Source organism: Pan troglodytes, chromosome 8 (assembly GCF_028858775.2).
Source record: "Pan troglodytes isolate AG18354 chromosome 8, NHGRI_mPanTro3-v2.0_pri, whole genome shotgun sequence".
In the NCBI taxonomy this organism is placed as follows: Eukaryota; Metazoa; Chordata; class Mammalia; order Primates; family Hominidae; genus Pan; species Pan troglodytes.
This window is the reverse complement of record NC_072406.2, coordinates 56,786,213-57,074,570: the sequence shown is the minus strand read 5'-3', so window position 1 is coordinate 57,074,570 and position 288,358 is coordinate 56,786,213. Positions and strand designations below refer to the sequence as shown.

Sequence of the window (288,358 nt, the reverse complement as noted above, 5' to 3'; positions counted from 1 at the left end):
CACCCAGAACGCCTCTGCTCCCCGCAACCCTGAGACTCCAGGCTCCCCTGTTCCTCCCTCCGGGAGACCCTGCCCGTCCTCCCCGCGGGGCTCCTTCGCAGTTCGGGGGAAGGGGCAGGTTGCGTCCTCGGGACCTTTCTCTGCAGCCACAGCAGCGCATCCCAGCACCTCCTCCAAGAGCCCCGCCACCTCCTGCCACCCGGACTTTCCCCACAGCGCAGCGTCCCCTCGTCCTCTCAGGGCTGGAACAGCGGTACCCGCAGACAGTGCAAAAGGGAAGTCCCTGTTGCCTTCCCATGCAAACTGTAGGGCGCTTACAGCTGCTGGGAGAGGAAAGGAAAGAAGAAATACAGTGAGTGTGATATGGGTACAAAGAAAACAACACGGAGCTTCCGTGGGCCTAGAAAGGAGCCCCAGGAGAAGTACACTGGGCCTGCGTCATCGCCTGCCTTCAGCGGGCTCCAACCTTCCCCAGGCCCCCCTCCCCACCCACCTCCCACCCGCGGCCCTCCCGAAGCCCCCCTCCCCACCTCCCCACCTCCATTCTTCGCCTCTCCAACTCCGCTCCCTGTCTCCCCGCCTCCCTATCCCGCCTCCCACCCGCGGCCCTCCCGACGCCCCCTTCACCTCCCGACTCCCGAGGCCCTCCCGAGGCCCCTGGGCTCCCGCTCCTCCGAGTTGCCTGCGGCCGAGTCCTGGCGCGGCCTGGGGCTGCCTGTCGGGGGGAGGGGATGGGGGGGTCGTTCCCAAAGAAGGGGAAGGAGGCCTTTCGTGAGCATCTGAGGAGTACATCCTCATTTTGACTTCTCGCTCTGTCCACCCAGAGCCTGTGACCCGGATCCAGCCCGCGGCGCACAGACCCCGGCTCTGGGCACCCCTGGTGAGCGCCTTCTGCGCCAGAGCTCCGTACAGCACCAGCCCGCGCTCTCCCCCAGCTTCTGTTCATTTGCTGCAGTCCTGACGGGTCAGTTGCCTGAGCATCCATGCTGCCATCCATACAAACCCAGGCACGCAGAGATGTACATCCTTTACCCAGGGTGACACCATGTGGAGCTGAATCCAAGTCCGGGAGTCTGATGACCGTGTCTGGGCTCTCTCTGACCGCGCAGCCGTCTCACAGTGAAACAAATTGCGGACTGGCCTTATCCTGAGTGGCCTTAGGAAGCTGCAGTGGCCTGCAGTCTCCTGGCCAGTCTGTAGAATTTGGCAAAGATGAGGCACCTTATAGCCTTACATGTTCTTATTTTTCTTTCCTTTTCTCTTCTTTATTTTCTTTTTTAAGGATTTCAATTAGTATATGTAAAGTGCTTAATGCAGGAGCTGGCAGAGAAAGTGGATACTCAGTAAATAACAGCAATTGTTAATTGTAAAAAGCATGCCATTTATCTGGTAAAATCCCCCATTCTAAGCACCCTGTTAAGTAGTTGGTAATTCCTCACTTGAAAGAAATTAAAAAGAATTTTTGTCAGTTTTTTAAAATATTGTTTTATTGTGATAAAATATTCATAACATAAATTTCACTCTTTTAATACTTTTTAAGTGTACAATGCAGATTAATAAGAGTAATGCATACAAATTTATTAACGTGTACACGGGAAAAATAAGGTGATTACCCAATATCCCATGAGGTCCAGATACTTATACAGCGTTTTTTTCAGAGAGGAGGGTGGAAGGTGGAATGTAGGTGATTCTGTTGAGGGGCAATAAATTATTATTAAGGAGAATGAATGGGTCAAGAAACAGAGAGTTATTCGTAAATGGTTCTCTTTGAAAATTTAATAAGCTGGAGAAATGGATTATTTCTTTGAAAGCGTCTGTTCAGGTGTGGTCACGTGTTGGTTTTCTTTTCTGCAATAGATAATGAGATAACAGGGAGGAGAAGGAAAAGTAATTGTTCTCTTTGGTGGGTCTGCAGGGTCTTCATGTAGATAAGGGAGAGGACTCTTCCAGCTTCTGTTGATCTTGAGGGACTTTAATTGAAAATACTCATACCAGGGAGCCATATTTTGGGGCCAAGTTCCCTGCGCTCCTTCAATCCTCCTGTTTGGAACTTCCCTAGAATTTCACATTATCAACAGCTGAATCAGTGATTATGGAGAGATTTGGGTTAGAGGAAAAGAAGGCAAAGAAGGGGAAAAAACAAATTGGGATAAGCAGAAAAGAAAAATAAATAAATATATTGTCCCATATCTTCATGAATCAGTCCCTTAGTCCTAAGAGTAGAAGCATTCGGTCAAACAGCTGTGTCCATTCTAGGAGGTGGCACTACAGAGGGGCTGGGCTTCTACAGCTGATGCAGGCAAGCCAGTCTTTAATAAGAGGCATTTCTATGGAAACAAAGGTTTTTCTTAATGTCTGGAATAGACCATAATAAACTAGTTTTTCTAGAGTCTCAGAAGTATCTTCAGATTGTAGTGGCAATCTTACAGATTTTCCTGGATTATAGTTTGAATTACATGTTCATGTGAACTTCCTGAGTAGCCCATACATCAGCAGGCACAAAGGCTGTGTACATGTGAGTTGCTGTGCTGACGCCTCCTGAAGTTTACATCAAGTTGTCTAACTTTAGTTTGCAGGGCTTCAAGAAAAGCAGTTTTAAATTCTAGTGATTCCAAGTGAGAAAAATGAGAGAAAAGTCCAAAAGCATTAGTTTGAAGACTTGCAGCCAAGAAAGAATTCAGGATTTAGTCCAAATTGAAGGAAAATAATAAAAACTCAAAAACAATGGGCAAGACTAGAATCTGATAACAGGCATACTGTACTTGTCTTCTGAAATGCAATTTTTCTCTCCCATTGCCCCATTTTTACCAAGGATAAATCATAATTATGCTTGACAACATATATCATGATATATCAAAATAATAACATATTCAGAAAAATATGACTAAAAATTAAACTCCATTATTTATTTGAGATTTGACAATGCTTCCCATATGATTTTAACATACCAAATAAGCTAAATATATCTTTCTTAGATTTCTAGAGGTTACTTTTGGAAAAGATTTAATTTTAGAAACTGAAATTTGACTTTGGGTAGTATATCAAATATTAAAGGTTTAAAACACTTGATCAAATTAGGATCACAGTTCACTGTTAAATAATAGTCATTCATTTAACCAAAGCAATAATTCAAAAATTTCAAACAACCTTTACTCTTTGAGAGAGAAGACTCAGTTATCTAAATAATCAAAAGACCTAATAAAGATCTTTTTTTGCAGTTTACTCAAAAGTTGAACAAAAGCCTTTTACTATCCTTATTAATACTACATGAAAATCTTGTTCAAAAGAGGAAAGCATATTCTACATTTGTGTCAGTATATTATTAATGCTAAAGCTAAGTTTAATAAAGACTTATAAATAAATCCATCCAGTCTGAATCAGTTTTGACCATGCAAGATAAGCTTTCCATAAACCTCTTATAATCTTTTATAATTTTCTGTTAAAATTATAGGGAAAACCCTATTGTTCAAACATAGGAGCCAGGACTCTGGCCTTGCATTAGTGTGCTTTTCATATTAATGCTCAATCTTTAGAAAAACTTGAAATAATTCTCGTATAATTTTAGCCAACTTGATCACACACAAAATTCTTTTCGCAAGATTCATCTTTCACAAACCTACAACTTACTTAAACCTCCAGTTTTGTCTTATACTTTCTCTTTTTGCATTGGGATTCTATAAAAATGTGATTTTCTCTCTTCCTTATTGTTTTGACCACAAAGTCCTCAGTCATGTAAAAGAAAAAAATCACTTTCTCTTTTCAACTTTCTTTGCATCTTACTTCCTTTATATGCTCTATAATAGAGGTTTTTCCTATAGCAAGTAGTTTTAATTATACATATTAGCTATAACATTGACTCTTAGTGCTGCAGGTAGTTAGGCATGAGTGGGGCAGGAGAGGGCTCCCCACCCACTAGGAACATTGGGTGCTGGTTTGGCAATTATCACATTGTCTCTCTAAAAGTGATAAATAAAATAAATAAAACAAAAGTGATAAAAAGCACCAGAGAGAGGCCATTTCCTGATGGTCAAGTCTGTTTCACTAAAATGTTATTTAACTGAATGCAGGCGCCAGGGAGAAGCAAATTCCTGGACATCTACGTTAAGAGACAAAATGTTGAAGTATGACCTTCTGGGGCCACACCACTGGAAAAGGGAGGAAAGTCTCAGATGGGAATGCATACAACTTCCTGAACACACTGCGCATGCTCACTTCCCAAGGGTAAGGAGGGCACTGCATATGTGGGCAGCTCCCCCTAAGGGAAGGATCATGGCAAAGAGGCCAGCCTATAAAGTCTTAGGGTCAAGGTTAAACACCACTCTTGACCTTTGGTGCCCACTTGGGTCTCTTCCAAGTGAACCTTCTTTTCTCTCCCGTTCTAACGCCTGTCTAAATAATCTTCCACTCCTGCTCTGAAACTTGCCTCAGTCTCTTTCTGCTATATGCCCCTTAGTTGAATTATTTCTTCTGAGGAGGCAAAAACTGAGATTGCTGCAGATCTGTATGGATTCATCACTGGTAACTTGGATACCTTCCACCGGTAACATTAGTAACCCTAATTTCCAGTGAAAAACCTAAAAAGTAAATTTTGAACTCTTATACCAGTACTTGTAGATGAAAACTATTTCATAACTTTTCCTTATTAACAGATCTAAATATATTTAGTTTTTCTATATCATATAAATGACTCAAGTATTTTATAATTACCTATTAATTTAACATAATATGACTTTAAGATTAAGTTTCTGGAAAAGATTTTTGAAATTATGAAAATTTTGTTTATAAACTTTTATTCCATTTATATTTATTTAATGTATTCATTCTTAACAATTATGCTTGACTAGTTCGTTAAACAAATTCAGGCATCATCTCGAGTTATTTCTTTGTTAATCACTTCTGTAACCCATAATGTTAGGCAGTTATCATGTGAAAAAGAGCTCTAAAGTTAAACACATGTTTATTTTGCTGATCAGAAGACACAGCTGTTTTCATTAAACCAATAATGTTAAACGAGTTATTTACTAATGTTTTCCAAGTCATGTGAACTAAAGGCATTTGAGTTAATTTCTATTTTTCTGCTAAAATATTTTATTTAAGCAGTTCCTTTTTCCTTAAGCCAATGAAATAGATATTTTATATATTTTGATAGTGAAATATCACATAAACATGACACATATAAACATACAGACATTCAGACACGTGGATAAAAACAGGCTGTATAGCTTTATACAGTTTTTTATTTGCCAGTTTTTAAATAATTTTCTTCTGCCTTTAAACTATTAATCTCTTGATTACCTGTTCCATTGCTCTAGACAGTTGTTACTTAAGCAACCCTAAATTTACACCTTCAAAGGGATGACTCAGGTGAAAGTTTACATCTCCAAGGCACAGAACTTAGATCTAAACACCATTATTTGCTGAAACAAAAAGGACATGGATAAAGGCCCACTCAAAACAAGATTGTCAGGAAAAGTCTCCTAAACAAAGGTACGATTTGGTGTATAAACGTTAAGCCAATGTCTTTCTTATTGTAAAAGTTTGTAACGGCCCCTGTGCAGGGGGGTGCCCTTATAAATGGAGATTTCCTTAAAGATATACATTTCTTCTATAAAGAGTGTCAAACTAGCCAGCTAAATGCCAGCAATCTAGTTAGATAGGGGGTCTTTCAACTTAGTTTATTTCTTGATTAGGTTACTGACTCAGAGTGGATTCCTTTAATGAATAGGGCAAAGAAAGTATTTGCAGTTTCCCTGGCCTAATATTTGAAATGTAAAAAGCAGCACAACTGGAAGGCAGTGCATCTAGATCTTTAAAAATCAAGGACCCCACTTCTATATGGAGCTGTAGGACCCCCAAAAAAGGGAAGCACCACAGGACCAGGCTGTGCAATGTTTCCGCAGTACTCCTTGGTACAGACATTCCCCTGAGCCTGGTGGGTGACCTAGTGCCAAGCAGGCCTCTCTAGAGCAGCCTGTTCTCCACAGGAATCTTACTGCTTGATGGGGAGTGTTCCCACAGCCTCCAAGTGTTGAAATCTGCCTTTTAATCTGAACACACGAAGAAACAAGTTGCCCCCTGGAGGAGCAAATATTCACTACAACCACTGTCAGCTGCTTGCAAAACTGCAGCTTTGTCCAGTGACTTGTCAGCCATTGCACACACAAAAAGTCAAGTTCTCTCTTACAGTACAAAGTAATTCCTGGCACCCCCCCAAAGCCAAAGAGATCAGGTAACTTATTGCAAAAGACAGAAGAGTTTTAGACCTGATAGGAACCTGCCCACAATTCTTTGTACTCCACGAGAAAAACAGAAAACTCTCAAAAGGGGGACTGCCTTTTTCTGTATTTTTTCAAGTGGCCTCACAGTCATTTGAAGTCTCCCTTAGATTTCTTCATGTGGTATCAAAAATGGCAAAAAGATAGAGAACCAGAAGTGGAAGGAAATAGAACAATAAGTCTTAGAGGAGCCAAATTGAGGAGTCTTTTTTTTTTTTTAAAGACTAAGTTTTTACATTTTTCTCAGCAAGAATTATGCCAGCAAGATAGAAACAGACAGGCCAAACATTCTTAAACAGGAGTTTTAGTTAACTGAAAAAATTCCCACAAACAAGATCCAAAAAAGGAAAAGATAAAAAACCTTTTTGTTATTTTTACTCAAAAACATTATACCTTAAATATCAGCTTTTATTTAAGCCAACTTCTGACCATAGAATTCTACATGAAATGTTATCAAATCTCTTATCATTAGAGTTCAGCCACAGTGAACATAAAGTAGGTCTCCCATGCAGTTTGTCTGGTGTCAAAGCCAGCTTTTTTCTCCAACTGTGCATGCAAATGAATTATTTTAAACATTTCAAAGGATCCCCATATTGGCTACTGCTGCTTAAAAACATCCTGGGTTGGGTGGGTCGACTTTCCTAGGTATTTATAAGATGAAGTGCCATAAATGTTATATACAAATTCAGCTGGTGTTTTAACAGGATTTGATCACAAATGAAAAACCAAGCCCAAATCTTAAACAATAGAAAACCTCTGCAATCTTAAAAAGCATACTGTGTCAACTGAGATCACTGGTCCACATTGCCATTCCCATGACCTGAATTCCCAATCCTGAGACAAAGGTAGAAAAACCCAAACCTTCTGTCCTAAGGTAGAGGTGGAAAAAAGCCAGTTCTCTGCAGAGTTCTTTATTGGAACCTCCTATCCAAAGACAGACTGAAGCCCTCAGTCTTAAAGGAAAAAGAGGTTTTGAAAACTGATCCAAATAACATCTAGACTTTCAACAAAAGAGTAGAAGCTTCAAATTCAAGAGAACTCACAAGTTCAATAGAACTTACCTGAAATACCTGTTGGAACTTCTGAAGGCAGAGAGAATGCGATGGGTTCCTGCTGGTGCCAAGCAGGGCTTTCAGAGAGAAACCCTGGAGGGTTGGGGGGAGTAGCTCTGGATCCTGCCAACTACACCACATATGTCAACCTAGAAGGAAGAAGCTGAGGCCAAATTAATATAAGCAGAGAATTTGGGGGGTTGGGGGGCTGTGGGGGGGCTAAGCTTCAGAATTGCAATTAGGATCATAAATTCAGGTTGCCCTGAATGTACACTCTGATTAACAGTACTTGCAAGTGAATTTCTAAAGGAAAAAAAGAAGTTCCTGAGTTTTTTTTTTTTTTACCAATAATTTACATTAAAATAATGTAAGATTTGATTAGCTATACACTGTTTATTTGTATCACAAAATGACTTTAAACCATTGTCCTCCAGCATAAGTGGGGCTTGACTGAAGTCTCACACTCGGACTCTCTGGGCCTGATGGATTTTGCATCCCTCACGTACCTCAGACTGCCTTGAGCTACTTTTCTTTTCTTAGAGCACACCATCTTTCAGGAACCTCCGCAGGTTTGGATGTTTGGAAGCTCTGCAGATCCAGCCCTTTGGGTTTTTATGGAATCTTCATTATGTAGGCATGCTTGATTAGGTCATTGGCCATTGGTGATCAACTTAACTTCAGCCCTTCTCCCATCCCTGGAGGTTGGGGGATGGAGGGGAAATTCCCAACCCTCAAATCATGCCTGGGTATTTCTGCTGACCAGCATCCCATCCTGAAGCTACCTGGGGGCTGCCAGACATCAGCCTACTCATTAGCATAAAAAGACACTCAACGTTTTGGAAGATTCCGAGGACTTAAGAAGTTGTAAGCCAGGAAAAGGGGAAAACAATAAAATGGTTGCTGAACTATTGGTTACTTTCTGACAAATATGTTCTTTGGTGCAGGTAATTTCATTGTTGTTTGAATATCAGAGTATACTTACACAAACCTAGATGATACAGACTACTACACACCTACACTATGTGTGACGGCCTATTGCTCCTAGGCTACAAACCAGTGCAGCATCCTACTGTACTAAATACTGTCAGCAATTTTAACACAGTAATATTTGTGTATCTAAACATAGAAAAGGTACAGTAAAAACACTGTATAAAAGATTGAAAATGTACACCTGTATAGGGCAATAATCCTATGGGACCACTGTTTTATACGCAGTCCATAATTGACTGAAACATCCCAGGCAGTACATGGCTGTATATTTTTCACAATGTCACAGTCCTACAACCAGATCATGTCAGTTCAGGATAAACTCATCTATTTCCTAATGATAGTGGAATTTCTTCCTGTCAATTGTTGCCAAGATGGCAGATGCAAGACACAAAGGGTGGCCTCAGGGGACAGGACTAGGGAATGATTGTGTGGGGGTGGAGATGCAGTGCAGGAGGGAGGTGTCCAAGGACTTACCTTCTCCCTGGGTGATAGGAGGGCAGAAAGTGACCAGGAGTCCACAGGCATGCCCCAGCTGAGGCTCAGGTGAAAGGATTTCCCTGCAGACACTCAGTCTTCAGTGTTGTTTGGCTTGTTTGTTCTATGCTGTGCTTCCCTCTCAAGAACTTCAAGCCTTCAGGAATCTGGTCTTAGCAGGTTGAGGGGCACTGGAGACAGACCAGCATGTCCATTTTAGGTACACAGTAAAAGGGAAGGAGGCCCCTGGATGCCCTCCAGGATTGGCTCCAGGGGTGCTACATTCTTTCAAGGGGCACAGAAGATGATGCTGGTGGCCTGCACCTCTGTTGCTGGTGCAGCAGGGGAGCTGCAGCGTGGACACACTGCGGCATGCCTGAGATGGACTGGGAGCTGGAGTGTGCAGCCCCACCTCGTGGAGCACCTTCAGAGGGCCGGGCTTAGCCCCTGCTCCTGGAAACAAACAGAGCAGCTCTCCCAGACCTGTCCTGCTGTCTCTGACTTTTCCTCTCCTGATTTCCATCATTTAAAAAAGCAATCCTGAATACAAATACATGAAGATACCATTTTGGGACATATTAATTTTGAACTATTCTAAATTACACATAAAGTAAAAGTTCCCTTGGCTACTACTGTCCCCCGTTCTAATTGTAGCTGTATCTTCAAAGGTTATCAGTTTGATGTCTGACCTTTTATATACATTTTTACACGTAAAAATTAGTAGTTAACATATTTAACATATTAACATAACATATTATGTTAAACATCTTAACATATTTAGCATTGTATCACACATTGTCATCAAATTCCTTTTTTCACCTATGCCATAGAGATATTTCCAGATCAGAACATAGAGAGGTACCTAATCATCTTAAATGGCTGCACTGCAGTGCAAATACACCCCAATTCCATCTGCAGCCATCTCTGTTGGTGAACTGCCAAATGTTGCAAATGTTGGTGAACATTCGGAGCACTTCCTTTTTATTCTACCTTAAATGATATTTCATGCATGTCTCTTTGAGCAGGTATGTAGTGTTTCTCTAAAATGGCCACCTAGAATTTAAAATGTCAGAATTAAGAAATGTGCACCTAAATTTAACTGATAATGCCAAATTTATCTTCAAAAGGTCTTGCCAATTGATACTCTCACCAATTGTATCCTTGCCACTGCCAATTTCTTTTTAATTTCTATAAGTCTCATGGGCAGAACAGCAGTCTGGCCTTGCTGTTATAATTTGCATTTCCTTGGTTTGCAGGGAGATTGTGTCTTTTCATGTTTGTTGTCAATCTGGATTCCCTTTTCTGTGAATGCTCTACTCTTATCTCTTGTCCAGTTTGCAATTATTTGCTTTTTTATTGCTTTTGTCATATAAGACTTTACAATTTTGATGTCATGAGACTGATCAAATATTTCTTTAAAGCTGAGCATTCAGTGGACTCCTTTAATCTAAGTGATCTTATTTTTTTCTTCATTTTTAGAGACACTGCGTTATCACTGTCAAGGCAGCTTTGCAGAGAGCTCTACCATCAAAGCCGCCAGGAAGACAGACCTCCACAGGAACCTGGGAGGGCCAGCAGCATGGGGAGGGTCATGTGTAAAGAAAGAAGGCTTGAAGGTGGCCACACAAGGCCAGGGCTCCCCACAGGACGGCGGGAGGTGTGGCACTGAGAACAGATATGGCCCAGTGGGATGACATGGCAGACTTCCCACCTGCCTATAGTCCTGAGAAGCGACATGGCTGACTTAGGGAGTTTATTTTAGTTTGCTGTTGGGTGTCAGCTCCTGTAAGACACAAGCTGGTGCTGGCAAAGTAAAAGAAAGCTGGGCTTGCTTGAAAAGTGACTTGATTATATCAACATGTCTAATGTCTCTTGTCTGCTTCTCCTTTGTCTGAGAGATGGGGGAAAGCTGGGAGCAAAGCCAGTCTGTGTCACCTGCATTTGAGCAGCATGTGAGGCCTGCAGACATTTCTCCTGCCAGCTGTCCTTTGGGTGGCAGATGCGTTCCCCACATTGCAGTGTGGCATAGATGGGGAGGCAGGGCTTTGAGCTCTCCCCTGTTTTCAACATACACATACTACACCTGCAAGGACTCACACTACAAGTACAGGTGAAGAAGAGGTGGGAAAGATTTAAGATGTGTGATTCACATGTGGAAATTATATGCATTTTAGAATACATCTATATCTGTACATTTCATGTTATATAGAGCATGCATAGCATGTGTATGTGTATATATATCTATATGTCACAATACATACAGTAAATTGTGGAATCCAGGCAAAGATTCATTTCTGTTTGACTCCAAAGACTCCCCTATCTCCATGGTTTTCAATAGAGTGAAATTCTTAAGAATACAGACCCAGCCACTTACTGGCTGGAAGACCTCACTTTTGTTCTTGTTTCTCAGTTTCCTCATCTGTCAAGTTGGCAAAATAGGATAGTTATCTATTGTGAGGTGTAACTTTGTAATGCGTACCAAGAGTTTATGGCCAGGTGCGTAGTCAGACTATTAATTTAGTGACTGTTAGTATTTTCCTCTCTGAGGCCCTCAGAAGATGAACTCAAATGTCCTCAGCTTCCAGCTTGTCTTCCAGGACCCTTGGAGCCTCAGGATGGTTGGGGCCTGCAGGTGCTGGCAGGCCTCGGCTCCACCTCCTTCTGGCTGGGCTGTGTCCTCATGTGTCCTCAGGGCAGGGCTCTGTGTTTGGGCAGCACGCAGGCTGGGTGCTGCTCTCTACCTGAGTTTCTGGACTGAGTTTCAAAATTGACAGGGGAGGGTGGGCTCCTCTCTGGCAGAAAGACCAGAGGGTGGTGGAAGAAGGAAGTGAGAGAGAAGGGAACAGAGCATAGGTGGTCCCCACATCCCAAGGCAGGAGGCTGCCAAATGGCGTGGGCTGTGCGTTGCTGGGCCCTGCCTGAAATTCCAGCCTCACCTCTTCACTGACCATTCCATCCACAGTCCTGCTGTGGGCAGAGGACCCAGAGCACCTCCCCACCCTCTACCCACCCCAGCCGCCTAGAAAGGCAAGCCTGGGTCCCCAGCACCCTTGTCCTCAGGGGCTCCTCGTGTCTGACAAACCAGGCTGTTCTGGAGACAAGTGTCGTTTCTGAGAGGTTTCTGCTGGGCAGAGAGGAAGAAGGGCCATTAGAACCATAGAGGAGTGAGCTGCAGCAGGGACAGCTCTGACTCCTGCTTTGACCACGAGGCTGAGGCCACTACTGGCAAAATCTGAGTAACCTCCTAATTGCTAAGCCCAGTGAGGCGCTTTTCTCTCTTCCTGTCTCCTGTTGGCAGCATGCCGTGCTGTTGACCGCTTCCATCTTTCCTTCCCGTCCCGTTCTCCTCCCACCTCCCTCCCCATTCCACCTGGCTTTCCCTCCTTTCCAGATGTTTAGCCCTGCTACTCCAAAGTTTCCCCTGTCTCACACAGATGCCACGTGGTCACCTTGCCGTCAGCTTGCGTGGCAGACGTGGCCCTGGCACACACTGTGAGAAGAGGTGCCATGTTTTAGATTACTTGACTTAGATCCAGAGAACCAGTCAAGGAACCTCATACCCCAGCCAAGCAGGGATCCCGGCAGTATGCCTGGGCCTCAGCTGAGGTGCTGTGTCTGCCAGCAGTGTGGGAGAGCCCTGGGGTTTCACTGTCCTCCTGACCTCGGCTCCTCGGTTGCATTTAGCTGTACCTATTGATCATGGACAGATGCTCGTGGAAGGAAATAGAGAAACAAATGCTCTCCAAGTCCAGGTAGCAGGTACAAAGCACAAACTGCAAAGCTTTAGGGTTTCTGCCGCTAGGTTCTTGGGAGGGGCAGCAAGCACACAAAAAAGAATTTTCAAGGAGTCTGCTGGCATTTGGGCTTGAGAAAATACACAGTTTTGCTGTTGCTTAACCAGTGCTGTGTTGTCCAATAGAACGATCCCAGGACCTTCTCCAAGGATGTACTTTGCCAGCCCTTGGAAGCCCTGCCATTTTGCTCAACATGCTTTTGGTTATGTTTTTATGAGGCAGGCAGCATTCCACTCCTATTGGTTCCAAAATCCACAGCTCAGTATGTTTTCCAGAAATCATTTTAATAAAAGACATGTGAAAAAAGTCAAACACCTCTTTAGCGTGCGTACAATGAAATTAAAAAACGGTTACAAAAATACAAGCATTTGGTGGGTAAATCCACTATCAAGGGGCCAAAGGAAAATCCACACCCAGTTCCTGGGTGAGATATCAGCTTCCCTGAAGGGACAGCATGAATGCTACCTTCCCGAAAGTTTCCTTATAAAAAGGAAGCAAAGGATGCCAAGAAAACGACACAGCTTGGTTTAATTAAATAAGTTGAATGCATGTTTTCCTTCTGTCATGGTAGCTAACTAGAGGTTTCTGGCCTGACTCACTCAATCCTACCACCCTTTACCCTTCTCAGTCTCTGTTCAGTCCTGAAATCCTGAAATTCTCTAAGGAAAATCCTCCATTATATGAGAGTCCCTGTATCTTGATGGCCTCATCTGGACAAGTTCCTGAGTCTTGACATTGGATTCCTGAACTTCTGAAAAGGCCAGTGTGAAATCCTCTTACATACTGTGAGTGGGGCTATAAACTGGCACAAACTTTATGGTGGAAGATGTCATCAAACCTGTTAAAATAAAATATACTCAATCTTTCACCACAGTTTATGAATAATAATACAGAAATATGTTTGGGGTATGTAAAGATGAACATACACGAAATATGTCACAGTCTTGTTTGCAAAAACCCAACTTTTCATTGACAGGGAACTCATTCAACAAATTATGCCACAACAGAGCACTGGAATCATATGGCATAATCTATGCAATAATACGCTGCCATTGAAAAGACTAAGATGGATCAATTATACAAATTACAATGGAAAGATGCCAGTTGGATCTTAAGTGAAAAACTAAATTTCCATGCAGCATATATAGTGAACATGATCTGCATAAAACATAGTACATGCATAGTTATGCAATTGGAAAAAGTGCATCTTAAATGCAGATGGTGGTTTTGGGAGCTGGGAAAGGGCATGGCAGGATCAGAGAGGACGTTCACCTCCCCAAGTGCTGTAATGGCATGTGTCTCACTTCTGCTGCTGCTCATATGATTCATACAGGCATTGCTGTTCAGCACTGCTCAGCTGTTTCCATCAGGCCTGTGATCAAGCCCAGAAGGACCATTCTGTAGTCTTCACCTGCCTCATCACATCCCTTTCCTGACGAAGTAAATAAATATGCTTCAATGGGGAGAGAGCAAAACTGAGGGGGAGGTAATGGGTTAACGAGAGAAGATAAGCCACTTGGGTGAATGATTCACATTTGTCTTTATAATATTTTGATTATTTTTGTAAGACTTCTTACCACAAAGATTAAGCAATGCAAAAAATTAATAAAAAAAAGACAGGCATAAAAGCTGCCTGCTTTATTAATCATATGAGTGGTTACCAGGGCACAGCTGTCTGAAATCTTGGTCCTTGGAGGCCAAGGGTCTATGAAACCACTCCATTGTAATTTAGCTGCAGATGGCATTGAGTATGCCCTTTTGAGACACCACAGACATGGAGGTGAGTCATGGCCAGCCTCAGGGAGCATGGATGCAGGGACAGGAACCACGAGCAGAGCTTTTTCACAGAGGGGAACAGGAGCTGGCGGAAGCCCTGTCACAGTGGCAGCCCTGAGCATCCCCAGAGCCTGGGAGCAGCAGAGCCCTCCCTCCTCCATGGGGGAGCCTACGACCTCCTGGCAGGCCCAGGTGCAGGCCACTGAGGTGGGTGGGTGGGTTAGGGGTGTGCGGCAGAGCCTGGAGAGCCCAGCCAGTGGAGATATATGGTCTCCAGGCCCCTACTTCCTGTAAAATCTTTACCCTTCTATCTTCCCCAGCAACACACAGGCTCCAGCTCTCAGCCCAGCCTCTGCATTGCAGGCTTCTGCTGCAGATGCCGCCCCACCAAACTTCAGGGAAACCTGAGCTCACATTCAATCCTTGCACTAGGACCCAGACCTCCCACTCCCTTTTGGCTCCACTTGTGGGTACACACACACCTGAGGGGTGAGGGTTATTTCACACTCTCTTCCTAATCATTTCATTTCCCTGTGAATTCCTCCATGGCCCTTTCCTGCCAGTCTTACTTAGGCACATCACTGGATATCCTCCAGGGTTACTGCAGTTTATGTGTAGGCTGAGGCTTTGGATCCTTACATGCCCGTGTTTTCGGTTAAACGTCACATTGATTAAATCAGCATTTCTCCGGGTGAAATGTATTCTCTACAATTTTCATGAGATAGGCCCTCTGCTTAGACAAAAAGCCAATAGTAAGAGATTTTAGGCCAATTTTTGCATTTCAACACTAGCTTGAATTCCAGCCTTAACACAAACTTTAATATTTATTTATTTTTTAGTATACTTTAAGTTCTGTGATACATGTGCAGAACATGCAAGTTTGTTACATAGGTATACACATGCCACAGTGGTTTGCTGCACCCATCAACCCGTCATCTACATTAGGTATTTCTCCTAATGCAAATTGAATAAAAATACCCACCTACCCCCTGACAGGCCCCAGTGTGTGACGTTTCCCTCCCTGTGTCCATGTGTCCTCATTGTTCAACTCCCACTTATGACTGAGAACATGCGGTGTTTGGTTTTCTGTGCTTATGATAGTTTGCTGAGAATGACGGCTTCCAGCTTCATCCATGTCCCTGCAAAGGACATGAACTCGGCCAGGCGCAGTGGTTCACGCCTGTAATCCCAGCACTTTTAGGGGGCTGAGGCGTGTGGATCATGAGGTCAGGAAATCGAGACCATCCTGGCTAACACGGTGAAACCCCGTCTCTACTAAAAATACAAAACATTAGCCAGGCGTGGTGGCAGGTGCCTATAGTCCCAGCTACTGGGGAGGCTGAGGCAGGAGAATGGCGTGAACCTGGGAGGCGGAGCTTGCATTGAGCTGAGATAGCGCCACTGCACTCCAGCCTGGGCAACAGTGCGAGACTGTGTCTCAAAACAACAACAACAACAAAAGGACATGAACTCATCCTTCTTTATGGCTGCATAGTATTCCATGGTGTATATGTGCCATATTTTATTTATCTAATCAATCATTGATGGGCATTTGTGTTGGCTTCAAGTCTTTGCTATTCTAAATAGTGCTGCAATAAACGTACAAGTGCATGTATCTTTATAGTAGAATGATTTATAATGCTTTGGGTATATACCCAGTAATGGGATTGCTGGGTCAAATGGTATTTCTGGTTCTAGATCCTTGAGGAATTGCCACACTGTCTTCCACAATGGTCGAGCTAATTTCCACTCCCACAAACAGTGTAAAAGTGTTACTATTTCTCCACATTCTCCCCAGCACCTGTTGTTTCCTGACTTTTTAATGATCGCCATTCTAACTGGTGTGAGATAGTAACTCATTGTGGTTTTGATCTGCGTTCCTCTAATGACCAGTGATGATGAGCTTTTTTTCATATGTTTGTTGACTGAATAAATATCTTCTTTTGAGAAGTGTCTGTTCATATCCTTTGCCCACTTTTTGTGGGGTTATTTTTTCTTGTAAATATGTTTAAGTTCCTTGTAGATTCTGGATATTAGCCCTTTGTCAGATGGATAAATTGCAAAATTTTTCTCCCATTCTGTAGGTTGCCTGTTCACTCTGATTAGAGTTTCTTTTGCTGTGTAGAAGCTCTTTAGTTTAATTAGATCCCATGTCAATTTTGGCTTTTCTTGCCTTTGCTTTTAGTGTTTTCATCACGAAGTCTTTGCCCATGCCTATGTCCTGAATGATATTGTCTAGGTTTTCTTCTGGAGTTTTTATAGTTTTAGGTCTTACGTTTAAGTCTTTAATCCATCTTGAGTTAATTTTTGTATAAGGTGTATGGAAGGGGTCCTGCTTCAGTTTTCTGCATATGGCTAGCCAGTTTTCCCAACACCATTTATTAAATAGGGAATCATTTCCCCATTGCTTGTTTTTGTCAGGTTTGTCAAAGATCAGATGGTTGTAGATATGTGGAGTTATTTCTGAGGCCTCTGTTCTCTTCCATTTGTCTATATCTCTGTTTTGGTACCAGTACCATGCTGTTTTGGTTACTGTAGCCTTGTAGTATAGTTTGAAGTCAGGTGGCATGATGCCTCCACCTTTGTTCTTTTTGCTTAGGAATGCCTTGGCAATGCAGGCTCCTTTTTGGTTCCATGTGAAATTTAATGTAGTCTCTTCTAATTCTGTGGAGAAAGTCAATGGTAGCTTGATTGGGAGAGCATTGAATCTATAAATTACTTTGGGATGTATGGCCATTTTCAAGATATTGATTCTTCCTATCCATGAGCATGGAAGGTTTTTGCATTTGTTTGTGTCCTCTCTTATTTCCTTTGGCAGTGGTTTGTAGTTCTTGTTGAAGAGGTCCTTCACATCCCTTGTAAGTTGGATTCCTAGGTATTTTATTCTCTTTGTAGCAATTGTGAATGAGAGTTCACTCATGATTTGGCTTTCTGTTTGTCTATTATTGGTGTATAGGAATGCTTCTGATTTTTGCACTTTGATTTTATATCTTGAGACTTTGCTGAAGTTGCTTAGTAGTTTAAGGAGACTTTGGGCAGAGACACTGGGGTTTTCTAAATATACAATCATGCCATCTGCAAATAGAGACAATTTGACTTCCTCTCTTCCTATTTGAATGACTTTATTTCTTTCTCTTGCCTGATTGGCCTGGCCAGAACTTCTAATACTATGTTGAATAGGAGTGGTGAGAGAGGGCATCCTTGTCTTGTACTGGTTTTCAAGGGGAATGTTTCCAGCTTTTGCCCATTCAGTGTGATATTGGCTGTAGGTTTGTCCTCAATAGCTCTTATATTTTGAGATACGTCCCATCAATACCTAATTTATTGGGAGTTTTTAGCATGAAGGGATGTTGAATTTTATCAAAGGCCTTTTCTTCATCTATTGAGATAATCATGTGGTTTTTGTCATTGGTTCTGTTTATGTGATGGATTATGTTTATTGACTTGTGTATGTCTCCCACTATTATTGTGTGGAAGCCTAAATCTGTTTGCAGATCTCTAAGAACTTGCTTTATGAATCTGGGTGCTCTTGTATTGGGTGCATATATATTTAGGATAGTTAGCTCTTCTTGTTGCCTTGATCCCTTTACCATTATATAATGCCCTTCTTTGTCTCTTTTGATCTTTATTGGTTTAAAGTCTCCTTTATCAGAGACCAGGATTGCAACTCCTGCTTTTTTTCGCTTTCCATTTGCTTGTTAAATATTCCTTCATCCCTTTATTTTGAGCCTGTATGTGTCTTTGCACGTGAGATGGGTCTCCTGAATACAGCACGCTGATGGGTCTTGACTCTTTATCCAATTTGCCAGTCTGTATCTTTTAGGTGGGGGCATTTGACCCATTTACATTTAAGGTTAAAATTGTTATGTGTCAATTTGATCATGTCATTATGATGTTAGCTGGTTATTTTGCCCGTTAGTTGATGCAGTTTCTTCATAGTGTCGATGGTCTTTACAATTTGGTATGTTTTTGCTGTGGCTAGTACCTGTTTTTCCTTTCCATATTTAGAGCTTCCTTCAGGAGCTCTTGTAAGGCAGGCCTAGTGGTGACAAAATTTCTCAGCATTTTCTTGTCTGTAACAGGTTTTATTTCTCCTTTACTTCTGAATCTTAGTTTGGCTGGATATGAAATTCTAGGTTGAAAATTCTTTTCTTTGAGAATGCACATGTACACTAAAACTTAAAGTATAATAATAATAAAATTTAAAAGAATGTTGAATATTGGCCCCCACTCTGGCTTGTTGGGTTTCTGCAGAGAGCTTCACTGTTAGCCTCATGGGCTTCCCTTTATGGGTCACCTGACCTTTCTCTCTGGCTGCCCTTAACATTTTTTCTTTTTTTTTTTTTTTTTTTTTTTTTTTAGAAAACATAGGTAAATTACTTTATACCCTGGATGTGGGAAAAACTTTTCTTGTTACAATTCAAAATCCAAAAGCAACAAAGGAAAATATTGATAAATTTGATTAAGAAAAATTTAAAAATATTGCATTTCAAAATATCACCATAAGCAAAATTAAAAGATAAATGACAAACTAGAAAAAAAATGCAATGTAGGATACAAAACGTTAAAATAGCCCTGTTTTATACACAGCATTTAAAATTTGAGGTTAAAAAAAGCCGATAACACTGTTTTATTTTTAAATGTTAGAGATATGAACAGACAGTTGACACAAAAAATAGATGAAAATGGCTCCTAATGTCTCAACTGCACTCTTAATAAGAGAATTTTTTTTATTATTATTATACTTTAAGTTTTAGGGTACATGTGCACAATGTGCAGGTTAGTTACATATGTATACATGTGCCATGCTGGTGTGCTGCACCCATTAACTTGTCATTTAGCATTAAGTATATCTCCTAAAGCTATCCCTCCCCACTCCCCCCACCCCACAACTGTCCCCAGAGTGTGATGTTCCCCTTCCTCTGTCCATGTGTTCTCATTGTTCAATTCCCACCTATGAGTGAGAATATGTGGTGTTTGGTTTTTTGTTCTTGCGATAGTTTACTGAGAATGATGATTTCCAATTTCATCCATGTCCCTACAAAGGACATGAACTCATCATTTTTTATGGCTGCATAGTATTCCATGGTGTATATGTGCCACATTTTCTTAATCCAGTCTATCATTGTTGGACATTTGGGTTGGTTCCAAGTCTTTGCTATTGTGAATAATGCCGCAATAAACATACATGCGCATGTGTCTTTATAGAAGCATGATTTATACTCCTTTGGGTATATACCCAGTAATGGGATGGCTGGGTCAAATGGTATTTCTAGTTCTAGATCCTTGAGGAATCGCCACACTGACTTCCACAAGGGTTGAACTAGTTTACAGTCCCACCAACAGTGTAAAAGTGTTCCTATTTCTCCACATCCTCTCCAGCACCTGTTGTTTCCTGACTTTTTAATGATTGCCATTCTAACTGGTGAGATGGTATCTCATTGTGGTTTTGATTTGCATTTCTCTGATGGCCAGTGATGATGAGAATTTTTTCGTATGTTTTTTGGCTGCATAAATGTCTTCTTTTGAGAAGTGTCTGTTCATGTCCTTCGCCCACTTTCTGATGGGGTTGTTTGTTTTTTTCTTGTAAATTTGTTTGAGTTCATTATAGATTCTGGATATTAGCCCTTTGTCAGATGAGTAAGTTGCGAAAATTTTCTCCCATATTGTAGGTTGCCTGTTCACTCTGATGATAGTTTCTTTTGCTGTGCAGAAGCTCTTTAGTTTAATTAGATCCCATTTGTCAATTTTGGCTTTTGTTGCCATTGCTTTTGGTGTTTTAGACATGAAGTCCTTGCCCATGCCTATGTCCTGAATGGTAATGCCTAGGTTTTCTTCTAGGGTTTTTATGGTTTTAGGTCTAACATTTAAGTCTTTAATCCATCTTGAACTAATTTTTGTATAAGGTGTAAGGAAGGGATCCAGTTTCAGCTTTCTACATATGGCTAGCCAGTTTTCCCAGCACCATTAATTAAATAGGGAATCGTTTCTCCATTTCTTGTTTTTCTCAGGTTTGTCAAAGATCAGATAGCTGTAGATATGCGGCGTTATTTCTGAGGGCTCTGTTCTGTTCCATTGATCTATATCTCTGTTTTGGTACCAGTACCATGCTGCTTTGGTTACTGTAGCCTTGTAGTATAGTTTGAAGTCAGGTAGCGTGATGCCTCCAGCTTTGTTCTTTAGGCTTAGGATTGACTTGGCGATGCAGGCTCTTTTTTTGGTTCCATATGAACTTTAAAGTAGTTTTTTCCAATTCTGTGAAGAAAGTCATTGGTAGCTTGTTGGGGATGGCATTGAATCTATAAATTACCTTGGGCAGTATGGCCATTTTCACAATATTGATTCTTCCTACCCATGAGCATGGAATGTTCTTCCATTTGTTTGTATCCTCTTTTATTTCCTTGAGCAGTGGTTTGTAGTTCTCCTTGAAGAGGTCCTTCACATCCCTTGTAAGTTGGATTCCTAGGTATTTTATTGTCTTTGAAGTGATTGTGAATGGGAGTTCACTCATGATTTGGCTCTCTGTTTGTCTGTTACTGGTGTATAAGAATACTTGTGATTTTTGTACATTGATTTTATATCCTGAGAGTGCTGAAGTTGCTTATCAGCTTAAGGAGATTTTGGGCTGAGACAATGGGGTTTTCTAGATATACAATGATGTCATCTGCAAACAGGGACAATTTGACTTCCTCTTTTCCTAATTGAATACCCTTTATTTCCTTCTCCTGCCTAATTGCCCTGGCCAGAACTTCCAACACTATGTTGAATAGGAGTGGTGAGAGAGGGCATCCCTGTCTTGTGCCAGTTTTCAAAGGGAATGCTTCCAGTTTTTGCCCATTCAGTATGATATTGGCTGTGGGTTTGTCATAGATAGCTCTTATTATTTTGAGATATGTCCCATCAATACCTAATTTATTGAGAGTTTTTAGCATGAAGGTTGTTGAATTTTGTCAAAGGCCTTTTCTGCATCTATTGAGATAATCATGTGGTTTTTGTCTTTGGTTCTGTTTATATGCTGGGTTACATTTATTGATTTGCATATATTGAACCAACCTTGCATCCCAGGGATGAAGCCCATTTGATCATGGTGGATAAGCTTTTTGATGTGCTGCTGGTTTAGGTTTGCCAGTATTTTATTGAGGATTTTTGCATCAATGTTCATCAAGGATATTGGTCTAAAATTCTCTTTTTTAGTTGTGTCTCTGCCAGGCTTTGGTATCAGGATGATGCTGGCCTCATAAAATGAGTTAGGGAGGATTCCCTCTTTTTCTATTGATTGGAATAGTTTCAGAAGGAATGGTACCAGCTCCTCCTTGTACCTCTGGTAGAATTCGGCTGTGAATCCATCTGGTCCTGGACTCTTTTTGGTTGGTAAGCTATTGATTATTGCCACAATTTCAGAGCCTGTTATTGGTCTATTCAGAGATTCAACTTCTTCCTAGTTTAGTCTTGGGAGGGTGTATGTGTCCAGGAATTTATCCATTTCTTCTAGATTTTCTAGTTTATTTGCGTAGAGGTGTTTGTAGTATTCTCTGATGGTAGTTTGTATTTCTGTGGGATCAGTGGTGATATCCCCTTTATCATTTTTTATTTTGTCTATTTGATTCTTCTCTCTTTTCTTCTTTATTAGTCTTGCTAGTGGTCTATCAATTTTGTTGATCCTTTCAAAAAACCAGCTCCTGGATTCATTAATTTTTTGAAGGGTTTTTTGTGTATCTATTTCCTTCAGTTCTGCTCTGATTTTAGCTATTTCTTGCCTTCTGCTAGCTTTTGAATGTGTTTGCTCTTGCTTTTCTAGTGCTTTTAATTGTGATGTTAGGGTGTCAATTTTGGATCTTTCCTGCTTTCTCTTGTGGGCATTTAGTGCTATAAGTTTCCCTCTACACACTGCTTTGAATGTGTCCCAGAGATTCTGGTATGTTTTATCTTTGTTCTCATTGGTTTCAAAGAACATCTTTATTTCTGCCTTCATTTCGTTATGTACCCAGTAGTCATTCAGGAGCAGGTTGTTCAGTTTCCATGTAGTTGAGCAGTTTTGAGTGAGTTTCTTAATCCTGAGTTCTAGTTTGATTGCACTGTGGTCTGAGAGACAGTTTGTTATACGGTCTGTTCTTTTACATTTGCTGAGGAGTGCTTTACTTCCAAGTATGTGGTCAATTTTGGAATAGGTGTGGTGTGGTGCTGAAAAAAATGTATATTCTGTTGATTTGGGGTGGAGAGTTCTGTAGATGTCTATTAAGTCTGCTTGGTGCAGAGCTGAGTTCAATTCCTGGGCATCCTTGTTAACTTTCTGTCTCATTGATCTGTCTAATGTTGACAATGGGGTGTTAAAGTCTCCTATTATTATTGTGTGGGAGTCTAAGTCTCTTTGTAGGTCACTAAGGACTTGCTTTATGAATCTGGGTGCTCCTGTATTGGGTGCATATATATTTAGGATAGTTAGCTCTTCTTGTTGAATTGATCCCTTTACCATTATGTAATGGCCTTCTCTGTCTCTTTTGATCTTTGTTGGTTGAAAGTCCGTTTTATCTGAGACTAGGATTGCAACATCTGCCCTTTTTTGTTTTCCATTTGCTTGGTAGATCTTCCTCCACCTTTTTATTTTGAGTCTATGTGTGTCTCTGCACGTGAGATGGGTTTCCTGAATACAGCACACTGATGGGTCTTGACTCTTTATCCAGTTTTCCAGTCTGTATCTTTTAATTTGAGCATTTAGCCCATTTACATTTAAGATTAATATTGTCATGTGTGAATATGATCCTGTCATTATGATGTTAGCTGGTTATTTTGCTCGTTAGTTGATGCAGTTTCTTCCTAGCCTCGATGGTCTTTACAATTTGGCATGATTTTGCAGTGGCTGGTACCAGTTGTTCCTTTCCACGTTTAATGCTTCCTTCAGGAGCTCTTGTAGGGCAGGCCTGATGGTGACAAAATCTCTCAGCATTTGCTTCTCTATAAAGTATTTTATTTCTCCTTCACTTATGAAGCTTAGTTTGGCTGGATATGAAATTCTGGGTTGAAAATTCTTTTCTTTAAGAATGTTGAATATTGGCCCCCACTCTCTTCTGGCTTGTAGAGTTTTTGCCGAGAGATCTGCTGTTAGTCTGATGGGCTTCCCTTTGTGGGTAACCCGACCTTTCTCTCTGGCTGCCCTTAATATTTTTTCCTTTATTTCAATTTTGGTGAATCTGAGAATTATGTGTCTTGGAGTTGCTCTTCTCGAGCAGTATCTTTGTGGCATTCTCTGTATTTCCTGAATTTGAATGTGGGCCTGTCTTGCTAGATTGGGGAAGTTCTCCTGGATAATATCCTGCAGAGTGTTTTCCAACTTGGTTCCATTCTCCCCGTCACTTTCAGGTACACCAATCAGACGTATATTTGGTCTTTTCACATAGTCCCATATTTCTTGGAGGCTTTGTTCATTTCTTTTATTCTTTTTTCTCTAAACTTCCCTCCTCACTTCATTTCATTCATTTCATCTTCCATCACTGATACTCTTTCTTCCAGTTGATCACATCGGCTCCTGAGGCTTCTGCATTCTTCACGTAGTCCTCAAGCCTTGGCTTTCAGCTCTATCAGCTCCTTTAAGCACTTGTCTGTATTGGTTATTCTAGTTATACATTCGTCTAAAATTTTTTCAAAGTTTTCAACTTCTTTGCCTTTGGTTTGAATTTCCTCCTGTAGCTCGGAGTAGTTTGATTATCTGAAGCCTTCTTCTCTCAACTTGTCAAAGTCATTCCCCATCCAGCTTTGTTCAGTTGCTGGTGAGGAGCTGCGTTCCTTTGGAGGAGGAGTGGCACTCTGCTTTTTAGAGTTTCCAGTTTTTCTGCTCTGTTTTTTCCCCATCTTTGTGGTTTTATCTACTTTTGGTCTTTGATGATGGTGATGTACAGATGGGTTTTTGGTGTGGATGTCCTTTCTGTTTGTTAGTTTTCCTTCTAACAGACAGGACCCTCAGCTGCAGGTCTGTTGGAATTTGCTAGAGGTCCACTTCAGACACTGTTTGCCTGGGTATCAGCAGTGGTGGTTGCAGAACAGTGGATTTTTGTGAACCGTGAATGCTGCTGTCTGATCGTTCCTCTGGAAGTCTTGTCTCAGAGGAGTACCCAGCCATGTGAGCTGTCAGTCTGCTCCTACTGGGGGTTGCCTCCCAGTTAGGCTGCTAAGGGGTCAGGGGTCAGGGACCCACTTGAGGAGGCAGTCTGCCCATTCTCAGATCTCCAGCTGCATGCTGAGAGAACCACTGTTCTCTTCAAAGCTGTCAGACAGGGACATTTAAGTCTGCAGAGGTTACTGCTGTCTTTTTGTTTGTCTGTGCCCTGCCCGCAGAGATGGAGCCTACAGAGGCAGGCAGGCCTCCTTGAGCTGTGGTGGGTTCCACCCAGTTGGAGCTTCCCAGCTGCTTTGTTTACCTAAGCAAGCCTGGGCAATGGCGGGCGCCCCTCCCCCAGCCTCGCTGCAGCCTTGCAGTTTGATCTCAGACTGCTGTGCTAGCAATCAGACAGACTCCGTTGGCCTAGGACCCTCCGAGCCAGGTGCGGGATATAATCTCCTGGTGCACCGTTTTTTAAGCCTGCTGGAAAAGCGCAGTATTAGGGTGGGAGTGACGTGATTTTCCAGGTGCCGTCTGTCACCCCTTTCTTTGACTAGGAAAGGGAACTCCCTGACCCCTTGCGCTTCCCGAGTGAGGCAATGCCTCACCCTGCTTCGGCTCACGCATGGTGCACTGCACCCACTGTCCTGCGCCCACTGTCTGGCCCTCCCTAATGAGATGAACCCGGAACCTCAGATGGAAATGCAGAAATCACCCGTCTTCTGCGTTGCTCATGCTGGGAGCTGTAGACCGGAGCTGTTCCTATTTGGCCATTTTGGCTCCCGACTCACATTTTTTCTTTCATTTCAACCTTGGTGAATCTGACAATTATGTGTCTTGGGGTTGCTCTTCTCGAGGAGTACCTTTGTGGTTTTCTCTGTATTTCCTGAATTTGAATGGTGGCCTGTCTTGCTAGGTTGGGGAAGTTCTCCTGGATAATATCCTGAAGAGTGTTCTCCAGCTTAGTTCCATTATCCCCATCACTTTCAGGTACACCAATCAAACGTAGTGGTCTTTTCACATAGTGCCATATTTCTTGGAGGCTTTGTTTGTTCCTTTTCATTCTTTTTTCTCTAATCTTGTCTTCATGCTTTATTTCATTAAGTTGATCTTCAGTGTCTGATATCCTTTCTTTGAGTTGATTGATTTGGCTATTGATACTTGTCTGTGCTTCACAAAGTTCTCGTGCTGTGTTTTTCAGCTCCATCAAGTCATTTATATTCTTCTCTAAGCTGGTTATTCCAGTTAGCAATTCCTCTAACCTTTTATCAAGTTTCTTAGCTTCCTTGCTTTGGGTTAGAATATGCTCCTTTAGCTTGGAGGAGTTTGTTATTACCCACCTTCTGAAGCCTACTTTTGTCAATTCATCAAACTCATTCTCTGTCAAGTTTTCTTCCCTTGTTGGTGAGTTGTTATCCTTTGGAGCAGAAGAGGCATTCTGGTTTTTGGGATTTTCAGCCTTTTTGTGCTGGTTTTTCCTCATCTTTGTGGATTTATCTACCTTTGTTCTTTGATGCTGGTGACCTTCGGATGGGGTTTTTGTGTGGACGTCCTTTTTGTTGATGTTGATGCTATTCCTTTTTGTTTGTCAGTTTTCCTTCTCACAGTCCGGTCCCTCTGCTGCAGGTCTACTGGAGTTTGCCAGAGGTCCCCTCCAGACCCTGTTTTCCTGGGTATCACCAGCAGAGGCTGCAGAACGGCAAAGATTACTGCCTGTTCCTTTCTCTGGAAGCTTTGTCCCAGAGGGGCACCTGCCAGATGCCAGCTGGAGCTCTCCTGTGTGAGGTATCTGTCGACCCCTGCTGGGAGATGTCTTCCAGTTAGGAGGCACAGGGTTCAGGGACACACTTGAGGAGGCAGTCTGTCCCTTAGCAGAGTTTGAGTGCTGTGCTGGGAGATCTGCTGCTGTCTTCAGAGCTGGCAGGAACATTTAAGTCTGCTGAAGCTGCATGCACAGCTGCCCTTTCCTATTTATTTTTTAGAGACAGGATCCTGTTGTCACCCAGGCTGGAATGCAGTGGCAGGAACAGAACTCACTGCAGCCTCAACCTTCTGGGCTCAAGCAATCCTCCCTTTTCAGCCTTCCGAATAGTTAGGACCAGAAGTGTGCATCACCACACTCAGCTATTTTTAAATTTGTCTGGTAGAGATGGGGTCTCACTGTGTTGTCCAGGCACAACCTTTCTCTTTCCTCTTTCTAAAGGCATCCTGCAATGAGATACTATGTAGCCAGTAAAAGGAATGAAATACTTTTCCCATAGTAGCAGATGGAATGTTAATTTAAAAACAGAGTTGCACAACAGTATGCTTCCAAGGATCCTATGTCCTCCGTCTCCTCCTGGGAGTGCAACTCTGGTGTCTTGGTTTCTAGGCCCTGGGTGTTGGGTCCTGGGGTAGCATCTCCAGGAAGGCCCTGTGGTTGTCTGGGCAGCTTGTGTGATGCTGGGCTGGGGTTGGTCTTCAGAGCTGGCCTGGGTGACTGCTTCTTGATTTTCTCATTCACTGGTTCACACAGGTGCAATCAGACAGTCGTCAGCCCATGCCCTTCCCAGGCCACGTTAAGTGCAGGTGGAACAGGCCATGGTGGGAAGGGGCTTTACTCACTGTATTAGTTCCTGCAGGTGCTGTAATAGATGGCCACAAACCCAGCAGCTTTATCAGGACTTTATTATCTTACAGGCCTGGAATTTAGAAGTCTGAAGTCAAGGTGTTGGCCTGGCTGTGCTCTTGCCTGAGGCTCTAGGGAAAGGACTTCCTGGCCTCTTCCAGCTTCTGGCACCTTCTGTGGTGCTCCTGGGCTGTGGCCATGTCTCTCCAAGGCCTTCTCTGTCTTCACAGGGCCTTGTCCCCTGTGCAGGTCTGAGTCAAAACTCCCTTGGCTTCCCTCTTATAGGATACATGGCATTTAGGGCCCTGGATGACCCAGGATACGTTCCTCCTCTCAAGGTCCTTAATTACATCTTTTGCTATATAAGGTAATATTCTCAGGTCTTGGGGTTTAGATGAGAATATAACTTTGGGGGGTTACTATTCACCCCACTACACCCCTTGATGTAACTGAGGACAGACGTCAGATATTGGATATTAGAGGAGTGTCAGAAACACAACCCACACAAACAATTGCCCTGAAACACACAAGTGCAGCAGTGAGTAGATCCCAGGTAAGTTTTGTTTCTCTTTGCCAGGTGCTAAGTCACCTGGACTGAATTACTCCATGCAGCTCTGACCCATGTGTGTGCCTGTTGGGCCAATTCAAGATCTGTTTGCTGGGTTTGTCCCCAGAGATTCCTCAGGCCAAAGACCCACAGTACTGTTTCAAGGAGTGTGTGGATACGAGGGTGCCAGAGTGCGAGAGTGAAAGGCCTGGGCTTGAGTCCTGGTTCAACCACTTACTAGGTAGGCCTCTGTCCTTGGACAAGACAACTTGCTGCTTGACTTTTTAATCTGTAAAGAAGACAAGAATAATCACTACCTTTTAGGATTGTTGTGAGGATTAAGTGATAAAATGCATGCACATTCTACCTTAACTCAGCACACCTTCAGGTGAGGATTCATGGCATGGCCCAGGAGAGGAGGGCTGCAGACCGGTTGCCTCCTCCTGACACCTGCTGTCCATGGAGCAGTCTGGGTCAAGTCTCAGCTCCCACTCAGTTTCCCAGCTCAGTTCAGGAAGTTCCAGGGATTCAGTGGGCACCTCCTATCTTCTTCTACCCAATCTGAGAAAGTGGCAAAAATTGGGAGTCTCTGTGCCGAAGGTGAGAAACTTGCCTCCAACAGAAGACAGATGGCCCATGATGCAAGATGATGTCTTTCCTGTGTTTCTTGTGTCCCTAGTACACAGACACCATGACCTACAGAAGAAGAGGCCAGAGCAGGGTGTTGCAGAGACATCAGCTCTCCATCTGCACCCAGATCTAAGGGTCAGTGCACTGAGCAGGAGCAGCTCCCTTTGGACTCAGATTGAGGGATCACAGGTGTTCAAGATCCTGGGTGGCACTTTGGGAGGCTGAGGCGGGCAGATCACCTGAGGTCAGAAGTTTAAGACCAGCCTGGCCAACATGGCAAAACCCGTCTCTACTATAATAAAAATACAAATTAGCCAGGTGTGGTGGCACGCACCTATAGTCTCAGCTACTTGGGAGGCTGAAGCATGAGAATCACTTGAACCCGGGAGGCAGAGGTTGCAGTGAGCCAAGATTGTGCCACTGCACTCCAGTCTGGGAGACAGAGCAAGATGCTGTCTCAAAAAGAAAAAAAAAAAAAAAAAGGTACTGTGTTAGCCCCAACCCAAGTGCATTCCCTGTCCCCAAGCACTTTTGTCTTGGGACACTTGGCCATAAAACTTGCTACCCTCACCATCATCATTTTGAAAATGCAACCATGTTAATAGACTCCATGGGAAATGCAGTCTAGGCAGCCTAAGAGGTAGCCCAGCTCCTTCTGACTCGCACCTCTGGCTCAGAGAGGCCTTCTGGGAGGGGACTCTTCCTTTCTACCACAACCTGTGTTTGCTCGTGTCCCCATCCATCCTGCTTCACGCAGGCCTCCAGCCAAAGCTAAGATGAAATGAAACCAACCTGACTGGTGTCAGTACACAAAACCTTTGGGGATTTTTACTAAATCCAGCTGGGATCTGTGACTTATTTATGAACTCATATGGCTCTTTCACTTCTCTGTCTTTTGCCAAATTGCTGACACATTCTTAAATTATCCAGTTTGTTTTTTCTCTTCTTCTCTCCTTCTTGGGAAGATAAAGTCACAGGCATGTGGCCCTCCTCTGTTTATAACAGTGATGGCTCTCTGAGTCACCGTCACCCACCCAGACCACAGCTCTTAGGAACACAAAAGGCAGAGCTTGAATAGGGGGAGTTAAAGGTGTCTTCATTTCATCTGTGTAGCCATGTAGGAGAAAATTTTGTGGGAATTAAAGAAATCCTGAGCCAGCATTTGTGCTTGTATCGGATGATCTCTCATGGACCAAGCAGAGCCAGAAAACTCCCAGTTGCTTCAAACGCTGACATGATGGCAAATATCGAAGACTGGTTAATCCAAGAGCCAAGAACTGTTTTATGGCTCAGAAGTGGAATGTAGCTTTGGTGACAGTGAGCTTTTCCTGTTAAAAGTGTCCCAAAAGATTTGCCTGTGGGTTGTCATCTGAACTCCACCCATGTCCTCCTCCCCCACCCCATCTGGAAGATGCTTACTAATGCATCCCAAATTTAGCACTCCTGCAAGGCTCAGACTGGGGCTGATTAATGCATCATAACTTTCAAATTAAAGGCAGAAATGCACCACCTTCCTCCTGTATCTACACAATTACTCTGTAGATTGCTTGCAAGGGGACATCAAAAGGGGAAAAAAAAGCACCAACCTACGACATTGTAGTTGGGATTGTCACTTCCTAAAATAAAATGCTCATTTGCCTTACCTAAGTCCATTATCACCCTGTGCAAATTCACTCTAGATGTTAGAATGATTAGCCATTGTTCATCTCCACATTGGGTGTATCAACACGGTCCCACTACACGCACTGTCCAGCCTGTGTTGGTTTAAAGGAAGTCCACAAGTTCTTGAACACTCTCTTCAATAGGCAGACCCCTTCCCTGACATGTGGGTGGCCTTAGTGACTAACTTCTGACAAACAGAGAAAAGGCAGAAGTGATGGGGTGCAACTTCAGGGAATGAGTGTATTCATTTTCTGTTGCTGCATGATGAATTACCAGGAACTTATTCTAAACTTCGCAAATGTATTATATCACAGTTCTCTAGATCACAGGTGCCGTATGGGTGGTCTTCTGCTCAGGGTCCTACAAGGCTGAAATCAAAGTGCTGGCCAGGACTGAGATCTCAGCTGAGGTCTGGGGCCCTCTGCCAAGCTTAACAGGGGCTAGGAACACTCTCAGCTCCTAGAGGCTGCTCTCGGGGTCTTGGCACCTGGACCCCTCCATAATATGACCCTTCGCTTCTTCAAGGTCAGCAGGAACTTCCTTGGCTTCAAATCCTTCTGATCCATTTGAAAGGATCCCCTGATTAGATCAGGCCCACCTAGGATAATACTTCTGATTAACCCAATGTCTACTGATCACGGATCTTGATTGTAATATTCCTTCTGCTGTATAATGTAACATAATCATGGGAGTGAGATCGCACCATTTGTGTAAGTCCAGCTCACACTCAAGGGAAGGGGATTGCACAGGGTGTGTATGCCAGGGGATAGAATGTAGGGAACCATCTCAGAAGTCATCAGGATCTCCTGCTCTGGAGAAAGCCAGCTGCCATAAAGTGAGGACACTCAAGCAGCCCTGTGGAGAAGTCTACATGGATGGAAGGAGGTCTCCTGTTAGCAGTCAGCCAGAACCCAAGGCCTCCAGCCAACAGCCATGAGGGAAGCCATCCTGAGAGCAGGTCCTCCAGCCCCAGTTGAGCCTGCAGATGATCCAGCCCCAGCCGACGTCCTCACTGCAACCTCTTGAGAAACCAGAGCCACAACCACCCAAGTGAGCTGCTCCCAGATTCCTGATCCTCAAAGCCTGTGTGAGATAATCAATTTTTTCTGTTTGGAGATGCTATTTTCTAAGGCAACTGGTTGCACAACAATAAATAACTAATACACAGCCTTTATTCACTAAAAGAGTAATTAATAACCATGGGAAAAAGGTTCGAAACATGAGAAGAGAAATCCCAGCAAAGGTGCCTTCTTCCCCTTTCTATCTTCACAGGCAGAGCTCAACTCTGGGCCTTGTCACACCCCCAGTTATGCTGTGGTCACCACTGGATCCCTTCCACCTCTGTAGGGGCGCTGAGCCATCCTCCCAAACCTCCAGTCTCAACCCAGTGCCCTGCTGCTTCATCCCAAGTTTCTCCCCAATGTTTTCCCTGGTTCAGACTCATAACTCATTCTACTCCAAGTGGCAAGCTCTCCAGCCTGAATGCCCTTCTCTGGACTCATTGCTTTTCTTGCAGTGGCCTTGTCCCTGCTTGTGCCTTCAAGCTGGGCTGTGAGCTGGGGCTGGCTTGAAGGCCACTCTCAGCCTCCAAGGGGGTGCAGCTGGGGCTTCTCGGCCCTGGGCTTAAGGCCATGGCTACAGTCAAGCCATTACCCAGTAGGAAGTAAAGCACTTAAATCTGGGCTGTTTTCTTCTCAAGCTGTAAACTCAGCACTAGATGACAAATCGCAGCACCCCCGCATCCTGCCTGCCTGGCCTCCCACGCCTCACTCACGTGGCAATCTCCAGATAGTGATGGGGATTCCCGAGGGCGTGCAGGGGCCAGATGCCCACTTGTGCCCTGTGCCTGGGTGAGTGAGGTGTGCAAGGTGGGCCTCTGTTCTGCTGCCAGCCCAGCCAATGATGGCAAGGACAGAGGGTTCAAAGCTCCGACCCCCATTGTAAACAGGGGGCAGAGGAGCTGCCCACCTGAGCAGCATCAGATCCATGCAAAGTGCCAGGTGGAGGTAAAACACAGCCAGCGACACGACTGTTGGTATTTCGGGTCAACTCACCTTGAGCTGGAGGGAGCAGTCAGCCTCCAAGAAGGCACGACGTGACACAGTCCAGACCCCTTGCCCGCCTCTGCTGGCCGTGAGTAATTGGCACTAAACACGGGATGCGTCTGGATTTAATCTAATCTGAGCTCAATTACTTGACTCCGCTGATGGAAACCTGCCCAGGCTCCAGTGCTTCAGTGAAGAGGGCGCTGAGGTCGCCTGCTCACTGCAGCCTGGGGTCCTGTTCCTTCTGCTGGTGCAGGTGTGCAGCTCTGATACACAGCGCCTGATGGGACTGCAGGGACAACTCCAAGAGCAGGGTTCTCTGGCTCACTAGGCTTCTGCACTCATTGTTCACCTGAACCCAGGGCACACGTGGGTGTGGGAGGGATGCAGGGGAGACCATGTCCCCAAGGTTTGGTGCCAAGATGGGGGCCCCAAGGCACACACACCTTGGTTGGTCCCTCCCTCATCACTGCTATGGAACAGGGCTTAGCCCACGCACCGGGAGAGGGGGAGACAGAACCATAGAAGCCCTGGGAGAGACCCAAGTCCTGGGAGAGACCCAAGTCCTGGCTCTGAGCCACCCTCTGCTCCCCACTTTCCTTCCCATCTGCGTTTGATTTTCTGAGGCCAGCCTGTATCTCACAGTGGGAGCCATTCCTCTCACTGTACACAGACGCCCTGGGCCTGGCTGGGGAGTCCCTAATCCCACCCCATGAGCCTCTTTCTGCCTTGTCAGGCCCACTTCTAGCCCATGCTGTTGAGGCATCTCTGCTCCATCCAGTCCGCCCTGCACTCAGCAGCTCTTGGTGTGGAACCCAGCCAAGCGCGCCCCGGGGCTGTTTGGATGTGCGGGTTCCCGAGTCGGCCTGCCCTCAGCACCCAGCTGCACAGGCTTGGTGGTGGCGGCAGGGTGAGAGCCCTCCCCACTGGGTCTCCTCTGTATCTATGGGAATGGGCTGCGGCTGCCTACAGAGGAGCTCAGCCCATCCCCATCTCAGGGCTCAGGCTGGGTCTGCGGGGCGCAGGCAGGAGAGTATAGGCCAGGGCTTTCCAGCAGGAGGTGAGAAACTCCCACAAGGACACGCTCTGCTGCTTCTGGGCCAGATAGGCACATCTGGGGAGGAATGGGCCTGCTCACTGGGAATTCCCCCTGAATTCCCTCCGGATGTCACACCTCTGCTCCCCCTGACCCGAGGTTGCCCCCAACACCTCCACTCTGATTTGGAGATTTAAAAGGATGTGCAGTGAAAGGGTGATAAAATCCTCTATCTTATTTATTTTTCTCTCAAATTTCTAACTTGATGGCTAGTAAGTTGTCAGTGAGAGAAAGAGAAAATGTATATTAGACATAATTTTGAATAACAAGTTGAAGCAATTGGGAGCCATCACTGTCATTCGGAACAGCCTTAAGCTCTCTCAATTAGCTGTGTAATTTGGGATAATTTACTCAACCTCTCTGTTCCTCAGTTTCCTCATCAGCAAAATGTGGAGATAACAGCGCCTACCTAATTGGGATGCTGTGAGGATTGAGAGAATACACAGAAACAGCTTAGAACACTACCTCAATTGTTCTACACACACCTGAGTTGGCAAGTGTGTGAAGTAACCTCCTCCGAGTCCTGGACTGTGGACAGTGATGCCACTTTTTGGCACACCTCCCCTAGAATTTAAGGAGACCAAGACATTGTGAAAACCAAGTGTCTCCCACCTTGCCAGGACCTATAAAGTCAAGGGCGGTGCTGGCATATTTTGTTCCTGTGACAGGGGCTGATGAGGTCACTGTGGGAATCACAGCAAGTCCAAGTCCATGAGGCTTAGGGAGAAGGCTGTGCATCACCCTCATGGGCCGGGAGCTCCAGGAACAGCTTTCCCAGATTCACGCTGAGGAAGTCCTGAATCCAGGAAGGAGGTTCCATGGCCACCTGGCACCATGTGTCAATCTCCCAGGTCTGTGAGCACTCTGGTCTCAGCCAGCTGAGGAAGCCTTGGGTCAACATGAAAATGCACACCCAGGAAGCCATCTGCCCCAAGGAGTGAGTAGCTGCTGGACTAGTCCTCTCCTACACATGGCTGATACCAGGTGATCTGTGAATCTGGCGTCACGTGCTCCCTCAATCCCAGAGCCATCCTGTGAAAGAAATGGGCCAAGGTTCAAACGCCATCTACAGAGAGGACCTCCCCCTGGGCCCCAGGAGCCCTGTGCTCTCTGGCAGGCACAACCTAGTACTCATTTCAAAGGTGTGGAAACAGTCTGGGAAGTTATGTGACTTTTCATCCCCATGAGCGGGGGATCTGTTGACAAACCTGTTTTTCCTCTCATCTGTGCTCTCTTTGTTGGTTGATGTCGAGGGGCAGGGTGACTGTTTGGTCCCCTTCCCCCATTCCAAAGATCCCCTGCAGGAAGAGGAGAGGAAACAGCATATGCTGTCTCAGTGCAGGCTGCTATTACAAAACTATCATAGACTGGGAGGCTTAAACAACAAACATTTATTTTTCACTGTTCTGGAGGTTGGAAAGTACAAGACAAAGGCACCAGCAGTTTGGTGTCTGGTGAAGACCTGCTCCCTGGTTCACAGATGGCGCCTTCTGGCTGTGTCTCCACATGGTGGAAGAGATGACCAAGTCCCCTGGGGTCCCTTTATTAAGGGCACTAATCCCATTCCTGAGGATTCTTCCCTCACGACCTAATCATTTCCCAATGGCCCCACCTTCAAATACCATGGCATTAATACCTTGGGCATTAGGATTTTAACATATGAATTTGAGGGATACAAACATTGGGTACATACCACATGCTGACACCATTTGCCATGATGCAGTCACACTCAGTACCTCCCAAGTATCATCTGCATACACCTGGCTGAGGAGAAAACAATTAGAAAGGTAACACCAGGGGCCCTCCTGGTGATGGAACTGCTCTGTATCTCGACTGTGGCAGTCACATGATTGGACACATGATAAAATTGCATGGAACCAAACACACACACACAAATGACTGCATGTGAGCCTGATGAAATTTGAATAAAGTCGATGGTTGGATCAATGTGAATTTCTGGTTATGACAGCTATTCTTATGTAAGATGTTACCACTAGGGGAAACTGGAGAATCTCTGTAATATTTCTTACCACCGCATGTGAACCTACAACTCTCTAAAAATATTTTTTAATTGAAAAAAATTAATTCTCACACTCCGAAGTGCATTTAGTTTAAGCTACTTTAATAAATAGGCAGCTGAAGCCCAGGAGGGGCTCCTCCGTCTTTGCTGCTGTCCCCTCTTGGCACCTGTGGCTGCAGGTGAGTGCCAGGAGGAGCATTTCAACAGGGCGAGCCCCGGGGAGAGGGCTGGGCTGGGACTTGCTAATGCTGGTCTTCAAGGAGAACCCAGGAGTGAGTCAGGGCCGGGAGTGAGTCTGCAGGGGGAGCCCTCTGGAGGCCCAGGGGTACCCATGTGGGAGCTGTCTCTCAGCTGGGCAGAGACCTGGCTCCAGTCCCATGGGGGGGGAAGAGGTGGACAGCACAATCTCCTTCAGTCCAGCTGGTGGCCAGTTCTCTAAACCCTCTGATAAAGAGAGGCTCGGATCTCAACATTCACTGCCTCTCAGGATGGAGAAAGGAAGATTCAAAGTGGGAATGAGGGAATGCTATACTTACTATAAACAACCAAAATATATGTTGTGAAAAAGTATTTTTTAATTGATGTGTTTTTTCTATTACAGATTCCAAAATATTAAAATTTTGATTTTTCCTATTTTGAGGCAAGTATGTACTCCATCTTCTTAACCCTTAATTAGTGTTTTATCAGAACATCATAATTTTAATCCCATGGTCAGGTGTGTTTGGGAGGTGCTGACCAGAGCTAACTTAGCAGCTCCTGCAGGAGAGGCCTTCATGGTGCTTCCAGCTCTACTCCAGTCCCTCTCTTGCTCCAAGTTCTCTGCCACTCAAGACTGCCCATTCCTTCCCAGGTCCCAGCTCTCCCTATAGTTTCTCTCATGTGCAGAGCCATGACTTGCAGTGGCAATCGGCTGGGCCCATGGATGTCATGTGATGCCTTAGCTTTTCTTACAGCTCAGTCTTGGGAGCGCAAGAGAGACAATAATTGACTGAAAAATCATGTGGCTCTCTGGTCTGAGGTTCAGAAATCTTTCAATTGTGCTTACGGAAGCATGGCTTCCCCTTGTGGAGGTTGTTATTGTTGTCAGTGGTGGGGGGTGTGTGTGTGTGTGTGTGTGTATGCACCCGTGTGCACACATACATTATGTTTTGTTTGAGATTTTAATACTTGAAGCAGGAATTAGCAAGATCAGACACCATTTCCATTCACTGAGAGTTAGCCAGGCTTGATTCCTTCCCGGAGCTACATTCTTTCTCCCTTGGTCCAGGGAAAACCTCTCAGATTGGGTTCCTGGTTGATGTGAAGTGTAAACACGATGCAAGAAGGAGACTCCTGGCTTCAGTGTATTCATCAAGAATTATTGGCATAACCATTACCAATTAAAATATAAAAGGTTTCCCAGATATTCTTACCTGATCATATTACAAGACAGCCATTTAAAACTGCCCTAAGGCCATCAGTCTAAGCAAAAGCAACCAATCTAAGAAGCAAAAAGTAACACATACTGGAATCCCATGCTATCTGATGACATGGAGAAGTTCGTAACATACACAAACCAAGGGTTCTTAGGGGGGATATGGCCTGTTGAGGGGCATTAGGTTGCAGTCTTGGTTGATCAAATTTAAACACCTGGGTTGACACAGAATTCTGATTTTCTAGGCCTTGATATTTGCTACAAGTGAGTATTTCTGCATAACTTGGGTCACTTTTTCCTCATGGTTACCTGACCAGTCAGTTCACTGTGAACATTGCCTACTGTGTCCACCTATCATGGAGAAGACCTGAAATTCCACTGTGAGGACTCTAGAATCACAGGTCAGGAGACAAGTAATCTTTCCAGCAAAGAAGTTTCTCAACCTTCTGGTAAACATAGTACAGGGAATTTTAAAACTTCTGTTTGGTCCTCTAAGACTTTGGTCCAGACTTTGGCTTTGAATTTAAGACTTAATAGGGGCTACCCTGGAAAATTAAAGAACCCCAGCTAGGAAGTTGTCATAAGGGATGCACTTACTTTGGGGACACTTGTATGAGATCATCAGGTATGGCATCACCAAAGAACTCTCCAGCCCACCTACAACCGTTCTCCCTCAAGGCCAACACTGGTAAGAGCAGGCACAGACAGGGAGGGTTGAGTCACCAGGACCAGCACCAGACAGCATATTCTCTCTAAAATCTACCAATGTGGGAAGAGCCAGAAGGGTGGATTCAATCCAGATGCCCAGGGAAATCAGATCCCAACACCAGGTCAAGGGGAGGAACTGGGAGGCATAAGCAGGACGCAAAAGCCAAGAGAAAACCCAGTGGATCTGGAACAGCAGTGAGGAGGCTCCCAGTGAAAAAAAAAAATTTTTTTTTTTTTTTAAACGGAGTCTTGCTCTGTCGCCCAGGCTGGAGTGCAGTGGCACGATCTCGGCTCACTGCAAACTCTGCCTCCCAGGTTCAAGCGATTCTCCTGTCTCAGCCTCCCGAGTAGCTGGGATTACAGGCGTGTGCCAACATGCCTGGCTAATTTTTGTATTTTTAGTAGAGACAGGGTTTCACCGTGTTAGCCAGGATGGTCTCAATCTCCTGACCTCATTATCCGCCCTCCTTGGTCTCCCAAGGCGCCCAGTGAAAATTTAAAGCAGCATTGCACGTGTTGATCGTAGAATATACAGTATTTGGGCAGGTAAGGTTGACTGAAAGGTATCAGTTAAGAAGAACAGGCTTTGAAAGCTTAGTCTAGGTTTTGTGGGTTTGTTTGTTTGTTGGTCCAGTAGGACTGGGCCATTTTAGATTTGTCTGTTCTTTCATAAACACTTATATTTGCAATGAGAGAGACATTATGCTGGGCTCTGGGAAAATAATGGTAAATAAGGTATAGGACCTGATTGAAGGAAATTATAATTTAGTAGCAAAGATTAAAAATGGAAACACAATTGCAATGTGATGTTTTAAGTTTGGTATTAATGGAAAGTTCTAGGTGCAATTGAAGTATCTAGGAAAGGTAGTCTTGGAATAAAGACAGGAAAGGTTTAGCAGAGGAGACAGCTAAAGCACAAATAAATAATTAGAAGAAGATGGTCAGGTGAACTGGGGAGTGCATTCTAAGAAAATGGTCACCATGTACTCTGAGGCTTTCTCAAGCAGCCCCTCAGCTGATTCTCTGGACTCCTGGACATAGTCCACTCTGCTGTGCACATGCAGAAGGCAGGCAAAGCTCCTGCTTCCTGGGCCACTCTGGCTGTACCTCCCCACCTAATGTGAGCTGGATGCTTGTCAGGGGTCTGTCTTCATTTTCCTCATATCTATTTATAACTCTTATACTTGTTATCAAAGTTATTTAATATAAGTAAATTTATTCAAACCAATGAGATATGGGTACAAATGAGTTGTCATTCCTGTTAAAATTATTTTTTTATTTTGTAGCTAGTTTTATTTTTATTTATTTATTTTATTATTTTTCCATAAGTTATTGGGGTACAGGTGGTATTTGGTTACATGAGTAATTTCTTTAGTGGTGATTTGTGAGATTTTGGTGCACCCACCACCCGAGCAGTATACACTGCCCCCTATTTGCAGTCTTTTGTCCCTCGCTACCCCACTTTTACGCCCAATCTCCTAAAGTCCATTGTATCATTCTTAGGCCTTTGCGTCCTTATAGCTTAGTTCCCACATATCAGTGAGAACATAAAATGTTTGGTTTTCCATTCCTGAGTTACTTCACTTAGAATAATCATCTCCAATCGCGTCCAGGTCGCTGCAAATGCTATTAATTCTTTCCTTTTTATGGCTGAGTAGTATTCAATCATATATATACACCACAGTTCCTTTATCCACTCGTTGATTGATGGCATTTGGGTTGGTTCCATGATTTTGCAACTGTGAATGTGCTGCTATAAACATACACGTGCAAGTATTCTTTGTGTATAATGACTTCTTTTCCTCTGGGTAAATACCCAGAAGAAATCCCTGTGAAAAATTAAATTGCAAGTGTGGAAAGACTTATTGAGCATAGCCACTAAAAAATAATGCTACCAAATTCAGTGTTTCCAAGTAGCTGTAACTTATTGGGGAACTAAAATGGGAAATAGCCACTAAAATTCTACAATCAGAATGCTTGGCAATTGTTTTAAAGTTCTGAGTCCGTTTTAAAAAAGCTAACAATGGAATGTATAGAGGATGCAGCTTAGACATGCATTATGCAAGAGGGACATCATGGGATGCCTACTGGGCCCACACCTCAGAGAGGCTTTGGCTTTATGTCACAAGATTAGTAACCAAATATTCATGTATATGTTTTAAAGTAAAATAAAATATTTATGATATCCAAATATTATTTTTGTGGTTCTTTGCTTAACTGATTTTTTTGATTAACAAACCAAACCAACCACAGATCCCAAATCTACTGGATTGGAGGACTCCTTGCATACCAAAGTCTGGCTTTAAGAGTGTAAGAGAGAAAACCAAGTTATTAAGTGTGAGTAAACACAGGATTGAGTTCATGTGCTGGACAGCTGGAAGGATGCCAGTGCGTGTGCTGATGCTGGGAAGACAGAGTTCCATGGGAAGTTGGTGCAGAGTGACGCTCTGAGTTGTGTTAGCAGCGTCAAGATTTCAGAGCAGGGCAAGAGATGAAACTGTAAAATGAGGTCCCCAGACACTCTAGTACTCATGCACGGAACCCTGTTCACATTGTCCTGGGGACTGAGGGGGCCAGGACAATATCATCTGAGAAAGGCTCCTCATTCAACGTTTTCCACATGCAGCAGCATTTTGGAGACTGCATGTGAACTGCATGCCCAGCTATGCAGCACCATGGGCTGTGTTTCTATTTCTGGGCAGACTCTTGTGCTGACAGGGGATTATGAGCAATGTCTTCTCTCCTACATATGCATAATGTTTCACATTGTCCCAAGCATTGTCATTATATCACCATAAAACACATTTCTTAACATTTGGGACATAGGCATGGGCAAAGACTTCATGACTAAAACACCAAAAGCAATTGCAGCAAAAGCCAAAATTGACAAATGAGATTTAATTTAACTAAAAAGCTTCTGCACAGCAAAAGAAACTATCATCAGAATGAACAGGCAACCTACAGAATGGGAGAAAATTTTTGCAATCTATCCATCTGACAAAGGGGTAATATCCAGAATCTACACGGAACTTAAACAAATTTACAAGAAAAAAACAACCCCATCAAAAAGTGGGCAAAGGATATGAACAGACACTTCTCAAAAGAAGACATTTATGCAGCCAACAAACATATGGAAAAAAGCTCATCATCACTGGTCATTACAGAAATGCAAACCAAAACCACAATGAGATACCACCTCACTCCAGTTAAAATGACAATCATTAAAAAGTCTGGAAACAAGAGATGCTGGCAAGGATATGGAGAAAAAGGAACGCCCTTAAACTATTGGTGGAAATATAAATTAGTTCAACCATTGTGGAAGACAGTGTGGTTATTCCTCAAGGATCTAGAACCAGAAATACCATTTGACCCAGCAATCCCGTTACTGGGTATATACCCAAAAGATTTTAAGTCATTCTACTATAAAGACACATGCACATGTGTGTTTATTGCAGCATTACTTGCAATAGCAAAGACTTGGAACCAACAAAAATGCCCATCAACGATAGACTGGATAAAGAAAATGTGGCACATATATACCACGGAATACTATGCAGCCATAAAAAAGGATGAGCTCATGTCCTTTGCAGGGACATGGATGAAGCTGGAAGCCATCATCCTCAGCAAACTAACAAAGGAACAGAAAACCAAACACCACATGCTCTTACTCATAAGTGGAAGTTGAACAATGGAGAATACATGGACACAGGGAGGGAAACATCACACACCGGGGCCTATCAAGGGGTTGGGGGGAAGGGGAGGGAGAGCATTAGGACAAATACCTAATGCATGTGGGGCTTAAAACCTACATGACGGATTGACAGGTGCAGCAAACCACCATGGCACATGTATACCTATGTAACAAACCTGCACATTCAGCACATGTATCACAGAATTTAAAGTAATGTAAAATAATAAACAAAAAACATATTTCTTCTCCTTTTTACTCATATTCAAGTTTGAGAGGCAAGACCTATAATCACGAGCATGAGTTTAGGGTTAGGTGTGGATTCGAGACCTGCTCCTACCACTTGGCAACTTTCTCTTCTTCAAATTACTTAAGTTTGGTTGCCTCTATTTTCTCACACCTACAGCAGGGACAATAATGTCCACTTAGCAGTGCTACAGAGTGGGCTGGGTTAGCTCTGTGCTGGGGCTTCCCACCAGTTATTGAGCACTCTGTACCTGAACTCTTTTAAGAACTGTGAATTTATTATCCAGGAATCGTAATACCAAAATAATAAGGTACCATCCTCATTCTTCAGATCTGGAAGCCAAGGCTCATGCTAGTAAATAACTCAATTGAGGGCACAAGTCAATAAGTCAAAAGAGCCAGGATTCAAAGTAAGTGCTCTTATGAATGGGATTCTGCCTTACACATGGAAGACTAGCTCCCACACATTCATTTGACCCTGGTTGCACTTTCCTGCAGATGTTCCCCTCTCTGTGGACCCCTGCTTGCCTCCATCTTTCTCATCTCACAAGAGACAATCAGGACCACAGTCCCTTTTCCTCTGAGCAGAGAGTGGTTTCTGTGATGACCCCAAAATGCAGGCATGGTACAGGTTTACTAAGGGAATGTAGGATCCACACAGAATGCATGGTTAAAGAACATAACTAACACACACATATGCAATCAAGCCCATTGACTTAGTAACTCTGTGATGTCCGCAGCTACAGGCTGAGCTTCTCCAGTGCCAGGTTCCTAGTGGCTCCTATCTGTCATGTGGCTTTAGTTTCTTAAGAGCTATTGAACCCTAACAAGTGTGAGCATAACCACACGAAGCAGCTGATTCCCCCCACATTCATCCAGCAAGTGCTACAACCCCCGCCAGTCTGAATCCCTGGCTAGGTGGTTTTCAGAGAAGTAAGTCTTAGAGTAATCAAATGGCTCTTCAGTTCTGAATGTGAGCCACTGTGGGTGCCCTGGCTCTTTTAAAATCTGCTATCACTCTGTGAAATAGACCTTGTGACCACCCCCAAAGTTTTATAAATGAGAAAACAGAACCCCATGGTGAATAGGCAATTCCCTAGCCAGAGCCAGGATTCAAACTCAGGCCCAAAACATGAATCACTACACCCATCAACTCCCTCCCCTTCCCCACCTCCATGTGACTCTTAGGAGACCACTTCACTTCACTCGGTGGAATCATTGTGGCTTCCAGGACAGCTGGCATGTTCCACACCGGCACAGAACTGCCCAGTGCTCTGTGATTGCCAGTTCTTGCCTCCCTCAAAAATCCCTCAGACGAGCCTCATGTCCATCAGGGATCCACTCATTATTCACCATCTTCTCCCCTGCTTGCTCTGGTCCATGCCAGCCTTCCCAATTCTGACATTAGCAGTGCCATTTCGCCTTCCTGGGAGGCTGTCCTTCCAGGTCTCCATCTTCCACATTCCTGTCTTCAAAAGTTCTTTCCTAACATTCTCCAAAAAATCCATCCTCCACACCCCACCTCCAGATACTCTACTACATTAAAATATTTCATTGTCTTAAGAGCATTTATTGTTCTCAGAAGTTATTATTTTTATTTGTTTGATGGTTTATTATCTGTCCCTTTATCCTTGTTTTTAAAAGTAAATTTTTCTAGGGCAAGATTTTTATCTGTCTTGTTTCTTCCACATCCTGGTATCTAGAATAGTTCCTGGTGTGCAATATTTGTTGACTGATTGGATGAATGAATATATAGATAAATGATGGCTTCAAGGATAAATGCATCTTGGGCTCCAAATGATTGCTTTGTAAAGAATTTTCAATTAAATATGAGTTATTAATAAATGCAGTATAAAGTCATATGGAGTTTTAAAAAATTATTTCCTAAAGTTAGGTACAGTTGTAAGTGGATTGTACCTTTACAGACATAGATACATATTCAGTCATAATATCTATCTATCTATCTACCTATCTATCTATCTATCTATCTACCTCTAAATTGTATGTACTGCTCTACAATTTGCTATCTAGAATGATACACTTTTTAAAATTTTTTTCTGGGGGTGGCTGGCAAGATGACTGAATAGGAACAACTCCAGTCTGCAGCTCCCAGTGAGATCAATGCAGAAGGCAGGTGATTTCTGCATTTCCAATTGAGGTACCCAGCTCATCTCACTGGGACTGGTTAGACAATGGGTGCAGCCCATGGAGGGCAAGCCGAAGGAGGGTGGGGCGTCGCCTCACCCAGGAAGCACAAGGGGGTCAGGGAACTCCCTCCCCTAGCCAAGGGAAGCCCTGAGGGACTTCCGTGCCAAGAGGAAAGGTGCCTTCTGGCCCAAAAACTATGCTTTTCCCACTGTCTTTGAAACCTGCAGCCCAGGAGATTCCTACACCACCAGGGCCCTAGGTTTTAAGCACAAAACTGGGCGGCCGTTTGAGCAGACAATAAGCTAGCTGTAGGAGTTTTTTTCCATACCCCAGTGGCACCTGGATCGCAATCGAGACAGAACAATTCACTTCCCTGGAAAGGGGGCTGAAGCCACGGAGTCAAGTGGTCTAGAGGATCCCACCACCACTGGGCCCAGCAAGCTAAGATCCACTGGCTTGAAATTCTCACTGCCAGCACAGCAGTCTTAAGTCGACCTGGTACGCTGGAGCTTGGTGGGGAGAGGGACGTCCACCATTACTGAGGGTTGAGTAGGCGGTTTTCCCCTCACAGTGTAAACAGAGCTTCCAGGAAGTTTGAAATGGGTGGAGCCCACCATAGCTCTGAAAAGCCGCTGTAGCCAGACTCCCTCTCTAGATTCCTCCTCTCTGGGCAGGCATCTCTGAAAGAAAGGCAGCAGCCCCAGTCTGGAGCTTATAGTTAAACTCCCATCTCCCTGGGACCGAGCACCTGGGGGAAGGGGCGGCTGTGGGTGCAGCTTCAGCAGACTTAAACATTCCTGCCTGCTGGCTCTAAAGAGAGCACTGGATCTTCCAGCACAGTGCTATATGAAAACTGAACAACCTGCTCCTGAATGACTGCTGGGTAAATAACAAAATTAAGGCAGAAATAAATAAGTTCTTTGAAACCAATGAGAACAAAAACACAACGTACCAGAATCCCTGGGACACAGCTAAAGCAGTGTTTAGAGAGAAATTTATAGCACTAAATGCCCACAGGAGAAAGCAGGAAAGATCTAAGATGGACACCCTAACATCACAATTAAAAGAGCTAGAGAAGCAAGAGCAAACAAATTCAAAAGCTATCAGAAGACAAGAAATAACTAAGATCAGAGCAGAACTGAAGGAGATAGAGACAAGAAAAACCCTTCAAAAAATCAATGAATCCAGGAGCTGGTTTTCTGAAAAAATTAACAACATAGATAGACTGCTAGCCAGACTAATAAAGAAGAAAAGAGAGAAGAATCAAATAGACACAATAAAAAGTGATAAAGGGGAGATCACCAGTGATCCCACAGATATACAAACTACCATTAGAGAATAATATAAACACCTCTACACAAATAAACTAGAAAATCTAGAAGAAATGGATAAATTCCTGGAAACATACACCCTCCCAAGACTAAACCAGGAAGAAGTCGAATCCCTGAATAAACCAATAACAGGTTCTGAAATTGAGGCAGTAATTAATAGTCTAACAACAACAAAAATCCTCAGGACCAGACGGATTCACAGCCGAATTCTACCAGAGGTACAAAGAGGAGCTGGTACCATTCCTTCTGAACTATTCCAAACAATAGAAAAAGAGGGACTCCTCTCTAACTCATTTTATGAGGTCAGCATCATCCTGATACCAAAACCTTGCATAGACACAACATAAAAAGAAAATTTCAGGCTAATATCCCTGATGAACATCGATGTGAAAATCCTCAATAAAATACTGGCCAAGCGAATCCAGCAGCTCATCAAAAAGCTTATCCTCCACGATCAAGTTGGCTTCGTCGCTGGGATTCAAGGCTGGTTCAACATATGCAAATCAATAAACGTAATCCATCACATAAACAGAACCAATGACAAAAACCACATGATTATCTCAATAGATGCGGAAAAGGCCTTCGATAAAATTCAACACCCTTTCATGCTAAAAACTCTCAATAAACTAGGTATTGATGGAACATATCTCAAAATAATAAGAGCTATTGATGAAAAACCCACAGCCAATATCATACTGAATTGGCAAAAGCTGGAAGCATTCCCTTTGAAAACTGGCACAAGACAAGCATGCCCTCTCTCACCACTCCTATTCAACCTAGTATTGGAAGTCCTGGCCAGGGCAATCAGGCAAGAGAAAGAAATAAAGGGCATTCAAATAGGGAGAGAGGAAGTCAAATTGTCTCTGTTTGCAGATGACATGATTGTACATATAGAAAACCCCATCATCTCAGCCCAAAATCTCCTTAAGCTGATAAGCAACATCAGCAAAGTCTAAGGATACAAAATCAATGTGCAAAAATCACAAGAATTCCTATACATCAATAATAGACAAACAGAAAGCCAAATCATGAGTGAACTTTCATTCACAATAGCTACAAAGAGAATGAAATACCTAGAAATCCAACTTACAAGGGATGTGAAGGACCTCTTCAAGGGGAACTACAAACCACTGCTCAAGGAAATAAGAGAGGACACAAACAAATGGAAGAACATTCCATGCTCATGGATAAAAAGAATCAATATCATGAAAATTGCCATATTGCCAAAGTAATTTATAGATTCAGTGCTATCTCTATCAAGCTACCATTGACTTTCTTCAAGAATTAGAAAAAACTACTTTAAATTTATATGGAACCAAAAAAGAGCTCGTATAGCCAAGACAATTCTAAGCAAAAAGAACAAAGCTGGAACATTCATGCTACCTGACTTCAAACTATACTACATGGCTACAGTAACCAAAACAGCATCGTACTGGTACCAAAACAGACATATAGACTAATGGAACAGAACAGAGGCCTCAGAAGTAATGCCACACTTCTACAACCATCTGACCTCCAACAAACCTGACAAAAACAAGCAATGGGAAAAAGATCTCCTAGTCAGTAAATAGTGCTGGGAAAACTGGCTAGCCATTTGCAGAAAACTGAAACTGGACCCCTTCCTTACATCTTATACACAAATTAACTCGAGATGGATTAAAAACTTAAATGTAAGACCTAAACCCATAAAAACTCTAGAAGAAAACCTAGGCAATACCATTCAGGACATTGGCATGGGCAAAGACTTCATGATTAAAACACTAAAAGCAATGGCAACAAAAGCCAAAATTGACAAATGGGATTTAATTAAACTAAAGAGCATCTGCACAGCAAAAGAAACTATCATCAGGGTGAACAGGCAACCTACAGAGTGGGAGAAAATTTTTGCAATCTATCCATCTGACAAAGAGCCAATATCTAAAATCTACAAGGAACTTAAATTTACAAGAAAAAAACAACCCCATCAAAAAGTGGGCAAAGGATATGAACAGGCAATTCCCAAAAGAAGACATTTATGTGGCCAATAAACATGAAAAAAGCTCATCATCACTGGCCATTAGAGAAATGCAAATCAAAACCACAATGAGATACTATCTCACACCAGTTAGATTCGTGATCATTAAAAAATCAGGAAACAACAGATGCTGGAGAAGTTGTGGAGAAATAGGAATGCTTTTAAACTGTTGGTGTAAGTGTAAATTATTTCAACCATTGTGGAAGACAGTATGGTGATTCCTCAAGGATCTAGAACCAGAAATACCATTTGGCCCATTACTGGGTATATACCCATAAGATTATAAATCATTCTGCTATAAAGACACATGCACATGTATGTTTATTGCAGTACTATTCACAATAGCAAAGACTTGGCACCAACCCAAATGCTCATCAATGATAGACTGGATGAAGAAAATGTGGCACATACACACCATGGAATACTATGCAGCCATAAAAAAGGATGAGTTCATGTCCTTTGCAGGAACATGGATGAAGCTGGAAACCATCATTCTCAGCAAACTAACACAGGAACAGAAAACCAACACCGCATGTTCTCACTCCTAAGTGGGAGTTGAATAGAGAACACATGGACACAGGGAGGGAGCATCCCACACTGGGGCATGTTGGGAGGTGGGTGGCAAGGGGAGTGATAGCATTAGGAGAAATACCTAATAAAGATGACGAGTTGATGGGGGCAGCAAACCACTGTGACATGTGTATACCTATGTAACAGACCTGCACGTTCTACACATGTATCCCAGAACTTAAACTATAATAAATTTTTTTAAATTTTTATTGGCACATAGTAGGTGTTTATATTTATAGGGTACATGAGATATTTTGTTACAGGCATGCCATATGTAATAATCACAGGAATGATACACTTTTAAATAAAACATAGGTATACAATTCATAAGAAAATTGAGGATTACATAGACTTATAAAATAGCCATGAACCCCAAATTTAGAAGCCTATAAACAAACAAAATTCCCCACAGACTAAGTACCACTGAAACAATAATGTGTCAGTGGGCCCAGCCTGCCAGTCCCAGGAAGCCCTGGTCTGGTTATTCTTCAATTAGCAACAAGACTATGAGCTATTGAAGGCCTTGTGAACAACTTGTGTTTTTCCACAATGGAACCTGCACTTTAATAGTCTAAGAATTCCTGTAATGTAGCTGATGCAATGCAAACAAAAGAAAGAAAAGCTCAAACTAAATCTGGTCAGCTGAGAATAGCAATGTTGCAATGACTGCATAGCTTTTAGTTCTCAATGATGTCATTGCAAGTGTGAATTTGATGCTGTGATAACACTTATCAAGGAATGAGTAGAAGAACCTTGAGGACCTCATGCTGAGTGAAATTAACCAGCCACACAAAAAAGACAAATACTGTATAAGTCCACTTATATGAGGCATCTAAGTAGTCTAATCTATAGAGACAGAAAGCAGGGTTGCCAGGGTCTAGAGGGAGGGGGAATGGGGTGCTATCACTGAATGGGCATGGAGTTTTAGTTTCGCAAGGTGAAGAGAGTTTTGAAGACTGCACAACAATGTGAATGTACTTAATGCTACTGAAGTGTACCCTTATAAGTAACATGGCAAATTTTATCGTATATATGTTTTGCCACAGTTAAAAGTTTAAAAAAAATTAAACATTTAAGAAATGAGTGGAGAAAAAGTAAACATTCTTCCCATGTTATACTTCCCTGTCTTTCCAGTTTCCTACCTTCCCATAGTTAGGATGACCGTACAATCTGTTTGCTTACGACAGTTCTGGTTACTCCTGTTGTCCTTGTGCATTTTTCCATGGGTCACCTTCACTCTTAAAACTGTTGTGGGTGATAATCTTTATGCTCACCTTGTCTAATACACCTTTGGCAAGCGAGGACAGCCAGAGAACTTAGGCACGGTGTGCATACTGCTAGCATCATTAGTCATTCATTAACTGTTCATTAACTCATTCACAAAGAGCCTCTGTACACCTCCTGCCTGTGATCATACTGTGCCCTACATGGGTGTTAAGATAAGTGTCCTCCCAGCTAGACTGTGGTTCCTCAAGGGCAGGGCTTACAACTAATTCATCTAGTATCCACAGATTCCAGACCAATGCTAGGCACACATCAGGTTCCCAGCAGATTTCTGCTGAATTGCAAAAGGTCCTGGTTCCAGATGTAAGACAGGCGTTAGTGTTGAACCCATAGAAAGGTCTTTCTTCTGTGCCCTCTGGGAGTAGCCCAGCAGAGTCTCTCTGTCTGGATAGACAATTCCCAATGGGAGGACATGGGCCCCATCTAGAGTTTCTCCCTCACATGTTACCCACTTCCAGAGTCTTACCCACTGGCTAGAGTCTTTCCTGATGCTTTTATTTATTTATTTATTTATTTATTTACTTACTTACTTACTTAGCCAACTGAGAAACATCTCCATTAGTCTTGAAATAGATGCTTGTGGTATGTTAATAAATGCATAGTAAAGCTTGCACGTTTTCCTCTCATGTAAATTATCCATTCCTAAAGCAGAGCTTGAAAGTCTGCTGCAATGGCCGAGAAAATTGAGCTAATTATTTCAGTTTGGTGGCAGACTCATAAATCTGGTCTTGGTTTCCTTTTTCAAAGGCAATGCCATCCTCTAGGTGAGTTTCAGGCACTTCCTCAAATGCCGTGCTTGTGTCTCCAAGTGTGGGATTGAGTTACACTCTGCTTGAGTGCTGTTTGTCTGTTCTCTGATCTCTAATGACCTATGTTCATTTAGGGACTCGGGGATGGCATCTCTGTCTTCCAAGTTACTTAAGATCTCTGAATCCAGGAAAGGATAGAGCTTACCATGCTCCTGACCTCTGCCTATTCCTCTTTCTCCTCCTCCTCAGGGCACTGGATTTGGGAGCCTGAGATCCCAGAGCAGTGGGAGGAGAGGCCTGAGGAGGCGTGCTAAGTAAATGTTAATGAACCCGTAGGTTCAGACTGGAATGCCTTTTAGGGATTTCAGACTTGTTTTGATAAATTAAGCCCAACATCTGGATGGCATTTGGGTTAAGAACCATCGAGAGCTGCCCACTTACCCTGTGATCCATCTCGCCAGTGCACATCACTTTTATTAGTCTTTTCAAAACAATTTTGGCTCTGTTTACCTTTTCTAGGGTACTTTTTTCTATTTCTCTGATTTCTGTTCTTATCTTCATTATTTTATTCTTTCTACAAATGTTCCTAATTTTTAATATGGATCTTAGTTGATTAATTTAAAACTTTCTGTGGCATAATTTTTCTCTTTCCCAGTGATTGTCAGGTTCATTAGGGTCTTGCTCTTGACACAGGGCCCTGGGTATGTGGTGAGGACAATCAGATGAAGACTTAAAGGGAAGACTATTAGCTCCGGTCTCAAGGGGATCTATTTTAGGAAGGAGACAAGACAGTATGTGTGAAATGTTAAATTAATTACCCATAGACAGACTCTAAGATTTCAGAGGTGTGTTGATTGGGGAAAGCTCTGAGAAGAAGGTAGGAGCAAAGTCAGCCCTCACAGGACAGCTAGATCTCGATGGACTCAGAGGAGCAGAAGGGAAAGCCAGCAAGGGGCATGTTTGGGAGCCCACCATGACCTGGGGAGAGACCCTCCCAAGGCAAGGGGACTGTGAGGTAAAGGTCCAGAGTCAGGCTCCCAGTGTAAGGATCCAGGGGGGGCCGAGACCCAAAAGCTTGTCTGCATGGAGTGAAGCATCCTGGAAGCATCTAAGCAGAAATGTGAGCACAATGAGGCCAGAGAAGGGTGGTTTAGAGAACGATGGTTTGGAGAACAGTGGTTTAGAGAAGGGTGGTTTAGAGAATGATGGTTTAGGGAACAGTGGTTTAGAGAATGGTGGTTTAGAGATCAGTGGTTTAGAGAAGGGTGGCTTAGAAAACAATGGTTTAGGGAACGGTGGTTTAGAGAACAGTGGTTTAGAGATAAGTGATTTAGAGAAGGGTGGTTTAGAGAATGGTGGTTTAGAGAAGGGTGGTTTAGAGAACAGTGGTTTAGAAAAGGGTGTTTTGGAGGATGATGGTTTAGGGAATGGTGGTTTAGAGAATGATGATTTGGCAGGGAACACTGGAAGCAGGGAGAGAGTGAGATGCAGGGGCATGTGGACAAAACCTTGAGTCAAGTGACACAGGGAGAACACGTCCATTCAGGTGACTTTCCACCTGAGCTTCTGGGTTTGGGAGGCTCAGGATACGGGCACAGTCCATTTGTGGAGCGCCTCCTATGTCAGGCCCAGACAGGTTCCTTTAGCAAGGAATATCTCCATGACTTCAGATGGGGAGGCAGACGCAAGGCCTCGCTGGAGCCATAGCAAGTGGGGCCAAGCCAAGTCCACTTCCTGGGCTTCCCAGGAGCCAAAGTCTTGTGATTGTTGTACCATATCCCATCTCCTTTCAAGGCTGTCAACTGGCGGAATGGCAAGGGCAAGGGAGAGTAGTTGGGGCTGATATGTGTGGTCCCAAACATCCAGATGAAGTGGCTGGATGCCCTCCTCCCATGCACTCTCTGTCATGGCAAGACCCTCAAGCAGATGGGAAAGCAGATGGAGGAGCAGGGTCCAAGGGCAACCACCACTGCTCCCAGCTGTCCTTCTTCCAGGAAAAATGCCAGTCCAGAAGCGAAGCATGGGCAGTGACTTTGCCATGTGCTCCCACAGTGCTGAGTGCCTGGTAACTCCCACAGGCCTCCTCTAAAGGAAATGGACTTAACCCTTCAAGTCCTGGGTAGGAGGTTCCTAGTCAGCACCTCCCCACCTGTACCAGGGCAGGTGCACGCTATCCAAGGAGAGAACAGAGCTCTCCTGCACTGAAGGGGTGGCTTCCCCAAGCTCCAATCCCTGAGGAGGATGAGGAAGACTTGCTTTGGGTGAGTCTTCAATTCCACCTGGCCAGTGTCCCTCATGTCCGCATTGCTGACCCCAAGCCCTTGGGCAGGCTGGACTAGAGGTTCCCACTTCCCAGTCTGAACCCTTCTGGGGAGACTCCACTCCTAAGGAAATGACAGATCTTTCCAGGGGCTAGAATGCCCAGGAGACTCATCTACAGGGGAGGCACCCACCTGGCTCCACCCCAGCTCTGGCCCAGGCATGTGGACCTTTGTCACAGGGATTCTCTCCTAGGGTACCAGCTCTGCTTAGGAGGCACTACCTTGTCACTGGGTCCCTTTAGCCTCCAAGACTATTTTTTAGGTGAAACCGTCATGCTTTCTCCTAGGTAGTGCCTTTGCTTTAAGATGTTGTTGAAGGTTTTCTTGATGTGGGGAGCTGAGGTGTCTTTAAGTCAACACATTCCACCGTGCACATTCTATGTTCACCAAATCTTTATCACAGGCCAGTTTTGACTGTTGCAGGATTTACCTTGCCTTAGAAATGAAAACTGCTTAGTCCGTTTGGCAAACATTACTGATGATAGAACCCCAGGTCCTTGGCCAGCAAGTAACATACCTGCTGGCCCACAGGATCAGAACGTGGTCTTCGAGGCAAACTGCACAGCCTGGAAGAAGCTCCAACCTGGCAGGAGTTCCCTGGAACTTGGGCTCCTGGAGACCTTGACAGCCCAACTTTAATTGCCCCTTCATATGATCACTTTCATTCACCTCCTCTTATTCCCTTCAGAGCCCTGAGCATGTTCTAAAATGACTTTATTTGTCCATTAGCTTATTGTGTCTCTCTGTCTCAGCTGGAAGTTCACTTGCTCAAGATTTTCCCTCTGTCTCCCCAGTGCCGATCATGGTGTATGCCTGGCATAGAAGGGGCTTGGTAAATGCTTGTGGAAGTAAATCAACACGATTCACCCCAGTGTTTCCATCTGTCACTCAGGAGCCAGGGTTTGATTTTCAACAGAGCATATACATTCTTGAGACTCGGCATGGTGCGGTGGAACGGTGGGCCCAGTCTACAGTCAGCCTCATGTGGCTCAGACACCACTCACTAGCACTGTGACCTCGACTCCGACATCTGAAAAGTGGGAATCTCTCACTCACAAGGCCATTGTGAGAATAGGATAAAGCATGTGAAGTGCCCCACCCAAAACAGATGGTGGATGAATAATCGTTACTATTATTGTACCTGATGATCTCACAGGGTTTTTTGTCTGTTGTTTGTATTGTCTTGTTCTATTTATCTAATTTTTCTAAAAGGAAAATGACCCTGGCCACTCAGGAAGTCAGGGCTGATGAGCTCAGGGATACCAGAGGGGAAGGGAGAACAAGGGCCTGAGTCTCCAAAGCCTCTAAGAGGAATAACTGCCTGCCTTCAGAGACCCTGTCTGAAGCTGTTGGAAAACCATGGTTGTATCCAGCTCCCAGGGGTTGAGTCTTAAGATCATATATAAAGCAATAAGTTTGAATCTCACAGAGCTTCTTACAATGCTTTCAGACCTACTCCAATTACAAGATTCGAAGTTTCTCACTGAGAAGCTGCTAGTCTTGACTCAGGAGAAAGGATGCAGGAACAGGGAACTGGGACCTGATAGCAGCTTAACAAGATTCACAGCCACAGTAAAGGCCGCTCCTGTCCTCAGCCTTTGGGAAGCACTCCGTCCCCTTGACTCTGCAGTTCCATATTCTCCTGGGCGTCCCCCCACTTTTCTGGGGTCCCTCTCAGTCTCTTTGTGGGTGCACTTTTCTTTACTCAGCTGATCATTACAGTCATGCATCACTTAATGGTGGGGATACGTTCTGAGAAATGCATCATAGGTGATTTTGTTGTATAAATATCATAGAGTGACTTACACAATCCTAGATGGTACAGCTACTACACACCCAGGCTATATGGCATAGCCTATAGCTCCCAGGCTGCAAACCCATACAGCCCGCGAAGACACTAAACACTGCAGGCAATTGTAACACAATGGTATCTGTGTATCTAAACAGCTAAATGTAGAAAAGATACAGTAAAAACACGGTACTGTAATCTTACGTGACCGCGATTGTATATTTGGTCCATCACTGACTGAAACATCTTTATGAGACTCATGACTGTTGAGTTCTGACTGCTTTCTTATTAATTTCTTTCTCCCAGAGCAATTGTCTCATGATCACAGCTCTGTCTGTTTGCCCAGCATTATGGATGTGCCCATTGCTTGACTGGTGTCTCAGTCCATCCACCTGTGCAGCCCCTCCACCTGGCAGTACCAAGCATCTCAAACTCAACAAGCCCCAGGCCCCAAGTCACTCCCATCCTCCTCCTCTGGGTTTCCTTCTCCAGGTTCCTTGGCTCAATGCACAGCTTCTCTGCCCCGATTCCCAGGCACCAAGACAGCAGCCCAGGAACCAGCGTTAGTTCTTCTATCCCCCGTACCCACACACAGCCACCAGGTCTGGTTGATTTAACCACCGTCTGCCACTATTTTCCATCCTTTCCCCATTCAGGCCCCTGTGTCCTAGGTCCTGAGGACTGAACAGCCTCCATCTCATCTTCCAGCTGCAAGTGGGGCCCCTCCTATTCATTCTCCATGCTGCAGACAGCAGGGTACCATCTTTCCAAATACAAATCAAATGGATCACATCAACCCCTCCCTGGCACTAGAGTCCTGCAATGCACACAGCGCATGACTCCATTTAGAAGTTTGGTAGAGTCCAGAAAGTGTCTCCCCTGGGGTGGGGAGGGCAGGACTTAGGGGAAGAAGGGAGCCTTCTGCAGATGTGGAAATGCCCCAAGTCTTGATCCGGTGACAGTTACCTGGGTGTATAAACAGGTAGACACACATCAAGGTGTGAACTTCACATCTGTGCACTTTACTATATGTGAATGATATGTCAGAAGATACAAATAAGACATACAACCTGTGAAAAAAGAAATAAATAAAAGAAGGCTGTCAGGTAACCCTAATCTCTTTGAGGATGAAAACCAAGAATATTAGTGCAGCCTGTGTTTAGAATGACATTCACCTGGCTTGCCTGGCAGTGTCCTGGCTTATGCCTGAGGCCCTGGTGTAATTCTCAACAAGCCCTGTCCAATGATCAATTACATGGCAGCTTCTCTCCTGCCTCCAGGCCTCACCCCTGCTGTTCCCTCTGGCTAGAATGCTTTCTGTTCACCTTTCACCCATTCCTTGGGTTCCAGGTAAAACATCATTGACTCTGCACGTCTGCCCTTTACTTATCCCCACACCAGGAGGGTCCCTCCTTCAACTGGCCCAGGAGCACCTTGTCTGTCTCTTTCCTTCACCTTCCCAAGCCAGCTGGAGACTCAGGGTGGTGATGTGACCATCCCTTCAGTTTCAGTATGTATTGAAATGTGCTTATCTTATCTTTCAGGACACAAGGAGCCTAAACCACCCACCATATAGATGAGGGGACTGAATATTTAAGAGGCCCCTCCAAGGCTGCCTGCCCAGTGACTGCCAGAACCAGGACCAGAATCCACGAGAACACCGATTCAGGATTCAGACTCCCCAGGTTATTCTGATGACTACACTATTTGATGGGGCTTTGGGGAAATGATTCCAAACATAATTTCCCATTCCTTGGGTCTGGGTCTGATAATTCAGAACGTGCAAAAGATTTAATTTAATGTCATAGGCCTTGTGGACTCTCCTGGAAGTTTACTTTCTCAAAAAAATTCTGAATGAATAAAAATCTTATTAGCAGAGAGTTCTGGGTACTAAGCCTTCCTTTTTTCAGTATAGGCTAGAAGTTAAAGGTATTCTCTCTGTTAATAACTGGGCATTTGTCCAATATTGATGCATCACCACTGGCCAATGAAACCTCCCCTTCCCCAACAGTGGTGTTCTGTGTAGATACAGGCCTCTAGAGCAAGCCCAGATGGGGGTGGAGCTGTGGGGTCACACCATCCTAAGTGGCGCAGTTCCAGCCCTGTAACTCCTGGATGTGTGACTTGGGAGAAGTTATCAACCCTCTCTAGGAGTGAGGTTCTCATCTGAAAAATGGGGAACTACTAGTGCCTAAATTAAAGGACTGTTTTCATGATTGAATAAGATAATTCATGCAAAATTGTTGGCATGCAGTGGGCACTCAGTAGATATCAGTTCTCTTCTCTTCCTTCTTTTCTCTGCCACCTTCTTCTTCTTCTCTTCCTCCTCTTTCTCCCTGCTTTCCCCTCCCCATGCCTCCTTCTCCTTCTACTTCATCTCCTTCCTGTTTTCCATCTCCTTCTCTCTTCATCCTTCTTCCTTTTCTTCCCACTTCCTCCTCTGTCTTCTTAATGATAGCCTTAATAATAGACCCACATCTTCTGATAATCAAGATTACTTTCTATCAGCCATAGAAAAGCAACAGTGCATGAACCAAGAAGTAGTGGGCTAGGAGATGTATTGCTTTCAAGGTAAACTCATCCATTTCATTCCATCTGAGCCACCTTATGGTTCAAGATGTTCTTAACTACTTCTTCAGTTTTTTACACTCTTCCTAAGACATGAGTACCATAACTAAAATATCTAGGTGTGTTCCATCCAGAAAAGAAGAGATTACCCACCTGCCCTGGAGCCATGTTGGGCTTCCTGTAGAGGAGCCCCAAATAGAATGCTCTGGGGTCATGAGATCACTTATTGACTCAAGCAGAGCCTGTGGAAAACCTACACACTAAAATGAATTATCTCAAAACAACAAGTAGAGGGCAAGGTTGCCGAGGTCAGGTTGTGCTAGCAAACCTGGACCTACACCACGGGGGAGAGTTCAAACGCAGTTCCTATGGCAAATATTTGCCTGATGTTTGCTGTTACCTCAGCTCTTGCTTTGTTTATCTGAAGGTCACGTCACCTTTCAAGTTCCCATCTGACTGGCAGCTGGAGGCCCTGGCGACCACACAGCTGGACAGACGTTAGGAATCTGGGCCGCAATGCATGAGCTACACTTTTGAAACAGATTCCCTAGGGCCATGGTCTGGGAGAGAAGCAGGCAAACCTCTTTTGGGACTCCATCCTTCTCTCCCCAGTCCTTGGTGAGTAGCCCTGCAACCAGGCTGCATTTACCTTCTCTCCATAAAGATTATGGTATTGACTACCATTGGACAGCAGGTCCCTAGAGTGAGTTTACTGAGAAGTGGGTGGAGTTTTCTGAGCCAGCATGAGCATCAAAACAAGATTTTGTAATATTGCTGGCTAGGATGAAGACATAGCCCTGACCCCATTCACTGTGTGCTTTAAATCCGGGTACCTATTAACAACATCAGGTCTGAGGAGAGGCCACCCACAACCTCCAGCACTATAACAAATCCTCTGAGCAGCACCACAGGTCTTGTCAAGTGAAGATGAGATCTTCACAATAGTTAACTCTTCACAGAGTAGTCTTTTTTTTTTGAGACAGTCTCGCTCTGTTGCCCAGGCTGGAGTGCAGTGCATGATCTCTGCTCAGTGCAACCTCCACCTCCCAGGTTCAAGAGATTCTCCTGCCTCAGCCTCCTGAGTAGCAGGGATTACAGGTGCCCGTCACCACGCCCAGCTTATTTTTTATTTTTAGTGGAGACAGGGTTTCACCATGTTAGCCAGGCTGGTTTTGAACTCCTGGCCTCAAGTGATCCACCTGCCTCGGCCTCCCAAAAGTGCTGGGATTACAGGTGTGAGCCACCACACCCGACCTCACAGAGCAGTCTTTCTAAGGAATACAGGAAACATGATGAGAAGGAGGGAGAGGAAGCCAGGATGAGGTCTAGACTCCTAGCCAATATTCCTCTCGGTGCCACTGCAAGGCTGTGCCCTGGAACAAGCACTGGCTTGAGATTTACCCAGGTCTAGGCTGGAATTCCAGTCCTGCTCCTCACTAGCTAACCTACTTGCCCACTGTAAAGCTCAGTTTTCTTTTCTGTAATTTGGTGATAATGCTATACAGAGAATGCTAAGGGTTGAAATAGCCGATTTCTACGTAAATCACCCAGCACATGGCGCACAGATGATCACCCCAGCCCTATCCCCTCACAGAGCCCACTATTCTGAGCTTGCCAGATAAACAGAACCCTTGTCTAGCAGCTAGGATGTGGACAGTGAGTTACAGTTAAGGAACCAAAACAAGAACCGGGGGAAAGGCATTGGATAAAGTTTCCATTAGCAATGGATCTAAGAGCAGCCTGGGTCATACCTGGAGCTGCGATGACATAGCCAGGCTCTTCTTTGAGAGCAGGTGTCAGACATGACAAATCAGGGCCCCAAACCAAGCAAAACCAGGCCAGACCTAGGTCAGTGCTGTACCCTGACCCTGGAAGTCAGTCCGTCCAGGGGCAGGTAGGGGCTGTTGGGTGTGATGAGCTGCTCATCTCCTGGCTCCGCAACACTTGCACATGTTCTCCAAGGCTTCTTCTCAATGTAGAAACCTGTAGGCTCTGCTAACAATTTCGATATTTGCCCGAAGATTAAGAAGTTCCCAGTAAAATAGCTAAAAGGGCATAATTGGATGGTTTATAACACAAAGGATAAATGCTTGAGGGGATGGCTACCCCATTCTCCTTGATGTCATTATTACACATTGCATGCCTGTATCAATACGTCTCATGTACCCCATAAATATGTACACCTACTGTGCACCAACAGAAATTAAAAATTAAATAAAAATATATTTAAAATAACAATAGAAAAGAATTTCTCCAGGGTTTTGCCACCTCTGAGGAGGATGAACAGTGCTTCAACAGGGAGTAACTCTGAGCTAAGCCTCCTGCAGCCTCAGTTACGGTTTTGAATGAATTCTGTTCTTCGTTATTTATACCTTTGTTACCAGACTCCAGGATAAGAATCTGTTCAAGGAAACTAATTACACACAACTGTAAGAAACACTTTTAGGCATTAAATCCTTTGAATTCTCTTCACAATGAGATAGATACTTGTGTTTTCCCAGTTTTACATGTTGAGAAAACAGACAAGGAAGTTAGGGAATGCACTCAGACTACCAAGCAGTAAGCTGCCGAATCAGGCTTCAATAGCAGAAGAGTGAGATTCCAGCTCCCAAATACGTAAGCATACAGAAATCATGAGAAACAGCTGAACACAGGAGGCCCATTGGTCATCTCACCATGTTTTCAAGACGGAAGAGAGGTAGCTTTGCTCCAAGCTGCCAAACCCTCACCACTTGGCTCTCAAACTACACCAGGAGCTCCCTGCTGGTACTCTGACAGCCCAGGCTTGCATAAGTTCTGGCATGTTGTTCAGCCTAATGATGTCTCAAAGGCTCTGGCCATGAAAAGGGATAGTAGAACGATTATTTTTAACCGAGATGTTCATCAAATTGACTTGAGAAAAGCAGTTTCAGTTGCACACACAACACGGTGTTGGCAGTGGGTTGACGGTGGTACAGCAAAGACGTTTTTGTTTTCTTTTGTTTTTCCATACAGAACAAGCAGCCACTGCAGGGGAAAAGCCTGCCCTCCTTCCATGCAGGTTAACAGGAAGAAGAGAGGGGCGGGGCCAAGATGGCAGAGTGGAAGCAGCAGCGTTTAGAGGCTCCCGTCCAGTGACAAGAGCGAAACTCCATCTCAATAATAATAATAATAATAATAATAATAATAATAATAAATAATGAAAAAAAAAACCATAATAAGCCTGTGAGTCCTTCACCGGCAACCAGCGTATCCAGGTTCTCTCATCAAAATTGACTAGAAGTCTGGCGTTACCCACGTAATGTGGTGTGCCGCCCACCTGAGAGCCACAGAAGGGGAACCCCCTCCCCCCACCAAGGGAGGTGGTGAGTGAGCGCACTACCCAGCAGGGGAAACTGTGCTTTTTCCATGGAACTGTGCAACCCACAGATGGGAAGTTTCCACTTTTGAACCCATGCCACTGGGGCCTAGTGTTCCAACCCCGCAATGTGCAGATTCTTATAGCCTCTCAGCTGGAATCTGCTTAAGCCTACCGAACTCCCAGGGGGAGGGGCGACCAGCACCCGCTGCCGCTGCCTGCTGTCTTAAGCCGTTTCAGCCCCTTGAGGGAGGGGCAGCAGCCAGCACTGGGACTTGCAACTGCCTAACACACTAAGCTCCCTGGGCGGGGGAAGGGCAGCACTCATTTCTATAGCTCCAGGCTGCTCTTTTCTCCTGCTGGAGCCAGGAAGGCTGAGTGGCTTGGTCCCAAGACTTGTCCCCACAGCCCAACACACTGGCTGTGGCAGTCTGCAGCCAGCGTGCCTCTTCAGGCCTACCCCTGACCCATTCTTCCTGAGTGGGCCGGGCTTCCCTGCAGGACCTCCAATAACTCCAGCCAGAAGCTCAGGGACAGAATTCAGATGTCCCTGGGCCTGAGCCCCAAGGCGGCAGGGTGGCCACAGTCTCTGCAGACCAGCAGACTTAGCCTCTCCTCCGGGTAGCTCTGAGGAATCCGGGCAGCCCAGACGAGTGGGTTTCCCACCAGTGAAGCACACCACCGTCACCACCAAGGGACAAAATCCTTCATTTAATGGGTTCTGCTCCCTGTGCCACCCAACTGGGTGAGACCCTCCAACAGGGGTTATCAGACACCCTATACAGGAGCGATCCTACTGGCATCAGGTTGGTGCCTCTCAAGGTCAGAGGTCCCTGAAAAAGGAGCAAACACCCATCTTTGCTGTTCTCCAGCCTCCTTGAATGACATCTCCAGGCACAGGAGCGAATCAGATGAATAGGGCCTGAAGTGAACCCCCAGCAAACTTCAACAGCCCTACGGAAGAGGGACCTGACTATTGAAAGAAAAACAAACAAGCAGAAAGTGACAACAATGGCATCAACAATAACAACAACAAAGGCCCCCACAAAAACCCCATCCAAGGGTAAGCAGCCTCAAAGATCAAAACTAGACAAACTCATGAAGATAAGAAAGAATCAATGAAAATATTTCTGAAAACCCAAAAGGCCAGAGTGCCTCTTCTCCTCCAAATGATTGCAACATCTCTCCATCAAGAGTGCAGAACTGTGGGGAGGATCAGATGGACGAATTGACAGAAGTAGGCTTCAGAAGATGGGTAATAAAAAACTACGATGAGCTAAAGGAGCATGTTCTAACCCAAGGCAAAGAAGCTAAGAACTGGCTGAGTGCAGTGGCTCACGTCTGTAATCCCAGCACTGTGGGAGGCCGAGGCAGGCAGATCACCTGAGGTCAGCAGTTTGAGACCAGCCTGACCAATATGATGAAACCCCATCTCTACTGAAAATACAAAAATTAGCCAAGTGTGGTGGCATGCACCTATAACCTCAGCTGCTTGGGAAGCTGAAACAGGAGAATTGCTTGAACCCGTGAGGTGGAGGTTGTAGCGAGCTGAGATTGCACTCCAACCTAGGCAACAAGAGCAAAACTCTGACAAAAAAAAAAAAAAAAGAAGAAGAAGAAACAAAGAACCTTGATAAAAGGTTAAAGGGATTGCAAACTAGAATAACCAGTTTAAAGAGGAACATAAATGACCTAATGGAGCTGAAAAACACAACACGAGACCTTTGTGAAGCATACATAAGTATCAACAGCCGAATCAACCAAGCAGAAGAAAGGATATCAGAGTTTGAAGACCAGCTTACTGAAATAAGACATGCAGACAAGAAGAGAGAAAAAAGAATGAAAAGGAACAAACAAAACCTCCAAGAAATATGGGTCTATGTGAAAAGACCGAACCTACGATTGATTGGAGTATGAGAAGGAGACGGGAAGAATGGAAACAAGATGGAAAACACACTTCGGGATATTATCCATGAGAACTTCCCCAACCTACTAAGACAGGCCAACATGCAAATTCAGGAAATACAGAGAACACCGTTAAGATACTCCACAACAAGATCAACCCCAAGACACATAATCATCAGATTCTCCAAGGTTGAAATGAAGGAAAACTGTTAAGGGCAGTCAGAGAGAAAGGCCAGGTCACCTACAAAGGGAAGCCCATCAGACAAATAGTAGACCTCTCAGCAGAAACTCTAGAAGCCAGAAAAGAGTGGGGGCCAATATTCAACATTCTTAAAGAAAATAATTTTCAACCCAGAATTTCATATCCAGCCAAACTAAGCTTCATAAGAGAAGGAGAAATAAAATCGTTTTCAGACAAGCAAATGCTGAGGGATTTCTTTTCCACCAGGTCTGTCCTGCAAGAGCTCCTAAAAGAAGCGCTAAATATGGAAAGGAAAAACTGGTACCAGCCACTGCAAAAACACATCAAAATATAAAGACCAATGACACTATGAAGAAACTGAATCACCTGGTGTGCAAAATAACCAAATAGCATCATGATGACAGGATCAAATTCACACATAATAATACTAACCTTAAATGTAAAAACAATGCCTAAATTAAAAGACACAGACTGGCAAATTGGATAAGAAATCAAGACCTATCAGTGTGCTGTATTTAGGAGACCCACTTACATGCAAAGACACACATAGGCTCAAAATAAAGGGATGGAGGAAAATTTACCAAGCAAATGGAGAGAAAAGAAAAAGCAGGGGTTGTAATCTTAGTCTCTGAAAAAACAGACTTTAAACCAACAATGATCAAAAAAGACAAAGAATGGCATTACATAATGGTAAAGGGAACAAGTCAACAAGAAGAGCTAACTATTCTAAATATATATGCACCCAACATAGGAGCACCCAGATTCATAAAACAAGTTCTTAGAGACCTACAGAGAGACTTAGACTCCCACACAATAATAGTTGGAGACTTTGACACCCCACTGTCAGTATTAGACAGATCAATGAGACAGAAAATTGACAAGGATATTCAGGACTTGAACTCAGCTCTGGATCAAGTGGACCTAGTAGAAATCTAAAGAACTCCGTACTGTAAATCAATAGACTATACATTCCTCTCAGTGCCACATGGCATTTATTCTAAAATCAACCAATAATTGAAAGTAAAACATTCCTCAGCAAATGCAAAAGAACTGAAACCATAACAGTCTCTCAGACCACCGTGCAATCAAAGTAGAACTCAGGATTAAGAAACCCACTCAAAACCACACAATTTCATGGAAATCAAACAACCTGTTCATTAATGACTCCTGGGTAAATAATGAAATTAAGGCAGAAATCAAGAAGTTCTTTGAAACCAGTGAGAACAAAGAGACAATGTACCAGAATCTCTGGGACACAGCTAAAGCAGTGTTAAGAGGGAAATTTATAGCACTAAATGCCCACATCAGAAAGCTGGAAAGATCTCAAATCAACACTCTAACATCACAATTAAAAGAACTAGAGAGGTAAGAGCAAACTAATCCAAAAGCTAGCAGAAGACAAGAAATAATTAAGATCAGAGAAGAAGTGGAGATAGAGACATGACAAACTCTTTTTAAAAATCAACAAATCCAGGAGTTGTTTTTTGAAAAACTTAACAAATAGATAGTTGAAGAAGAGAGAGAAGAATCAAATAGACATAATAAAAATGATAAAGGGGATATCACCATTGACCCCACAGAAATAAAAACTATCATCAGAGAATACTATAAACACCTCTATGTAAATAAACCAGAAAATCTAGAAGAAATGGATAAATTCCTGGATGCATACACCTTACCAAGACTAAACCAGGAAGAAGTTGAATCCCTGAATTGACCAATAACAAACTCTGAAATTGAGGCAGTAATTAATAGCCTAGCAACCAAAAAAAGCCCAGGACCAGATGGGCTCAGAGCTGAATTCTACCAAAAATATAAACAGGAGCTGGTACCATTCCTCCTGAAACTATTCCAAACAATTGAAAAGGAGGGACTCCTCCCTAACTCATTGTATGAAGCCAGCATTATCCTGATATCACAACCAGGAAGAGAGACACAAAAAAAGACTTCAGGCCAATATCCCTGGAGAACATCGATGCAAAAAAGTCCTCGATAAAATACTGGCAAACCGAATCCAGCAGCACATCAAAAATCTTATCCATCACAATCAAATCAGCTTCATCCCTGGGATGCAAAGCTGGTTCAACATACACAAGTCAATAAATGTAATCCATCACATAAAAAGAACCAAAGACAAAAACCATATGATTACCTCAATAGATGCAGAAAAGGCCTTTGATAAAATTCAACACCCCTTCATGTTAAAAACTCCCAGTAAACTAGGTATTGATGGAACACATCTCAAAGTAATAAAAACTATTTATGACAAGCCCACAGCCAATATCATATTGAATGAGCAAAAGCTGGATGCATTTCCTTTGAAAACCGGCACAAGACAAGGATGCCCTCTCTCACCATTTCTATTCAACCTAGTATTACAAGTTCTGGCCAGGGCCATCAGGCAAGAGAAAGAAATAAGGGGTATTCAAATAGGAAGAGAGGAAGTCAAGTTGCCTCTATTTGCAGACAACATGATGTTATATTTAGAAAACTCCACCATTGCAGCCCAAAAACTTCTTGAACTGATAAGCAACTTCAGCAAAGTCTCAGGATACAAAATTAATGTGCAAAAATCACAAGCATTCCTTTATACCAACAATAGGAAAGCAGAGAGCCAAATCACAAAAGAACTCCTACTCACAATCACTACAAAGAGAATAAAATATTTAGGAATACAGCTAACAAAGAACGTGAAGGACCTCTTCAAGGAGAACTACAAACCACTGCTCAAGGAAATAAGAAAGGAAACAAACAAATGGAAGAACATTTCATGCCCTTGGATAGGAAGAAGCAATGTCGTGAAAATAGCCATACTGCCCAAAGTAATTTATTTATTTATTTATTTATTTTATTATACTCTAAGTTCTGGGTTACATGTGCAGAACATGCAGTTTTGTTACATAGGTATACACATGCCATGGTGGTTTGATGCACCCATCAACCAGTCACCTACATGAGGTATTTCTCCTAATGTTATTCCTTCCCTAGCCCCCTCATCCCCCGCAGGCCCCAGTGTGTGATGTTCCCCTCCTTGAGTCCAGGTGTTCTCATTGTTCAACTCCCACTTATGAGTGAGAACATGTGGTGTTTTATTTTCTGATCTTGTGATAGTTTGCTGAGAATGATGGATTCCAGCTTCATCCATGTCCCTGCAAAGGACATGAACTCATCCTTTTTTATAGCTGCATAGTATTCCGTGGTGTGTATGTGCCACATTTTCTTTATCCAGTCTATCATTGATGGACATTTGGGTTGGTTTCAAGTCTTTGCTATTGTGAATAGTGCTGCAATAAACATATGTGTGCATGTCTCTTTATTGCAGAATGATTTATAATCCTTTGGGTACATACCCAGTAATGGGATTGCTGGGTCAAATGGTATTTCTAGTTCTAGATCCTTGAGGAATCACCACACTGTCTTCCACAATGGTTGAACTAATTTACACTCCCAACCACAGTGTAAAAGAATTCCTACTTTTCCAAAACCTCTCCAGCATCTGTTGTTTCCTGACTTGTTAATGATTGCCATTCTAACTGGCGTGAGATGGTATCTCATTGTGGTTTTGATATGCATTTCTCTAATGACCAGGATGACGAGCATTTTTTCATATGTCCATTGGCTGCATAAATGTCTTCTTTTGAGAAATGTCTGTTCATATCCTTTGCCCATTTTTTGATGGGGTTGTTTGTTTTTTTCTTGTAAATTTGTTTAAAGTTCTTTGTAGATTCTGGATATTAGTCCTTTGTCAGATGGATAGATTGCAAAATTTTCTCCCATTCTGTAGGTTACCTGTTCACTCTGATGATAGTTTCTTTTGCTGTGTAGAAGCTCTTAAGTTTAATTAGATCCCAATTGTCAATTTTGGCTTTTGTTGCCATTGCTTTTGGTATTTTAGTCATGAAGTCTTTGCCCATGCCTATGTCCTGAATGGTATTGCCCAGGTTTTCTTCTAGGATTTTTATGGTCCTCGGTCTTACGTTTAAGTCTTTGATCCATCTTGAGTTGATTTTTGTATAAGGTGTAAGGAAGGGATCCAGTTTCAGTGTTCTGTATATGGCTAGCCAGTTTTCCCAACACTATTTACTAAGTAGGGAATCTTTTCCCCATTGCTTGTGCGTCAGGTTTGTCAAACATCAGATGGTAGTAGGTGTGTGGTGTTATTTCTGAGGCCTCCATTCTGTTCCATTGGTCTATATATCTGTTTTGGTACCAGTACCATGCTGTTTTGGTTACTGTAGGCTTGTAGTAAAGTTTGAATTCAGGTAGTGTGATGTCTCCAGCTTTATTGTTCTTGCCCAGGATTGTCTTGGCTGTGTGGGCTCTTTTTTAGTTGCATATGAAGTTTAAGCATTTTTTTCCAATTCTGTGAAGAAAGTCAGTGGTAGCTTTTGGGCAAAGTAATTTATAGATTCAATGCTATGCCCATCAAACTACCATTGATATTCTTCACAGAATTAGAAAAAAATATTTTAAATTTCATATGGAATCAAAGAAGACCCCAAATAGCCAAGACCATCCTAAGCAAAAAGAACAAAGCTGGAGGTATCATGCTACTGATTTCTACAGTAATCAAAACAGTAATCAAAACAGCATGGTACTGGTACCTAAACAAACATATAGACCCATGGAGCACAAGAGAGACCTCAGAAATAACACCACACACCTACAACCATCTGATCTTTGACAAACTTGACAAAACAAGCAATGGGGAATGGATCTCCTAATCAGTAAATAGTGCCGGCTAGCCATTTGCAGAAAACTGAAATTGGACCATTTCCTTACACCTTATACAAAAATTATCTCAATATGGATTAAAGACTTAAATGTAAAACTCGAAACCATAAAAATCCTAGATGAAAGCCTAGGCAATACCATTCAGGACATAGGCATGGGCAAATACTTCTTGACAAAAACGTCAAAAGCAATTGCAATGAAAGCAAAAATAGACAAATGGGATCTAAATAAACTAAAGAGCTTCTGCACAGCAAAATAAACTATCATCAGAGTGAACAGGCAACCTACAGAATGGGAGAAAATTTTTGCAATCTACCCATCTGGTGAAGGTCTAATATCCAGAATTTACAACGAACTTAAACAAATTTAAAAGAAAAAACAAACAACCCCATCAAAAAGTGGGCAAAGGATATGAACAGACAAACGCTTCTCAAAAGAAAACGTTTATGCGACCAACAAACATGAAAAAAAGCTCAACATCACTGATCATCAGAGAAATGCAAATCAAAACCGCAATGAGCTACCATCTCATGCCAGTCAGAATGGCAATTATTAAACAGTCAAGAAACAATAGATGCTGGTGAGGCTGTGGAGAAATAGGGACGCTTTTACACTGTTGGTGGAAACGTAAATTAGTTCAACCATTGTGGAAGACAGTATGGTGATTCCTCAAGGATCTAGAACCAGAAATACCATTTGACCCAGCAATCCCATTTCTGGGTATATACTCAAAGGAATATAAATAATTGTATTCTAAAGATACAGGCACACGTATGTTTATTGCAGCACTATTCACAATAGCAAAGACATAGAACCAACCCAAATGCCCATTTGATTGACTGGATAAAGAAAATGATAGATTGGATAAAGAAAATATTGTACAAATACACCATGGTATACTGTGCAACCATAAAAAGGAATGAGATTATGTCCTTTGCAGGGACATGGATGAAGCTGGAAGCCAAACTAACGCAGGAACAGAAAACCAAACACCGCATGTTCTCACTCATAAGTGGGAGTTGAACATTGAGAACACATGGACACAGAGAAGGGAATGACACACACCAGGGTCTATTAGGGTGTGGGGGGTGAGGGGAGGGAACTTAGAGGACAAGTCAATAGGTGCAGCAAACCACTATGGCAAATGTATACCTATGTAACAAACCTGCACGTTGTGCACTTGTATCCCCCCCACCCGCTTTTTTTTTAGAATTAATAAAGAAAAACAAACTAAGTAAGAAAATTATTTTTTAAAAAAGAGAGGGGAAAATGAGGAAGAAGAAAAACAACTAACTAGGTGGCAACTCCCCTTTGTGATGTTGATAAGGTAAGAATAGGTTTCTATTTACTTGATGAAGTCCAAGTTATTTTTTTCTCTCAGGAAAATGGAACAGACAGTTGCAAGGCTCAGATATGTACAGCTGCTTATAAACCCATTGTAAAGTTGAAAAAAATTATAATTTGGGGACCATCTGTATTTGAGCTGGAACTTAGAAGACCCCGTTCTCAAGATTCAACTCCTGTTTTCGAAGGCATGCACTTACCCATTGCCATCTGTAACCTGAGAGATTCATATGTTGTCTGCGTGCAAGTGCCTGTGTGAAATTAATTTGCCCTTTGCCCACAAAGATTTCAGCTTTTGGATGAAATGCTGTTAACTCCATATTTTCTCTAATTCTTGCTATACTTTTAAAAGTAAAAGAATTTTTTAAGATATCATATTTACAAATGCACAGATCACAAGTGTCCAGCTCACTGAATTTTCACAATGTGAGCACACCCATAAAACAACCAATATAAAGAAGTAAAGCATCAGTAGCACCCCAGAAGCCTTCACACTCCCACCTAACTACTCACTCCTCCTCCAAGTAGAGGGGAAGCCTACTGTATGCATTATTTTGGTGTCTGGTTTCCTTAGCTCAGCAATATGTTTGTGAGATGCAAGCACCTTGTTGCATGTAGCAATATGGCATTCTTTCTTATTCCTATCTAGTATTTCATTGTATAATTTCATCATAACTTATTTATCCACTCTGCTATTGATGTATATTTTATTTGTTTCCACTTTTTTATTATTACAAATTGTGTTGCAATAAATATCTCTTGAGGTATCTTCTAATTTGCATGTATGTGCATTTTTGTTACACCTAGAAGTGATATCATTATTCTTTTAATTTAAGCCATCTGGTAGAAGCACTGATGGCCTTTGTGGCCTTAATTTACATTTCCCTGATGATTAATAAAACCAAGCTCTTTTTTGTATATCTATTGACAGTGTAATTACCTTTCTGTGAAGTACCTCTTTAAGACTTTTGTCCATTTTTTAAAATTTTTATTCTCTTACTTATATGTAAGGATTTTTTATATATTCTGGAGTCCAGAACTTTGTGTTTTTTAATATATAATATCTTCTTACCACTGGGGCTTTGCTATCTTAATGTTATGTTTTGATAAACAGAATTTTAAATCATATTTTACAGTCCAATTTAGCTTTTTTATTTTATTGATAACAATTTTTACATTCTGTTTAGGAGATTAGATGTTTTCCAATATAATTTCATGATAAAGTCAATTTAATTGACTTTTAGAAATCATAGTGTTTCACAATGAGGTCTTTAGTTCATCTAGAATTGATGGAATACCTGTGATGTAAGGTAAAGATCATGATTCAGTTATACTCCATGTGGATATTGAATGGATTCCACTTACTTTTTGGAAAGATTATCTTTTTCCCAGAGCACTGTAATGTCAACTTTGTCATATAAGTCTAGTTCTTTTATATGTTTGTACTGTCTTGGGATTCTTTGTTCTGCTATTTAGACTATTAATCTGTCTTGCACTAATATCGCATGACCTTAATATCCATAGTCTGCAAGTCTTGATGTCTAGCAATGCTCTTCTTGTTTTTCTTCATGACGGCCTTTACTACTCTTGACTTTCTCTGGGACTCTTTTCATATACATTTTAGAATCAGCTTGTCAGCTTATAACTAGATTTAATTTACTAATGTTTTGTCCACAGAAGAAATTGGCCTTACGCTAGATTTTTTCTTGTTTGTAATCTTGTCATATTTTTGTTAGAAGGTTTTACTAGCTTCATAAAATGAATCAGAAAGTGTCTCTTTTATTACTTTATAAAAGACTTTGGATACAATTAGTTTATTCTCATGTGTTTGGGAGAATTCACTGGGAAATTCATGTGGTCTTGAAGTTTCCTTTATGTATAATGTAAAATATAACATTCATAAAATTTCAGATTAGATTTTAAAAATATAGACATAGGTACTATTTAGATTTTCTATTCCTTTTGTGTTAGTTTTTGAATAGCTATATTTTTCTTAGAATGCATTCATTTTATTTGATTTTCAAATGTATCAGTTTAACGTTGTTTATAAAAACACTTTATAAACATTTAGATAACTGCAGGGTCTCTAGTGATAATTCTTATCATTAAAGATATTGGAAGAGTATTCTCTGAGTGTGTGTGTCTCTATTTTCCCCCTTTATTTAGTTGTTTTATTTTGAAATAATTAAAGACTTATAGGAATTTACAAAGATAATACAGATAATATAGATGTCGTATATCTTTTTCCCACCAGTTTCCCCTACTGGTTACACCTTATATAATTATCGTACAATCTCAAAATAAGAAAATTGATAATTCTGCAATTTATGTGTGTAATTTTATGCTATCCCATCATGTTATCTTAAATGTGACAACCACTGCTATCAAGATGCAATTCAGCTCCAGTGAAGTTTAGAAACTTTACATCTCTTAATAACCCTTTACTCTCTCCTGCTTATAATTGTATAAAATATTTTCTCTACATACATTGAGTACCACATCAGATATTATTATAATTTTTGCTTCAGCTATCAAACATAGTTAAGAAAATGCAAGAAGAGAAAGAAAATCCTTTGTATTTGCCTACATTTTTGCTCTTTCTGTTGTTCTTTCTTCTTTCCTAGTGTTCTAAGTTTCTGAGGAGGAATCTATTGTCATTTGAATTTTTTTAACTCTGTGAGTAATATGCCCTTTCTCTCTCACTACTTTCAAGATTTTTTTTTTTTTTTTTTGTATTTAGTTTTCTGAAGTTTGCTTGTGATGTGTCCTGGCATGAATTTCTCTGGGTCAGTCCTATTTAGGATTCATTCATCTTCTTGAATCTATAGATTTTTGTATTTTGAAATATTAGGAAAACTTTCAGCTATTATTTCTTTGAATACTTTCTCAGCCCTTCTCTCTTCCTCTTATCCTTCTGTGACATGTTAGATTATATATGTTGTAACAAAATATGGTTTATTATAGTTCCACAGTTCATAAGGGTTTGTTCTAAAAAGCAAACAAACACAACACCTCTGTTTTCGCTCTGTTTTTCACAATAGGTAATATATCTTGTTCTCTCTTTAAGTTCACTGCTTCTTTTCTCTGTTCTATTTTGCTGTTGAGCTCATCCATTTTTTTAAAAAAAAGTTTAGTTATTGTATTTTTGAGTTCTGACATTTCTTTTTATTCTTTATGTCTTCTATTTTTTGCTAAGACTTTATATTTTCTACTTGTTTAAAGTATGTTTATAATTGTTCATTGAAGCATTTTTATGATGGCTGCTTTAAAATCCTCCTCAGATAATTGCAACATCTGTGCTGTTTTGGTGCTGGCATCTTCTGTTGGTTGTTTTTTCTCACTCAAGTTGCTGTTTTCCTGGTTTGGGGTATATTGAATGATTTTTCATTTAACTTAGATATTTGAGTATTATGTTGTGAGACTTCGGATCTTATTTAAACTTTGTTTTTCCACGCCTCCTCTGACACTGCACCAGCAGGGGTGGGAAGGTGCTGCTTCATTACTGTTAGGTGAAATAGGAAAGTCCCAGTTCTCTCTTTGACCTTCTTTGACACGTGAGAGGGAACAGATGCTTATTACTGCTAGGTAGAGTGAGATTCCAGTTCCCCTACTAGGGCTCTGCTGATATTACTCTAGCTGGGAGAAAGAGAAGTTCTCCTTTCTCTACAACCTTGCCAGCACTTGTTATTATTATTATTATTGGTCTTTTTGATAATAGCCATTCTAATTAGGGTGGAGTGATATCTCATTGTGGCTTTGATTTGCATTTTCTTGATAATTAGTGACATTGAGCACTTTTTCATACACTTGTTGGCCATGTGTCCATCTTCCTTTGAGAAATGTCTATTCAGGTCTTTCGCCCACTTTTAAATCAGATTGTCTTTTTGCTATTGAGTTGTTTGAATTCCTTATATATTCAAGTTATTAATCTCTTATTGGATGGATAGTTTGCAAATATGTTCCCCCATTCTGTAGGTTAACTCTTCACTTTGTTGATTGTTTTCTTTGCTGTGCAGAAAGTTTTAAGCTTGATATAATCCCGTTTGCCTACTTTTGATTTTGTTGCCTGTGCATTTGAGGTCTTACACAAAAAGTCCTTGCCCAGACTGATGTCTTGAAGCTTTTCCCCTGTATTTTCTTCCAGTACCTTCATAGTTTCAGGACTTAGATGTAAGTCTTTAATTTATGTTGATTTGATTTTTGTATATGGTGAAAGATAGGGATATTGTTTTATTCTTCTGCATATGGATATCCAGTTTTCCCATCATAATTTATTAATGAGATTGTCCTATACCCAATGTATGTTCTTGCTGGCTTTGTCAAAAATAAGTTGACTGCAAGTGTGTAGGTTTATCTCTGGGTTCTCTATGCTGTCCCATCTGTCTATGTATCTGTTTTTAGTCATTACCATGCTGTTTCAATGACTATATTTTTGCAGTATAAATTGACATCAGGTATTGTGATGCCTCCAGCTTTGTTTTTGTTTTTTGTGTTTTGTGTGTGTGTGTGTGTGTGTGTGTGTGTGTGTGTTTTTCTCAGAATTGCTTTAGCTATTTGGAGTCTTCTGTGGTTCCATATGAATTTTAGAATTGTGTTTTTCTATTTCTGTGAAGAGCATTTCTGGTATTTTGATAGGAATTGCATTAAATCTATAGATCACCTTGAGTAACCTATATAGATTATAGACATATTAACAATATTAATTCTTCCAATCTATGAGCATGGGATATCTTTCCATTTTTTGTGTCTGCTTCAATTTCTTTCATTGATATTTTATTGGTTTCCTTATAGAGATCTTTCACTCCTTTGGTTAAATTTATTCCTAGGTATTTTATTTTTTGTGACTATATTAAATGGCATTGTTTTATGATTTCCTGTACAGATCACTGTCAGCAATGAAAAATGCTACTGAGTTTTGTATGTTGATTTTGTATCTTGCAGCTCTACTGAATCTTCTTTGATCAGTTATAAGAGAGTTTTTTGGTGGAGTCTTTAAGTTTTTCTGAATATAAGATTATGTCTTCTGCAGACAAGGCTAATTTGACTTCTTTCTTTCCTGTTTGGATTCCCTTATTTCTTTCCTCTGCCTGATGATTGCTCTGGCGAGGACTTCCAGAACAATGTAAAATAGCAGTAGTGAAAGTGAGCATTCTTGTCAGGTTCCAGGTCTTAGAGAAATTGCTTTCAATTTTTCCTTGTTCATCACAATATTAGCTATGAGTTTATTATATAAGGCCTTTGTCATATTGAGGTATGATCCTTCTATACTCAATTTGTTGAGAATTTTTTTTTGTCATGAAGTCATACTGAATTTTATTAAATGCTTTTTCAGCATTCATTGAGATAAGTCATTTTTTTGGTCCTTCATTCTGTTGATTTGATGTATCATGCTTATTGATTTGCATATGTTGAACCATCCTTGCATCCCTGGGATGAATCCCACTTGATTGTGGTGGATGATCTTTTTAATGTGTTGTTGAATTCAGTTTGCTAATATTTTGTTGAGGATTTTTGCAGCAATGTTCACCAGGGATGTTGGTGTGTAGTTTTATCTTTTTAGTTGTGACTTTATATGTTTTTGGTATCAGGATAGTGCTGGCCTCATAGAATGACTCTGGAAGCATCCCCCCCTCTTCAATTACCTCCTCTTCAATTATTTGAAATAGTTTCAGTAGAGTTGATGTTATTTTTTAGATATTTGGTACAATTCAACAGTGAATCCATCAGGTCCTGGGCTTTTCTTCGATGAGAGACTTTGAGTGCTTTGATCTTGTTACTCATTATGGGTCTGTTCAGGTTTTCTATTTCTTTATGGTTTAGTCTTTGTAGGTTGTATGTGTCAATGAATTTACCAATTTCTTCTAGCTTTCCCAGCTTATTAGTGAATAGTTGTTCATAGCAGTCTCAAAAATCCTTAGTAGTCTCCAATAATTTATGTGATATCAGTTGTAATGTGTTCCTTTTTGTCTCTGATTTTATTTGAATCTTCCCTTTTTTTAGTCCAGCTAAAGATTTGTCATTTTTTTATCTTTTCAAAAAACAACCTTTTCATTTTATTGATCTTCTGTATTTAGCCTCAATTTTATTCATTTCTGCTCTGATCTTTATTGTTTCTTTCCTTCTACTATTTTTAGGTTTGGTTTGTTCTTGCTTTTCTAGTTTCTTCAGGTTCATTGTTAGGCTATTTGAAGTCTTCCTATTTTTTTATTTAGGCTATATGTAAACTTCCCTCTTTGTACTGCTTTTGCTATATCCCATAGGTTCTCATATATTGTATTTCCATTTCATTTGTTTTAATACTTTTTAGAATTTCCTTCTTTACTTTCTTCACTGGTCATTCAGGAGTATTTTAATTTCCATGTATTTGTATAGTTTCTAAATTTCCACTTTCTGTTGACTTCTAGTTCATTCTATTGTGGTCAGAGAAGATACATGATATAATTTTGACTCTTGAATTTGGCGACACTTGTTTTGTGGCCTATGATATGGTCTATCTTGGAGAATGTTCCATGTGCTGATGAGAAAAATGTATATTCTGCAGCAGTTGGGTAAAATATTCTCTAGATGTCTGTTAGACCCTCTAGGGATCTGCTGTGGGATACAGGCTAAAGAGCCTGGTCTCATTGACTTAAAGGGATGTGCATCTTCCAGCAAGTCCCTGGATAGTTGAGATCATTCTTTCATTGCAGCAGGAAAAATCAGAGCTGGGACTGGGTCCCCTTGGGATCTGCTGTGAGATGGAGGCTAGAGAGCCAGCATCATTGTCCCAGACAGGTATGGCTCTCCCACCAGGTCTCAGTAGAGAGGAGATAGTTCTCTGACAGCATCGAGAGGGACCAGAGCTAAGGCTGGGCACCCTTGGGATTTGCTCTGGGACAGAGTTGGGCAAGCCCATCAGGGAGGCTCAGACTCCTGAGCTGTGAGATATGGGTGAGTCTTCCCCTGGGTTCTTGTGTAACCACTTCTGAGATGGGAGCTCAACTGATCAGGGGTGAATCCAAGCCACAGGGCAGCTTTTAGGTTCACTGCTGAGACTGATGTAGGCAGGCAGAGAAGCCTTTCTGCCAAGGCACTAGTGTGTGTGTGATTCCTTCTAGATCTCTTGGCAGATGGTTTAGGTTGTAGGCTCAAGACCAAACAAAGCAGTAACCAAGGCTCCCGGACGACTGGGTTATTACACAGGAGCAAGCTCAACAGATCAGCCATTTGGGTGTTGGTGTGCACTCTCAAATAACTCTCCAATGTCTTGGGTTTTACCAGGTGTTTCACAAGCCCCTACCTGAATCCTGAGGCTCCCAAAAAGAGACTTTTGACTGTCGATACGTAGAGAGTTCATGTTGTTGTCAGGAGTATGAACAGATTATCTTTTATGCTGCCATCTTGACGATGTCACTCCCACATGAAATTTCTTTTTCCACCCTTTGTTTTGAATATTTGGGTGTCCTTATATATAAGGTGCATTTCATCTTTTCAGCACAAAGACTTTGTTAAAAAACCAACATGGCAGTCTTTATCTTTTAAAAGGACTAATTAAAGCATCAGTATTTATTGCCATTATGGATATATTTGAGTTTATATTGATCACATGATTTATATCTGTTCTACCTAGTTTATGCTTATGCTTTTCTCTTTTCATATCTCCTTACAGATTAAAATTATTATTAATCTAATTTATTAGATTACAATTATTATTTTTAAAATTTCCTTCTATTAAATTCTTAGATATACACACATTCACTATCCTTTTAGTGAATATTCTAGAGATTGAAACATACACATCTCTGATATATTAGAGTCTCAGATAAATTATTAATTTTATTCACTTTCAGAAATGCTAGAATTCAGATCACTTTTATTCCATTTATACTCCTCTTGCCTTTTTTGCATGATTTTCATCATTCATTTTGTTGTTTTATAGTCATCTTTCATTTATATTTGTCCATATTTCTATCCTTTACATTGTTTTTATACTTTCCTCTATACGTTCTCATGTGGAATAATTTTACTTCTGACTTTGCTATTACTTTACAAGGTGTCTGCTATTGATGAATTCTTTAAGTATTTGTTTGAGTAGAAACATTTTTATTTAGCTCTTGATTTTTGGAGTATACTTCTGATAGCTATAGAATTCTATTTTTTTCAGCACTTTATTGTATCAGTTCATTTTCACACTGTTGATAAAGTCATACCTGAGAGTGGGCAATAAACAAAAGAAAGAGGTTTAATGGACTTACACGTGGCTGGGGAAGCCTCACAATCACAGAAGAAGGCAGGGAGGAGCAAGTCACATCTTACACGGATGGCAGCAGGCAAAGAGAGGAGCTTTCTCAGGGAAACTCCTGTTTCTAAAACCATCATCTCTCATGAGACTTATTCACTATCATGAGAACAGCATGGGAAAGACCTGCCCCCATTATTCAATTACCTCCCACCAGGCTCCTCCCATGACACATGGGAATTGTGAGAGTTAAAATTCAAGATGAGATATGGGTGGGGGCACAGCCAAACCATGTCATTCTGTCCCTGGCCCCTCCTAAATCCCACATCTTCACATTTCAAAACCAATCATGTCCTCCCAACAGTCCCCCAAAGTCTCAACTCATTTCAGCATTAACTCAATAGTCCACAGTCCAAAGTCTTATCTGAGACAAGGCAAGTCCCTTCTGCCCATGAGCCTCTGAAATCAAAAGCAAATTATTTACTTCCTAGATACAATGGGGTACAGGCATCGGGTAAATACAGACATTCCAAATGGGAGACACTGGCCAAAACAAAGGGGATACAGGTCCCATGCAAGTCCAAAATCTGGCGGGGCAGTCAAATCTTGAAGCTCCAAAATGATCTCCTTTGACTCCATGTCTCACATCCAGGTCACACTGATGCAAGAGGAGGGTTCCCATTGTCTTGGGCAGCGCCACCTCATGGCTTTGCAGGGTACAGCCTCCCTCTCAACTGCTTTCACAGACTGGTGTTGAGTGTCTGTGGCTTTTCCAGGTGCACTGTGCAAGCCATTGGTGAATCTTTCATTCTGGGGTCTGGAGAATGGTGCCTCTTTTCTCACAGCTCCCCTAGGTGGTGCCCCTGTAGGGACTCTGTGTGGGGGCTCTGACACCACATTTCCCTTCTGCACTGCCCTAGCAGAAGTTCTCCATGGGAGCCCCACCCCTTCAACAAACTTCTGCCTGGACATCCCAACATTTCCATACATCCTCTGAAATCTAGTAGGAGGTTCCCACCCCAATTCTTAACTTCTGTGCACCCAGAGGCTCAACACCATGTGGAAGCTGCCAAGACTTGGGGCTTGCACCCTCTGAAGCAACAGCCCAAGCTGTACCTTGGCCCCTTTCAGCCATGACTAGAGCAGTTGGGATGTGGGGCATCAAGTCCCTAGGCTGCACACAGCATGGGAATTCCGGGTCTGGCCCACAAAATCACTTTTTCCTCCTAGGCCTCCAGGCTTGTGATGGGAGGGGCTGCCATGAAGACCTGTGACATGCCCTGGAGACATTTTCCCCATTGTCTATGTTGGTGATCAACATTCAGCTCCTCGTTACTTATGCAAATTTCTGCATCCAGCTTGAATTTCTCCTCAGAACATGGGATTTTCTTTTCTATCACATTGTCAGGCTGCAAATTTCCCAAACTTTTATGCTGTCTTTCTCTTTTAAAACTGAATGCCTTTTAACAGCACCCAGCCACACCTTGAATGCTTTGAAATTTCTTCTTTGTTGCTTAGCAATTTCTTCTGCCAGATACCCTAAATCATCTCTCTCAAGTTCAAAGTTTCACAAATCTCTAGGGCAAAATGCTGCCAGTCTCTTTGCTAAAACATAGCAAGAGTCACCCTTCTCCAGTTCCCAAGAAGTTTCTCATCTCCATCTGAGACCACCTCAGCCTGGACTTTATTGTCCATATCGCTATCAGCATTTTGGCCAAAGCCATTCAACAAGTCTCTAGGAAGTTTCAAACTTTCCCACATTTTCCTGTCTTCTTCTGAGCCCTCCAAACTGTTTCAACCTCTGCCTGTTACCCCAGTTCCAAAGTCACTTCCACACTTTCCAGTAACTTTTCAGCAGCACCTCACTCTACTGGTATCAACTTCTGTATTTGTCCGTTTTCATGCTGATGATAAAGACATACCCAAGACTGGGCAATTTACAAAAGAAAGAGGTTTAATGGACTTACATTTCCACGTGGCTGGGGAAACCTCACAATCATGGTGCAAGGCAAGGAGGAGCAAGTCACATTTAAATGGATGGCAGCAGGCAAAGAGAGAGACCCTGTGCAGAAAAACTCCCATTTTCAAAACCATAAGATCTCATAGGACTTATTCACTATTACAAGAACAGCATGGGAATGACCCGCCCCCATGATTCAATTACCTCCCACCAGTTTCCTCCCATGACATGTGGGAATGGTGGGAGTTACAATTCAAGATGAAATTTGGGTGGGACACAGCTAAACCATATCAGCTATCATTTCAAGTTTTTGGCCTTCTTTTGTTTCTATGGAGAAGTCATTTGTCATAATTTTGCTTCTTTTCAGATAGATCTTTTTTTCCATGCTGGGTGATTTTTAGATCTTTGTCTTTGGTTTCCTTCATATTTGCTATGATATGGCTAGGTGTGTTTTATTGTTGTTTACTGCACTACACGCACTTAAATCTATGGCTAGAAGTTTTTTATCTGATTTAAAAAATTTTGGCCATTATCTTTTCAAATTTTACTTCTGTTTCATTCCCTCTTTCCTCTATTTCTGTGACTCCACTTACCCACATTTTAGACCTAGTGATAAGCTAATTTTCTGAAGGAAATAAAATGGTTCTGTTAACTGGCATTTGCTACCTATATTCTCTTCATGCTGAGTTCAAGTTACCAACTATTTAACAAGGAGCTCAAAAAATACATGAAAATTACCAGTTAGTTCTTATTAGCTGGCATAAGCCAGCCAATGAATCACTGGTTTAACTTTTGTATTGAGTCTCACATGTCAATTATGTACCTTTTTGTATTTTTCATCTAGTTTTCTCTGTGTTATTAGAATTTTTCTATTAATCTATCTTCTAGTTCACTAATATTCTCTTCAGCCTCACCAAATCTGCTTTTATCCCATTAAGTTCTTAAAATTATTTTTTTATTTTGATATTCTAGATTTTCCACTTAAGCTTTTTTAAAATAAGAATTGCAGTTCTCTGATTACATTTTACGTCTTTTAATCTGTCTTGTTTGAATATATTAATCACAATTATGTGAAAAGCTATGTGTTGTTGTTTAGCTCTAATATTTTCAACTTCTTTGGGGGTATACCAATTATATTTTTTCTATTGGTCATAACTTTTGATATCCCTAACAATTTTGGTTAAATAGAAAACATTTAATATAAAACATTAGGGATGTTCTGAGTAGTGTTATCTTCTACAAAAGATGATGAATCACCCTTTCCTCAGGTGGGCAACTACTGTAGGATGAGATATTTCTAAGGTGAAATACTTCAATGTGACTGGGGAAGACCTTTTATGAGACTGGGTTGCAGTCTTTGCTAGGGTCTACCTCTGTTTTGTCACCATTCCTTGGTAGCCTTACATGTGTTCCAATCAAGGACCTGGGTGTTTTCAGAAGTTCTCGTCTTTGGTGGGACCTGAACTCTAATTTTTTTTTTTTTTTTTGGTTTCTCAGTCTGATAGCAATGCTAAAACTCTGCTCCATTATTCAATGATTCTTCTTTGCTTCTTACACTCTTGACTTGTACAGTTTAAGCATTGGGCAAATACCTTGAGGGGAAAACCACCAAGTATTGAGCTTATTTTATGTGGTTTCCTTCTCTCAGGGATTTTTACCACTTAACTCCTAGCTATGTTGGCATCCCTTTAATGTCTTCAATATCTGTCTATTTTGTATTATATTTGGATTTTTAAATTTTTCCTGGCAGAAGCGCTGGTCTGCTTCAAGTTACTCTGTTATGGTCAGACACAGAAATCCCCTCTAATAGTTGTTTTATGAGAGGCAGAGTGACATACAGTAGCAACAACTCTGGAATTAGAAAGTTAGATGACCCATTTCTGGCTCTGTAATTTACTAATTTTCAGAATGTGAACCTGTTTATTTCACCTTTTAGTGACCAAATTTACAAAGTCATATGACTATTGGAACTGACATTTTAAGGATAAAAAAGAAGAAAAATAAATAAATAATTGCAAAACATGATTATTGATACGAAGGAATTGCAATTCTGCATCATTGACACCCAGGTATTATTATGGATATGGGAACTGACAGCATCTTTTGTGGAAACAGAAGAAAGAAGAAGAGATTCTAAATAAGAAGTAAGTGAAAAACTGTGTGAGTGCAGCATCCCAGAAGCTGGGAAAGGAGAATATTGCTAGAACTCAGAGGTAGCCAGCCCTGTCAAATCCTGCTATGACATGAAATAAGATGAGGGCAAAAAATGGACCATTGGACTTAACAATATGAGAATTGTTGGAAACCTTGACAAGAGCAGTTTCAGTGGATTTTTTTTGTGAACAAAACCAGATAGCAGTGAATTGACCAGTGAAGTAGAGATAAAGAAAGGGAGACTGCCTGTTGAGACATCTTTTTCAAGACGTTTATCCTTGAAGAGAGAGCAGGGAGTAGTGCTATGCTTACAAAATCTCAGCAGAGTACCTTGGAGGCCTGCCCCATTTCATCTCATAAGCTGCAGAGTTCCCTCAATCTCAATCATGATTTTGTTTTTGTCTTTCCCTTATCTTTTCCGGTGAGCCCTTCCTTTTTTTGCCCATTCATGCAGCTTCTCTTTCTCTTTTCCTTGTGGCTGATGGTACAACTCATATTATCTTGGCTGAGCCTTCTCAGTTTTTAAGAGAAGTTGAGCTCTATTTTATTTCTTAAAATAATATTTCAAATTGTGGTTACTTTAGACAAACTAGGTGACATTTAAAATCTTCTGTTTATTTAAACTTTTCAAAATATTATAATAATCTGTCCTAAAAGAGTATATCCAGTCTAAAAAAATTTGCAATTTCAAAGTCGGATTCAAAAAAGACAAGAGCAGGAGAAGCAGCATGAGGGGGGAGAAAATCCACCAGACTGAGACCCAGAGACTCCTAAGTTCAAGTCCATGCTCTGTGTGTCATCTGAGGCAATGTGTTAATCTTAATTTTATGTATGTTATATAGTGACTTATATAGAAAGTTATATGTATTTATCTATGTAGACATGTTATAAATAAATTATATATTTATATTTCAAATTTATAATTTTAAATATAGTAATTCCTCAGTACCTATGGAGGATTAGTTCCAGGACTTCTATGGATATCAAAAGCCCAAAAGCTGCAGATACTTAAGTCCCTGATAGAAAATGACATAGTATTTGCACATAACCTATGCATGTCCTCCTGTGCACTTTAAATCATCTCTAGATTACTTATAATACCTCATATAATGTAAACGCTATGTAAAGAGTTGTTACACTATATGATTTAAAGAATAATAACAAGAACAAATGTCTGTACATGCTCGATCCAGGAAAAAATTGTTTTCTTGAGTATTTTTAATCCACGGTTGGTTGAATCTACAGATGCAGAACTGATAGATACAGAGAGCTGACAGTATGTCTTTGATTTATTTATTTTTAATTATATATTTATATGTGTGTGCAGACATGTATGTATAACTATATTTATATTTGTATCTTTATCTGTATCTATCTGTATCTATTCTTAGAAATCTTTTAAGATGCTTTGATGAAATAAATATTCAAATATTTGGCAAACATGCAAAAAATATTTTTTTTCTTTCCTCAGCTCTCCATTTCTTTAGTCAGCAACACGTCTTTGAAAAAAGAAACACCATTCTTTTTTATTTTTCAAATTTCTCTTGTTATTGAAAGTATCTCTTGCTATTGACAACCCATTTTTTCTATCTTCTAGGCATCATTCAGTTAAATCAAATCAAGTCAGAAAAATCTATTTTGCCACACCTTGGGTCACACAGTAGGTTCTCTTTAAAACTCATTTTTCCTTTCACTTCATAGGCTGTTTGCTGACCCCGCAGTTCTAAAATTGATTTCCTTGTCTATCACTACTGCTAAAATTGTATCAATAACTATTGAATAGAACCGGCTTTTCCTTGCCACACTCACCTAAATTGTACTTCTCTTCCTTAATTCCATCTAACCTCTGTCAAATCGCTCTGCATTTCATATTATCTTCTGAATTCCCAGCTGCTCAGTCCTATGTGTTTTAATTTAAAATACTTCACTGTCTTTCATGTCCCATCTACAGGGAAGACCACATAATTTGTGGGGCCCAGAGCAATGTGAAAATAGGGCTCCTTGTTCAAAAAGCAGGAAAATAAATGCAGTTACAAATAAAAGCTATAAAGATTATCCTTTGAAGGCATTTTATTACTCATGAAATGTAATGAGGAAAAGGTGATGCTATCTAATTACAACACAACAGAACATTGAAAAGGTCAGGGAAGCCTCCTGGTGCTGCCTGCACGCAGAGCCCCTCTTGTCTCCTAAGGCCCAGACACTGCAGCGTCACCATTGTGAGCTGGGCAGCCCAGCCTGCTGCCCGCTGTGCAGGCCCAGCCTACCTCCTCTGCTCCAGCAAAGGCCCCATCAGACTTCACTTACAAATCACAAGCTCAAAATAAAATTAGAAAGAATTTCAAGTTGGTCACAGCAGAACGTTAAACCTAGTGTGGGGCCCTTCTCAGAAGGGCCCCGTATGACTGTCCTGTTGCCTGCCCTGAAGCCAGCCTGTGCCACTGCTGCAGCCTCCCAGAGGGTTGGGAGAATCTAGCCATGTTATGTTCAGCACGGGCAGGCCCTGGACTAAGGCACCTTCCTTTTTTTGTAATTTGAAAGAACTAGAGTGAAGAAGAGGTCCAGGACCCACAGCAACAGAGACTCTTTTTAGTAACATGACCTTGAGTTTGTGACATTTGTTTCCTGCACTTCAGTTTCCTTATATGCAAAATAAATGTTCCTTCATCTGTTAAAAAAGTAACAGGGGAGGAATGAGACACAAAGATGAATAAGACATGGCCTCTACCCGCAAGGATGTCCCAATCTCTCAATGAAATTCATACCCCTACCAGTGTTCATTTCTTTCCAGATATAAGATGGGAGGCTTCACAGAGAAAATCATCTTACATCTGAATCCAGATGAATGAAAACCAGTTTGTGTAGTGCACAACGAGGAGAAGGATCATTTTCAGGCAGCTCTTGAACAAGCATAGAGGTGAAGGAGCAGCTGTAGTCAGGAAATGTGGAGCAGGCGGCAGAGGGACAAGAAAGAGGCAACAATGGATACAGTGGCCGGATACAGAGGCCTGCGGCCTCATGAGGAGTTTGGGACTGGATCTAGGGAGCTCTTGGGAAGGCCTCTAGGCAGAGAAATGCTATAGGACTTAGTCTTGTTAGAAAGACCACTTTGCCAACAATGGAAAGGATACAAAGGCTAGCACTGGGGAGACTGGGGTCCTGGGGAAATGCAGTGTGGGGATTGTGATGGTCAGTTTTACGTGTCAGCTTGATGGTTTAGGAGACACACACACATGGCTGGTAAAGCATTACTTCTGGAAATGTCTGTGAGAGTGTTTCCAGAAGATATCGATGTTTGGATTAGTGGACGAGGTAAAGAAGACCCACCCTCACCCAGTGTGGATGGACACCATCCAATCAGCTAAGTGCCCAAATAGAACAAAAAGGCAGAGTAAAGAATTCTCTCTCTCTTTTCCAGGGCAAGGACGCCATTCTTCTCCAGCCCTTGAACCTCAGAACTCCAGGTTCTCTGGCCTTGGTCTCCAGGACTTGCACCAGTGCCCCCTGGGTTCTCAGGCCTTCAGCCTCTGACTGAGAGTGACACCATCAGCGTCCCTGGTTCTGAGGCCTTTGGACTTGGACTGAGCCACGCTACTGCTACTGGCATTCCAGAGTCTCCAGCTTGCAGACAGCCTGTCCTCCTAATCACATGAGTCAATTCCCCTAATAAATCCCCTCTCATCTATCCATAGATCTATCTATCTCCCATTGGTTCTTTCTGTGGAGAGCCTTGACTAATACAGGGGTGAAAAAGAGGGTCTGAATTTAGACGCGTACCAATAGGATGTTGGAGTAGCAGTGATCACTGGAAATATGGGTCAGGAGCTCAGGAGGATGATCAGGGCTGAGCACATAGAATTTGGAGCTGTCAGAAGATGGATGTGTGGCTTACAAAGGGACAGTATGAAGGGTAGGACCAGAGAAGATGACCAAGGGTGGAACGCAGAGAAACCCCAGTGTTTAGGGAATGGACAGAATTGGAGAAACCTGCAAAGGTTACTGAGAAAGAGATAGGGGAAGGGGGAATGAGTAAAGGAAGAAGAGAGAAAGAGAGGGGAGGGAACTCTGAAGCTATTTTCTGGGCAAAAGAAGTGAGCAACAATGATCCATGAAGAACCAGTGCACTGTGGTGGATGGGGAGGCAAGATGCCGGGATGAGGAAGTGAACAGTTGGATGGGAACTCATGGAGCACTTGCCACCCGCCAGGCACTCCTCCAGCCTTGGAGTTTCACACTTCGTCACCTTGGCAACGGCCTTCCAGGGTGGGCACCATCATGCCTATTTAACATGTGAGGAGACTGGGAGGTCAGATATTCAGACGTTTGCTCAAGTTCCATGCTGGGGAAGAGCAGATTGAGAATTCTAGCTGCACACCTACACCAAGGGATGCAGCCCCCACTCCCCATCTCATGCTGCCCATCTCCTCGAACGTGGCTACTGTGGCCAAGGGCCAGGTGCAGCGCAACCCTCTGGGACACCTTCCTCTGCCCCATCTCTGGCTCCTAGTGGCATGGAGAGGCTGGGTTAAAGCAGAGCTGAGAGAGGCCAAAGGTCCTGACTCTGGAGCCTGACCCCCAGGGTTCAAATCCCAGCCCCACCACTATTCGCCCACTGCAGGGTCTAGAAGGTGGGATTACCAGTCTCTATAAATACACTTCATATGTGCCCATGCACAATGCTAGCATATTATTTTATCCGTATATATGAATTTATTTAAATCTCCTGACACACATATGATGAAAGCAAAAGCATAGAAGCATAGGGATGTCAAGGAGCCAGCTGCAGTGTAGGCGTTGGCACCTTAGCAGTCGGAGCCCTGCAGAGCCGGCGCTAGTGGTTCTGACCAGGCCTGAAGCCCCGCCCTCATCGCCATGATCCGGACTCAGAACCTGCCTGTGCCCTGCGCTGGGCTGAACAGGGCCCTGGTCACTGTTCACGTTGACCCCCAGCACCAGGTGCAGGGCCTGCCCCCCCACCGAGGATCCACTACACATATTTTATGAATTAACCAAATGAGGGAAAAACAATGTGAAGGTCAAAAGCTGAACCTATTTATCCTTTCCAGACCCAATTGGCTGTTTTTCCCAAGGGAGACAGCAGGTGCAGGAGAATCTCCCCCAGCTGTGATCCGCCTTGCAGTTTGTTTTCGTCCTTAAGGAATTGCTGTCCTCTGGCCCAGGCCTGGGCCGACTGCGGGACTTTGGGCAAATGGTGGAAGCCTCTGAGTCTCAGCTTCAAACCTGTTACGTAGCCTTCTTAGTGGAGCTTGAAGCTGGGGCAGGGACGAATTCTAACTTCAGGGCGCCATCTGCACACACACGAGTTTTTCCAATATCGGCATCAGATTCCTTCTGGCCTTGGGCACTTTGTGCCCGTACACGTTTCTCCCTGCCCTCTCTTAAAGTTCCTAGTACTTCAGACTTAGGAACTGAGCTGCGGACTGGACAGGAACTCACCAAATTTCCAAGGCCCATTGGGGTTTCTCTGAAACACCAGCCTCCAGCAAGAGCAAAGCCCACCTCCTGTCTCCTCAGCTCCGTGGGCAGCCCCGCCGGGCTTGGGGAGCCTTGCCGGCAAAGTGGCGGAGTCCGGGCTCTGAGTGGGGGATTCGGGGCTCTGAGTGGGGGCTTCGGGGCCCTCTTCTCGCTGTTATCTCCCATGGGTTGGTTTGGGGTTGCGGCCTCACGCTTACTGCCGACCCTACGCCCAGGGCACCTCCACTGCAAGCAATCAGCAGGGACACGTGGTTCTGCTCCAGCTGCAGATTCCTTGGGCTCATCTTCCTGCGCGGCGGCGTCTAGACTCCAGCAGGGTCGGCCATCGTCTCTCACTGTGCCATCTGGAAAGCAGGACAGCTCATTCTGCAAGCACTTACTGAAGGGTGTGAGGACAAAAAGACAGGCTTTGTGACCACAGTAACCCAGGATCCTCCACTTACTAATTGTGGCTTTTGACGAATTTTTCTACTCCTTTAAGTCATGGTTCTCTTCATTTCCAAGATGTTAAGCACAACGCGTGTAGGACTTCCTGGGAGAGCCAGGCACATCCATAAGAGCTGATAAGTAGCTGCTGCTATTTTGCCTGCAGAGAAATAAATAAATGGACAACAGCCTGGATTAACAAAGTGTCGGGAACCCCTTTGCCTAATCTTCACGCTTTATTTTGTTCCTCACACAAAGACACTGAGTCTTATAAGCTTTACACATTCCGACCAAAATATAATTTTATTTAAAAAAATCAAATTATGTGCTTCTTTTATCTCAGCATTATAGAGCAAATTTAAGCTTTCCTATTAAATACCTTTTAATATTTAAAAATCTTTGAAGTGTAAGCATTGTTTAGTCTCTTTAAGGACGGGGAAACTGAGGCACAGAGAAGTAAATATGTACATACTGGACAAGCAGAGAAGCAGCCAGGGGTGGTGAACTCCTTGTGTGGAGAGAAATAATTTGGATTTAAGTTACAAAAAACACAATGTATTGACTCATGTTTTGGACAAGCCTGGGGTTAAGGCTGCAGTCATTTTGTCTGTTTTCTTCTTATTGTGGATATTGATTTTTTTTTTTTTAATAGAGAGCTCCAACTCATTAACCTAAATCTCTTTGTTGCTCAGTTGATTCAGGAACAACTGGGCAAGCCTACAGAAGCCATTTCGTACACTTCCATTTCAAGGGAATGAAGAGGGAAATGTAATAACTTGGAATAAGGATGATGGCTCAGGGTAGTAGGGAGGGCAGGTTTTGAGCTCTGTATGGTGGACCCTCACTAGCTTGGCCTGAGCTATGTGAACTATTCAGTTATAGAGAGAGGGATTCAAAGAACAACCAGGAGAGCTGCTTCACTAAAAACCGTATGAGAACTGGAGACTGAGGGAAAGCCTTCCTTGGGATCCAGCATAATAGCATTGCAGGAGTGTGGTCAGAAGTTCTTTTGCCAGATGGGACGCTTGTTGGGCATATTGGAGTGTCAGGGGGAGTGTCAGAGATTTGGCAATGGGACACAGAAAGGATTACTTACCACCCCCTGCCTTTGAGCTGTTTTACAACTCTGTAAATTGTGGGAAACTGATAATAATGCAAATGCTTCTTGCCTATAGAAACCCACAACAATTGTGTTCAGTGGAATGCAATTAATTGTTTCCCTGTGGATACGTCCTTTGCATCTAAGTTAATTGCAACATCTCTTCTCTGCCTATGCCTGTGTGATACTTTGATTCTCCTTTGAATCAATTGAAAGAAACATCTTAGTCATTATTAATAAGTAAGATACAATTATTAACAAGTGTTCTTTTTATATCTCTACAACAGACATGATTACATCCTCTTTAAAAAAAATAATATTTTAACAGTTTCAGATGTCATAGAGTGCAATGCCCAATGGACTCATCAAACAGAGAAGGGTAAAATCTGTTGCCAGAAAAACAAGTGTGCCTCGCAGGTGGCTGCAGCCCAGACATCTCTTTTCTGGCTCACAGAGGTAAATCCCAAATGGCGATAGAACTGTAATTTTGCTCAATATCTTCTCTAGTTTTTTTTTTTTTTTTCTCCCTCTCTACTAATTTGGAGTTTTTGTTTTTTGTGTTTTTGTTGTTGTTCATTTACTCCAAACAAGTGATTCCACATTGGTGGCAGCAACGACTGGTACTTTGCCTGACTATTTTGGTGATTTCTCTAAAGTGGATTATAGAAATCTATTCTGTGTTGATAATTTGGATTAGAAATCCTTCATCTGTGTGTCATTATGTCTTTTTTGAGTTTAATTCCATTAAGAAATGCATGGTAACCAGGCAGAGTACAATTCATTGAGATATAGTGGAAATCAAATATATTTCTAGTAAATAGAGTTAATTAATTTGAAACCATCTGTATTCTTTTTTTTTTTTTTTTTTTGAGATGGAGTTTTGCTCTTGTTGCCCAGACTGGAGTGCAATGGCATAATCTCGGCTCACTGCAACCTCTACCTCCTGGGTTCAAGCAATTCTCCTGCCTCAGACTGCCAAGTAGCTGGGATTACAGGCATGCGCCACCATACCCAGCTGATTTTGTATTTTTAGTAGAAACAGAATTTCTCCATGTTGGTCAAGCTGGTCTCAAACTCCTGACCTCAGGTGATCCACCAGCCTCAGCCTCCCAAAGTGTTGGGATCACAGTCGTGAGCCACCGTACACAGCCACCATCTCTATTCTTTATTCTCAGCTCCTACCCACTACCCCACCCATGTCATCACTTGTCAGGGGATGAGTATATGACTTAGGCCTGGCAAGAAATACTGCATCCCCCAGTGACTGACTCGGGATGGACATAGACCCATCTAGAGCCCATAAGGAACCATGAATCTATGCAGGACCTAAGAAAGAGGCACAGATCTGCTGCTGAATTGTATCCAAGTATCCTCACTCTGAACTTGCTGACTGGCATGGTCCCATCACACGAAACTTGAGAATGAAGGACACAGAAGAATAAGGCTAAGAGACTGGGGGAAACCTTGAGTTTTGATGACATCATCCAAGCCTCTGCCTAACCCAGCTGCCTGACTGCAACCCTAACCCCAGGCTTGTCCAAAACATGAATCAATATGTTGTGTTTTCTGTAACTTAAATACAAATTATTTCTCCTCACACAAGGAGTTTGCCACCCCTGGCTCCTGCTTCTCTGCTTGCCCAGTATGTACATATTTACTTCTCTGTGCCTCAGTTTCCCCATCTGTAAAAGAGATTAAACAATGCTTACAGTTCAAAGATTTTTAAACATTGAAAGGTAATTAATAGGAAAGCTTAAATTTGCTCTATAATGCTGAGATAAAAGAAACATCACATAATTTGATTTTTTAAAATAAAATTATATTTTATTTAAGTATATTGGGCTATGAGTCCAATTCACCGGGGTGGGAAGACCTACCCAATACCAGCCATCTATGAAATGGACTCTCACCACACTTAAATCTGTGGGTGACTCTATCTTGGACTTCCCAGCCTTCAGAACTGTGAAATGAACTTCTGTTATTTAGAAGCTACCCAGTTTACAATATTTTGTTATAGCAACACAACAGAAAAACACAGTGGCACTGTGGCCCTTCCAGGCAGGACACTGGCACGTGGTGCAGATCCTCATCCTTCTATTCCAAAGTCCAGGGAGCCTGTGCCACCCTTGGGCAACCCCCCTCGTTCGACCCAGCACCCTCTCAGCAACACCCAGATAACTTTTTCTCCCACGAGGGAGCCTGCCTCAAGGGGTGTAAAACCACTTTTTCAACTTCTATTTGGGGCCAGAAAACTGAAAAACTAATAACAACCACCCCCTCCCCGCCCCAGACCAAAAGCCTTAAACTTTCTAGACAAGAGGAAGGCAAAATTCCCTTTGCATCCTCTGCAGTCTCCTAGAGAGAAGACAGCAATGAGCAGCTTGGTAAATGGTCCTACCCCAGCTGTGAATTACCTAAGGCAAGGTAAGTGGGTAGATCAGGAATCCTTACAAGGGAAACCACACCCTCCGTCAGTGTCCACTCACATCCCTCCCACCTGAGAAGGAGTAATAATCAACCCCTCTCCAGACCTCATTCTTCCCAGAAAAGGCCAGACCCTGACTCTCAGGGGAGAGGTAATGAGAAAGCTGCTAATGTCCCTGAACTAGCCCCCCATCTCTCAATGGACATCCAAACCTGTCCCTGTGACCCCACTGTGGCGTGCAGGGTTAATAGAACTTCCTGATGAAAAGGCTCTGCCTTTGTTTTCTGCTTCTGTAACAGAATACCACAGACTGAGTAACTTATAAGCAAGAGAAATTGATGTCACTCATGGTTGTGGAGGCTGGTAAGTCCAAGAGCATGGCACTGGCATCTGATGAGTGTCACCCTGCGGTAGAAGGAAAGTGGGCATGGGAGACAGAGAGAAAATCTGGCCGAACTGCCCTTTTTTTTTTTTTTTTTTTTTTTTACAGGAACCCACTCCTGCACTAAGAAGATTAACCCATAAAGGAGAGCAGAGCCATCATGACCTTGTCACCTCTTACAGGTCCCATCTCTCAGCACTGTTGCACGGAGGATTAAGTTTCCAACACATGAATATTAGTGGCCACATTCAAACCATAGCAGGCTCCAAAGCCAGAGCCTCCTTCCCTACTGATTCTAGTACAGTTCTTGCTATTAAAAGCCTCCCTGGGGTATACTCCAAAGAGCAATAGCCTGCTACATGGAACCTGGATACACAGAGAAATGTGTGGTCCCAGCAGGCCCACCCCAGGTGCTGGTCCAGCCATGCCTTTGGGCTGCTCTGCATTTGATATGGGGTGTAAGACTGTTATTGGGTGTCTCAAGAGGCACCCCTCTTTGTGTGCAGGATCAGCAGCTGCCCTTGAGGCCCAGTTCTGCAGGGGGTAAATGACCATATGGTAAGCTTTGGCTGAGAGCACAGGCCTGCAGAGAGATTTTTAGTCAAGCATGTTCATTTCCCCAGCAGTACTCAACTAAAAAATTCCTTACTCTTGGGCTCTCCTGATTTTCCTTGCAAGCAAGAGTTAGGAAATGATGGGGCAAACCATGCTGGGAGCAGAGCGAGCCTGGGGTGGGGTGGCCACTCATGGACTTTCTGCCTTCTCATTGACACAGGTCTCCTATTAGCCTTTAGCCCTGTATTCATTTCTTTTTTCTCTTTTTTTTTTTTTTTTTTTAAAGACAGAGTCTCGCTCTGTCACCCAGTCTGGAGTGCAGTGGTGCGATCTTGGCTCACTGCAACCTCCACCTCCCAGGTTCAAGTGATTCTCCTGCTGCAGCCTCCCAAGTAGCTGGGATTACAAGCATGTGCCACCACCCCTGGCTAATTTTTTTGTACTTTTTGTAGAGACGGGGTTTCTCCATGTTGGTCAGGCTGGTCTCAAACTCCTGACCCCAGACAATCCGCCCACCTTGGCCTCCCAAAGTGCTGAGATTACAAGCATGAGCTACTGCACCCGGCCAGCCCTGTATTCATTTCTAGGGCTGCCACAACAAAGCACCACAAACCAGGAGGCCTGAAGAACAGAGATGTATTGCTTCACAGCCCTGGTGGCTGGATGTCCAAGGTCACTGTGTCAGCAGGGTTGTTTCCTCAGAGGCCTCTGCTGGCTTGTGGGTGGCTGTCTTCTCCCTGTGTCTCTTCACATAGCCTTGCCCCTATGTGTGTCTCTGTGTCCAGATTTCCCCTTCTTATGAAGATGAAAGTCATGTGGGATTAGGAACCTCATTTTAACTTGATTACATCTGTCTTTACTTTATCTCCAAATCAGGTCACATTCTGAGCTACTAGGGGGTTAGGATTTCAATATATAAATGTGGAGGGACACAACTTGACCCTTCATAGGCCCCCTGTGTGTAAGTCCTGTCTCATTGCCTCAGAATGTAGGTCTCTGGAGATAAGCAAAATCTGGTGCCCAGGAACAACTTTCTCTGTGACCCAAAACCAACTAGTGCACCCTTTGAAGCCACCACTTCTCAATGGTGTGAAGTCCCTGAGCCTCAGATACAGGAACATGGCATGTGGCTAGGAGTCACACCTGCTGAGGTCTCACCTGGGTCCTTCACCTACTGATGGACTGGGTCCCTCTGAACTTCCACCAGGGAGAATTAAATGTGTGTTATGAGCAGATCTGTCGCAGAATCCGATGAGGAGGGGCAGAGCACAATCTCCCCAGGCGGCAGGACTTCCTTGCTGCATGAACCCACCCCACACTGGCCCCACTAATGGCTGCTTTTCTAGACCCAGGAACTAGGATAGGGTGAGGAGATTGGGGTGAGGCCAGGACGGGCCGCGCTGCCTGAATATTTCCAGGTCATGGGGACCCACACGCACCTTTGCGTCTTCCTTTGGTGGCTCTGACTCCTTTAATACCTTCTCTGTGGTATTAAAGAGAGGCGCCATCTCAGCCCTTCAGAGGAAGAGAGTGGGAGGCCGTTGGATGCCCCAGATTATGTCAAATTCCATGAGCTAAGTAAAAGGCCAGGGAGAGCCTGGAACCACTCGGCTGGAGGCCAGAACCTCACTGTGGTTCATTTGCTGTGGTGTCCCTAGAGGGGGACCATCATGGCTCCAAAAAGTGCATGAAGATCATGAGGTGAGACCCAACCCTGATGGACAAACTGTGCCAAGGACAAGACCTGGCATGTTGTCATCAAGTATGGCTGGAGGGAGGCTCCAGGATCATCTTCCCTAAAGACAGCAATGTCATTAATGGCAACATCCATGCACATGTTGTCCTTGTTCTCAAGGTTAAATCCATGCACAACTCCACAGGAGGGTTTCCCCTGTGCTCCACATGGACCTGGCCAGGCGTGGAGAGGAGCCTGCCTGGAGGAAGTTGTGTGTGATGAAACAGCCGTCTCATTTCTTCCCACTTGCAGTGACCTCCTTCCTTTTTCTCTATCATTCCACTTTCCCTCACTCTCCAGGTCCCATGTGGCTGCACCATGAACATTTCCACCATTAATGGGTGAGAGGTCTTTCTTTTCTGCCATGAAGAGACCCAGCCAGGTACCATGGAGAAACCCAGAGTGAAAAACTCATGGTCAAGTTCAAAGTTGTTCCCAGACAAATTAACACCCCAGCACAACAGGGCCTCTTCCTAGGCCTTGCCCCACCTGCAGAGCAATGGCCCATCCCAAATACCATCTCCTCCCTCAGTAGCACCCAGCTCTGTGTCCACCCGACACTGGCTATGTTTCCTAAGTACAAAAAAAACACACTGTTTTCAGGAAAAGGGTCCTGTCCCTGAGCTCATTTGGCACTGGGCTGTCATGGTTGGAGGATTGTGCAATCAGACCCCGGGTTCGGGGGACATTTTCATGTCACTGGTTTGAATCCCATTTCCATCCAGTGGCTGGAGTGTATTCTCAGTGCTACTATATGGAGAGACATAAGGATTTCTCACCCAAGACTGAATGTAGGAGATTTCTCTTCTGAATATGAGAAGTCACTCAGCTCTGCTAAGATTTTCCTCTGCCCTTCCTGTCCTCTGGCATTGTACCTTTGGGAGAAACAAGAAGGCAGAAAGGAGACTGCTTTGCCCCCTCAACTCTCCTGGGTCTACAGTGCCACTAGAAGCTAGCCAAGTCACCACCCAACTCTCCTCATGCCTGTATCACTCACTGAGGACTGTGTGTATGCTCACTGGGGTGAAATAGAAGCGAATGGAGGTCACTGATGGACACTTTCTTTGGAGCAGGGGTGGACAAGTCCCAGGACAGCTGCCCTGAGAGCCACCCACCTACATACCCACGGAGCAAGAAGACCCACAGGCTGCTCTAGAGGTCATGCTTGAAGAGGCAGGGCACGGGCAGATGTTGTTCATTGTCATTACTAGTAAGCACAGAGGCAGGGAACAGGCCCATGACCTCAGCCTCCCCAGCGGCAGCTGTTCCTCACCAAGAGATCCAGGGCCAGAGACTGCTCACTCACTTCCAAATTCAGAACGCAGCTACCCTCAAACTTCCAGATTCTACATTTTGTGATACGGAGGCTACCCGTCTCTTTCATTTCTGGCAGGATGAGTTGGAGAATTTCTGGTCCTGTTAGGCCTGTGTGACCCAGCCCTCCCCACTCTGCCCACACACAGCTGTGCAAGGTTTCAGACAGTGAGGAGCAGAGAAGAACAGACTGAACCCAGCCCTAGGGTTGAGTCTTCATCTCTTACTTTGATAAGCTTCTGAGTATTTTTGTTGTACTTTTCCTATCATTTTTTTTGCCCAATGCAAGAGTTAGAACAAACTTAGATATTACAAAAACAGGTCGTCTTAGTAGGTGGAAAGCAGGAACCCTGGCTGGTTGTGGCTGTGTGAAGATAACCTCAGCCACCTTCCATGAACCCAGGCACCCTCTTGAAGCCTCAGCAGGCACTCAGTGCAATCTGAGGCCAGGCCCTTCCTCCAGAGCCCAAGCTCCTGGCCTGCCCTGAGAATGAACCACATATGGAATGGACAGACAGGATGCCTTTCTCTTAGGTTTTCTTACCAAACTAAACAAATGCATTTGGGATGATTAAATCCCCTTAATCAAGAGAGTGAGAGACCATTCTCTGCAGAGAAACTCCCTAGTCCGAGGGCTAAGGGAGTTTCTGTGACAGGATGAAAACATTTATTTGAGTGAAATTTTCTTCATAGGTGAGAATGGAGGAGGACTTTGGTTGAGACACACATCCCAGAAGACAGCACGTGGGCCAGCAGTGACACCCTGCCTCCCCTAGCCCCATTGCTGCATCCTGGAGGGTCCTGAAAGGTCCCAGCCTCCCAGGGGCAGGAAGGGAAGGCACCTTGGCCACAGTTGTTGGAGCTGAGACCACATGATTTTCCTGGTGTGTCTGTCTCCAACTCTTACCTACCACTTCCTGCCTAGAAAGTTCCAGACTTGGAACCTGCGTGAATGTGGCCCTTGTCTTTTGCTTTGCCCAGGGGTGGGTTGACATGATTTTACATGTGGGAGACCCAGAAGTCACATGATAGATGTCAAGAGTCAGGAGGAAGAAGACCCTGGGAAGGGAGAGAGGGAGGCAACAGCTATGTGCACATCACAAGGCTTGGCAAGATGAGGGGCCTCCTCCAGTCGGATGGCCGTAGTTCTCTGCTTTCCTTGCATTTGGAAAAAAGAGTCCAGTAAGATTGCACCTTAAGAAAAGGCAATAGTGTCGATGCACTTGGACAGAAGATTGGCATCCTATTGCGGAGGCTGTGAATGCCCAGGAGACTAAGCCCGTCACCAAGGTCTCCTCAAAAGCACTTCTGAGCAAGCTGCATTGGTGCCTCCCTCTCCCTCCGCCTTCCGACTTCCAAATTCTATCACCTCATGTTTAATTTCACGTTGTCAAGGTTAACATTCTTCTTTTCGTTTGTATAGTTTATTAAACACTTGTATTCTGCCATCTTTGTGCCTGGTGCTATTCTAAGCACTTTAGAAAAACTAGCCCATGGCCAGGTGTGGTGGCTCATGCCTGTAATGCCACCACTTTGGGAGGCTGAGGTGGGAGGATTACTTGAGCCTCAAGAACAGCCTGGGCAATGTAGTAAAATGCTGTCTCTACACAAATAATAAAGAAAAATTAGCCAGGCATGGTGGCATGTGCCTGTTGTACCAGCCACTTGGGAGGCTAAGGTGGGAGGATTGCTGGGCGGTCAAGGCTGCAGTGAGCTGATATCACACCATTGCACTTCAGCCTGGGCAACAGAGCAAGACCCTGTCTGAAAAGAAAGGAAAAGAAAAGAAAAGAAAAGAAAACAAAACAAAACAAAACAAAAGACGTATTAGCTCATATATAGAATCTAACAAAGTTGATCTCATGGAGGCAGAGAGTAGATGATGGTTATCAGGGGGTTGGGGAGTGGTACTGGGGGATTGAGGAGATGTTGATCAAAGGATAGAAAATGTCAGTTAGATAAAGGAATAAGTGGATGTATAGTGTTCCTACCACAAATATCATATCTAGGTGGGGTGATGCACATGTTAATTAGCTAGATTTAGTCATTCCACAATGTATGTACACTTCAAAACATCATGTTGTACTCAATAAATATATATATAATTTTAGCTATCAATTTAAATAAACATTTTAATAACTTAAAAAACAAAATATCAATTCAATTACTTCTCTGACAAGAGTCCTTGCTGGAGTTGCTGTTCCTGCCCTCATGCTCTGATGAGGAAACCTGAGGGCGCAGAGGCTGAGGCCTTGCTGGAGGTTGCATGCCTGCTGGCTCCGGCGACAGCTCACGCTCTTGTGATCTGCAGGCCAGCTCTCCTCTCTGCCTTCAGTCCCGCTCATCTGCTCTCCCTGCACTCCCTCCAGGGACTCTTCTCATCCCCAGATCTCCACTAGTTCCTTTCTTTCATCACATTGATGTCTATCTTGTGCCAGGCCTTGTGTACAAGCTGGGACCCACCACAAGCTTTTCAGACTTGGCTGGCGCCCGGTGGGCTCCCAGTGCAGAGGGAAGCATGTGAGTAACCAGGTGTCACTGCCCCTGAGGTCTACGCAGCACCTCACAGCCCATGGATACCTTGCAGAATTAGTACAAGCTGTTCCTTTCTCCAAGCACATAGCAAGTCCCATCACAACGTGTACCTGTGACAACCCCAAATGTGAACTGCATTCTGTGTGAAGCCTCCACAGCTGCAGGTGGAGACCTACGGAAGGGGCATATGGGTTGGGGGCCTGTCCAAGCCTGGGGAAGGGTCAGCCACGCTTCTCACTGGAGAGCACCTCTGCAAAGTGCCAGCTTAGCCATTCCTTTGTGATAACAATAGTGGAGCGTTCTATGCCCTTGTCCACACCTGGGTGTTTACAGAGGAAAATCACTAAGGAGCATTTGTGACTATGACCACATAAATACTGTTTGTGACAGAATCCACACTCAGTCCTTGGGCCACTGTAAGGAGCATGACTCTAGAGCTGGACTTGAACTTGGACACCAGAGTTCTATCTGCTCCAAAACCATCAAGTTATTCTGCCTTCCAGTTTGCCAGGATGGTCTGGCAAGTTGTTTCAAAAGTAAACACAGCAGAGTCTTTTATTTTTTTAAGCAATGTTAGATGTTTCCTGTTCCAAAGTGCACACCGCAGCCCCTGGGCTCCATGCCTGACTTTCTCCAGGGCAGACATCTGGAGGATGACTCAGAGACCCACAAAAAGAGATGTCTGCAGGCTGGGCCCTGCAACCCTGGGCACCCCAGTGGGATACCCCAGAAGTGAGCAGTTATTATCTCTTGTGTTGACAGTGGCGTGTGCTGGAGCCATCCCTAAAGACTAGAGGGAAGGAAGGAGAGGCCCCCGGCCCCTCCTGAGAGGCCACTTAACTTCCCCAGCCACTGTGGGTCAAATGGCTTTTCTTGTTATCTGGAGGCCTGGACACTCACACTAGTGCCCTTATCCTCTTCCCTCCACTCGCTCTCTTTGTTCTAGGCCTTTTAATGCTGGGTCCCCTGCTTTGTGGGCCATATAGGGATCTGGGCATTTTCACCTCCCACCTCCTCTGGTTTGCTCCTCTATCTCTCCCTGCGAGAGAGGGAAAAGAAAGCAGAGTGAGGACTCAGGCACCACACAGATAAGCCTGTCTGACACGCCTGGCTCATTTTCTGACAGAACAGCAAAAGGATGGAATGGCCTCAGCTCTGGGTTCACCTTGCCTGACTCTTCTTCCAGAAAATTGAAAGCAGCAGAGGACCCACAAGATTACTGTCATGAGCCCCCAACAGTCCTATTACAGAGGGAAAGAGCAACTGAGGCCAGGTTGGAGAAAGGACCACTTCCCAGTGTGGGCTGAACTTGTCCCACAAAATCCATGTGTTGAAATCTTGATCCCCATTTCACAGAATGAGACTGCATTTGGAGGGAAGACCTTTAAAGAGGTGATTAAGGTAAGATGGAGTTGTTGCGGGGGCCTAATCCCATATGACTGGAGTCCTTATAAGAAGAGGATATTAGGACACAGGCACACACAGACCACGTGAAGATACAGGGAGAAGGCAGCATCTGCAAGGCAAGGAGAGAGGCCTCAGGAGAAACCAACCTTGATCTTGGGCTTCCAGCCTCCAGCATGGTGAAAAAATACATTTCTGTTGCTTAAGCCACACAGCTGGTGGCTTCTTGTTATGGCAGCCCTAGCAGACTAATACACCCCTAAATTACATAAGAGGAGGTGGCAGTGGAGAAGTCCCTGGGGCTGACCCCAGCTTTCTGCTCTGTCCCACTGCCACTGTTTCATTGTCACTGGAAGCATTTCTCTTCTCTTTTAGGGAAGCATGCAGCACATGTATACACACATGCACACACACACGTGCATCCTGAAGGATAAGTATGTAGTTATTCAGGTGGAGAAAAATAATAAGAAATTATGTAAAGGAAAGGAAACAGCTCCAGCAACATGTGGGGGAGCTGCAGCCCTGTGGGTGGGCTCAGGAGAAGCCCCCCAGCTCTAGGCAACCTTAGGAAAAGCTGGAGAGGGTCAGGAGACCAGGTGAGAGGCAGGCAGGGTGGGACCCAGGCACATCCAGGTTCCAAGGGAGGATCTGAGACTTCATCCTGCAAACAATAGGTTCCATAAGGGATTTTAGATGGAATGACGTGGTCAGCTTCAGTCTCAGGCTGAAGAGGAGACCTGGACGTTGGTTGGAGCCTGGAAGCAGACTGCCCAGTAGTCCCTTCAATGACGGCCTGGGTAGCAGAGCAGCAATAGTGAGCTGAGGGCCTGTGAGGCATCCTGCCCTCCCTGCCTCCTTGTGGCCCCCCAGAGCAAGTGGGACAGTCCCAGGGAGGGCAGGTGGCTCTGCAGCCGCACAGCAGGGGACCGTGCAGCCCCTAGGGGAAGGAGGTGGCACCCAGCCCTGTGGATTATTTTCTATCAGAGCTCAAAGAGGAAAGCAGTCTGCAAAGTTGAAGAGTAGTTGAGATCTCATGCGTTTGAAAGCAATCCCTGTACAAAACACTAAGAGACTTTATAGAAACATTAGGAGGCAGCAGCTTCCCTGTTGGTAAGAGTTCACTCTCAAATAAAATCCACATGTTATTTATGTTCTTTGACCCAGCTGTTAGCTCCCTATAGATATTGAGATATAAGAATAATCTGGTAGTAATATTATTCCATTTGGAGTGGATTCTTTGTTCTTAAGCTAAAAGGTGACTAAGGGAAAGATCCACCAGGAGGTATTAAGGGGCTTGAGTAGCTTGGATGAAGATGGGTGAGGTAGCACATAGAAGCCATCCACACAAGATTGCAAAAACAGTAGAGCTGCGTGTCTAGCAAGTCTTTATTGCTTTTCAATAACATGATAACATTCCTATAAAAGTAATTTATAGATGGACTCAAGGCAAAGCTGGGAAGCTGAGCCTGTGGGTTTTAGAGAAGAACCCACAAGCTCCAACCGGGAATTGTATTGGGTTTGTTTTTCACGGTTGAGGCTGCTGCTCTTTGCTCTCAGATTTCAAACTGAGATGCACTGGCTGCATGCTAATGCAGGAGCAGCAGCCCAGCTATCAGCTCCATGAGTCAGGAAGGAACCTAGAGAATTTTCACATTCCCAGGTTCAAAACTGTGCAGAGGCAGGTGATTGCCAGGAACTTTGTGTTTGGTGAAGTGATGCTCTTAAGGGAGGAGGCTGGGACCCGATGCACATGGGCCTCAGGGACCCAGGAACTGGGAGCAGGCAGGCCCCGCAGGTTGGCATTTGCCTTTACTCGTGGGCATGCGTAGACGTGGGAGTGGTTTCACAAATGGCATGAAGTGAAACAGGCAAATCTCACCTATTTTCTGACAGCAGCACTGTGATTCTTAATATTGGATAGGAAACTAGAGTTTGTGGCTGATGTAAAGGAGTAAATCTAGTCTGAGAATAGGAAACAAAAAGTCTGGTTATTTGGTAACATGTACCTTAGACCTCCAGACCTTGGCAGGCTCAGGCGTGTTGAGGGGAGTACCCAGGCCTGAGAACTGTGTGTGCAAAGGTCCTGGACAGAAAAGAGTTTGGTTGGCTTTAGGTGAAGAGAGAAGACCGCTGTGGCTGAAGCCCGTTGAGTGAGAGTGTCCAGACAGAAGATGGAGCCTCAGCCTTCAAGGCATCGTGGGCCATGCTAACAGCTGACGGAAAGTTCTCTGCCGTGGTGTGGGCAAAGTACAGAGAGCAGGACCAATGAAATCATTCTCCAGAGGCCCCGGAAGTGCTGAGAAAGCCTCAGGCTTGGGGACAGAGCCACTGGAAAAGAAGACCCTCCCTTCTCTGGACCCAAGCTCCTTCCCACGGGTGACACATGGCCATGCTGAGACGGACTCAGTGCACCTCATTGTGGTGACTGAGTGGAAGAGTTTCTGGAACATTCCCAGGCACCTGCTCACCACCATCCAACCTCTCAGCCACCCGAACCCAAAGAGAATCCTTTCTTCACATTTTCCCCTCTTTCTGCCTTTCCTTCCTCTGTTTTTCTCTTTCTGCTGTCCTCTTTCCTCATCTCTCCATCTTTTCTTCCATCCTTCTCCTCTTCATTTTTTTTATTTTTAAATATACTTTACTTTTGAGAGCAGTTTTAGTTCACAGCAAAATTGGGTGAAAGTACAGAGAGTCACCATCCTGACACGTCCACAGTGTACATTAGGACGCAGTGTACATTAGGAGTACGCAGTGTACATTAGGGCTCATCTTGGTGTTGCACAACCCTATGGGTTTGTACAAATTTATCATGACATTTATCCACTGTTAGGATATTGTACAAAGTAGTTTCACTGCCCTAACATTTCTCTGTTCTCTGCCTATTCATTCCTCCCTCCCCACTAACCCCTGGCAACCACTGATCTTTTTACTACCTCCATAATTTTGCCTTTCCAAGAGTGTCATATAGTTGGAATCATACAGTATGTAGCCTTTTCAGATTGGCTTCCTTCACTTAGCAGTATGCCTTTAAGTTTCTCTCATGTCCTTTCATGGTTTGATAGCTCCTTTCTTCTTAAGCACTGAATATTAATCCATTGTCTGGATGTACCACAGTTTATCCATTCAGCTATTGACATCTTGATTGTTTCCAAGTCTTGGCAATTATGAACAAAGCTGCTATAAATATCCATGTTCACGTTCCTGTGGACACTGATTTTCAATTCCTTTGGGCAAATACCAAGGAGTGTGATCGATTGCTGAATCATATGCTAAGAGTATATTTAGTTTGTAAGAAACTGCCAAAGTCTTCCAAAGTGGCTGTACCATTCAGCAATGAATGAGAGTTCCTGCCACTCCCCATCCTTGCCAGCATTTGGTGTTTCCAGTGTTTTGGATTTCAGCCATTCTAACAGGTATGTAGTGGTATCTCTTTGCTGTTTTAATTCTTTTTATTTTCTAACATCTTTATTGAGGTGTGATTTACATAGCATACACTGACACATTTAAAGTGTACAATTCGATGTTCGACCTACTCATACACTCATGAAGCCATCACCACAGTCAAGACAGAAGACATGTCTCCCCACCAAATGTTTTCTTATACCTATTTGTAACCCATCCCTCTACTCTGCCCCATGCCCCCATGCCCAGTCAATTCAACCGATCTTCTTTCTGTCACTAACGATTAGTTTTCATTTCCTGGAGTTTATATGAATGATGTGCCTACACGATGTGCCCTTTTAAGTCTGGCTTCTTTCGCTCAGTGTAATTATTTTGAGATTCAGCTGCATTGTTTTATGTATCAATATTTCATTACTTTTCATTGTAGAGTAGTGTTATTACATGGACATACCACAATTTGTTTATCCTCTGATATGTTGATGAACAGTTAGGTTGTTTTCAGATTTTGGCTATTACAAATAAAAAGCTGTATCAACTTTCATGCATAAGTCTTTGTATAGACATGTATTTTCATTTCTTTTAGGCAAATGCCTAGGAATGAAATAGCTGGATCACTTGGTAAGCATATGTTTAACTTTTTAAGAAACTGAGAACTGTCTTCCAAAGTGATTGTACCATTTCACATCCCTCCTCCCAGACAATGTATGAAAGTTCAGCTTCCCCACATCCTCACCAGCACTTGGTATGGTCACTCTTTTTATATGAACCCTTCTAATAAGTGTGTATGGTATCTCATTATGGTTTTAATTTGCATTTTCCAAATTACTAATGATGTTGACCATCTTTTCTTCTGTTATTTGCTCTTTGCTGAAGTGTCTGTTTTCCCTATTCTTTTTTTTTAACATAGGGCCTCCATTCTTTTTTTTTTGGTTTGCTTTTTAATTTTTTTATTATTTATTTATTTATTATACTTTAAGTTCTATGGTACATGTGCTCAGGTGTGCAGGTTTGTTACATATGTATACATGTGCCATGTTGGTGTTCTGCACCCATTAACTCATCATTGACATTAGGTATATCTCCCAATGCTATCCCTCCACCCTCCCCCAACCCCGCGACAGGCCCCAGTGTGCGATGTTCCCCACCCTGTGTGCAAGTGTTCTCGTTGTTCAATTCCCACCTATGAGTGAGAATATCCAGTGTTTGGTTTTTTGTCTCTGTGATAGTTTGCTGAGAATGGTGGTTTCCAGTTTCATCCATGTCCCTACAAAGAACATGAACTCATCCTTTTTTATGGCTGCATAGTATTCCATGGTGTATATGTGCCACATTTTCTTAATCCAGTCTATCACTGATGGACATTTGGGTTGGTTCCAAGTCTTTGCTATTGTGAATAGTGCCACAATAAACATATGTGTGCATGTGTCTTTATCATAGCATGATTTATAATCCTTTAGGTATATACCCAGTAATGGGATGGCTAGGTCAAATGGTATTTCTAGTTCTAGATCCTTGAGGAATCGCCACACTGTCTTCCACAATGGTTGAACCAGTTTACAGTCTCACCAACAGTGTAAAAGTGTTCCTATTTCTCCACGTCCTCTCCAGCATCTGTTGTTTCCTGACTTTTTAATGACTGCCATTCTAACTGGTGTGAGATGGTATCTCTTTGTGGTTTTGATTTGCATTTCTTTGATAAGGGCCTCAATTCTTTTACTGGGTTGTTTGTCTTCTTCTTATTAACTTCTGAGGTTCCTTTATATACCGAATACAAGTTATGTATTAGATAGTTGATCAACAAGTATTTTCACCTGGTAATGACTTGTCTTTTCATTCTTTTCTCAGTGTTTTTCAAAAATCAGAGTTTTTAATATTGTCAAATTTAATAAAGTCAAATTTATCTAATTTATCTCTTTTTTTGAGACAAGTTCTCACTCTGTCACCCAGGCTGGAGTTCAGTGGTGCGATCACAGCTCACTGCAGCCTCAACCTCCCATGCTCAAGTGATCCTCCCATCTCAGCCCTCTGAGTAGCTGGGAACACAGGCACACGCCACCATGCCTTGTTAATTGATTTATTATTTGTAGATATGGGGGTCTCTCTATGTTACCCAGGCTGGTCTCCAACTCCTGGGCTCAAGCAGCCCTCCTGCCTTAGCCTCTCAAAGTGCTAGGATTACAGGTGTGAGCCACCATGCCCAGTCAAATTCATCTTTTTTTTTTTAATGGACTTTACTTTTGATGTCATAGCAAAGAAATATTTGTTTAACACAACATTAAAAAGATTTACTTCTGTTTACTTCTGGAATTTTTAAATTTGGGGGTTTTGCATGTAGACCTGTGAGCTATTTTGAAGTCATTTTTGTATACGTATCAAAGTTCATTATTTTTGTATATAGTGATCCACTTGTTCCAACACCATTTGTTTAAAAGACTATGCTTTCTCCAACGAATTGACTTTGCACTTTTTTCAAAAGTTGGTTGTACCATTTATGTGTCAGTCTATTTCTGGACTCTCTTCTGTTACTCCGATGTATTTTTTTCATCTTATGCCAATACCACACTGTTTTGATTACTCTAGCTTTCTGATAAATCTTAAAACTAGTTTGTATCAACCTTGTAACTTTGCTCTTGTTTTTCAGTGGTCCTTTGGTGATTCTAGATCCTCTGTATTACCACATGAATTTTTAGAACCAGCTTGTACATTTCTACCCAAAAACTCCTTCTGGAATTTGGATTGGGATTTCACTGAAACTATAGAAAAAGTGATATCATGATAATATAGACCCTTCTAATCTATAAATAAGTTTTACCTTTCCAATTATTTAGTTCTTTTTACATTTTACTCAGTAATATTTTCTAATTTTCAGTGTATAGGTTTTTCGTATCTTTTCTGATATTTATCACCAAGTATTTAATATCTTTGATGCCATTTTAAACAGTACTGTTTTAAATTTTTTGAATATTTTATTGTTCATTGTTAATATATAGAAATACAATTGGCTTTTGTGTGTTAGCTTGTATCATACAAACGTGCTTATTTACTAGTTCTAGTAGCTTTTCGTAGATTCCATCAAATTTTAGTCATCTGTAAAGAAAAAACTGTTTTGCCTCTTCTTTTCCAAGATGGATGCATAGGCTAGAAACTTCAATGAATGTTGAATAGCAGTTATGAGACTAGGTATCTTATCTTGTCCTGATAGCAGGAAGAAAGCATTCCATTTTTCACTAATCAGTACTATACTAGCTATATAGTATTTCACTATCAGTACTATACTAAGCTACTATACTAGTTTGTTGCAGATATTCTTTATGAGGTTGAGAAATTCCTTTCTGTTAGAGTCTGCTGAGAGTTTATCAGGAATGGCAGGAATGGATGTTAGCTTTTGTTCAAAAAAAATACACATATTTAAATGATCATATGGTTTTTCTTTTCTAGTTTATTCATACAGTAATTTCGACTGATAGATTTTCAAATGTTAAATCAACTCTGTATTTCTGGGATAGATCTAATTTGGCCATAATGTATATCATTTTTGTTTATCATTGAATTTGATTTGCTAAAATTTTGTTTAGAATCTCTGCATCTTGTTTCATGGAAGATATTCACCTTTAGTTTTCTTTTCTGGTCATGTCTTTAACTAGGTTTGTATCAGGGTAATGCTGGCTTCAAAGAATGAGTTAGGAGAAATTCCATTCTCTTCAATTTTCTAGAAGTATTTGTACAGAATGAGTATCATTTCTTCTTCGGTGGAACTCACCAGGGAAGCTCTATGGAACTGGAGTTGTTTTTTGTTTGTTTGTTTGTTTTTGTGGGAAGGTTTTTTGTAACCATAAATTCAATGTCTTCATTAGATCCCAGGTTCTTTGGATCACCCACCTGTTTCTGAGGGAGCTGTACAGTTGTGCACTATGATGCTCTATGACAAAAATGGATGAAGGAACAGAGGAATGGACAATGGCTCACTGTTTGGAGACTGATGTTTATGTCTGTGCCAAGGTGATAAAGAGTCCTAGGATGGGAAAAGAAACCTCCTGGCTGCAGGTGTTCTCAGAACTAGAGAAGCTGGTGCCCCAGATTGCCACCCCTTTCCTTATGAACCCTGCACCCACCAGCCAACAAGGCCACGGTGGCCTTAATCAAAGGGGACACTCATTTGTTGCCCAGGCCATGGAGACGAAAGGTCTCATGGGGTTGGTGATCCTATCAGGTTGTAGAGCCTCTTTGAGAGCATCAGCCTCTCCACCTTTACACATGTCCCCTCTCTCTCTGGAGAAATAATTGGTGTCCCTTCATCCCCTGCCACTTCCCTGCTGTTCCTTCCAAGATGAAGCATGAAGCCTTGGTGATGGGTAGTACTGGTAGAGAGATGCCCCCAATAAGACAACTAGTGCTGTGTTTGCCTCTGGACCTAAGGTACGCTGCTTTCCTGACACCCAGATGCAATGAGGTGCACAGTATAAGTGAGGGGTGCACAGTATAAATGTGGTGAGAGTGGACTGTTCTGCAGTCGAGGAGCTGACAAAAAGCAAATAGCTTCAGCCTGTTTGTGTCTGGGGTTTCCTTGGTCCCAGGTTCTGGTAAAAGAGGAAGGCTTCTTGGTCAAGAGCCCACCTGGACACTGGCCTGAGGTGCACAATGATCACAATTGTCATTGCCGGAAAAAAACAACTTCATAATGGGTTTCTGGAATGGTTACCGCCAGATTTTTATTAAAGAAATCAAAGCCAAAAGTTTCCCTTTAAAACACGCATGGTGAAGGGAAAATTTTAAAAACAGCTGCCTACTGAGCTATCACTTCAATATAAAGCAAATGGTGTGCTTCAGGCACAAAACGCCAGGTCTATTTTGCACCCCCTCCCCAGGAGAGCTGGAAGAGTCTCAACAAGGTGCTGTCCACTACCGGGCAGCTCTGCTCTGCATGTGTGCCCCAGCCACTGCCCACCCAACTGCATTGGACCAAAGGGCCTCTGGGCTCTGACATTCTCATTAAAAAACAAAAGCCACAGACCTGGAGCCAGTGTTTGATATAGGAAACCAAAATAATCATTGGTCGAGGTTGTAGGATCTCCAGCTGGACTTGCAGATGCTTTCCTGTCTTGCAACACACACCCCTAGTTTGGCCAGAATCATCACCCCCTACATTCTCTGAAAGTGCCTCTTCCCATGGATAGAGAAAGAAGGCAATGCTTGTGTTGCAGTTTTTCTGCACTTTTTCTGTTGCCACTGGATTCTGAATGTCCCACCAGGGAGCTTCATGGGCCATTTGTTTAACATGAGCATCAGATGAACACTAACAAATATACATAGGTGAAAGTTTTGAAGCCACAGAGGTTCTTATGTCAATATTCCCAAATATTCAATCTCTCTGTGCCCCCTTTCCACCCACAAATAAATACCACCACAAATGAAGGGGTGAGACCAGTAGGGATTGACAAGGGGTGGGCTTTGAGGGGGCTCCCTCTCCTGCCACGCAATGCTCTTCCCTCACTTCCATAGGAGTCAAGGACAGTGTCTTATGCATCCTTGCATTTCCTGTCATGCCCAGCACAGCGCCTGGCGCACAGCTGAGGCTGAGCACAGGTCAAATACATTAGCTGGTTTTTTTACTGTTTTATATTTTGAGACAAAGAAAACACAGCGAATTATCTCAGGTGAGTTGAATTCACTGCATTCATGATAGGGCCTATAAGCTAAAAAAATCTTACTCATTTTTTTCCAAATTATTTGCTGGGTATCCAAACTTATCCATCCAGCACCAATCTTAACACTTTTATTTTTGTCTTTGTCCTGTAAGGTCATTTCTTCTTTTGTAAAATGGAAACGTCCCCTTTCCCCTGAGAAGCATAGAGAGGAACGTGGGAGACAGAGGGACTGATGCATTGCTGTGCAAGTCCCCCTCAGGGGGGTCGGGGAAGCCTCTGGTCCCTCTCGTTCTATCTCCACTGCCATGCCAAGGTGCGTGTCCCTTGACACTGTGCACCTGTCTCCTTTCACTTCTTTTTCTTTTCTTTATTTCTTAATTCCTACTTTTTTCCTTCCTTTCTCCCTCCTTCATTTTCTTCTTTCCTCCCTCTCTCCCTCCCTTCCTCCTTTCCTTACTTCTTCCTTCTTTTCTCAATTCATTTGGCCCCCATCAGGTTTACTACCATCCTAATGCCTAGCTGTTCCATGCCACTCTCCTGCACACAGCCCTTTATAGATACATACACACACACACACAACACACATGAGTGCACACACACTCATGCCCGCACCCACACATGCACACACATGCACACAGGCACACACTCAAAACATGCACACACGCACACATGCACACACGCATGCATGCACACACACCCATGCACACACACACATGCATGCAGACACACACACGCATGCACACACACTCACGCATGCACTATTCCATGGTCTTGAAGCCCGCAGGTTGAACCCAGTATGTGCTCTCCACTCATCACCCTTTAGAAGGGAGTTGGGCAGTTGAGGGTCTCTCCATGACAGAACCTGGAAGGAAGCTCATAGAAGGTGGGCTATGGGCCTGGAGAAGACAGGACGCAGAGGACACTCAGGCTGCAAACCACCACTCCCAGGCCTCCCTGTTCTCCTGCTCCTTCCCTGCCCTTCCTGGGCTCCCTTGACCACTCATGTCTGTGCCCAGCTTGGCCTGTCTGCATTTGTTCTCATGAGATATTTCCTCTTTCCTAAAATAGATATCTCCTCACGCACTCCTACCACATAGAAATCCCACCAGCATTCCAGACCCAGACTGCTGTCTCCTCCATGTGTTCCTCCCACCTTCCTGGGTAGGTTTCCATTTCTTTCCCTGAATGACAGGGACACTGCCCAGTGTTGTCTGATCAGATTCAAACATGGTGAAGACTCTGCTCTGGGATGTGGGAGTGGGTTCCCATGTTGGGTGGGGGGAGGGAGACACATAAGGTACATGGTGGGAAAGTGCAGTGACAGGGGTGCAGGCCAGCAAGGTGACACAGCTCTGACCACTGCGCCATCCTCCTGCCCACCTACTGTGACATTGGAAGAGGATAGTTGGGACTGACCAATGAATTCACGTGATCGTGGAATGAATACAGTATATTTTGTAGTAGCCAAAATGGTTTTTATTTTATGTATAAGAATTGTGTGGATTGCTTTTCTCTACAGATGCCAAGGGCATTGGATCTGACAGCCCTGCAGCACAGAGAGGCAGGCCCAGGGCAGCTGCAAGCCAGGCAGCCTGGGCTCAGCTCCCAGTTCTCCTGTGATTAACTGCTGGTCCTGGACAGGCTCTTCACCCCTTCCATGCCTCAGTCTTATCATCTGTAAAATCACAAGAATGTGTAGGTTTGCCATGAGGAGTAAGGCAATATGTAAATGATTGGAGTAACTGCATGGAGGAAATGCTGAGTATTGATTACAGCTCTGTCAGATCAGATCCAAAGCCACTGGCATCCAGCAGAGCCATGTTGACCTCCCATCCTAATGGCAGCACTTTCTCCATGTTCTGTGAAACACGATCAAACACACATGAAGTCACATTGAGCAACAGGGCCTCCCGTAAATAATTTTGTGTTGACTCTGCAAAACGCATGCTGTAGTGCCAACCAAGTTCACAAAGCCGTTGCTCAAGGAGTCTGTTTTTTTAACTTTTAAATAATAGCTCTGCATTGCCTGGAAGAATGTTATTTACATTCCCAAATTTAAGGTTTGTGAAAAAATTTGCCATAACAGAATTTGAAAACTCAGCAAGTTTTTAGTTTTGTGCCCAGTTTTTTAAGTTTTATAGTTTCCTTCAACTTCAAACAAAGCCAATTCTCATGTCCACATATTGCATCTAGCTCTGTGCAGAAAATAATTAATAGTTAGACCTCTGTTTAAAATCTGCCTCCACACTTATGCAAATCACATACATTCTCAGCATCTTGGTGCTTTCAACTCTTACATGGGGGAAAGGAAACGAACTCATGCATAATTTTTATGAAGACTAAAAGAGACTTAAACCATGCATGCTATACTTGTTATTGGATTAAAGGCTGCAAAAATAAGAGTAGATACCACTTTTGTTGGGCAGATATTTACTAGGTACTATGCACTTTACATATATCCAGTTTCCTCCCCAGTACATCTTGGACTTTTCAGGAGGATAAACTTTGAAGAAACTGCCAGAAATTTAGACAGAGAGCCAGATGGAGAACCAGAGGGTTTTTAAACAGGGCCACGGGAGAGGATACAATATGAGATCAGGGATGGATATTGAGTTCTAGAGAAAGAATACTGAGATAAAAATGAAATAAGTCTCTTAGACTTGTCACACACAATTTTGGCCGCATTACATTGGCCAAAGGTAGACTGGCCTACATTCAGGTTGAAAAACAAGACAATTTGGCCAAACGATGTCTAGGTCAAAAACGAAACATTTAATAACTAGGTCATTTTGGATGAATCCTGGGGAGTAGTTTTGCAAACCTTGATCTACCTCTAAGAAGTTTTGCCAGTTTCTCAGAAACTTTTTTAATGCTCATAAATGTGTTTAAATTTTTACTTGCTATTCTGTTCTGTTGCTCTGTTGAACTTTAAGTAGTGAAAAGGTAGAATAAATAATGCTCATCAGTAGATTTTCTGAGACAATTTCTCAGACAAATAGTATAGTTTAATTTGTATAAGAGAGGCATCTAAGGACATAATATTCCAAGGTGAGGCTGAGGGTTGTCCTAAGGTGGGTGGGAGTGTGGGAGATTTGGTTGTTCTTTTGCTTTCCTGTATTGTTCTCATTTTAAATTTTATTTATTTATTTTATTTTATTTTTTTGAGATGGAGTTTTACTCTCATTGCCCAGGCTGGAGTGCAATGGCACGATCTTGGCTCACCACAACTCTGCTTCCTGGGTTCAAGTGATTCTCCTGTCTCAGCCTCCCAAGTAGCTGGGATTACAGGCATGTGCCACCACACCCAGCTAATTCTGTATTTTTAGGAGAGATGGGGCTTCTCCCTGTTGGTCAGGCTGGTCTCAAACTCCCAACCTCAGGTGATCTGCCCACCTTGGCCTCCCAAAGTTCTGGGATTACAGGCGTGAGCCACTGTGCCCTGCATTTTCTCATTTTTAAAATGAACTTGGTTTCCCTTTGGAATAGAAAAAAAAAGAGTAAATATAAAAAGAAAAACATCTGGAATATTCAGAGATGTTTAAAGATTTTTTAATTTTTATTTATTTATTTATTTATTTATTTATTTATTTTTGAGACAGAGTCTCGCTCTGTCACCCAGGCTGGGGTGCAGTGGTGCAAGTCTGGCTCACTGCAATCTCCACCTGCCAGGTTCACACCATTCTCCTGCCTCAGCCTCCCCTCCCGAGTAGCTGAGACTACAGGCGCCCCCCACCATGCCCAGCTAATTTTTTGTATTTTTAATAGAGACAGGGTTTCACCATATTACCCAGGATGGTCTCGATCTCCTGACCTCGTGATTCGCCCGCCTTGGCCTCAGAAAGTGGTGGGATTACAGGCGTGAGTCACTGTGCCCGGCCAAGAATATTTTTTTAAAGAATATGTTAAATTCATTTTAAGCCAATGTTAGATGGCTGCTAGGGGAAATTTTCAGAATTCAGCATCAGGGAATTGAGTGAAAGAGAGGCAGATACTGGGTAGAGTTTGGAAAAGGCAAACCTAGGTCGCTGATACACCCCTTCCTCCACTGTCTTTCAGTGAACACCGTTGTTATTGCTGAATATCCAAAGATTTGGCTTTACACTATAGGAAGTTATGTGCATTCCTTTTCACCATTTTGATCTACAGGGACTGCCTCCATGTTCCTGCACAGAGAAGACAGGAGACAAAGAAGCTGCATAGCTTTTGTTGTTTCTTGTTGTCGTCATCAGAATTTTTCCAGGAACAGCACACAGCTAATAGTTTCTCCCATAAGAACATTTCACAGGGAAGGACACTCATAAGGATTTGAGGCTATACAAATCTAATCAAATGAAAAGAGATGTGAGGCCTGGTGGAGTGGCTCATACCTATAATCCCAGCACTTTGAGAGGCCAAGGCAGGTGGATCAGGAGGTCAGGTGTTCGAGATCAGCCTGGCCAACACGGTGAAACCCTGTCTCTACTAAAAATACAAAAATATTATCTGGGTGTGGTGGCACATGCCTGTAGTACCAGCTACTTGGGAGGCTGAGGCAGGAGAATCGCTTGAACCTGGGAGGCAGAGGTTGCCGTGAGCCAAGATCGCACCACTGCATTCCAGCCTGGGCAACAGATCCAGACTCTGTCTCAAAAAAAAGAAAAGAGATGTGAAAGAACTCATCATTGTGTATATTTGGTGCATGGCTCAGAGCCCTCATGATGAACTAATTATATGTGACACTGTATGAACAAGAACATCACTCTCAATCTGCTTCTTGCTACAGCACATTTTCTCCTACCCAGCTAAAATGTGGCAATTCGTCATTGGGTTTGTTTTGCGTTACTGCGGTGTAAGAGTGACACTTAAGCTCTCCAGGCAAATGAGGGCATTCCTTCTGTTGAATGTGTTCAAGAGTGGGATCCTCTTGTGAATTCACTTATGTTTTAGTTCTATGCAATTCTTAGTTCTTCAGTGGGGCAATGCTATTATTATTGAATTACCAAAATGCAGACCAATGCTGAATAAAACATGTTTTCTAACTTGTAGCTCAGAAGGATTTGGCAATATTGGTATTTTCCTCTTTCTCAACTTTCCCAGATTTTTGGCTAAGGCATCTGCATCCTCCATGTGCTCCTTGTTAGAACAATATTGCCTCTCGTTTTAGGAGGAGTTCTCAGTGCCACAGTCAGACCTGTGATGTGCTTTCTTCTGGCACCACTGGTGCACCGTCCCAGAGCTCTTCAAGAAATGCAAGAAGGGCCGGGCTGCTTGAGATGCGAACAAAACCCCCTTTATGGGATCAGGGGAGTTGCAGCACCTGGCATTTGACAAGACACTGTTTCAAGTGATGAAGTCACATGGACTTTTGGAAAAGAACCCACTGCACTGCAGGCGTCCGATGCCTGCCACAGCGTATGAGTCAGCGGGGATGAACGCTCTGAGAGAGACTTCTGAAGCACAGATGTTGGTGTGAGTTTAGAAAGAAAAAGCCTGATTCTTCCACCTCATTGGAATCCCTGTTGTTGTCTCGGCCAGATAGCATCCACACCATTTAATAGGTTTATAACAGCAGTTCTACATCAGACACGGCAAACTGGTCCATGGTCACTGAGATTTGTGAGGTCTCACTAGCTCAGTGCCGCTGGATATCCATGCACCAAACTGGGTCATAAAGCATCGGCACTGACACCAGAAGCTATGCAGATAGCTCCAAGACCACTGGACACCAATTAGAACATAAGAACACCGTGAGAAAATAGGGTACACCACTCAGCCGGGGCTGCCATGACAAAGTACCAGACTGGGCGGCTTAAACAACAAAAACATATGTCTCCTGCAGTTCTGGAGGCTGGGAGTCTGAGACCAAGGCACTGGCAGGTTTTGTTTCTTCTGAAGCTGCCCTCCTTGGCTTTTTCTTATATCTTCTCCCTATATCTTCCCATGGTCTTCCCCCTATACCTTCCCTATATCTTTACATTGTCTTCCCTTTGTATCCTAATCTCTTCTTCTTATAAGGACACCAGTCATATTAGATTGGGGCCCACCCTAACAATCACATTTTAACTTAGTCACCTCTGTAAAGGCCCTATTTCCAAATACAGTGACATTCTGAGGTTCTGAGCATTGAGATCTCAAAATATGAATTAAGGAGAAACACAATTCATGCCACGACTATGGGTAAAGAGGAATTTGACACCATTTGCTTTTCCTTGACCACTTTCCCAGTGATGAGGAAGGGCTAGGATTAGCTTCCTATCCCAGCATGAGGCACCATATTTGAATATAATACCAAATATGGCTCAAGGGATCAAGCCATTGAAAACAATAAGGCAACTCATACAAGAAAAATCAGGCTTTTTCTTTCTCAGGCAATTCACTTTCTCTTACTTAGCAATTGCTGTATTCTTTATTTCTATCTCCATATCTTAGAGTAATTACTAGAACTTCCAGAAGGATGGTAAATCATAATAGGCACCCTTCCTTGCATCTGATTTTAAAAGCAATGCTTCAATAATTTCACCATCACAGGTGCCCACAGATGAATTTTATTAGATATTTCTTGTCATCCTCATTGATCATTTAATACGGTTTTTATGAGAACATATGTTGAAGTTTAATGAATGCTCCTTTGATAGTTTTAGAAATTAATTTGTATTATTTGCCCTTTGGCTAGTTTATTTTAGATAGTCTACTAATGGACTTATTTTTAATATATCAGCAATTCATTCCTGAGAACTTAGACACAGACTGTTATTCCTCAAATATGTGAACGAATGCCATTGGTTAGTCGTCAACTTAGAGTTTTGGCCTTGCTATTCATAACTGAAGTAAACCTGAAGGTTTCTTCTTTTAGTATTTTCATATTCAGATACCACAGTTATACTAACACAAAAAGAGGTTTGAGAAACTTTTTACATTTCTATACTCGTTGGAGTTTACAAAATGTGAAGATTATCTGAACCTCACAAGCTTTAAAAAAAATTATCATTTTTGCCACCAGAGACGTTCTCACAATGTTCTTTCACCCTCATCTCTATAACTATGATTCTATTCAAGTTTTATGATTCTTTGGTTAATCACCGTTATTTCTCTTTTTTTTCTAGGAAATAGTTGATTTTAAACTGATTAACGTGGATATATTCTTCATATTTTCCTGTAAAATTTGAAATTTATGTCTGTGGTTAGGTACCCTTTCTCATTCTTAGTTTTTCATATTTATGCCTTCTCTCTTTTTTTCTTCTTTTATACTAGTCAAGTATATTCATATAATTGGGGTTGATGTTTCCCTAACATGCCAGCTCCTGCACGTGTCTAGTTATTAGGAAGCTCTTCGATGGCAGGGATGGTGAAAGAAACAATGGGGCCATTGCTTTCTGGCTGAGGGCTCAATGAGTTCAACTTCATGAAGCTCCATGGGGTACAGACTTTGACAAGCTCCACAAATTACTCTGATGCCATTGTTTATGAATCACACAATCCTAGATTTCAAAGTAGTATGTCACTCTAAATATGGGACACATTAGTACAAAGCTATAAATTGGTGTTAATACCCTGACTGATCTGGACAATTAAAGGCAAATTTTTTATTGTCCTCATCTGATGAAAATAAGCAGAGGAAATAGAAAACAATCCCATTCACATTGAATTTTGGAGCCATTTTTGGAAACTGTAAAAACAGTGAAAGAGAAAAGAATCACTGAGGTTGACTTTTAGGGACTTTGCTTGCGACTCAGCGAGGAGCAAAAGCAAGTATTTAAAAGATGAGTACACGCTAATGGTAATAATAGTTTCGATACTGATTAGTTATCATCTGGTGCATCAATCAGAATACCATAAAAAGGAGCGACCTAAAAATAAATGTGTTGCTTCTGTTGGGGGAGCATTCTGATCTAGGTGTCCCGTCACGCAGTTGCCCTAGCGCACATCAGCAGAGCATTACCTCCTGGCATTTGTGGTCAGGCGCCTTCTGAGCCAGGCCCCCTCTTGGAAGCTGAGGGCGTGAAGATGCATAAAACACAAGCTCACAATATTTGCTTCCCTTCAACGCCCTTCATCAGCTTGCAGGGCACAGTGTTTCCCTGGCATGTGTCCCTTTTGTGACACATGTTTGCTGGGCTCGGCATCTTTAGTCCACATCCGCTGTGGTCAGCACTTGTCTTGCTCCTGTTCCCAGAAGACATCCTAGTGTCTCATGTCAGCAGTTCCCTACCATGCTCTCAGTCAAGTCAGCCTATCGTCAAGCTGAGAGAGGACCCTTCACCCATCAACTTGGCTCCCCTCCATGTTTGTCATATTTATAATAGTAACCTGAACTGGGTTCGGGTATGTAAACTTTCTAAGCTTTAGTTTTCTCATCTCTCTTTGGAAGTTTGGTGTATATTTCATGTGGCTTTATGGCACAGTAATTTTTTAGAATGCCATGCTGCTAGGGACAGATTTGGGGCTCCTTTCAGTTGCTGGAGCCCTGCCAGACAAGACTCAGGGTGCAGATGTGATGGGGCCTGGATGAGGCATTGCTCTGCTGCATGTAGATGGCAGGGTTGAGGGATTCAAGAGCATAGAGGTGAACACTCAAGGTGATGGGGCTTCTGATCATGAACGTGTTTGTAAACAATGTCTAATGATGTAGCTTTGTGAATTAGTATTATCAAATGGGATTGGTGATTTAATTAATAATCATAAAAATGCAAACATGTTGGCTCTTCCCTGACATGTCCATTATAAGCAACACTGCTTGGACTCAAGGTTTGCATTCCTGTGTGTGGGCCCAGGACAGTGGGTTTGGCACAGAGAGAGGGCACTTTGAGTAGACTGACATCTAGGAATGGAAGAAGCTGCTTATCTCAATCTGTGACAGCTGTGAAGCATTGAGTCTCTAATCAAGTTCTGGGAAAATGAGGGCTCTCCGGATCTATAAAATAAGACTGATCACACTTAACTTACAATAGTATTGAGAAAAATGATTATGAAAGTATGTTCTAAACTGTTGGTATATTGCTGAGAAAATGGAGGGACATTTGTTACCTCCTTTGCAGGGAAACATCCTAAATAGAACAGGACTTCTAACCCAAAATTGATAAGAACACCAAGACAACTCTCTCTTCTATATCTGGGCTGTAAATCTTTGAACTTAAGTCTCAAATGAAATTCCATCTCTCACATTTTTTAATGAAGTCAAAATAAACGCAATTACTGAACAGAAGCCAAAGATCACAGGAGGTTATAAGTGGAGTGAGGGTATGGTCAACCTTGTTTGTTTGCATTCTGGCTCTGTTTTCTTGCTGAATATTTCACTAATGGGAGGCTGTAAGGGGGCAGGGATGGTCCTTCCTTCCTTCTGATGGAAGTCTGCTGCTGATTAAATCTGAGCAGGGCTAGCTGCATGGTGACTGGTAAACGTGACACCCTAATGAGGACACAGGCAAGTAGAATGTGAGAGATTGAAACCACAAGATATTCTAACCCCCGAGTAAGGGATTTTTCCAAAGACCAGGCATTTGCTCTTGAAGGCATGTTCAGGAATACCCTAATAAGCACATATCTTTGCATACTCTCTCACTGCGCCCATCCTCCAAAGACCTTGAAACCCACAGTTTTTTTCTTTTACCCAAGTAAAGACCAACATACGAATGAGTAGCTTACCCTATCGGAGGTCTATTCCTTTAGCAAAGCCTGGGCTTACAATTAATACTCTGGTTTGTGATTAAATCTGCTACTGTTTCCTTGTAATAGAGTTAAAGGTAAATGCAATATCCGTATCATTGGATTTTCACAAAATCATGATGGCTGCTAAAACCAAAGGGGCAACACAGAGAATAAGTAATTAGCCAGGACCTATTTCAGCAAATCTCAGTTTCTTGGAGAAACTGTCTTGTTAGACTACGAGCAATTTCTGCCGGTGTAAGTCCCGTTCACTTTCATTAAACCATATCATGTATTCAGGGTAAACGGTCTTGGTGTCTCCCCCCAGGGGTCACTGTCAATATTCAATTGCAGCTGGGTATAACGAGTGCCCTGGATCACAGAGAAATTCAAAATAAGGCTAAAATATGAGGTTTGTGGTTTGTACCATGAGTGGACTTGCGTTTCGCTTCCACACAGATAACTCTCCTGGTTTTGATATATTTCTGAACTCTCTCTGACACCCATAATTTCTCTTCAAGGCAGAGGATGATGTTACTCAAGAAGAAAAGCAGCCAGGCACAGTGGCTCATGCCTGTAATCCCAGCACATTGGGAGGCAGAGGTGGGAGGATCACTTGAAGCTAGGAGTTCGAGACCAGCCTTAGCAACCTAGTAAGACTCTGTCTCTACCAAATAATTTTTTTTTAAATTAGCCATGTGTGGTAGTGCATGCCTGTAGTCCCAGCTACCTGGAAGGCTGAGGCGGGAGGATCCCTTGAGCCCGGAGGTGGAGGCTGCAGAGAGTCATGATGGAGCCACTGCACTCAACAAAATGAGAACTTGTCTCAAATCAGAAAAAGAAAAGATGAAAAACAGAATGAGTTCAGCTCATGCTTGTCCCCAGTGGAACTGCACACACCAGGCTGTTGCCATCTTGCAGACTGTGCTTCCTTACCCCAAATGCAGATGCCAAGCAGCGACTGAGTGAGAGACCCACACCTACTGTGTTTCCAGTGAGACCTAGGTGGCCTTTCAATCCCAAAGGAGGGATAGCCGATGGCTTCGTTTTTTCCCGTGCCTCACTTACACTGACCTTGGGGAATGTGTGTGGGGAGTCCTTCAGATGCATCTGCTGTTTATGTTAGCTTGTGAGCTGTGGGGAAGAGAGCTGTGACCTTCCCATCCATCCTACCCAGCACGCCCAAATATATGCAATAGAGGGAATAAGATATTTTTTCCTGATCACGTCGATAAATCTTTTGCTTCTCTGCTTCACCCAGAGAAGTCTCCAAGACAACTGGTAACTTAAATGGGTACTGGGCAGTCGAGTCCTATGTCTGTAGGCATGTTTGTCCCCTTCAGCCATACTGCCACTGGCAAAGCCACAGAGCAGTGGAGAGCCAAGGCCACCAGAAGCCCAGGATCGCCACAGTGGGCGGAACTGTCACTTATGGGATGTGGATCTAATTCAGGACTAATGACCTTACTGATGGGATACACTAAGTGTTTCCATCCTTCTTTTTGGGCTTTATTCACAGAAAGAAATGATAGCGCAGAAATACATAGGAAACAAGCTTCTAAAAGTAGCTCTCAACTCCCCCCCCCCCCCTTGTTTTTTTGAAGTAAAAGTCTTAGTGGCAATACACTGAGAGTTCGAGTAATGCATACTAGGCTTCTGTGTAAGGAACAATGAAGAAGTAAAAGACAATGTGAAGGAGAATGCTTGATTGGCTAATGTATGTGCCTGGTAGTGCATACATTTTGATATCAGCCCCCTTAAGCAATATGCTTAGGTTAGAACTCCTGCTCTTAAATAATAACTGAACTGCTCTCTATAAGAAATGAGGTAGCTACGTCACCAAATAAGAACCACAAGTGAGCTGCTGCATTTTGGAACATTCTCACCCAGGACACACAGGCAAGACATCTGGCTGCTGGGGATTAAAGTAGAGAGTTTTGGGCAGAAAGAAAACTTAGAGGGAGGTTGCTAACTAGCTGTAGTTGGCTGAACATAGCACCTAGTATTGAAAGAAACATGGTTTTGCAGTTAATCGCTAATATTTGAAACTCAGGAAGCTTTACCTAAGAGTCCCAACTTTCACCACCTCTTGGAAGGACATCTGCTTTCCCTCTGGCCCAGCACTGGGGCAGGGAAGGATGATCTTTGCTAGACGTGATCCCTGCCCAGCCCCCACTTGCTGTCTCCCACCTGTGCGCATGTGAGTCTTAAATAAGCCTCACGTCTGTTGATCTTCACAGCCCACCCCTGTTACATAGCCCGGCACATAGTCACACCCACCTCACATCTGTCCCATGAATGAAAGAGTCTGCAGCATCTAGGAGACTGTCAGAAACTGGCAAAAATGTTCTCAGACTGAAACCTTAGCGGAGCATGAGTCCCTCCTGAATTCCAACTACGTGTGCTTGTCTTAAAGCATCTGACCCTGGAGGCCTGGCAATCCTCGGTGTCACCATGACTCTGTCCACCATGTGGCAAGATGATCTGCAAACATTTTCACATCTCCCTGTAGTCCTGAACCCCAGCAGACACCGTTTACAGCACTCCCCACAGAACAGCAACTGAGTATCCAGTCTAGTGACTCATATATAAGTATTTGCTGATGATATTTTTAAAGACGGATACCCCTGCTCTGTCCTTAACTCTTAGCTTTGATAGAAAAACATAAAAATTTTATTCAGTTCTAAATGTTAGAAGTCATAATGAGCTGAAAGCTGGTTTGGAATTATTTAAACTCTTCCCCAGAATCTCCCTGGAGAAAGGCCAAAACCTCAAAGCCCTTAAGGTGTTTGGAAACTGTGGTCATTTGAAATGTCACTTTGTGCCTAATCCATTTTACTTAGGGAATAAAAAGCTAAGTCTGCTTAAACTCTTGAGAATTATGCCAGCTCCAAAACCAAATCAGTTCTCTCAGATAGTGATCGGAATTACTAATGAAAATGAAGGATTTTAGCTGAAGTTAGTTTGTAATTATTAAATGTTATGCAGTAAAATTGTGGAAAATTTCCCCTTAGCTTATTTTACCTTTTGCTTGTTTATTTTAATCTTTGGCAGGGTGTGGAAGGAAGAAGAAACATGGACTGTGCTCCATGATAAATGAGTCTGCCCCAGGGCACAACACACCCCCTCCATGGTCTCATTAATCACCCACTCCACTGGGCAGACAGACTGGCAGCGCTGGAATTTGATCCCCATTTCACAGATGGGGGGCCAAGGCAGCAGGAGGTTAAGTGAATTCTGGAGACCACACAGCAAGAGCATGGGGGAGCCCAGTCTGGCCACTGCCCCAAGCCCCCGCAGTCCCCACAAGACCCCTCATGAAGAAGCAGGGGCTGGCGGGAGGCCCCTGCTGGAGAGCCCTGGACTCGGGTGGGGCTGCAGCAGGGTTCCCCACAGGCTTGGCTTCACACACCTCTCTCAGCTCTGGGCTTCCACCAAGACACTTCTCCAAGTGCCCCTTTCCCTGCCTTTAAAAGAGCTGTAATAACACAGTCACACTTGACGTGAGATTCGTTTATTAATAGAATTTCTGTATGGAGAGTCTCTGGCACACTCTGGACATTCAGTAATGCCGATTCTTTGACCCTGTGCCTTGCCTATAGGTAGACGCCTATTATCTCCTCTTATTCATGGAATAAGAAACCGTGTGTCCCCCATGCACCCAGGAGACCTGGGGAGGATGGGCAAGGCCAGTCTAGGCTGTCTAAGGCCCTGAAGGAGCCTATGGCGTTTCAGCTATATCCATTTATGATACTGAGAAATTGCTGTGATTATAAACATCATCTTCCCCCAAAGCCCTCACAAATCCCTATTACTAACGTGTTCTGTGTCTGTCCACATTTATGAGAAGTGTTTTCTTCCTTTCTAAAAAGACCTCCCTATACAGCAGATGAATAGTTTAGGCATTCTTCTGCTTCCCATTATGTCACATTACCTAGCAAAGAATGTCCTATTTCACCACTGATCCCAAATTAAACATGAATTGCTTTTCAAGGTTATTCATAATAGTTAATAACTGTGAATCAATAATGTTTGGTTTTGGCTACTAAAAGACAGACAGTGAAGCAGTGAATAGTGAATAGAGAGTGACATGTAAAACCCACTTTGTTAAGATTGGGAAGCTTGCATGGCCTGTGTCTGGGGAGCCATGGAGGTCACCTCAGCCCCTCATCCCTCCTGCTGCAGGCCCTACACCCCGCATGCCTTTCAGCTCCTCCCAGGGCTGCCCCCTCCTCCTTGCGCTGCCTGCATTGCGGCCCCCAGCCTCTGTCTCATGCCTGGGTAGTGCTAACAATCTTCCAGCCCTGCCTCCCTGCTTACCCATTTCCTGTCCACCCACCACACCTCAGGCAGAGCATCTTCCACAATGCAGATCCTACCCTGTCCCCACTCTGCTTAAAGTCTTTTGTGACTGTCCTTGGCCTACAAGAGGGGCACACATCAGTCTCCCAGAGCAGGTCCCGCTTCCCTACCACAGCCGCTTCTCTCGCGCTCATCTCACTCTAGCACCCTGTCCAGCTGTCTCCCCATCTCACCATTGTGCATCTGGAGTGGCCACCTCACTGCTTCTGACGTCCCCTGGTGGCTGCCCTGTCCCTCCTTGGAGCCTCTCGGGCGCCCCCTCGTCAGCGATTAATCCTCTAAGGACTCATCTTTGTCACACGCCTGCTGGTCTGTAGAGCTCTGTGGCTTAACTACTATGACCATAGGTGTGGATTTGTTTTTCTTTACCCTTCTTGGGACGTGATATACAATGTCAACTGAGGCTTTATCATGTCTGGAAAGTTCTCAAGTGTGATGACTTTGAGATGGCATCTCCTGCATCCTCTCACTTTTCTACTTTCAGGATTCCTGTTAGTCTGTTAAGATCTTATTATTATTATTATTATTGTTTTTTGAGACAGGGTCTCACTCTTGCAGGCTGCAGTGCAGTGGCACGATCACAGCTCATTGCAGCCCCAACCTCCCCAGGCTCAGGTGATCCTCCTCCCTCTGCCTACCAAGTAACCACAGGCATACGTCATCACACAGTCTAATTTCTGTATTTTTTTGTAGGGATGGGGTCTGGCTATGTTACCCAGGGTTGTCTCGAGCTCCTAGGCTCAAGCAGTCCTCCCACCTCAGCTTCCCAAAGTGCTGTGAATACAGGCAAGATCCACTACACCCTGCCCTGTTAGGAGCTTCTTATTCTCTTCTCAATATTTCCAAAACTTTGGTTTGCATTTTCTATCTCCAGTTTCTTCAGTTTGATCACTCAAGCAATCAATTGTCTTCAGTTAAGTCCCATCTGTTGGTACATTATCTTTTTGTTTATGTCAGTTACTCAATTTTTTTCTCCTGGAAATGCAAGTTGCTTGATTTTCTCTTATTTGTTTTGTTTTTCCACACAGGCTCTATTATTCCATTTGCATTTCTAGTCGTTTTATCTCTTCCCTTTAAAGTATTAGAACACACTTACTTTTAGTCTCTTTCAGATAGATAATCTTGAGTTCCTATGTGCTATTTTCATGTGTGTCGTGTCTGCTGAGTCTTTCTCACAGTTGATAGCTTCTTGTGTAGTTTGTTATTCTTATTTTAAAGTTCATGTTCCAGTGGAGTTATTTATCTCTGGGTGCTCTGTGCACCCTGGACTGTGGAAAGTTCCACAAAGAGTGGCTTAGCCTTTGCTTTTGCAGGGCACCTGCCTAAGTCCCGTTTCATGCTCTTTTCTGGGGATTTCCATACCTTATGGGAATATACGCTTGTGCTCCCTACCATCTCTGTACCTGACCCACACCTGACGCTTTGATAGTGCACACACGCCACACTCCAGGCTGACAGTGGCTTCATCATTGCTTCTGTTCTGAGCTTCGCTTTGTGGAAGGATGTCCCTTTCAGAGTTCCAGCTCTGAATAGAATATCTCAGTACGGCTCCAGCCTTCTGCAGGTCCTCGACCCCACCTTCCGTCCCAGCAAGGGCATTTGGTCCCCAGCCCCAAGCCATGAGCCTCTCTGTCCAGATGATTCTGCCCCTCTGCTGGCCAAAGCATCTGACCACAATCTTCCTTTTATAGCTTTACGTTTCCTTTTCATTTCTAGAATATGGGGATTTTTCTTTCTTTCTACTAAGTTCAGTTGTGTCTGAAAAGACTTTATTTTGGTTTCACTTATCCAGGATTTTTCTGCTTTTATAACTGGAAAGTACCGTACAATGGATCTATCCTCTGTTGCATGAACTAGAACCTTCCCAATGGACTCTGCGGGCCTTCAATTAGGACATGTGGTTTATTCAGCATTCAGCAAGTGCCTGCAATGTAGAAGATATTTAGACTTTTAACTACTGAATAAATAAAAACCCAAGATGAACCTCATCTCCTCCATTTGGCAGCCAGATCTTAGGAAAGCCATAAAATCCCTCTAGGCCTCCATTTCTTCATTGTCAATTCAAATGAAAGTAACTCTTCCCCTTGCTGCCTCACACAAAGAATGAATTGTGAAAATCAATGAAATAATGTTACAGAAGAACTTTAAAAACTCCTAAAGCCCTAGTTAAGCGAAATTACTAACATCGTTATTATAATCAGGCAAAATAATATCATTCACTTCTTTTTCACCAGGATACAGAGAACGAGAGAGGACTGCGTTTCTGTGGCCTCTGCCTAGGGACGTCAAATGCCTAAAGTGACATCACGAAGCAGTCCAGAGAGCTCTAGGATGCTCTCTGTACCCTTCGGCCAGGCACAGTGGCTCACGCCTGTAATCTCAGCACTTTGGGAGGCCGAGGTGGGTGGATCACCTGAGGTCAGGAATTCGAGACCAGCCTGGCCAACATGGTGAAACCCCGTCTCTACTAAAAATCCAGGTGGTGAGCGCCTGTAATCCCAGCTACTCGGGAGGCTAAGGCAGAAGTATCGCTTGAACCTGGGAGGCAGAGGTTGCAGTGAGTCGAGATCATGCCATTGCAACCCAGCCTGAGCGAAAAAAGCTAGACTCCATCTCTCCATCTTAAAAAAAAAAAAAAAAAAAAAAAAAGATAGATATATCCTTCCTCTGCACTTCTGTATTCAAATATTTCATATAGCAAAGCTCAAACTTCTCCCTTTAAACTTGGCTCTGCCACTCATCCTGTCTCTGTCCGGCGTTGGGGGAAGGTGAATTCAATGCCGGCAGCCTCGCCGAGTGTCGCCATCTTACCCTAAGCAGCAGTTCTCTCTCTGGCCCTCAGTTTCTGCTTCAGTTTATCCAATGGCTTACTTTTTTCACAAATACTTATTGAATGCCAACAGCATAACAATGATCCAAGAGGTGTATCTTCTCACTTTTGGGGCTTAAAGGTACCAGTGGTGTGGGAAAAAAATGCAGCAAATGTGTTATCAATGGAAGCATTTGCTGTAAGAGTTTTTTTTTTTTCCCTTAGTTTCACTTGTTCTAGATCTAATCAAACACTTTTCAATAAGTCAACAGAACTCTCCTCCTAAAACCCTGTCTGCTTTTTTCACTTTATCTTTAGCTCCTCTCCCACGCATGCTCCATGGCTTCCTGACTTTATGCCTCTGCAGTGCTGCTGCTGCCTCCACCACGCCCAGTTCTTCAAAGCCTCCTCTGGGCACAAAGCTGAGCTCCCATCCTCTGCTCGTCTTCTGCCCTCCCCATTCAGTGGATCTGGCGCCCTTCACTTCATTTCAGCAGGTGAGGCTGCCTGTGCCTCTCTCGGCTCTTACAGCTGTCAGACACTGCATTTATTTAGGCAGTCACCTTCTCTCCCGTTCGAAGATTTTTGTGAACTGAGCCTCTATCTTCCTTATTTACCTTGGCATCCCCATAGAACCAAGCACAGCATCTCATCTAAAATTAGTACCTAGTAATGTGTCCAGAGGTTAGTTTAATTTGGATGAATATGTGGTAAGTTTTCAGTGCAAAGGGAACCATTGCGAAAGAATAAAACAATAAAATAAATAAAACAACAAAACCCCAGGCAACAAATGAAGCAAAATCAAATTAAAATTATGCATTAATCAGTACTACAAAGTGATCAATGGCAATTTGTTTCTTTAATCATGAGAAACAATCATGAGAATACCTTAGAAAGTTCTTAGCCCATTACTTTGAACCCAGGGTTCTAAGAAAATTTCTCACTGGGCTCCGTACTTTCTTCCTGCAATATCATTTTCCCTATTGAGCAGATGCACAAATCAAAGCACAGAAAAAGAAATGTCATGGAGGACACACATTCCCCGGTCACAGTCAGAGCCAGAAATAAGACAGAGGCATTTGTATCTCGCCCTTTGGCCAATGGCTCACACTGCCTTGCTCAGTAGTGATTGTCATTAGCTATGAAGCACAGAAAGTGTAGTTCCTGGTTGTCTGTGAACAATGAAGCATTTCAGATCAACGTGGGAGGAGGAATAACATGGGATTGATAGCAAATCGGCATTCATTCATTCATTGGCTCTCGAATATTTGGTATGCATTACAATATGGGGGATGGGGGGAGGGGGAGGGAATCCATGTTTCTAACATGGACCCCAGAGGGTCCTGATGCAGGCAGTCCTTGGACCACCCTTAGTGAAATTGAACTAGATTTGCGTAGTTCAAAAAGGAGTGAGACAGATCTGTTCACTGTTTTGCAACTGGCTTTTTTTAACTTTCAAAAATATCTTGCAGATAGTTCCGTATCAGAACATATTGGTGTCTATTATTATTCTTTATACAGCTGCAGAATATCTCATATAGCCAGTCCCATGGTGATGAATATTTAGGTTGTTTCCAAATGTCTACTAGATTTGAAAGAGAGAGAGAGACACAGAGAGAGGGATCACGTTGACATTTTTGTACATACATTATCCCACATATGTGCAAGTATATCTTCAGGAAGAATTCTTAGAAATGGAATTTCTAAATCAAATAACATGTGCTATTTAAATTTTTTATAGATATTTCCAAGGTTTCCTCCATAAAGGCTGAACCTGACTATGTAGTTTTAAAATAATATATATTTACTTCCTACTATGAATAATAATGCATTGTTTTAGTTTCCTTCCTTTTCCATTCTTTTTGCTAAGTATTTTTTTAATTACCTCATTACACTGGATAGAACCTTTTGAGCAATGTTGAATAGAACTGGTGAGAGCAGACATATTTCACCATTATCATGTTAGCCACATTTCATATCAGTGAAATTTCCTTGTATTTCTAGTTTGCCGAGAGTCCATTTTCTGAATCAGAAGTAAATGTTAAATTTTGGCAAGTGCTTTTACTGCATCTATTAGGATAATTATATGTTTTTCTTTTATTCTGTTAATGCGATAAATTATACTGAATGATTTTTAAATGTTAAACCAACACACAATCCTGGGAAAAACCCTGCTTGATCATGATGTTCATATTTTTATGTACTGTTGGATTCATTTTCTTCAATTTTGCTAAGAATTTAGTGTCTATGCTCTTAAGGAACATTGTAGCTTCCTTTTCTTGTAATGCCTTTGTTTGGTTTTGGTTTCAGAGTTACACTGGCCTCAGCAATTGGGAAGAGTTCTTTCATTGCTTTTCTGAACATGTTGGTGTAACATTGGTATTTTTTCTTAAACATCTGGTAGAACTTATCAGTGACTCTGTCTAGGCTCAGACATCTTGTGGGGGTGATAGCAAAGTAAAATGCATTTGTTACTAAGGGTTGAAATAGAAAAAAAATTGAGAGGCTGCTCTAGAGAAACACACATGTGCACAAAGCATGTACAAGAATGTCCATAGAGTGGTCTGCAGCTGGGGGACAGTGGAAACCCACATGCCTGTCATTGTCTGCTTGGGCTCCTTTAACAAAGCGCCATGGACTGGGTAGTTTATAAGCCATGGAAATGTAATTCTCACAGTTCTGGAGGCTGGAAGTCCATGACCATGTGCCAGCCTGATTGGGTTCTGATGAGGTGTGTCTTCTGGGTTGTAGATGACCAACTTCTTGCTGTGTCCTCACTCAGTGGAAGAAGATTTAGAGATTTCTTTGTAGGAAATTTTTTGATGATGAATTCAGTTCCTTTTATATATGTAAGTATTCAGATTTCTTTGTCTCTTGTCAGTGTTGGCAACTTTTTTTTTTTTTTACAGAATTTCTCCATTTTATCAAGTTGTCAAATTTAATTGTTTCATATTATTCAGTAAGTCCTCTTATTGTCTTTTCGATGTTTTCAGATTTATACTGATAGGCTCTTTATTATTTCTGATAATGGTATTTTGTGTTTTCTTTTCTTTTTTTCAAATCTTACCAGGAATTTATCAGTTTTATTAATTTCGTCAAAGGGCAAATGTTGGCTTTGTTAAGTTTCTCTATTGTCTGCCTATTTTCTACTTCGTTGATTTCTGCTTTTTGTTATTTTATTCCTTCTACCACATGGGCTTTACTTTGCTCTTCTCTTTTTTCTAGCTGGTTAAAGTAGACATTTAGATCATTGATTTTATATTTCTTTCTTTCCAGCATAGTCAGTGAAAGCTATAAATTTCTCTCTAGGCATTGCTTTTGTTACATCCCACAAGTCTTAATTCATTTTATTTCCCTTGTAATAAAAGGTAAAGCATTTTCTAATTCCCCTTATTTCTTTTTAAATTCATGAGCTATTTAGAAGTGTGCTGTTTATCAAGTATTTGAAGGTTTTCCAAAATTTTTAAAAATCTGGTTGAATCCTGTTATGGTCACATAATTTTATTATTTCAATTCTTATAAATTCCTTATCATTATGGCATAACAAATGGTCTCTTTTGATGAGTGTTCCATCTGCGCTTTAAGAGTATGTGTGGTGCAATTGTTCGATGTATTATCCTATGAAAGTACACTAAATGAAGTGTATTCATTGTGTTTTTCAAGTTGTTCAAAATATCCTTAATGATATTTTGTCTTTTAGTTTCTATCAATTACTAAGAGTACAGCGTTGAAAACCTTAACTATGATCGTGAATTTGCCTAAAAACCTTTTAATTCGATTTTACTTCATGTATTTTTGAAACTCATAGTAAGTACATAAACATTAATGATTGTGATATTTTCGTGATGGATTGAGAATTGTATTAATATCTCTCATAGGAAGTGTGTCCAGAATGGTGGAACAAGACTCTCCCAAAATATGATCATCCTAAAAGCAACTAGAATATTGACAAACTATATCACAATTAACTTTTTCAGAACTTTGGAAATTAACCAAAAGCCTAAAACTATCCAAGGAGTATTTACTCAAGGAAAAGAATGTCTGAATCTCAGAAAAAGAACAAGCTCTGTGGTGTTTTAATTTGTCCTATTCCCATCCTTCTAAATTCAGGTCCATGGTTTCTTTGAAAACCATAAGACTCGGGATCATGGTGGGTGTGAAAAACAGGAGCTTAGCAGACACGGAGGGGAAAGAATGGCTTTGGAGCTTCCCCAAAAGCCCCACTCTCAGCTACCTGAGAGTCCCAATAGCAGAGCTTGTCTTCATTTGACCTGACTCAGGCCTGTGACCTATTCACAGGCAAGCCCTGTGAATAGAATCCTATCTCCAGGGCATTATTGAAAAAATAAATTAATTGCAATTAACACTCAAGCTGCCTGAAGTAAAAATGATAAGGTAAACACGTTTTTAAAATAATAAGGGAAACACGTTTTAAAAAAAAAATTTTAAAGAAAATCTGGCAAATGAGATTTCCATAAGTAGTTTTGAAGAGCTCTGACATATTTCTGGAAGTCTAGAAGGTCATGCACACGGACATGGCTATCAGCATGCTCAGGAAAGACCAGAAAGGGACCTAAGCTCTTACCTCTGGCTGACCTTGTGGTGCTGTGTGATCACAAAATGAAGGCTAAGGGAGAGTCAGTAACTGCTGGAACTTTGAAGGCATTCCTCAACATACTTTGGCAAAAGGTGGGAGATTTAATTGATTCAAGGCATTTAAGGAAATCTACATCCAATATTTAGTTTCAGTTTACCACTATTAAACTGAGTAGAGATTTCAGTCTCCACACATGGAATACATACTTTACAGAAAAATCGCTAAACAGGAAAACAACATCAACAATAGCAAAAGGCAACAACAAACTCAAAGGGAGGGGGTGCGATCTGATTTGCAGAGTTGCCTTATCACATTAGTTAAAATTAGTTAAGTTCTGTGGCATTAAGTATATTTGCATTATTGTGCAACTATTACCACCGTCCACCTCTAGAACTATTTCATCTTCCCAAACTCGAACTGCATTGTTTTAAGTTAGCATATTAATTTTAATCTGACCTATTTTGAGAAAATAACTCAATGAAATATAGTAAAATAAAATACAAGAGACTTAAAATGACATCAGAGAGAAATGTTTACTTAACATAAAAGAAGGTAATAATAGAGGAACAGAGAAACAAAAAAAACCAAAAAAGACATAAAACACAAGTAGTAAAATCCTAAGTTATCAGTAATTATGTAAACATAAATGGTTTGAACATATCAATTAAAAACAGAGATTGATAAAATAGATTTAAAAAAAACACATAAGCCAACTGTATGCCATTTAGAAGAGGCGTACTTTAGGTTCAAAATCAAGAAGATTGAAAATCAAAGTATGGGAAATGTAATGCTATGCAAACAATAAGCAAAAGAGTGCTAAAGTGGCTACACTGGTAAAAGATAAAATAAGCTTTAAGACAAAAAGTGTTGCTAAAGACAAAGAAGGACATTTTATAATCATAAAAGTGTCAATCCATCAAAAAGATATAAAAATTATAAACATACATTCACCTAACAATAGAATCCCCAGATACATGAAGCAAAAATTAAAAGGACTGAAAGGAGAAATAGATAAATCAACAATAATAGTTAGAAAAATTGACACCCCACTTTCAATAATGGATACAAAAAACGGATCAACAAAGAAATAGAAGACCTCAATGACACTGTAAACCAACTAGATATAACAGACATCTACGTAGTACTCCACCCAAGAACAGCAGAATATACATTCTTCTCAAAAGCACAAGAACATTCTTCAAGATAGACCATATGTTAGGCCATAAAAAGCCTGAGTAATTGCTAAAGGATGACATTATATAATCACAGTGAAATAAAATTAGAAATCAATAACAGAAGGAAATTTTGCAAATTCACAATAATGTAGTAATTAAATGCCACCTTTCTAAATAACCAATGAATCAAAGAAGGAATCAATGGAAATTAGAAAATATGTTGAGATAAATGAAAGTAAAAACACAATACACCAAAACTGATGCAATGTAGCTGGAGCAAATCTTAGAAATCTCAAATCAGTAACCTGATCTTCCACCTTAAAAAAACTAGAAGAATAAACTGAATCCAAAAAGCAGAAGAAGAAAGAAAATAATAAATGTTAGAATGAAAATAAATAAGAGAATAGAAAATCATTAGAGAAAAATCAATGAAATCAAGTTGATTCTCTGAAAAAATCTATTCAATTGAGAAAACCTCAGTTATATTGACCAAAAGATAAAAGACTTAAATTACTGATATCAGAAATGAAAGAGAGAATATCACTGTCAGCATTACAGAAATAAAATATATATATTATAAATATTAAACTGTGACAATTCTATGCCAACAAATTAGATAATCTTGATAAAATAATAAATCCTAGCAAGATACACACTACTGAAAATAACTCAAGAAGAAATAGAGTATCCGAATAGTTCTTTAACATGTAAAGAGAAGGAATTAGTAATTAATCAGCTTTCCCCCAAGAAAAGTCTTCACTGGGGAGTTTTTATGAAATATCTAAAGAAGAATTAATAACAATCCTTCATAAACTCTTCCAAAATATCTAAGACGAGCATAGGCTTTCCAGCTCACTCTGTGAGGCCAATATTACCTTGATACCAGAATCAGACAGAGATATCAAAAGAAAAGAAAACTATAGACCAATATATCCTATGAATATAGGCACAACAATCCTTAACAAAATACCGGCTAGCCAAATCCAGCAACATATAAAAGGAATTGTACACCATAATCAAGTGGGACTTATCCATAAAATGCAAGGTCTATTTCATATGTTTAACATAAGAAATAAATATCATATCAATGTAATGCATATTACTAGAATAAAGGACAAAACCAAATAATTTATGTCAATAGACAAAGAAAAAGCATTTGACAAAATTAAAGCCACTTTCATGATAAAACAAAACAACAAATTAGGAAAAGAAGGGTAGTTCCTCTTTCTGATAAAGGGTGTCGAGGCAAAACCCACAGCTAAAATCATACTAATGGTGAAAGACTAGACAATTTTATCTAAGATCAGAAGTAAGACTAAGATATTTTTTCTCACTTCTATAACATTGTACTGGAGGTTCCAGCCATGGCAATTAGGAAAAATGAAAGAAAATACATCCAGATTGAAAAGGAAGAAGTGAAAATATCTACATTTGCAGATGGCATGATCTTGTAAACATAACATATGAAGAATTCCACACAAAAACTATTAGAATTGATAGACAAATTCAGCAGTTACAGGATTTGAGATGGGAATACAAAAATCAGTTGATTTTGATAGCAACAGAAAGTCTCACAATGAAATGAAGAAGGCGATTCAGTTGCCCTGGTGGAAAGTGTATATGAAGAAAAGGGTAATGAAGAAGGCCTGTAAGAAGAGAAGCTCACAGAAACAGAAGTGACCAGAAAACTGGAAAAGAAACAGGTTAGTTCCTGTGATTATTTAGACATATATATTCTTCCACAATTTCTGGTTCATAACTCACATAGCCCTTGTTTTTTCCCAAGTGACTAGAACAATAAGTGTATCTCTCTATCTCTTGTTAAAGCATTTGGCCTTTTGTCCTTGTTTCCTGAAGCAGCTTTGGAACAGCTTCAGAGTGATAAAGGCCAAAGACAGTCTTTTGTTATATTGTTGGGGCACTTCAGGCCTCAGAAGCAGCCTCAGAAAACAGAATCTCTCTCTCTGACCTTCTCCTGCCCTCCTTTCCCCTGCTCCCTTTTCTTGCCACAGCAGGACTCCAATCTTTCCCCACATTTCTGTCTTGGAACTGGCCATAAAGAAATTCTATGACCTACCTTGTCTGATTGCAGGCCATAGGATCCCCATTTCATAAGAGATCGTACCCCATACCCAGGAAGAAGAAATGCTGCACAGAAAGGCCAAGGAGGATCTGGGCAGGCCTTGCTGGGTTTCTGTGCCCAGTCTACTAGTAGTAGAGCATGGCCTTTTTGTCCAATCACAGTTCTACAAGGTTGTCCGTGCTTCAGTCATGCCTATCCAATCAATTCTCCATAAGAGGCCCAAGAGAATGGGGTCTGAGGAGTTTCTGGAGAGCTGAACTTGAGGGGCTTGCAGGAGGGTGAATAAGAATTTCATCCACGTGCCAGGAGGCTGGTGCACCCCAACTTCAGGGAAATGAAATCTCCTGTGCTCAGGACCCTTCCAGGCCTTGTCCTGTGTATGCCTTCATCTGGGTGCTTATTTGAATCCTTTAAAATATCTTTTATAATAAATTGTTAAATGAGTTTTGCTGTGTTTTGTGAGTTGGTCTAGCAAATTAATTGAACCTAAAGAGGGAGTCCTAGGAAACCTAACTTGAACTGGTTCCATCAAAAGTTCCAGAGGCCCAGACTTCTGACTGGCAGCTGCAGTGGGGACAGTCTTGTGGGACTAAGCCTTCAATCTGTGGGATCTGACACTATCTCCAGGTAGATATTAGTAGATATCTCAAGTGTCAGAACTGAATTGAATAGGTCCCAGTGGGTATCCACAGCAGAACTGATTGCTTGCTTGTTGGTGGAGAGAAATCCCTTGACATTGACCACAGAAGTCTTCTGTTTTGCTTGTTGTTGTGTGAAAGCAGAGAAAAACAGTTTGCTTTTTCTACACAGTTCTGCATTACCAAATCCAAGTGTCACCTGCAGTTCTTCAGGCCAGTTCAGCCTGGTGTAAAATTGGGTCTGCATTTATAAAAACAAATCATTTCTCTTTGTGTCTGGTTCCTATCTCCAGCTGCAAATCCCCTGAACCCATTCCTAAACATCTCTGTGGGTGTCTGGGTGTCTGAAATATGGCTTTAGCACATCCCTTGGGTGCCAACATAGTGCTTGGTATTTTTACTCTTTTGAACTGTTGCAGCTTTCTCTGGTGAGGTCTTTCTCCAAGGCCCCAAAACCTTCCTTACAACTATCAATACAAATTTTGTTCCTAAGAAGATGGATGGTGTTAAATGACTCTGCCAAGATTACTGTTTTTATTGCTTCTGAATCTTCATGAACTTCCTCTGCTATGGTGAAGCTCTCATTTTTTTTCATGCTGGATACTATCACTGTGCATCTTACTGATATGCTGCAGATGGGCCAGAGGGGCAAACTGGACTGTATGCCCTCTGGATGCCCCAAGAAACTGGTGAGAGTTGGGAGTTTCATGGTGGCTTTACTTTTCCCCTCTCAGAGATTTCTGCGTGAACACATCTCTTTGACGTATCTTCTTACTCAAGCCTCCCTCTCACTGGAGAACACAATCAGGTCCATATCAGAGTTGTACTAGAGGGTAAATAAAATTACCTAACATATATTTATTAAGCCCTCACTATGTGCTAGGCACATTCATAATCTTATTTGATTTTCAAAATTATCTAATGAGTCACATACTATTATTATCTCCATCATTTGATGTGGTCATATAAGTTTTCTTCTTTAACTTATTGATATGATGAATTACATTGGTTGATTTTTTTAATGTTAAACATTCTTGGGCATATCCAACTTGGTCAAGGTGTAGAATTATAAAAAGGATCCTAAAAACTTTTTACATGTTTTGGTAGTTAGTGGTTTTTGAAAAATTTGTTTATTTCTTGAAAGTTATCATATTTATAAGTGTAAAATTGTTTGTAGTATTACTTTACTGTCTTTCCAGCGATTGAAGGATATAGAAATATTCCCAGTTTTTTCCTGATATTGGTGATTTGTGTCTTCTCTCTTTTTATTTTTGTCAATACTGCTGGGGGTCTATTTACTTTATTAATTTCTTTAAAGAACTACCTTTTTATTTCATTGATATTCTCTATTTTTTAAATTTAAATTTCATTGAGTTCTGCTTTGATTTTTATTATTTCTTTATTTTTACTTGCTTTGGACTGATTTTTTTCTTCTTTATCTATTTTCTTGAGATGGGAACTTAGGTATGAGATTTTCTTCATTTCTAATATGAACATTTTAGTGCTATAAACTTCACTCTCAGCAATGCTTTGGCTGTATCCCACATAGTTTACTATGTTGTGTTTTCATTTTTATTTGGTTGTGTGTATTTTTATTCTCTTTGAGACTTCTTTAACCTATGTGATTATTTAGGAATGTGTTATTTAATTTTTATGTTTAGAGATTTTCCTATTGTCTTTCTGATATTTATTTCTAGTTTGATTTCATTATCATCAGACAACACACTCTCTGATTTTCTTTCTTTTAAATTTGTTGAGGTTTGTTTTGTGGGTCAGGATATGATATACCTTGGTAACTATTTCATAGGCCCTTGAAAACTTGTGTATGCTGCTACTGTTGGGTGGAGTGTTCTGTGTGTGTCAGTTGGGTCCTGTCGATTGAGTTGTTCAGCTCTTCCCTACACTGACTGATTTTCTGTCTTGCTGAGAGGGAGATATTAAAGTACTTGACTATACATGTGAATGTGCTTATTTCCCCTTTAAGCTCTGTCAGTTTTTGTTTCATATATTTTGGGACTTTGTTGTTCAACACATGCATACTTAGGATTGTCAGGTCTTCCTGATAGATTAATCATTTCTCATTATGTGATGTCTCTGCCTTTAGTAATTTTTTTTCTCTGAAGGCTATAAGTGGTTATGTTAATATCAGATATTAATATAGCTACTTCTGCTTTTTTAAAAATTAATATTTCCATGATATATTTTTTATCCCATTATTTTCAACCTACTCATGTCATGGAATTTTAAGTGAGTTTCTATTAAGTAGTGTAGTTGAATGACATTTTTGCTCCACTCTGGCAAATTCTGACTTTTGATTATGAATTAGACCATTTATATTTAAGATGTTATTAATATTTAATATTTAAGTGTGCCATTTTATTTTTGTTTTCTATTTGTTTCCTCAGCTACTTGTTTCCTTTTTCTTGCCTTCTGTGGGTTAGTTGAACATTTTTTAGGGTTCCATCTTGAGTTATTTACAGTGATTTCCAGTGTGTCTTTGCTATAATTTTTGCAGTGATTTCTCTGGGAATTACAAGATAAGTATGTGACTTATAACTGTTATATATACTGATATTATCATCTTACCACTTTGAATAACATGTGGAATCCTCACTTCCATTTAGTTTCCTTCATTCTCCCACTGTATTTTGGGTAGCAGATGGTGACTTATACTTTTTGCTTTAATTATCAAATATAATTTATAATTCTCACATGAAAAAGATAGTCTATTGTATGTGTGCACATTTCTGCCATTTCTGCTATTTTTTCTTCCTTCCTGAGGGTCCAAGATTCCTTCTTTTATCAATTTCTTTCTGTTTGAGGAAATTTTAGCTAGTCTTTATAGATAGATCTACTAATAAGTTTCTTTTAGTTTTTCTTCATCTAAGAGTGTTTTTATTTCCTTTTTATTCCTGAAGGATAGTTTTGCTAATATACAACTTATTATGGTTGACGTTTCTTTTCTTTAAGAACTTGGAAAATATTGGGCACTTCCTTCTGAATTCTGTCATTTGAATTGGTGTTTCCCTATGTGTAATGTGCTGCTTTTCTTTGGCTACTTTCAAGAGATTTTTCTTTATGTTTAGTTTTTCAAAGTTTAATTATGATGCTTATCCTGTTTCAGGTTTGCACAGCTTCTTGGACCTGTAACATTATATCTTTCACCAAAGTTGGCAAGTTTTTTGGCCATTATTTCTCCAAGTAGCCTTTCAGGCACACTCTCTTTCCTTCTTGCACTCCAATTATACAAATGCTGGAACTTTTATTATTGTCCCACAGGTCCCTGAGGCTCTGTTCATTTTCTATAAGCCTAGTATTTCTCTGTTATTCAGATTGGGTAAATTCTATTGTCCTGTCCTCAAATTCATTGATTCTGTACTCTGTCATCTCCACTCTACTATCGAGCCTATTCAGCACCAAGTTCTACATGTTTTATTATACTTTTTAATTATATAATTTCCATTTGGTTCTTAATAATATCTATTTTTGTTGAAATTTCATACTGTTTCATTTGTTTCAAGAGAATTTGTCATTGATTATTGAAGCATTCTTGTGTTCACTGCTTTAAAATTTTTGTCAGAGAATTCCAACATCTGGTTCATCTTGGTATCAGATATCTTTTCTTTTCTCATTCAAGTTGTCGTTTTCTTGGCTCTTGGTATTATGGGTGATATTTTTATTGTATTCTGGAATTGGGTCTGTCAGGAGACTCTGGGTCCTATTTAAATTTTTTTTTTTTTTTTTAGCAGGCAGTCACCTTGTTTAGATTAACACCTAGGTTCTAGCCTATTTTCATTAGCTGCAGTTCCAGTGGAAGTTTAGTTTTCAGAGCCTATGAGTGCTGTTTTGGTCTGCTTGGTTATCTGGAGCCCCCACAAGGATCTTGCTGTTCCCTATAGATACTGCCTGAGAAGGTGGGAGGGGTTTCCCCACGCCAGCCCCTGGGGGTCTTTTGGGAGGCAGAGTGTGGTAGGATCCCTCTGTTGTTGCTTCCACAGCTATTTCTGGCAGGGAGAAGATAGTCTCAGGCCTGCAGAACAGAGGGGCTTCCTGGGCCAGGCAGCTTACTATGCCAGGGTCCCTTGCTGTCTCTGGGTGCAGGAGGCTGACACTCTCAGGTTCTCAGAGATAAGAAGGTTTTCTGAACCAGAGATCTGCTGTGCCTGGGTACCTTTCTCCAGTGTAATCTGTCAAGTCCATGTCTCTGGGTGGGGAAGGGGTCTCCTCCTACAGGGATAAAGGGGCTTGTTGAGCAAGCTGCCTGGTGTAGCCAGGACTCTCTCAACAGTTTTGCCCTCCAGCAGCCTCAGGGCCTCTGGTGAAGGGAGCCTCGGGCCTGACAGGAAAGGAGAGGGCCTCCCTGGCTGCTAATTTATTCAGGGATCCAGGTCAATCTTCCTCATCAGCAGCATCATATTTGCCTGATATTGCTAGAGCAGGGGTCCCCAATTCCCAGGCCACACAGCAGGAGGTGAGTGACCACCTCTCCTATACCCCATAAATATATAAACCTACTATGTACCCACACAAATTAAACATTTTTTTTAAATTGCTTACTTCACAGAGCTTCATGCTACTTAAATGAGATCATCCACATAATGTCCTTGACACATAGAAGGGCTCAAAAAATATCTTTAGTCATTATTATTTCTGCATATAATCAACCATTAAAAGCCTTGATTTCCTTATGCATAAGTTAGGGATAATAGTAGTACCTGCCTCATAGCACTGTGAAGGATTTTGATTACCTATTACTATATAACAAACCCATCAGAGCTTAGTGGCATAAAATATACAGCATTTTAAGTGTTCCCAGGAGATGCAGATCAGGAATTCAGAATAGGCACAGCAGATAGGGCCTCAGCTAGGGAGACTTGAATGGCTGGGGCTAAAAAATTCTGAAGGTATCTTTGCTTATAGGACTGGCACCTACACTTTGGTTACTCAAAGGGTGGGCACAGATTCAGCTGTCCAGTAGAGCAGGGGTCCCCAGTCCCCAGGCCATGGACCAGTACTGGTCCTCCGTGGCCTATTAGGAACCAGGTTGCACAGCAGGAGGTGAGCGGTGGGCAAGTGAGCATTACCACCTGACCTCTGCCTCCTGTCAGATCAGTGACAGCATCAGATTCTCAGGAGAGCAAACCCTATTGTGAACCGTGCATGTGAGGGATCTAAGTTGTATGCTTCTTATGAAAATCTGATGCCTGATGATCTGAAGTAGAACAGTTTCATCCCAAAACCATTTCCCACCTCCACAGTCCATGGAAAAATTGTCTTCCATGAAACTGGTCCCTGGTGCAAAGAAGGTTGGGGACCACTGTGCTGGAGGGACTTCCATTGGATCTAAGAAAGATCCTTCTGTGCGTCTGGGAACATGGCATCTGGGTGGCCTTCTAGTGTTCAGTGAGGGTTGCAGGGTGCCCTGTGCAGTGCTGCCTCCAGGCCTAGGCCAACACCAGCTCGGGGCCTTCTATCCACTATCTTTCAGAGTCCTCATCAGCTTGTCTCTTCGGCCATGTCCAGGGTTTATAGTGGTGCTTAGCAAGAAGGAACAGGAAGAAAAAAATCTTTATCATCTCTCAAAGACCAAAACTCCGCCCTCAGTTACCTTGAAGAGTGAATTTTCGTTTCTACTTCGAATTTTCCTGATAGTTTCATTATTGTTTTTTTCTACCACCAATGCCCATTTCCCCACCCCACCCACCCCTCCTCTGGCTTTGTTTGGTCAGTTGAGAGATTCGCTGGGATTTCTTGGCTTTTAAAAGATATGCTATTATTTAGGGGTTTTTTTAGACATAGAGAAGTCTGCAGGGCTTGGGTATTCTAAATATAGAAATGCATTAGGCTACTTTTTATGTTATCACTAGTCATAACTGTCACACAAATATCTTGTGTGAATGTTTATAAATTATGGCATGAATGTCAAACCACAACATAAAATCACTGCAACCCAAGCTTGAAGGCTTTATAGACTTTTCCCCATGACCTCTGGTAACAGTGGAACTCAAAATACCCAAACTCTTATGGTAGATTCTTCCTTACCTTCATGCTTTACTGTCTTATATCTCTCAAGCCTTCATCAGTACCTTGACCTACAGGCCATGTACTCTTCAAATCAAGTACAGTTTTAGGGCCGGCTAGTGATGGGTCCTCTAAAAATATTTACTCTGCAGATTTTTAAATAAAAGCTAATGTAAAAGGTTCCTTGGGCCCCTGTTCTAGTGAAGTCATCTCCAAGGGAGAGTACACAAGATTCTGCACCAAGGAAAATAAAACTATGCCTTTTCTTTTTTTAAGAAAGAAATAAAAGTTCACTAATGTTTAATAAATTGACATGGCATCCCTCTCAGCCTGTTAGGCCATCAGCTGGAGAATCCCTTCTGGCTTGGAAATGCTTTTTGTTCTTCTCAGGTCTTCAGCCGATTGGATGAGGCCCACCCACATTATGGTAGGCATGTGTCAGGTGCCATGTGTGCCATGTACAGGGCCTGCTGGGGAAAGACTGGGAGGAGCTCCACAATGCAGAGAGCATAACCACAGTGCTCTCATCTGCTCACATCCTCCAAGCAATTGTCTTGCATTGACCTTGCGTGCACTTCATTCAGGGTGTTTTGGGTGTTTTTTAAAGGATAAACTCATTACTTTCATAAAAATAAACAACAACCACATGTCAAAGCTTTTATTTAACTTATAATTTAATGAGGACCATAAGTGAGATGATAGAACTAATTCAAAGGAGAATACAAAAAACACACACATATAAACCATCAGCATAATTTGATGAAACAAATGAACAATAGATGAAGCCCTTGTCCACAGGGCAATAATCAATTACATTTTACTGTACATAATCATTTGCATTTCTATGAAATGGAGACTTTCATCCTTACCAACTTTTTATGACTCACAGAGTTGTAAAATAGTGCGATGGTAATAAAATGTTGCATAGGCAAGACACTCAATAATCTTTTCTTGCCTATTTCAAAGTCTTTCACAATATTTCCTGGCAAGTAGAATTACAAATTAAATTATCTGGTTTTTAACGAACTAATGCTTACGTGAAGAAAAACCCTGTGCTCTGGAGATACCAAGCAAACAAGAAGAAAATGTCAGAGCTGAAATTTCTTTTTTTTTTTTTTTGACATTGTCACCAATGGGAAGTATTGGTATACTGAAATCACATTACCTTGTTGTACATATCTCAGAATAATGTTTATGCTCATTACTACTTGAAAATTACAGAACTTATTAGACCTACTATTAGGTCTTGTTATTCAAGGCATCAATTAAGCACATTTATCACTATGGCACAAATTCACTTAGAAAAATATTCTGATAACTATATAAACTATAATGATTTTCACTGTAGTCCTCTGTGTTTTAACCTGTACATTTTTTTTAACTTTAAGTTCTGGGATACAAGTGCAGAATATGTAGATTTCTCACACAGGTATACATATGTCATGTTGGTTTGCTGCACCTCTCAACCCGTCATCTAAGTTTTAAGTTTCATGTGCATTAGGTATTCATCCTAATGCTCTCCCTCCTCTCGCCCCCCACTCCCAGACTGGCCCCAGTGTGTGTTGTTCCCCTCCCTGTGTTCATGTGTTCTTATTGTTCAACTCCCACTTGAGTGACAGCATACAGTGTTTGGTTTTCTGTTCCTGTGTTAGTTTGCTGAGGATGGTGGCTTTCAGTTTCATCCACGTCCCTGCAAAGGACATAATCTCATTCTTTTTATGGCTACATAGTATTCCATGGTGTATTTGTACCACAGTTTCTTTTTCCAGTCTATCATTGATGGACGTTTGGATTGGTTCCATGTCTTTCCTGTTGTAAATAGTGCTGCAGTAAACATACATGTGCATGTGTCTTTATAGTAGAATGATTTATAATCCTTTGGGTATATACCCAGTAATGGGATTGCGGGGTCAAATGGTATTTCTGGTTCTAGATCCTTGAGAAATCACCACACTGTCTTCCACAAGGGTTGAACTAACTTACATTTTCACCAACCATGTAAAAGTGTTCCTGTTTCTCCACAGCCTAGCCAGCATCTATTGCTTTTTGACTTTTTACTAATCACCTTTCTGACTGGTGTGAGATGGTATCTCATTGTGGTTTTGATTTGAATTTCTTTAATGATCAGTGATGTTGAGGTTTTTTACATACGTTTGTTGGCTGCATAAAAATCTTTTGAGAAGTGTCTGTTCATATCCTTTGCCCACTTTTTGATGGGGTTGTTTGATTTTTTTCTGGTAAATTTATTTAAGTTCCTTGTAGATTTTGGATATTAGGCCTTTGCCAGACAGGGAGATTGCAAAAATTTTCTCCCATTCTGCGGGTTGCCTCTTCACTCTGATGACAGTTTCCTTTGCTGTGCAGAAGCTCTTTAGTTTAATTAGATCCCATTTGTCAATTTTGGCTTTTGTTGCCATTGCTTTTGGTGTTTTCATCATGAAGCCTTTACCCATGCCTATGTCCTGAATAGTATTGCCTAGGTTTTCTTCCAGGGTTTTTATGATTTTTGGATTTTACATTTAAGTCTTTAATCCATCTTGAGTTAATTTTGGTATAAGGTGTAAGGAAGGGGTCCAGTTTCAGTTTTCTGAATATAGCTAGCAAGTTTTCTCAGCACCACTTGCTGAATAGGAGATCTTTTCTCCATTTCTTGCTTTTGTCAGGTTTGTCAAAGATCAGATAGTGGTTGGGGTGGTTCCAAGATGGCTGAATAGGAACAGCTGCAGTCTACAGCTCCCAGCATGAGCGATGCAGAAGACGAGTGATTTCTGCATTTCCAACTGAGCAAACAGCACACCAGGAGATTATATCCTGTGCCTGGCTCGGAGGATCCCACACCCATGGAGCCTCGCTCATTGCTTGCACAGCAGTCTGAGATCAAACTGCAAGGTGGCAGTGAGGCTGGGGGTGGGGCGCCTGCAATTGCTGAGGCTTGAGTAGGTAAACAAAGCAGCCAGGAAGCTCAAACTCGGTGGAGCCCACCACAGCTCAAGGAGGCCTGCCTGCCTCTGTAGGCTCCACCTCTGGGGGCAGGGAATAGCCAAATAAAAGGCAGCAGAAACCTCTGCAGACTTAAATGTTGCTGTCTGACACCTTTGAAAAGAGTAGTGGTTCTCCCAGCATGGAGTTTGAGATCTGAGAACAGACAGACTGCCTCCTCAAGTGGGTCCCTGACCACCAAGTAGCCTTACTGGGAGGCACCCCCCAGTAGGGGCAGACTGACACCTCACACAGCTGGGTACCCCTCTGAGATGAAGCTTCCAGAGGAACAATCAGGCAGCAACATTTGCTGTTCAGCAATATTCGCTGTTCTGCAGCCTCCGCTGCTGATACCCAGACAAACAGGGTCAGAGTGGACCTCCAGCAAACTCCAACAGACCTGCAGGTGAGGGTCCTGACTGTTAGAAGGAAAACTAACAAACACAAAGGACATCCACACCAAAGCCCCATCTGTACGTCACCATCATCAAAGACCAAAGTTAGATAAAACCACAAAGATGGGGGAAAAACAGAGCAGAATAGCTGAAAATTCTAAAACTCAGAGCGCCTCTCCTCCTCCAAAGGAACGCAGCTCCTCACCAGCAATGGAATGAAGCTGGATGGAGAATGACTTTGATGAGTTGAGAGAAGGCTTCAGACTATCAAACTTCTCTGAGCTAAAGGAGGAAGTTTGAACTCATCGCAAAGAAGCTAAAAACCTTGAAGAAAGAATAGACAAACGGCTAACTAGAATAACCAGTGTAGAGAAGTCCTTAAATGACCTGATGCAGCTGAAAACTGTGACATGAGAACCACATGATGAATGCATAACCTTCAGTAGCCAATTCGATCAACTGGAAGAAAGGGTATCAGTGATTGAAGATCAAATGAATGAAATGAAGTGAGAAGAGAAGTTTAGAGAAAAAAAGAGTAAAAAGAAACGAACAAAGCCTCCAACAAATATGGGACTATGGGAAAAGACCAAATCTACATTTGATTGGTGTACATGAAAGTGATGGGGAGACTAGAACCAAGTTGGAAAACACTCTGCAGGGTATTATCCAGGAGAACTTCCCCAATCTAGCAAGGCAGGCCAACGTTCAAATTCAGGAAATACAGAGAATGCCACAAAGATACTCCTTGAGAAGAGCAACTCCAAGACACCTAATTGTCAGATTCACCAAAGTTGAAATGGAGGCAAAAATGTTAAGAGCAGCCAGAGAGAAAGGTTGGGTTACCCACAAAGGGAAGCCCATCAGACTAACGGGGGATCTCTCGGCAGAAACTCTACAAGCCAGAAGAGAGTGGGGGCCAATATTCAACATTCTTAAAGAAAAGAATTTTCAACCCAGAATTTCATATCCAGCCAAACTAAGCTTCCTAAGTGAAGGAGAAATAAAATCCTTTACAGTCAAGCAAATGCTGAGAGATTTTGTCACCATCAGGCCTGCCCTAAAAGAGCTCCTGAAGGCATGGAAAGGAAAAATCAGTACCAGCCACTGCAAAAACATGCCAAGTTGTAAAGACCATCGATGCTAGGAAGAAACTGCATCAACTAACGAGCAAAATAACCAGCTAACATCATAATGACAGGATCAAATTCACACATAACAATATTAACCTTAAATGTAAGTGGGCTAAACGCTCCAATTAAAAGACACAGACTGGCAAATTGGATAAAGAGTCAAGACCCAGCAGTGTGCTGTATTCAGGAGACCCATCTCACACGCAGAGACACATACAGGCTCAAAATAAAGGGATGGAGGAAGATCTACCAAGCAAATAGAAAACAAAAAAAAAGCAGGGGTTGCAATCCTAGTCTCTGATAAAACAGACTTTAAACCAACAAAGATCAAAAGAGACAAAGAAGGCCATTACATAATGGTAAAGGGATCAATGAAAGAAGAAGAACTAACTATCCTAAATATATATGCACCCAATACAGGAGCAACCGGATTAATAAAGCAAGTCCTTAGAGACCTACAAAGAGACTTAGACTCCCACACAATAATACTGGGAGACTTTAACACCCGACTGTCAACATTAGATAGATCAATGAGACAGAAAGTTAACAAGGATATCCAGGAATTGAACTCAGCTCTGCACCAAGTGGACCTATTAGATATCTACAGAACTCTCCACCCCAAGTCAACAGAATATACATTCTTCTCAGCACCACATCACATGAATTCAAAAATTGACCACATAGTTGGAAGTAAAGCACTCCTCAGCAAATGTAAAAGAACAGAAATGATAAGAAACTGTCTCTCAGAACACAGTGCAATCAAACTAGGACTCAGGATTAAGAAACTCACACAAAACCACTCAACTACATGGAAACTGAACAACCTGCTCCTGCGTGACTACTGGGTAAATAACAAAATGAAGGCAGAAATAAAGATGTTCTTTGAAGCGAATGAGAACAAAGACACAACATACCAGAATCTCTGGGACACATAAAGCAGTTTGTAGAGGGAAATTTATAGCACTAAATGCCCACAAGAGAAAACAGGAAAGATCTAAAATTGACACCCTAACATCATAATTAAAAGAACTAGAGAAGCAAGAGCAAACACATTCAAAAGCTAGTAGAAGGCAAGACATAACTAAGATCAGAGCAGAACTGAAGGAGACAGAGACACAAAAAACCCTTCAAAAAATCAATGAATCCAGGAGCTGGTTTTTTGAAAAGATCAACAAAATTGATAGACCCGCTAGCAAGACTAATAAAGAAGAAAAGAGAGAAGAATCAAACAGATGCAAACAAAAAATGATAAAGGGGATATCACCGCCAATCCCACAGCAATACAAACCACCATCAGAGAATACTGTAAACACCCCTATGCAAATAAACTAGAAAATCTAGAAGAAATAGATAAATTCCTGGACATATACACCCTCCCAAGACTAAACCAGGAAGAAGTTGAATCTCTGAATAGACCAATAACAGGATCTGAAATTTAGGCAATAATTAATACCCTACCAACCAAAAAAAGTCGAGGACCAGACGGATTTACAGCAGAATTCTACCAGAGGTACAAGGAGGAGCTGGTACCATTCCTTCTGAAACTATTCCAAAAAACAGAAAAAGAGGGAATCCTCTCTAACTCATTTTATGAGGCCAGCATCATCCTGATACTAAAGCCTGGCAGAGACACAACAAAAAAAGAGAATTTTAGACCAATACCCCTGATGAACATCAATGCAAAAATCCTCAATAAAATACTGGCAAACCGAATCCAGCAGCACATCAAAAAGCTTATCCACCATGATCAAGTGGGCTTCATCTCTGGGATGCAAGGCTGGTTCAACATACACAAATTAATAAATGTAATCCAGCATATAAACAGAACCAAAGACAAAAACCACATGATTATCTCAATAGAGGCAGAAAAAGCCCTTGACAAAATTCAACAGCCCTTCATGCTAAAAACTCTCAGTAAATTAGGTATTGATGGGATGTATCTCAAAATAATAAGAGCTATCTATGACAAACCCACAGCCAATATCATACTGAATGGGCAAAAACTGGAAGCATTCCCTTTGAAAACTGGCACAAGACAGGGATGCCCTCTCTCACCACTGCTATTCAACATAGTGTTGGAAGTTCTGGCCAGGGCAATCAGGCAGGAGAAGGAAATAAAGGGTATTCAATTAGGAAAAGAGGAAGTTAAATTGTCCCTGTTTGCAGATGACATGATTGCATATCTAGAAAACCCCATTGTCTCAGCCCAAAATCTCCTCAAGCTGATAAGCAACTTCAGCACTCTCAGGATACAAAATCAACGTATAAAAATCACAAGCATTCTTATACACAAAAAACAGACAAACAGAGAGCCAAATCATGAGTGAACTCCCATTCACAATTGCTTCAAAGAGAATAAAATACCTAGGAATCCAACTTACAAGGGATGTGAAGGACTTCTTCAAGGAGAACTACAAACCACTGCTCAATGAAATAAAAGAGGATACAAACAAATGGAAGAACATTCCATACTCATGGGTAGGAAGAATCAATATCGTGAAAATGGCCATACTGCCCAAGGTAATTTATACATTCAATGCCATCCCCATCAAGCTACCAATGACTTTCTTCACAGAATTGGAAAAACTACTTTAAAGTTCATATGGAAGCAAAAAAGAGCCCACATCGCCAAGTCAATCCTAAGCCAAAAGAACAAAGCTGGAGACATCACACTACTTGACTTCAAACTATACTACAAGGCTACAGTAACCAAAACAGCATGATACTGGTACCAAAACAGAGATATGGACCAATGGAACAGAACAGAGCCCTCAGAAATAATGCCGCATATCTACAACTATCTGATATTTGACAAACCTGACAAAAACAAGCAATGGGGAAAGGATTCCCTATTTAATAAATGGTGCTGGGAAAACTGGCTAGCCATATGTAGAAAGCTGAAACTGGATCCCTTCCTTACACCTTATACAAAAATTAATTCAAGATGGATTAAAGACTTAAATGTTATACCTAAAACCATAAAAACCCTAGAAGAAAACCTAGGCAATACCATTCAGGACATAGGCATGGGTAAGGACTTCATGTCTAAAACAATAGCAACAAAAGCCAAAATTGACAAATGGGATCTAATTAAACTAAAGAGCTTCTGCACAGCAAAAGAAACTACCATCAGAGTGAACAGGCAACTTACAGAATGGGAGAAAAATTTTAAAATCTACTCTCTGACAAAGGGCTAATATCCAGAATCTACAAAGTACTCAAACAAATTTACAAGAAAAAACAGGTTGGGCACGATGGTTGATGCCTGTAATCCCAGCACTTTGAGAGGCCAAGGCAGGCAGATCAGAAGGTCAGGAGATCGAGACCATCCTGGCTAACATGGTGAAACCCTGTCTCTACTAAAAATACAAAAAAATTAGCTGGGTGTGGTGGCGGGTGACTGTAGTCCCAGCTACTCGGGAGGCTGAGGCAGGAGAATGGCATGAACCTGGGAGGCGGAGTTTGCAGTGAGCAGAGATCACGCCACTGCACTCCAACCTGGGTGACAGAGCTAGACTCCATCTCAAAAAAACAACAAAAAAGAAAAGAAAAGAAAAAAACAAACCACCCCATCAAAAAGTGGGTGAAGGATATGAACAAACACTTCTCAAAAGAAGACATTTATGCAGCCAAAAAACACATGAAAAAATGCTCATCATCACTGGCCATCAGAGAAATGCAAATCAAAACCACAATGAGATACAATCTCACACCAGTTAGAATGGCGATCATTAAAAAGTCAGGAAACAACAGGTGCTGGAGAGGAGAAATAGGAACACTTTTATGCTGTTGGTGGGACTGTAAACTAGTTCAACCATTGTGGCGATTCCTCAGGGATCTAGAACTAGAAATACCATTTGACCCAGCCATCCCATTACTGGGTATATACCCAAAGGATTATAAATCATGCTGCTATAAAGACACATGCACATGTATGTTTATTGCAGCACTATTCACAGTAGCAAAGATTTGGAACCAACCCAAATGTCCAACAATGATAGACTGGATTAAGAAAATGTGGCACATATACACCATGGAATACTGTGCAGCCATAAAAAAGGATGAGTTCATGTCCTTTGTAGGGACGTGGATGAAGCTGGGAACCATCATTCTCAGCAAACTATTGCAAGGACAAAAAACCAAACACCTCATGTGCTCACTCATAGGTGGGAATTGAACAGTGAGAACACCTGGACACAGGAAGGGGAACATCACACACTGGGGCCTGCCGTGGGGTTGGGGGAGGGTGGAGGGATAGCATTAGGAGATATGCCTAATGCTAAATGACGAGTTAATGGGTACAGCACACCAACATGGCACATGTATACATATGTAACAAACCTGCACATTGTGCACATGTACCCTAGAACTTAAAGTATAATAAAAACTTAAAAAATTTAAAAAAATAAAAAAAAAGAATGAGCTATGAGGAATCAAGTTTTCTCTGAAAGCCAACAGTCTTTTTTTTTTTTTTTTGAGATGGGGTTTCCCTCTGGACCCCAGGCTGAAGGGCAGTGGTACGATCTCTGCTCACTGCAAGCTCCACCTCCAGGGTTCATGCCATTCTTCTGCCTCAGCCTCCAGAGTAACTGGGACTACAGGCACCTGCCAGGATGCCCGACTAATTTTTTGTATTTTTTAGTAGAGACAGGGTTTCACTGTGTTAGCCAGGATGGTCTCGATCTCCTGATCTTGTGATCCGCCTGCTTTGGCCTCCCAAAGTGCTGGTATTACAGGGGTGAGCCACCACCCCTGGCCTGAATGCAAACAGTCTTTACAGAGGAGACAGACACCTGTGCAACTAAGCAGGATGTCTGATGGAGTTAAATGCCAATGTTTCATTAATCATAGAGTTCAATTTAGCTGACTTACAGATGCTCAGGTATGGCAGGAAGCTGAAAGAGAGAACTGCAATTTTCTCCGGGGTCAACAATTAAAAAGAAGTTCTCTGATGTGAAAAGGGTAAAAGTTTTAGAGGAAGAAACATTCAGAGTTAAATCTCAATTCTGCCTTTTTTCTGGTGTGTGGTTTCTAGTAAGTTACCCAACTTCTTTTAAGTACAGTTTAGTCTGCAGTAAAATGGACAATAACACTTAAAAGCTTTTGTGAGGAGGGGAGATAATATTAGTAAAGTAACAGGAATATAGTAGACAATCAGTAAGTGAAATCATTCTCTGTTAGTTATTACATTAAATAATACTATCAGTCAACATCAGAATATGTTTTTGAATGTCTGCTCCTGCCAAGTGTGTGTGTGTGTGTGTGTGTGTGTGTGTGGAAAAAAAAAAAGATCAGATGGTTGTAGATGTGTGGTGTTATTTCTGAGGTCTCCTTTCTGTTCCATTGGTCTATATGTTTGTTTTGGTACCAGTCCCATGCTGTTTTGGTTACTGTAGCCTTGCAGTATAGTTTGAAGGCAGGTAGCATGATGCCTCCAGCTTTGTTCTTTTTGCTTAGGATTATCTTGGCAATATGGGCTCTTTTTTGGTTCCATATGAAATTTAAAGTAGTTTTTTCTAATTCTGTGAAGAATGTCAATGGTGGTTTGATGGGGATGGCATTGAATCTATATATTACTTTGGGCAGTATGGCCATTTTCATGATATTAAGGCTTCCTATCCATGGAGATGGAATATTTCACCATAGTTTGTGTCCTCTCTTATTTCCTTGAGCAGTGGTTTGTAGTTCTCCTTGAAGAGGTCCTTCACATCCCTTGTAAGCTATATTCCCAGGTATTTCATTTTCTTTGTAGCAATTGTGAATGGAAATCCATTCATGATTTGGCTCTCTTCTTGTCTATTGTCAGTGTATAGAAATGCTTGTGATGTTTGCACATTGATTTTGTATCCTGAGACTTTGCTGAAGTTGCTCATCAGAGCTGACATTTCTCATACTCGTCAGAAGAGCTCATTATCAGCCATGTTAGGAAGACTATAAAGATATAATCATAGGTGACATAAAGTTAGCCAAAAAGTCATTTAAGATCATCAAGAGGTGGATTTGAAATATCATTAAGATACTATAGCAATAACCCTCTAGCCAAGTGTGTGCTGACCTTAAGATAAAGCCATCAAAATGTGACATTTAGGAAGACTGTCTCTTTCCTTGTTTTTCTATTTTATGTATGTCTTATGATGTTTCATTGTGGGGTCTAATTTATAAATTTCCAAATATTATGAGAGCACACTCCGAAACTTGTTATTGCTATTGATGAGGAATCAGAAAGTTTGGAGACCATGGATCTAAGTGACCTTAGCAGTCTAGCACAGAAAGTCACATATTTTAGAAGAAAAAAAGACATTCAGAGGAGAGAGTCAGACTAGTGGGTGTGGGAGTAAGGAAAGAAGTAATAACACCTGCTTTGTGGACCAACCCATGGTTGTCAAATTTTGTCCCAGGGAGGTGCTTCTGGATTGTTGCATACCATGAAATGCTTTCTACTGAACAGCATTTGAACCATCTCTGGGACCCCTTTATTACCACGACCTGGTGTGGTGGTTAATTCTATGTGTCAACTTGGAGAGTGTTTTTGGAAGATATTAACATTTAAATCAGTAAATTTTTAGTAAAGCAATTGCCCCTCCATAATGTACATAATGAGGGTTGGCCTCCTGCAATTGCAAACTGAATAGAACAAACAGAATGGCCTCCTCAGGCAAGAGGGAATTCTCCACAGATAGCCTTGGGACTTTATCCACAGGCTCTGAGCCAGACTGTATATGTTAGCATCCTGGCTCATTACAGGCTGGCTGGCTCTGTGTGTCCTAGGGCAAGCCAGATCACTTCTCTTTGCTTCAGTTTCCTCAACTCTCACTTGCAAATGACAACAGTATTCTATTTCATTGAATTGTTGCAAAGATAAAATCAGTTCATTAGTGAAAAGAGTTATTACAGTACCCCTGGCATATAGTGTGCAGAATATATTATCTCTTATGATTATAATGGGATTTCCCCTAAAATTTTGTTTTATAAAGATTAGTCACTACGAAAAATGTGTGGAAACCAGTGGAATAATCCATTCACTCAGGCTGCCGTTTTTAATTTATGCTTTCCACTAACGAATGTCACAAGTATTTAGTGGCCAAAAAAACAAGAGGATGTTGTTCTAAACATACAGAGTAATAACTACTTCATGTTTGTGAATCAATTCAGTCAGTGAACCAAAAAGATTCATTAGCCACCTTACTCAGAATTAGAATTCAAAATGGTGATTCTCGAGATTGTGGGTGTCCCTTTGCAAGTCATTTTAAGACCAATGGTTCTCCACTCATCAAAATATCCCCTTCAGGTCTACATGATGAGCAGGATCCAAGCCCTGCCTTCTGGCTGCTTGCAATCTAACACAGGGCTGAGAAGACACATACCTAGTTGCTATGACAGATAGCAAATGAGTGTATACAGAGTACATAGCCCTGTATGTTCCAAAATGATGAACTGAATTAATGAAACTATCAAGTGACTTACTGAACAAAGTGGCAAGGGTTCGCTCTCTTATACACAACCAAAAGTTTCACTTGTACTTGCAATCGGTTCAGTTTACCTCCAAACAAATATTAGTCCATTCTCTCTTAGAGGGTCACTAGATTTCTGCTTCACACCTGCCTCCTTTATCACATGGCCTATCCTGAAATAATCCAACCTGTATATATATATATATATATATATATATATATATATTTTTTTTTTTTTTTTTTTTTTTTTTTTTTACTTTCAATTTTTTTTATTATTCTACTTTAAGTTTTAGGGTACATGTGCACAACGTGCAGGTTTGTTACATATGTATACATGTGCCATGTTGGTGTGCTGCACCCATTAACTCGTCATTTAGCATTAGGTATATCTCCTAATGCTATCCCTCCTCCCTCACCCCACCCCACAACAGTCCCTGGTATGTGATGTTCCCCTTCCTGTGTCCATGTGTTCTCATTGTTCAGTTCCCACCTATGAGTGAGAACATGCAGTGTTTGGTTTTTTGTCCTTGCCATAGTTTGCAGAGAATGATGGTTTCCAGATTCATCCATGTCCCTACAAAGGACATGAACTCATCCTTTTTTATGGCTGCATAGTATTCCATGGTGTATATGTGCCACATTTTCTTTAACCAGTCTATCGTTGTTGGACATTTAGGTTGGTTCCAAGTCTTTGCTATTGTGAATAGTGCCACAATAAACATATGTGTGCATGTGTCTTTATAGCAGCATGATTTATAATCCTTCGGATATATACCCAGTAATGGGATCACTGGGTCAAATGGTATTTCTCTAGATCCCTGAGGAATCGCCACACTGAATTCCACAATGGTTGAACTAGTTTACAGTCCCACCAACAGTGTAAAAGTGTTCCTATTTCTCCATATCTTCTCCAGCACCTGTTGTTTCCTGACTTTTTAATGATCACCATTCTAACTGGTGTGAGATGGTATCTCATTGTGGTTTTGATTTGCATTTCTCTGATGGCCAGTGATGATGAGCATTTTTTCATGTGTTTTTTTGCTGCATAAATGTCTTCTTTTGAGATGTGTCTGTTCATGTCTTTTGCCCACTTTTTGATGGGGTTCTTTGGTTTTTTCTTGTAAATTTGTTTGAGTTCATTGTAGATTCTGGATATTAGCCCTTTGTCTGATGAGTAGGTTGCAAAAATTTTCTCCCATTCTGTAGGTTGCCTGTTCACTCTGATGGTAGTTTCTTTTGCTGTGCAGAAGCTCTTTAATTAGATCCCATTTGTCAATTTTGGCTTTTGTTGCTATTGTTTTTGGTGTTTTAGACATGAAGTCCTTGCCCATGCCTATGTCCTGAATGGTATTGCCTAGGTTTTCTTCTAGGGTTTTCATGATTTTAGGTCTAACATTTAAGTCTTTAATCCATCTTGAATTAATTTTTGTATAAGGTGTAAGGAAGGGATCCAGTTTCAGCTTTCTACATATGGCTAGCCAGTTTTCCCAGCACCATTTATTAAATAGGGAATCCTTTCCCCATTGCTTGTTTTTGTCAGGTTTGTCAAATATCAGATAGTTGTAGATATGCGGCATTATTTCTGAGGGCTCTGTTCTGTTCCATTGGTCCATATCTCTGTTTTGGTACCAGTATCATGCTGTTTTGGTTACTGTAGGCTTGTAATATAGTTTGAAGTCAGGTAGTGTGATGCCTCCAGCTTTGTTCTTTTGGCTTAGGATTGACTTGGCGATGTGGGCTCTTTTTTGCTTCCATATGAACTTTAAAGTAGTTTTTCCAATTCTGTGAAGAAAGTCATTGGTAGCTTGATGGGGATGGCATTGAATGTATAAATTACCTTGGGCAGTATGGCCATTTTCACGATATTGATTCTTCCTACCCATGAGTATGGAATGTTCTTCCATTTGTTTGTATCCTCTTTTATTTCATTGAGCAGTGGTTTGTAGTTCTCCTTGAAGAAGTCCTTCACATCCCTTGTAAGTTGGATTCCTAGGTATTTTATTCTCTTTGAAGCAATTGTGAATGGGAGTTCACTCATGATTTGGCTCTCTGTTTGTCTGTTTTTTGTGTGTAAGAATGCTTGTGATTTTTGTACATTGATTTTGTATCCTGAGAGTGCTGAAGTTGCTTATCAGCTTGAGGAGATTTTGGGCTGAGGCGATGGGGTTTTCTAGATATGCAATCATGTCATCTGCAAACAGGGACAATTTAACTTCCTCTTTTCCTAATTGAATACCCTTTATTTCCTTCTCCTGCCTGATTGCCCTGGCCAGAACTTCCAACACTATGTTGAATAGCAGTGGTGAGAGAGGGCATCCCTGTCTTGTGCCAGTTTTCAAAGGGAATGCTTCCAGTTTTTGCCCATTCAGCATGATATTGGCTGTGGGTTTATCATAGATAGCTCTTATTATTTTGAGATATGTCCCATCAATACCTAATTTATTGAGAGTTTTTAGCATGAAGGTTTGTTGAATGTTGTCAAAGGCCTTTTCTGCCTCTATTGAGATAATCATGTGGTTTTTGTCTTTGGTTCTGCTTATATGCTGGATTACATTTATTGATTTGTGTATGTTGAACCAGCCTTGCATCCCAGAGATGAAGCCCACTTGATCATGGTGGATAAGCTTTTTGATGTGCTGCTGGATTCGGTTTGCCAGTATTTTATTGAGGGTTTTTTGCATCAATGTTCATCAGGGATATTGGTCTAAAATTCTCTTTTTTTGTGTGTCTCTGCCAGCCTTTGGTAGCAGGATGATGCTGGCCTCATAAAATGAGTTAGAGAGGATTCCCTCTTTTTCTATTGATTGGAATAGTTTCAGAAGGAATGGTACCAGCTCTTCCTTGTACCTCTGGTAGAATTCGGCTGTGAATCCATCTGGTCCTGGACTTTTTTTGGTTGGTAAGCTATTGATAATTGCCTCAATTTCAGATCCTGTTATTGGTCTATTCAGAGATTCAACTTCTTCCTGGTTTAGTCTTGCAAGGATGTATGTGTCGAGGAATTTATCCATTTCTTCTAGATTTTCTAGTTTATTTGCATAGATGTGTTTATAGTATTCTCTGATGGTACTTTGTATTTCTGTGGGATCAGTGGTGATATCCTCTTTATCCTTTTTTATTGCATCTATTTGATTCTTCTCTTTTCTTCTTTATTAGTCTTGCTAGCAGTCTATCAATTTTGTTGATCTTTTCAAAAAACCAGCTCCTGCATTCATTGATTTTTTGAAGGGTTTTTTGTGTCTCTATCTCCTTCAGTTCTGCGCTGATCTTAGTTATTTGTTGCCATCTGCTAGCTTTTGAATGTGTTTCCTCTTGCTTTTCTAGTTCCTTTAATTGTGATGTTATGGTGTCAATTTTAGATCTTTCCTGCTTTCTCTTGTGGGCATTTAGTGCTGTAAATTTCCCTCTACACACTGCTTTGAATGTGTCCCAGAGATTCTGGTATGTTGTGTCTTTGTTCTCGTTGGTTTCAAAGAACAGCTTTATTTCTGCCTTCATTTCGTTATGTACCCAGTAGTCATTCAGGAGCAGGTTGTTCAGTTTCCATGTAGTTGAGCAGTTTTGAGTGAGGTTCTTAATCCTGAGTTCTAGTTTGATTGCACTGTAGTCTGAGAGTTTGTTATAATTTCTGTTCTTTTACTTTTGCTGAGCAGTGCTTTACTTCCAACTATGTGGTCAATTTTGGAGTAGATGTGGTGTGGTGATGAAAAGAATGTATATTCTGTTGATTTGGGGTGGAGAGTTCTGTAGATGTCTATTAGGTCCGCTTGGTGCAGAGCTGAGTTCAATTCCTGGATATCCTTGTTAACTTTCCATCTCGTTGATCTGTCTAATGTTGACTGTGGGGTGTTAAATTCTCCCATTATTACTGTGTGGGAGTCTAAGTCTCTTTGTTGGTCTCTAAGGACTTGCTTTATTAATCTGGTTGCTCCTGTATTGGGTGCATATATATTTAGGATAGTTAACTCTTCTTGTTGAATTGATCCCTTCACCGTTATGTAATGGCCTTCTCTGTCTCTTTTGATATTTGTGGGTTTAAAGTCTGTTTTATCAGAGACTAGGATTGCAACCCCTGCCTTTTTTTGTTTTCCATTTGCTTGGTAGATCTTCCTCCATCCCTTTATTTTGAGCCTATGTGTGTCTCTGCACATGAGATGGGTTTCCTGAATACAGCACACTGCTGGGTCTTGACTCTTTATCCAATATGCCAGTCTGTGTCTTTTAATTGGAGCATTTAGCCCACTTACACTTAAAGTTAATATTGTTATGTGTGAATTTTATCCTGTCATTATGGTGTTAGCTGGTTATTTTGCTCATTAGTTGATGCAGTTTCTTCCTAGCCTTGATGGTCTTTACAATTTGACATGTTTTTGCAGTCGCTGGTTCCGGTTGTTCCTTTCCATGTTTAGTGCTTCCTTCAGGAGCTCTTGTAGGGCAGGCCTGGTGGTGACAAAATCTCTCAGCATTTGCTTCTCTATAAAGGATTTTATTTCTCCTTCACTTGGGAAGCTTAGCTTGGCTGGATATGAAATTCTGGGTTGAAAATTCTTTTCTTTAAGAATGTTGAATATTGGTCCCCACTCTCTTCTGGCTTGTAGAGTTTCTGCTGAGAGATCTGCTGTTAGTCTGATGGGCTTCCCTTTGTGAGTAACCTGACCTTTCTCTCTGGCTGCCCTTAACATTCTTTCCTTCATTTCAACTTTGGTGAATCTGAGAATTATGTGTCTTGGAGTTGCTCTTCTCGAGGAGTATCTTTGTGGCATTTTCTGTATTTCCTGAATCTGAATGTTGGCCTGCCTTGCTAGGTTGGGGAAGTTCTCCTGGATAATATCCTGCAGAGTGTTTTCCAACTTGATTTCATTCTCCCCGTCACTTTCAGGTACACCAATCAGACATAGATTTGGTCTTTTCACATAGTCCCATATTTCTTGGAGGCTTTGTTCGTTTCTTTTTATTCTTTTTTCTCTAAACTTCTCTTCTCACTTCATTTCATTCGTTTTGTCTTCCATCACTGATACCCTTTCTTCCAGTTGATTACATTGGCTACTGAGGCTTCTGCATTCGTCACATAGCTCTCGTGCCTTGGTTTTCAGCTCCATCATGGTCTTTAAGGACTTCTCTGCATTGGTTATTCTAGTTATCCATTCGTCTAATTTTTTTTCAAAGCTTTTAACTTCTTTGCCATTGGTTCGAATTTCCTCCTGTAGCTCGGAGAAGTTTGATCATCTGAAGCTTTCTTCTCTCAATTCATCAAAGTCATTATCCGTCCAGCTTTGTTCCATTGCTTGTAAGGAGCTGCGTTCCTCTGGAGGAGGAGAGGCGCTCTGATTTTTAGAGTTTCCAATTTTTCTGCTCTGTTATTTTCCCATCTTTGTGGTTTTGTCTACCTTTGGTCTTTGATGATAGTGACGTACAGATGGGTTTTTGGTGTGGCTGTCCTTTCTGTTTATTAGTTTTCCTTCTAACAGACAGGACCCTCAGCTGCAGGTCTGTTGGAGTTTGCTAGAGGTTCACTCCAGACCCTTTTTGCCTGGGTATCAGCAGTGGTGGCTACAGAACAGCGGATATTGGTGAACTGCAAATGCTGCTGTCTGATCGTTCCTCTGGAAGTTTTGTCTCAGAGGAGTACCCGGCCGTGTGAGGTGTCAGTCTGCCCCTACTGTGGGGTGCCTCCCAGTTAGGCTACTCAGGGGTGAGGGACCCACTTGAGGAGGCAGTCTGCCCATTCTTAGATCTCAAGCTGTGTGCTGGGAGAACCACTACTCTCTTCAAAGCTGTCAGAGAGGGACATTTAAGTCTGCAGAGGTTACTGCTGTCTTTTTGTTTGTCTGTGCCCTGCCCCCAGAGGTGGAGCCTACAGAGTCAGGCAGGCCTCCTTGAGCTGTGGTGGGCTCCACCCAGTTGGAGTTTCCCAGCTGCTTTGTTAACTAATCAAACAACTAACTGGGCAATGGTGGGTGCCCCTCCCCCAGCCTTGCTGCCGCCTTGCAGTTTGATCTCAGACTGCTGTGCTAGCAATGAGCGAGACTCTGCGGGCATAGGACCCTCCAACCCAGGTGTGGGATACAATCTCCTGGTGTGCCATTTTTTAAGCCCATTGGAAAAGCGCAGTATTAGGGTGGGAGTGACCAGATTTTCCAGGTGCCATCTGTCACCCTTTTCTTTGACTAGGAAAGGGAATTCCCTGACCCCTTGCACTTTCCAGGTGAGATGATGCCTCACCCTGCTTCTGCTCATGCACGGTGCACTGCACCCACTGTCCTGCACCTACTGTCTGGCACTCCCCAGTGAGATGAACCCAGTACCTCAGTTGGAAATGCAGAAATCACCTGTCTTCTACGTCACTCACACTGGGAGATGTAGACCAGAGCTGTTCCTATTTGGCCATCTTGGCTCCTCCCTCCCAACCTGAATTAATAATGCCTGGTGGGTTTCCTCATCCATGAACTGTTTGTTTGCATGTCAGTTTCATGCGTCCCCTGGATTTTTTCCTTGAACGTGCCTCAGCTTTTCCACCACATTATGATCTTCATGAGGGTAGGGATGAGAACCTTTCTAGACGTAATTCACACACAGTGGATGCTGAATCTTTGCTATTCATCCAGCTAGTTAATGGAGCTCTGTACTGGAATTTTGAATGTCTTTCAGCAAAGTATGTTTCTTACCCTGAGAACTGGGGTTTTGGGGTGCAAATGCTATAAGAGAATGGGCATCTTGAAAAAATATTTTATTCACAATCCTTGGTAATCAACTCCAGTCACTGTCTCAGTGACATGTGTCATTCACATATTGGTGAAAAACCAAAAACAAGTTCTATTGAGAAGGATTTACCAAGACCACAGCAGCATTTGTGCCATTTTTAATCAATTAGCCATCAATGCAGGGTAGAACATGGTTCCTGTTGTAAGAAACTCATAGGTGACAAACACAGCTTTCATTTTCCCAGAGTCCTTCCCAAGATAGTTGAAATAACTGGAGACATTCAGAATAAAATGATGCAGGAGACAGTGGGTAAAGCAGGCAGTTCTCTCAGGAAGAAGATCCCACTTGTCTCCAACAACAGGCTGGGAAGGAATCCTCTTGGGCAAGTCCTGGAAACTGGAAATCATGGTCCAAGCAGCCTTGCCACTCACAATCCTGAGTAAAGGAACTTGTTCACATGCTTTCCTAAGTGCCTTCTGAGGAAGGGGGAGCTCACGAGGAAGTAGTGTCAGTTCATCTAAATCCCATTGTTGTACTAATTTGCCCAAGGACCAGAATACATGTTTTTTCCTTAAGGGAAAAGATAGTTAAGAACCTAACAAAATAAATATTCTTATTCACTCATGCACTTCCACCAAAAGTTGTTTTTAAACTAGTTCAGATGACTGAATAAATACTAAGAAGTGCATTTTGGCTATTGCGGCCACCCATGGTATGCTTACCTGGCTGAAATCACATACTAAGTTACAGGAGAATGGAGGCAAGCAAGCACCATCAGATAACAAAGCTTTTAGAAAAATTCATGGGCAAGCTATGTCAAATTAAGAAAATTCTATTCATTAACAGAGCTTTGTTTCTTTTCCAAGTTGACAAAATACCAGTGGTGTTTGGTTTTAGCCCATAGAGTTTCTGTGCTCTAGAGGATTTACATAGATCAGGTAGGATGAGACACCATCCTTTTTTTTAATGGGCAATTCACTTTCAAAAGAGAAGGTCCCAGAAGGAGGAACCAAGTCAAGGTGTTTTATTCCCTTAATGTTTGCTGTAGCTTCCTGTTCCAGAGGTTTCTCATTCCTCTAGTGTCCTTCCTTATTTTTGTCCTTCCTGTTGATTTGGGCTTCCCAAAGAACACCTTTGATAGAGTGTGAACCTTGCAGTTTCTTTAGCTGTTGTTACACTAGAGCCTTGTTGGTGTGGTTGTAAGGTGTGTATGTTAGGGGATGGGGTACTTTCTGTAATTGCAGGATTAAATCTCAGTCTGTTGTGTGCCTGTGTCCCTGGCCTGTGGCCTTCACGAGTGTTTTTTTTAGCTTCTACCCTACTCTTAAGAGATACAGGAAAGCTGGGAGCAGCAGTGGAGTTGGAGAAATGTCCTTTCCCCCAGTGGGAGAAGGCTCTGGTAAGTCTTTTACCCTGGAGAAAGCTTTGTTTTGGAGAACTCAGCGGGCATACTTCTAAACAAGTACTCTTTTCTTGCCTCTACCACAGCCAGGAGGAGATAATTCTTGGCTCTTTACCATGAGAATCTGGTTGGATTATGAAAGATAAAGCCAGTAAAAATACGAAGACCACCCCTTCCCCAAGACTGTGCCCCCAGGAATTTCCCACTCATGCTAGTCCACATCGTTTCCAGCAATCCATCAAAATTACCACTGCAGTGCTCCCACCAGTGTATGGCCCCAGTAGCCTCAGGTCTGGGTGAGCAGACCTTGGCTATGACCCTCTGGATTTGCTGGTCCCTCCAGCACATTTCAGAATGGCAGTTTGCCCTATGACCTCCATTCCCTGATAGATGTAAGAAAAGCTGTTGATTTTCAATTTGTACAGCTTTTTCTTGCTATAAGAATAGAGGGGATGATTTCCAAACTTTTCACTTGCTGGATGTCCCACATTCTCTTTGTACATTAACTATTTACACACACATGCACAGATGCACCTATATTAATATAGGTAAATAAAGTCTTATTAAAAGGAAAACAGGGTATTAATAAACACCAGGTACAGGAAGATGGTTAAACTAGGTGGGTTCAGGGTCAACTTATCCATTAAACACAATAAGCACAACAATGCATAGGGTCCATGATAATGTTAAGGTCCCACACAAATGTTTTAATTTTAGTTACATTTAGAATCATAAAGAAAAAATAATATAATGATAATTATGCATATATATATAATTTTTAATAAAGGAAGGGACTCACAAAGACAAAGTGCTTAGAGCCCAGCAAAGTCAGAATGAGATGAGTGGAAAGGATGGGGTGGAATACAGTTGTGGGCTATTGGTAAGGTCCCAGTTTTTGTGGTGGACAGTATCTCGTAGGTGTTACATTATCAAAAATGTATAGCTAATTACATACATGAGCACATGAATAAAAGAGGGTTATGCATTGACCAAAGATGATAGTGCAATGAGCCAAAAATTATGTTGTGCACTGGAGGTGAAGGAGTGAGGGGAAGAGAGAAAGAAAGGCTCAGACCCTGAGGCGCATCAACTGAGTGTGGGGAAAAGCTACAGATCATAATGGAAGAGAAGAAGACATTGTTTTAATTTTGTTCCTGTTTGCTGTGGCCAGTTGCAGCCCACCATAATATGTTAAGAAGGCTGTCCCACAGGGCAGCCCACTCTGAGCTCAATCTGGAGCCAATTGAACATTGGAAACCATGCATCTCATCTGTGGCTCCCTCATTACCCCCATCTTGATTTCTGAGTTTACTCATCTATCGTCGGTCTGTTCCTCCTCCTCGTTACTTCAGCACTGTGCATCTGTGTTTCTGTTGTCTTGGTGTTTGACACTCTCCTGATCACACCTTTGCCCTGTATCTCAGCTCAGGGGCTCTTATCTTTTGGAACCTACACCTCATACAGGATTGGAGCTTTTCTTAAGAACACTCAGGTTTCAGGGTTCTGAGTTCTACTCCCAACTCAGTCCGCTGAAGGAAGGACACAAATAGGCAAGACTTAAAAATGTGCTTCAGTCTAAGTCTCAAGGATGAGATAAAGGTGTTAAATGCCATTTGATGTTAAAGTTTTATATATATGCCTGGACATTATCAGAAACACATAATTTTTAAAATTGTGCTTCAAAGACCACAACACTGTTTCAGTTGAGACATGTGATAATTCCACACAACAAAGAAACCATGGCATTAGCTGAGAGGGACCTTGGCACATCCAGATAGGCACTGCTTCATGGAAGGAAAGAGGAAGTTTAGACCAGGTTGCATGCTGGGACCAGTCTGTCCAGATTTGAATCATGGCTCTGCCACTTATTGGTGGTAAGTTGAGCCCCTGTTCACCTAGGTCTCCTTATCTACCAGATGGTGACACTAACAACCCAGGATTGTTGTAAGAGTGACCAAGGTCATAGTCAGGGTGCATACAGCCATCAGAACAGTGCATTGCTTAAAGTGAGTGTGGCATACACATTGCTGTTATAATTGTTTGCGGAGCTGTCTCAGTCCTTTCAATTACAGGTCATCTGACCTGTCTCATTTCAGCTCTTTTATTCCTAGTTTCCCCTAAATGAGGGCCTTTGGAGTAGAGACTACTCCAATGTCTGTGCTTCAGGAGGAAGAAAGTGGTTGATTCTGCAGGTCTTTGCTGCTCTACCAGAGCCTGTCTACTGTTTTCTCAAATCTGATCGCACTTGTATGCGCTGCAGGGCCTGGGCAGGGCCCTTTGGAGACAAGCTTTGTCCTGCCTGTGCTGCTCTCTGTGCTGTGCCTTCTGGGTGCTCAGGGGCTCACAGCAGACCCCTCAAGAGAGGTTCTACCCAGTAACCTCACAGCTTCTCCACTGGGCTGCCTGTGGTGAGTAGCAGATGTTCTGTTCCCATAGAGCAATGCCTGAGCAAGGCTTGAGGTGCCTCGGATTATGCCCAAACACTGACCAAACATGGGAGAAATCAGGCCTCAGATGTGAAATCAGCCAGACCACCCCCAATCTTTGCTACTGTCACTGCACATTTCAGTGTGTCAAAAACAGCCACCTGTACCAAGGTTTCTGAAAGGGCTGGTAAGCCTCTGCATTGGGCTATGGATAAGGCTGAGATCCATGCAGTGACATCTGGCATGAACAAGTGGCTCAGAGTGTTTTCAAAAACATCTTGTTCTTCACAAGGACCGCTTCTGCCAACCAGATCTCCTTCCTGAGATGAGAATGGACCTTCGGTCCATTCTATATGGTTCTGACTCCTTTATCCTGGGCTCCATCCAGGTTGAGCAATGGCCATGGGATTATCTCATGTCTGAGAACTTTTAACTCCATGCTGCCCCCAAACTTTCATAATCCTCCCAAGTGGGTTGCATAGCATGGTGCAGCCCCTCTCACCTACCCGAAATGGACACTTTCCCAAGGTCAGTCACACCGCTGGCCAGTGCAGTTTCCCAATTCATGGTGTCATGACCTCCCATGTGTGTCCCAACTGCCCTCTCTATGAGTCCCCTGATACACTCTTGGTGCTTGGCAAGCATGAAACCACGAACGGAACTGGAATTCATGCAGTCAGCTCAAAGGGGATTTCCTCGATGTGAATTCTTTTCTAAGACCTCATTGATTGTTCTCCTGAGGCTGATTGTGGAAAAAAACTCTGAACTCACATGAATTTGGTGGACCAAGGACCTCCTTTAGGGGAAATTAGCAAACAAAAAAAAAAAAAAAAAAAAAGAGAGAGAGAGAGCTGAGAAGAGACAAGTCAAATGACCTGCAGTGGAAAGTACTCTGAGACAGCTCTGCAGTTGTTGGGAGATAAAGAGATTTTAAGGTGAGAAAAGAGAAAATGACAGCCAGGTTACCGGGCTTCCAGGGTAGAGTCCATGGGGCAAGAGAGCTGACATTTATGCTGGATGTTTCTTAGGCCTGCAACCAGGATACTTATATTTAATCACATTATAATCAAAGTAATGCATGTACATAATTAAAAATCAAATTACTCTGCCCTCCAAAAAAGGCTTAAGATTTTTTATATATATATATATATATATATATATATATATATATATATATATATATGTATGTATGTATGGAGAGACAGAGAGAGAGATTGCTTGTCCTTGTCTCATTCCCCAGGGAATAACCTTTGGGTCGTTTTATAGATGGTTGTCACCATTTATAAAATGAATTTGGACGTGTTCTCCCCTCTTCTATTTTCTGAAAAAGATTGAGTAAAATTGGTCTTATTTATTTCTTCTTAAAATATTTATTCAAATTTTCGAGTGAAATTATCTGGGCCTAGACAATTCTTTTTCAGAAGAGTTTCAACTACAAAGTCAACTTGTTTTATACAGATTGTCTATTTAATTTTGAGTGAGTTTTGATAATTTTTGGTATTCAAGGAATTGGTCCATTTTTTTTTATTTATGTATTTTTTGAGACAGCATCTTGCTGTGTTGCCCAGGCTGGAGTGCAATAGTGTGATCCTTGGCTCACTGGAACCTCTACCTCCCACTCTCAAGCCCCTGAGTGGCTTGGACTACAGTTGCACGCCACCACCCCCCAGGAAAATTTTTTATATTTTTTGTAGAAATGGGATTTAACCATATTGCTCAGACTGGTCTCAAACTCCTGAGCTCAAGCCGTCCGCCCACCTCAGCCTCCCAAAGCACTGGAATTACAGGCATGAGCCACCATGCCCAGCTGGAATTGGTCCATTTCTTTTAAGTTGTCAAATTTATGAACATAAAATTGTTCATAATATTCTCTCATTATTATTTGAATGTCTGCAGTGTTTGTAGCAATATGCCTTCTTTCCTTCGTATGCTAATAAGTTGTGCCTCTTCTCCTTTCATCTTCATCGATCTTTTAGAAGTTTATCTTTTTAAAGAACTAGCTTTTGGTTTTATCAATTTTTCTCTATTAGTTTTATATTTTAAATTTTATTTATTTCTGGTCTTATCTTCATTATTTTCTTGCTTCTGCTTGCTTTGGGATTATTTTATACCTCTTTTCCTGGAGTCTGGAGATAGAATCTTAGATTATTTATTTGAAATTTTTCTTCTTTTCCAACATTAGCCTTTAATTCCATAAATTTCCTCTCAGCACTCTACCCACATTCTGTAGATATAACATGCTGTATTTTCATTTTTCCTCAGTTCAAAATATTTCCTGCCTTCCCCTGAAATGTACATCCCGCTTTGTTTAGGTGGAGAATTTTATAAATGTCCATTAAATTCATTTGGTTAAAGGTTCGGTTCAGATCTTCTCTATCCTTGCCGATTCCCTTTCCATTAGTTCTATCCATTACTGAGAGAGTTGAAGTCTCAAAACTATGCTTGCAAGTTTGTTTATTAATACTTCATTTCTGACAGTTTTTGCTTTATTTTTTTAAGCTCTGTTTTTAGTTTTTATACACCTTGAATGTTATGTCTTCTTGGTAAATTGACTCTTATGGTTATGGAATATCCCTCTTTGTCCCTGGTAATTTTCTTTGCTCTGAAGCCTATTTTGATATTAATATAATCATTCCAGCATTAGATTAAAGCTTGCATGGTCTATATTTTTCCATTCTTTTACTTTTAATCTGCTTGTATCATTATCATTATAGACAGCATATAATTGGGTCATATGTTTGTTTATTCATTCTGAAAATCTATGTGTCTTAATTGGATGCTTAGACACTTTACATTTGATGTAATTATTGATATGTTTGGATTTAGGTTTACCATTTTATATTTTATTTCTGTGTATTACCTCTGCTTTCCATTTCTTTGTTCCTCTTTCCAGCTTTCTTTTGGGATAGTTGAACATTTTTAAAATATTCCATTTTTATTTATCTGTTGTATTTTGACTATACCTCTTTGTTTTGTTTCAGTTTTGTTTCTCTGTTTGTTTGTTTTTGTGGTTGCTCTAAGGATTACAGTAGACATATTTAATGTTTAAAAATCTATTTTTAATCAATGTTGTACAACTTCAAGTGGGATGTATAGACCTTACAGGAATATACAGGAATCAAATAAACAAAAGAAGTGCAAACTTATACTCTGAAAACAACAAGCATTATTGAAAAAAATTTCCAAATCTCTAAATAAATGGGAAGACATCCTATGTTTATGGATTGCAAGATTTAATATTGTTAAGTTTTGTTAAGATACTACCAAAAACAATCCACAGATTCAATGCAATCCCCATTAAAATTCCAGTTGCCTATTTTGCAGAACTTGACAAGCTTCTAATAAAATCCATATCAAAATACCTGGAATGCAGGATAGCCAAAATAGTTTTTACAAAGGAGAAAAATGTTGGAGGACTCGCACTTCCCAACTTCACAACTTATTACAAAGCTATAATAATAAAGACAGTGTGGTACTAACATACAGATAGACATAAAGATCACTAGAACAGAACTGAGAGACCAGAAATAAACTCTCATCTTTATGTACAACTGATTTTCATCAAAGATGCTAAGACAATTTATTGTGAAAAGAATCGTCTCTTCAAATGGTGTTGGGACAACTAGATATCCACATGAAGAAGAATAAAGTTGGATCCCTATCTCACACCATATTCAAAATTTAACTCAAAATGAATGAAAGACCTAAACGTAAGGCTTAATTCTATAAAATGTTAGAAGAAAGCATAGACATCAATTTTTGTCACCTTGGATTAGGAAATGATTTCTTATGTAAGATACCAAAGCACAAGCAACAAACTAAAAATAAGTAAATTGAACTCTAACAAACTTAGAAACTTTCGTGCTTCAAAGGGTAATATTAAAAAGTAAAAATGCAATCCACAGAATGACAGAAAATATTTGCAAATTATGTATATAATAGGTTACTTGTACCTGGAATAAACAAAGAACTCTTACAACTCAGTAATAAAAAAAGCCCAATTAAACATGGTCAAAGAATCTTAATATAAATTTCTTTAAAGAAGACATATAAATAGGCAATAAACTTATAACAGTATGCTCAACATCATTAGTGATCAAGGAAATGCAAATCAAAACCACAATGAGATACTACTCCACATATTAGGATGGTTGTAATTTTAGAAAGTCGGAAAACAATGTGTTGATGAAGATGCAGAAAATTTTGAGCCTTCATACATTGCTGGTGGAAATGTAATACAGTGCAGCCACTTTTCAAAACAGTCTGGCAGCTCCTCAAATTGTTAAACATGAAGAGAAATAAAAACATATGATTACACAAAAACTTGTATTATACAGACATTTTTAATGGCAACTTTATTCACAATAGCCAAAAAGTAGAAACAATCCAAATGTCCATCAATTAATGAATAGATACATAAAATGTTAGATATCCATACAGTGAAATATTACTTGACAAAAAAAAAGAAATGACATACTGATACATGCAACAACATGGATGAACTTTAAAGCATTATGCTAAGTGGAAAAGTCAATTACAAAATATCATGTATTATATAATTCTATTTATTTATATGACATGTTCAGAATCCTCAAATCTAAAAAGATGGAAAGTAGATAAGTGGCTGCTTAAAGTAGGGGAGGGGGATGATGGAGCATGGCAATAGACATGAAGTTTCCTTTTGTGGTGAGGACAATGTTCAAGTTTGATTGTGGTCCTGTGTTAGCATTCTACAGAGAAACAGAACCAATAGGAGATATAGATGATAGAGACAGATGGATAGATGATAGATAGATAGATAGATAGATAGAGATTATTGATAGCTAGATGATTGATGATTGGTGTATTGATGATTGATTGGTTGATTGATTGATTGATTGATGCCCCAGTGTTGTCAATTTTACTGTGCTTTCTGGGCTATGTTCACAACAGAAGAAAATGCTAACTTTCAGTAAAATGTTAGTAAAATTAATGGTATATGTTTTTTCCTATATATATCTGAATATAATAAATATTTATATATATATAAAGAGAGACAGAGATATAGAGATATTTATTGTGGGAATTGGCTCATAAGAATATGGAGGCTGAGAAGTCTCAGAATCTGCAGTATAACCTGGAGACTCAGAAAAGCTGACGTTTAATTCCATACTAATTTGAAGGCTTGAGAAGCAGGGTGGGGAGCTGGGGGATGGAAGGCCACTGTTGTAAGTCCAGGAGTCTGAAGGCCCCAGAGCCAGAGCTTAGATACTTGAGGGCAGAAGAAGATGGATGTCTCAGCTCACGAAGAAAATTTGATCTTTCTCTTTCTCTCTGTTTTTGTTCTATTTAAGCCCCAACAGATTCAAATGATGACTACCTATTATGGTGACAGTGAGTCTTCTTCACTTTGTCCACCAATTCAAAGTCTAATTTCTTCTGGAAACACCCCCACACACACCCAGAAATAAGGTTTTTACCAGCTACCTGGGCATTCCTTGGCTTAGTCAAGTTGACACACAAAATTAACCATTACAGGTGCTTAGTGCATAATTTTGTAATTTTATTAAAAACTATTGAATTCTACATTTTAAATGGACGAATTGTATTATATGCAAATTATATCTGAATAAAGCTGCTATAAAAAGGTTTCTGTTGGCGAAAAAGCCCCAGTGCTGTCAATCCTACTGTGCTTTTCGGACTGTGTTCACAACAGAAGGAAATGCTAACTTTCAGTTAAATGGTGGTAAAAATAACGGTATATATTTTTTTCCCATTGGTTTCACAAACCCCTGAATTCAATTTAAGATCCTCTGCTTTAGAGCAATTGTTCTCAAACTTTAGCTTGCACTGGAAGAACTTGTTCTATAACAGATCTCTGGACCCCATACCCAGGCTTTCTGACTCAGTGGGTCTGGAATGGAGCCCAATAATTTGCAATGCCAGCAGGTTCCAGGTGATGCTGCTGCTGCAGCTGTTAAAAATCCACACCTCAAAAATCACTGCTGTAAAGGAAAGGTGAGGAAAAATTTTTAACCCTCATTTACCATACAAAGCTCTTCAAACAGAACCATTCATTCTGAAATATTGGCTTTCTCTGGCTCTCTTCTCTCCAAGGGCTTTTCTGGATGGGTCTATTTTATTTACAGGACCATGAATACAGACTTCCAGAATGGACAAATTAGTCAATTGTGCTTTTTCTTGAAGCCAGAGAAAGTTTAGCCAGCTCTTCTAAACACAGGGGCATGCTGGTACTGTGAGGTTTTCACGCTTTCGTTAACTCAGATACGTTGATGATTGTCACAGCTCCTTTTCACAGTCAAGACTTAGGGGACTTCTAGGCTTCACTCATCCGCCTTGAGAGAGGAACAAAAGAAAAACCCACCTGCTCTACCTAGTGACTCCTGCAGAGAGCTCATCTCAACCACACAGACACAGCCTGCTGCTGCCTGGAGTTCCCTTTTGGCTTCATAATTCCCCAGCCGCAATCCACATGTCCAAAAGCAGGAACAATTTTGTCAAGGCAATGGCAGAGAAGTGTTACGTCATCCAACCCCATCGTGATAAAAAAAGGAAAATCAGACATTGCTCTTTGGCCTTTTTCTATTTGCTTTCACTCCAGAGCCCTGTTGTTCTTAATCATGCCTTCCCACGCGGTTTGATTCTTCTCTCTCTCTCCACTTCCCTCCTGGACTTGTCTCTGTAGGAACATCACATTCCTCCCCTCCCATGTGCTAGGCAGAGAAGCTTTTTTCTTCCTCATGAAAACTAGGCATGGGCCCAAAACCCAGGTCCTGGAAGCTCATTTCTATCCCCTCAATAGGCTTATTAAACCATTTCCCCAAAAAAGCCAAGTCCCTTCTGAATAAAGAATTCTTGTAACAATTGCTAAAAATGAGAAAACATTTCTTCCATTTATTTCTTCTGAGTCTCAGAAGAAACATGTGTTTTCAGGTTCCAGGGACATTTCACTCCGGCCTTCAGTGTTGAGTAAGAGGTAATAGCCCCAGATGGCTAAACCCACATGAGTGTGGAATTTGTGGTAAGTGTTGTTATCGCTCATAGATCTTTGGAGTTCCCTGTGGCCCCTCCTCCATCTACTAAGAAAGCATTATGCTGGTGGATGGTACGGGGTGGCAGGCCAGGCCCTCCTTCCCCATCTCCTCCAGGAGAACATCCTTGGGGCCAGTCATCCCCACCCCTTTAACTGAGTTAAACAGGGAATCTACACACCTTCAGCAACTGCCATATATGAGAGCTTGGAGGGCTGTACCCCAAATCACTCAATGGGAGTCAGTGGAGGGTTCCAGCACTCATTTCTGAGATGAATTCGGCAAATGGTCCCCAGAAAAAACATGTGCATACAGGGAAGAGCTCCAGCAGGGAACAGGCCCTGCACCTTGTTCTCTCAGAGCGTATCAGAGGCTGTGAGGATGATAGTAGAGGCAGCTTTCTGTGGAGAACAAGGGTGTTCCAGGCACAGTCAAGGAGATCCTGGCCTTGATGTGAGATGACAACTGTCACTCATTTATTTCACTGTTTGTATGCCACAGTCATCCAATAATTGTTACTATTTTCACTTTAAACAGATATCTTTTAGGCCAATTAAAATAAGAAAAATAAAAGATTTTCTTTTACCTTCATTTATTTCTTCTCCAACTCTCTTCCTTTCTTTATATAGATTTGAGTTTCTCACCTATATAATTTTCCTTCCACCTGAGGAATTTGTTGGAGGACAGGTTTGCCAGTAATGAGTTGCTTTACTTTTTCTTTGAGAAAGTTTTTATTTCTCCTTAATTTCGAAGGATGATTTTACTGGATACAGATAAGAGGAGCTGTGCATCTCACTGTTGAAGTGGACCTTACAGATAAGCAAAGGAAGAGTGCAAATGACCCATGCGTGGTAGTATATTATGGTTGGAAAAATCAATATGAACTAATGTTTAACTTAATAAAGATGCAGATACAAAAATACAGACATATGAGGTCAAGCATGGTGGCTCACACCTATAATCCCAACACTTTGGGAGGCCAAGGCAGAAGGATCGCTTGAGGCCAGAAGTTTAAGACCAATCTGGACAACATAGCACAAACTTGTCTCTACTAAAAATAAAAAATTAGCCAAGCTTGGTGGAGTGCTTGTAGTCTCGGCTACTCAGGAGGCTGAGGTGGGAGGATTGCTTGATCCCAGGAGGTTGAGGCTGCAGTGAGCTATGATTGCACCATTGCACTTCAGCCTGAGTAACAGAGTGAGACCCTGTCTCAAAAACAAGACATGAAAATATTTATAAATATATATGTGTGTATAAACATGTTATTATATACATATTTATATTTCCTTGCTCTGCCAGCTAAGAGCACTAGAAGCAAGGACATCTCAATTTCAATGAGCGCAGCTCATACCCATATCTTGGTTTCTAAAACCATTCTCCAGTAAAAGGATTCATGATTTCTTAGGAAAATGGTTGATTCTAAGGCAGAAGAGCAATTACCTAAGAGGAGCCCAGAGCATCTTGTAGTGCCAGAAAGTAAGAAGGTGCTCAAACAAAACTACTGCAAGGGAGTGCAGCAAAGGGCACAAGAGCCAAACAAAAGAGCTCTGCATGGCCACAGCTGGAGCAATGAAATAGAGTCGCATTGAATTACAACTCAAAGTGCACAATAATTATACATGAGTGCATATTGATATAAATACATGACTGAATAAGTAAATAAGTGGGGGAAAAGAAGCAAATCTACTGTACGGAAGGATTTCAAATAATTTAGGTAGATAGCTCTCAAAGAGTTGGAACATAACTCCCACTCCTTAAGTGTGGGCTGTGGTAGTGTGGAAGTGTGGCAGTGACTTTCTTCCAAAAAACTACAGTACAAAAGAGAAAAATGAGTAAATTTACGTCACAGAAACCTGCAAAGTATCACCTCAACCAGGTGCTCAAGGTCAACGTCAACAGTGACAAGTCATGTTGATAGCATGGATCCCTGACACAATGTCATTAAAATAGTCCTTACCCCTGTTGGGCTTCTCCCCAAAGCCCATCACCTCATCAGTGTAATCATGGGAGAAACTTCAGACAGACTCCCATAGAGGATTAGCCTACAATGTACCTGACTAGTACTCCTCAATATTGTCAAGATCATCAAAAACAAGGAAAGCCTGAGAAGCCATCACAGTCAAGGAGAGCCTAAGGAGATCCTGTGACTAAATGTAACACAGTATTCATCCGCAGTGGGATCCTGAACACATAAAGGACATTAGATAAAAACAAAGGAAATACGAACAAAGCATGGACTTTAGTTTACAATAATGAATCAATTTTGTTCACAATTTATTAATTGTTCAAACATGTCATATTAATATAGGATGTTAACAGTAGGAAAAACTGGGTAGGAAGTATATGGGAACTCTCAGTACCATCATCACAATATTTTTGTAAACACAAAATTGTGCTCATTTAAAATCTAAAATTTGAGGAAGAAATTACTGAGCAGATGTGCAGTTAGCCCTGGCCTCCCTGCAGAGATTTGGCTCCTGGGGTCTGTTTTCCTCCTGGCCACTGACTGGCCTGATGTCCCCATGCACACCCACACTTAGCAGTTTCCCAGCAGGGCTCCGTCAGTTTCTCCTCTCCAGCCTGCTCCTCCTCGGGGCTATCGAACAACGTTAGTCACATCCCCAGTCTCCAGGTCCCATAGTTAGAAGGGCAGAGTCTTCCTAGCTCCTTCTTTCCTTATCTTCTTCATCCTTGTTCTCATAGATCTACCCCAGCCGAGGCCTCCCTGTTCCAGACTGCCCATCCCTTCTCTGTGCTAGTTCACGTCATTCTACCTCCCCTGCATTTGAAGTCCTCAAGGTGTGGGCCTGCCTCCCTCTCCAGGCTTTTTCTCCAGTGTTCCTCCTGCTCATCTGGACCGCTGGCTCCTCTGCTGCATGGCCCATGGGGCCGTTTCCATTTCTTTGAATGCATACATTCTTCTGTCTGAAATTCCACATGACCACTTCCACTGATCTTCACTGAAAGCTCCCTTTTCCACTTAATCTCCCCTAACTCCACACACTCAAAGTAGATGACTCCCTTCTGAAGCCCCAAAGGTCTGCATCTCTCTCTCTCCTCTAATAGCACATTTCAATTTCTTCCAGAGTATGCATTGTATTGTGCATCTTATCTAAGTTGCCTTTGGGGCAGGTTCATCTCTGCACCCATATGTTCCCGAGGCCACTCATTTTACATGGTGACACTCAGGAAGGAATGCACAGGTGAATGAATGAACAAATGAATCAATTGCATCCTAGAGCTAGAAGCAATCTCAGAGGTCATCAAGCCCAGCCCCAAGAACCCACATTTCATCCCAAAGGTGAGGGAGACTCTCAGAGAAAGGAAACGGGCCACTCAAGGTCACTTCCCTTATTTATAGCAGTGTCAGCACTAGATGACAGCTGAGTTATTTACAAAAGAATGACAGGCTTGAAGTTGTAGAATCAGTTTGGAATCCCAAACTATGGGTCTCTGTGATTAATACATAAACAACAAATAACAGTTAATGTTGATTAAATTATTGTCAGGTGCAGGTGCTCTGCCAGGAGCTCTAGGTAAGCTATCTCATTTGATCCTCAAAACAGATTCTATAAGTTAGGGTTACTTTTGACCCCACTTTATAGATGACTCTGAGTCTTAGACTAAGCAGCTTTTCCAAGTCACACACTTGTTAAATGTATGAGAAAGGTTTGAGCCTAGGTAGTCACACATGAGATGCCACACTCTGGACCAGCACATTAAGTCACTCTATCCACCTCAATTTCACCCTCTGGAAAACAAGTGTAATAGTAGTATATGACCATCATGGGATACAACATATATGAAATAGAATGTGCTGAATTCTCTGTCATTCAATTAAGACTCTGGACACCTGAGTATCTGTCTCAGCTCTTGCACCTCAAGCAGTTTGGGAGGAAGTACAACCCTTTGCTTCTCTGTGCGTCGGTTTCCGCATCCATAAAGTGACGAGTTTGACCAGACTGTATTCAAAGTTCCTCTCTGCTGTGTCCCAGGCATCTTCATGCTGGGTCCTCTGGTTTGGACATGCTAATATTAAGTTGTTTGCTTTGTACTGGGTCATATGCTCACTGACATGTCAAGCTATTTGCATGACATACAATGTTCACTGACATGCCAGGCTTGCTTCAAGTTTTATACATGAGACCAAAGCTTCTCATAAAATGTCTCTTCAGTGTTATCATTTAAGGTAGGAGTCAATCTTGGAAATATTTTTTTCTGTTTTTTAATAAAAAATGTTATTTTGGGCTGGGTGCAGTGGCTTACGCCTATAATCCCAGCACTTTGGGAGGCTAAGGCGGGCAGATCACCTGAGGTCAGGAGTTCGAGATCAGCCTTGCCAACATGTTGAAAGCCCATCTCTACTAAAAATACAAAATTAGATGGGCATGGTGGCAGGCGCCTATAACCCCAGCTACTCAGGAGGCTGAGGCAGGAGAATCACCTGAACCTGGGAGGCAGAGGTTGCAATGAGCAGAAATTGTGCCATTGCACTCCAACCTGGGCAAAAAGAGAGAAACTTTATCTCAAAAATTTTTTAAAATGTTATTTTGCACAAAATTGTCCTTAGTTACTAACATTAGAACTAAAAAATATCTCTTTGGGATTGCTCCATGAAGTACAAATAAATATGCTTTATTAGTTTTAGTAACTAAATAGTACATATAATATTAATTTGCCTAAATTTTACTTTGTTTCTGCTACTTTTAGTTAAATATTGTTTGAAACATTTTTCTTGATTCAACATAGTTGTATAATTTAGTAGTTGCATAAAATTATATTGTACTGAAGTATCATAATTCATGAAACGTCAGTGTTGGGTATTTAGGTTATTTCCAATTCTCCGTGGAATTAAATACAAATTTGTAAAACATTGGCTTTCTGGGCTAGATTTGAGCATCTAAAATTGGCAACAATATGAAGTCTAATTTTTCAGATTCTGAAAAAAAGGACCCTATTATCATCCAGTCTTGAAGTTCCCATATATGGGTCTGTGTTAGACCCAAAAACTCAAACTTCATGGGCAATGAGTTGGTATGTAATAATTTTTAATTTACTTCTTTATCATCCATCTATTCCATTTATCTAAATATTTATTTTAGGCATGCTGTCTTTTAAGCATTCTGCTGGGTTCCAATGATATGGGCAGAATATCTTCCCCTACATTATGGAACTTCTAATCTATTTGGGGAAACAGTACTGCAGTAAAACACATATGCATGAGAGAGAGTGCATACAGAAAGAGAGTCTAGCTATGTATGAATCAGTTAGTATGTACTTACCTTGGATAAGTTATGTAACCTCTCCTGTACTTCAGTCTCCTCATCTGTAAATAAAAAATAATAATAGTTAATATGTATGAAATGTTTAGAAGAGTTCTTGGCACATATTAGCACTCAATGCATGTTAGCTATTGTTGTTTGTATTAATTTTTCATTGCTGCACAACAAATCATCACAAAATGGCTTAAAACAACAAGCATTTGCTATCTTCCATAGATCTGAGAGTAAGGAATCCAGAAACAGCTTAATGGGTGGTGCCACTATCAGGGTTTCTTATGAAGCTGCAGTCAAGGTGTTGGCCTTGGGCTGCAGTCATCTGAAGGCTTGACTGGGACTAGATGGTGCACTCTATGGCTGTTGGCCGGAGGCCTCGGTTTCTTATCCTGGGGGCGTCTATTTAGGGCTGCTTGAGTGTCCTCACAACATGGCACCCACCTCCCCCTGGATCAGTGATGAGAGAGTAAGAGAGTAAAGAAGATGCAGTGGCTTGTATGACCTAGTTTTAAAAGTCACACACCATCACCTCTGCCCACATTTATTTGTTAAAAATGAGTCACTGAGTCCTGCTTTCATTTAACAAGAAGATAATTAGGATTTACTTTTTGAAGACTGTCAAAGAGTTTGTGGACATTTGTGTTTGTAAAAGACCCAAAGATGCAGAAGGACCACTCACATTGCCTGACTGTGAGAATGTGTTTCCTCTCTCTACTTCTTTGTGCCCCTCCTGGTACAATGGTGCACGCCAAGAAGGCACTACAGAAAATTCATTTACTGTGATATCTTTGGTAAACCTCATGCTAGTTCTACTAATCCAGATCATCTGTGTGCATCATCACCAGAAGCACATAGTAATTTTGGTTCCAGTTGTGTGTTAAATCAAAGCAAATAATAGATTGATGGCTTTAACTCTTTAAAACTCTTTTAAACCCAAGCCAGTTCAATTCCTTTTAGTACATCTCACTCAAATTTTTTTTATTTTACTCAAGAAGTATTTACATTTGAACCTAGAACAACATGGAACTGAGGGGCACCAACTCATCATGCAGTTGAAAATCCATGTTATAACTTTTGACTCCCCCAAAACTTAACTACTAAAAATCTGGTGTTGACTTGAAGCCTTGCTGATGATATAGTCAATTAACACATATTTTATATGTATTATAGACTGTATTCTTCAATAAAAAAGGTAGAGAAAAGAAAAGTTCATTAAGAAAATAATAAGGAAGAAAAAATACATTTACAGTAGTGTACTGTATTTATCAATACCATAAGTTTATGTCATCTGTTTACAAGATGAATTATCTGCCTGAAGCTATGAGCAACCACAGCTTCAGACCTCAGTCTATGGTATATATCAAGCAATTCGCCTTTTTCTTGTACTGTCAAGATTTTTTTCTGCTTCTTGGGAGCACTTCTAGCATCACTAGTGGCACTTCACATGGGTCCCATGGTGTTATTGGTTTCCAGTATTGCACTAAACATGATGAAAAATACATGAGAACATCTAGAAATCACTTTTTTCTGCAATATGCTGTTTACTGGAGAGATGTCCTGCCCATGCTGAGATGATTAGTGTCACAGGGCATTATAAGCAGATACTGGCAACCCTTGAACTCACTGCAATAGCAACGGAAGATGGCTATGAAGTTATTATGGTGGTATAGTGTGTCCTACAGTTACTTTTATGCAGTTATGATTTAGTAATGCATCTTTACATTTGTTTACATTTCTCTGGACTAAGAATGTTACCATGTACGATCTGTAAGCATTTGTGTGCATGAGTTTTGACAAATTTTAACTTTTTATAAGATTTCCATAATTAATGGTAGTAAGTGATAAAATTGACTAGTATCTACATATATTTTGTGCATTCGTGACATACCTACCTTTTTCTTGTTTCGTCAATATTTTTAAGCTATGCAATTCAGCTGCATTTTTTTAAAAATTATAGCAATTCTCCAAGTTTTCCAATGTATTTATTGAAAAAAAATCCTCATGTAAGTGAACTTGCACAGTTCAAACCTGTGTCATGCAAGGTTAAGTTGCACAATGTCCTGAGAGACACAGGTCAGCCTGACAGTGAGAATCCACAGCAACAGGCTAGAGGCAACTTCCAAGTCCACTGGGCCAGGTCAGGAAGCACCTAGAACACCCTCTCCAACTCTCCCCACAGCTGCATGGCTGACTTCACCTGGCCTTTAGTTTCCTCATAAACCTACTTCTTCAATCGTGTTCGTCTTTTTGCGCTGGAGAATTCTGACCATTTTTATTATAATTTCTTCAATTTATATATTTACAAGGTTCCATATCCTTTGCATACTTTATCTTTAATCTTTATTTAAACTCTCATAAACAAATATTACTAGCTCTCATTGGAAAGAAGACTGAGTCTCAGAGAAATCAAAGTAGTTGCACAAGATCACACAGCGACAGAACTAAGGTTCACGGTTAGGCTGGCTGGCCCCCTATCCCACGCTTCCATGAAGCTGCCATTTTTTGGAGCTTTATTTCAGAGCCACAAAACTACAGAATCCCACAGTCTTCTTGCAGGGATTACCCTCAGCTGTACCAGTTCCTTTTCCAAATCTTTCCCAGAAGCCCCCATGCACTACAGTAAGATGTCACCCATCACCCACACACAGAGTTGCCAGATAAAATAAAAATGTCCAGTTAAATTTGCATTTCATAAAAATAACAAATCATTTTGCTAGTATAACTGTCTAGGGCAATATTTCCATATCCTAGGACAGACTTAAGCTACAGAGTGGTTTCTTGTTTATCTGAAATGTAAATTGAACTGAGCACCCAGCAACAAATCCAGGCTTAACCCAGGCTAAGATGCATACGAGGCTCTTTCTCCTCACCAGCTGTGCAGATCCGAGCAGATTGTAACGTTTCTGATTTATTCACAAAATCACAGCGGATGTGGAGCCCAAAGTATGGAAGCCTCCAGTATTATGCCTCAGCAATGAAGAACTAAGTTGGATGTGCAGGAAGCTGGAGTTTTTGGTAACACTAAGAGAAATGTCCTTGGCTTCGCCATCTTGGGTAAAGGCAAGAGTCGAATGCTTCCCCTGTTCAGTTGGAGGTGTTTCGAATGTGGAGACCAGGGTCTCTGTGGATTACTTGTAGCAAAGTCTTTGCCCCAAACTCACGTTCCTTTGTTACCTATACGGCCTGAAACAGCCCCACTGCCATTGGGTGTGCAATAACCTTGGATGGGAGCCATGAGGTGTGCAACCCCATAGGACTCCTGATAAAGTGGACTCTGCCATAGGACCCCAGATAAAGCGGGCTCTTCCATAAGACCTCCACATAAAGTGGGCTCTTCCATAGGACCCCAGATAAAGTGAGCTCTCCCATAGGACCCCAGATAAAGAGAGCTCTTCCATATGACCCCAGATAAAGTGGGCTCTTCCATAGGACCCCAGAGAAAGTGGGCTCTTCCATAAGACTCCAGATAAAGTGGGCTCTTCCATAGGACCCCAGAGAAAGTGGGCTCTTCCATAAGACTCCAGATAAAGCGGGTTCTGTGGCATTAGTTTGCTTTTGGTGTCAAACAAAGTTGGCCAGGACAGACGGAATGGCACCACCGCTATCCTACAATGTGCTTTGCCTGAATCCTGGCTGACCTTTCCATTGTCCCTTTTTTTTGTGAGGTGATAGCTGAAGAAATGGATGTGGCTCCACAGGACTTCAGGCTGCTCCAGCCCTGTGTGACCCCTCTGCCTGCAGGTTATATGCTAGCCCCTGCCTCTCTCCCCAGGGGTCTCTCAGATCTCCAAGGCTTCCTATACGGGATTTCCCTTCTGAGTCTGCTCTTCTTTCTTCTAGGGAACACCTACTGACATTTTGGGTATTCGCTGAAATGCTTTCTTATGGGAGGCCTGCACTAGGTTCTGCCCATTATGATTGGGTCAGCTTTGCCAACCATATGCTTTCATAGCCTCTGAGAGTATGCTTAATTAATTTTACATGACGGTGTATTTAACTTCTGGCTTTCCTGGTAGACTTTTAGTTCCTTGAGGGCAGATATCAGGTGTCTTTTGTTGTTGCTGCCTCCCTAGCACCAAGAACTAAATAAAGGCCAATATGCTTACTAAGCATCAATGGAGTGAAACAAATGGAAGCCTCTGGTGTTGGAGGCAGGCCACTCCAAACGCCCCCTGCCTCCTCCCTTGCCTTCCCATCACCCTCGTGAGTCTCCCGTGTCTATGGCCCGGGGCACTGATGACCTCGTCTCTTCTCTCTTTGTCCTTTTGCACTGGAGAATAGCCTGGAGCTGCCCCTTTCTCAGCAGATGTTCAATACTCAGAGGGTTGTCACTCCCTAGTTTTGCTGTGTCCCTGGTCCCCGACCTCCTTAACGATTAGTAAAGGACATTGGATATGAAGAAAAGGGAACACATCTCACTTCAAAATCCCTGACTGTTCTTTTTTCTGTTAGTGCCACAAAGTTTCTTTGTCCCCTGAACTTTTCTCCTGATAGCTGTACTCTGCCCTGTCTCTTCCAACCCATGGGCACACTTTGGCTCTCCCATAGCATTTTAAAACTTCAGCTAGAGCCCGTGACCCTAGGGTGAAGCAGCTTCTAGTGGTAATGAGATAACACCAATAGCACTTGACTTGTCAATAAGTCTGATTTGTTTGTTGTGCTTTCATTTTGTTTGTTTTTTTTGCCTACGAATGAGATTATAGGGTTGTATATCAACAAATACACACTTTAAAAAAAATTTTACTCTCTTCTATTATAAGCTTCAAATCATTTTAATATTCATGAAGTCCTTTAGATCTGCCCTGGTCAATTTGGTGGCTATGGGCTACCTGTAGCCGTCTGAACTTAAATGCAAAGTAATTTAAATAAAAGTAAATTAAGAATCCAATTTTCCCAGGCTTACTAGCCACATTTCATATGGTCCCAGAACTGCTTCCACACTGGTGTGGATCTGATGCATTCATTCATTGCCCTACAGATAGCCCTGAGTACTGGTTTTGGTGATCTGTTCAGTCCTCTCAGGGATAATTTCCATCAGGCAGCCCGAGCTCTTGCTTCTAATTGATTTACTCTTTCAAATTCAAAGCATGAGAGAAATGAGTCCACACAACGGTAGCTCTTTAACAATTTCCTGCAGACAAAGTTTGCTTATCCCAGAACAATCACCTTATTCTGGAAAAGAAAGGAGCTAGAAGCCGAGGACAGTGAGATCTCTTCTTCTTACAGGATGTGTGGTGATGCTAACACGGAGTCTCCTGGAGATGTGGGCACCTCCTGTCCCTGCTGTGGCTTTGTATGCTGCCTCCACTTGACACCTCTCACCTGCACAGCAGACAGGGCTTTCCTCCTGGAAAGTGCCTCCTCGAAAAACTTTTCCTCCACTATTTGGCTCTCAATCACGCTCCCTTGCCATAAATCAACTTCTGTCTCTCTAACAAAGAAAATTAAAAGCTATTTAATCTATGTGCTTATTAAGAGATAACTGATCTAGAATAAAGAAATTGACAGATGAAGGAACAAATGAAATGAATGAATCTCCAGATTCCCTTCCCTGGCAGGTATTTCATCAGCAGTCAGTCTGTTCTCATATACAGGGTGACCACACACTGGGCTCCTCCCAAACCTTGATCATATATTGCACCAGAGAGAGAATCAAGCAGCATCCTGGCCAATCTTCTGACCTACGAAGGAAATACAAGAGGGCAGGAGTGCCATGCAGGTTGCAGCTTGCGTGCATCTCTGATAACAGATTTCTAGGGCTCTGGTCTATACTTGGACTTTCAGGCCAAACGGGAAACATATCCTCCAATTTTCCTATTCCCTAATGTTATTCAAAAGCAATCTGTTTAAAAGGAAGCAGGCTTGGGGACAGTCTCAGAGCTCCACTTGCATAGCATGTGAACTGTCTCCACTTGCAGGAGACAAGGCTGGCTGTTGGCCCTTCCCTACTTGCTGTCCCTACCTGTCTTTCCCAGTCTAGTGCTCAGACATATGGGGGGCAGCAGTCTCAGAGCAGCTCCTGACCCCTGTAAACATTGCATAGGTCTGGATGTGGAAAAAGACTCTTTGAAAGGAGACTGGGCAGAAACTGTTATCCCCATATAAGTCATGATTTTGAAGGCTGAGAATACTAGAGGGGATGTTATTGTAGGACAGGGAGGGTGATGATCATGGGTTAAAGGGCAGAGACCATGAGTTCAAGGGCAGTGACTGTAGTTCTAGACTAATGACCGTGGGCTCAAGAATAGTGATTATGAGTTCAAGGGTGGTACCATGAGTTCAAGTATGGTGATCATGGCTTCAAAGCCAGTGACCATGGATTCAAGAGTAGTGACCATGAGTTCAAGGGCAGTGACCGTGGGTTCAAAGACAGTGAACATGGGTCCATGGCAATGACCATGGGTTCAAAGGTAGTGACCATAGGTTCAGGAATGGGTGGCCATGGATTCAAGGACAGTGTTCGTGGGTTCACTGGAAGAAGAGGGACACCTAATATAGCTGGAGAGAAGAAAAAAAAGATAAGCCAGACAGATTTTGAGTCTTCTCTAGAGATTGGAAACCATAAATTTGTAGGAGGACCAGCCTGGGTAAATGGGTGCTCAGGAGCCTGTGGGCAATAGAGGGAAAGGAAGGCATTTGTATGGGTTGAGTTATAGCAGGCTCCCACATTCAGACCCACGCTGTAAGTCCTTGATTTTGTTGTTAGCTGAACTGGACTCCATGACCCTCAACTGCTGACCAGTGGGGAAAATGATAGTCTATGTTTTCAAGCATTCAAACTAATTGAAAATTTATTCTAATCTTGTCATTTTAACAGTCCTTATGGGGGAAAGTGGAGGGCAAACCTTTTAGATAGCTTCCCCCTCCTTCATTCCCTGAGATGACTCCTGAGGATAGGAGGTGAGGTATGTGCAGAGAGGCCCCTAAGTGAAGATGGCCTTGATTTGCGATCCCAACACCCATATGCTAATGGTTCAGGCTTCTTGTTAATATTTTCTTCAAAAAAAACCCCATGATTTGGCTTTTGGTTTTGTCGACTAGTGGAAAAATGCTAGAGAGCTGTTCACTCTGTGATTGGAACAAAAGGATAAATTAAAATTCTGTTTGCTGGGTGGGGTAGGAGGCAGGTTACTGATCTGGTCTCTGTAAATGGTCAGGGTGCTGACAGCCTGGGGCTCCCAGGGAGACGTTAGGACGAGGGGTGCCCTCCTCTGCTGCAGCTGCTCTTGTGTTCAGATTCCAGTTTGTGGCTCCCCTCTTTCTCATATCCTTGGATGTTCCTTGCTCTTTTCCATAACTGTGAAATTTGCTGAAACCTCATCAGCTTATGGCCTGACCTACCCAAGTCCATTCCATCCTCTTCTCTGGCAGATTTCTTCTCTTTGGGATTTCACTGATGAAATGCGAGGTAAAATAAAACAAAAAAATGTATTCAGGCTTTCAGTTTTCATTATGTCTTACTAAAACTTTGAAAGTTGTAAAATATCTCCACAGATGCTCTGGCTCCGGCCCTCAAGTTTAGCCGTTTAGTGCTATAATTGCTGATTCTCAATTTCAATTTTTACTTTTGATTTAAACCATGAATGTGATATAAAGTTGTTTTAATTTTAAATGTCTATGTGGGGTTTTTTGTTTGCTTTGGAAGAGAATGAGAGATGGGAGTAGATTTTTTTTTAAATGCTTTTCTAAATATATATAATTGTGTTGAAATGAAGGGATATGGATCAAAGTTCTCTGCCTTGGGGATTTATGGAGATGTCCTATGTGTCCTAATCACAGTCTGTTTTATGACTATTCTTCAGGTATCTGAGAAGAATGTGTACTAATCTGTATATTTTACTGTGAAAAGCTTTCAAAATCCGCCCTTCAAGGGTTCTGCTTCTGGGGCCATGTTTGGAAATGCCACTCCCTCATGATTAGATAAAGATTCATTTATGTTGTTTTAGCACATACTGTTTTCAGGCTTTGTATTTAGAATTTTAATTAACTCTGCATTAGAGGTGGAGCCAAGATGGCCGAATAGGAACAGCTCCAGTCTACAGCTCCCAGCGTGAGCGACGCAGAAGACAGGTGATTTCTGCATTTCCAACTGAGGTACTGGGTTCATCTCACTAGGGAGTGCCAGACACTGGGTGCAGGACAGTGGGTGCAGCGCACCGTGTGTGAGCTGAAGCAGGGCGAGGCATTGTCTCACTCGGGAAGCGCAAGGGGTCAGGGAGTTCCCTTTCCTAGTCAAAGAAAGGGGTGACAGATGGCACCTGGAAAATCGGGTCACCCCCACCCTAATACTGTACTTTTCCAATGGGCTTAAAAAATGGCACACCAGGAGATTACATCCCACACTGGGCTAGGAGGGTCCTACACCCACAGAGTCTCGCTGATTGCTAGCACAGCAGTCTGAGATCAAACTGCTAGGCAGCAGCGAGGCTGGGGGAGGGCCTCCTGCCATTGTCCAGGCTTGATTAGGTAAACAAAGCAGCCGGGAAGTTCCAACTGGGTGGAGCCCACCACAGCTCAAGGAGGCCTGCCTGCCTCTGTAGGCTCCACCTCTGGGGGCAGGGCACAGACAAACAAAAAGGCAGCAGTAACCTCTGCAGACTTAAATGTCCCTGTCTGACAGCTTTGAAGAGAGTAGTGGTTCTCCCAGCATGCAGCTGGAGATCTGAGAATGGGCAGACTGCCTTCTCAAGTGGGTCCTTGACCCCCGAGCAGCCTAACTGGGAGGCACCCCCCAGTAGGGGCAGACTGATACCTCACATGGCTGGGTACTCCTTTGAGACAAAAGTTCCAGAGGAACAATCAGGCAGCAGCATTTGCAGTTCACCAAGATCCACTGTTCTGCAGCCACTGCTGTTCTGCAGCCACGGCTGCTGATACCCAGGCAAACAGTGTCTGAAGTGGACCTCTAGCAAACTCCAACAGACGTGCAGCTGAGGCTCCTGTCTGTCAGAAGGAAAACTGACAAACAGAAAGGACATCCACACCAAAAACCCTTCTGTACGTCACCATCATCAAAGACCAAAAGTAGATAAAACCACACAGATGGGGAAAAAACAGAGCAGAAAAACTGGAAACTATAAAAAGCAGAGTGCCTCTCCTCCTCCAAAGGAATGCAGCTCCTCACCAGCAAGGGAACAAAGCTGGACAGAGAATGACTTTCACGAGCTGAGAGAAGAAGGCTTCAGACGCTCAAACTACTCCAAGCTACAGGAGGAAATTCAAACCAATGGCAAAGAAGTTAACAACTGTGAAAAAAAATTAGACGAATGGATAACTAAAATAACCAATACAGAGAAGTCTTTAAAGGAGCTGATGGAGCTGAAAGCCAAGGCTCGAGAACTACATGAAGAATGCAGAAGCCTCAGGAGCTGATGCAATCAACTGGAGGAAAGGATATCAGTGATGGAAGATGAAATGAATGAAATGAAGTGAGAAGGGAAGTTTAGACAAAAAAGAATAAAAAGAAACGAACAAAGCCTCCAAGAAATATGAGACTATGTAAAAAGACCAAATCTACATGTGATTGGTGTACCTGAAAGTAATGGGGAGAATGGAACCAAGTTGGAAAACACTCTGCAGGATATTATCCAGGAGAACTTCCCCAACCTAGCAAGGCAGGCCAACATTCAGATTCAGGAAATACAGAGAATGCCACAAAGATACTCCTCGAGAAGAGCAACTCCAAGACACATAATTCTCAGATTCACCAAAGTTGAAATGAAGGCAAAAATGTTAAGGGCAGCCAGAGAGAAAGGTCGGGTTACCCACAAAGGGAAGCCCATCAGACTAACAGCGGATCTGTCATCAGAAACTCTACAAGCCAGAAGAGAGTGGGGGCCAATATTCAACATTCTTAAAGAAAAGAATTTTCAACCCAGAATTTCATATCCAGCCAAACTAAGCTTCATAAGTGAAGGAGAAATAAAATCCTTTACAGACAAGCAAATGCTGAGAGATTTTGTCACCACCAGGCCTGCCCTAAAAGAGCTCCTGAAGGAAGCACTGAACATGGAAAGGAAAAACTGGAACCAGCCACTGCAAAAACATGCCAAAATGTAAAGACTGTCAAGGCTAGGAAAAAACTACATCAACTAACGAGCAAAGTAACCAAATAACATCATAATGCCAGGACCAAACACACACATAACAATAATAATCTTAAATGTAAATGGGCTAAATGCTCCAATTAAAAGACACAGACTGGCAAATTGGATAAAGAGTCAAGACCCATCAGTGTGCTGTATTCAGGAAACCCATCTCATGTGCAGAGACACACATAGGCTCAAAATAAAGGGATGGAGGAAGATCTACCAAGAAAATGGACAGCAAAAAAATGCAGGGGTTGCAATCCTAGTCTCTGATAAAACAGACTTTAAACCAACAAAGATCAAAAGAGACAAAGAAGGCTATTACATAACGGTAAAGGGATCAATTCAACAAGAAGAGGTGACTATCCTAAATATATATGCACCCAATACAGGAGCAACCAGATTCGTAAAGCAAGTCCTGAGTGACCTACAAAGAGACTTACACTCCCACACAATAATAATGGGAGACATTAACACCCCACTGTCAACATTAGACAGATGAACGAGACAGAAAGTTAACAAGGATACCCAGGAATTGAACTCAGCTCTGCACCAAGCAGACCTAATAGACATCTACAGAACTCTCCACCCCAAATCAACAGAATAAACATTTTTTTCAGCACCACACCACACCTATTCCATAATTGACCACATAGTTGGAAGTAAAGCACTCCTCAGCAAATGTAAAAGAACAGAAATGATAACAAACTGTCTCTCAGACCACAGTGCAATCAAACTAGAACTCAGGACTAAGAAACTCACTCAAAACCGCTCAACTACATGGAAAATGAACAACCTGCTCCTGAATGACTACTGGGTACATAACGAAATGAAGGCAGAAATAAAGATGTTCTATGAAACCAACGAGAACAAAGTCACAACATACCAGAATCTGTGGGACACATTCAAAGCAGTGTGTAGAGGGAAATTTATAGCACTAAATGCCCACAAGAGAAAGCAACAAAGATCCAAAATTGACACCCTAATGTCACAATTAAAAGAACTAGAAAAGCAAGAGCAAACACATTCAAAAGCTAGCAGAAGGCAAGAAATAACTAATATCAGAGCAGAACTGAAGGAAATAGAGACACAGAAAACCCTTCAAAAAATTAATGAATCCAGGAGCTGGTTTTTTTGAAAAGATCAACAAAATCGATAGACTGCTAGGAAGACTAATAAAGAGAAAAAGAGAGAAGAATCAAATAGACACAATAAAAAAGGATAAAGTGGATATCACCACCAATCCCACAGAAATACAAACCACCATCAGAGAATACTACAAACACCTCTATGCAAATAAACTAGAAAATCTAGAAGAAATGGATAAATTCCTCAACACATACACCCTCCCAAGACTAAACCAGGAAGAAGTTGAATCTCTGAATAGACCAATAACAGGCTCTGAAATTGTGGCAATAATCAATAGCTTACCAACCAAAAAAAGTCCAGGACCAGACGGATTCACAGCCGAATTCTACCAGAGGTACAAGGAGAAGCTGGTACCATTCCTTCTGAAACTATTCCAATCAATAGAAAAAGAGGGAATCCTCCCTAACTCATTTTATGAGGCCAGCATCATCTTGATACCAAAGCCTGGCAGAGACACAACCAAAAAAGAGAATTTTAGACCAATATCCTTGATGAACATTGATGCAAAAATCCTCAATAAAATACTGGCAAACCAAATCCAGCAGCACATCAAAAAGCTTATCCACCATGATCAAGTGGGCTTCATCCCTGGGATGCAAGTCTGGTTCAACATACGCAAATCAATAAATGTAATCCAGCATATAAACAGAACCAAAGACAAAAACCACATGAATATCTCAATAGATGCAGAAAAGGCCTTTGACAAAATTCAACAACCCTTCATGCTAAAAACTCTCAATAAATTCGGTATTGATGGGACATATCTCAAAATAATAAGAGCTATCTATGACAAACCCACAGCCAATATCATACTGAATGGGCAAAAACTGGTAGCATTCCCTTTGAAAACTGGCACAAGACAGGGATGCCCTCTCTCACCACTCCTATTTGACATAGTGTTGGAAGTTCTGGTCAGGGCAATCAGACAAGAGAAAGAAATAAAGGGTATTCAATTAGGAAAAGAGGAAGTCAAATTGTCCCTGTTTGCAGGTGACATGATTGCATATCTAGAAAACCCCATCATCTCAGTCCAAAATCTCCTTAAGCTGATAGGCAACTTCAGCAAAGTCTCAGGATACAAAATCAATGTGCAAAAATCACAAGCATTCTTATACACCAATAACAGACAAACAGAGAGCCAAATCGTGAGTGAACTCCCATTCACAATTGCTTCAAAGAGAGTAAAATACCTAGGGATCCAACTTACAAGGGATGTGAAGGACCTCTTCAAGGAGAACTACAAACCACCGCTCAATGAAATAAAAGAGGATACAAACAAATGGAAGAAGATTCCATGCTTATGGGTAGGAAGAATCAATGTCATGAAAATGGCCATACTGCCCAAGGTAATTTATAGATTCAATGCCATCCCCATCAAGCTACCAATGACTTTCTTCACAGAATTGGAAAAAACTACTTTAAAGTTCATATGGAAGCAAAAAAAGAGCCTGCATCGCCAAGTCAATCCTAAGCCAAAAGAACAAAGCCAGAGGCATCACACTACCTGACTTCAAACTATACTACAAGGCTACAGTAACCAAAACAGCATGATACTGGTACCAAAACAGAGATACAGACCAATGGAACAGAACAGAGCCCTCAGAAATAATGCCGCATATCTTCAACCATCTGACCTTTGACAAACCTGACAAAAACAAGCAATGGGGAAAGGATTCCCTATTTAATAGATGGTGCTGGGAAAACTGGCTAGCCATATGTAGAAAGTTGAAACTGGATCCCTTCCTTACACCTTATACAAAAATTAATTCAAGATGGATTAACGACTTACATGTTAGACCTAAAACCATAAAAACCCTAGAAGAAAACCTAGGCAATACCATTCAGGACATAGGCATGGGCAAGGACTTCATGTCTAAAACACCAAAAGCAATGGCAACAAAAGCCAAAATTAACAAATGGGATCTAATTAAACTAAAGAGCTTCTGCACAGCAAAAGAAACTACCTTCAGAGTGAACAGGCAACCTACAGAATGGGAGAAAATTTTTGCAACCTACTCATCAGACAAAGGGCTAATATCCAGAATCTACAATGAACTCAAACAAATTTACAAGAAAAAAACAAACAACCCCATCAAAAAGTGGGAGAAGGATATGAACAAACACTTCTCGAAAGAAGACATTTATGCAGCCAAAAAACACATGAAGAAATGCTCATCATCACTGGCCATCAGAGAAATGCAAATCAAAACCACAATGAGATACTATCTCACACCAGTTAGAATGGCAATTATTAAAAAGTCAGGAAACAACAGATGCTGGAGAGGATGTGGAGAAATAGGAACACTTTTACACTCTTGGTGGGACTGTAAACTCGTTCAACCCTTGTGGAAGTCAGTGTGGCGATTCCTCAGGGATCTAGAACTAGAAATACCATTTGATCCAGTCATCCCATTACTGGGTATATACCCAAAGGACTATAAATCACGCTGCTATAAAGACACATGCACACGTATGTTTATTGCGGCACTATTCACAATAGCAAAGACTTGGAACCAACCTAAATGTCCAACAACGATAGACTGGATTAAGAAAATGTGGCACATATACACCATGGAATACTATGCAGCCATAAAAAATGAAGAGTTCATGTCCTTTGTAGGGGCATGGATGAAACTGGAAACCATCATTCTCAGCAAACTATTGCAAGGACAAAAAACCAAACACCGCATGTTCTCACTCGTAGGTGGGAATTGAACAATGAGAACACATGGACACAGGAACGGGAACATCACACTCCAGGGACTGTTGTGGGGTAGGGGAAGGGGGGAGGGATAGTATTAGGAGATACACCTAATGCTAAATGATGAGTTAATGGGTGCAGCACACCAACACGGCACAGGTATACATATGTAACAAACCTGCACATTGTGCACATGTACCCTAAAACTTAAAGTATAATAATAATAAAATAAAATAAAATAAAATAAAATAAAATAAAAATTAACTCTGAATTAAATCTGGCATGAGATAGGGGTCCGCATTCATTTTTTTTTTCCAAATGGTTATCCAGTCAATTGTGACTTCTAAATGATCAAGCCATCTTCACCTTTCACCCAATTTCTTGCAAGAATAAATTCTGTCAAACACGTGTGTCTATTTCTGAATGATACAATGTATTTTATCTCTGTTAATAAAATACTTCCTCATTACTCTTATATAACAATTTCTTAACTGGTAGCATTTGTGTTTTTATTTTTTGTTAGGTTTTAAAAAAGTAGTCATGAGACACATTTGGTTGGAATTGTTTTAAATATATGGAAAAATAAGGAGAATCAACACCCTCAATAATATCTTTCCTTTGAGACATTTAATCGCAAGTCCCTAATCACTGATGCTTATACATAACACTGACCAGTGTCCCTGAAAAAATGTGTTCTACAGAAATATTAATTATAGATAGTGATAAAAGAGGAATGTGTCCTATATATACTGCTTTCACCTTACATTTTACCTAAGCCCATTTTAGATAAACTGGAACTATTTTCTCATTAATAGTCATAAATTAGGAGTAAGCCCAAAAGACCAGTGGACCTGGTATCCAGTTTCAAACCAAAATAATGAATTAAGATCAACTTCTCTAAACTCCAGATTAGCCACCTGCCAACATTTAATTGACTTAGATCTAACACTTGAGTTCTGCAGGTCAACTTATTTAGTTACCAGAATGTACATTTTTGCAACCAATTTATCTTGGAAGTTTCATTAGGAAATGGCATTGCTTAAAATTAATCATTTTCTGGATGAGTTATCGGAAGGTTTTATGGCCACGGTGAGTGACCGTAAATACTTACTCAGAATGTTTCCAACATCACTGCAGCCACACTTCATGGTTCAGAACTCTGAAGCCCCAGCCCCTATTTGTCCTGTGTTTCAAGCATATCCAAGCTGTTTTCTTAGTCCTGCTCAAATGTGGTTCTTTGTTCCACTGCTGAGTAAGGACTGAATGGTCTTTTTCTCAGGAACAAATCTTTTCAGGCACTATAATTTTCTTAAGACAGCCCAACCCACCATTTGTGTTTTTGAACATTTGGATCTACTATCCTTTGGGACACATCAATTTCGCTCCAAGTTTTTCCATATTATCGCTTTAAACTGCTTCTCAAAACGTGCCCCAAATGCTATGGTGAGACATGTTTCCTGGGCCTCTGTTGTCTTTTATGATACCTTTGTGCAAATTAGACAAAAGAGACCCTCTGGATGGTCTCCACAAAAGCATGGCTTGGAGAGCTGACTATACATTTTTTAAAACTGTGGTAAAATACTGATAACATTTATCATCTTAACCATTTTTTAGTGTACAGTTCTTAGTGTTAAGTATAACCACATTGTTGTGCAACCAATCTCCACATCGTTTTCATCTTGCAAAACCAAAACCCTGTATCCATTAAAGAACTCCCCACTTTGCCTCTACCCAGACCCTGGCAACCACCATTCTACTTTTTATGAATGTGACCACTCTAGGTACCTTATTATAAGTGGACTCATACAGCATTTGTCTTTTTGTGATTGTCTTATTTAATTTAGCTAGATGTCCTCAAGGTTCATCCATAACATAGCGTATGTCAGAATTCCCTTCCTTTTTAAGAATAAATAATATTCTATTCTGTGTATATACCACATTTTGTTTTTCTGTTCATCCGACAATTGCTTCCACCCCTTCGCCATTGTGGATAATGCTTTATGGACATTAATGTACAAATATCTCTTTAAGGCCATGCTTTCAAATCTTTTGAGATCCTGCTTTGAATCTTTTAGCTGTATATTCAGAAGCAGTATTGCTGGATCCCATGATATTTCTGTTTTTAATTTTTTGATAAACCACCATACTGTTTCCACAGCAGCTGCACCATTTTACATTCCCACCAAGAGTGCACAAACGAAGGTTCCAATTTCTCTGCATCCTCACCAACACTTCTTATTTTCTGTATTTGTTGTTGCTGTTTGTTATTTTATAGTAGCCAGGGTGTGAGGTGACATCTCATTGTGGTTTTGTTTTGCATTTCCCTAATGATCAGTGACATTGAGCATCTTTTCATAGGCTTGTTGGCCATTTTGTATCTGCTTTTAATAATGTCTATTCAAGTTCTTTGAACATTTCTTAATCAGATTGGTTGTCTTCTTTATCATTGAGTTGTAGGAATTCTTTATATGTTCTGGATATTAACTTCTTATTAGGTGTACGGTTTACAAACATTTTCTCTCATCCCATTGATTACTTTTTTACTCTATTGATTGTGTCCTTTGGTGAACAGAGGTTTTTAATTTTGATGTAGTCCAATTTATCTATTTTTGCTCTCTATTTGCCTGTCTTTTCGGTGTCATACCCAAGAAATCATTGCCAAATTCAACAACATGATGCATTTGCTATTTCTTCTAAGAGTTTTGTAGTTTTAGCATTATGTTTAAGTCTTTAATCCCTTTTGATTTAATTTTTGTATATGGCATGAGGTAAGAGTTCAACTTCATTCTTTTGCATATGAATATGCATTTTTCCAATAAACATCATTTGTTGGGAAAACTGTCCTTTCTTTCATCGAATAATCTTGGCTCCCTTTTCAAAAATTATTTAACCATATATGCAAGGGTTTATTTCTGGACTTTCTACTCTAGCCTATTGATCTACACCAGTTTGATGTACCACACCACTTTGATTACTGTAGTTTTGTGATAAGTTTTGAAATCAGGAAGTATGAGACCTCCAACTTTGTTCGTTTTCAAGATTGTTTTGGCTAGAAGGGGGAGACTGCATTTCTAGCAAGCGAGAAAAAGGCAGGCCTTCCCTCTGGGATGCAGCCCTGCACTGGAGCATCCAGCACACTTAGCAGAGCTGGCCCCTCACCTGAGAAATCGGGGAAGAGGGCCGCCTGCACTTCCAGATATGGAGGCCCTGCCACTCAGCAAATGCTGCATGAAGATGAAGGACTCATTCATTCGTCTAAATCTGGTCAACTCTTCCCTTTACTGATGCCAGATTATCAGAGCTCTTACCGTTCTGATTAGACATTGAAATATACAGAATTGCTTTGACGTTGTATAGATGGGCTTTAATTTCTCTTGCTTTTGTCTGGCTCCTGTAGTTTATGTCGAGGTGGGCTGTAGAGAGCAACTGGCAGCATTTGTTAATTATTCTTGCTGTAGGAGGTTAGCAAGGAGGTGGTCTCCTCACCACGACCCAAGGAGAAACTTCTCTCTGACATAAGTGCCCTGGAACAAATACCATCCCCAAGTACTGTTTGTATTCATGAACACAACAACTGATCCTTTTTTGCTGATCTTGTAACAAATGCTCTTTATCTGTTTTGATCAGCTCTTGAAAGACTTCTAGGTAAATGTGCAACCCAGCTTTAGCAAACGTGCAGGACTTTCTGGATTATCTCTTTGAATGCCAACTTTAGTTAGCCCTATTATATTTATAAGTGGCATCCATACTCTTTAGAGTGATGAGAGGCTTACACATATACTTCATTTCTTAAAATAGTTTATTTGACAATTAAAAGAAAAAATGTATTATTAAGGGTCATTTGGTCACATTTAACAAAACCAGATTCAAACCACTTTAAGTAAGAAATGGGGTTTTATTGGCTCATAAAACTAGGAGAAATGGATGGAGGCAGGGCCTCAAAAGATGTTATCAGGGCTGTCTCTCTCATTTCCTGTCTCTGACTCTAGCTTTTGTTTCCTCTGTGCTGGCTGAATTCTCAGTAGGCTTTTCCATCAGGTGGCAAATTGGGCCCAGCAGGATTAATTTGTAGGCCACCTTCTTAGCAATCCCAGTAAGCTTGAAGCGTCTCCTCCCCAATGGCTCCAGCCTAAGCCCTAGTGAGGGCTCTTGCTGTCCTGTCTTGGTCCATGTGTCACCCCGGGCCAGTCCTGTAGCAAGAGGAGGCAGTGTTCTGGGTAGCCGAGTCTGAGGCACATGGCTCCCACAGGTAGGGGCAGGGTCATGACACTAAAGTTCATAGGTTGGACATGAGGGCTGGGAAATTGGGATGCTATTGACAAAAAGTGTAGAAAGAGATCTGAGCAGGAAAAGATTAATTACTGATTTTCTCTACAACATACTTAAAAAGATTCCTCAAGAAGAGCAACCTCATTCCCCTTAATACAGGGAACGCTTCTACAGTGTTCTTAGCAGATGTTTTATCCAGTTTCTCTTTGAACACGTTCCAGAATGGAGACCTCAGCACCTCCAGTTGTCTTCTATTCCAATGTTAGAGCTGCTTGTCAGAAAATATTCCTTATCTCAACAAATCTGAGTTTTCCTGTAATTTCTAAGGAATTGTCCTAACTCATTAGCCCATCAGAACCTTATAAAATAAAATTATAATCTCATCTTCCCAAAAGGGTAATCAAACATTTGAGTTCAATTTCAACATGTCTTTTACATTTCATATTCTACTTTCCCAGTGCCTTCTGAAGATTCCTGATACAATCTCCATCCCCACCAAGGCTATTCTTTCACCTCCAATGGACTGTAATGGTCTTTTGCATTTCACCTGCCACCAAGGCTTCCTCCCTGTATTTATTATAACATTAAATTATTTCATGGCTCAAATGTTGGAAATAGTTTTAAGATACTGATTATAATCTGCTTCTCACTCCCATAGTAAATCCAAAAAGAGGGTTGTTTTTACCAGTCACATTACAATTTTGGTTAATATTAAGCTTAAAACAGTAGTAGCTACCATTTATCGATTGCCCGATTCTTTATAAAATGTATCTATAGTCCCCACAATAATTCCAACATTTATTATTATCATTATTATTATTATTATTGCTATCCCATTTTATAGACAAGGAAGCTGAAACTCAGTTTAAGTAACTTAGAAAGTCAAATTAAGACAGTGGTCAAATTGATATTTGAGCTCAAATATCTATGACTGCAAAACTAAGTTCTTTCCATCATACTCCCTGCTCCATGGTTGATGTCAATGGAGACCATCAGATCTGTTTCCTGTGAAGTGATGCCAATAACTTCGTTCATACCCTTTGCTTGTGCAATGAAGCTGGTGCTCAGCATAATATGGGCTGTGCAGAAAAGGGTTAACAGAGTAGGCCTGAGACTGCATTCCTTAGGAAGCCTTGTTTGCAAGGCTGGCCCTTGACAGGCACCTGGGGTCTTGGATTTCAGGAGAATTTCCATTATTCCCTGATTAGAATGGCTCACTGTGCTTAAACTGTTTGTTCAAACAATATGGTTAATGCTGAATATGCGCTTTCCTTCCTGGTGTGTGGAATTTTGGTATGTGTTAGACAGAGGGGTACCTATATGACAAGCCCACAGTCAAAACCCCAGGCACTGAGCCTCTAATGAGCTTCTCTGGTAGATGTCTGGTAGATATTGAACACGTGTTGTCATATATCAGGGCTTGAGGAATTAAGCACATACTGTGTGACTCCTCTGGGATAACACTCCTGAAAGCGTGTGCCTAGCTTCCTCCAGATTTCACCCCATATGCCTTTTGTCTTTACTGATTTTACTTGGTACCCTTTTGCTGTAATAAATTACAGCCATGAATATGACTACATGCAGAGGCCTCTGCATCCTCCTAGGAAATCACTGAAACTGGAGGTAGTCTTGGAAACTCCCAACACAGGGACTTTATATTTGTTGCTGTTAAGTTTAATCCTGATACAGTCATTTCAAAATATCTCAATCTATTTTTTAAATATTTAGCTCTATGTGTATTCCTTCAAAGTTTTAATTTTATTCCTTGATAAGAATATTGAGTAAGAGAGTGGAAACACAGAATTGTAGTTGTTTCCTGAAGCCTCCCTCTGTGTCAAGACTAAGCTATTAATCAGAGTGTTAGGACAGGGTTACACAAGCCAGTTACATACTTTTCCACAAGTACTATTAAAAAGAACATACTTCATTGTATTGTTTTCTAGTATTCCTAAGACATTATGTCACTTAAAAAATTAAGACATATAGGCCAAAACATTCTTACTTCTTTTTCCTTACGTAGTTATGTTACATATATTATTGGAAAAAATAACTAGCCACTATTCCAATGTTACTTACTCTTAATGAGCTCATCATTTCCCTCTTGTAATAATACCATTCTTACTGTAGATGATAATTAATTATTTCGTTAGTTATGTGCTAAATTTTTTTGGATTGTATCACGACAGAATTTCCATCTTGCAGTTTTTAGACTATGTTGATTTTCCCCATTTTAATTCTCAAGTCATTTTCTCACTGCATCTTCTGCATTTTTTAAAGAAGTGCATTTTATCTAAGTTATCAAATTTGTGGTCATAGAGTTGTTCATAATATTCCTGTATCACTCTTTTTATATCCTTGGGATCAGTGGTCATTTCCCCTATTTCATTTCTCACCCTACAAATGTGTGTCTCTCACTTTGATTCTTGTTTAGCCTGGCTAGAAGTTTATCCATTTTATTGATCTTTTCAAAGAATCCACTTTTGGTTTTGTTGGGTTCCTTATTGTTTTTCTGTTTTTAATTTCATTGAAGTTCTAATTTTTATTATTTCTTTTCTTTTGGTCACTTTAGAGTTATATTGCTCTTCTTGCTTTATTTTCCTGTTTCCTCTATTGATTTCAGGTCCTCCTTCTATTCTAATATATGCATATATGCATTCAATGCTATAAATTTCTCTCTAACCATTCCTTTTGATGTATTCCCCAAATTTTGATAAGTTGTATCTTTATTTTCATTTAATTCAAAATATTTGTAATTTCTCTTGAGATTTCTCTTTTGACTCACGTGTTATTTGCAAGTATGTTGCATAATCTCCAAATATTTGGTTGTTTTCCAGCTATCTTTCCATTATTGATTTCTAGCTAATTTCATTATGGTCCAAGAGCATACTTTTTATGAATTTTATTTTTAAAAATTTGTTCAATCTGTTTCAGTACCCAGAATGGAATCTATCTTGGTAAGTATCCTATATGAGCTTAGGAAAAATGTGTATTCTGCTTTTATTAGATGAAGTACAGATGGTCCCTGACTTACGATGATTCAACTTACAATTTTTCGACTTTAAGATGGTGTAAAAGCAAAACCCATTCAGTAGAAACCATACTTCAAACACCATACAGTCATTCTATTTCTCACTTCCAGCACAGTATTTAATAAATTATGTGAGATATTCAACCCTTTATTAAATAGGCTTAGTTAGATAGTTTTGCCCAACTGTAAGATAACATAAGTGTTCTGAGCACATTTAAGTTAAGCTAAGTTATCATATTTGATAAGTTAGGTGTAGTAAATGCATTTTTGACTTTGTGTATTTTCAACTTACAATGGGTTTATTAGGATGTAACTTCATAGTAAGTCAAGGAGCATGTGTAATCTATCAAGGTGACTAGAGCCAGTTAACTGATGGTGTTGTTACATTAAAGGATGTTTTTACTGATTTTCTGCCTGCTGGATCTGTCCTTTTCTTATAGAGGGATGTTGAAGTCTTCAACTATAATAGTGGATTAATCTATTTCTCCTTGCAGTTATACCAAATTTTGCCCTATGTATTTTGATGCAGTGTTGTTAGACACATATACATTAAAAATTATTAGATCTTCTTAGAGAGCTGACCCTTTATCACTATGTAATATCCTTCTTTTTTTTTTGGAGACGGAGTCTCGCTCTGTCGCCCAGGCTGGAGTGCAGTGGCACAATCTCGGTTCACTGCAAGCTCTGCCTCCCGAGTTCGAGCCATTCTCCTGCTTAGCCTCCCGATTAGCTGGGACTACAGGAGCCCGCCACCATGCCCGGCTAATTTTCTGTGTTTTTAGTAGAAACGGGGTTTCACCATGTTGGCCAGGATGGTCTCGATATCCTGACCTCATGATCCGCCCGCCTCAGCCTCCCAAAGTGCTGGGATTACAGGCATAAGCCACTGCATCCAGCCTTGTAATGTCCTTCTTTATCCCTGATGATAGCATGGTATATCTTCTCCATCCCTTTACTTTTAATGTATCTGTGTCTGTATTTAAAATGGGTATCTTATAGACAACATACAGTTTAGTCTTTTTTGTTTTCATTCTATCAGTTTTTGTCTTCTGGTTGGTATATTTATATTATTAACATTTAAAGTGATTACTAATATAATTGGACTAATATTTATCATATTTGTTATTGTTTTCTATTTGTTGCCCTTTTTTGTTTTTCTTTTATCTCTCACTTCTGCCTTCTCTCAGTGTTAACTGAACATTTTATATGGTTTCAGTCTATCTCCTCTCGTAACATATTAATTATACTTCTTTCCCACCTTCTTTTTCAATGGTTACTCTTGAATTTGCAGTAATCTAAGTCCACTTTCAAATAACGCTATACTTCTTCACAGGTAGCATGTACCTTATAACAGAGTAGTCCCAATTTCTTTCTCGCATGCCTTCAAACATTTATATCACTTACCGCTAAGCTAGTCACCCAATGCACTGTTGCTATTACTATGTGAATAATTATTTATTAGAACTATTAAGAATAAAAAACAAAATCCTTAAAATTTTACCCTTATTTATTCCTTTTCTAATGTTTTATTTCTTTCAGTAGAACAAAATTTCTGACTTTTTTTTTTTTCTCTGAAGAACTTGTTTTAACATTTCAGGCAATGCAAGTCTACTGGAGACAAATTCTCTCAATTTTTGTTTGTCTGAAAATGTCTTTATTTCTCCTTTACTTTTGAAGAATAATTTTGCAGTACACAGGATTTTAGGTTGATGGGGTTTTTTTTCTTTCAATACTTTAAATATTCCACTTCACCTCTTCTTGCTTGCATGGGAGGAAGAAATTGGGGCTACTCTGTTATAAGTTACCCACTACCTGTGAAGATGTATATATATCGGACTTCTGTAGAGAAGTCCGGTATAATTCTCTTCAGAAGTCCGATATAATTCTTATCTTTGGTCCTCTATAAGTAATGTGTTTTATTCTTTTGGCTTCTTTCAAGATTTTCTCTTTATCTTTAGTTTCCTACAGTTTGAATAGGGTATCCCTAAGTGTCTATTTTTTTTTTTGTATTTATCCTGCTTGGTGTTCCCTCAGTTTCCTGGACCTGTGGCTTGGCACATGTCATTAGTTTTTGAAAATTCTCAACCATTATTACTTCAAATATTTCTTCTGGTCCTTTCTTTCACAAATTCTGGAATTCTCATTGTGCATATATTACACCTTCTGTAATTGTACTACAGTTCTTGGATATCTTGTTCCTTTTTTCATTTTATTCTTATTTCCTTTCTCTTGCATTTCAGTTTGGGAAGATTCTATTGACACATTTTCATGCTCAGTGATTCTTTCCTCCCAGGGTCCCGTCTACTGGCAAGCCCATCAAAGGCATTTTTCTTTGCAACAATGTTTTTGATTTCCAAAATTTCCAGTGGATTCTTTCTTAGAACTTCCATTTTTCTGCTTTCACTACCCATTCGTTCTTACATATCAGTCACATTTTCCATTAGAGCCCTTACATATTAATCAGTCTTAATTTAAATATCTGTTCTGATAATTCAAAAATCTGCATCATACTTGAGACTGGCTCCGTTCCTTGCTTTGGCTCTTGACACTATGTTCTTTCTTGCCTTTTAGCATGCTTTGTAATTTTTCTTTTCTTATTTATTTATTTATTTATTTATTTTTATTATACTTTAAGTTCTAGGGTACATGTGCACAACGTGCAGGTTTGTTACATATGTATATATGTGCCATGTTGGTTTGCTGCACCCATTAACTCATCATTTACATTAGTTATTTCTCCTAATGCTATCTCTCCTTCATCCCCCCACTGCACGACAGGCCACAGTGTGTGATGTTCCCCACCTTGTGTCTCATTGTTCAGTTCTCATCTATGAGTGTGAACATGCAGTGTTTGGTTTTCTGTCCTTGTGATAGTTTGCTCAGAATGATGGTTTCCAGCTTCATCCATGTCGCTACAAAGGACATGAACTTATCCTTTTTTATGGCTGCATAGTATTCCATGGTGTATATGTGCCACATTTTCTTAATCCAGTCTATCATTGATGGACATTTGGGTTGGTTCCAAGTCCTTGCTATTGTGAATAGTGCTGCAATAAACATACTTGTGCATGTGTCTTTATTGTAGCATGATTTATAATCCTTTGAGTATATACCCAGTAATGGGATCGCTGGGTCAAATGGTATTTCTAGTTCTAGATCCTTGAAGTATCGCCACACTGTCTTCCACATGGTTGAACTAGTTTACAGTCCCACCAAGAGTGTAAAAGTGTTCCTATTTCTCCACATCCTCTCCAGCACCTGTTGTTTCCTGACTTTTTAATGATCACCATTCTAACTGGTGTGAGACGGTATCTCATTGTGGTTTTGATTTGCATTTCTCTGATGGCCAGTGATGATGAGCATTTTTTCATGTGTCTGTTGGATGGATAAATGTCTTCTTTTAAAAAGTGTGTGTTCATATCCTTTGCCCACTTTTTGATGGGGTTGTTTGCTTTTTTCTTGTAAATTTGTTTAATTTATTTGTAGATTCTGAATATTAGCCCTTTGTCAGATGGGTAGATTGCGAAAATTTTCTCCCATTCTGTAGGCTGCCTGTTCACTCTGATAGCAGTTTCTTTTGCTGTGCAGAAGCTCTTTAGTTTAATTAGATCCCATTTGTCAATTTTGGCTTTTGTTGCCATTGTTTTTGGTGTTTTAGACATGAAGTCCTTGTTCATGCCTATGTCCTGAATGGTATTGCCTAGGTTTTCTTCTAGGGTTTTTATGGTTTTAGATCTAACATTTAAGTCTTTAATCTGTCTTGAATTAATTTTTATATAAGGTATAAGGAAGGGATCCAGTTTCAGCTTTCTACATATGGCTAGCCAGTTTTCCCAGCACCATTTATGAAATAGGGAATCCTTTCCCCATTGCTTGTTTTTGTCAGCTTTGTCAAAGATCAGATGGCTGCAGATGTGTGGTGTTATTTCTGAGGCCTCTGTTTTATTCCACTGGTCTGTACCTCTGTTTTGGTACCAGTACCATGCTGTTTTGGTTACTGTAGCCTTGTAGTATAGTTTGAAGTCAAGTAGTATGATGCCTCCAGCTTTGTTCTTTTTGCTTAGGATTGTCTTGGCAATGCAGGCTCTTTTTTAGTTCCATATGAACTTTAAAGTAGTTTCTCCAATTCTGTGAAGAAAGTCATTGGTAGCTTGATGGGGATGGCATTGAATCCATAAATTGCCTTGGGCAGTATGGCCATTTTCACAACATTGATTCTTCCTATCCATGAGCATGGGATGTTCTTCCATTTCTTTGTGTCTTCTTTTATTTCATTGAGCAGTGGTTTGTAGTTCTCCTTGAAGAGGTCCTTCATGTCCCTTGTAAATTTGATTCCTAAGTATATTCTCTTTGTAGCAATTGTGAATGGGAGTTCACTCATGATTTGGCTCTCGGTTTGTCTGTTATTAGTGTATAGGAATGCTTGTGATTTTTGCACGTTGATTTTGTATCCTGAGACTGCTGAAGTTGCTTATCAGCTTAAGGAGATTTTGGGCTGAGACAGTGGGGTTTTCTAGATATACAATCATGTCATCTGCAAACAGGGACAATTTGACTTCCTCTTTTCCTAATTGAATACCCTTTATTTCTTTCTCTTGTCTGATTGCCCTGGCCAGAACTTCCAACATTATGTTGAATAGGAGTGGTGAGAGAGGGCATCCCTGTCTTGTGCCAGTTTTCAAAGGGAATGCTTCCAGTTTTTACCCATTCAGTATGATACTGGCTGTGGGTTTGTCATAAATAGCTCTTATTATTTTGAGATACAGTCCATCAATACCTAGTTTCTTGAGAGTTTTTAGCATGAAGGGCTGTTGAATTTTGTCAAAGGCCTTTTCTGCATCTATTGAGATAATCGTGTGGTTTGTGTGGTTGGTTCTGTTTATGTGATGGTTTACATTTATTGATTTGTGTATGTCGAACCAGCCTTGCATCCCAGGGATGAAGCCACCTTGATCTTGGATGAGCATGTGCTGCTGGATTCGATTTGCCAGTATTTTACATTTACAGATTTTTGCATCAATGTTCATCAGGGATATTGGTCTAAAATTCTCTTTTTTTGTTGTGTCTCCACCAGGCTTTGCTATCAGGATGATCCTGGCCTCATAAAATGAGTTAGGGAGGATTCCCTCTTTTTCTGTTGGTTGGAATAGTTTCAGAAGGAATGGTGCTAGCTACTCTTTGTACCTCTGGTAGAATTCAGCTGTGAGTCCGCCTGGTCCTGGACCTTTTTTGGTTGGTAGGCTATTAATTATTCCCTCAATTTCAGAACCTGTTATTGATCTATTCAGGGATTCAACTTCTTCCTCGTTTAGTCTTGGGAGGGTGTATGTGTCCAGGAATTTATCCATGTCTTCTGGATTTTCTAGTTTATTTGTGTAGAAGTGTTTATAGTATTCTCTGATGGTAGTTTGTATTTCTGTGGGATCGGTGGTGAGATCCCCTTTTTCATTCTTTATTGCATCTATTTGATTCTTCTCTCTTTTCTTCGTATTAGTCTTGCTAGCAGTCTATCAATTTTATTGATCTTTTCAAAACACCAGCTCCTGAATTCATTGATTTTTTTGAAGGGTTGTGTCTCTATCTCCTTCATTTCTGCTCTGATCTTAGTTATTTCTTGCCTTCTGCTAGCTTTTGAATTAGTTTGCTCTTGCTTCTCTAGTTCTTTTAATTTTGATGTTAGGGTGTCGATTTCACAACTTTCCTGCTTTCTCTTACGGACATTTAGTGCTATAAATTTCCCTCTACACACTGCTGTAAATGTGTCTCAGAGATTCTGGTACATTGTGTCTCTGCTCTCATTGATTTCAAAAAACATCTTTATTTCTGCCTTCATTTCGTTATTTACCCAGTAGTCATTCAGGAGCAGATTGTTCAGTTTCCACGTAGTTGTGCAGTTTTGAGTGAGTTTCTTAATCCTGAGTTCTAATTTGATTGCACTGTGGTCTCAGAGACAGTTTGTTGTGATTTCTGTTCTTTTACATTTACTGAGGAGTGCTTTACTTCCAGCTATGTGGTCAATTTTGGAATTTGTGTGATGTGATGCTGGGAAGAATGTATATTCTGATAATTTGGGGTGGGGAGTTCTGCAGATATCTATTAGGTCTGCTTGGTGCAAAGCTGAGTTCAAGTCCTGGATATCCTTGTTAACCTTCTGTCTCGTTGATCTGTCTAATATTGACAGTGGGGCATGAAATTCTCCCATTATTATTGTGTGGGAGTCTAAGTCTCTTTCTAGGTCTCTAAGGACTTGCTTTATGAAACTGGCTGCTCCTGTATTGGGTGCATATATATTTAGGATTGTTAGCTCTTCTTGTTGAATTGATCCCTTTACCATTATGTAATGGCCTTCTTTGTCTCTTTTGATCTTTGTTGGTTTAAAGTCTGTTTGGTCAGAGACTAGGATTGCAACCCCTGCCTTTTTTTTGCTTTCCATTTGCTTGGTGGCTCTTCCTCCATCCCTTTATTTTGAGCCTATGTTTGTCTCTGCACATGAAATGGGTTTCCTGAATACAGCACACTGCTGGATCTTGACTCTTTATCCAATTTGCCAGTCTGTGTCTTTTAATTGGGGCATTTAGTCCATTTACATTTAAGGTTAATATTGTTATGTGTGAATTTGATCCCGTCATTATGATGTTAGCTGGTTATTTTGCCCATTAGTTGATGCAGTTTCTTCCTAGCATTGATGGTCTTTACAATTTGGCATGTTTTGCAGTGGCTGGTACTGGTTGTTCCTTTCCATGTTTAATGCTTCCTTCAGGAGCTCTTTTAGGGCAGGCCTGGTGGTGACAAAATCTCTCAGCATTTGCTTGTCTGTAAAGGATTTTATTTCTCCTTCACTTGTGAAGCTTAGTTTGGCTGGATATGAAATTCTGCATTGAAAATGCTTTTCTTCAAGAATGTTGAATACTGGCCCCCACTCTCTTCTGGCTTCTTGGGTTTCTGCCGAGAGATCCGCTGTTAGTCTGATGGGCTTCCCTTTGTGGGTAACCCGACCTTTCTTTCTGGCTGCCCTTAGCATTTTTCCCTTCATTTCAACATTGGTGAATCTGACAATTATGTGTTTTGGGGTTGCTCTTCTTAAGGAGTATCTTTGTGGTGTGCTCTGTATTTCCTGAATTTGAATATTGGCCTGCCTTGCTAGGTTTGGGAAGGTCTCCTGGATAATATCCTGAAGAGTGTTTTCCAACTTGGTTCCATTATCCTCATCACTTTCAGGTACACCAATCAAACGTAGATTTGGTATTTTCACATAGTTCTGTATTTCTTGGAGGCTTTGTTCGTTTCTTTTTACTCTTTTTTCTCTAAACATCTCTTCTCACTTCATTAATTTGATCTTCAATCACTGATACCCTTTCTTCCACTTGATCAAATCGGCTACTGAAGCTTGTGCATGCATCACATAGTTCTCGTGCCATGGTTTTCAGCTCCATCAGGTTATTTAAGGTCTTCTCTACACTGTTTATTCTAATTAGCCATTTGTCTAATCTTTTTTCAAGGTTTTGAGCTTCCTTGCAATGGGTTCAAACATCCTCCTTTAGTTCGGAGAAATTTGTTATTACCAACTTTCTGAAGCCTACTTCTGTCAACTCGTCAGAGTCATTCTCTATCCTGCTTTGTTCCATTGCTGGCGAGGAGCTGCGATCCTTTGGAGAAGGGGCACTCTGGTTCTTAGAATTTTCAGTTTTCCTTCTCTGGTTTCTCCCCATCTTTGTAGTTTTATCTACCTTTGGTCTTTGATGATGGTGACCTACAGATGGGGTTTTTGTGTTGGTGTCCTTTTTGTTGATGTTGATGCTATTCCTTTCTGTCTGTTAGTTTTCCTTTTACCAGTCAAGTCCCTTGGCTGCAGGTCTGTTGGGAGTTTGCTGGAGGTCCACTCCAGACCCTGTATGCCTCAGTATCACCAGCGGAGGCTGCAGAACAGCAAATATTGCAGAACAGCAAATATTTCTGCCTGATCCTTCCTCTAGAAGCTTCATCTCAGAGGGGCACCCAGCTGTATGAGGTGTCAGCCGACCCCTACAGGAAGGTGCCTCCAAGTTAGGCTACACGGGGGTCAGGGACCCACTTGAGGAGGCAGTCTGTCCATTCTCAGAGCTCAAACATCATGCTGGGAGAATCACTGCTCTCTTCAGAGCTGTCAGACAGGGACATTTAAGTCTGCAGAAGTTTCTGCTGCCTTTTGTTCAGGTATGCTCTGGTCCTAGAGGTGGAGTCTACAGAGGCAGGTGGGCCTCATTGAGCTGCAGTGGACTCCACCTAGTTTGAGCTTTCTGGCTGCTTTGTTTACCTACTCAAGCCTCAGCAATGGCAGACACCCCTCCCCCAGCCAGGTTTGCTGCCTTGCAGTTTGATCTCAGACTAGCAGTGAGCAAGGCTCCGTGGGTGTGGGACCCGCTGAGCCAGGTGCAGGATATAATCTCCTGGTGTGCCATTTGCTAAGACCATTGGAAAAGCGCAGTGTTAAGGTGGCAGTGTCCTGATTTTCCCGGTACAGTCTGTCATGGCTTCCGTTGGCTAGGAAAGGGAATTCCCCCGACCCCTTGTGCTTCCTGGGTGAGGGGATGCTCTGTTCTGCTTTGGCTCACCCTCTGTGAGCTGCACCCACTTTCAGACCAGTCACATTGAGATGAAACGGGTACCTCAGTTGGAAATGCAGAAACCACCCATCTTCTGTTTAGATCACACAGGGAGCTGCAGACCGGAGCTGTTCCTATTGGGCCATCTAGGAACCGCCTTTCATGCTTTGTAATTTTTCATTGAGAAACATTTGTTGCATATTGAAGAATAGAAGTTCAGGTTAGTAGGCTTTTAGTGTGTGGCTTTATCTTCATCTGGTTAGGAATTATTGTGTCTGTGTTTACTCCTTGTTTTAGCTGTAGGTGTCTGAGGCTTTAATTTCTTCTGGAGTCCTTCTTTTCATTTCCTGTTATATCTGAGCTTCTTTCTTAAATGAGCATTAGCGTTGTGGTTCTTTTAATTGTAACCCCCATGTTATTATATGGAATCCTTGTTTCCTGCTTCAGCAGCTTATGGTCCCGGCAAGCTGTGATTCTTTGCATTCGCCTGCTTCTTCAATTTGGGGAACATCATTTTGCTCTGTGAGCTCAATTACCTGATGAATCTAAAAAGATATGTTGATTTCATTTGGCCATCCTTTTTCATTATGAATCTTCAGGTGACAATAGGCAAACCTTTGCTCTAAGGTCATGCCTGTAGTATTTTACTACACTTTCAAAAACATTTACTTTGTCTTAAGATATATGCAAGGTAATTATATATATCCTCTCTATGTTATTGCCATAGACTAAAAGGTACCCTTTATGCCCCTTGCTCTACCATTTCCAGGTTGTCAGATAGCCTATGACTGTCATTGAATGGGTGGGGACTTAGGAAACAAATGACAGAAGAACAGGTTATAGGAGAAGTAATTTGGCAGAAATGATGGATCCTGGGGGGGCTTTTTATTTAGTGCCTGTCATCCCTACTGACCTATAGAGTTACTCATCAAATCTGAGGCCCACTCCTAGCTTTAGTAACTATACTTTAAGCAATGTTTTTTAAGCAATGTTTTTAGAATCAGAAACCCAGCTAGAAACCCTTGACAAACTTGGGTGGGTTCTGGTATCTAAGAGTATGCTATTGGCTGTAATTCCTACTTTTCATTAGTAAGAATCCATTTCTTGTAAAAATGATTAGATTGCTGAGATGTCCAGCCACGGCCTGGAGCAAAGCCTTGAAGACAATGCTGGCCAAACAATTTGGCACAATGAGATAGAAAGCCCAGGCTGCCCGGACATGTCTTCCTGATCCTGACTCCTTTCCCAGCCTATGGGAGGCAACCAGAGTGGGATGTAAGTTTCAGCAGATATGGAAGCTGGGCCTGTGCTCATCTCAATGAAAGAAGCTGATGACCATGAGATAATTAGCTTATAAGGCAATCAATTAACACATTTGGTTGTTGGCTGAAAGTCTGGAATCCACCCAGGGGTGAGAATTTGGCCTTTCCTTCTCTGACATTTGGCATGTCTCTTCTTCTGCCTCTTGGCCCGGGCTGTTCTCTCTGCTTGGGATGCCTGGTCTTCACTCTCTCTTACATACTTTCTCCTTCGAGACTGTGCCCAACATCCATGGGCCTGTGACATGCTTTCTGGCCACTCAAGCCTGATGTTAACCTTCCCCAGGTAAGGACAGCAACCCTCTCGACCAGGACTGTTTCTCCTGTGTCTAAAACAATGCTCAACCTTTTTCTAATCAGCCGTGTTCTTTGGATGAACTAATGAAGTATATATCTTTGAGCTTACACTTCTGAGATAAATATTTGCCCATCTGTCCCACTAGATGACAAACTCTTTCAGAACAAGGACTGTGTCTCTTATCTCAGTTTTTCCACAGCCTAGCCCAGAACCTGGCATGTAACAAAGGCTCAATACAAATTCGTGGAATAAATACAAAACGAATGAATGAGACAGTGCTGGGGTACTTTGCAGAAAACCTCATTTCATAGGCCAGCCTTGGAGACATCTCACTGCTACTTCTACCTCTTCATCAGGACCAGGAAGCAGTGATCCTCACTGCCTTGTTTGTCAACAAAGGGCCAGTGGCCAAGACCATATTTCCAAGAGCTTAGAAAGAACAAGAAGTCATCGCTGATGGTGTGGCCTCCCTCACCAAGGAGGGAATCACCAAAACAGGCAGTTTCTCTATTTAAGCTAAGCACACAGGAAGAAAGAGAGGACAAGCTTAGAGTAGTCTGTGAACCACAGGCAGCATCTTCTTTGCTCAGGTGCCATCTTGGCTGTGGTTGCGCCCCTCATAGCTGATGGGGCCCAGTGCTGTGCTGTGGGAGTGCTGTCTCCTTGTATTAGTCAGTTCTCACTCTGCTAATAAAGACATATCAAAGGCTGAGTAGTTTATACAGAAAAAGAGATTTAATGGACTTATAGTTCCACATGGCTGGGAAGGCCTCACAAGCATGGCAGAAGACAAAGGAGAAGAAAGTCATGTCTTAAATGGCAGTAGGCAAGAGAGCTTGTTAGGGGAACTCGCATTTATAAAATTATCAGATCTCGTGAGACTTATTCACTATCACAAGAACAGTATGGGGGAAACCACCCCCATGATTCAATTATCTCCACCTGGTCCCTCGCTTGACGTGCGGGGATTGTTACCATTCACGATGAGATTTGGGTGGGGATGCAAAGCCAAACCGTATCACTCCTGGGTGCCCCATGAGAAATGTGAATGTGTCTAGACCACAGCAGCTCATCCATGGCTCCAAGCAGACATGCACACAGGGCGAGAGCCTGGGGATGCCTGTTCATGCTTGTAATGTGGAACCACATTATTCTCCAGTGTTCCAGTTTGGATGATAAATTACATGGCCACCCTAAGTACCTCCCATACATTCTTTTTACCACCCCTATTATGCACTGGAACATTTTAAAACAAATCCCAGATACCATATTTTATCAGAAACTGCTTCCTCTTTTAATGTCTAACAGATAAGCACACAATAAGTAAGAGTAATGTCTTCATCCTGTTTAACAAAATAATCAATAATTCCATCATATCATCAAATATCTACTCAGTGTTCAAATTTCTCCAATTGTCTTTAAATGATTTTTATCAGTTGGGATTCAAACAAGGCCACACATTGCATTTGATGAGTATGTCTATTAAATCCCACCTGCCCCTTTTCTATTTTTTACTTTACCTCTTTCTTTTGCCATTTATTTATTGAAGAAAGCAGGTCAATTGTCCTGTAAATTTTCCCACACTCTAGATTTGACATCCTTTGATGACATTTAACACACTATTCTACCCTCTGATCTCCTATAAATGGTAGCTAGCTCTAGACACTTAATCAGGTACAGGTTCATGTTTTTTGAAACAATATTTCATGTGCACTTTTCCTTATTGTATCACATCAGGAAACATTGACTGTCTGATTGCCTTTCTTTTTATGATGTTAGAGCTGCTGAGTGGGTTCAGGTGTTGGTATCCTTATCCATCTATCAGATGACTCCCCACTAAAATGTCACTTAGAGATTTCCACAGCCATTAGATCGTTGCCTAAACCCATTATCATATGAAGGGTTACAAATATGTGATTTTCTGTGGATCTCATTTCTTCTACTTGCATTAGCCAGTGTCTTCTATAAAGAAGCAATTATTTGGCCATAGTTTGTATAGGAAATGCAGGATAAATCTTTAATTTTTTCTTTTAATTATACATTTTCAAAATAATGAATTGATTACATAGCAGTATTGAAACATGACCAATAAAGGTTTTGCTTTTTTTTACTATAATTAGAACTCATAAAAATGTTAAATCTATGTATTGTATTTCAATTAATTGCATCATTATTACTTTGGGTGTCAAATCATTCCATCTCAGGCCAGGAGTCCTTCAACTTAAAGGCACATAAAAGCTTATCTTTAACATTTTCTGTTTCAAACCTGGAATCAATCATTTCTGCAAGAAGCCCTGAATTTTGTTTTAGTGGGAAATATAATTTAAAATTCACAAATTGGGTCCCCAAAGTGATAATTATGATGGAGTTATCATTGCCTCTTGGTGTTTTCAGTGAATAGAGTTAGAAAACATACCTTCTTTTTAGAAAAAAACACACACATTGTAAGTTCCTGCTGGTCTTTTTTACAAATTTAAAATCAGAGGGTTTTGATTTAAGTTCTTTTGTTTACATATACATTTTAAAAGTAAAAGTGCAGGACCATAAAATGGATTCAATAGTAAGATTCTAATATATCAATTTCTTCTTAACACCTAGAAAAAAGAATGGTTATCCCGAAGACCCAGCCTACACACCTGGACAATAGGTATGATGAACTAGTTTCCTCTACTTTAAACTCAATTACTATCTTTTGGTTCAGGTAATGTGGTTTGCTTCATTATGGTCCTAAAACATTATAGGATCATATTTTCTGAAATCCCAATGATAGCCTTGTGAAATAATGAATTGATTTAAAATTGGGTGGGTGAAAGAACTTTTAGATTGTACAAAGTTGTACAATAAACAATACAAAGTCTGACATCTAGTTTCACAAACAGAGTGGGTAATGTCTTCATGTCACACACACACAAAAAAACCCTTAGGATTTTTTTAGACTCTGCTAATACCAATGAAGGAGACAGATTAAGGCCTAATCAAAGGCAAATCTACAGGAATGAAATGGACACCTGGGGCAATGGGAGCTGAGGCCATGCCATGATCAAGAAACAAAAGGCAATAATTAAAAATACGTATGCAGCTAATGTCCGTTCATGATAAACTCTTTTGGCAAACTAGAAATAAAAAGGAACTCTTTTAATCACATAAAGGACGTCTACAAAAAACCTACACCTAACACGAGATTTTGTGATGAAAAATAGAACACTTTTTCCCTAAGATCTGAAACAAAATAAGGCTTTCCACTCTCCCCTCTTCTGTTCAATGTTATTCTACTGGAAGTTCCAGCAAGGGCAATAAGGCAAGAAAAAGAAAGGAAAGAGCAAGGATTTTTTAAAAAGTAAGTAAAACTATCATTTTTTTAATAGAAGACAATTATGTACATGGAAAACTCTATGGAATCTTTTTTTAAGAAAAAAGAAAACTGCTGGGATTCATATGCACAGAAAAATTCAGACCTCTCCATTTTGTTGATTGTAAATCATACATTATCAACAACCACCAAAAACATAACAGGCCAAAAAAGAGCCACCTATTTTGTATTTTGACAAGTGGATATGCAAGGATATGGATTTGAAAGTTTGCTTATAGAAATAATCTGTAATAAACAATAGTAACATTATTTAAGGAATAAAATTATGAAAAAATTATTTAATGACTGTAGTGCAATTCTTAGTCACTGAGAGATATAACGTTGATACATCATTTTCACATGAATTCACTCTTAACTATGTAAATGAAACAGATGTTATTATTAAATCAAATTCCCTAAAGCTTAGCACCTGTAGACAGCAATAAATTTAACCTCTAAAACAATTGATAATTTAACTTCTGATATCAATTTTCCAATTTTCCACAGATGTGTATGTAACAGAGAGAGAGAGAATGAGTGTGCGTGTGTGTGTGTGTGTGTAGTGAGAGCAACAGCTACAGAAAGGAGGAGGGGAAGGAGAAGCAGCCAGGGAGAGAGGGAGGGAGGGAGGGGAAGAGAGAAAAACGGAAACAGAGAGAGTGTCTCGGTAAATGCAAAGAATTTGAATACCTATTTCCATCATTGTCACTCATAAAAACATACATGCATGCCGCTTTTGTGTTCTCAAACCTGTGCATGTACATGTATGAACATGAACCCCTTTTGAATACAGTGCTTTTCACTTTTTAAGTGTTTTAACTTAAATAGCTTCATTCTGTTTGAGAGGTGAAAAATATTGATACACTTGAAATGCTTGCCCAGAATCAAATACAGACTGAGTATGGAATCTAAATTTCACTCACAGGTCCTCACCCCCTTAACCTGGGCTCCGCCATCCTCAGGGAGACAGGACTCAGGGTACAGGAAAGCCATAGGCTCCCTGCTGCTGCTTCAAGCAATGCAGGATTGAAAGGCACAGATATTAACTAAAATCCTCAGGAGAAGAAAAGGCAGATTGTACTTGTGGCTCGTGTTATTTGTGAGCAAGATACAGTGTTTGTTGATGGGAACATAGGAGATAGAGATGACAAAATCTAATTACAAAAAAAAAATGACAAAACATGTTCCCAAAGCCTTCATTCAAGACAGGAAAAAAGAAGAAAACACCTGTGAAATTCTAATCATCAAATGAAAATTCCAGATCTAAATTCCAGGAGGTTTCTCCTTCACATTTGGGATCAGTTAAATTCACAAACATACCAAAAGGCATTTGCAGTTTGCAGTATGTTCTGCCAGTGACAGCAGAGGAGGAGAAGAACACCAAGGGATTAATCAGGGATAGAGGTAATTAAAGCCAGAAAGGATCAAATGGCCCACAGGTCAAAGGAATTAAAATCTGAGCACAACTTTTGCATAAAGGGGGAAAAATACAATGCACTTTGCTGGGACATTTAACTGCAAATATATCGCAGTTACCAGACAGGTTTAAGCAAAACTCCTTGGTTGGCAAACCTTCGGAGAAAGGTTTGTAAATGAAGGCAGCACAGGGAGCATGCCCTGCACTTCAGGGTTCATTGTTCATGTGTCTACTAAGTTTTTTCTTAGTCCACAAAAATGACAAACTTCCTGAAGAAAAGACTTGCATTTCTGCTTTTATTTCGGTATTGTTCTACATGGCCCTTTATAAACCTGACTGCATGCCTTGTGATTATCTCAATTCAGTATTCTTTGCCACATTCCAATGAGATAAGCAGCCCCTGTGCCCATTTTGTGAATGATAAGGATAAGATTGCAGAAGTCATTTTTCTCGACTGTGCAGCCTGAGAAATGCGTGGCCTGGCCTGGAACTCCAAGCCTGGGAACTGGGAATGCTGTCCCAGTCTCCAGGCCACCCTGCCTCACTTCTTGACTTGCAGACCTCTCTGAGAAGCCTGCCCTTCTCTCCATCCAGGTTCCTTGTGTGCTGTCAAGGACCTCTGCAGACTCCACCCTCTGTATAGACCAGAAAGCTTGTTGAGAAACCAATAAAGCATGTGTCCTCAGCCTGTCCCACCCAGGTCCCAGGGTCATGGCCCAAGACTGGCAGGTCAGCCAAGGAGAAAGAGCCCTGCCGACCTCTCAAGTGGCAGCACCTGGGACTGGCCCCTTGGCTTAACAGTTCTGTTTGTTGTGACTTTCAGTTTTCTCTGCCATAGTATTGGAGTAATGCTTCCCCATCTGATTGCTCTGAAGATTGTGGGAAATACAAAGGTGAAGTAGGAGGAGACTGTAATTGTGAGGTGTTGGTGTTTCCCCTCACTCCTTACCCACCTCCCCAGCACATGTGCACACACTTGCACACACACACACACACACAGACGGCTACCACAGGTTACCAGAAATTCAAAGCAGTGAACACTTGTAAGCCATTTTCCAATTCAAAAAGCACTTCACGAATTTGACTTCAGTGGCTGGGAAAGACAAGTGGCTACTTCCACCTCCACCCTCTCCCATCCGCCTGCATCCTCCTGGACCCTGCAGCTGGTCTCCCACCAGGAACCTGCCCCTCCTGCAGGAAGAGCCCATTCTAGAACTCTGCTCCCAGCCCCTGTCCTGCTGTGTAATTGGAGGATGATGTCCAAGGGGGAACTTTGAGTGGGGCATCAGTGGGGAGAAATACAACAAAGCAAAGGCTCCTTCTTCTTGCCCTTGAAGGAGTGCTGACCCTGCCCCACGCATTGGGAGGCATTTTCTTGGATGCCCATGAATTGACTTACTCATTTGAGCTTTTCACAGAGGAGTGAGAGAAGATATAGAATGGTAGAAGGGTCAAGGTGGGCAGGCCAGGAAACACTGCCCAAGGGCAGCTACAGTCTGTGCTGGTTCAACTGGGGCATAACGAATGGCCACATCCACTGGCACAAGCCAGGCATCATGGCCTCCCTCCTCAGCAGGAGGGTCCCTCAGAACACCTGCTCTGCTCCCTCCCCTGCACCTAAGGCTCACAGGCTGAAGATTTATAGAAAGTCCATCACTAAGTGAGTGCCAGGCATGGGGCCAGCATAGATGGTGGGTGCAAATTTTATTTGAGTCACAACTTGTGAAATGTTAAGCTCATACCTTCTGGAAGACATCACCAGGTCTAAGTCAGATGGCAGGAAAGCTGGCTCACTTGATTCCGCTGCTTATGCTGGGGTCCTGGAGGCCTTGAAAACAAAACTTATGGTATGTTGCATTACTTTTTTCCATGTGGGGCTTTCTGTGGTCTGGGTGCGTGCTAAATCTCTTTAACAGGAAGGTTCATTTCTCAAAACATGAAAATTCCCAAACAGAATCAGACTAAGTTGTCTACTGTTAAACAAAATTATTGATCCTCTTATTTGGACTTGGGAAAGCCAGCAAGGGGGTGAACACATGTGTAAGAAAATAGGCAAATGGAATTTTCTCTGGGTGTGTAAGCAATCCTTGAGGAGTTTACAAACTGCCCTGCACCTTCGATCAGGCTTCCTGGGCTGCAGCGCTGTACTGTGGGAGCCACCCTGGTCCCAGCCAGGCACCCTGACCACACAAACTTGCTGGCACGGGGGTAGGCAGGGGGTGTGGGCAGAGGAAACACTTTGGAGGGTATGAAGGGACAGGTACAAAGGCAAAGGATTCTGCCAGGAAAAGCTGAGCCCTAAGAGAGGCACTGTCAGGCTGCCTCCCATGATAACAGGGAGTTTAAAGAGCCCATATCCATCAGGGAAGGTTCCAGAATCTCATGAACTGGGACTTTCGCCAGTGTAGGGTCCTCCCAAATGCCCCTATGTGAAGCCACATTCCATCTACACTTGCCTCAAGGGTCAGCACACAGGTCATGCTTTTTTAAAGTCACCGATGGTGATTCTCACACTAGTCCCCAACTTGAACCTGTGTCCACAGTGGGCTGGACCTCCCTGTGGGAAGGTTAACAGCATCATGACGTGGCATGTCCACACTCATGGCAGGTCCACACTCCTAATGCACCACCCGTCAGCCCCACGCTCAGGCCACACCCGTTGGTGTTACCTGTGGCTCCCAGCTTCCTCTCTCACCCCACATCCAGCCTCAGCAAATCCTATTGGCTCCATCTCCAAAATATATCCAGACTCTGACCACTCATGGCCCCTGTTGTCCCCAAGCAGTCAAGCCACCCTTTCTAGTGTGTTATTGAACAAGCCTCCAAATTGCTCTTCTCATTTCTGCCCTTGCCTCTCCTCAGTCTGCTCTCAACACAGCAGCCAGAATGACCACTTATGAAAGTTATATTAAGACTCACCCTTGCTGTCAGGTTGCTGATGGCTTTCTGGCTCATCTACCAAACTCCCCTTCTCATCTCCTGCCTGACCCTTCCTTGAACTTGCCAGACATACATCTGCCTCGGGCCTTTGCACTCAGTGTTCTTCATGCCTGAAATGCTGGTTGCTTTACTACCTTCAAGTCTCTATTCAAAAGTTCCCTTCTGAATGAGGCCTGTCCTGGCCACTTTGCTGGGAATTCCCGCCCCCCATTTAACACTTTATATCCTCTTTCCGTGATTCATATCTTGTTATCAGCATTTAATAACATATCTAATAAAATATATTTTTTGCTTATGTATCTTGGATGTTTTTCTGTTTGCTCTGTAGAATGTGAGTCTCCAAGACAGGAGCTTTAACTGCTTTGTTTATTTCTATATTTGCAGTTTCTAAGCAGCTCCTGGAACAGAGCAGGTGCTCACACATTTGTGGATGAATGAATGAATGACTCTATCTACTCAATGCTCAGCAAGTCCCAATCATGGGATTTGGCCTGATTTATTCCCAGGGATCCAGCTCTTATTTCAATTTCCCTGAACCCCAAAAGTCTATGAGAATAAGACTTCCATTTTCCAGGAAGATGGAGTAGACATACTTTTCCCTATTCCTACTAAGTATAACTAAAAGGCCTAGGCATTATATATAAAACAAATATAAGAAGACTCTGAAAGGTACAGAGAAGAAGGCAGAACAGCCACAGACCATGGGACTTAAGGAATAACATGACAATGAGTTTCTTATTGCCTCATATATCCCAAGATAAGGTATTTGGAAAGTCAGCAACCTGGAACTGCTAATTAGTGAAGACAAAAAAAAAAAAATGCCAGGTCTTTCTAGCCAAAGAACCAGGAAAGGAAAAACCTAGCAAGACAGAAAACTTTTAGGAATAAAATGCCTACTCCAGCCAAACACAGAAAAACTGTGGCTCCACCTCCATTTGCACAAGTCAAGGCTGAGCAGGGAGACTAGACTTCTGCCCTTACTGTGTTGTTATGTGGCATCCCCACCTCCTTTGCCAGCTGGTATAAATAAAGGCTGAGTTGGGAACCAGGGTTTCCCTCCCTGGTGGGTAGTAACAAGTCCCCTGTCCCTTCATGTCTGTGGAGACAATGTGGGGAACCAGAACTCCATTTCTGCCCAGCAGTAACAAGAGCCCTTCCCCCAGCCTAGGTGTCAAAAAAGGTCAAGTGGAGAACCTGGTTTTCCATCCCTAATTGGTAATTACATGGCAGTGACCCCACCTCCTCACCCACTGGAGAGATGACAGAGGAAGCCCACTAAAACACATTATTTAAATAAGATTCATAGACTTATAATACCCATATGTCTATATTTCAATCAAAAGTCATTTATTACACCAAGAACCAAAAACAGTTCAAGGTGAATTAGAAGACAATCAACAAAACACCAACAATGAGATGATACAATTGTTAGAATTATCTTTCAAGAAGTTTAATACAATCATTATGAAAAGTGCTGCAATTACCAAATAAAAACAAACTTGAAACACAGGAAAATATAGAAGTTTCAGCAAAGAAATCCAAAAATCTCAATGAAGAGAGAGGTAAAAAGAAGAATTAAAAGGAACACAGCTGCTTGCCAGCAATGGAACAAAGCTGGATGGAGAATGACTTTAACGAGTTGAGAGAAGAAGGCTTCAGACGATCAAACTTCTCCGAGCTGAAGAAAGAATTTCGAACCCATCGCAAAGAAGCTAAAAACCTTGAAGAAAGATTAGACGAATGGCTAACTAGAACAACCAGTGTAGAGAAGTACTTAAATGACCTGATGGAGCTGAAAACCATGGCACGAGAACTACATGATGAATGCACAAGCTTCAATAGCCGACTCGATCAACTGGAAGAAAGGGTATCGGTGATTGAAGATCAAATTAATGAAATGAAGCGAGAAGAGATGTTGAGAGGAAAAAGAGTAAAAGAAATGAACAAAGCCTCCAAGAAATATGGGACTATGTGGAAAGACCAAATCTACATCTGATTGTTGTACCTGAAAGTGATGGGGAGAATGGAACCAAGTTGGAAAACACTCTTCAGGATATTATCCAGGAGAACTTCCCCAACCTAGCAAGGCAGGCCAACATTCAAATCCAGGAAATACAGAGAATGCCACAAAGATACTCCTCGAGAAGAGCAAATCCAAGACACATAATTGTCAGATTCACCAAAGTTAAAATGAAGGAAAAAATGTTAAGGGCAGCCAGAGACAAAAGATCGGGTTACCAACAGAGGGAAGCCCATCAGACTAACAGTTGATCTCTCAGCAGAAACTCTACAAGCCAGAAGAGAGTGGGGGCCGATATTCAACATTCTTAAAGAAAAGAATTTTCAATGCAGAATTTCATATCCAGCCAAACTAAGCTTCACAAGTGAAGGAGAAATAAAACACTTTACAGACAAGCAAATGCTGAGAGATTTTGTCACCACCAGGCCTGCCCTACAAAAGCTCCTGAAGGAAGCACTAAATATGGAAAGGAACAACCGGTACCAGCCACTGCAAAAACATGCCAAATTGTAAAGACCATCGATGCTAGGAAGAAACTGCATCAACTAATGAACAAAATAACCAGCTGATATCATATTGACAGGATCAAATTCACACGTAACAATATTAACCTTAAATGTAAATGGACTAAATGCCCCAATTAAAAGACACAGACTGGCAAATTGGATAAAGAGTCAAGACCCAGCAGTGTGCTGTACTCAGGAGACCCATCTCATGTGCAGAGACACACATAGGCTCAAAATAAAGGGATGGAGGAAGATCTACCAAGCAAATAGAAAACAAAAAAAAGCAGAGGTTACAATCCTAGTCTCGGATAAAACAGACTTTAAACCAACAAAGATCAAAAGAGACAAAGAAGGCCATTACATAATGGTAAAGGGATCAATTCAACAAGAAGAGCTAACTATCCTAAATATATATGCACCCAATTCAGGAGCACCCAGATTCATAAAGCAAGTCCTTAGTGACCTACAAAAAGACTTAGACTCCCACACAATAATAATGGGAGATTTTAACACCCCACAGTCAACATTAGACAGATCAACGAGACAGAAAGTTAACAAGGACATCCAGGAATTGAACTCAGCTCTGCACCAAGCGGACCTATTAGACATCTGCAGAACTCTCCACTCCAAATCAACAGAATATACTTTCTCCTCAGCACCACATTGCACTCATTCCAAAATTGAACACATAGTTGGAAGTAAAGCACTCCTCAGCAAATGTAAAAGAACAGAAATTATAACAAACTGTCTCTCAGACCACAGTGCAATCACACTAGAACTCAGGATTAAGAAACTCACTCAAAACTGCTCAACTACATGGAAACTGAACAACCTGCTCCTGAATGACTACCGGCTATATAACAAAATGAAGGCAAAAATAAAGATGTTCTTTGAAACCAATGAGAACAAAGACACAACATACCAGAATCTCTGGGACACATTTAAAGCAGTGTGTAGAGGGAAAATTATAGCACTACATGCCCACAAGAGAAAGCAGGAAAGAGCTAAAACTGACATCCTAACATTACAATTAAAAGAACTAGAAAAGCAAGAGAAAACATATTCAAAAGCTAGTAGAAGGCAAGAAATAACTAAGATCAGAGCACAACTGAAGGAGACAGAGACACAAAAAACCCTTCAAAAAATCAATGAATCCAGGAGCTGTTTTTTTGAAGAGACCGACAAAATTGATAGACCACTAGCAAGACTAATAAAGAAGAAAAGAGAGAAGAATCAAATAGATGCAATAAAAATGATAAAGGGGATATCACCACCAATCCCACAGAAATACAAACTACCATCAGAGAATACTATAAAAACCTCTACGCAAATAAACTAGAAAATCTAGAAGAAATGGATAAATTCCTTGACACATACACCCTCCCAAGACAAACCAGGAAGAAGTTGAATCTCTGAATAGACCAATAACAGGCTCTCAAATTGAGGCAATAATTAATAGCCTACCAACCAAAAAAAGTCCAGGACCAGATGGATTCACAGCCAAATTCTACCAGAGGTACAAGGAGGAGCTGATACCATTCCTTCTGAAACTATTCCAATCAATAGAAAAAGAGGGAATCCTCCCTAACTCATTTTATGAGGCCAGCATCATCGTGATACCAAAGCCTGGCAGAGATACAACAAAAAAAGAGAATTTTAGACCAATATCCCTGATGAACATCTATGCAAAAATCCTCAATAAAATACTGGCAAACCGAATCCAGCAGCACATCAGAAAGCTTATCCACCATGATCAAGTGGGCTTCACCCCTGGGAAATTTTAGAACTAAACAATGCAACAACTGAAATAAAAATTCAGTGAATGGGCACAATGGCAGAATGTAGATGACAAAAGAAAATAAATCAATAAACTTAAAGATAGAGCAATAGCAATTACTCAATCTGAACAACAACGAGGAAACAGACTGAAAAAATTAGCAGAGCCTCATTTACATGTATGAATATAACAAAAGATTTAGCATGTCACCAAAGTCCTAGAAGAAGAGAGGGATCATGGAACTAAAAATGTTTTCAAAAAACAATGCTAAATTAACAAATGTGGCCAAAATAATCTATATATTTAGAGATGCAAGAAGCTAAATGAATTCCAAACGTGATAGATTCAAAGAAATTCACTCGAAGATACACCACAGTCAAACTTCTAAAAACTAAAGACAGGTACTAAGAATCCTGAAAGCAATAAGAGAAAGACAGCACATTGCCTACATGGGAAAAATAATTTAAATTACAGTAGATTTTTTTTTTTTTTTGAGATGGAGTCTTGCTCTATCGCCCAGCCTGGAGTGCAGTGGCACAGTCTCGGCTCACTTCAAGCTCCACCTCCCAGGCTCACGCCATTCTCCTGCCTCACCCTCCCGAGTAGCTGGCACTACAGTCACCCGCCACCACACCTGGCTAATTTTTTGTATTTTTAGTAGAGATGGGATTTCACTGTGTTAGCCAGGATATCTCAATCTCCTGACTTCATGATCCACCACCTCGGCCTCCCAAAGTGCTGGGATTACAGGCGTGAGCCACCGCGCCTGGCCTACAGTAGATTTTTTAATCAGAAACCATGGAGGCCCAAGGGAGGGGCAAAACACTGTTCAAGTGATGTAAGAAATAAAACTGTTCACCCCAAATTATATATTCACCCAAAATATTCCTAAGTAATAAAGGATGAATAAAGCTTCTCTCAAAGGAAAACTAAAAGAAGGGAAATAAAAATTACATTGAAAATGAAAATTAAAACACAACATATCAAAATTTATGGTATGCAATTATGCAGTTCCAAGACTAAAATTTATAGCATTACATGCTTACATTAGAAAAAAGAAAAAGTCTCAAATCAGTGTTAAATTCTCATCTTAATAAAATCAAAATAAACCCAAAACAAGTAGAAGGAAGGAAACAAAAACAAAAGCAAGAATCAGTGGGATTGAAAACAGAAAAACAGTACAGAACTTCAATGAAAGTAAAAGTTTGTTCTTTGCAAAAGAAAATAGAATTCATTAATTTCTAGCAAAACTTAAAAAGAAAGAAGACATTCCAATATACCAGTACTGGTTTAGTATCCCTTATTCAAAATCCTTAGGACCAGAAGTGTTTTGGATTTGGGACTTTTTCAGAGTTTGAACTATTTGCATTACACTTATAGTTCAACATCCTTAATCTGAAAATGCAAAATCCAAAATGCTCCAATAAGTATTTCCTTTGAGTGTCAAGTCAGTACTCAAAAATTTTCAGATTTTGATGCATTTTGGATTTTGAATTTTTGGATTAGAGATATTCAACCATATCAAAAATGAAAAGATAGCTCTAGACTCTGCAGACATCAAACGAAAAATAAACACTTTGAACATACATATGTAAATTTGACAACATAGATAAAATGGACAAATTATTCAAAAAGTACAAAGTACCACAACTCCTCCAATGTAAAATAAATGACTTGAATAATCCTGTAAACAAGTAGGAATGTTGAATTCATAACTATAAACCTCCCATAAGAGAAATATCCAGGCTTAGATGGTTTCACTGGAGAATTCTCCCAAAAAGTCTGATATGGTTTGAGTCTGTGTCCCCACCCAAATCTCATGTCAAATTGTAATCTCTAATGTTGGAGGTGGGGTTTGGTGGGAGGTGATTGGATCATGTGGGCAGATTTCCCATTTGGTGCTGTTCTCATGATAGTGAGTGAGTTATTACGTTATCTGTTTATTTAAAAATGTATAGCACCTCCCTCCTCTCTCTCTTCCTCCTGCTCTGGTCATGAAAGATGTGCCTGTTTCCCCTTCACTTTCCGCCATGATTTTAAGTTCCCTGAGGCCTCCATAGCCATGCTTCCTGTACAGCCTGCAGAACCCTGAGCAAATTAAACTTCTTTTCTTTATAAATTACCCAGTTTCAGGCATTTCTTTATAGCAGTGCAAGAAGGGACTAATATGTGATCTAAGAAAAACCACACCAAATCTATACAATCTCTTCCAGAAAAAAAGAGAACATTTTCTAATATATTCCCTGAAGCCAATATTACCCTGATACCACAAAGAAAAAAAAACTGCAAATAGAATTTAGCAATATGTGCAAAGAATATACACCATGACCAAGTATGCCTTGTTCCAGGAATGCAAGGCTGGTTAAATATTGAAAAATCGATCAGTGTAATCCACTATATTAATGGATGCTGAAAAAGCATTTGACAGAATTCAACACCCATTTATGACAAAAACTGTCACAAAATAGGGGTAGAGATAAACTTTTTCAACTTAATAAAGAATATCTACAAAACAGCTAACATTGTACTTAATGGTAAAAGACTGAATGTTTTCCCCCTAAGATTGTGAATGAGGCATGGATTCTACTTTCATGTGACACTGCTACTCAACAGAATACTTGAAAGGTTTAGCCAGCACATTAAGGCAAAGAAATGAAATAAAAGTCATACAGATTAAAAAAGAAATAAAACTGTTCCTATTTGTGGATGACATGATAGCCAGTGCAGATTAAAAAAAAAAACTACCGAAATAAATTCTAGAATAAGTGAGTTCAACAAGATACAGGTTCACAGATACAAGATAAATATTTAAAAATCAATTGTATTTGTATACACTACCAATGAACATATGAAAACCAAAATTTTAAGTGCGATATCATTGAAACATAAAAAAATACTGAAGTGTAAATCTAAGAAAATATATACAAGACTTTATGCTGAAAACTACCACATGCTGATGAAATAAATAAAAGAAGACCTAAATAAATGGAGATGCATACTGTATTCATGGATTAGAAGGCTCAATATGGTGAAGACAAACTCTCTGCTGAATTGATATACAGGTTTATCAAAATTTCATCAAGGTTTTTTTGTAGATATAGACAATTTAGATAGATATATTATAAATAAGTTTGTTCTCAAATTTATATAGAAATCTGTATGGAATAGCTAAAACAATTCTGAAAAAAAATAAAATATGAGGAATTATCCAGATCATACAGCTAAAGTAATCATGACTGTGGCATATTACTCAAGGGATATACACATAGATCAATGGAACAGAGTAAAGAACCCAAAAGTAGACCCACACAAATGTGTTCCCCTGTTTTTTGACAGAAGTGCAAAAGCAACTTCTTGGAGGAAGCATAGTCTTTTCAACAAGTGGTGCGAGAGCAATGAAATAGGCAAAAACAATAAACTTTGGCCTAAGCCTCACACCTTTTACAAAAATTATCTGAAGACACATCATATATTTAAATGTAAAACATAAGAACTTTTAGAAGATAACGTAAGAGAAAATCTTTGAGATTTGGGGCTTGGAGAAAAGTTCTTAGACATGACACCAAAAGCACAGTACATAAATGACCAATTGGAACTCATCCAAACCTGAAGTGATTTCTCTGCTAACGATCCTGTTAAAGGAGTAAAGGCAAGTTACAGACTAGAGAAAATTATGTACAAATTACACATCTAACAAAGTGCTCATATCTAGAATATAGTTCTCAAATTTTAACATTAAAAAACACTCAAATATTCCAATTAGAAAATAGGCCAAAGATGTAAAGAGACATTTTATCAAAGTGGATCTATGAATAATAAATGGCACATGAAAAGATGTTCAACATCACTGGCCATTAAGAAAATGCAAGTTAAAGCCACCATGACATATAACTCCATACATATTAGACCAGAAAAAATAAAATAAACACATGCATATATGGCCCTATGAAGATCTTTGACAAGGTGCCAAGGCTACACAATGGGGAGATAAAGACAGTGTCTTTAACAAATGGTGTTGGAAAAAACAGATATCCACATACCAAAGCATAAAATTGGACCGTTTTGTTACAATATACGTAAAAATCATCTCCAAATGGATTAAATACTTAAACTTCAAAGTTGAAACTCCTAGAAGAAAACATAGAGGAAATGTTTCATGACATTGGTCCTGGAAATGATTTCTTGGATATGGCATATAAAGCTCAGGCAACAAGACCATGTATAGACAAGTAGGATTACATCAAATTAAAAAGCTTCTTCCTAGCAAAAGAAAAACCAAAGTGAACAGGCAACCTGTGGCATGGGAGAAAATATTTGCAATATATAAGATGGGCAGAGTCAAAATCCAAAATATATAGGGAATGCATACAACTCAATAGTAGAACAACAAATAGCCTGATTTTAAAATAGACAAATGAATTAAATAGAAATGTCTCAAAAGAAAACATACAAATGGCTAATAGGTATATGAAAAGGTGCTCAACATTACTAATCATCAGGGAAATTAAAGATTGAAACCACAATGAGATATCACTGTTAGAATGGCTATTATCAAAAATATAAATGATAACAAGTGTTGGCAAAGATGTAGGGAAATTAGAACGCTTGTACACTACTGGTGGAAAAACAAAATGGCATGGCTGCTATGGAAAACAGCACAGAGGTTCCTCAAAAAATTACAAATAGAACTATTATATGATTCAACAATTCCACTTCTGAGTGTTCATCCAAAAGAATTGACATCAGGATCCAGAAGAAATATTTTTACTACTATGTTTATTACAGCATTATGAAGCTGAGATGTGAAAACAACCCCAAATGTCCATCAACAGATAAATGGATACAGAAAATGTGGTATACACAGATAATGGCTATTACTCAGCCCTAAAAAGAAAATCCTGCCACATTTGACAACATGGATGAAACTTGAGGACATTACGCTAAGCGAAATAAGCCAGTTGCAGAAGGACAAATGCTGCATGATTCCACTTCTATGAATTATCGGAAATATTCACATTCACAGAAGCAGAGAGTAGAATGGTGGTTGCCAGGCTAGGGGTAGGGGGAAATGGGAAGTGATTGTTTTGAGTGGGTACAGAGCTTCAGTTATACAAGATGAGTAAATTCTAGAGATCTGCTTATGACATTATGCCTTTAGTTCACAATATTATATAGTATACTTAAAATGTGTTAAGAGGGTAGAGCTCATGTTAAATATTCTTACTACAATACAATATAGTAACACAAAATGCAAGTGAGAATGTGGAAAAATTGGATCACTCATACATTACTAATGGGAATGTGAATTCTTAGTCACTCTGGAAAATAGTTTGACGTTTTCTTTATAAACTAAATATCCACTTGGTGTTTGAGCCAGGACTGCACTCCTGGGCATTTCTCCCAGAAAAGTGAAAATGTTTGCATGCAAAAACCTGTACACAAACATTTGAGGCAGCTCGATTTATAAGAGCAAAAACTAATCCCAGATGCCCTCCAATGGATAAGTGTGGTTAAACAAACTGGTTCCACTGAAAATTATTCAGCAATAAAAAGAAATTGTTGATACATGCAACCTAGATGGATCATAAGGGCATTGTGAGTAGAAAAAAAAAAGCCCATCTCAAAAGGTCACATACTATATAATTCCATTTATTTAACATTCTCATATTGACAAAATTATAGAAATAGAAATTAGATTGGTGGTTTCTAGGACTTAGGGATGGTGGGGAGGGGTGGGTGGCAGGAGGGAGATCTGGAGATCTTGGTAGTGAGGAAATAGTTCTGTATCTTGATGGGAGTAGTGGATACACAAACTACATATGTGATAAAATAAGCCATAACTACACACACACTTTGCACCAATATCCAAGTCCTGATTTTGATGCTATATTGTATCTCATAAGAAGTAATCATGGGGAAACCTACTGGAAGGGTACACAGGATCTCTCTGTACAATCTTTGCAATCTCCTATTAATCTACAATATTTTTTTAAAGTTTGTGGAAAAGCTTCTGATTTGATCTGATACATGCTGTGAAGAGTAAAAGGATTGGGCTATTTAATTATGAGCTCGAGGGGCACATTATTTGAAAATGTTTGAACATAACAAAAGTAAAAGGTAAAAATCAATAGAAGCTAGTTATATAAAAGAAAGAGACACTCTTCTCCTCCCGAGTTCTTTCCTGGAGCCACTGTGCAAGAACAGCCAGGCAGCATACAGCCCTCAGGACCATGATGTGCGTGCTGCCCAGGGTCAGGAGACCCCAGATCTGACCAAACCTCCCTGTGTCTGTGCAGCATCTAGGACAGCTGGCCTTGGCCCCCTCCTCTGTACACAGAGGTGATGGAGTGACAAGGCTCCACAGTGCTTTCATCCATCTCCTGGCTTCCTAGACTCACTACAGCAGCACCAAGGAGGCCCTGAGACATTGGCTATACAGAGAGGATGCCCTGTCCCCAGGACACCAGCCTTGCTGCAATAACTGCACGTGGTCAGCATTGCATGGCTGGGCTGGAAAGCACAATGCGTGGTGTCTCAGAACTGGGCTTGCATAATGCATTCCCTCTCCCTGGCATCTCCATGCTGCACAGGAGTGAGAGCAACTCCCAATGCCTGCCAACGCAGGGCTTGGCATGTCTCCTCAGAGCCAGGGAGCCAGCAGACTCTGGGCAGAGCCAGGCCCTGCTTAGTGTGTCTGTGAAGACTTCTCCAGAGGCACGAGCAGCCCATCAGCAGTACATGCAGTTGATAGTGCAGATTCAGGCCAGATGGTGGGGGCTTCCAGGAAAGCGGGGATTACGGAGGAGGACAGGGTGAAGAGTGAAATGCCCTTACCAAACAAATGAAGCAGTATCCTATGGAGTGAACATCCAGAACATCCCTCTTCTTCAAAATTTTTGTAAAATATACACAACATAGAATTTACTATTTTAACCATTTTTAAGTGAGCAATTCAGTGGCATTAAGAACACTCACATTTTTGGGTAACCATCACCACCATCCATCCCCAGAACTTTTCATCATGCCAAACTGAAACTGTACCCCTTAAATGGTAACTCTCCATCCCACTTCCCCCGGTCCTAACAACCACCATGCTGCTTTCTGTCTCTATGAATTTGGCTACTCTAAGTACTTAACATAAGTGGAATCATGCATTTGTCCTTTTGTGTCTGGCTTATTTCGCTTAGCATAATGTCTTCAAGCTTTTTCCATATTGTAGCATGTGCCAGAATTTTCTTTCTTGGCATTCCTTTTTGAGGCTGAATAATAGTTCATTGTATGCATGCACCACACTTGCTTTTCCATTCGTTCATTGATAGGCATTTGGGTTGCTTCCATCTCTTGGCTACTGTGAATAATGCTGCTATGGTCATGGGTGTACGAATATCTCTTCTCTTTCCTGTTTTCAATGTCCAGGACATTCTTATCATTTCCCTTATAAATAAAGGCCAAGTTCTGCCATGGCTGGACTGGGTTTCCCAACTTAAGCCTACTTCCAAGAGGCTACAGGGGCACTACAGAATACAAGGAATTGCTTCCTTAATCTTTCTGAGCCTCAGGATCTAACCTCTGAAAGGGAAATCATACTACAGGAGGTATAAATAGCAGGGAGAAGAGGAAGGCAACACACGAAAGCCCCTCAGCTTTCAAACCAGTGGAGGCTCATTCAATCCCCCACTGCATCCCCAACAGGGAGGAGTGCTTCTCGAGAGGCAGAGAGCATGTGCATGCAGGGGCCTCATGGGTCTGCCCGGTGGGAGTGGAGAGAACAGAGTGACTCACTTGGTGTGAAATCCAGAAGATTGTAGGAAAAGCATGGGACAAAATTCAAAGGGCAAGCACCAGCAGGCATAGTCCAGCCCGAGAACGGACGGCTGTATGACACACCAAGATTTCACAGCAGGGTTCAAGGGTCAGACAATAGATTGTTAGAGATCCCAGAGCAAGACAGCAGAGGGGGTTCTGGAAGAGAGGAGAAGGGGCTCAGCTGCTGGGGCAGGGAACAGGCAGACCTTTCATAGCCACCGTGGTGGGGAGTGGGGTCTGGCAAGGACAACCCAGAGCCCCACTTCTGGAGAACCTCAAATATTAGAAGATGGACCGTATGGGTCCATTTGCCCCAAGCAATCCTAGGTTAGGCCTGCTGTTCTGGCAAAATCACTTTCAAAATTGCCACATCCTTGGTTTGGAAGATGAATTATAGGTCACAACAGGGTGGTTACCAATGCAGGAGCCAGCACAAGGAATTAGGCCAAAGGTACACAGAAAAGCCGCTGTCACCCAGGAAGGCAGGAACATGCTTGGACAAAGTGGAGAGTGGGGTCTGCCTGAATGGTGCCCCCTGCCTGGGACCCTGTGACCTTCTTCCCTAAAGTTAGTCAGCCACAGAGCCTGGGGCACACTGACCTTCACCATGACTGTTATGGTGGGGTTGAGGGGGATGAAGGCAAGTATTGATAGCTGAGGGGATTGCATTCCTGCAGAGTGCTTTGTTTCTGTTCAATGAAAATTGCTGAAAATTTTTAATCTTGATACAAAAGTATAGAAGAGTGACTTGTTTGGTTTTTCTGTGGTTCTTGCTTGGCATCTAGCACTGAACTCAGTCTCAATGCTTTGGTTGAGACCTTCCCCTAAGAATCGCACAAAGCTGTGACCTTTTATAATTGTTTGCTTGTTTTTACAAGAATGGGATGGTCCAGATGAGAACATTCAGGTTTGTCCTTTTTTTCTGTGTTTTCTTTTACCATGTGGTCCCATCCTGTCGGCACTGTGGCACAGCAGTCTTCCTCAGTGGGGCCTGGCCAGGATAGGCCCCAGAGAGCCAGAAAGTTTAGGCAATCCTGGGTTTGCCCACTGTTCAGGTGAAGGCTCAAATTTTGCATACTCCTTTCCTTCTCTTGTTGCAAAAATCCTTAACAAAGTATCAGCAAATCAAATTTAGCAATATATAGAAAGAATATACTCCATGACCAAGTGGAGTGTACTCCAGGAGTTCAAGGCTAGTTCAGTACTAAAAAATCTATCTATGTAATCCACCGTATTAATGGAGAAAGAAATTACATGATCATATCAATGGATACAGAAAAAAACACCATTTATAATTTTTTTTAAACTCTCAGAAAATGAAGAGTAGGGGGAACTTCCGCAACTTGATAGAGTATCAACAAAAAGACCTACAGCTAACATCACACTTAATGGCAAAATGCGAAATACTTTTCTCCAGATGCTGGGAATGAAGCAAGATCTCAACATCATCTGCAACTTCTAGCCAGTGTAGTAAGGCAAGAAAGGGAATAAAAGGCATACATCTTTCCACCTCGGGAATCAGCCCCAGTGTATTTTCCTGGCACCGATGACTGCAGGGCCTAGCACCCAGGGCCTTGTTGAAGCCTTTACCTGGGGAATATCCAAACAAGGAGGCAAGGTAGCAAAGAGCCCATCAGTCCCTGCTTTGCCATGTACATACAGCAACTACCTGACTGTGTGCAAGTTACTCACCTCAGTGTGCCTCAGGAGTTTCATCTGTGAAATGGTGTAACAATAGTACCTGCATCACAGGGTCCTTGTGAGGCTTTAAGGAATTACATCCTCAAAGCACCTAGAACACTGCCTGACCACATGGCAAAAACATGCAAGTATCAGCTATTATTATAGACTGTAATCATTACTCTGGGCTTCTTTTATAGTAAGGAAGAAAATAAAACATCATCAATCTCAAGTGAGGCTGTGGAACGCTGAGGGTGGCTACTTCTACCCCAGGCTATGGCTTTTGACAGGGATCTTGTACTTTGACTCTGCATAATAACCATGACGGGCAGTTAGTTTCCAGAGGGGCAAAACTGGAAGATTCATTCCCCCATCTTTGTAGCCTGTACCATAATCTAGGGGAATATGCTGAGTCTTCCAACCCACTTTCTCATTATCCACTGAAGGCTTTTTTCCCACTGCTTCTCAAACACCTTTATTTTCCTCCCTAGCTCCTTCTTCTCACTCAAGCCTCTCCTCTCCCTCCTCCTCACATGCCTATCATCTTGACTTTTCCACATTAAAACCCTCTTGTAACTGACACGGACCCCTGTGAAACTCCAGGCAATTAATCGAACTCAGCAGAGCTTTTGTAAACCTCTGTAAAAAAGACCACAGGCTCATGTTGCTCTCATATTCTGTTTAAGTGGAACCTACAGAGATCCATGTTGGGCAAAGTTGTTAAGAAAACTACCTTTTATTATTTTATTTAAGGAAGAAATTAAAGATTCAGCTCATATAGACTGGAAAAAAAGAAAACCTCTTTCTACCCTTAAACCTTTCTCAATGCTTATTGCCAACTATAATTTTTTTTTTAAAGGCAACCAATGCAGTAAAACTACCACAACAAAGCTGGAGCAAATATGCTAGCTGAGCAGAGGCCAGATTTATGGTCAGAAATATGGAGTGTGTCTCAGCAGGGGCAGGTCGTGAAATCGTATGAGCTAATATCAGAGGTGTGAAAACAGGCATTGTTGTTTAGTTAACTAAAGTCACACAATTAAGCGATTCTCAAAAATCAATTAGCCATATGTTATAACCAAGATGACATGTTTTTATAACTTCTCTCTGGATGTTTTATTGCCAGAGGATGCTCATGTGGGCACTAGAACAAGAAAATAAACCACCAGCCCCAGAGTAAAAGTGCAAAAATTCAGTCATGATTAATTAAGAGTCCAATCTGCACATGATGGAGTAATGAAGCCGGCTGCACGGTGTTGGAAGGATTCCTTCCCTGCACCCCCATTCTGTTGCAAAAAGCCAGAGGTCATTTTATTTCTTTCTCTTTGTTTTTCTGTTCTTTTTAATTTAGCACAGACACAGCTGTGAAAACTGGATATCCATTTGAACTCCATATTTATGCATATAGCTGATGGTTCCAAGGAAACGTCATTTAAGAGCTTTCCATGGAAAATGAAAAACGTATTTCTCAGGAGGAAACCCTGGTGGCATGCTGTTGTTCATGATAGATTTTGTCTTCCTGCCATCCACAAAGGAAGCAACAAATGAGAGGCAGAGCTGGCCTCCTTGTCCCCTGTTGCTGTTGAGCCAGGTGTGGGGTAGGGACACAGGAGGACATGCAGTGGCCGTAATACAGAACAAACAGTAGGGTCCATTTTTCACATAGCCACAAATTCCACCCCTTCCTGTAACCACCCCTTGGATCTTGGCCATTCTAGTGTTTTGGTCAACAGAACAGGGCACGAGCCATGTGTACTAGATCCAAACCAGGCCCTCTGCACACCACTAACGCTCTGCCCTCGTTTCTGGAATCTGGCAGCCACTGTGTGAACGAGGCTAGGTCGCCTGCTGGATTATGAGAAGCTCGTGGCCCTGACTCCCCACCTCTCAGCCAGAATGAAGCCAACCTCCACGCAAGCACGGAGGGCTCCAGACCAGCAGACCCCACCTGACCTGTCAGCTGACCCCACCTGACCTGTCAGCTGACCCCAGACCTGAGCAAACCCAGCTTCCATCAGTTAGCCTGACCTCAACAGCAGAACTGCCCAGCAGGCCTGAAGACTGCCCAGCACTGATAAATAGTTGTTTAAGCCACTCCCTGATGGAGCAGTTTCTTATCCAGTGAAAGCTAACAGATGTAGACAGTCACTCAGAGGCAGTGGTAGCTGTGAAACTTCCAACCATGCAGTGCAAGACTGTCAGCCTCTACACACCACGCTGGGCAGCATGGGTCCTGCTGCCTTGCAGTGCCCTTGGAGTGGCATTTAAAAACACCGAGGGAACTCTGTGCTGTGTAGGGTGGCAGAGTGTTGCCAGGCCCACATCCTGTTCTGTCACTAGCTGTATGACTTTACGTCTCAAATGTGAGCCTCAAATTTTTCATCATAAATTGAGCCTATTTCTTTAAAACTGTGCTTCTCAAAGTGGGGTCCCTGGGCCAGACGCTACAGCCTCACCTGGAAACTCATCAGCAATCCACCTTCTCACACCTCAACCCACACCTGCTGAATCAGAAACCTAGGACTGGGGTCTAGGAAGTTGTGTTTTAAGAAGCCCCCAGGTCATTTGGATGGGCCAGCTCAGATATGAGAGCCCTGCTTTAATGTGACTGTGAGAATAAAGTGCTATCATCTGTATAAAACATCCAGGACAAGGGAGACACTCAATTCTCTCACTCCTTTCCCTTTACTGAATAGACTTAATAGAAGGCATGAATGCATTTAGGTGTACAGATAATTAAGACAAATTAACATATGAAATATATATGTATAAATATAGGTAAAACAGATATAAGATTGGACACACACATTGCCACTTATCTAGGTGGAGGTCATTCAGCTTAACTTCTATAAAATGGACAGCAGATAAGACCTCATCATTTACTTTCTGCCTTCTTACATCTGCATCATCAACATGTCAGTGAAGTCTTCGGAGGACCTTCTGATGGGTGAAGCCACAGAGACATGTGGATGTGGTGCCCGGCTAGTGCCTGAGGTGGGGTGTGGGGAGTGTGCCGCCTAGACACACTAACTCCACGCAGCCTCAGCGGGGAGCTGCCCCCACAGAGCCTGGCGTCTGGCTGTGCTCCCTGCTTTGTATCTGCCAGGAGCAGGGGAGGGGAGGGGAGGGGAGGCTGGAGGGAGGCTGGATGTGGAGGAGAAGGCAAGTCAGAGTCCTCCTGACTCACCGGGAGAGGTGAGCAGGATGTTCTCCATGAGCTGGACCCCTAATTATCCTAACAATGCCCTGAATTCTGGGATGTCTCGTGAGGTGCCATGTTGGTGCCTGTGAACGCTGCAGGTGTGAGTGATCTGTGTTCATGAGCCGACACACAAGTGCTGCTGCATCCACAGCACATGGGTGTCGCCTGCTGCATTTGGGTTCTTCTGTAGGAGCCTGTGAATACACAGAAGAGAGAGTGGAACGAGAGATCTCATCACTGAAGAAACCAGCACAATGTGTGCCCGAAACCACAGAGGCACATGGAGAGGGGAGGGCTGCCTGTGCAGAGAGGAGGAGCATGAGAAACAGAGAGGGGGTCCCAGAGACTGCCCCTAACCAGGTCTCTGCCTCTGTGCATGTCCATGAATTATGGGATCCTGGGAACAAGCCAATTGCCCCGCCCAGTACAGCCCTTTGAAAGCACTGGTGTCTGCCAGGAAAAGATCCAAATGCTGAGGCCCCAGGACCAAGGAGGAGCCAAGGGCCTTTGGTCTTTGCAAGGAGTTGTTGCCTGTAACCACAGGGTCTCAAGTCTAGGTTCAATGGGGCCAGTGGGATGTCTAACTACAAAAAGGCAGCTAAACTAGACTCCAGCTGAGCTGTCAGAGGCCAATGACAGTGCTACAAGGCAAGCAAGTGGCTGCTGGGACCCACTGGGCTCAGGTTCCCTTACCGGAGTGATCCTGGGCTTTCAGAGTCCTTCCCTGGACATGGCCTATTGGCTGACAGGAGACTCACCTTAGCTTCTGGTGGCGGCAGTCCTGGGGGCTGGTCAGGGAGGGTGGGCTAATTAAGGGACCTGAGCTCCCCTAGCTGCAAAGCAGTCTGGAGCTGCAGGGATAGATGCTCCTGGGACTTCTCTGGCTACGGAACTGCAGGAGGCTCCATCTACCAATCTGGCCCACATTCAGGCTCTGGACTCCATATTCTACCCCCTCTCCTTTTGACTAAGGACTAGAGGATATGAAGAAACAAATACTTGCCCTGCACCCTGTCTGTGGTACTTCTCACCCTGCACAGGGCTGAGCCCTGATGTCCATCACTTTACTCAGTCCATAAGAACTCCAAAGTCATGTTTTATTATCCCATTTACAACGAAAGAAATGGTCACCAGGAGCCACCTCCCAGATCTCGATCTAGAATCTCTGCATCACCCAGGGGCTCCCCTGTTCCCCTCCCATCAGGCTACCCATGGCAACCACTCTTCCATCTCTCCAGCAAGGTTTGCTTGTTTCTCAACATCACTTGAGTGGAACCAAGCAGTAACTATTCTGGGGTGTCCCCCATGCTGTGTGTATGTGTGGTCACCCAGGGTGAGGCATACAGCCATCATTTATTGTGTTGTATTGCTGTGGTGTACTTTACTGTATGAACACACCATAATTTGTTTATCCATTTTACTGCTGTTGAATATTTGGGTTCTCCCCAGGTTTTGACTATTTTGAGTAAGGTTGCCATGAACATGTCTGACATGCCTTTTGAGGACAGATATTTCTTTCTGCTGGGGATACTCCCAGGGGTGAAGCTTCTGGGCTGGGCCGTGTGTACGTGTTTAACTTTAGAGATAGCTTCAGCCCTCTAAAGCTGTTGTCTAGGCTACCCTCCCACTAGGAAGGGATGAGAGTTGGGGTCGCCCCGCACCCTCACCAGCACTCACTATCATCAGTCTTTTCCATTTTAATTGCTCTGGCAGGGGCGCAGTGGTATATCCTTGTGTTTTTAATTTCCATTTTTTTGAGATGTCATCTCACTATGTTGCCCAGGTTGATCTTAAAGTCCTGGCCTCAAGTGATTCTCCCTCTCCCTCCTCAGCCTCCCAAGTCTCAGGGATTACAGGCATGAGCCTTAATTTGCATTTCTCTGATGAGTGATGAAGAGCCAGTTTTTGAACTCAGTTCTATTTAATTCCAGACCCAACTCTTCTCACTGCTCCACTCTGTAAGATTCCAGCAATGCTTTGGCCCTTTGGCCACCTCCCTTCAGCCTCCTTAGCACAGCTTACCCCAGGTGTCCTCACAGGCCTTTCCCTACAGTACTGCAGGGGGCGGTGAGCTCCCCCAGGCCTGGACACTGGGCATGGCAAGAAGGGGCAGGATGCTTTAGCAGCAGGCCAGACAGGCACGCGTTTTGACAACCCTGATGCAGGGGACCAACACCCTGAGTGTGGGAGAGATGTGAAGGGAACGTCATTTCAGGACACAGCTTGGGAGCCTCGTGTGTCACAACACCATGGGGGCCAGGGGAGCACGAACCAGGGGAGGCTCTGCTGGCTTTGGTGTCCTCCAGCTTCTGAAAGTTTCACCGTCTCAGTTGTGAGGATGTCCCTGCTTTCTTCAGGGGAATGACCTTGTTTCCTCCTCACTAATACAGGAACAGTGAGGTTTACCCTCAGGCCATTGTAAAAGTGAGTTAGAGACCTTTTAAAACAGGGATACAGGTGAACAGGAAGCCAGGCTGTGGGATTGTGGGAGGCACAGTCACAGGTGGGAGGGCCGGTGTCTGTGCCTCCGCAGGTGAGGGCAGCACCAGAAGCCTCTGTCAGGGTCGGGGCAGCACCAAACCCCCTTCTAGGAACATTCTGAGGGTCAGCATGGATGGTTTTCTTTGTTTGTTTTTTTTTTTTTTGGGTATCCTTTGAAAAATGGGTGGTAAGCTTGTGGTGAGCCTGATCATTTTCTTGTGTTTTCATTTGACCAAGCTTCTTCCCACAAATATCATCAGATCCCACATCAGTGTGCCCAACAGAGTACATGTAGGACACACTGAAAAGTGAGATTCAAGGGGAAACATGGTACCTGGCACATACTCGTGGGAAACAAAATGAGAAAGAACTTCTTTCAAAAGAGAGAGAGAGAATGAATTAATAAAGATAAAAGAACGCAATAGTAAGTCCAGATTTAACCAATTTAGGCTCCTTTGAGGAGATCCAAGACCTCACATAGGTCCTGCCAGCCATCAGCCACCTGCCCCCAGTCCTATCCCAACTCTGCCATCAGCCACGTGCCCCCAGTCCTATCCCAACTCTCCCACCAGCTGCATGCCCCCCATCCTATCCCAACTCTGCCATCAGCCGTGTGTCCATGGTCCTATCCCAATTCTGCCATCAGCTGCATGCCCCAAGGCCTATCCCAACTCTGCACTGGCCTCAGCTCTCACATCCTTATGATGAGCTGTGTGCAGCTCTCAATTGTCAGCCCCACTTTAATTTCACTGCTTTACAGCATCTCCTAGCTCCCCATTGCCTGCAGAAGCAAATCCAGTCTTCACTGGGGCTTACAAGCCCTCTATGTTCTAGGTCCCACCCCCCTGCCCATCCCTGCCTGAGGCTCCATCCTCTCAGGCAGGGGAGCATTCTTGCTTTTCATGCCTCAGTGCAACTGCATCTTTTCCAAGTTCAGCTGAGAACACCTTTCTCTCCTTTTCAGCCTGGTGAACTCCTCTGGCGAGTCCCGCCCTCATCAGCAGCCCAACACAACAGCCCTGGAGTGGCTCTTCCCACCTTCTGCTGCAATTGTTTGTTTTTGAGCCTCTCTCTAACTGTGGACTTCCTAGGAGGAATATAGAATATGACTTCTCTTTAAAATCTCTCCTCCTACTTCCACTCAGTGTCTGACACATAAGAAGTGCTTAGTAAAAGTTGATTGAAGATGTTAAGCGTTTTCCTTTTGAAATAACAAGAAGAAAAACAAAGACGAGGAATAAACTCTACACCCCCTGTCCCCTACCCTGACTTTGCTTTTTTGGGACAGAAAGAGGCATGTTGGCCCGGCACATCTGAGGATGTGACCTTGAGCACAGTCCAACAATTAATCTATTCATCCCTATTTGCATCTGGGTGGGACCCGGCAGGGCTTTAATTGGATGCATGCACTTTCTGGGTGGAGAATGTGGCCCTGAGATTTCCTTTTCTGCAGCAGTGAGACTACCCGCCCCTCAGCTTCCCATTCTCAGGACATGTGAGCCCCCACGTGCACACAGGCACAGAGGGTCATTAATCACTCCCACCACCTGATTAAAGGAATTCTCCAGACCAGGAAAAAAAGCTGTGCTATAAAAAGACTTTGAATTATAGAGTCCCTCTGCACCAATACTTCCAAATCAGGCAATTTATTGCAAACAACCAATATCTCATTCTCAGGCCATTAACTAAAATAGGAAAATATCATCTTAAATTCTAAAAATAACAAAGGATACACTGTAATAGGTTTCCAGTTCTGGACAAGTGGATGGGTGCTTAGCATGATGAAAACCTCAAGAACTTGGAATATGACTTTTCCTTTCCCAAACCCTCCACATTGGAGGCCACAATCTCAAGTAGGACCTAGCACTCTTAACCACTGGTGTTTTGTCCTTAATCTTTCCCATTTCACAGCCACAATACCACCCTGGAACCAGAGATTCCAGAGTAAAGCCCAAAATAAAATCATTTTTATTCAAATTAAATAACTGAATGGATTTGGCGTTTAAGAGGGGCCGCCGAAGGCTCCCTTGCTGTGTGTTGCTGCTGTTGCGTTGTTTTGATTTTGTGCAACTCTGGAGAGTCACAAAGGAGCAGAAGAGACTGGACCCTGTTAGGATCCCTGAAGCCCCCATTCCCAAAACTCGGTCTTCAAGACCACTGGTAGATCTTTAACACCAAAGCCAGCAGCCTTCTTGGCTCTCCATCAGCATCAGAGTCTGTGCATGGCTTGGCCCTTGAGCTCTTGATGAGGTCAGGGCAGCAGGGACACTTGGGTCTGAAGATCAGTGTCCCAGAGCCACCAGGTCAGGAAAGCAGGGTGCAGCCTGGCCTTGAATTGATGGAAACCAACACCCTGCATCCCTGACCCTGGATACACCTGAGGATGCACTGTCTAGGGAGACTTGGACAACCCATCCTCAGATGCAGGTTGCCCTGGGGGTCTGAGGGCCTGGTCCCACCCATCCTGAACTCCCTGGGGATGTGTCTGACCCCAGCCTATTGGGAACACCCGAGCAAGTCGTTTGGTAACTGTAACCTGATTGCTTTGACATCGCCATCTCTCTAGGACTCCCAGGGACACAGCCTGTCCTTGGGGTGCCTCCAGCCCCTGCTCAGTTACCTTCCCAGAGTGCCCACCCTACTACATCCCCAAACTCAAAAGTGACCTTCCACTTCCTTCACATCTATTAACCCAACCAAGACCCTTCATCCCATGGTGGAACAGAGTTAAATCTTTAGGAATTAATTGATCAAATGTCTTTGACCTGAGGAAGAAATGGATGCTGTTGAATACTGAACCCTCTAGGATGGGTACTTCTCCATAGTTCAGGCATGTCTTCCTTGGGGATGGATTGATTTCAGTATGTGTACATTTGCCCTCAACAGTCCCAATATAGAATTGTGTTTCTTACTCTCTAAAAGGCCGTCACATGCATTATTCTATTTAGTGTATTGCAATCATATTCTGAGAAATAGGTGTCAGAGAGCTAACAGAGAGGAGGACTTGCCCAAAGTACACCCAGCAAAAGTGGCCAGTCGTGCCTTGGCAAGCCTGTTGTCTACCAAGCCCTTCCCCATCTGAGATCTGAAGCCTTGGATGTCAGACATTTCCGACCTCAGAGATGCCCAGCCAGGCACCACAGAGAAACCAGAATAGAAAGAAAGGCCTTCAGGGCCTGGGGCCCTCTGAGGCATCCAGTCACACTCAACAGCATTGTGGTTTATTGGTACTTATAGGAGGCATTGTAGGGCCTTTGCATGCCCAGACACTCTGAATTGACCATGGACAGGCACCTGTACAAATGCTCATTTGCCACCATGCAAAGCTGGTCACAGGTTTCATCATCATAATCATCATGCCCAAGCTCTTCTGCCCATGCATGTGTACGTACACACATGCATATTCATGTGCACACACTCATGCACACATGCACACGTGCACACACACAAACACATGTGCATATACATGCACATCTCTGAGATCCTCCAAGACCATTTCCAGCCACAGCCCTCACCTGAGATTTGAGCTTGACACGCTTCACCCCCAGGCTCTCAGGATTGCCTTAGCCTCTCCTTTTGGATGGTCCTTGAGTCAATCTGAGCACCTTCTCTCAGGCACCGGATTGGGAATCATTTTATGGTCCCAGATACTGTGGTGGAGGACCAGACAGCAAAAACAGAACAGATCAAACATTCTCAGGCAAATGGCCTCTTTGCTAATGCCTTCTGAAGGAAACAGCAAGCGTGAGCGGTGATTCGGCACCTCTGACAGAAAAGACAGAGTGATAAATAGTCGCAGAGCAATGATAGGATTTGCATTCCTCATAATGAAATGGAGAAGGTTAGATCAAGAAGACCATTTCAACCAGCAGGGGATCTTTTCATCAATAGATTATCCACTGGCTGACCGACTGTCCACTTGTTTGTGTGTCTATTTGTCTGTCTGTCCATTCAGGGAGACTGCCTGAGTCATAACAGTCTGTCAGTTTCACACTAAGGCAAGACAGAGAAGCCACACATTTTTGGACATTTAATAGAGGACGTTTTCTGTTCTGTGTTTTCTCCTTTAAGGGAAGATGCTCTTGATAAGGCAGGGAGGGGCTGAATCAGGAACTGCCAAAGAGAAGGGGCCTCCTGATGGGTAGCAAACAAGCAGGAGGAGCTGCTGACACTTATTTGGGTTTTATAACCTTGGGCACACCTGGCCACGCTGTTTTCCTTCCCATTAAACTTCCCTTGGCTGAGCTGGCAGACAGGGTCGTCGGTGGTCCTGGGATGATAGGCTAATTTGGAGGAGGCAGCGGGTTCATTCCCACGCCGTGGGGGAGGGGACCGTGCGCCGCCTCGGATGATGAAAGCTCAAAGCAGTGTGCTCCCTGGCCCCTTTCTCGGGAGGGGTCATGCAAGCAGGCTGAGCTTTGAAAATGCAGGGGGCTGTCTGCCCTTGGAAGGTGGGTCCAGTCACCGTGGAGACAAGCCATCTGAAAGGATCCCCCAGATCCCACACCAGTGAATTTTCCCTAGGGTCCTCTGAAAACTCAGACTACAAAAGATGGTGGTGGTCTGACTTCTGTTGCACATTCAGGACAAACATTCATCACACCGAAGGCCCAGCGAGGCTGGGTTTTGATCTCTTGTTTACATAGTCCTTCTCTCTGCAGCGTTCCAAGAGATCTGTGTCCCAGCCAGCCTCGGGGACCTCCTGGGGCCGGCATCACCTCCTTGTGCCTGTTCCCGCCACATGTGTTTGTGCAGCTTTTGCCGCCTCCGCTCACGTGACTCGGCGAACCTCGCTCTCGCTGCATAGCAAGTGCACTTGTGGTTGGAGGATTCGGGTCCCTCACAGCTGCACCCAGCGGGGAGGGAGGCTGCTCACCCAAGGAAGGCTTCCCTATTCTAAACAGTACTCTGGGGTGGGTATTTTTCCTTCTTTCTTTTCAAAAAGGAAGCATCCATCCAGAGTCATTTTGTCTCCTCAGATGGAGCAAGCCAGAGTTAAGTTGTCAAATACCAGTAGGCAGAGGTGACTGAATGGTAGGTGCTGGGTACAGCACTAAACGCTTTTCTGCAATATCTTGGTAACCGCCTACTCTGCAAACAAAGAATGGGAACCTCCTGAGGTCCCATTTGGCCAGTGAGTGGTGTCTCCAAGATTACTGCCCAGGTCTGATTCGGACTCTTCTCCTTCCCCTTCATTACCATGGACCCTCCCTTTCACAGCCACCCCCTGCTCCTGTTAGGTCCATTTTCCCAGACCTCCCATCCTGCCTGCTTCATTTTATTTGTTCTGACAGAGGCCTGCGTGGGCTGCAAAGACCTCCACGTGTGGGGCCTATGAGAACAAGCGGAGCCCCAGACAGAGCTCTAGTGTCTCTCCAGTGGCCACAGGGCTTAGCTGGTGTCCCATTGTGGGAACGTCCAGACCTGCAGACAGGCTTAGTATTTCCTCCTTCAGATGGCGTCGGGCCCTAAGCCCTGGGCTCAGAACCCGCTGCAATCAAAAGCAGATGTGCTATCATGGAATCCGAGGCGCGGGGGCCAGAGATGACCTTCACAATCACATCCACCTCATCCCACAGGACCTGACTCCAGGCTATTCCATGAAACCTCCCCCACCTCTTCACCCAGCCGAGTTTTAAATATCTGGATTACAGACATTTCTGCTGTAGTCCGAAAATGAGGAAATGCTCTCATTCCCCTAGGAGTCTGATCACTTACCATCTTCAACCTGATTCTATGTCTCTTTGAACTTTAATATCCCCTGTGCACCATGGGGGTCTGTGTGTTCAGGAACATCATTAAAAGCTGAATGCGAGGGGAGTTTGAAAACATTCAGAATTTCTTTGAACCACATGAGTCTTTCTGGTAGGTTCACACTTGTTCCTGAAAAATATAATGAGACTTCTGTGCTATTTATCATCTTCATCACCAGCCAACATTCATTCAACATCTACTACCTACTCATTTCAGTAGTAATGAGTCCACTCGCTAGGTGGACAGGGTGGTACAAAAATACAAATATATTTTTTAGATGCCTTGCATGGCCTCAAGGAGCACTGATGCAAAACCCCAGTCTGATGAGATTACAAAAGCAGCTATTTCCATCCTGGAAGTGTAAAATATTTCATGGAAAAAGTAGCCTTTCACATCCTAACTGAAGATGATTTTATTTATTTTTTAAGCAGCTTCATTGAGGTATAATTGATATACAAGGAACTATACATATTTAATGTGTACAATTTGATGGCTTTGGTCATATGCAAACATCTGTGCTACCATCACCACCTCAAAGTAGTAAACATATCAACACCTCCCATAGTTTCCTTATGCCTCTTTCTTCATCTGTTTTGTTTTGTTTTCTTTTGTGTTGGAGTCTTCCTCTGTCACCCAGGCTGGAGTGCAGTGGTGCAATCTCGGCTTACTGCAGTCTCCGCCTCCTGGGTTCCAGCAATTCTGCTGTCTCAGCCTCCCGAGTAGCTGGGACTACAGGCGCATGCCACCACGCTTGGCTAATTTTTGTATTTTTAGTAGAAACAGGGTTTCATCATATTGGTCAGGCTGGTCTTGAACTCCTGACCTTAGGTGATCCACTCGCCTCAGCCTCCCAAAGTGATGGGATTACAGGCATTAGCCACTACTCTTGGCTGCCTCTTTCTTTTTTAAAGTTATTCAACTGTTATTTTAGATTCGGGAGTGCATATGCAGGTTCATTACATGGGAATGCTTCATGACGCTGAGGTTTGGGGTACAAAGGATCCCATCACCCAAGCAGTAAGCATGGTAGCTGAGAGGTAGTTTTACAGCCCCTGACCCCTCCGCCACCCCCCCTTTACTAGCCCCGAGGGTCTGTTTTCCCTTCTTGATGTCCACAAGTACCCAATGTTTAGCTTGCACTAAGTGAGAACATGCAGTATTTGGTTTTCTGTTCTGGAGTTAACTCACTTAGGACAATGGTTTCCAGTTGCATCCACGTTACTGCAAAGGACATGATTTCATTCTTTTTATGGTTGCATAGTGTTCCTTGGGGTATATACCACATTTTCTTTTTCCAACCCACCACTGATGGGCACCTAGGCTGATTCCATGTCTTTGCTGAAGGTGACTTTAACAGATAGAAAAATCACTCAAGGAGGAGGATGCTTTCCAAACACGGAAAGGTCATGACAGCTCAGCACACAGTGGCCAAGGAGTTGAGAACATTCTACCATCACCAGGAATTAGAGGAGATGACTACAACTGGGGGAGGGCAGGGGGTGGCAGACATGAGGCAGCTGAGTGGTACCCAGACTGTGAAGAGCCTTGTGGTTCAGGGAGGAGGACCTTCATCCACCACTTTCAAACTCCCATGGTCCAGGATGACAGAGCTATGGGAAGAGTGGGTCAGGCCACCTGGGCAGCAGCAGGGAAGCCACAGCTTCTTTCCTTGGCTAAATGCTCCTCTAGGTGAAGAAAGAATCCCTTCTAGGCACATCCTTCCACCTGTTCACCTTCTGTGCCTCCTTTAAGGGCTGTTTAAAGTGTAGCCTTCCCTAACCCTCCATCGCTGCCCTTCCGCCATATGCAGTGCCAGGCTTCTTTCTCTCCACTCCCACCCGCAGCCTGGATGTGTTTCCACGAGAGCATTTAGTCTATCTCCTGTGACCATGGATGAACCTGCTTGTCCCCCTCACTTAAGCGAGGAAAGGTTCCTCACTCATCACACCACATAGGTCTCTTAGGACAGTGCTAGAGACACCCACCTGTTCACAGCCACAGATTGAGTGCACAAGAAGCACACAACACAAGTTTGCAGGTGGGCAGGGGCAAGCAGGTGGGTGCACCATTTCCAATGAGGTCTTAACGCCATAAATGTGAGCACCTGCTGGAGGCTCAGGGAGGCAAAGAGCTGAGACAGGGAATGGCTGTTAAGGGGGTTCCTGCCCTTCTTCCTCCAGCTTTCCAATGGAGACAGGCTCTGAAAGTACATGTGACCATGCTTCGCAAGCCAGAGAGAAACACGGTGGAATTAAGGTCTGGAATCTCAGCCTTAGGTAGCTTCAGTGGCCATGGTACAGTTGCAAACATCCAGCGAGTACTTTCTATGGACAAAACAATAGGCAGCCTGCAGTGAGAGGTGGAAGGTGAATTAATCAGGCCCAGAGGAGGTGAAGTCTCACATCCCCAGGAGAACAGAGCCCTAGGGAACCAAGGAAGGAGTGCTTGCCTCCAGCTTGGGAGAAAGAGCCATGCCCCAAACTAGGGCAGAATGGGCTGGAATATTTTGAAACTATTTTCCCCTGACATCATGACACTATTCTCTGGGAATGACTGTAAAGTGTGAGAGACTGCATCTTAAATCTAGATGGTAGATTGATAAAACATAAGTGAAAACTAACATGGCATGCCAATGAAAATATTCCCAAACTCACACTCTTAAGCCAGGCTTTCCTAACCTCTGCACATTTTTTTTTCTTTTTTGAGACAGAGTCTCACTCTGTCACCCAGGCTGGAGTGCAGTTGGTGCAATCTCAGCTCACTGCAACCTCTGCCGCCCAGGTTCAAGCAATTCACCTACCTCAGCCTCCCAAGTAGCTGGGATTACAGGTGCCTGCCACTGCACCTGGCTAATTTTTGTATTTTTAGTAGAGATGGGATTCCACCATCTTGGTCAGGCTGGTCTTGAATGTCTGACCTCGTGATCCACCTGCCTGGGCCTCCCAAAGTGCTGGGATTACAGGCGTGAGCCACTGTGCCTGGCCACCTCTGCACTATTGATTATTGACATTTTGGCCCAAATGACTCCTTGTGTGGGAAGCCAACCTAAACATTGTAGAGTGTGTAGCAGCAACCCAGGCCTCTACCCACTGGATGCCAGTAGCACCTCTCTCCACAGATGTGACAACCAAAGCACACATTGCCAAATGCCTGGGAGGTGGGTGGAAATCACTTGATTTGGGGTTGAGAACCACTGCCTTAAACCCAGTCAGCCATCATGTCCACCTCTCCAGATGCCTCCTCTGCTCTTCTGATGCAAACTGCACCCCTCATTACCCACCCACCCCAGCTTAGAAAATACCCAAGCGCAAGAGAGGCTGCCCGCATTCCCTCTGCAGACGCATCATCTCTCAGATGTCTCCCCACCCAGTCATGACGACCAGTGGCCCTGCACTCACCCAGCTCCATGAACAGCATCCATGTGCATCCCAATGCCACCACTCCACTCAAAGGGAGGACCCTGCTCTCATTGCTTGCCCCCTGTGCTTCCTCCCTTGGTGCATCACCCACTTAGAGGGAGCCTATCCCCTTCTGGATGCCTCCCACACCAATCCTAGCTGCTTTACCTTAGCAAGAAATGCATTCCAGGTCTCAAATTTTCTCATCTATAAAACAGCAATGTAAAAGATCTGGTTAAACTCATATCAAAGTATTTTCTGTCTCTAAGAACTACAAGGTAGGAAGCCAAATGTGCTGTCCCCAAATCAGATCATCCCCTGCAGCAGCTTTTCTGAACAACTGAGCTCCCTGGGAAGAAGAGTTCTGGGCAGTCCCTCCATACAGAGAGGATACTTGAACCTCAGACTGCTACTTCAGAGCACCCAAGGATCTCACATGTCTACTAGATGCTTAGACTTGTAAACCAAGCTGGTTTCCATGCTAACATATAAAAAACAATACTAGATGGAAGTCTACGTATTTTCACAGAGGTGCCTGGCAAAGCCTCAAGCTGGTTTGCATTCATCATTGGTTTTGTTCTATCAAGCCTCCTAAACAAGAGAAGCTATGCTTTTTTGACATACTTTTGACATTTCAATCGGGCATGGAGATGGAAAGCCCTCGGTGTGTTTGCCAACGGCAGAGATTTATTTCACAGATCTTAAGGGGCCATAAAGAAAGTACTCAATAACCCTTAAACATCCCGCGCAGTGTGAGATGAAGTCTACGGTGTGCCTTGGAGTTGAGTCACTAGTGCTTACTCAGCTGAAACGAGTTCAGCACCGTGAGTGCCAGAAATAACAAAGCATGTGTCATCTTTTAAAGAATTCCCACTCTCCCCCATTTCTCCAGGTGAACAGCTACCAGAAGCTGTTGACCCCATTCTGCAAAGCTGAGGCTGCTGCTTCTGGGAGCCCCGATGTCTCTGAATGTGGTGACCATCAGTACTCCCATACCAAGAAGGAGCAGTGACTCAGGTCACACTGGGTAGTCCTGGCCTGATGCCCAAGGCATCGGGAGTGACAGAGAGCAATAGTCAGAGGATTGATGAGCAAACAGAGCTAAGTGGATCTCAGACAGGTTCAAGGCCGTTACTGCAAATGGAACTTACACTCTTCAAACCTCAATGACATCACCTGGGAAATGGAGATCATGCTACTGTTAATAATAATTTCTATATCACAGAGTCGTGTGATGATTGAGACACTCGAGTTTGATGTGCTTACGATGATAAATACCAGTGTATATGTGCTTAGCACGTGCATAATGTTTTTAGATGGATAGTGCCCCTAAAACTTCTGACATAGTTCACGTTCTTGTTCAGGACCAAGCCAAAGCACTTGCCAAGCAGAAAGAGCAGATCTGGGCAGCTGCCACCCTCGCCAGGCACACACAGCACCCTGGGCCTGTGGACTCATCCCAGATGGGCTTTGCAGACACACAGAGGCAGATTTGCCAGCTGGTTCTTCCATCAGAATAAATAAACCCTTTCTGCTGTACCCTTTCTCTTGTTTTGGGTCATCATTAAATGGAAACAGAATAGAAACTATCCCTGTTTCTTTGTTGTTGCAGGTTGGGAGCAGTGATGACCCAGTTCAAGATGAAATTGAATCAATCCCACTTCGCTGTCCCAGATATTGTTGGAGTTTTGTTTTCCCCTCACCCTGAGTTGGGAAAGTTGCCTGAATGATTTGTGCCTGAGCGCTCTTATCTAGAGTGGAACGTAAAGTTGTGACCATTTTCACTGGGAAAATAGGTGATTTGTCTGGAGGAGAGTATCCCAAGTTCCAGACTCGAATGCTATGTGCCCTTTTATGTTACCTTCTTCACCATGGGGGAACCCCCAGTAATAAAAAGTCTCCCATTCCTCTCCTTCAAAACACCTCCTGAAACCTCACTCTTTTCAAGGACCTTACTGACATTTACTGAATAAATAATTTTTGAAGCTTTCAGAGAAGCATAGAGATGAAAAAAGCTCTAGAGATAGTGATGGTTAAAATTGGAATGCATGAAATTCAGGTATGGCAGCTTGCCACAGAGGGGACACAAATGCTTACCCGTATGGCTGATATTAACATGAGGAAGGAAGATACCAGCTGGGCACAGTGTCTATGGGCACGTCCACAATCCTGGCACTTTGGAAGGCTGAAGCAGGAAGATAACTTAAGGCCAGGAGTTCAAGATCAGCCTCGGCACCATAGTGAGACCCCCAACTCTACAAAAAAATTTTTAAAACTTAGCCAGTCATAGTGGCACACACCTGTACTCCCAGCTATTAGAGAGGCTGAGGCAGGAGGATCACTTGAGCCCAGGAGCTTGAGGCTGCAGTGAGCTATGATCACACCACTGTACTCCAGTCTGGGCTATAGAGCAGTACCCCATCTCTTAAAGAAAAAAAAGAAAAGAAGAAGGTTTAGTGCTTTAGGATGGCCTGTGCAGATGCAGGAAGAAATTGATGAAGATTAAGAAAGCACATAGTAAGTTGCTGGGATGACAAAGAGATGTTTCCAAACCTAAGCCCAGACCGCTCCCTCTGCATGGACTGACCACAAGCAGTGCTGAAGGGTGGGTGGACAGAGCAACCAAGGCTGTTGACTCCAGCACAGAGTCTGCTGTGGGGGCATGGGGGAGGTAAGGAGTCCAAAAGCAGTCAGTTTTGCCCATTAGAGTCAGGGTTCTCCAGAGAAACAGAGCCAATAGGAGGCATACATAGGTGCAGAGAGTTAGCATGGGAATTGGCTCACATGGCTGTGGAGGCTGAGAAGCCCCCAGACCTGCAGCAGTAATCCAGAGACCTGGGAGAGCCACCGGTGCTGCAGTCAGAAGGCCAGCCGGCTTGAGAGGCAGGAAGACTTCGCATTTCGTCTGAGTCCGGAGGCGGGAAAAGCCAATGCCCAGCATGAAGACTGTCAGGCAGTAGGTCTCTCTTACTGGCAGCTGGTGGGAGGGCCAGCCTTTCTGTCCTTTCCAGGCCTTTAACACATTGGGAAAGTCAATCTGCTTTACTCGGTCCATGAATGTAAATGCTAATCGTATCCAAAAACACCCTCATAGAAACCCCCAGAATAATGTTTGACCAAATATCTGGCCATTGACACACAAAATCACTGAGGCCAAAACACAAAATGAGCTGTTAGAATGACCGAGCTACACTGAAATAAGTGTGAGTAGTTTTGAGCAGACGGTAGAGATAGAGCCTCACTGCCAGCAGGCCCAGCTGGAGGAGCAGTGAGAGGGCGAGGGCCCTGGTGCCCAGCACATGAAGGTGTGTGAGCATTCACTCAGGTTAGTGTATTCCTTCCATCCACATGAGAATCCCTCCACCCTGCCCACATCCCTGACTAGAGGAATTCCACCAGGCTATCTTCTCTCCCTGTCACAGGAGCTTCTCAGGCTGACATATGGAAACAGCCCCACCCTTCCCTTCCGCTTGTACCTGGATGGAGACATTTGGGATCTAGGGCTTCAGGAGAGTAGAGGTTGTTCTATACCTCAGAGGGACAGATGCCCTGCATAATCCCAGGTTCTAGCTAGACCTGCCTGGAACTAAAAATCAGAACAGAGAGCCTCTTACAAATGTCCCTGGCCTCAAAACATGTTTCATTTTAAAATATAACAATAATAACAGGGCCCCGGGGGAATGTTATAAGAATGTGATCCAACTGCAAATGGGATGAATATCAAGACAGTTTCCAAAATCAAAGGGCGCCCTATGGGACACTGAGTGAAATGGGTGCTCTCATTCAGCTTCTCAATTTTCCTTTTTCAATATGAATTCCCTAAAATACACATTAAAATGTAGCAGGGATAAGTATTTGTCACAAAAAAATCAATTGCCAAAACCATCACGCTGGATAGGGCATAAGATCAGCAACAGTTCAGGGACTTTGAAAGCAACCTAAATTCTTAGGAAATGGACTGTGTTTGCTCTAAGGATGTCATTGAGAGCTGCATCACATAGTGTCCTCTATCAAGACCTATGAGGAATATTTCTCTTAGGTCTCAGTACCAGAAATAGCTATGCCTGTCCTGAGCCACTGGCTTGTGCTTTCTTTATGGGCACCCTGACATGCAAATGATGTTACCTCCTTTCTTCTTGTTGCTAGGAAACCCAGCCACATGTGTGGGTCACCTATAGCAAGGTTGCAGGACATCCTGGAATGCATTTTATGGCTAGTATAAACTTTTGTCTGTCCATAGTTTCCCTATTCATACTATCCCTTTGCTAGTTTACATATGGCATTATATTTTTAAGAGACACCTTAAATCCTTTCAGGAATGAAGACAAGAAGTAAATCATTGAATAAAGAAATACAAATAATGGTTTTTATTTACAAAACAAACAAACAAAAGGGGACCTAAGAATGTGTAAGTTCAATAGTGTCTGCACAATATGAGTCCATGGCAGGGGATGTTTCTAACAACACAGTCAGATCCCTGTCTGGAAGTTTGCGGTCCATTCCAGATGCAACATTTTAGGAGTGATGACCACCAACATCGGACACATTGGAAGAAGAAACGATGGGAGAAGAGTCTGGGAGGTTTGAGGAAGCACTGAAGAAATGTAGTTAACCTGGAGAAATGTAGACTTGGGAGAACATTCTAGAAGTCTTTGGATTTTTGAAGACCAATCACATGGGAAAAAAATGCATTTATTCTGTTGCAATTCAGACAACAGAATTAGAATCAGGGATTGACAGCTAAAGACTGGGGCAGGTTTGAGATTAATATAGAGAGAAGTTCCAATCAGAATGTCTGTAGAACAAAAGCACGGGCGTGAAGGGGAGATGGGGGTATGTGAAAACAGGCCTGCATCCCAGGGGCAGGCCCACAGCGCCAGGTGATGGGAGTAGACATTCACAAAATCCTCTTTCCAGCATGTCTTCATGCCAAAGGAGCAAGGTGATGCCCCCAAAATCTTGGCATTTGAGGTGTCCCTTATTCGCAGTTAACTGTCCACTACACAATGTATTGCTTTCTAAAGGAAACATTTACCCAAGAGGAAAGGCCAGTTTTACTAAGGAAAGCGCCATTGTGAGAACCAGACCTTCCCGTGACGGATGATGGATGTGCGTTTGATTGGCCGGTAGTGCCTGCTGCTATGCAGATTCGGCTTCTCCACTCCACCAGGAGAAGGAAGGAAAACACGTCCCTCCACGCCACATTGCAGATCAAGACAAAGTTCACTCCTAATTGTAGCGGGACTGACCTGGTGCAGGATGGGCTGGGGGAATTAACGGAAACAAACCGAAGGATGACTCTGGCAGCACACTGATGAAGAAACCAAGAGGAAATGAAGCCAGCAAGGGCGCCCACATGTTTATTTCGGAGTCGACAGAGCATGGACCTAACCGAGCAGAGCTTCTGATTTATGAAGTATTTTTATTATATTACCTATTTTATATTATACTGGCGGCTCTGCTCTTTGAGCCAGAAAAATAAACAGCAGCCCTGCAAGGGCCTTTGGTCTAGAGAGAAGAATATAAACACAACCTTCCTGCTCTGAATGGAGATTCCTGCCAAACGTTGTTTCGGGGTTTTTAGGCTTCTGAGATTGGCCTTTGTGTTTAGGAAGGCGAGGTTCACACGAAATATAAACGGTCCTATTCTCTAAGTTTTGAAAAGGCGAAGAGCTTAAGGTTTGTTTGATAAAACCAATAGAAATGCACCATTGCCCACTGCAATAGGAAATGTGTGTTTCCTATTTTGTCTGTGCAATGGCTAAATAGCCCCGCGTTGGCACAGCCAATTCCACAAGTGGGCAGGATTCTATCGGCCAATATGATCCTGAGCCTCCCCACCCTTTGCCATTCTTTGAGGAGCTAGAGCCTGACAGAGGTGCTGAGGAGGCAGCTCTGCCTCCCGTAATGCATGTGTGTTTTCTTTTCTCAAAGGAACAATTCTTCCACTAGAGCAGATGCCAGTTCCAACAGAGAGCTCGCCGGGGGCCTTTCTGGCTCCTGCAGGCTGAACTGAGTCATTGTTCACAGTGAGTTAGTAAGGTTTTATGCTAAACATGTGTTATCAGCTTCCAGCATGCCCCTCCCTCAGTGTGTACCTGGAAGCATTCCTGCCTGCTCTCCCGCATGGGCACCCTAGTGACGAGGAGAGGCACACAGGGACCCTATGGCAAAGATGAAGTAGCAAGGAGTTTCATCTGCATACACAGGCACATGCTCTCTACTCTTCAGACTCATCTATAAACAAAGTGCTATTTATCTTCCATGAAACAAATTAAAAGCTCAAAGTCAGAATGTCTGCAGCCTTGTATGGAGTGAGTACATTTCACACTCAACATTCGTTACAGTCTGGGACCAAGGATTTCACTGCGTTTTCATAGTGCAGGGCTAGCCCCAAACCTGTTCCCTGTAAAAGCTTGTGAATGATGAAGGAAAGAACAAACAAGTGAATAAAGGAAGGCCTCACAGATACAACTGGATCATGATCCAGCTCTTATCAAAACCAAAGCATGTACCAAACTAACCAAGCTCCAGTTCCCATCCCCAGACATGGGTCACAGTGAGGCTTGCCCTGTATTATATGCCAGAATCATAAATTAGGATTCCTAGCAGATGAGAATGTACAGGATCAGCACTGCCACAGGGATGAAGTGGAGAGCAGTGGGTTTCTCAGAGGCTACAGAACTGCTGATGCAGAAGCCTAGGGACATTTTCCACACCCCTCGGAGAAACGGGCTGGCTGGCCTCAATTCCCCCAAGAGCATTATAATTGTAGTGAAAAATGCGTAAAATAAAATGGACCATCTTAATTTAACCGTTTTACAGTTTACAGTTCTGTGGCGTTAAATACATTCACATTGTTGTGCAACCATCCCCACCATCCATCTCCATAACTCCTTTCATCTTGCAAAACTGAAATTATCCCCATTAGACAACAGCTCCTGATTCCTCCTCCCGCAGCCCCTGGAAACACCATTCTTTTGTTTCTATGAATTTGACTTCCCTAAGAACCTCACAGAAGTGGAATCATGCAGCACTTGTCCTTCAGTGACTGGCTTATTTCACTGAGCATGATGTCCTCCTGATCCACCCATGTGGTGTGAATCTGCCATTGTTTTTGTGCAGGATGGAATCAGAGCCTCGTGCACATCCCAAGAGGAGCCACTGCCACCCCAGGACCTCCATCTCTCCCAGCATCCTGGTCCTCACACTGGAAGGAAGCCCAACTCACTTTTTTTGGATGGCTCAATGGGGCTTCATTACACCGTAAGCTAAACTATGCTTACAAAAATGGGATCTTGCTATATAACTATGGAAAATACAAGCTTAAGCAAATAGGCATTTCCCTGCTCATGTTAGAAGGTCAAGTTGGTTAAAAGAAAAAAGGCCATGTGGATCAGCTGGTGGCCCAATTAGAAAGCTCAGAGACAGTCCAAGCCCTTGTTTTCATTATCCCAAATGAGGAAATGCGGCAGCTGGAGCTGTGTATAGCCCCAGGGCCTGGGAACAACACTCGGGCCATCTGGATTCCCCACGAAGGAAAAGCTCAGCCTTTTAGTCGCTGAAGCTGCAGGATTGAGGAGATTCGCAGAGGAAATGTGTGTTTCTGTGGTCTTGGGCCCCTCCGTCACCCACCCAGCCACTTGGGGCCCAGATAGAAATGATGGTCAGTGGGGCAGACCAACAGCCTTCTAACTACATTCCCCAGCATGCCCTCTTTTTCCTTTCCTTCTTTGGGGGAGTCCTTAAATTTCTGCTAGCTGAGGTGGCAAAAACTCCCTCGCACACCCTTACTCTGTTGCCCTCGCTGAGCAGCTGACCAAGGGCAGCGTTGCTGATCACAGACAGATAGATGGCCGAGCGAGTGGAGGAAAGCCTGTCCAACCCCAGCCCCCTCTGGACCTCAAGCGGCCTGTCTAGCCCTGGAGTGCTGAGAGTCACAGCATTTAAACACCAGGGCAGCAAGTTCTGGTGCAACGGCCTGACCCCACGTAGTCCCTGGCTCCTCTGTGAGCCATCCCCAGGGGATAGGCAACTAGCATCTAAGACCCAGGGCCCTGCTGTCCCCCTTGGTTTAAGCTTTGGGTGAGAGGATGACAGGAACAAACACCAGGGGGAGAAATGAGGCAGGGAGGACCTGCCTGCCAGTGCCCAGGGAGCGCCCAGGAGAAGGATCATAGCCCAGGCCCCTCTCAGCCCAAGACTTTGTCTACTAAACAAGCTGGGCCTCCTTTGCTCCCCTCAATCAAACTCACAAATCAAAACATGCTGAACTAATATCCCCTAATAGCCAATAATCCATCAACAAAATTTAGGTTGTTGCTTGAACAATCTTCCCCCCGAGGGAGTGGGTGTGTTTAAAAGTACTTCATAAATTATCTAAAAGGAAATATGAGTGTTTCTAGTTGTTGGAAGAGTCCTACCAGGACAGGAGAGCATGCCCAGTGTCCCTGTGTGCCTGTGCGTGCACTTATGGACACTTCCCCAGGCCTGTCCAGCTGGTCAGCATTTCAGGAGAAACCTGACCCTCCCCTTGGCCATTCCCATCTCCTCCTCCCCACACTGAAATTCTCACTGGGCAAATTTGCGGGATCTTTTTTCTGTGATTGTTTTCTTGATAAACCGTCCATGCATAGTGTTTGAATGTTTCATGGTTTCATTGCTTCAGAGTTCCTGGGAAAACAATGTCATAGGGGGGTGCCTGAAAAATGAAGCTAGAAATAATTGCGGAATGAACAAGGAGTCGGCTCCATTCTTACTCCCTGAATTCCAGGAAAGCGGGGATGTGGCACAGTCCTGTGTGGAGCGGGCGCCTGGCAGCTGGCCCAGCACACAATGGGCCTGCAAATGTGCCCAGTTCCCTGGGTGAGAGCAGAATGATGGGAGCCCACCGCCCATGCCCTGCGGAGGGTGTGCCCAGCCTCGGACAGCCAGCAAGACAGACGCAGGCTCCCCTCTGCCTTTCACCCAGAATCAGGGCTCAAACAATATCCGAGCAGGAGGGCCAAACTAAAAGCCACGTTTTTGTCAGAAGATTTGCCACATCAGCCCTAGAGCACTTTGCTCCCCTCTGCAAAGCAGATCCTGGGCCCGGGCAGAGGATGCTGCAGGGAGAAGCCCTGGGATGGACTGGGAGGGCCAGAGCCCGAGAGGCAGGAGCCCTGGCCTGGGTCCCTGCCTGTGCCTGTCTCTCACCAGATGCATCACTGGCACCCGGGTTCCCCGTTTGACCCAGTGTCCTCACCTGACCAACAAGGTGAACAACTGCTCTGAGTCATGGAGAGAACATGTCAACAGTGAAATCCCTGAGGATGGGAAGAGGGATGGACAAGGCTAAATCAAGGGGTCCCTGGGCTGAGCTCTTCCTGGGAGTCAGGCACATTGGAGTCATAGGAGTAGATGGCTCACCTAACACAGACCACAACATCCTTTCCTTGGCTACAGTGAAGACCACAAAATGTGGGCCCACCTCTTCATTGACATGTCTTTTGTTTCCTACATATTTCCTTTATTCGTATCTTTGAAGACATACCTGGTGCATTGGGGAGGTTGGGATGCAGATTTGGATCCAAGCCATGCCAGGCACAGGAGACAGAATCAGAGAAGAAACTGCCAGGAGGTGGCATCAGCCCAGTGAACAGGGGCGATTCCTACCTGTGCATTTGGAAGTGGGGGCACAGGAGCAATGCAGCCAGAAGTGTCCATGTGGGGCTGAGCCCTGCTAGGACCAAAGAGGGACAGGGTGGGGACCTCCAAATCGGGTCCTCCAAATCCCCAAAGCTGCCACTGAAACTTCTCTGCACCCCTAAACTGATGCTCAATATTTTAGTTTTCCCTGTATCTTTAGGGGTCTGACAGGAGAAAGGAAGGAATATTGGGGACCAGGTTTGCTTAATAGGTCTGTAATTCTTGCCCCTGCACCCACATTATTAGAGGGGTTACCAAGCCACAGCGTGATAAGCCCACAGGAGCAAGAACTGGGTCTGCCCTATCCACTGCTACTCTTCCAGGGCCCCATGCAGCACTTGGCACAGAACTGATGTTCAGTGAATGTTTGCTGATTGAATGAATGGGCATTACGGGCTACTCCTTAGGTCTCACAGCAGGCAGTAGACAGTGATGTGGCCAATCCTGCCCAGGCCTTTCCAGGTGGAGGTGGAATCTGACAAGTAATGTCTCCACCTTCACGCATCAGGGAAACCGGGAGAGTTCAGCTTTCTGTCTGGGTTTCTACTGACACCCTGCTCAGTATCCCAGCTTTAGCACTGGAGTAGGGTGAGGATTCTGCCCTGTGGGATCTGGGAACTTTGACTCTGAGGAGCCTGGGCCCAGACAGACTGATAACATTGCAGATTGGCCTGTGTTTCTGAGCCCAGGGCAACTGGGGCTGGGAAATGCCAAAACAAGCACTCTTTTATGCACATCCACTTCGGCTCTTATTTAGTCATGCTGGCCTTGTTTTGCAGAACAAAGGATCCAGTACCTCTGTCCCTGGCTCTCAGGAGCTCAGTGTAATGATGGATAATAGTTCAAGACCCTTGATCCACAGTATGGAAAGGTATGTTCCCTGGGGGCTGGCTGCTCCTGTGTGCTTCAACTTAATATTCACCACATTCTGTGCACACAGCACATAATGTCTCTTTTATATATGTGCAGTCTGAGGTTCAGAAAATTGGTGACTTGACCTACCTGGAACCAACTGCAAGATTTAGGGCTTTTTGCCTTGCTTTGAAATTAGAAATATCACAATTCTTCAAATCTCCTTTCTGAAACAAACTCACTGGTTCCAGTCTGAACACAGCCCCTAAATGTCCCAATCAGCCAAAAAGCATCAGCACATCCATTGCCTTGGCCAGTGCCTTTTCTGTAGGAAAAGGTGTTAGACTGAGCATCAGAAGATAAACGTTTGATTTCCCAATGTTAATTTTACTGTTTCTTTGATGTTGGGATAGTCCTTTTATCTCTCTATAATTTAGTGACCTCACTTTTTTGTTTGTTTGGTTTTTGGTTTTTGTTTTGAGAGAGAGTCTCACTCTGTTGCCCAGGCTGGAGTGCAGTGGTGCAATCATAGGTTACTGAAGCTTGAACTCCTGTGCTCAAGCGATCCTCCCATCTCAGCCTCCAGAGTTACTTCACCTTTTATGTAATGTATTCCTTCTCCTCCCCACCCCACCTAAAATATCTCCACCTAAAAAATCAGGTCCACCTAAAAAATCTGCTTTTTTTAAAAAAGAGTTATTCTCTTTGTTTTTTAGTTTAGATAGTTTGTATAGCTCTGTCTTCCAGTTCACTGATGTTTTCTTTTGTAATGTATATAGTATTGTCTTAAGTCTATCTATTGAACGTTACACTTTAAATATAATAATTTTTTAGTTTTAGAATATCTATTTGGTTTATTTTCTAGTTTCCATGTCTCTGACCCTGTTCCCCTTCTGCTCAGCTATTCTGCTTACTTTTTAATTGAAATCTTTCAATACATTTATATTAACTGTAGTCCATGCCTGCTAATGGAAAAATTTGTCTCATCTTTGGGTCTGTTTATACTGACTTTTTTGTTATGCATCACATTTTCCTACTTCTTCTCATGCCTAGTAGTTTTCAATCATATGTAACAGTAGTTAGTTACACTGTTGAGAAAATGAATTTAGTTTTCTTCCTTCAAAAAGTATCAATTTTTGTTGTGGAAGGCAGTTTATTTACTGGTAGATACGCATCAGTTGGCCAAGGATTGATCTTCAGCTTTGTTAAGGCACATCTAGAGTATCCTTTAGTCTACGGCTAACATAGCCCTACCCTGAGGTATTGACCATTTAGGACCTCATTCAGTGAGCTCATTCTGATCTTGCTGGTTAGAACTCCAGCATCTCTCAGAACTGTATGACCTCTGAAGCCTCCTTTTAGCTTAGAGCCTCCAGTAGCTGCAGCTTTCAGTCTTGCTTTGTGCACATGAAGTATAGTGCTCAGCCAAAGACTCAAGGAGATCTCGAATATTTTTGTGCCCCTTTTCTTTTCTCTTTTTTCAATGGATTCCCCATAGTTTTCAGTTTTTATTTTTTTAATTAATGAAAAGTTGTATATATTATGGTATGTATCATGGTGTTTTGAAATATGTATACATTGTGGAGTGGCTACTGGTGTCCCTTTTCTAAGTAGTTCCCTCCTCTCCAGTTTTATGCCCCACACACTTTAGCCATGGTCCTGGCTCCAAATATCCAGCTGCTTCACTGATGAGTGAGGCTGCAGCTCTTTATGGAGCTCTACTTCCTCATGTCACAGTTCAGAAAGTGACTCAATGCAGAAAACAGAGAGAACACAAAGTTCACCTCATATTCTCATCTCTCAAAGATTGTAGCCAGCTATTTATCAATAATCATTGTCATCACTCTTAAAAGAACTACTGATGCTTGTTTTCTCTCTGAATCCTTTGAGCCTCCCAAGCTGCCATTCAGAATCCTTACAGCCCTATCTTTCTGAAGGCCATGGCAATGACATGGAAACAAAGCACCCAAGCAAATGCCATGGGTGCCCACCTAGTAGGTGTGCAGACGGGGCCTCTGCAGGTTCAGAGCAGATGAAAACTGCCATCTCCTCTACCACCTGGCAGTCCATGATTCGGTGACGCACAACCCCCTCTCAAGCTGGATACACTCCTAATGATCACTGTTTTCATAATGAAATTGCACCACTGGATTCCAGTGCACATGAAGCACACAAATGCACTTATCTCTGTGTTTAAGCTTCACATAGGGGCCAAATGTGAAGGAATCTCAAGGCAATTCACTTGGATTTGAAATATATTTGCTTCTGGCTTACTGAGTCTTTGAGGTTTTGCTTTTCTTGAGGAAGAACAAAAGAATGTTATTCTAATATCTCTCAGGACAATACAATCACACATCAGCTCTAGGCTCTGTTGGTTACCTTGGCAAGCTTCTGATATTTCCTTTGGCACCTCCGTGACTGAATTGAGAATGGTCAAATTGAGATCCACCTTCGAATCAATGAATAACTCAATGAAGGCACGGCAGAATTAAAATGAAATCAACACAGGCAGTGTGATAAATGAAAAGAGACTTGAACTGAGCATACAAGCTTTCCTTATAAAATTCTACTTTGCATTGCTTTAATTAATAAGAAAATCGAACTGATTTTTATTTTCCCTAATGTGTGTTTATCATTTATACTTTACTTTAAATAAAACTTCTTGTTATATTCTTTAACCTCTTGTCCTTTTCTGACTTCAGAGAATTTTGTAGTTTGGGATAAGATTTTTAAAAAAACTATGCCTGTCACTGTTGTCACAACTCTTTCTTTCAATTTTAACTCTGTTAGTGTTTGTAGAATAGAATTTTAAATTATTATTATTATTATTTTTTTTAATTTTATTCTTATTATACTTTAAGTTTTAGGGTACGTGTGCACAATGTGCAGGTTAGTTACATATGTATACATGTGCCATGCTGGTGTGCTGCACCCATTAACTCGTCATTTAGCATTAGGTATATCTCCTAAAGCTATCCCTCCCCCCACCCCCAACCCCACAACAGTCCCCAGAGTATGATGTTCCCCCTCCTGTGTCCATGTGTTCTCATTGTTCAATTCCCACCTATGAGTGAGAATATGCGGTGTTTGGTTTTTTGTTCTTGCGATAGTTTACTGAGAATGATGATTTCCAATTTCATCCATGTCCCTACAAAGGACATGAACTCATCATTTTTTATGGCTGCATAGTATTCCATGGTGTATATGTGCCATATTTTCTTAATCCAGTCTATCATTGTTGGACATTTGGGTTGGTTCCAAGTCTTTGCTATTGTGAATAGTGCCTCAATAAACATACGTGTGCATGTGTCTTTATAGCAGCATGATTTATAGTCCTTTGGGTATATACCCAGTAATGGGATGGCTGGGTCAAATGGTATTTCTAGTTCTAGATCCCTGAGGAATCGCCACACTGACTTCCACAATGGTTGAACTAGTTTACAGTCCCACCAACAGTGTAAAAGTGTTCCTATTTCTCCACATCCTCTCCAGCACCTGTTGTTTCCTGACTTTTTAATGATTGCCATTCTAACTGGTGTGAGATGGTATCTCATTGTGGTTTTCATTTGCATTTCTCTGATGGCCAGTGATGGTGAGCATTTTTTCATGTGTTTTTTGGTTGCATAAATGTCTTCTTTTGAGAAGTGTCTGTTCATGTCCTTCGCCCACTTTCTGATGGGGTTGTTTGTTTTTTTCTTGTAAATTTGTTTGAGTTCATTGTAGATTCTGGATATTAGCCCTTTGTCAGATGAGTAGGTTGTGAAAATTTTCTCCCATTTTGTAGGTTGCCTGTTCACTCTGATGGTAGTTTCTTTTGCTGTGCAGAAGCTCTTTAGTTTAATGAGATCCCATTTGTCAATTTTGTCTTTTGTTGCCATTGCTTTTGGTGTTTTAGACATGAAGTCCTTCCCCATGCCTATGTCCTGAATGGTACTGCCTAGGTTTTCTTCTAGGGTTTTTATGGTTTTAGGTCTAACGTTTAAGTCGTTAATCCATCTTGAATTAATTTTTGTATAAGGTGTAAGGAAAGGATCCAGTTTCAGCTTTCTACATATGGCTAGCCAGTTTTCCCAGCACCATTTATGAAATAGGGAATCCTTTCCCCATTGCTTGTTTTTCTCAGGTTTGTCAAAGTTCAGATAGTTGTAGATATGTGACATTATTTCTGAGGGCTCTGTTCTGTTCCATTGATCTATATCTCTGTTTTGTTACCAGTACCATGCTGTTTTGGTTACTGTAGCCTTGTAGTATAGTTTGAAGTCAGGTAGAATGATGCCTCCAGCTTTGTTCTTTTGGCTTAGGATTGACTTGGTGATGCAGGCTCTTTTTTGGTTCCATATGAACTTTAAAGTAGTTTTTTCCAATTCTGTGAAGAAAGTCATTGGTAGCTTGATGGGGATGGCAGTGAATCTATAAATTACCTTGGGCAGTATGGCCATTTTCATGATATTGATTCTTCCTACCCATGAGCATGGAATGTTCTTCCATTTGTTTGTATCCTCTTTTATTTCATTGAGTAGTGGTTTGTAGTTCTCCTTGAAGAGGTCCTTCATGTCTTTTTGAATTTGTTGAATTTATTTAAAATTTTTTTCTATTTTCCTTGGAAAATTCTCATTTTTGTACTCTTTGTATTAAATGTATTTTCTAATTTTAGCTATTTTAGTTTTTTATTATTTTATCCACTTTGAATTTATTTTGCAATATAATGTGAAGTATGAATCTAAATTAATTTTTTTCATATTGTTAAAATTACCCCCACTCATTTTTAATGTCTATCCTGCATTGTTTATAACATTATTTTACATATTACATTTGTATCTAAAGAAATTCAATGTTCTGGGTTCCTGATCTGTTCTACGGTGTATACCAAATTTCTTAAAAATTAAAAAACTAATTAACTTAATTTCTTAAAATTCTAATATCAGTTGTATTTGATCAAACATTCATATGTCATTTTAATTTCAGAATACTATCAAAATCTTCTCAATTTATTTCTCATACCTCTTTTTGTATTTTATTAACCATAAACAATATGCCACCACATCTGACCTAGCTTATATGAATTTTGTGTTCAAATATATTTATAATAGTGTTATTTTTAATGAGATCAAATTTACCTAAATATAAAATAGCAGTGCAACAAACTGTACCACAAGGTTAATCATTAAAGCATCATTAAAATATTCTAAAATAACATGTAACTACATGGGCAAACTTCTCATTGTGAGCATAAGTGAAAATAACAGAATGCATCGTTCTTTATGTATAATTATCCCAATTGTAAAGTATGTGTTTATACTCATTCCCTCATTTAACAGTTATTTATGAAACTTCTACTATGGACCAAAAACTATTTAGAGTGTTGAAGTTACAACAGTTAACAAAGCATGCAGAAACCCCTGCCCTCATGGGACACCCTCATGGGATGTCTCAGTGTGGGGACAGCCAGTGGTATCTTAGAACTGGCTCAAACGGGTTCGCAAGACCAAATTGTGAAATTTTCAAGAATTTTGCAAGCTGATTGTTGAACATAGCTATTCTTGCAAATTAGCCCTGGTGGGAATGTTTACACCACTGGCAAACACTACCCATCAGGGTGCCCCCGCCCCACCCTGCTGTGAACAGCCAGTGGTAAAACATTCATCAGAACACTACTGGGAGAGTTAAACAAAAAGATAAATAAGTTATCTCTATTAAAAAGTATTTGTGAGAGTGTGTGTGTGTTTTACATATATTTTTTAATAGTAATGTGAGCTAAAGAGAAAATTAAAGCAGTGAAGAGGAATAAGGCGTGGTCAGTGTTGGAGGTAAAACAGAGTTTTGGGTAAGGGGACCAGGGAAGAACTCTCTGAGAAGGTACCTTTTAAGTCAAGCCCTAAAGGGGCTGGTGCCAGAAGCACAAGTGTGCATGGACGTGCATGAACCCTGTGGGCAGGGGCTTCAAAACAGAGAGTAGACCAAGGACCTACCCACTGGCCCACCGGAAAAACCTCCCACCCCTTAGGGAAGGGTGAGTGAGGTGTAGACAGTAGAAAGGGAATTGCCTAGTCACCCCAGGTATGCAACATTTCTTGAGCAGACAGAGGTGAAGGGACTGGAGAAAATGTGGTTTCTCCCACAACTGAGGAGAGTTATTCAGAGGGAGGGTGTTTCCTGAAGCAGAGGGTTAAGAGTCTAGACGACTGCCTGAGTGGGATCTAGAATAAGAATGTCAGGTCTTAATTGAACGGCATGTGGATTGGAGATTACCAGAAAATGGGGTGAGACCTACAAGCCAGAGCAGAGATGCAGCAAGGTAACAGCATCCCCCAGATGCCATTTCATCCCAGGAGACCCAGGCATCAGGTTTGGAGCAGCAGAAAATACAGACACCCTCAGCTAGTCAGTGGTGGGAGGGGAAGAATTTCTAGTAATTCCGAGCCTGGGAAGATTTCAGTTCACATGAACAAGAGCTAAAGCTGACAAGAGGTCTGCTCAGCCTCCTTCAGTTTCTAGATGAACAATGACGCCAACAAATCCAGCGTTCTGTGTCACCTTTGTCACAGCACCACAGGAAGAGTTCATTCTGTTGTACTTTGCTCTAGCATTTTTACAAATTGAAGGTTTGTAGCAATCCCACGTCAGACAAGTCTATGGTCACCATTTTTTCAACAGCATGTGCTCACTTCCTGTCTCTGTGTCACATTTTGGTAATTCTCACCATATTTCAAGCTTTATTATTATTATTATATCTATTGTGGTGATCTGTGATCATTAATCTGTGATGTTACTATTGTAATTAGGGGGGTGCATGACGAACCACAGTCATATAAGATGAAAAACTTAAATCAATAAATGTATTTGTTTTGACTGCTCCATTGACCAGCCATTCCCCATCCTTTCCCTCTCCTTGGGCATCCCTATTCCTTGAGACACAACGCTACTAAATTAGGACAATTAATAACCCTACAATAGCCTCTAAGTGTTCAAATGAAGTCAGGTCTCACATCTCTCCCTTTCAATCAAAAGCTAGAAATGACTAAGCTTAGTGAAGAAGGCATGTCAAAAGCTGAGAAGGACAGCGGAGAGCTGGGCTTCTTGTACCAAACAGTTAGCCAAGGTGTGAATGCAAAGGAAAAGATTTTGAAAAAAATTAAAAGTGCTACTCCAGTGAACACATGGATGATAAGAAAGTGAAATAGCCTTAATGCTGATATGGAGAAAATTTTATTGGCCTGGACAGAAGATCAAACCAGACACAGTATTCCCTTAAGTCAAAGCCTAACCCAGAGCAAAGCCCTAACTCTCTTCAATTTTAAGAAGGCTGAGAGAGGTGAGGAACCTGCAGAAGAAAAGTTGGAAGCAAGTAGAGGTTGGTTCATGAGGTTTGAGGAAAGAAGCCATCTCTACAACAAAAAGGTGCAAGGTGAAGCAGCAAGTGCTGATGGAGAAGCTGCAGCAAGGTATCCAGAAGATCCAGCAAAGATCATTGATGAAGGTGGCTACACTAAACAGATTTTCAGTGTAGACAAAGCAGCCTTATACTGGAAGGAGATGCCATCTAGGACTTTCATAGCTAGAGAGAAGTCAATGCCTGACTTCAAAGCATCAAAGGACAGGCTGACTCTCTAACTGGACTTTAAGTGGAAGCCATTGTCCATTCTGAAAATCCTCAGGCCCTTAAGAATTATGCTAAATTTACTCTGCCTGTGCTCTGTAAATAAAACAAAGCCTCAATGACAGCATCTCTGTTTATAGCATGGTTTACTGAATATATATATTTAAGCCCACTGTTGGACTTACTGCTCAGAAAACAAGATTTCTTTCAAAATATTACTGCTCATTGACAATGCACCTGGTCACCCTGAAGCTCTGATGGAGGTGTACAATGAGATGAATGTTTTCATGCCTGCTAACACAACATTTATTCTGCAGCCCAGGCATTAAGGAGTAGTTTTGACTTTCAAGTCTTATTATTTAAGTAACACATTTTACAAGGCTATAGCTGCCATAGGTAGTGATTCTTCTGATGGATCTAGGCAAAGTAAATTGAAAACCTTTTGGAAAGGATTCACCATTCTGGAAGCCACTAAGATCATTCATGATTCATGGGAGGAGGTAAAATATCAACATTAACAGGAGTTTGGAAGAAGTTAATTACAGCCCTCATGGATGACTTTGAGGGACTCAAGACTTCAGTGAAGGAAGTAACTGCAGATGTGGTGGAAATAGCAAGAGACCTAGAATTAGAAGTGGAACCTGAAGATGTGACTGAATTGTTGCAATCTCGTAATAGAACTTGAAGGATGAGGACTCTCTTCTTATGGATGAGCGTAGAAAGTGGTTTCATGAGATGGAATTTCCTCTGGATGAAGACCACTGTTGAAATAACAACAAAAAAACTTAGGCTATTCCATAAACTTGGTTGATAAAGCAGCGTAGGGTTTGAGAGGATTGACTCCAATTTTGAAGGAAGTTCTACTATGGGTAAAATGTTATCAACAGCATCACATGCCACAGAGACATTTTTTGTGAAAGTAAGAGTCAATCAATGTAGCAAACTTTATTGTCTTATTTTTTTTATTGTCACAGCTTCCTCACCCTTCAGCAACCACCACCCTGAACAGTCAGCAGTCATCACCACTGAGGCAAGACCCTCCACTAGCAAGAAGATTACCACTCACTGAAGGCTCAGATAATTGTTAGCATTTTTTAGCAATAAAGTACTTTTAATTAAGGCATATACATTGTTTTCTAGACATGATGCTATTGCACACTTAAGAGACTACAGTATAGTGTAAATGTAACTTTTATATGCACTGGGAAACAAAAAAATTTGCGTATCTCACTTTACAGCAACATTTGCTTTATTGCAGTGAACTGGAACTGAACCCACAATATCTCTGAGGTATGCCTGTATCTATGTAAATGTGCAGGGAGTAATGTTGATCAAAAAAAAAAAAAAAGACTTGCAAACCACAGTTAGTCATTTTCCCTTTTGGAATTTCGACAAGGAAATCCATGGCTGATCAAAGTTTTGCTGACAGAAGTCTGTGAAATACACATTAAAACATTAACAGAGCCAAATATCAAAATACATACTTTATCGGGAATGCACATAAGGTAATGCCCTTGAATATTAAACAAATAAAAAACATAACAACAACAAATCAGTGAAGTGAGATACCTGGCCAGATCTCCACTCTGGTTTCTAGGTTTTATCCCATTTTCTGATAGTGTCTGAACCACAGGCCATTGCTTAACACCTAACATTTTATTCTAGAGCCTGTCTTGACTTCTAATGAAGATAAAAGCTTTTGAATAAAATATTCAATGAAATAATTTGTAAATGGAGCTGAATTTGCAGGTTAGAGCCACCATAGGCCTTCCTGTTACCAAAGCAGGGCTGTACTTAGAGGGCAGCCCTATAGACTCTTTAATGTTTTCCAGAGGGAAGCACTGCCTGGTGGGGTTTGGAAGGACATCATCCCACACTTCTCTTCATTCCATGTGCTCAACTAATTCATACTGCTGTATTTGCCACATCAACTATTTTGTATCCCTTTCTCTGGAAGTGTTCACTTAATATTTTGTTTTAGGGTCTGGGTTTCCAGTCTTGCTCTTGCTTTTTTATAAGGTCTCTAGTTTTCTTCTGGCTTCCCAGGAAGGCCCTTGATGTCCTTGGGTGGTGGAGCCATGCAATCTTTCTACTTGGCCCTTGTGCAATGCAGTTCCCTTACTGCATCTATTTCCTAAGGGATTCAAGTCACTCCCTGAGTTCTAGATGTGGTTCAGCCTTGGAAATGTGGGAATTTCTCAAGATGCCCTGCTTTGTACTTAATTTAAGTTGCAAAATACTTTATTGGGCCCTTGGGTTCTGTGCTATACTTTGGGCTTATTTTGTTTGTTTTTCAAGTTGTTCTTCTTAAGGTTTTCATTTTCTTTTTTTTTTTTTTTTCCCAATGTTTTCCTTGGTGTCTCCTAGAAGTCTCTCCTTTGACATCCAATCATTTTCTTTGAGTCTCTGGGCAATGAGATTTTCTCATGCAGGATGCCAGTAAAGACAAGGACTATGTGCAAGCCATTTCTGATATGCCAATCTTTGTGGAGGTCTACTTTATAATACTGGGAGAAGCATTTGAAAATGAAAGTGATGAATGTATAGTAACCAGCCTATAGCAGCCGCTCACTAAATATTTGCAGAATGGTAAAGTGTTTTGTGAGTTTCAAGATGCCTTTACAATTTTGGCTAATAACACCCCACTCCACCCCTACAGCATCTCCTGCCCATACCATTGTGGCATGTACCCTCTGTGCTGTAGCTATCAATGGACTTGTCAGTCTCATCAAGCAAACAAGGTGCCTGAGCTATATAAGGCAAGAAAATAGCCTTTGTTCCTGGTCACACATCTCCTACACCTACCACAGAGCCAGGAAGGAGCAATAAAAACAGTTATGTCCTTAACAATACTATAATAAAAGATCTGTAAAATATAGTCTTTGAGAGGATCTGAAATATCTTAGCCACGAAACTGAGTTACTACTTCTCGGAGTAGCCCAACATTTTGTATTTTCTTCTCCCTAGCGAGACATTTATGGTGTTACTCCTCATGGAGCATTACCATGGAGATTTATATTTAAAGATCTTATTTCCAAGGGAAAGAATTATAAACATCCCAAGGTGAAAAGATCCAGTTGTATTTTATGAATTTGTATAATGGTCCATTTCCAGAACCTTGTAGGTTGATTACCAAAGGAATCCACCAAGGGGAAAAGTACCATTCAGATTTGTTTACACAAGGTTCCACACAAATCTGTCCTACCCAGCAGCTATCAAATTATCCCAATTCTATAGAGACTTATTTTCCTAGCCACCAGAGGATCACTTGTTCTAAATCAAATCATTGTATGCATTCAGCCAAACTAACTTGGTTACTAAAGTGATATAAAACATTCTGCCTAATGTTGAAGCCCGGACATAGAGTGAGGCAGGAAATCAAGGAGAATAATTGGCTCCAAAATTTCCTTGTCTTATAAATATTTTTTCTTCTTCCATCATTTAACATTTTCTCCTTGACATTACTTGATTGAACTCATGCAGATTCTGTTCCTCCAAGGAAACAATTCACTTGGGCAGTGTGAACTCTGAGAGGTCACATTTTTTGGAGTTATCTGCTGCCAAAATGAATGGCTTCCATTTATTTTTCAGGTTGAAAAAGTTTTTTTCCTGTTCTTAAAACTCAAAAATGCACAGAGTAATTTAACTCAGACTGACCAAACAGAAAAAGCACGTTTAAGCTCTGATAGGGCCTGGAATGTCTGAGTCTGGAAGGAGAATCATTTGGAACTTTCTTTTGGAAGCCAGGCAGCCAAATGATGGATTGTCTCAAAACCTGAGCTATGCTTTTCTATTGCAGTTTCTGAAGCAAGGAACCTTAGTAGAGAAGGGCCAGAAATCTGTTAGAATGGATAACTAAGGTAAGCAGTAAAAGTCTAGAGCAGTGGTCTCCCATCCTTTCTATTTGACTCCAATCAGCCAAATAAAAGAAAAAAAAAATATGGGCAACTGTTTTCCCCATTTACATGCCACAAAGTGTCATTACTGAAGTTTTGAAGCCCTTATGGCTATGAAATTGGAAACTGGAACACCACCACCAGAATTTACAAAGGAAATTTCCAGGAAGTAGCTTCATTCTGAGTCCCCAAACCAGACCAAAAATCAAAGGGTTTAGAGAGCAGGGAGGGGAAGGGCATGCTGACCTCACATCTTTTCAGAGAGCTGCAGTCCCACCTGACGAGGAGCAGATGGTGCTGGTTCCTCATGTGGAGCCTTGAATTGCTTCCTTGAAGTAGGGAGGCTTTTGGGCGGCCTCCCTGACTCACACCTGAGACGCCTACAGTGACCTGTATGTAGGACAGATGAGACTTGGGCAGAGTAAGCCCAGTCCCAAGGACTTCAGGGGCCAGGTGGCATCATGCTTCCTGAGGAATGGATGGGGTCACCAAAAAGTCAGAGCAGCAGTAGTTGGGTTCTGTCTAAAGGACTGCTTGAAGGGAGAGAGGAACCCAACAGCAAGAAGCTCCTGAGTCCTACATGCTAAGGAAGGAGTCCCAGGAAACCATCTGGAATAAAGGTGCATTTGCCTTGGTGAAGAAAAAACACATCTCCAGCTAGGACTCCCTTAAGAACTCTCAATGATACCAACAAGATAAAGAATCTACTTTTATCTCATTCCAGATCCAGAGACAACAAAGCCCCTGGCGAGGCAGGAGCTGCCCCATCCCAGTCTTCTCCTCCCTCATTCTTCCCCCTCCCTCCTCTGAAACAGCACTTAGTGGGTGGGGGAGATGGGGACCGGGGCAGGGGGCAGAACTGACCACATCCTTTCCCTGAAGCAAGCCCCAGCATGGGAAGGCTCAGAAATCTCGACTTCTAGAGAAGAGTGAAGTTTTTGAATAATATCCCCAATCGAATGATTTCTGAACTGAGCTGTGTTTGCAGATTGGAGCCACCATAGGCCAAAGACTGTTGCCTAAAGCAGGGCTGGTTGTCAGTGGGCACTGGGTGCATATCAGCACAGCCATTCCTGCTGTGGTCCTGAGCCCCAGCCCACCCAGGACCCCCAATGCAGATCATAGGTCTGCAAATCCATAACCAGTGCAAAGAAATCTCTAAATACTGATGTACTGGAAGCAAGGAAATGAATGAAGATGCAGCCATCACCCCATGCTGGGGACTCCTGCTCCAGTGTTTGTGAGACACCATCTCAGACACAGGGTCCCAAAGCAGGCAACCAGGGCCACTCCACAAATGAAATCTTATCATAACCAAATGGATTTCCTTACTTGAAAGCAATACAGACCTATAGGTTATCCTGAGCACCCCTGGATACATGCACCCCATCTTTGGAGACACTAAACCCCATAATAGAGGCTGGAAATTACACTGTAACACAGCAGAACCATGTCTCTGCATGGGCGCCTCGATCACATGCATGTGATTATGTTTATTCTGTGTACCTGGATTTGACAAGCAGAAGACCACAGAATGCCCCCCGCCACTCCCTTGGTTCAAGCCCTCACCGTCACTCCTCTTCAGGCTGAGCCTTGCAGTGCCAAGTGCCTGGCCTCCTGCCTGGTAACACCTGTCCGTGGCTCCCCATGCGTGGAGGCCACTGTGTGAACCTGGCATTTTAGGACATCCCACCACCTACTCATGCCAAAGTAGTCATTCATTCATTTTCCTGATAACACACTGCACACCCCACCCTCACCCCATGCCATGCCCTCTTTTTCCTGTTCCCTGTGGCCTCTCTGTCTCTAGACTGTCCAAGGTCCTAGGGACATCCCCTTGCTCTAACCGTCTCAGGCACTCAAAGGCAGGATTGCCCTGAATGGAACCTTGTTTACACACATAACAGATCTTTGGGCCCAGCTACCCAGGGGCATGACCTGGTCCCTTTCCTTCTGCTTCAAACCCCCTACTCAGTTTTCAGTTCTAGAAAAAACCTCACAGCTTCATTCTGGTGAAACTGGAGGCTCCATGAAAATGCATCTCGGCCTGTCCTGCTGCAGAAGGACGTCATCCAGACTGAGCTCACACCAGCATCTGAGCAAAAGCAACAGGTCACTCTGGCTCCTGAAAGGCAACATTTCTGGAGAAATCTTGAAGTTTTTATCTAATGATTTTGCATCATCCTGGAGGGCAAAGTCAGGGTTTTACATGAAAACTTCTGTGTTAAAATAGAAAGACACTTTTCAAAGAATTCTTTCTTCAGTTCTAACCATACTGTAGTGTTGTGTTTGTAGGGTTGTGTTACTTTGAGTAAGGTTAGGATGTCCCCAGACTCTGAGTTCCTCACTGCATTGGGATGAAAAATGCCGCATGGTTACTATTTGCCTCTGCAAATTTCAACATCTGCTCAATAATACGTGGAGTCCTTATTATGTATTTTTGAAATATTTTGCTTCATTGTTTTACTAATGTAGTCCCTTCAAAATAGCTTAATCTTTTTTTCTGGGCCTCCTCACTTCTCCTGTGTCAGTAATAGCACCCTAATTTTGTAATAAAACATGTTGCAAAGGCATCTTAACACAAAATGATGTTCAGAACACAAATATTTAACTCAGAGTCCAGATTCTTGAAAGAAGATGGATGATAGAATAAAAGTAAGTTACCTTAGTATATAGTAATATATTCAAATAATTCGACATAGGAGGGAGGACATTAAAATAATAATGAATATGAAAACAGCTAATTTATTGCACACTTATGAGGAGATAGACATGGTGTTGGGCACTTAAAATACACTATCTTATTTGATTCCCACAACAGCCCTAAGATGTAGATGCTGCTATTAGACCCATTACACAGGTGAGGAAACTAAGGCTGAAAGAGTCTAAGTTAATTTTCCCAAAGTCACAGAGCTAATCAACAGTGAGGCTAGGATTTAAACCCAGACATTGCTGACTTGGGCTATGTAACTCTCGTCATAACTCACATGCTTGTCTCATTCCAACACCCCCTCACATACACACTGTGATTTGCCTCCTCCCCCGGCTAAGTGGAGAGGCTTTACTTTTAGGTCAGGCTGCACCATCACTACTTTTACTGGAATTAATGACATTTATATGTGATGGCTTTTAAAACTAGATTTTCAAAAAAGAAAAACAAAAATATGTTCATAATATTTTTAAAAAACATGTTATTTCATTGTTGGGTACAGAATTCATATAATATCTATTAGACCAACTCATTAATACATTTTTCTGATCTTATCCATCCTTACTACTACGCTTCTGGCTGATTCATTAGCTTTCCCCACTGTGACCATAACTTAATTATTTCTAATTGTAATTCTAAAAGTTTTGGCTTATAGATTCGGAGACTATGTTTTTAGTTACATTTAGGCTGAAAATCCTACTGAAAATACATATTTTATTAGTAAGTAATAAATTGCTTAATCTCTAAAATGCTTTCCCTTAAATACTAGTTTTATCTAATGTTAACATTGGTGCAATCACTTTCTGTTGGTTAGTAATTCCATGGTCAACCTTTCCATTTCTTTACTTTTAATTTAATTTTTCTTTGCCATTTTATTTTAGATGGATGTTTAGGGCCGGGTTTTGTTTTGTATCATTTATTTGTTATAATCAAATGTAAAAATCCTTTAATTTATAATTCGAATTTAGTGTTTACATTGCAATTACCCATATTTGCATTTATTTTTACCATATTATTTGGTGTTTTCTCTGTACCATGTTTTTTGTTCATTATTTCTTTGTTTCTTTTTTCTATCTTGTATAAAACTGGTTAGGTTCCCTTAATTCATTTTTTCCTCTAATGATTTTGAAGTTTGTACTCTATTTTCATTTTTTTAGTTACCCTCAAATTTCCAATTTATATACTTAAATAAACAAATATAAAATTAATCATTCTTTTACTTTCATGCTGAACAACACAAAGATACTGAAATATATCACTTCTGATTCCTACCCTTCTACCTACCATGCTATTGCTGGTTAGTACCTTAGTTGTACCTATTTTTAAACCTTCCCCAAATTTTCTTTTTACCCCCAGACACTGCTGTTTTATATTTCCTAACATATTTGCCCTTTTTTTGGTCACCATTTGTTCCTGGCAACTGACTCCTACCTCAGGTTAAATTTCTATCTAACTACAACCCATCTTTTTGTAGTTACATCTTAGTGGGCTTATATGGGAGAAACTTTAGTCCTTGTTTTTTTGAAAAAGAGATTATTCCTTTATTTTGGCATTAACTGTTCTGGGGAAAAATCTGTCAATATAATTGTCTTTGTAAGAAAGAGTGTCTCTTTCTCTAATGTTCTCTGGTTTTAATACATCTGGTGTAGTTCTATTTTTATTCATTCTTCTCCAGAACTCCCGTGCTTCCCTAAAATAAAAATGCGTGTTTTCTTTAAATCTGAAGATCCTCAGCCTTTATCTCTTTAAATATTGCTGGTCTTCCTTTTTCTTTGTTCTCTCCTGGAATTCCTGTTTCAAGGACCCAACCTCCGTCCTCTCCATGTCTCTCAGCTGCTGCGTCTTTTTCTTTCTGTGCTGCATTCTCTTTCGCATCCTCGGAACCATCTTCCTGTTCACCAGTCCCTCAGCAGTGCTTCATCTGTGTTTTGCTCTGCCACTGAGCTTTTATTTTTCGATGACTATACTTTTCACCTAAAGAACTTTTGTGGCCTTCTTTCAAATCACTTTCTACACTGATTAATGCTTTGAGTATGGTTTTCATTTATTCTCTTATGTCTTTCATACTTCGAAATCTTTTTATTTCATTGTTCTTTTCAGATTAATGCACTCTTTGCAGTTTTGAAGGTGCTGATTCTGTTTATTGCATTTGTTGACTCTCCCTCATGGTGGATCATTTTCTTGGTGGTGGGTTTTTAATTCTGATTGTCAGCTCTTCTTCAATGAAGTTGTTTTTTCTGTGGGAGTCCCATGACCTCTGGGCTGTGAAGTTTCCCTACAGCAATAATTTCACATTTTCTTCTGCTAAAAATACAGGACTTTAATGGTCTTGAACAGTTATTTTAATTTCTCCACTTGGAATTCCCACACCAGACTGATCGTACAAATTTGGATTGCACATCTGTGTGTGTGCAGCCTGGCGTTTCAATTTTTCAAGGATGACTTTCTATCCCCTCTCCCCCAGACAGTAAATTTTCTTATAGTATTCTTGAGTTTTTGAGTTTCTATTTATAGTAAGGGACAGCTTTATGAAGCTCTAGACTTTATGCACCGACTTCAGTTCCGACTCCCCCTTACTATGGTCCAATACCCCATCCTCATTCTACAGAGGGGCGAGACCCCAGCCTCTGCCCCAAAGATCTCCCTGTCTGTCAGCCTCCTCATTCGACCCTTGGAAAGCTCACTGTTTTCTTTTTTCTCTGAGGTAAACTAAGTGTCAAAATTTTTTTATTTCTACCTTATGAAACATAGAGTGCCTATTTTACAGGAAGCAAAACTAAGTCTCTAAGTAGTTAGGACCCTCGTCTAAGGTTGCAGAGTTAGCTCTGTGCCCTTCAGGGTCCGGCTCCAACCCATCTGGCTCTGTACATACCCTTTTCTCTCTCGCCCTTGTGTCTTGCTGTCCTATACATCTGTCCCTGATGCCCAGTGCCCAGAGCATACCAGGAATTGTGAGTGCCACGGAGCAAGGGTGGGTGGGGGCCACTGCTGCACTGGACCTGGATACAGGTCAGAATATGCATGGAGACTCTGCCTTGCTCTCCAAGGGTGGCTCCCCAGCAGCACCAGTAGACACTGGGGGCTAATTGGAAATGCAAGTTCATGGACTCCACTCAGACTTTCTGGATCAGCATCTGTAATTAAAAAAAAAAATCCCCATGTGATTCCATGATTCGCATCACAGTGAAGTTGGAGAAGCACTGGCCTAGAAGTAATCTAGAATTTATATGTTGAGAACCTGAAGCCAGATGGGTGTGGGATTTAGTGACAGGCATGTCTGAAAGAGGAATTCAAGGCTCACACTTCTCTCTTCCAAGAGCCATCTCTTGTTCACATGAAAGGTTTTCCCCTTGAGGGACCCACATGCCAAATGTTAATCAACCTCCGTCTGTTCCCAGGCTAAAGACTTTGGCCAGTCCCCCAAACAGCATTCCTAAGACCTCTGTCTCTGGAAAGGCAGCTTGTTCCTTGCTCTACCCAGACATCCACTGTCAGCAGAGAACTTCCTGAGGAAAGTGCTGATGAGAGAGCCCTCTGTGGCATTCGTGGGTCGAGGTTTTCTTGTGGCTCCAGGGTTGAGCAAAGAGGGACCCACATTAGTCAACTGGGGCTGCTGTTGCAAATGCCTCAGACTAGGCAGCTTAAATGACAGAAGTGTATTTTCTCAAAGTCCTGGAGGCTGGAAGTCCAAGATCAAGGTGCTGGTAGGGTTGGTTTCTCCTGAGGCCTCTCTCCTTGGCTCGCAAATGGCTGTTTTCTCCCTGTGCCCTCACATGGCCATCCCTTTGCATGTGTCTGTGTCCTCATCTCCTTTTCTTATTAGGACACCAGTCATATTGGATTTGGGCCCACCCTAATGCCTCATTTTAACATAACCACTGGGCCCTAGCTTCAAATATAGTAACCTTCTGATGCTATACTGGGGGCTAGGGCTTCAACATAGGAATTTGGGGGAAAAGGACTCAGCTTATAGCACACCCCACTTTCCATGGAGGGAGGGTTTGAAAAGTTGCTTTTCCTCTACACACAGTGTGCCACAGTGGCTGTTCTCTCCGACGCATCACCTGCTATGTTCTCGCCAAGCCTGGAAGTGGGAGAGCAGGCTGGTGAGGGAAGGAGGGAAGACAGAAAAATGCATAAAGATGTAAATATATTTTCTCTTTAGTCAAAGCCGGCATTTTTCTCTGAGAAAGTCCCTGGTCATCCCGACTTCTGTTCTGGTGTGTGTTTGCAGCTGCTGCTGCCACAAGAACAGGACCTTCTCTTTAGCTCGAGGCAAACTTCAGTCCAGTTTCCTTTTTGTTGTTTTTAAGCTAGAATGCTTATTTTGACCCCATATGCAGTCCACCAGCTGGAATTCAAATGCCCATGAAAAAATGTTTCAAAGACATATGTTTTTAAAACTGACTGTCTGTAAATCCCCTGTGAGGACCTGTTGCTGCTTTTGAAATTCCTAAATCCATTATGTTCTCAATCTTGCCTAAATGAGGAGGTAGGGGAGGTTTATTTTTGAAAGGATTTTGAAGTCTTCAAGTATACCCCCTGGCTAACTAAAAATATGAGAGAGATCTCTTTTGTAGTTCCCGAATGCTCTAAGTTCTGATGACTATCAAATGCTTTTATCAAGGATTTTGTCCTTGTTCCTCCTCATTCCCTATACAGGTTGAGCATCCCAAATAACAGACTCCAAAGTCTGAAATGCTGTAAAATTATAAACTTTTGAAGCACCAACACGACACTCAAAGAAATGTTCATTGGAGCATGTCAGATTTCAGATTTTTAGACTTGGCATGCTGAACTGGTAAGTCTCATGCAAGTATTCCAAAATCCAAAATACCCAAAATTCGAAACATTTCTGGTCCCAAGCATTTCAGATAAGAGATTCTCAACTCCTATTATTTATTAGGATTCGTTGTTAGAATTCACAGTTGCCCAGAGAGATTTAAAAGGACTGAGATTAAGCCCTGCAGCAAATTAAAACAGACACAGACAAGCTGGGCAGAGTGGGATTTACAAAATGTGTGAATGTGTAACTGTACCCTGAGAGGAAAGAAGGCTGGACTGTCCTCCAAGGTTAGGGAAACACCTTTGTTACTCAAGCCTTCAATTTGCCATCCAAGCCTATCCAAGCACTATAATCAAGACAATCATGTGAAGTCATTCCTAGGTGGCGACTGAACAGAAAACTCTCCCAGTGGGCGGAAGCCAGAGGAGGTGAATCCCCAGCCCCACCTTGCCCCAAGATGTACCTCGCAAGGATGTGCAAAGTGGCCACACCAACCTTTCACAGATAGCACCACCTTGTCAGGGATGTTCATCCACAAAAGTAGGCACACGATCTCAGTTACCCCCACTTTGGTTCTGTCTCTAAAACAAATGTAGAATTTGATTAGACACACACAGAAAAAGAGGCAAGTATAATCAGACCATGTCAGACTTTATACATGGTACATAAAATTTATGGGAGCCCATTGTTTTAGACTGGGCACCTGCTCTAAGCCCAACAGGCCAAACTAAACCAGAATGGAGTCCCTCATGCTAGGTGCCACATAATCAAATCAAACCTAGAAATGGAGATTCTGAAAAACTCACAGCAACCAATCAAAAGGAACCCAGTCAACCTGAGCCAGCATAATAAGGAAGTACCCTCAGCTTTAACCCCATAAGGAAAGCAGCTTTGAAACACCAAATTCATTTTTTGTAACCTATTTCTGCTTTCTTCAGCCTTTTCTGCCTATAAAGCCCATCCCTCTTCTCAAGCTAATTGGAGCACCTATTTTGTAGATGGAACGCTGCCTAATTCATGAATCACGAAGAAAAACCAATTAGATCTTTGAAACTCAATTCGTTGACATGTTGTTCTTTGACACGAGTAAACAGAGAACAAGGATGGGCTGGCATCAGGACATGCCCCAGAGATGCAAGAGGACAGCTCCCCACTCACTCCTCCCCAGTAGGCTTCCTTATTTATTCATGGGGAGGCACCAGCTGCCGTTTTTCTTCTTTAGCCTCTGCATTCAATGAGGCTGCTGACTGCTGTGCTCCCAGACAGCTCTACCATTACAATGGGACACTTGAGGAATTATCTTCTAGTCTTTTCTCTAATCCCTAACCTTTGATTCTCACAGAATCAAACCTAAATTAAGAGTCTAGGGATCCCCTTCTCCTTTGTCATTGGAGAGATTGAGGCTCCAGCCTGGTCAAGGGTCTCTGATTCAAAACTAAACGTTCTGGACACACTTGGAGGCCAGTGGAATTAGATCATGATTCTTTCCCCAACATTGATGTACTTCCATGAATTTAGAAAGGGACAGAGGGTCTCCTGGGAGGAAAGGAACTACAAAAATGAGCCCTTCTCCCCATCCACTGAGACTTGAAACTATAAAAATATGGGTGGCAAACCAGGATGCCCTACCCAAGTTTAGGTTGCCAGAAAGGAAAAGAGGTTCCTGAAAAGGAAATCACCTTACACATGAGAACCCATTCATGGTCACTGGGGGTGGCATCTTCTTATCAGCTCTCATTAGATCCCATCTTGACACAACACATTTAGCAGCATGTGTGAACCCAGAGGGGAAAAAAATGTATGTCTTTTGGTTAAAAAAAAAAGGAGCAATATTCTTTCAGGGCTCAGGCAGATTGTCTTTGAGATACCCCCTTAATGATGAATCCAAGGTGTCCCTACACCCAAGGGTCAGATAGCATTGACTGAGGCCCCCCTGCACAGTGGGAATATGGGGAAGCCCAGGGGTCCTTAGGGAGAAGGCACAACAGTGTCCTTGTCGTATTTTTATCAGAGGCAGAGTTGTGCAGCAATTTATATCACTACAGCTGCCAGGGAGGGAGGAATTTCCCATGCTACCATCTGTAAGCCAGTTTCTGAGTCTGACCTCCAGGGGCAAGCCTAAGTCTCCAGTACTCACCCCAGACAAGCTGTGAGAACACCCTGGCCTGACACCAAGTCAAGGGTGTGCTCCCTTTCAAAATTCCTGGGAACATCTGTGGAGAGGAGTCCCAGGGCAATGCTAGAACTCTCGCTGTGCAGGAGGACTGGGGGGAGTGTGCCATTGTCAGGGAATCTAGTGTTTATGGCATACAGTATAAACATGACCGCCTTTGTCCTCTCTAGCTGATAAAGTGTGAGACTGGCTGGTTTGGTTATGTAGACATTGTTTCTACCAGGCCACACCTGTTACTGTTCTGTCCTGTGTGATATGGCCCTGGGCCTGTGGATGCCTGTGTTGAGGCAATGAACACTGAGTCTATTGTATTAAGTTCGAATATGGTTATTATGGGGAGGCCTGCAAGGCCAGGTGGTTACATGAGATTTCCCCTAAAGGGGGTAGGGCGGGTGGGCATTCCTGACATCAATAATTAGGAGAAAGAGTTTATCAGAAACGAAATAGAAACTTCCTCTTTCTACTAAGGCAAGCAGATAGGGGACCTCTCACATCTTACTCTGCTTTCTGGACATGGGTGGTTTGATCACTAAGTGTGGGATTCTGGCTGGAAAGCTCTGAGACAACCACCCTGAAGATGAGCCACATCACTCAACTTCATGCCACTCTATTTCTCTTATGTTACCCCCAACTCCTGCAAAGGCTTGTCTAAATGGCATGGGCTTGCCTTGGTTTTGCTACTAGGAAAGGGGCATCTTTCTTCATTAATGCTGAGTTGTTCAGGACATGCAGTCCTGCCAAGGATAAGAAGTAGGGACAGTCACACAGAAACCCCAAGGCAAAGGTTTGGGTTTGGGCACAGGGGTATGATTCTCCCTCTGCAGCCAACCTTGGGGAGGAGCTCTGTTTTACCTCAAGGAAGCCTAAATCTTCTTACAGCCATGACTGGAACTGATAAGTGACAGGTAATGGAAAGAACTGAAGGCTCTGTTAGCAGATAGAGGAAGCTGGGTCCTTGAGTTTGCTGTTCAAATTGACAACAGCATGTGCCAACTTAGCCATTCCCAGAAGCTGGATGCTGCTAGTAGCTCTAGAAGATCCAGTTCATCAATCCAGCAACATGTGAAATACAGCCAGCATGTTTCCTGGACAATCCTCTGTTTAATTTCATTAGTAAAATTTTCTGGGGACCCCTGTGGAGAGAGTTGGCTTGGGAATTTGGGAAATAAATAGTGAAGATAAATATTTCAACAGAATTTCTCAGAGGCACCAAAGAAATGTAATTGAGTCCAGGAACTGAAAATTTACTTTGACTGTATCACTGTCCACAAGAGATTTGTCACAGGGGAGCATAGCACATAGATTGATAGGGGATGCTGAATGCAAGTCAATGGATCATACAGTGTGCACTTTTTTTTTTTTTTTTTTTGGTCTGGCTTATTTTACTCAGTATAGTTCACTCTTGTTGCCAAGTCATAATCCATTGTATGTATATACCACAGATTGTTTATCCGTTAATCTACCAGTGGGCATTTAGATTGTTTCCAGTTTGGGCTACTACAAATAAAGCTGCTGTGAACATTGATGTATAAATCTTTGTATGGATATATGCTTTCATTTATGTTAGATAAATATACAGGAGTGGAACGGATGGATTATGTTACAGGCATATATTTAACTTTTTTAGGAGCCTAGCAAACCATTTTCCAATGTGTAGAAGAGTTCCAGTTTCTCCACATTCCTGTCAACACTTGGTATGTTGTCTTTTTCATTTCAGTCACTCAAATAGCTGTGTAGTGGTATCTTTGTGGGTTTCATTTACATTTTCCTGAAAAGCTGAGCATATTTCCATGTGCTTATTTGCATATTTATGCCTTCTGTGGTGAGATGTCTGTTCACATCTTTTGCACATTTAGTTGTTTTTCCTTATAATTGAGTTTTGAGAGCTCTTTACCTATTTAGGATATTAAGTCTTTTTTTGGATATTTTATTTGCAAATATTTTCTCCCAGATTGTGGTCTGTCTTCATTCCATAAACAATGAAGTGCAGAAGTTTTAATTTAATGAGTTCAATGTACCCATTTTATTTTTATTTTATAGATTGAGCTTTTGGTATAGTATCTTGAAAAAATCTTTGCCTTACTCAAGAGCATGAAGATTTTCTCCTCCATTTTCTACTAGAAGATTTATAGCTTTTGATTTCACATTTAAGTCTATGATCCATTTGAGTTAAGCTTTTGTATATGATACAAGACATAAATTAAAAGTTCATTTTATTTTGCATGGATGTGTCCATTGTTACAGTCTTTTGTTGAAAAGACTTATCCTTTCTCCACTGAAATGCTTCCGCATTTTTCTTGCAAATCAATATCCCATATAACTATGTTTACTTCTTGACTCTTTGTTTTGTTCCATTGATCTTCTTGTTTATCTTAATGCCGATACTACACTATCTTGATTACTGTAGCTTTATAATAAGTCCTTAAATCAGGTAGTGTTGGTCTTCCAACTTTGTTCTTTGTTTTTTTTTTTTTTTTAAGCTGTTTTGGCTACTATAGGTCTTTTAAATTTTACTCTAGGTCTTTTGAATTTTAGAATTAACTTACAATTTTTCTCTTAAAAAAAGTCTGCTGACATTTTGATTGGGATCCTATTGACTCCGTTAATTCAGGAGTCAATAATTCAGGAGTTAATCTTAATAACGTTGCATCTTCTAACTCACAACATATTGCTCTCTACTTATTTAGGTTTTATTTAATTTTTCTCAACAACGTATTTTGTTATTGGTGTAGGTTGAGGTCTTTCACATGTTTTGTCAGATTTATCTCTAAGTATTTCATATTTAGTGCTATTCTAAATAATACTGTTTTTAATGCTAGTTTTTGGGGGGTTGTTACTACAGTATATTAAAATAAAATTGATTTTTGTATTTGATTTTTGTCTTGCAATCTTACTAAATTCACTTATTAGTTCTGCTAGCTTTTTTGTAGGTTCCGTCAGATTTTCTACATAGGCAATTGTGTGTCTCCAGGTCCACCAGGCATGACCCTGGGCCAGGCTGAAGTCAGCAGAAGGGCATCACTGCCTGCAGGGAGGGACTGAGAGGAAGAGCGAGCACAGAGCACAGAAGCCAGAGCCTGCCAGGGGAGACTTGGGAAACCCAAAGCTAGGGGTCATCTGAGAAGAGAGATATCTTTGGCAAAATCCAAAGTCTGGAGAAAACAAATCCAAACTGGAGAGGAAGGAGAGAAGGGCCAGGCTGTGCAGAGGCATGGCCCAGGGCAGAACAGGATGCCACGCTGAAGCTGAACACTGTTCCTGATGCCTCAACACCTTACTCCACACCTGGAAGCCTGCCTTGTGCCTTGATTCATTACAAGTTTCCTGTCCAGTCCTTTTCCTTTTAGCTTGGATGTCCCACACATCCTCTCATCCATTCACTCAATAGTCATTTGTTAACCCATGAGTCAAGCTCCAAGCTAGGCATGAGGGATATAAAAGGTAAGAATAAGCCAGTAAACATAAAAGTTGCCTTTGTGGAGCTCAGAGACTACTGAGGGAGGCAGATAAACACAACCAAAGTTATGGGACAATGGGATTAACTACATAGGAAAGTGACTTAGAAAGATCTTTGAAGCTAAGCATAGCAGTGCTAGCTCTGCCTGGGTGAGTCAGAGAGTAGTCCTTTAATTATATTCCCTACAAAATAAGTGAGTTCTTTAGGGAAAGGGGAAGTAAAGGGTGGGAGGGCCCTGCTCCATTTCTGAATTCTCTGTGGCTAACTCAGGGCCTGGCACATAGTCACAGTTCAAGTTGGTTTTGCAATGGACTGACATTGACTTTTCAGTTTTCTCTATTTTTATCCATTTCTTTACTGCTGCCAGATTATTTCCCAAAGCATAGAGCAAACAACAGGCAGTTCTCCAGGGGTAAGCTTCTCCACTGCACCAAAGCATTCTCAGAATTAGGAGTGTATTCTCTAGCCCTGTGGATCTCTCGGTTGTTTTTGCTTTTGTTTCTATTTTGGTGGCTAGCAACAGAAAACAACCATGGCTTATGAAAGCAAAAACATTTTTAATTGAAAGGCTATAAGAGATTCAAAAAATAGAAATAGAAGGACCAGACTTCCAAAACGACAAGACTCAGGATAGTTCAGGGATGTGGAGGACTTGAATTGATGATGGCTTCTGCCTTTGGGGTGCAGTTACTGGGGCGAACGGAAGCCCAAGGCAATCGCACTTCCAGTTTCTCCTCTCAGACAAAAATTCCAAGGAGAGAACAGTGGATTGACCTGGCTTGGTCCCATCCTGACTTATTGGTCAGCAAAGATGGGAGCAGGTTAGGACAACTTGGTTGACAGCCCCACTAGAAAGCTACCCTATGGAGAAAGGGCCTCCAGCACAAAATTAGGGAGCTGTTACCAGAAGATGAGGTGGATGCCAGGCAGGCAGAAGCAAAAACAAACAACAAAGTGAAAAAAATGCAAACAGTCAAGAATGTTTTTGACCACTCAAGCAGTAAAAAAAATCTCCAAAAGTGGGTACAAGTGACTTTTATGTCTCATCCAACATTTCTCTCTTTCATACACCCTTTGCTCCAGTGAAACTGGCCCTTTCCAATGCAGGAAGCAGCAGGCTCACATGCCTGCAGGAGCTTTTCTGCACCACCACTCCCCACCCCTACCCCCTGAGATTCTTGCATGGCTGGCACCTTCTGGTCACTCCTGGTCAGCAGGCTCAGATGCCATCCACTGCACTTCCTGTCTCCTCCCGCAGGCCATCCTGACTGCCTGCTATGGTACGCCAGAGAGGGTCTGGGCCATTCACTTCTGCAGAGAAACTAGGGTGCTCTCCTCACCTGTGAACCCCAGTCCCCAGCCGAGGCCCTGGTACCACGTCGATGCCCAGGGAAAGCTGAGAAGGGAAGGTGGGCAGGGCCACTCCCAGGCCACAAAGCAGGTGCTCTGCATACACTTCTGCTCACTTGTGCCACATTCAGACCTGTTACCTCATTTGAAAATGACCAGCCTCTAAAACTCATTTCTGTAATATTACATTCTAGTCATCCATCAAATTGTGGCTTCCAGAGCAGCCAATATTCTCCGTGTGCCTGGGATATAAACGCATTGAGGCAGCCAGAGAATGGGATATGCCACAGACCAGGGTCAAGGATGTGGCTTCTAATGTCTGCCTTGCAGCTAATTGCTGTATGGCCAGATGCTCCCTGAGGCTCCACTTCTCCAAGAACAGGAGGAGAGGCTGTCACTCCCTGGTTTCTGTAGCAGGAGGACAGAGGTCCTAGAGCCAGCTACGCCCAGGTGTAAATCATGCCTTTCTCTCCTACTAGCTTTGGGGGCTGGATAATTAATTTAGCCCCAAACTCCACTGATCATCAGAAGCTCCTGGTGAACTCTTGGAAATTACAGATATTTTGACTCTAGAAATGTTGATTTAGGAAGTCTAGAAATGTTGATTTAGGAAGTCTGGAAAGAAACTCAGAAATCTGTATTCCAAAAGGTGATTCTGCTGATCGGCGAGGCTGAGGAGCCACTTCCTCAGTTGCTCTGAGCCTGTTTCCTCATTAGTAAATGGAAATAAGAACAAAGTTTTCTTCAGAGGATTTTTAAGAGGGCTCATGAGATAATGTGTGCACACTTCTTGGCAGGCACAGTGGGCACGCCTGTTGGTGGTTGGTCAGTGGTGGTCGGGCCAGTAGGGATGCCTGAGACTGTCCTACAAGGCACTTCATCTGGCACTGGACAGTGATGAGCATGGCGGGTGCTTTCCTGGCCCCAGGGAGACTGTGGGCCAGAGCAGGGGAGACAGACAGCACACAGGACACTGAGGAGGCATTTCTGTTTGCCATTCTCCTTCTCTGGGTCTGCCACTAAACCCTACCTGGACAGTCACTGTGAGGGTGGCCAGAGCGCAGAGCCCCAGGACACAGCCTGGGTGCCGGGGACAGGTGGGGCTGGAGAGGCAGAGAGAGACCACATTCTGAGTGGAGAGCCAGCCGGATGCTGACGCAGGCGGAGATAAAGAGGCGCCTGGTAGGAGGCGGGGGCTGAGTGGGGAGAATTCACTGGGGGCTGGGTGTCCAAGTAATGGGGAAGCTGCAGGTTCAGTAGGTGTTGCATCTTGAGGGCAAGAGAAGTGGACACGGCTCTCCATTCCACTCTCATCCCCACCGAGCAAGTCGAGTTCTGACGAGGCGGCGAGGCCGCTTTGGGATCATTTCATTCCTGGATGGAGCATCACAGCAGAGGTGATTCAGAGGCAAAAGACTCAGGACAGGTTCCTGGCACAGCCAGGAACCCTCGGCTTCCTGGAAAAGCTGAACCACTATGTCCCTAGTCCTTAGTGAGTGCCTATGAGGAGGAAGGGGTACTACTCTAGGGTATGGGGTGAAAATTTGGTAGAATTTAGAATAATTTAGAAGAATAAGGATTTCTTGAAGGGGGAAAAATGAGCTATGTAAGAATAAGAAGTAACAATTTAAAAAAATCCAAACAGGATGGAGTTATAGGTTGCTCTGTTTTGAAAACAAAATTTCGGGCTAAAGGTCGAAGCTGATGGATCAGAAATCAGTTCAAGGCACCAAATTTTGGGTACTCAGGCAGCAAGATGAGCCAGCAAGAGCTCAACTGTCCCTGAAGGTGTAAAACCTCAGGGAAGGAGCTGGAGCCAATTGGAGGCCCTGTAAAAAGGCCATAGGTGCCTGTGCAACTCGTAATGAGCAAAGAAGACACCTGGAGTTACATCAGCCAAGTGGTAGCTTCCAGCTCAGGACCTGAGGGCTTCAGAAAGGATTTGCCCTTAATCTACACTTAGCAGACTGGTGTCTTTGAGCACATGTCAGCTCAGTGAGTTGTATGGGGCATGTAGTCAGAGCATGTATGTGCCATGATAAAAAGAGGAAGAAAAAATGGGAAGGAAGGAAGGGAGGGAGGGAGGGAAAGGAGAAGGGGAGGGGAAAAGGAAGTGTGAAGATAAAGGTGCAATCCCAAATTCTCCACCCTGGGTCCTGCACACTGCACTCCTGTGCAGATCAGATGGGCTCATGCACCTGTAGCAGCCCTGTGTCAACTGCTGAGCCTGTACCATTGCAGGGGGCACAGTAGCACTGGAGGGGCCCACCCCTCTAGATGAGTATTAGTTCCAGGAGACAGGCTTCAAGTTTAGCCACATCTTCACCCTAACAGACAGCAATCCCTTGATGCTGCAAACCCATGCAAGGGTCCTCTCTGAACAGGATTTCCTTATTGGTTAATTCTATAGGAAAGTATTTTCCCCCTAAAAACTTAAAGAAAATAATTTCAAATTGGCTGCAGTATGGAGAGAAATCTAGGTGTAATCAAGCCTAGGGCTCATCAGATGAACAGCAACAGAAGATGCAGAGATACAGAAAGGCAGGATGGGGTGTGGTGGCCCGAGAGCCTGGACCAGAACCACAGGCTCAGTGCAGCCCTTTCCCATCCTATGTCTTTATGCAAGCTATTTATCCTCACTGTGCCTCAGTTTCTTCATCCAGGAAATGGGATATTAAAAGTACCTCTTCACATGGCTGTGAAAAGCAAATGGATTAGCACACATATGAGCTAGAACAGACAGCGTGGCATGTAGTGACACTGCACGGGGTGCTTATTCTTATCGGGTTCTACAAAGCTCTGCTTCCCAGGTGTGCTTTGCCACTGCTGACCTTTAGAGGGAAATTGACTGCAGAAAAGATGCCAATCATTAATTTCTGTGATCTCCTGCCCCCAAGCTTGCAGATCAGAGCTCAGAAAGGATTTACATGCTCACCCTGAACTCAGAACATTTTTGGCAGAACTTTTCCATCCCGAGGAATTGCCAATTAATTATATCGAGCATGCCTTGCTCTGAGCTAGAAATGTCATAACAAAGATTTTCCTTCAAGAGATGGATCAGGGGGCCTGTTTGCCCTGAAAACACCAGGGAAGCTGACAAGACATTCAATGGATGTGCTGCCCTGCAGAGGAGAAGCAGAGGAGGAAAGGGGAGGAGAAACAGCAGCAAAGGGAGAAAGAATAAACAATTTTGAAAGGCACTTCAGATTCATTTTATCATCACGCAGGTCAGAAACTGTTTTTCAGGGCACATTAGCACCACCTCGCTCTCTGCACTCTCTCGCCCGGTCCTCCATGGCTGTGGCCAAGCAGAGGCTGGGCACCATGTCATACCTTGCTCTGTTCTGTCTTCACCCACATCTGATAGATCATCAAGCACTGCTGCTTCTGTCTAACCCCGCATGGGTTCAGGATTTCATTACCAACACATGGCTCACTTAAGGAAATCTGTCTGGCAGGAAAAGTGAGGACAGCTTTGGGTTTCATCCTAAGAGAGAAGTCAAGAGGAGAGGGAAAAGCATCCACCAATGAAAAATATCTAAAATTCAGGCCAACTGCAAGGAGGCATCTTTCACCCCGTCCTGGGCAAGTGTGCTCTGCACTCTGCCCTGTACCCCACATGGAGATCTGACTTTTCTCATCTCTGCATCCCCCTTTGATTGCTGCCAATCAAATGCCCCTGAGCCCACACACGCCCTGCTATCCAAAGACGTCTTCTCACAGACCCTCTCTGTGAGTCATCTGGCTCACCCTGGCCCAATGTTGACATCCCTGTGTGTGTCTCATTTTCAAAATCCAGAAGAAAGACACTGTAACTGGTCAATATGGTGCCATATGGAGCTACCCAGCTGGGCAGGGCTTTCCCAACAGGCCACTGACAGAATACCTAAAGTCAGCTGCTTTCCAGCAGGCTCAGACCCACAGTCCCGTCATTTATAGCAATATCATGTAAAAAATATATATATTTTTTTTGACCTTCAGTGGTCAACGCACTCATTTATACTTCTAGCTGTGTATACATTGGGCATCAGCGGGTATGGGCATGCAGGGAATCACTCATTAGAGGGGCAAGAGGAAGGTAAAGAACAACCAGCTCCTGAACACATTAAAGCTCTGTTGGGGTCATGTTGCATTTCATGAATCCAGACCCATGGCAAAGAAGAGTTTGCCATAGCCAGTTACAAATTGTTTCTTTTACAATGTTCATTCTTATCAGCAGTTCATGGGAGGAGTGTCTCTACCGCAACCCACCAGGGCAACCCCACACGTGAAGTCAGCATTTAAACATTGGCCAGGGATGCACCAGACCACCCAGGCTCCCACAAGCTCCCAGCCCGGTGCCCACGCTGGCCAGGCCTGTGCTGGCTGGAGCTCTGGGACCTGGATTGGGGCCGCCAAGATGCTTTGAGAGGTCTGACATTACCACTTATTTAACCATGCTGTTGAGGGTACAGGGCCAGAGTGTGGTCTCCATGGCAACTGATTGCAGCATTGCACATATCTGGAGGGAGAAGCACATTTTTAGATGGATGATAGAGGAGGTGGTTTGAGAAAAATGTCCAGATTGTTTAACTCTTTTGTGGCATTGGGAAACTTATTTAAACTTTGACTTCTTTTCCACAAAAAGGAACTATAGATGTGTACATGGATTTCAGTGGAGATTGGTAAGAGCAGTCTAGAATAGTATTTACCCTCTAGAATAGAGGAGGATAATTTGGCAAGGGGTGGCTTCAGTTTCTGAAATTGGCTCCAGTTTTAGAAATGACAGAAAGCAAATGACATCATCCCGGTGGCCTGACAAATACCTTCAACTTATTCCATTATTCTACTTAGCTCTTTAATCTTAAACAAAAGATGGCTAAAACTGTGACTTTCATAGAGTTCCTCCATGGTAATACTACGTATGGGTCACTTCATTTCCTTCCTGGGCTAGTAAATACCTCTGCTTTTATGGTGAGGACTTCTGCCAGCTGTAATGAGCTCCCCTGCGTTCCCCAGGGCTGAGAGCAACTGTGTTGGCCCCTAGTGACTCAGCTTCCTGTGCACCTGGTTTCAGGTCTGAGCCCTCAGGGAGCTGACCTGGGGGAAATGGCTCCTCCTTCATGAGATCAGCATGGCTCCTCATGCCATGAGGGGCAGGCACCAAGGCCCTGATGAGCCCAAGTCTCCTATGAGCTCACAGAGGGCAGCCCTTGACTGGCTAAGCCAGCCTCATGCCCCATCATGATCATCTGGGCACAGAGCCTGGCCTTCTATGACAGGGACAGAGGGCTGCTGCCAAGAGCTCAGTCCTGGGCTGCTGTCTCTCTGCAAATGGGGAGGAAAGATGTCCTCTTCCAGCCCGTGGAAGCTGGGAAACCTAGCAGATATTCGAATGAGTTCCTAGGACCTAGAGAGCTGATAATCAGGGCTCACAGCTGCTGAACTGAGCTCCCAAGTAGAGCCTCAGCCCAGGTTGGTCCAAGAGTAAAAACAAAGCAGTCCAGAAGACCTAACTAACAGGGAGCTTAAGGGAGCAAGCTAAACTCTACAACACCCTAGGAATTAATACCCAAAATATATACATCATGTTAAGAAATAGCTAAAAGCAGTCATGTAGAATTTAAATCTTATCTCACACCTCTTGGAGTAAAATCAAGGTCAGATTTTACTCTGACTTTACTCTTAGATTTTACTCTTCCTCTGTCTTACAGCAGCGAGAGAACTCTGAATGGGCTTGATAGATACAGATGGATATGATTGGTCAGGAATTTGGCAGAATGTCCGTAAGATCAATTGCATGCAGTGCATTGAAAATGCTATGTTCTGGGGTGGAACTGCCTTATTTCAGAATATATGACGCTTGAGGGCTCACAATTATCTGAAAGAAAAAACCCCAGAAATAAGATGTCAACAACTTCATTTTTGTAACCCATATTGATGACTGTGAAAAACTCTTTGGCATCAATAAAACTTGAGTGATTGCCTTTTCCAATTGTCCAAAATGAGAAGCAGACCCAAGCAGGCACATTTCTGCCAAGGGAGATTTCTCTTAATTATCCCTGAACCTCACTGGCTGCAGGGCTTGGTAAACAGCTGCAGCCTCTGCTCTCTGTAACATGATCTCCTGTATAGCACACGCTCGTGTGCACAGGCATCTGCACACACATGCACAAAATGCACACCTAAGAAGAGAAACCAGCAGGACCAAGCTGGCTTGGAAAGATGACGACGGGACTTGCTAGGTAAGAATGTAGGCAGAGCACAGGACAGATGACAAATCTTTGCCAAAAGTTTTATAACATGGGACCCAGTTCGCTAAGAGGTCCTCAGCCTCCGTGTTTAGATAAATGAGGGTTTAAATTACTCAGAAGTGACTTGCCTTCTAAAACCACACAGAATTCTTTTTTTTTTTTTTTTGCAATAAAACCTCAAGACTCCCAAATCTCAAAGAAGCAAAAAAGCCATGTCCCTGAGGACTAAAATAGAAAGAGAAGGAAGCGGCAGCCAAGAACATTATTTCCAGCTCACATAGGACCACCCCTCTGTTTGCATACCCGTTATGACTTGGAAAGGAGGTTAAGGGTCCAGTTTAACCCACCAACATTAATATTTTGAGGCCAAGTGGCATCTTCCTGGAGTGGGGGCTGAACAGGCCCATGGAGAGCGTGCGTTCTTTCTGAACCACGACAAGGCTGCAGTGCCTTCAGTGCTTAAATCCAAGGAGCCAAAGATAATTTCCAAAAGACTGTGCTTTCTAAGGGCAGAAGGTGAAGGGAACAAACAATGCTCCATCTCCCTGAGGACTGGGAAGATTATTAGGTTACCATTTCAAGACAGGAACATTCAGACATGATGTAGTATTTGGACTCAAGAGTGGAAGGCTGAACCCAAAGCAAATCAGTTAAGCTTGAATGTTGGGGAAGTGATTTCTCTTCTCCCAACTTGACTATTTTCTCCCTGTGTTGATTCATTGCATCTACAAACCTTAACACTTTTACCACATGACTGCTATTTTTCTCTCTATCTTCCCAAGTCCCCTCATTAGAAACCACTGTTGGCCAAACAAGCTAATGAGCGGGACTGTCCTGGCCAAGCCACAGGAGAGACAATTACAGACTTTGACTGCAGGCCGCACACTCACTGGTTCTCATTCTAACCTCCATTCTCTTCCTTCTTTATCCTCCCTCTGTTGGGGTGAACATTTGGCATCAAATGAACCTAGGTACAGTTCTGTGCGCTCACTAGTGTTGACAGTGTAGGCAAGAAACAACTTTCTGAGCCTGTTTTCTCAGATGGGAGATACAACCCACCGGGGTGAGAATTAAATGAGGTAGTTAATAAGGGTAATGCCGTTAACCCACCAGCCCTGAGCTCTATCACACCAGCCCTTTAAAAGCAGAGAGCTTGCCCTGGCTTCCCTGTGGCGTGGGTGGGTACAGAACTCCCAGGGGCTTGTTTCACCAAATTTCCCCACAAAGCCCTGCATAAAACGCCATTGTAGGGCCCAGCTCTGTCTGAGAGAGCCTGTCAGGACAGTTCAACAGCCTTGTTTCCAAATAAGTAGAAATATGAAACAGGCTGGTAAACTTTTGTTTAAAATCTGACCTCTTTTTTAAGATGACCATTGTTTTCCTAAATTCACTTTCCTTCCTTTGCTTCCTGTCCATAAAGAAAGTTCACACTCACATGCTCGAAACACCTCACAGCATGGAATGCACATGATGTCACCCAGGAGGACCTCTACAGGGGAATTCCAAGTCAGAGCCATGCCACCGTGAGAAGTCACCACGAGTCTTGGGCCACGTGGGTCATGTTCAGATGCTCTGGGCTGACCTGTGAGCCCGAGAGAGAGAGAGAGAGAGAGAGAGAAAAGAGGCCACAGAAGGCTCTGTCGCTGATGGGCTTTCCAGATGGCGATTTAAATTATTCTGAGTTGTCTGAAATAACATTGCCCTTACTGCTTTTATGTTTTTCTTATATACTTTTTAATTCTAATAGATAAAAGGCTTTTAAATGATTTTCCATAAAGGTATAAAATTACCCCTGCAAAGAGAAAAAATACTAACGCATGTAAATAAACATATTCTGTTTACAGTTTTTTGATTGAAGGAGAGGTCAGGGATGCTTTGATTCCTTTGCAACCCTTCCTCCCTTCATTTTAGAATGTGCCCTCATCTTCTCTTTCTGCTTCCTTCCACCTTTGAAATGCTCCCACATCACCTCTTTGCTGATGGTGTTCCCTGCTCTTCTCTTCCCCCAAGAAGAATTAGTTCTTCCCTGTTGCTGGCTTTCTAATTGTTTTATTTACCCCAGCTACAGTATTGATTACTCCCCAATTATTTGCATAAACTCTACTTCTCGACCCACTCAGCTACTTCATGGAGACCTATAATGCTAATACCATAGGAAAGCTTCTGGTCCTGGAAATTAAAAAACAAGAAATTGAGCCCAGAAACCACATGGCAGGGAAAATGTAGAGTGTGAGAGACAGGGCTGGTGGTGGTATGGGTTGATCTAGGCAGTGGGTGAGTGAGTCTTTCTCAAGACAGTTCATTGAGGCATTTGGAAAGAAAGCACAGGTGTCCCACTGGCTATTAGGCATGCATGTGGATTTGGGCGCCTTGGTCTGGTGGGGTAACACTCCTCACATCACACCAGCTGGGAATAAGTGGGAATTACCTTCTCGGTCTGGAGTTCTTTGTAAATGTTTGTACTATTCTTTCCAGGAAGGCAAAGCTAGCGAAGAGGGACAAAACCGTGGCCCCAAGAGACACTCTTTCCTGGGAAGGAACTTGAAAGAGGGAGGTTCTCCAGGACTGCCTGCAATGGTCTCTTCATCCATCCAACCAACTTGAGTTTAGTCAGCACCAGTTGTGGGTTAGGGACAGTGGTAAGTTCTAGGAAGGGAGGGCAGATTCTCAGACCTCTTTTCTAGAGGAAGATGAAAGAGGTCTTCTTGACAAATTTCCCAAACCCAAAGAAGAAAGCAGAGTGAAAACAAGTGAGGCTGATGGGTGAGGACCCGCAGCAGCAAATCTGGGTTTGTCATAGTCAGGGCAAGAAGAGCAGGTCCCCCTGGCAAGCCCTGACTGGGGTTTCTCTGGGGGCAGTTCCCAGGAATACAACCAGGAAATGATTATCTCAGGGTTTAACCCTAAATGTGGGCCCTAGCACTGTGAGGAAGAAGGAGAGCCAAGTCAGGTGTGACATTTGCACATAGAGTCACTGCTGGGGGATTGTGTAAGCAGGGAGGTGCCTTAAGTGGGTGCTGGTTTTCCCCAACCCACAGAATGTGCACAGTTGGGAAAGAATTCCTCCACAGCACTTGTGACACAGAAGCCAAAACACTTACTTTTTTCAAAATGAATGTGTTGAGAAGCTGGGAGAAAGGGAGAGGCTGGGGACAAGAGAGAGAGGAACTGATTCTACTCTATTTGGGGAGGAAAGAATAGAGGGTTCAGAGAGGAAGAAAACATCTCGATAAACCTAGAAGGGGGATATGTGCGTGTCACCTGGAAAGGGAAGGGCAAGAGCAACCTTGGCAGAGAAAACTCCATGAAGTGTGGCCAGAGCACAGGCTTTGAGAAAGACACTGAGAAATAAGATCAGACAGGTGGAGAGGCTACACCTCAGAGGGCCGCGCAGGACGCACTAGGACGTTGTGTTTCTTTGGATAGAATGATCTCCCTTAACCTTCAAACTCCTTAAGGACCCTGATCTCCTATCCCCTAAGGGTCTTAGGTCATAGCCTAAAGGGAACCCCTGTGCACATAATTTATTTTAAATATTTTTAAATATTCCAGTTTTATCTTCTACTCTGTAAGTACGTTGATATTTGTTTTAATGTTCAAAAATAGTTCTAAGCTTCACGTAAAATGGGTGCTCCAGACAGGACATCTCCCAGGAGTCTTTTGGTGCCCTAGAACCCAGGGAAGTGCACCCAGGGGGTCACGCAGCTCAGCCTGAGAAGAACGGTTACATGCAACCCGGAGTCCTCGAAGCATTTTAAGAAGCAGAGTAATTTTAGTAAATTAAGAAGCCACCTAGGTTATGAGATTTGGGGCTGATGGGCAGTGGGACAGTACAAGAGGTGTCAAAGTGGAGACTGTCAGGGCCTGGCAATGGTGGGAAGGGGGGCGGGGTGCAGGAAAATGTTCTCCGCTTGGGAGCAGTGAGAGAACCGGGAAACAGCTGTAGAAAGGGGAAGGAGAGGCGGGGGGCTGGTGCCAGTCAAAAGAGGCATTTACAATACCTACTGCCCCTGGCAAGGCAGGCACCAGCCACAGAGCAGATGCCGGCCAGGGCACCATGCTGATGTGTGTCAGCAGCTGCGTGCCCAGGCCGGAGAGCTCGCAGTGGAGATGGGGGTGGGGGGACACCCACAGAGTGGCCGCAACACCGCAGGTTCCCCGGAGCTGTGGAATCGAAATACGAGGTGTAGGTGGCCCCTGTAATGCTAATGGTGTAATGCCGGCGAACGGGAAAAATGACTTCTTGATAAACGTGGCTCTGCCCTTCACACGTGCTTTCGTGGGAAAAAAGAGAAACACCAGGGCACTCAGGCGCAGGTTCCTGGCCGGCCGGGGCATGCGGGTCAGCGAGAAGCAGCGCTGGCTCCGACACCCGCTTCATAAACTCGGCGCATGTTCACGCTTTGCACAGTCACCCTCCGTGAATGCGGGGTCATTTACCTTACTTTTCTGTAGCGGTAAAGCTAACCCAAAAATATAAAAACAAAAGAAAATAAACAATTCCTTTCCCATTAGCCCTAAACGCTGATGGGGAAAGGAGGCGCAAAGGCCTGTCGGAGCCCTGCCCCACGACTTTAGGGTTCAGCAGCTGCCAATTTACCCCGAACAGCGGACTTCCAGAGCCCGGGGAGCGGGGACCACCCAGGCTCTGGGGCCCTGCGGGCTCCTGCCCCAGCACAGCGTTGGGAAGGGCCTGGACCTGTGTCCTTACACTCACGGTGGAGGAGCAAGGAACACAGGGTGCTATCTGACCGCAATCAGGGCCTCACGTGCTTTTGCCATGCTCATCTCCGGTCCCCTTCTTCCTGGTCCTTGCAAAAATGTAAGCTCAAGAAGGGGAAATCCCCGCCAAACGGCAGCCCAGCCTCTGCTTAGAAACTTCGGGCTACAAGGACTTCAGTTCCTCCAGGCAGAGCCCGCAGTCTTTCGACATTCCTGCCTATGTGGTTTTCTTTCTGCATAGCTCCCCATAGTCCCTTTGGAGGGACCAAGGAGCAGTGCGGCATCTAGGCGGCTCCCGGAGTTTTCTTAGTGGCAGCATGCTGCCAATGAAGGGACCCTCCCCTGACTGTGGAGACGTGGGACCTGAGCATGTTACACTTTCTGAACATCATCTCGGAGCCCTTCGCGTTCAGGTGGCTGAACACTCTGCCCCGACCATTGGTTTCTGTGGCAGGCAGAGGGTGTATATGTGTGTACTGTGGGAAATTCTCCCTTGCAATTTCGGCCATTTCTCCTCTTGGCAAGCAGGTCAACTAGTAAGAAGGACATCTTGTTTGGATGGGTGAATGCTAACTGATTTCTGCTCATTTGCATCTGCAGATGCAAAGCCGACTCCCAGGGCATTTTCCCAATTTTTCTTCTGCCCCAGCCCATGTCCAGTCACTCTTCCTGATTAGAGAAAACCTAAATGGCAGGGCCATGTGGTCTCGCCTTCAGCCAAGGCTTCTCAAATCCTTTTCTTTTCTTTCTTTTCTTTTCTTTTATTTATTTATTTTTTATTTTTGTTGTTGATACAGAGTCTCGCTCTGTCGCTTGGGCTGGAGTACAATGGCATGATCTCTGCTCACTGCAAGCTTTGTCTGCCAGGT

General features: G+C 42.3%; 1 protein-coding gene and 2 long non-coding RNA genes across 4 annotated transcripts in view; 1 reads left to right on the top strand and 2 right to left on the bottom strand.

Moving 5' to 3' along the window:
• LOC101058433 (uncharacterized) overlaps window positions 1–997 on the bottom strand; it is a 1,225-nt gene extending 228 nt beyond the window's left edge. Inside the window, exons 1-2 of the mRNA XM_016918155.3 lie at window positions 628–997; window positions 1–320 (exon numbers count right to left, since the gene is read on the bottom strand). The exon at window positions 1–320 is cut by the window's left edge and continues 228 nt beyond it. Of these exons, the coding sequence (XP_016773644.1) occupies window positions 1–320; window positions 628–997 (690 nt within the window). The remainder of the gene's footprint in view (window positions 321–627) is intronic.
• Window positions 998–124,057: 123,060 nt separating this feature from the next.
• Window positions 124,058–241,944, top strand: LOC104008165 (uncharacterized). The gene is made up of 3 exons (XR_001706573.4): window positions 124,058–124,227; window positions 206,295–206,343; window positions 241,639–241,944. It is a non-coding gene; the product is annotated as an uncharacterized LOC104008165 (long non-coding RNA).
• Window positions 241,945–267,478: 25,534 nt separating this feature from the next.
• On the bottom strand, window positions 267,479–281,659 carry LOC107966915 (uncharacterized). Of its 2 annotated transcripts, XR_001706973.3 has the most exons (5): window positions 281,475–281,659; window positions 280,958–281,035; window positions 279,868–280,021; window positions 270,050–270,135; window positions 267,479–267,902 (listed from the first exon to the last, which is right to left on the bottom strand). It is a non-coding gene; the product is annotated as an uncharacterized LOC107966915 (long non-coding RNA). The 2 variants fall into 2 exon arrangements; XR_008537376.2 differs by lacking the exons at window positions 267,479–267,902; window positions 270,050–270,135 and having other exon boundaries at window positions 279,727–280,021; window positions 281,475–281,655.
• Window positions 281,660–288,358: the final 6,699 nt, after the last annotated feature.